The following is a 244,524-nucleotide window of genomic DNA, read 5'->3' as shown; positions in this document are numbered from 1 at the left end:
ATGGAGTTTTAATATTTAGAAAACGAAATATTTGTTCAGGTTCGAAAATTAATTTTTACGATAATCTCTTCCTAAAATTTTATTAGGATCCGCAAAACCAGTGAATGTTGTAAAAGTAATTCTTGTCATTTAACTTAACTTTTCAATCGTGATTTGGTTAAACGAAATACTTTAATTTTATAAAATTGTTGAGGTTTTCGACGTGTTAACGTGAATGTTTAAACACGAATAATGGCATATAACATTTAAAATAGAAAACGACTTGGAAGACATGTTTTCAGCAACGATGGTTCTGTATGAGCTCAATGCTCGCCTCAAAGACTGTTTTATTGATCCCTAATTTAATAGCTTGCGTCTGCATGAAATATTATAAGCAATTGTATGCACGGCGTTGTAGCGTAGCAGCAGTGCCGAAAGAATTTTAATTGCTGCCATGGTAAATTCTCAAACAATTCGCACTGCACCTGTTTATTCTTTCGAGTTTACAGACAAATGCAGCTCCCATAAATTTTCTCGTCTATGCCGCAGAACTTAATTGCCAAGTTGAATCCATAAACTTGTATTCCTTCGGCATTCGCGGGTAATGCGCATACTTCGTGGAAGTATTTACACGATATTGAATAAATTCAAGCATCTCCATTGTCTTCTGTGTGTTCGTGACGTGTACATTGGTAGAAACAAATTCATAACAATCTAATTTGAGAAACCAGTGTCGTTAAAGTGAAATTTTGGCACTGGCTACGACTGGACCATGTAAACTAATTGGATTCGACGTTTTAGCTATTTCAAGTGAAACGATTCAATTACTGGCTCTCGTAATCCTATTCATAGCTGAGACAACTGAAATTGATAAATTGTAAAAAAATCAGTCAATCAATCTTTTCTTAAATCCAAAATATTCCTAATATATCTAAATTATTCGTTAAACTTGTCAATTTATAAGATCATTTCTTTTTTATGTATTATGTCCATCAAAAAATGAATATTGTATAGAAATCATTACATTTAAAATATAAAATGGAAACGTTCACTTCGATCCTCGTTTACACTTTAAAACAGCATTTGGCTCTAACAGTATAGCATTTTGCATCTTACATAATGGTCATCATTTCCAGAATATTCGAGATATAGCAATTTTTAGTGACGCCTTATAATCATCACCCGATTGCTCGGTAGTTTCAGTGTGATTAAATAAATCGCTCGAATTTTTAAAAGTGAGAAAGTGAAAGACTTGGGAAGAAATAATAGTCGTTTTCTTGGAAGAACCGTTTTTATTATGCATGTATATTTTATTTTCTTTTCCTTTTTTTTTATTTTAGGAGACAACCCGTGTCCCTCCGTGCATTGCACGCTGTACAATTCTTCAGATATAGTACCAGCCACGATATAACATGATCGTAAGATCGACGGAACGTTAAACTAAACGTGGACTATGACGAAAAAAGAAACATAAGGGAACAGGGACCGTAAATCTCGGCCAAGGCCGTGCAAAGTTATGCATTAATGTATTATGAACGTTAATCGATGTTCTATCCTTTATTTCAGGACCTCGCTATATCATGGTTGTTACCATACATCAGTATACCTCATAATATTGTTACAAGTATAGGGCGGATGGTTTCTCGAATTACAGCGAACGATTACAGGGACTTTTAAATTCGCGAAACCATCCCGCGGTCGGCCGTCCTCGCAGCTGGTATAAAAGTTTGTATTTACAAACGAAAATGTAGACTTAATTTACGTCTTCTATGCGATTTCTTTGCGCATGCAAATCCCAACATCACTGCCTTTCGCAGAATTACGGCGAAGCGTGCTCAACGAAACAATACATAGTGGCACGAATAAAATTCTCAAAATCTACTACAATTTACCACTGTTAATCCCTTGCCATACTTTGGCGAGTCTGATTCCTGATCGAGATTTTTAATAACAAAAATATATAGCATATAATGAAAATGTAGTAGAAAAATACGATTCATGAGATCATTTGAAGACATCTTTTCCTTGGCGAAAATATTCTCCGCGGCTTTGTTAAGGAGTTATTGACGAAAAACACGCACCAATCAGCAAGCGAGTACAGTGGACGAATAGCGAGCGCGACGCGGCAATGGCAGCGAGAGCGGAGCGATAGCTATGCTCGCTCTCTGATGGGCCCGTGTTCTTCGTTAATAACTCGTTTCGTTAACAAAGCCACGAAGAACATTTTCATCAAGGAAAAAGTTATTTTAAATCACCTCAGGAATCACCTCATTCAAGAGCTTAGAACATTTCTATAAATAAATTTATACTTTCTTTTGTATTTTTATATTGATTATATATTATATCCTTTCATATAATAAGCTTAAAAGTATTGTATTATAGCGCGACTTTATATTAAATTATTACAATCGAAAATGTTCTAATGATTGTAATTGAGAAGAAAATGGTACAGCAAGGGCATAACAATGGAGCTTTGAGTCTTAAGTCTCATTCAATTTTGTTCTCCCTGAGAATGTCTTTATTTTGAATGTGTTCTGTAGAAATGCAAATTAGGTCGAAATCTGAAAAGCAAGCTCAAATTACATCTACGTCTTTGTAATGTACCATGGTATTGAATAAAACTGTTGCACTGCACAGTGATACACTTTTTGCACGAGCAGTATCTTCAAAAGTAAATGAAGAAAAAACAAATGAACAAATAAAGTTAAAGAGATTTTCCTATTCGGAATGACAACAAATATAAGAAAAATGTGTTTCTTAACTTAATTATTTAATCATAATCGTTCTAAATTTCGATTAAAAAGAGTTAAAAGACGGTAGAAAAACAGATTTTGAAAATATTGCTCCGTTTTAAAAGTTGTCTGAATATTTCAGTGAACGGCTGTATCTAACAACCTAGCTCGTAGCAGCCGTTAAAAATAATATATTCCAGAAAACAAAATGATAAAAATAATTATTCAACAAAATTGTTCACAAAAATTGTATTGTTCTATCTTAAAATGTGAACAAACATGTCAATGGTAATTTCAATATTCTGTATCTTATAAATCGTTTAAAATCGACTATGTTTGTAGCGGATTTCATTTTGTTACCATCGGGCTCATGTGTCCCTTGCTCATTCGTGTCAATCGTAGTCATTCGTTATGAAGCACGCTTCGCGCAAGTGAACGTCAATAACTTGGGCGCATCGCGTTTAAAAAATATAAACGTACAAATCTTTCTATCCTATGTGTCGTAATATGTACAACATTGCGAGATATCGATACAACAATATCCTTATCCTGGCATTGCTTACTTGTATTCAATTAATCGACTAAAAACAATTGGCACGAACCGTTTAGCGATGGAAATTAATTGATCGTTCACATATACCAAGGACTTCATAAACGTCGCGTTTCATTAAATTTCGTATCACCGTTCGGGAACAGTGATCTATCACAGAGTAACGTATTAATTATACTAACGAAAAACACAACGCTCGTATCTCGTGTTGTCGTGACCAATTTCCTTAATAACAGACAAACATGATACCGTGTCCAACCTTGAACTGAAAAAGATGACAAACATTTGATTGATTGATTATTACGAAAATCGACCGTTTTACAAACGAAAATACTTGATCAGCTCGCATTACGAAACTTACATAGTGTCCTTCCATGTTCAAATTGCTCTCATAAGTGTATGATTTTTCACTGATTCTCATGCCATTTCGCAGTTACGATTACATAGTAATTATAGAAGTACACTTTAATTGAGGATACGGTTTTCATTGTCGACGCTTTCGTATGCAATTCACAATTTTTGGGGGGAAAATTACCCTAATGTTCCGCTAACGATACCGATAAGCCAACACTGTCACGTGTCATGGATTGAAGTCGAACGAAATGTTAGAAAACATTGTCCAAAAGAACACTGCTTGTCCTCGAAAGCTTTAACAACGAAAACCGTACGATGCCAGTCCGTAAAATACTCACATTTCTGATTACATCGATGAATTAATTTACTAATTTCAATTACTTGTGTGCAACATTATGAACGTCCTGATAGTTTCAGCGGAATTGTTCTAAACGCCTTCAGGATGGTCACTCATTCGTCAGCTACGCGACTCGTCGATTTGTGTGACCCGTTCAAAGCCACGCTTGCCATATGGCCCACGGAGAACCATCCTGATTGTTTCTAAAAGGCTTTGTGAATAATACGTCTCTGCCATCGACGATGTAAAAAGGAGAGGGGGACCGACTACGGTTACCCCATCACAACATTTTTGTGACGCTAAAGGTTCACTTACACGAGACCTCGCGAGAAGTGCTAGTGAAACATCAGCAATACGTTTTTTACATTATATTTTGGTAAGCGTGATACTACTACGGTAGTATTACTGTAGTAGGTATCGCACACACGATACGAACTATCGCCGATAGTACGAAAGTTTCACTAGAGCATCTAGCGTAACTATATCAGTAGTAGAACTTGGAGATCACAGGAGTCGGTCTCACCGGAAATAACTAAACATGAGAACGCGACGCAACTCGTCGATGGAATTTCCTGTTGAATGATGCTCGAAAAAAATGATCATTGAGGATTCGATAATAGTGAAAAACTCGTCGTAATTTATTCACAGCCATTCGAGTAAATTGTATGTTCTCGCAAACTCGTTATCCGATTAGTCACTGAAATGTAATTAGGGTATTCACGTGTGCGTCTTCCACACCGGACGATCAAGTCGCGAAAAGTTGCGTGCCCTCCGTCGCCCTGTGGAAAACAATTTAGTCGGTTCCAAATTAAGTACTTACAATCCTTTGCACTCGGACAATTTTCTCAACTACCAGCGATTCAAAAATAATGAATCCATTTGTAATGTAATGATACTATTGATTTTATTGGGTTGTTAGGAAAGTAAATCCGTTTTGTAAGACAGTATTTGATTTTGTATTTTGCGAGTAGAAGATTTCAAAGCTACTAGAAAAATCTCAAAAAGTTACAGAACAATGCGTCATTAAATTACTCTAATTAAAATTTCATTTTCTTTCATCTCCTCGTGAAAGAACGAAATTAAATTCCGAACAACCCAATATTATACACCAACATAACATACTTTCAAAAGTCTCCAGAACTGTGTTGAAGGATAACTTAGTACTAAGTAGATAATATCATTCAGGGGTTTGAATAAAACAAAATCATTTAAAATAATACATAGCTTAAGTGTTCATTAATTAGACAGTTCACCCCAGTGCGTATCAAATTAAATATAAAATTATATAACGTTGAAAATGGTTGCCCTATTTAAATAAAATTTGGTACAAAGATGTATCCATACTTTTGTGAAATAATTTTGTATCTTAGTGCCATAATTAATAGCAGTCATGTTATATCCTCTGAGAGGGGACATCCGAGTGCAAAGGGTTAATGCTTGATAAAATGTGTCTACGAATCGTTTGAAAATGTTCAGAAAGCATTTTGTTAGTTCCTATAATCGGACAAAGTTCATTGTGCCTTTCTACTGAGATAAACACATCCTCGAAATTTTCTTGAACACTCAAACGGCGGATCTATTCGACGAAACTATAATATATAGCAGATTAGTCTTTCTATATATTTTGAATACATACAAACATTTCAATGAATATTATTGGAAAGTAGATAGTCAAATAATATTTATAGCCTGGGTCTGAATGAACCCGAGCTCCGCCGTCAAAGTGTTAAATAGCAGATGATTTTCGATCATGAATAATTCAATACTCGATGGATTTTTTCCGCTTTTTACTTTCTGAAGAAGGAAAGAAAGGTAATGTTCATTTCCCCTTAGGTAAATTTGACTTATCTCGTAATGATGCGATTATTCGCAGCAGTGGAACCAATCCAATCACATATTCATAAATACTGATACATATCAATTAGAAGATGTCGTTGCGCACAGTAACTCGATGACGAACACCGGCAAGAGTTCTACGCAAATGAGAGTCCAGATTGAACCATGGAAAAATGTTGCGTAAGAATAATTAAAATACCGGTTCCTACTGGTTCTGCAAAGAGCATATGAAAGAAACGTCGTTGTAAATAAAGCTGAAAACGAAATACCAATATGAGTACATAGATGTGTATGTACAATCCACAATTGCAACTTTTGATTGATCCGCGCAGATTTTGATATACTTCTAGCATATAGAAATCTTCAAAATGAGACAGACAAAATAAATTAGTAACTTCTTGTTATATCTCCCATTTGTATTAATTAAACTAGAACGGTATATACTGTACTGGTTCCATGCCTACTTGATTTATCTTTAATATATTTATATATCCCTTTTTATCGACACAACACTCTGCTTAATAAGATACCAACTAGTTTTATGAATGCTGCTACTTAAAGTTCAAAACTCTGTTAATATGAAAATTCTCTATGTAAAATTTTGGCAAGAAACTATATCTCACTTAATAAAATACAGGAAACACAAAAACTGATAACTACATAACAAAAACTAATCGTTGCTACTAAAAATTATTGCGTGTTATTTTAATTCCAGAATGAAAGATAGTTCTAAGCGACTTGAAATGTATCAGAACGTTCGTCCAAAACGTGTGAGTTGTAATAGTTAGTTCTACAAGTGTTAACTAATTTTAATTGTACACTGTATCAGTTGCTTGAATTAAATCAATCGGTGTGTTACCACTTACAAGTTCTATCTAACTATTAAATAAGTATTAAAATTGATATGTGTCAATGGAATGGTATGTATCAATGAGTTTGGAATCGTTCACTGCCGTCCCGAGAGTAGCCAAACAATGTTTCCGTCATTAATTATTTGTTACGCGAAACACATCAATAATACATTGAAGATTACATTGCGTATATATGTATAGCATAGTATATAGCAAAGGAATTCGATGAATTGGAAACTGCAATTGTTCAGTCAATTTTTTTATCGATCGTTGGTGCTCGATACCACTTTTTGTTTCCCTAAAATTATCAACTACATCTAGAAACTTCTAAAATATTTGTCGATAGCATTAAACTGGTTATAAGAGGAAAATTCTTGAATATCATTACACGAAGCTTATTTTTCTATAATACTCTATTGCGTTTGGCAGTCGATTGGCAATTCCCCTAGCGAGCATGTCATCGATACGAATTACCGCGAAGCGTTATAAAAATATTTATTGACAACAATATCAGACACATACCATTTCTTATCTTGTATCTCCGACACATAACGATCCGCCACTGTTTTCAACCAAATCGTCTTTGGTACCGCGTTAAATTGAAAGCCACGCAGACGAGTCATTCTGTATTTGAATATAACAGAGATTTTCGGCAATTTTACTTCAGCGAAACAGCTGTCTATTATAATTATTATTTAAAATTCATTCAAACTGGAAAACATAAAAGTACAATTGATCGTATCAAACATTGGACATTAGATGAAAGATCGAAGCGATTTCGAGCCTCAAAAAAGTTTGTGAGACAAGAATCAGATGATATGTGTATACCTGAGCAAATCAGAACGGTTAAAGGGTTTCATAACTTTGTAAAAATAAAAAGAATCTATTCTTCATCTATTAATACTTTTAGATCTCTTTGAAAAAGTAACTGCCATATCTCTCTCTATTCTCAGATATTTGGCTCAAATTTTCAACAAATATTACTCAACTAGCATTTAATCAATTTTACATATTCATATCGTAAATGACTCGATACATAAAAAGATGTTCAATTTTTCTTACTTTTGGATCGTTGAAAAATATGCAACCCCTTAACGTAAAGAAGGTATGTCTTCGTCTGGATATCGTCAAAAGTTTCACTTTCCATTATCGTTGCCATACAATCAGACAATTAAAATTGAACAGTGCTTATATGGAACGAATGTTCATATTGAAAATCCTACGAATGATCGTCGTGCGTGATGATAATGTTACGGAGTTCGAATAATTTAGGCGGACCAACTATGCAGTAGCATCGAACACAAACCGATCGACAAAGGCATTAGACGTTCTTGACTCTAATACAAATACGATAGAGTTGTCGCGATACATGCGGAACATTGAAAAATCTGCAGACTCGTTACATGTATTTAAGCGATATACAAACATTCTTCCAAAAATACAGTGTATGGTTGAATTTCAATGCCTCGTATAGGGGCTTCCTCTGTTTCCCCCAGGAAACCCGATGGAGAGAATTCGTATGACCCTGCTGAGATTGATCGGTTTCCCTGGTCATTCTTAAACACTTGAAATTTTACTTTTCTTCGTAATTATAAAATTAAGTACGCGTTCTTGTATCGAGAAAACCTGACACTAAGTACCGGAACTGACGATCGGATTCTCTGGTACGTTCGATTGCATCGCTTGTCGATGATTTCCTTCAATTCTCTAGTCAGCTCTATCGTTCGCGATATACAAATTCTCTGCAGTATATTTATTACAAAAGTTTGATCAACATCGACTCGAGATGATTCTAATGAAAATGAGGATAAACAGGGTAATGAAACGGTACGATTAAACGTGAACGCATTAGGCCAAGTTTCGATTACACTTGAAGAACTTGTCAAAGCGATGTCGATGTTAGACTTATTTTCATGAAAAATATTCTCGCCGACTCTTTAATTCAAGATTGACAAAAACATGAAATTAGTAGGATGTTTCCAAATTCAGAACTTAAATCGAAGAGGGCTGTTTATGTGACAAGCTTTGTTATCATTTAACATACAAGCTACCTGAAACTGGTTTAAAGTTTTCATAAATTAGTAACCTGTGTTAGCATTCGAAATTATATGGAATTCAATTTCATTATCTATTTCATAATAACGGTTTTAAATACACGTGTCTTGTCAAAGGGAAACACATCTATTACGTAAAAATGCTTTTATTAAAACATGATAAATGCTCTAATGTCAATGCAAACTGCAATTAATAGTTTTATTATACAGATTTACAGCTTCATGTAAAGAGATAATTAAAATTTGTTGAAGTAGCATTTTCAGAAATAATATCGTGCTGAAATATACTGCAAAGTTATCGTTTAAAATTTCTTAGCATTTGTTACAGAATCTTTCCTTTACGAAGGAGAAAATAACTTTGTATGTAGGATGTAAAATATTTTACAGAATTATAATATTTATAACATCATGTATAACAAGAACAATTTATTTAATACTTTGCAATAAAATGTACGTTTGTAAAAGTTCATTACTTAAAGATAATTCATGGTAAAAGTAGAATTTGGTTTAAAAGAAACAGGGATGGATTAACTGTTGATTAACTGCTGGACACGTTCAGTGTTCCAAACGTTAGTCCTTTGCAGTTCATTAAACGACAAATTAAATAAAATAAAATTTAATATTTTCAATTCGCTAGCTATACATAGTTTAAGCAATCAAATGCCGAGTGCTGTCGACGATCGCGACAAGCGAACGATCCATACGAATCAATGCCCTCAACAGCTTAGCAATCGTCATTTCGATCAGAATGTAGATAAGTAAATACGTATAATACGGATCGTCGAATGATTCTTGTGAAAAGTGATATGGCTTCTACGAAGATGCGAGTTTCTTGTTCCCACTGTCATGATTCTCCTATCGTGAAAAGGGAGGGTTTGACGAAAGCCTTCCGTCTCTTCTTCCTTCTCTTTTTTCCTCATCCTAGGTAATGTTTTATTAAATGAAGTGTCTACTACAGCCCTTGGACGGATGGTTGCCACTTGCGAGGACGATTCGATTCGCAACGATAACTGTTTCCCACCGAATTTCATCTGAAAGTTGTTTGAAAGAAAGGGACTATGCCAATGTTGACTATCGTGAATTGCAAGATCAAAAACATTGCCAGTACATTCTTGAGTAGAAATAGAAAAGGATATATGAATATATAGTAAAAATATTTTTTGAGATTACCCCGCGGATTTTATGCATTTATAACAAAAGTGGGCAGACAAAATTTAAAACAACGAAAATATTTAAAGAATTTAGATCAGGGTTTTGGCATCTAGGAACATATGTATTATTTTCAACTCACTGAAATTATTAAAGTGAAAAAATATTTCTATTTGACTCATGTTTGTTGCGATTAATGAAGTTGCTTTTTATTTTGCATAAGCCTAGTAATGACTGGACTATGGATTTTATGCATCAATTCCAAAATTGACTACGTAAAATTTTAAACAGTAAGAAGATAAAAATGATTTAAGAATACCAATACGTTATTATCGAACTATCAAAATCATTACAGAAAGAAAGAAAGTTCTATGCAGCTCTCTCCTGCATGTTGTAAGTGGTGCATAAAATTTTTATATTGCATAAAGATCCTCATTATAATAATGACACGGCATTAGTGTTTCTTTATATTTACCCTTTTCGTGTGCCTTCAATCAAATTCTTTTCCTGCTTCTGAAGCTGGCAATGTTTTAACGTTTATTTTAGAAAGAAACAATAAATTTTAGTCTCTTTCGTAGAACAAAGCAGATTTCAATTAAATGAAATAATTATAACTATAACGTTACGTGAAATACATTATTATTTTGTAATGTATTGTTCCATATTTTGTTTGAACTTTTACAGACATAATTGAGATTTCGAATATTGGAAAGATCTGAATATTTTGTTTATAAAAATACCTCCTTATAAAGTTAGGTACCTAATATAACAGATGTTTAAAATTTCGAAGGCACGATCAAAATACTAGGAAATGCAATGTGAAAAGAAAAGGAAATGTTATCATTTCAAATAATTAATTTCTGTCTCTGAATTTGTCATAAGTACTGCTCTTCTACAAAATGGTAGACGTCATATTTGTAAATATACATGAAATAAAATTAAAACCTTATAAGAGCAAATAAATTTTAAACCTTAAACGATCAATAATCCTACGTTTAGTTATTACTAGACTGCGAATTTTATGCATTTGTAACAGAAATGAATAAGCTAAATACAATATCAAGGCATTAGAAGAATTTAAAGATATTGCTACACTATTTACAAAGAAAAGACATATTCATCTAATTCATGTTTCATACAATTAACTTGGAAATTTTTTATTGTGCATAAATATCCACGATCTAGTTATGACGTAGGAATAAGCAAAAAGAATATGTTTACGCATGTTACCATAATACATGAGGCAAATTTTAGTCATAACTAACTTAGATATTGAATATTCCATTAAACGGGTATTTTAATAAACATAATAACGAAATCTGCCATTGAACTTTAGCGTATTATTTGATTTAAGACAATCTGCAATTCACAGTTGACTTCAATAATTTATAAAGATTATTTCGTGTCATGATTTCATGACGAATGATGCCAGTTTTATTTCATCAGCATCTGTTTCGTAAAACCTGCTAAATGTCATAGTTATCATTGCGTTACTTCGTCGCGTACCGAATTCTCTCGATCGAACCGTGGCAACCCACTGTTACATTCCTTAAGATATGCAACTTTGAGTTATCTATATCACGATGGACGCCTAAACGCGAGCTTCAATCGTGGAAACATTGAAATCGACGTGTTCCGGATTCGTTCAACACATTTGAAGCCGTCTAGTTCGCTGAAAATGGTCGACAGTGGTCGATATTCGTATTTACAAAATAGTGACGAACCATTCCGGACCCCCAGGTCCTTCTGTTCACACTCTGCCACCTTCGTTTGAAAACGTCGTCCACGTTTCTTCGATATGTAAATAATCGTCAAAAAAATACGAAAGTCATCGTTGGCGTCCGTCAGGGTAAACAGTTCTTCATTTTGATCGTGACTTCTTTATTCTCTTCCTTCTTCTTTCTTTTTATACGAAAAATTTGATCATTGTTCTTTACGTTTTGTTCGATTTCATCTGTAATCGTCGCTCGGTTTTTCAGGAAATTTGTCCTAAACACATTTGTCGCGCACGATCAGATCGTTTAATTGAATCTAGCTATCGTAGAAAAGATAGGAATAAACCTTCTCGCTACTATTTGACTGCGACATTCCTCGGAAATGGAAACCGAGAGGTTCGTCGGGTAGAACGATGATCGTTTCCTCGGATTCGCGTGACATTTTCATGGCAAAGCGTCGAGAGAAATAAATAATTATTGTCAAGAACTGTATCATCTGTTGAACACTGTTTCCGATGATTATACGAGACATTACACGAGTATTCGGCCACTTCCTCGTCTCCTGTTTCGCTTAGGCTATTTTCATCACTCTAGCTTCGAACTTCACGAAATTAAAACTGTGTATCACTTAGATGCGTGGGTTGGTTTCAACAACATTTTGTTCATTCAACATCGAACACTTTCACGAATGATTCTACGTCGTCCGAGATATCACTCATAATATCACTGTAATACTATTTTCGCTGTCTCTCGCCACCTTTACCAAAGTACCTCTTAAAGGTCTTTATCATCGTTGATCCCTGAACACAACGAGAGACTCGAAGATCACATGCCTGATTCCGCTATTCCTTCATCATCTGCAAAGACATAGAAGGAACTGTTAGAACTTCAGTTGAAAACTGAAATGTATACACCACCACGGTTAGGTGCATTTACTCTGACCAACTTTTAGATCGTAAACCAAGTTTTCGCATTTTTGCATTGGATATATGGTTTTGAAAAAGAATATACAGCAAAGTTTATGGTTAATTATATAATTTCCGAATCTATTTTTTCCTGCTAAACATTACACACAACTAATGTTATCGACTATTTTGAGTGACAGCAATTGAAGTTATAATATCAAGACTAGAATACATTAGAATCATGTAAAATGAATTATCATTCAGATAATAAATATTTAAGGCACGCTTGAACTCTGAATTATACAAAATTTATATTTATATATTAAAAATTGCTATCTCATTATGTACTTTTATATAATATTACAGATCTGAATTAGGTATATTATCATTTTATTTCTCAGTAAATTTTTATAAAACCCACATAAGCGAGCTAATAAAATTTTTTTACAGAAAATAAGTTCACAAACGAATGTCATTTTTTAACAATTATTGATTATTCGGAATCAATTCATGTAGAAGAAAGTAAATGGTAAAATACTCTACCTATATTAAATGATAGGAAATTAATTTAAAAAATATTACTATTCTATGATCAACTTTAAAATACTCTAGGAACTTTTTAATATAATTTAATTTTTCTTATCTTTATGTAAATACACCACCTATTTTTACTTAAACCGTGGTTACGTTATTAAAATGAATTTATGTTAAGAATATTTAAGTTATTATTAGAGAAAAATTATACGAATCTATTGATAAAAACTTGGTGAAAGTACAGTAACAAATAAAATATTCTGTTGTTCATTATAGATCTTCTGCACTTGTTTGTAAATAAAATAAATGGCTCACCTGGTTTTCAAACTTAAACTTGGTCATAAGTGTGACATAACCGAAGGAGGATATACATAAAATTAAAATCATGCTATTTGATTTAACGCAAACATGTAAATATAACACAACAGGTATTTCTCGTGATTATAAAGTTAGTAGTAGCGAGAAGCTTTATCTAAAACGACAGTAAGCAATCGATGTTAGTATCGTAATTATGCAGTGTTAGTAAACATAGAGTTTCCTTAATTTTTACCAGAGAAGTAATCGTAATTAGCACAGATCTAAATGTTTTTGTTATAGGCACAAGATACGTACTATTATATGAAATTTTCGAACAAAACTTTTTTAAATTTTTACAAACATCATTGACAAAATATTCGTCAAAGAACGAATTTTAATTTTCGAATCATTAATGCCATGGTGTATCAGTGTATTAATATAATTATTTCTAAAAATACAAGATATTTGATTAAACTTGATTAGATATTAAATATAATTAGTAACTATAATCGTATAAGATTAATTTTAAACGAAATGCTAAATGAATATGTACAATAAATATTGGATACACATATACGTCACATTCTTATTAGTTCAGATATTACTTTCACATTTGAATGTATTCTAATAAAGCTTTCATCTCAGAGTATCTATTTTAAATTTACTAATTACTTAATACAATTACTTGATACAAGAGATATATTTTCATAAATTCATCGAATATTTAATCATTGAAATGTTTGTCACATTATGAATATACAATTCCTGTTGAAAAATTAACATATTCACGGGTATAATAAAAAAAATAACTGAAAGTCACTGGTTTCGTGCTGCCGTGCTTCGATCATTGTTACGTTGTTACATGCCTCATGCGTTACAGAAAAAAGCGAGGATAGAAATTACCATCGCCACAGGATTCACAGTTCGAAGGTCACCTTTCCTTCTCATCCTCAGCAGGACTCTTTGTGTTTTCGACCGAGCTTCGATTCTTGCCTGGATTCAAAGGGAGTACAAGGTTGCAAAAAGGGAAGTGATTTCGTATACGCGTGGATGTGCAATAATTTAGTAGACACACTTTTTCAATGGAATACTAAACCAAGAATCACCGTTTGCTCTGTTTTTTGGGCCATTTAAAACAAAATTTCTATGCCTATTTGCCTTCAAATCAGTCGATTTGACTACAGAAGTTCAGGAAACTATTATTGCAACTAAACTGCGATTCTTTATACATTTATAGCAAGTGCAGGATTCCAAAATGTAAGAATATATATATAAATTAACAAGAATTAATAGTATTTTTGCTTTATTTTTAATCAGCTATTTTCTAGCTAACTAACACCATTTCTTTCAATTCTGATTCTTATAAAATGATGTATGAAAATGGGAATTTGCATAATGATACGCAGTTTAATTAAAACTAATTTTAAGCAAGTGAATATTATTGATAAGATCAAATTTTTTCTCTCTATAGTATCACTTTTGGTTTTGATATTTCCATAAGTGACAATAGGTTTAGAAGTAATTTTAGTGTTGTCTACAGTATTCTCTTCCTATAATCCTGCTCTGTGAATCTCATACTCTTTGGAAATTAATAGCAAACTTCTTGTTAGGAGAAAAAGAATTGAATCCGAATGTACATTTAAAATGCTTTTTAATTAAATAAACCAAATTACATCTTCCTTATTTGTGATAACTTTAATAGAAATTAACTGATTATTTTTTTAATAAATTCTTTGGTGTTACGATAAATAAATGTTACATTTTTCATGTTGTTGCACACATACAATAACTACGACTATAAGTTGAACCTGTTAGATAATAATTCGCTTAGATAATAATTCGCTGTAAATACAGTAAATTCTTTCCAATTGTCCCTCAGCTTTTTTTAAAAAAAAGTGGACAATTTGGGAAGAGGAGGTACGATTATTCGAGCCTTGTGGCTCATTTTTATAGCTGTTGATAATCGGCAACAATAATTTTTATTTAAAAGCTGAAAGACAATTTGAGAAAATTTACTGTATTGGGAAGGAATACTGCAGTCGTTTGTTACTGTGGAAACTAAAGTCAAAGAGACAGTAACCATTGTCCAAGCGTTAATCCTCACCATCACCACATGTTTCGTATTTCTTAATTAGAATAACCGTTACTGACATTTCTACTCAGTATTAGTTCAGCACGGATAATTCATAAAATTTTAGACAAACAGAGTATCGATTTATTTAAATTAAGTAAACACTTCGAAATGGTTTGTTTCTATTCGTTGAAATTATCTACAATATCGTACCACCCAATTCATGCACTACAGCCTCAGTTTCTGTACAACGTGATTAACAAAGAGGAAATACGCTCCTTAGAAAGATACAAGAGAAACGTGATTAAATTGTTCGTATATTTATTTGAAAAGAAAGATTTTATTTAGAACGGATATCCGCTGAAATTTTGTTACGTGAAGAGAGATTATAACGAACACGATTACAAATACGAATAGGAAAATTAAAATAGATGACATTAAAATAAAAGATGTTCGAATAAACAAAATTGTTCTTAAAATTAGACAAAAATGATTAGTACTGTGTTCTATAATCTGCTGGGCGTAAACTACCTAAAATACTCATTATGGGACGATTTGGTTAATTAAGGAAAATTCAATTAAAATTAAACAGTATTTCAAGTTGTAATTTGATTGTTATTTTTTAATAACGTATATTTACTTTAACATTTCTTTTGCTCAACATCTCATTGACATTCAAATGTATGTAGTAATGTACTCATTGCCAAAACAATGTTGAATGCATAAGTATATTGGTAAAACTCGTTTTGTGTTACGTTTAAAATAGTTTAAGCCCAAGCTTAGTACACTGTTAATCATATATGAATTAGTTTTCTTTTTTACAGACGTCTGACAGAGACAAAATGAAGTTTAAAGAGTTAGACACAACTCTAACAACACGAAAATAAAAAAAGTCTGTCTCTCAAAAAATAAAATAAAATTTCTAGAAAGAAAAGCGCAGATGTTTAGGCCTGAAATTTCATTTTTTAATTCAAACAATTCGAAGAACTGAATTCTTAAGAAATAATCATGTCAAATTTTTGAAAAATTTTTAACATAAATTATTTAATTTTGAAGTATTTATGAACATTATTATTAGAATGCATCAATACTTTAGTCCTCTTACGAAAGAGTCAGGAAACAAGTTTCACTACTTTTGACATGAATTTATTTATGTTACTATGTTTTGTTATATGTATAATGTATTAGAATGTACATTGAGCCTAACTTTTTTCGTAGTCACAGATGTTTACATAGTCAAAATTTTATTCTGCCAATTCGTTTGTCTAGCGATATATATCTAACTCCTTGAATCGAAGCAACGTTGTTTCAAAATGACGCAGAAACAATTGAGAAAGAAAGCACGAGAAGTGAAACTGACCTTCGAATCCCTGATTATCATGAATCTCTCGAGGAGGTCCAGTCATGTCTTGACCCTCCAAGACCGCCAGAAGACATTGGTGTATACAAATATACTGTTGCTCGGTTTGGACCATCCAGACACGCTCTTTCCTCATTGCCCAGACAATCCCGAAAATGTCAACGTGCTTGGACACCAGAATTTGCTGGAGGATTCTGTCCAACGTGATGAAAGTACCGCTGCGACCAACACCGGCGCTACAGTGCACGACTATCGGTCTTTGGTCGGACCGAACCTTTTCCCGAAACGCTCGCACGAATCTGGCCAGCGTCTGAGGTGGACTTGGAACACCGAAGTCCGGCCACGTTGTAAAATGGAAGTGTTGTATTACCCTATTCACGTCCCCCTAGATAGAAACATCATGACTTCGTTTTTATCTTGAAACATTGAATCCAAAATATTGTTATAGACAGGTTTATATTACACTCTGTCGGCCAAATCTGCTATGCCAGATTTGGTCCAATGACTATTAGAAGCTTTTATAACTAAATTGGTTACAAATTTGATGTAGAATCATTTATTAGTATTACATCCATCCATTAGTATTTAAATCCATTTCGGAAACTTTTTTCTATCTTTAATAGTAACGGAAATAATGTAAATGTTCAACTTAAAAAGAACACTATTTGTCATTATTCTAATGCATACAATATTTATATTCATATAAAAAATAAAATACGTAATTATACGTATGAATATTTATGTCTACAATCAGCATAACAGTGATTGCATAATTGCATAATTAACCTTGACATTTTATAAATTAGGCATGTTATTATAATTGAAAAAGTAAAAAGATAATAAAATCTTAATGATTCAACTATATTAAACTTCCATGCAAAATTTTCTTCTGTACATTCCTATACATGCGATATTACTATTCATTAAGCGTATTATAAATTAACCATTAATTGTTTCTGTACTTCATATGGTACTTACTCTGCACAACATAAACTCCGTTATACTCCAGTCTGGATAATGTGTTTCGTTCAATATCGTGACGCAAATATCTCCGTAATAAACCGGCAAGGTGTCCGTGGGCCAATAGTGATCACATTTTTCCCTACCCTTCTCGATACACCTCGTCAACATCACAATCGCTCTGCTATTGCTTTCCCAGACCATTCTCCAGAAGTCATCGCGAGTCGAATGCAATGGACCTTGAGTAACGATGAACTCCCTTGGAGAATTATGGCCCTGTCATGAAACATAATAATTTCTATAATAAACATAATTTTATAAAACATTTAATTTTTTACTATTTAGAAAGCTAAATTATACTATAACAAGCTTGAAGGTGTTCCTTTCATTATTTTATCAGGTATACGAAATATTAATAGGCTCCTTCTGTGGAATCATAATTCTGTATGTCTAATTTATTTAAATCACTAGATAAACAAAATGCAACAAACATCATCATTTTATCGAGTAACAATTTCATCATACTTTATAAAATATACAAAACTTTTGTTTTAGATGTTACTTATATTTAGAGAATTTTTATTAATTTAGCTTCAAACAATGAAAACGGATTTCTCAAGTCTAACACATTCAAATTTTCAGTAAAATAAAGATATTAGCCACATACACAAATAATGCAAATAGTTGTAACAACTATTCGTCTTACTAATTGCTTTATTCTTTTTCCTCACCTACTTTAAAAACATGTTAAAGCAAACAGCTTCCATAACACATTAATGCGCTCGCCTAAGGCACGAAATAAAAGACCAGTGGAACTTACTGGAACGTAATTGGCGTTGATGTAGTCTGAACCCTCTTCGTCATCCACAGGCTGGAGCTTAAATCTACTGTGATCATAGGGCAAAATGTTTGTAAAACGATTCTTTGGTCTGTTGCACGGTAAATCCGCCGCTGTGCAAGGCTGGTCCCTTCCAACGTGTTTCAATTCTTCGAATTCCTCTGAGAAACGGAAATCCGAATCCGCGGACATCGTGCGGTAATGCTCAGCGAAATCCTCGATTTTGATCGGTCGACTGTTTAAAAGGTGTCGAAATAATTATTCTCGGTCTTCTTTTAAAAATATCAATTACGTTTAATATTTACCTAGTCTCGATAACGCTGTCTGGTAAGGAGAGATTATCGGTTGTTCTAGTTTCGGTCGTTTTGCGACCTTGGCTTCTTCGTCTTCTCACCAGCAGCCCAATACCCAATAGGGTCAACAGGAATACTATTGGGACTATGACCCCAACTATTATGGCTGTGTTATCCTTATCTGTGCAAACAAGTACAGTAAGGTTTAAATTTAATGTTATAAATATCATCTACTTAAATTACAGTATTGACACGTTATTACTAGACTGCGGAAATTTATGGGAAATAAAGATTGTCTACCTCAATTGCAACAAATTACAGTAAAATTGTAGTTTGTTTTCTTTCTTAATATGTCTTAATTAAAAATAATGTAACAGCATTTTTAAAGTCTTGCATTTTGCTCACTGTTTTGTATTCCATCTGCACATTTTTTAAATAAATGCATAAAATCCGCAGTCTAGAGACAATCACGTGACTTACCTGCCAGCAGCAATCCTTGGACAGACATGTACACGGAATAATACGAATTTGACAACATTCTTGTATGAGTTACAACGTAATTGTACGCAAGAGTAAAAAACGCCATTCTCTTGTCTCCCACGTTATAAAATGGATGAAATAATATTGCAATTACACTTACATTAAGACAATGTTTTTCTTTTATAAAGGAAAAGAGGGGTTTATATTCCAATGTAGATTGAAATCAATCACATATTTTGAGTCAAGAATGCTTGATTGATACCGTTGTAAAACGACAAATGAATGATGAAAGATGTAATCGAAAGATCAATAACCGGTCGTAAAGGTAGATCACTTTCAAATATCAGTCTTTAAATTTATATGTTTAAAAATTTCCAAAGAGAACGATATATCGGTCCAAGATTTTCGAAACAGATGTTAAATATTCGTTGACAGGACTTCAAGTGAACAAACTCTCCAGCAACCAACGTTACATGACTGTTCTCACCTGTTTGAATCGGAAAGCTGTAACTCGTGTCCGTGAATTTGTCCGGCGCGGTAAACGCACGCACTTTCACTCGATAAGTCGAACCAGATTTTAGTGGTCCATTGCAATATCCGATTTTGTTGTCACAGTTCTCACTGCCGATCGTGAAATCCTCGACGGAGCCATTTTTAAACGGATAGTAAGGTTCCATCACCTGCACAAATGATACAGTCAAACGTATCAGGACTCTGTTGCATCTTGTTATTTTTCTATGAGACTAAGACTATCTAAATGCAAACCACCGGCTTCGAATCATTGAAATACACCGGTGCTAGAATCTAATCACAAGAAGCGCGAGTAAACCTGTTTTAAAGTAAAAAAGAAACTATCCGATACCTGTGTGAATAACTTGCCAGCTTTTTCGACCATGTCCTGCAGGATATTCATGGTCCAACTTAATGACCATATTCAGAAAAACAGAAAGAAAATCTCAGGACGGAGTCGAAGCAATCAAATTATATTAAAAACTGTCGCGGATGTTCTGAGCACTTGAAAATTCTGTTTTTCAGATTATCAGAAAATACAAATGGAAACTACTCTTAGCAAATTTTACAACGCTGATTCTAATTCTATTCTAATTATGTAATAATGACATTCGATATCTGATTTTAATTCTTTGATTCGGCTCGCGTACGGAACCGTCTAAGCGTCTGACTTGTAACACGCGCGTTCTACGACCAACTGTTGCGTCCTAGAGCGCACGTAACGTAACTATTGCTTATGCGTGGTCTCGAATGCATGTGCTTCTTCGTTGTTCTACGCCCGTGATCTTGCAAGTTAACGAGTCACTCGGCGTAATCGCTGCATTAATTATTTCACATTTCTATTGCGATACTGGCGAATGACGCATAGCGCGTGACCGATTTTGATCTTGATCGGCGAAGATGAAAACATTGCGATGACTGTCCCGAAAACATTGTAAACATTCCCGGGACCTTTTTTTTCTCGGTGAGTTCTACGAGGAATCTCACCTGGTATGGTGGCCAAATACTGTAGGCCTGAACGTCCCTCCAACTAGGCATTTCCAAGCCGGACGCGTTTTTGCTGTCATCCTCGGCTACGATAATCGTATACGACGTGACCGCGCCGTTCTGCTCGCTGAAGTAGTTTTTCCTGAAGCGGATTTGAATCGTCATGCTGCTCCTGCAGACCTCCGTTGGTACCACCTGCGTCGGCGGCTTCGGTGGTGCCAGGATCGGCATTTTCTGCTTCCAAACCGCCTCGGGCCCGAAACCGATTTTCGTTTGTGCTTGGATCCGAAAGGTGTACGTTTTACCCGGAATCAAGGACTTGATGACACCGCGGTATTCGTTCGGTCTGAAGTCCTGCATCTGAGTGTGCGCTGAACCCTGTTGACAGCGCAACATCAATAAAATGATAAGCAAATCGTTTTAATTGCAGTGATTGGGATCTCTGGAGATCGTCGATCTTTAACAGCTACAGTGACTCCCATTAATATTTGGACACTTTTTAAAATGCAATAACTTCTTTAAAACTAGAATAAACGATTTGAATTGTTTTTTAGATGATAGGGGGATCAGTATAGTAGACAACGACTAAACTACTTTGTTACAATTTTACTATTACTTGGAATGACAAAACAAAATGAAAGACTCTCGCCTTTTAACTGTTTCATCTGAGCCTGTAACGAAGATTTAAAAAATGCGTTTTGTAGATCTCGGTAATTTGCGAAATCGGTTAACGCGAAGTCAAGTTACAAGCGCTAAAAGATTGTAAAAACTGCAAATTTCTCGCACTTATTAGTCGAAAGTGTCAAAAATCGGGACAAACTTGCAATTTTTGCAATCTTCATTTGTTTACAGCTCATACCAAGGTCAAACGATTTCGGTGAAATTTTTAACATGCATAGAACTTACCGAGACCTACGAAACACATTTTTTAAATTTTCGTGATAGGCTCAGATAAAAAGATTAAAACACGAGAGATTTCTTATTTTCTTCTGTCATTCTAAGCAATAGCAAAATTTTAAAAAAAGCATTCTAGTTATGGTCAAGTAGGCTGGTCGCTCTATCATCTAACAAAAAATAAAAGTCGTTTAGTCCAGTTCTAAAAACGTTATTGCGTTTTGAAAAGTGTCAGAATATTAACAGGAGTCACTATACATAAAACAGCTAGTAACATCTGGCCAGTCTTACTTCCAGTCCGTAGGTGATGGTGTATTTTCGGATGATGCCATTTTGCTCTTGGCTTGGCAGGGACCATTCGAAGCTGATGTCGCTCGGCTGGATGTCCGTGGGATGGAACTTCTCCACCCTGCCGGGATAGGACTCGCTGGTGGTGAAGCTAGCACTCAGCGGATTAGAGACTCTGAGATAAGACGACGCCGTGCCGGAACGTACTATCAACGTGAAAGTATAGTTTCTGTGGGGTTTCAGATCGGAGATTGTGATCAGGTTCACAGAAGTGATGTTCTGAATGTAGTTCCCGTCTGTGTTTATGTATTGGACCTCGAATCCGTCGTACTGTCCGCGTGGTATGTCCCACGTCAACGTAATCTTCGTGTCATTGATGTTTATCGCCTGGATCGACGTAATTGGTTCAGGATCTGCAACGGAGTCTCAGCTTTAGCATCAATCATGTTCTACGGTAGCCAGCTGAATTTTGTATAGAATCAATTAATAGTATCATATCTTCGATTCTTTTCAACATTATTTTCTTCGACTCATTCGTTTATTTGTTAATTACATCACCATAGATAATATTGTACACTACAAGCTGCAATCATCATTTGAAGAAATACCACGTACTAAAGTGGGATTTCATGAGTAGACGTACCGTCTCGATTGTACGCTTAAACAGGGATCGATAGAAGCCGCAATAGTATCAGATTGCGCGGTGAATGTTTAAAAACATGGACGTATTTTTATCAAAACACGCTGAATTTTGTGTCGCAGATACTGTTAAGTGAATCACACAATTCGTGCTGGTTCTAGGCAGTATTCTCTCAAGAGGCAGAACGGTTTCTAATCGGATAACTCTTTTTTTTATTGTGGATCTAGTCACGTGTGCATACGATCAAAGACGAACAGCAAGACACGCCGATAGCGAACGAGCTGCAGCATTTTCTATATACGCGTCGGACGATTGCAGACTATTTAGGGGCGTGGCCGATCAGCCTATTAACTCCTATTTAACATCGTGGTTTTGTTATTCTTCGCGACGTAAATAGGAAATATTTCGAACGCAATTCCACCGTAATGTTTTTTAAGAGCAGCCTTAATTAGGACGATGGAGATATAATCCGCGTGATTTTCTTAAGAAAAATAACAAACAGTACTTTTTAATAATTTGTAAGATTTTTTTGAATTTATATCTTCTTCAAGAAACTAACTTTTCTATTGAGGAAAATGCGAGCAGGTATTTTTTAGTGTGCTATTTTCCTCAGAAATTTAAAATAGCCAATGTATACTTAATTCTTATATTCTGCTGTTGGTGATTAATTTAAAAAAAATTATAAAATCATAGTAAATTCGTAAAATTAAAAAAAATTATAGTGTTTTAGATTTTTTTTAAGTTGACACACCCCTCCATAATGGGGTTTATAATTAAACTATTGGTTTCAAATATTTATAACATATTTATGATTTTATTTTCCGAAAAATTTTCTAAAAGCAGTGATATAGAATAACATTGAGTAAATAACGATGTACAAATTAGATAACGTGTGATACCGTTTTGAATTTCGTTTTGTTCATTACATCGCCGAGCAGAATTCATTTGCATAAAAGTTAGGTAATTTTAGATTGTAAACTTCTGAGAAATTACTGCATAAAACATAAATCCCAATATTTCAATTACCTGAAATTAATGTGATACTTATTCGTGGAGGTGCCTTGTGTATTAAAATATGTATTTACAAAATAAAAATGTATCTACATTTTATACATTGAAGTTCGAAAATATAAGGCATTATTCATTTTTTAATCAAAATTTTTGTGCACGTAATTTTACTGATTTGTAAGTTCATTAGAAAATTCGACGTCTATCAACTGCAACAGTCGAATTAAAATTTAAATTTATATGCTTCATGTATAATTATTCACAAAACAGATGGAATTGATTTTTAATTAATATAAGTATTATTGTAATACGTGTAAAACTAATCCGTGAATTTTGTAATTTACAAAAAAAAGAATTAATTTTAATAACTAATGAATTTTTAAATTAATGTTAAATGAAATAGACACTAATATATTTACTATTTACTATTTAAAATAATAAAAAATATTTTGATTTCTTTATCTTGGAAATAAAGCATCTCAAATAATGCTTCAGAATTTAAAGTATAAAAATTAAAATTTGTTGCAAAAACAATTTCAATATTTTATCTTTTTTAATGGAGAATAGTTTATGATGAAATTATTAACTTTTACCGAAGAAAACGCTGTCGGTAATTTTCGAACCATAATGTATGTTTGTACAGTACTGCAGCCAACTGTAATAACATGATAGTAATAATCCGTTGGTAATAAATCTTTTCAATATTTTCTATATGAAAAAGGCAAAGAATATTGATTTTTTAAACAAATATAGTTTTTCTTCTTCTAACTCCGTAATAAAATGATTAGAATTCTGATTGAAATGAATAAATTATTAATGCATAAATTAAACCATTTAAAAGTTCGATTAAAGAAAACTAAAACGTTTAATTTGTTATATTGTAGTAATACTTAAAGAAACAAACAAAGTACTGTTTTGATATCGTCAAAGCAAAGACTTGCAATACTTTAATTTTTATTAATGTTTAACACTGGAATTACCCAAAGTGCAAAATGACTTGTTTCAGACTTTTTCTGTTACGTTTTTCAGAATATAAAAATGTTTCGATGAGAGAAGAATTTTTTGATAAACCCTTCAATTCTCGCATACAATATTTATAACAGAAATCGTACCAGGAATAATAAATCCAATTTTATCATTGTTATAAACCAATATATTTTAGTCGCGTTTAGGGCACGGAGTTCTAGTGTTAAATAACGTTTATGGAGTGCCACGAAAAAGAAACGGACCATGAAATCTATAATCTTCGTTGATCACTAAAGAAACTATCGAATTAAGGAATTATTACAATCAAGTTGTGGCAGTTTGACCCGATCCTAAATGTCGAATTAGGTTGATCACCGTCAGTTGTTTTTCTTTTGCGCGTAATACTCACAAAGTCTATCCTGCCTAAGCAAAGGTCTGCTCTCCACGTTATCGCTGACAGTCCAAACCGTCACGTTGTAGAGTTTACCAGGTGTTAGGCCGTTGAAGGTCACCTTAGTGTCGGTGTCGTCAACCAGTCGCTCTTTCGTCGTGTTGTTCTCGTCGCTAATCCGGAATCGATAGAGATCGAAAATCGAGGTCTGGATAGGTGTCGGTGTGTATCTCAAGGTCAAGGAGTCCGGTTGATCTCGATCGACCACCACAACGACTTCCGATTGGATTAGTGGCACTGGATTTCAGAGACCTTGTTTGTTGCGTTTTGATCTTTTCATTAAGTAAACTTTTCTTATATCGCGCTCATCCCTAACTATAAGCCCACCTTATGGAATCTTCCCAAGGACACCAACAAAGTTCTCCAACGCAGTTAGTGCATCTCGAACCAAAATATTCATATGGACCTATCGCAAACTTATGAAAAACTACTGTTTCTACAGTGTTTGCACACGATTTGTTATCTTCTTTTCATTTGTCTTCTCTATTCTAGTTTGACACTGTTGCTACCAAAGTCACGCGTACACAGTAATAGAAATCTTTATAACTTGCACAAAGGATTTCGCAGCTGGTTGTATAAAATCAAGAGGCATAACATAGAAATCATGAATTTATTGATTATTTTCTATTCTATTTTTTAAATAATTTTCGAAGAGCATGAACTCTATACGCGCGCGCGCGCGCGCGATGAAACATTGAATCCTCGAACCAAATGATGATAACGAATGCACCGAATGATCTTACTTCACAGACAGCAAAAAATCTAATTTCCTTTCGATGTATCCAGAGTTTTATTTATTCACAATATAATTCCAAAGTATCATAGACAGATTCAAAAGATTGGCAACGCCGTGGGCCTTGAAACAGAGTGTTTCTCATACGTCAGCTTGCTTGATAATGAATGAAAATAAAAATAGAACGATAGTACATATATATATGAGGAACATAGTTCAGTAGGATCTGCCAACTAGGCTATGAAATCTTGTTGACTTTTACGAATGAAAAGACTTGTCGGTTAAACAGGTCTGAATAATTACAATTATGATAGACCATATAATCTTTTTGATTCGCTATAGTCGGCTAAACGTGTTCAAGAAGTTTGTCGATGCTCTTTTTATCGACTGTCTCTCGAACATTAGTGCTTCAAATAAACAGCTACTAGTTTCACGAGCCAAGATTGAATTAGTTTCTGTGTAAGATTGAATAATGGCACACTAAACACACTATTAGTAACAAAAAACAATGATGACTCAAACTTTTAGCGTGTGTTAGCACTCATGGTCAGGCGTACGGTTAAACGTAGTGGTTACACGTGGTATACGAACTTCTCGAGAAGATTTATGATCGAACATACTTGTCCTGGTGGTCAAATTGGTGACGTCACTGACTAGGCCGTAGGACAACGTGTAGATCGTGAAAGAGTATTGAACGCCCGGCATCAGGTCGCCAACGAGGACCCTTTGCACAGCGTTCTCGTCGAAAAGCGTGCTGGACACGTCGTTGCTCTCCGAGACGTTTTTCGAACGAATGTCCTCGGGATTTTCGAAAGGCCACCACCTTATCACGTACGTCTCGATCCTGCCTTCCGGTCGTGGCCACTCCAGCGTTACGTTGGTCGAGTCGACGATCGGAGTGATGTTTAGCACAGGATTTGGGCCTGCAATGAATCGCGAACATTCAGAAATGTCGCGGCATTCGTTTCTACATCCGATGCGAAACTATGCAGTGTTCAGAGCTCGAGAAAGTTCTAAAATAGAAAATGAGGAAATTCTAGACACAGGGTGCCTCTTTCGTAGCAAAACACCATACTATTTGTCGGTCGGTGCAGAAAATGTTTCAAATGAAACTTAGTATTTTTTTTGAGGTGAACATCTCATGACGATCACAAACCTTATGACTAGTCTGCGGATTTTGTGCATTTAACAGAAAAATGAATTAGGTGAAATAGACAATTCTGAAGACACTGTGAAACATGAGAAAAAGAAATTCGTATTTATTTATTTTCTATCTCTTCCAATTGATTTAGAAAGTTTCTGTGTTGCAAAAGAATTGATAATATCTTCATTTAAAGAACGTTGAAGTATTATCGTGTTCATTTTGTTTTTAAGAACATTGTAGTGCCGGTAGAACAAAATTGCACACAATTCTAAATGTAATTCTAACAGTAAACATGGCTTGCCAATGATTTTTAAAACTTTGACATTCATATTTACATCTTGCAAGTGCACGTTATTTGTAACATTCGACTAAGGGGTAAGTGCAGTTTCTTCATAACAAGGAAAATAACATGAAATGCATAGATATTGGTGACAAACGAACTGCATCAAAAAAGAAAAAACATCTTTTGATACTGTGAAAGTCTTATTTTATAAATAGCTCTCGGCAATATTCGTGTAATCACGAGTCGTTTGTGTGTTATAATTAACGTTTCTAATCGAGCATATTGCCTTCGTGTATAGTGACGTACTAAAGAATCTAAATTCTGTGAATGTGCCATTTCTTAAATAAATTTATTATGAAGTATGCTGAGCGTACAAATACTTTTCGACCAGCTGCAGCTCTCCGTTTTATAAATAGAAATATAAGAACGATGGAATGGTGTTAATAATCGTGAATTGATTATAGGAATCGCTGCGATGAAAATCTACATGAGGGAGATACGTGATTCGTTTTCTCGATGATTGGACGCGTTTTCAGCTCCGCTTCTCTGTAATGATAGAGTTTCTAATGTAAATGCTTTACTTAATTACTCGTTTTGTTTACTTACGAACTGTGTGATTCAATTGTAGCGGATAAAGACTTTCGACACCGTAACTGACGGTGTTCACTTGAATCGTGTATTTTTCTCCAGGCGTCATATCCGCCACTTCCGCTTCTGTTTCTCGGACGCTGGGCAACTTGACCCATCTCGGATCGTCTTCTGTTCGATATCGAATCGAGAATTCGGTGTACAACGAGTTCGACGGTGCTTCCCATTGCACTACGACGGTGTGGCTGGTTACCCTTTCGAAACTCAAATTTTTTGGTGGTTTCGGCACTAGAATCAAACAAATGATTTAAAAATTTAGAACAGATACTTAGAGATATTTAGAGAACAAAAGCTGAGAAATACTTGGAGATAAGATTACTTGAAAATGTAATTACAAATTTCGCTTTCAGAAGAAGGAAGAAAATAAAATTTGATCAATCTTTAATGCATTTCGAAACAAGATGATAAGTTGAAGAGAAGAAACCGTTCATTGTAAAGAAGCAAATAGTAAAATCTATAATTAATAGATTGTATAGTAGAACTTGATGCAAGATAAAATTTATCCTTTCTTCTTTTAATAATTTTGATATGATGAAATTGCATATCAATATCTTAGAATTCGTTTACTCTTTGAACTGTTAATTGATAATTGATAAGAACTCAGGGAAAAGAGACTAAATAAGTTGATCGTTTACGATTTCAATTTACGTCTTCCACATAAGACAGCATGCTTTTTATGCTGATACTGTTGCTCGAAACTATAAAATATTGATATCCAACTCAATTTCTAACGTTGAACGTATAAGTTACTTACAAACTGCTTGAAAATAGTCGTGTGGTTCACTTCTTAGGGTATGACTAATGGCGAATACTTTAACTTCGTAGGCCGCGCCGGGATAAAGGTCTTCCAGAACAATGTGGGATTCCGTGGTTAATGTTGTAGCACTTTCTCCAGTGTCATTCCTGTTATGTGTCACCTCGAATTTCTCTTGTCTCGAATTGACGTCGCTTTTCCACGAGATGTTCAGTCCCTTCTCGATCGGTTTCAGATCCTCGATGATCGGACTGGACGGTCGTGTGACTTGGTATAAAACGGTTTCGTTTGACTCGATTTTATTACTAATTGCTTGTACGATTATCGAGTAATTCCGGCCAGGTAGCAGAGCTTCTAACGTAACCTGGAACAATGTTATGGAAATTTAAAATCGTCGCGTATCTTATGTATCCTTCATAGCAATAAATAGTTCACCAAATCGTTTAGTAACATTCGTTACGACCTAATTCCTGACTAGTTATTTGATTGTTGTAATATGTTGCATCAAGTTTACGAGTTTATTGAGCCAAATGTTTAATCAAAATATTTAAAATAGGTTTTCATACACTCCATATACTCTCATTTGATTTTTGTTATATTCGATTGTGATTTTTTTACATATTAATGTTTTACGACACTTTTATAGAACTAATGCAAATACATTTTCAAAATATCTTGAGAATGAGTGAAATAACAATGGCCAGTTAGAATCTCCTTTTTTAACATAAAAATATTTCTTCCTTTTAATTCTAACGATCAAAAGTGACAGAAATATTGTAATATATAATTACTAATAATTATGTATACAATGTGTTCAAGTATCAACTGATGTGGACAATAGGAAATGATATTAATTATAAAATCAATCACTCCAGGTACTAAAATCGGTTGTACTTTCACCATTTAAAAAAAATATCGTCTTTATAATTAAACTAATTAAAAGTGGGACAGCTTCACTTCAGTTAAGTTGAAGATTAATTGAAAGAGAAAGTGACTAACTTGTAAAAAGAAAAAAATGGGGAGCGAGCCACGAGTCAATGAAACGATTGCAGAATCGTGTTCACAGCTCTCTCTAATCGCGTTTACGGTCCAAAGTGAAATAATTACAGCTACCTTGCGATCCGATAATTGCGGCTATGATGACACATGTTAAATTACCAGTAGAAAGTCACTGTTCAGTTAGGATTCAATTCGAACATTCTTGCAGGTTTGAGATCAGAAAAACTGAAGCGTGTGTGAACTTTTTATTGTACAGTTAATTAAATGTTGAACTAATTACTTTTGTTTTATCAGTAGTTAGGGTATTACTGTCGCCGCCTATCGCTGTTTCCACCTCATGATACTGCAGCTTGTAGTTATCCTGACTGCTGGAATTGTCGGGAAGCCAAGAAACCTCCACCATTCCAGTCTTTTCATCGATGACGGTGCGTAATTGGCGCACCGGCAATGGCTCTGATAACATTAACGAAGAAAATCGTAATTACATTAAGACATTGATTCAGTAACATGCACTGAATAATAGACCACGAATTCTACCTGTAAGCATAATAGAAGATAGCTTTGACAGTGGTAACTGTAATTTAAATTATGCGAAATCATATGTGGTACAATAAACATAAATATAAATAAGGAAAAAAGTGTTCATGAATTTTTAATATCTATGCCAGAAGGACCACTTTTGTACTTCAACGTCAAGGATTTTTATGATATTTGAATACATTGTAGTCCATATTAGACCAATTAGAACGGGGGGGGGGGAGGGTAAGTCATTATTTTTCTAATTTCGAAATTGTTTAAGAGTTACAACCCTCAAAGTTTTCAGTTTTCGCTGATTTTTACGAGAACTGCCTTTACGTTTGAATTTATATCACCAAAACTATTAAAGATACAAAATTGCAATTTTCTTCTGGTAATCTCTAAGGGCATACTTATCTGAACAATTCTTTTTTTGTATTTAAAAAAATATTTTTTTAGCAAACAAAAAGTAAAAATATTTTTGTTTTGTAAATTTGATCCGCGGTCATGAGTTTAAAAATGTGAAAAAAATATGTTCGTCTACTGTGAGCCCTCGCCATTCCATTTCAATTTTTTAATTCGCGGACACTCTGAAATTGTAATTAGAGTAGGGCGGCGAAGGTCGCTGCGCGCCTCGGGAAAACGGATCGCGGGCTCCACTATGACATTCGGTTAACTGTATCACTATCATCTCATGTTATTTGAATGAAGTCTTAAAACGTAATCGACAAATTTGCAAACAGTTGAATAGTGTAAGTGTAATTTATATTATAGAAAAATTTTAATACTCCACTCTTAGCCAATGAGACATTTTTTTACAATACTCACACTTGTGAGTACCGGTTCGCGTTACTTGCAATGACTTTATCAGCAATCCAATAATAACTATATACGTCGTCTTGAACAATACAGTTATAGTTTTGTGAGAAATCTGATAAAACTATGAATTCACTGTCACTTATAGACTCTTTAGTAGAACGTAAAAATGTATTTTGCATCTTAGCAACATAATCGTGTGTTTGCGGAACAATAAATTTGTTACGTAAATTCTCTAAAAATTCGTTCTTTAATGAAGTTACTGAATGTAACGCGAACTGGTACACACAAGTGTGATTATTATGAAAGAAGTGTCATTGGCGATGTGATGTACTAAAATTCTTCTGAGAATATAAATTACACTATTCAGCTATTTTGGAAACCTGTCAATTATGTCTTATGACATCATTCAAATAATGTCGTTTGTCATAGCGGAGCCGCGACTTTTTCCACCCTACCCTAATTACAGTTTCAGTGTGTACGCAAATTCAAAAATTGGAACGGAAAGGGGAGTGCTCACAGAAGACGAACTTATTTTCTCCAAATTTTTGAGCACATGACTGTGGAATAAATTTGTGAAACAAAAACATTTTTACTTTTTGTATTCTGAAAAAATATATTTTTAGAAACAAAAAAAATTCGATCATATACATGTCTTTCAATAGTTTTGGAGATATAAATTCAAATCTGAAGGCAGTTTTCATAAAGGTCAGCAGAAACTGGAAACTTTGAGGGCTTGTAACTCTTAAACAATTTCGAAATTAGAAAAATGATGACTCTCAATGTCATTAAAGTCCCTGACATAGAGGACAAAAATGATTTGTGAATGGCTGATTGAATGGCTCCGTGTAATAATTGTTAGAGGTTAGGTTACAATCGAATAACTCTTTCTTTATTTAAATCTTTAATTGTATATACACAGTAAGCGGAAAAATGAAAACAAGAACTAAACTTAAACTATCTTTGGTTGACAAAAATCAGGAACGATATAAATAAATTTGCAACAACATGTAGCCCGTTTTTCGCTTCTCGTTCTCATTCCACACTCATATCATACCACTCATACATCAGTGAATGACTTTACGCAGAACAAACGATTACGATAACCAACTTTAACAATAATTACACAGATACAAATATGTTTATTGTAGCAATTAATCGTGTCAAATTCGTGTGTGTGTGTGTGGTTGATATTCAACTACACGAGTTATATAGAATTATTGTTATTGCAATTTGTAATTACAAATTAGTAATTACTAATGTTGTCAAATTCTCAATTAAATTAAAAATATTTAAATTTTTGAAATTTGTATAGTATTTCAAATTAAAACTGTAAGTGAAGTTTTTAAACTTTTTCAATGTATAAGACACTTGAATCTATCTTATACTCTTCTTCATTCATTAGTTTAAAATTAGGCCTGAAAATTTTAAAACCTTCCTTCTTAATCTCAACAGTACATCATATTGTTATAAATGTTTACAAACTAAATATTCAAACTTTCTTTTCGATATTTTTACTACCTTAAAGTCGAATTACAACTTAAAAATCTAACTGTTTTATAGCAGAAATTCTTTTAGAAACAATATGTTTGATTTCAAGGTAGTTCAAACTAAGAAATTTCACAGCTATACTTTAAATTATAACAATTCAAAGTTGAAACTGTGTGAAAAAGAATAAGTTTGTCTTTAAACTAGTTCAAAATAAGAAATGCTACAGAGCTGTACTTTAAACTTTAAACTATTGCAATTCAAAGGTAAGAGAAGTAGACTCACTTAAAGTTACATCTCCACTAGCTGGCCAGCTAGTAACCTTGCCCGACACCGTTTTCACGACGACCTGGTATGTTTTCCCCGGTTCTAGATCCTTGAATTCCCATTTACTCTCGTCATCCCGATTTCTCGTGACCGGTGCAAGTCTTCGGTTGCCCCCTAACGAAATTTGATACTTATCGAATTCAGAGATTCCTTCAGGAGGATTCCAAAAGACGCGGAAAGAAGTGGACGTTATTGAAGATTTATCGAAGGTGACGTTCAAAGGACGCAACGGTACCGTTCGATATTGGGCTGTCGTTGGAGCCGAAGTCTCGTCCTCCGATACCGTTTGCACGGAAATATTGTAAGCTCTACCTGTAATAGTCAACAGTGAAAAAATGATTAGATCGATGTTGAATAAACATTTTCATTATTACTAAAAGTGATCAAATAATGCGAAACTATACCAAACAGCATATCAATAATTCGTAAATCACGTAGAAAGCAGTTTGGAAAAATTGTTGAAATATTTTTGAAGGAAACTAAGTTGTTGGTGAATTAATTATAATAATAACTGTAACTGTGTAGATAAATTCTGATGAAATTGCACACCATGTAGCATATTAAATTGCCATGAAATAAAACAAACCAACAAAAGTAAACATTTTCACAGACACTTGTAATTTTTCTCTTGAAAACAAAACAAGTGGTTGGTTTTCAAAATTTGAATTATAAAAGTATGCTATTAATTTTCTTAAAAATGTGTTAAGAGTCTGAGGATGAAAATTGGACTTTATAATTTCTGTACAAATTTTTTCAAATCACGGTTCTCTAAATTAGTAAAATTTTATAAGATACCTTACCCTAATGAAATTTTTTGAAACCGTAGAATCATTCTCAAACTTTCAATTCAGTGTTTTTCCTTTCAAATAAAACCTTTACATTACAAGCATGATTTATTTAAATTCTTTACCGGGTACGAGTCCTTTGAAGGCCGCCTGTGCTGGCCCAGGTGGTTCCCCCTCCTTCTCCACATAAAGAACAGATTCTATGGCATCAGCAGGATCTATGCTAACTTTGTAGTGGGTGTAAATCCCTGCAGGATAAGGCGGCTGCCAAAGGACCAACAAGGTCGTTTCATTTCTGAACCATACAATAAACTTCCCAGGAGTGTTGGGTTCTAGCAAAGTTAACATAAAATGAAACATGAAACATTTCTTAATTAAGTTTTATAATATTCCATTATTTTATTTTTTTTGTACATATATGTATATGTGAAGAAAATTAGAGAAATAATTCTGTCACACATATTTTATTACATGTTAATATTAAAAACAACTATTATAATATAATTCTTTTAATCTTTTTTCGATAGAGAATTATAATTGATGGATTAAACTAATACTTTTTGAGTCGAAATTAAAAACATTTCTTGGCAAATGAAAAAGGCGAAATTAAAAACGGCATAATTAAGAAGACAAATTAATATTTCCTCTTAAAAATTCACAGCATATTATCTCTTTATATTTGTAATACTTGATTAGAGGAAGCATGTCAACTAGTATCTACTTCGAAAGGTGCAATCTGTAATATTTCTACGTGTATGCTTATACTTAATTATTGTTAATAATATAGAATCGATAATGTACTCACTTGTGGTAAAATTTCTACTAGTGTAAGCCACGCTTTCTTTGGTGTCTAACACGGTGAAAAGCTGAAGAGAGTAAGTTGCCCCAGGAATGAGATCGCGAAGCACATAAGAGACTGCATCCGCAGGAATCACGCTTGTTTTTGGATTTCCGCTGTCGCTCAAACTTTGCACCCTCAACCGGAGGCCGGAATAATTGCCCTGAGCTGGTGGTGACCAATAAACTACTGCAGTCTTGCCGTTTCGTACAGAAACAGTCAAATTCGACGGAGGATCCGGCGCTGAAAAATGAAACAATTAATCAATGCACTATAGACCATTATCACTCGAAGCCCCATCGCAACATTAAATCCAAAATAATTTTTCTGACTTACAGTATTTCCATTTTATATGACTTAGTACGAAATTGAGTCTTGCGACTCATACGACATTTTTACAATTTTTTTTAAATATAATCAAATTTGATAATGTAAAACTTATTTTGGAATCTGATATAACAATTTTTTTAATACTCGTAACAATGAAAAGATTATATTTATTTAGAACTTTCGTCAATTTATTACAATGTTTCCTTGAATTATGAAATTTGTCCAATCATTTTCCATGAAATAGTTTTTGTAAATTTAGCAACTTTAAAATAAAAAACAATGTGAAAACGGCTATTTTGACTGGATCGGTATTTAGGTTTAACATATACTAATCAAATGTTGATTGCTTGATTTTAAAAATAGCTGTTTCTGATGTAAAAAAAACAAGTTCATATCCGATATATTTAAAGATAATTAGAGAAAGTGTAATAAAAGTGCGCAACTTGAAATAATATTAATTTCGTGCATTTCATAATTGTGCAGCCCTCTCTAGCTCTTTGTAGTTTAAACTACAGGTTCTCATTTTAAACAGTACCCAGTATTAAAATAAGTAACAATTTTTGTGTGCAATTTATTCAATATAATTTGTACATATAATTTTTAATTTTAGAAGTCGAAGATAATTTTAAGGTCATATTATTAATCTATTTATTTTTCATGCGTCAGGTGATGTTGTTACAGAACTGCTAAATGTTATATTTGCAATTTATAAACACGAATATTTCATAGAAAAATGGTAAACACCCAGGTAGTCAGGCTTTAGTTTAAAAATTGTTCACTGTTGTGTAAACTACTCAATCTATACAAGTAACACTTATAAACAACATAATTATGCATTATGTAAAAACACATACCTGGCTTTGAAAATTTAAAAAAGTACGATCTTTGTATAAGACACTGTTTTGCTGCATATTTGTCAACTGATAGCATTAAAATTGCATAGGAAATATTTTTTGTATTACTATAAGTAAAGAAGTTATATTTAGAAATTATATTTAGATGGCAATTTTTAAGTGGACCACCCTATATGTACATTGTACACGTATTTACCTGTCGTGATGGAGGCTGTCCATGTTCGCCAATCATGGAGGGTACTATTACTATAATACAACCAAAATTCGTATCTAGTCCCAGGAAGACCATCTTTGAACTTGATAACATCGCCTATGTCAGTGGCGGCTATGGTGGTATTAGGTGGTGGATAACCAACAGCAGGGCTGTAATCTAAACGATACCAAGAGCCTCCTTGGCTCAAGTTCCCTGGTATCTCAATTGCGAGATCGGCCGAATACGTTACCTGAACAAAAATAAAAATAACTCGGTTAGAATTCTTGTTCACTTTTGCCAATCTCCTGTTGAATGTCGATTCATTCATTGCTCATTTATACTTTGCACAGTTGTTTAAAATATCATGGAAATTCTTTCATTATTTATTCATAATTAATATGTTAATTTTGAAAAAATAAGCAGCCTATCTTCAAATCAGTGTGTATTTGCGATTCATTAACTGACCAACAGTACTTCTGGTGGTTAATTGTTGGACATCTATTTCTACTATTGGAACAGTAAAAGAATGTAGATGTATAAATTAATAGCATTAATAAATCTAAAAAAGTCCGAGATTAATGTAGTAATTAAAATCTTTAATATAATTTAGACTTTAGAGTAACTCGTTTCTCTCGTCTCTTATTAAGCAATTTGAATTTAGAAAGAAACTTGTAATTCGAAACTGTCGAGTTATACGAAGTTTTAATGATTCTGTTACGACGATTATTCTCTTCTTTTAGTCCAATCGTTTTCATCATTGTTTTATTTCTTCTTGAACATAAAGACGAATTTAAACGAGAAGTTATTAGTTATAGTTGTTTCTAATATGTCACACATGTGTGACAATCACGATTTCGTATTTTACCTAATATGTAGTTTGAATCGTTATTTTTTTTCTTAAAGCATAGCTTCAATTTATTTTGTCATATCTCATAAAGAGGATACATTGCATCTATTATAATGAATTATAATTATAAGATCATACATAGCGAGCAGAGTATAAAAGTATATGTGTACAGTATACATATAATACGTTATTAGACTGTACATAGTGAATAGATTATACATACTGAATAAATTACAAGATTATATATGTATAGTGAATATATTATAAAATTCTACCATAGTGAATAGATTATATAGAAATATAATAGAAGTCTATATTGTCTATAATGTATAATGAATTTTTAAGGTTATATATACTAAATAGATTAGAAAATCATATATCGTCAACAGATTATAGGATCATAAATAATAAAGTCTCTACATAAATAAGCGTTTGCGCACTGATGAATAGAATATAAAATTGTATACTATAGTAAATACATTATAAGACTATATAAAGTGTATATATTATAAGAATCTATATACAATAATGAATAGATTATAAAACTATACATAGTGAATATATAATACTATAAGCTCCTATGCACTAATGAATAGATTATAAGATACTACAATGGTGAATAGATTATAATAGATGAATATATTTTCAAGCAAATTCTGATTTTAACCCTTCATCTACTATGCCGGAGTTACAACGAGCAAAAATGGGAAGGACCGCAAATATGTATTAGTAGAGCTAGAAAATCATTTGAACTGACAACCACATTTCATAAATGAGTACTGGCTATAGTACATGCGATGTCAGAGTGGTAGAGTGATATTAGAGGGTATAGTTTCAACTATACCCTTTTCACAGAATGTTCCCTCCAATAAAGGTCAAACGAAGGAATGCAATTTTTCTATCGCATTTGAATATCGTCGCACGACAATATCATGGCCGATGATATTTATAGCGTTAAATACTGATGAAGTACCATTGCTGGTATGTGCACGGCATGCCGGAAGCGGTGAGACGGACGTGGGAAAGAGGCGCGCCGCAAATCTATAATGCCGTTATCCACCAGCAGTAATACAACGGATTGCTTTGGACATATTAAAAACGAACTGAATTTTACCGCTTGTCACCTACGTCACGCTTCTATAGACAGCAAACAGAGAGTGTAGGTATGTCATTTTAGCCATTTTATTTGGAAATCATTATTGTATTGTATACGTGCCTTCTTGGATACATTTTAATGCATTAATCAACGAAGTAAACGGTATTTCCCATTTCCTTAACAGTAAACCCATTAAATGTGGTTTTATACGTTTATTTATCGTAGTTATGAAGACTCAGCCATAGAAAAATGACGGAAAGTCTAATTAAATTTAGTCTTGTCATTCTGATAACGCAACATAGGTCAGTTACTTTAATTGTTTCATAAGATTAGGGTTAAATACATTATTATTACTACAAGCAAGCAGTTTAATTAAAGAATAAAGTGGTAATATAATTAATGAAGGATAATATAATATAACATAATGTAATATAATATAATAAGATGAATCTTTCTATACTAAAATTATACTTGTTTTGTAACTCTATTATACGCATCTAATCACACCTAATTTAAAGTCCCAACCAGTTAATACGTAACTATATCATATAATTAATTTTTGTTATGCTTAAAAGTAATATTTTTCCTTCTTTCTCGTAACATTGTATGAAGAACTGCTACTTTTGATGAGTTTTTATTTATTGTATTCGATTAGGTATTTTCTAACGAAAGTTGACATATATCATCGGATAATCTTTTTTATCATAGTAATAATTCTTGTCACAGAATATAGATCTGCAGTAAATGGGTAAATGAAAGATGCGACATAAAAAGTAACCGAGATTTGTTTTGCTTATATTATGTCATTAATTTTTACGATATTTTTATTCAGCAGTTTTTGTTAAGTTTTCTCAGTCGCAAAATACTAAGATGTGATGTTAACCAAAGATATAAAGAAAATTCATATAATTTTGAGATTGGTACATAATATTATATGTACTTACAATAAATAAAAAATGATGAATGGTAGAAAATGCACTTTAAAAAAAAAATTGAAAACCAAGAAAGTAAACATATAGCAGAAACTCATTGATACTATGTATTCTTATAGTAAACGAACTGATCTTTCGAATGTTCCAAACTAGAATTAAACAGGTTATTCAGTTATTTTATTATCTTGTCTTAAATAAAAGTGCCCCATTAATGGCGGTGCGCCATTAATACCACGTACGGACCGAAGTATCAAACGCAAATTAATTCGCATTAGTGCCATGGTGTCGGAGATAATGGATGTGATCAAGTTATGAAGTCCGCCCCATGGTTGATGGCGAGCACTTATCCCATTTTCACGGTGCCTTATCATTTAGCCTGCCGGTCTATGAATGTGCTTCCAAGCTGCTCTAATTCCAATTTCGTGGCTCGTTGAATCCCTTCTGATTGCGGGAACATCACCATCCCGTCCCTCTCGTCTTCGTCTCCGTCGCGTCTTAACGCGCGACAACCTCCCCAAGTTTTTCCATTTCGAAAGATTTCCTGTGACCCGCCCTCCCGCGCTCTGCTCTTCCGACATCCGGTCGCGACGCTGAGGTGCATATCGATCCCTCTTCCCTTCGTCGCCGCCCTTCCACAGAAGTAGGAACTCGCGCGTTCCCTTTTCACCCGTGTACAGAGTGACTCACAAGGGGTGGTCGCGAACTAACACTTCCATTATCACCGAGGTTTCGCACTACGTCGGTGTTTAACATTGAAACTGGCGAGCTTTAAATGTGACTACGATCTCTTTCGCGAAACAAGACGCTCGAGCACACTTACCTTTAATAGCTGTCCATCCCACTCCTGTTTCTTTAGACTTGGAGCATACGAGTGGAGTGGACAGCCATTATGACTGTGAGCACGTTTCAGATGTCTTCTTTCGTAACATAGAACGTAGCCTACATTATGTAAAAACAGTACCCGGAATTTCCCATTCTAGAGTCCCGCGATGTTTGTACGACGACAATTTTTTGTATGTAAGTAGGCATCATTGTACTCGGTTTTGCCTAGAGCTGACGTGATTTTCTTGTTTTTACTGAATTTTCTCGATGTGATGATTACATTCGTGGTTACGTCAGAACGTCACATGGTTCGTTTGATTTCGAACCTTAATCGATGAATAATTTTTTATAACATGTTTCAATATATAATTTGTATGAAAATTTGACTGTAATGAAAAACTTTTAACTTAAAAATAAAAGTCACTGAACTCTTTAATCACTTTATCCTATATCATACTAGCCTTTAGGAAGCACATTTTTTGTCTCGATTTAACAATAACAAATTGTAATGGATACTTGTTCAAATAGTGTACAAATGTACAAACGAATTTCTTTAATATAATGTATGCATATGTATGTATGCGCTATTTAAATCAGTGGAAAGAAGAAATTTTAAAACAATGATTTTCCGATGATTATAAAATATTATATATAATATGTAGCATTATCTAGATTAGAATAAATGGTAATAAAGAGTTATATATATAATATATAGTATTATCTATTTATAGATTAAAATAAATAACAATAAAGAGTCCATGCAAAGAATAAATTCCAGTGATTTTTTAATGTAACAATGTCAAAAATGTATTACTTTGTCTGCATTTCCCATAGAATGCAAAAATATTGTCTATAATGATTATGACGTACAGACTACATACTTTCTGAGATGCCTCCCTTAAACATAATATTTACTACAAATTTTTAAATAGAACGTGCTTTTAATAATAAATAACAGTAATTGCTGTCAGTCTTGTTAGAAATGCGTGACAACCATAGTTTACAATTTAGAATATGTTGCATTTTATATAACTTTGTGGCTATGAAAACTATTTTCAAAATAACCTCTGGTAACCAACATAATAAAATTATCAGTTAATAATATGCACTTTGAAGAAGCACGTGCGAAAATAAATACTTCGGTAAAAGTGAAGAAATAAAAACTGAATATTCAAGTATCTTCACTTATAAAGTCATAACAAATATTCCGAGTGTCAAAAACGTAAAATGATCGTTACAAGTTCTATAATTTGCATTTCTCTAGACAATGACATAAGCATCGTCAATAGATAAGCGAATGGTATGTAATATAAAAGATTATACATCTTTCTGTAAGAAATATTTTGACGTACACTTCATAATCAAGAGAAAATGATACTAAGGTCTACTACTTGATTTTGCGCGTATGATTTTCTTACCGTATGCGATGCATGTAAATGTATCTGTCATATGATATACAATCAAGATATCTTATTGCATATGTGAACAGAAGTATGTATTTATAACGACTTTTATTGCTAATTATTTCGTGCTACTGGTAAACTTTCAAATTTTTGAATATTATATTATATAAAATTATTCAAGCTACAAGTAGACTGTGGATTTTATGAATTTATGATAAAAATTAAGGATATTATTCGATTATATTACTATTAGAATGATTAAAAGAGAAATGATATTTTTAATGATTTATGTTTCTTACGACTAACTTAAATAATTTTTATTTTATATAAAGATCTGCAGTCCAGTTATAAGCTCTGTCTAATAGTGGAGACAGCATTGTAATTAACAGGGGCACTTTTATAATTAATTTCTCAGATTTTTGCCACATATCCCATATAAAATAATCGTAATTTTATAGTAATTTTATCGCAATTTTATCGTGATATTAACGTAATCTTATCCAAGTTATTCGTTAATTACAAAATCTAATGTAATATTTCCTGTAGATTAAAAGGCTATCTTGCTAAGAGCAAGTAATGTAATATGCATCTCCAAGGCATGCTTGTTACTCCTACTGACACTATAACAGGCAAGGAATTTCTAGCTCCCTAATGAAAGTACCTCCTGAAATATTAATCACCCACCACTCGTACCAAGATTATTAATTTCAGTATTTCGTTCAAAAGTTCTTGACATACCAGTTTCTGTCTCACCATTTTGTACAGGAATCGCACGTTGTTTTTTGTTGGCTAGATAGATCGGCAAATTACCCACATCACTATGTGTTGGATAGGTAGATCGGCAAATTACCTACACCACCCTAGACGACAAGTTGTGTCTTTTGTTTCTTGTCGTGTGTCCTGCGAGTTGCGCAGAGAAGCGGTCGAACTACCAAATGTATAATCCAAATTCATCTTGTTTCTTATATTAAATATATTATTATAAAGAGTATACAGTGTGTAGGTGAGTTGGTTTTCCACACAAAACCCTAACATTTTTGGTAGAAGTACAAAGTAAAAACTAGCTTTCTAAAAGACCATAATGAAGTAGTATTATATGGTTTGGTTGTACCAAGCTAACACAATAGATGGATTTTGAATAATACATATAAAGTACCGAAACGTACTTTGCATTAATATTTATAGTTGAACTGCGTATGATCAAAACGAATAGAGCAAATATGAGACAGTGAAAGCATTTGAGGAATTCGAAAATGCTAACGTATCACTTACATCTCACTAAAATTATTGAAAGACGCAATAAATGTTTCTTGCAATTAATGCAGACAACTTTTATATTGTACAAAAATCCGTAATTTATTTACGATTACACTATATCTCCTTAGATTTAATAACTAGATTGTGGCTTTTATGCATCCGTGATAAAAATAAGCTGCGAAAATACACAGAGTAATTAAAACATTAGAAAAGTTTAAATACCCTGTTTTCTTATTTTCATTTGTGTATAATTATTAAGAAAAAAAATGAATGCTTGTGCAATTTCTGTATTATGCGATTTATGTAGACAATTTTTATTTTGCATGCTTCTCGAGCTGCAGCTTGCAAAACAATTGATGAAAACAGAAATTGCTTTGTTATGATTGGTTGACGATTTACTGCTGAGACAAGATTCACTGCGAGTTGGATGTGGGAGGAAAACGTGGAAAAGTTCAGGTATCACTGTAACAATGATAGATTACGGATCCTTATACGAATTCGAATTGCCATACATTATTTTACAAAAATTAGAATTAAAAAAAAGTTTCCTTCGCCAACTAAAAGATTACTCATTGTAGAAGGAAAATATAAATGTTATTAGAGTTCGTTAATTTATAGATTTTCTTGCATTTTAAAACTTTATCATAATTGCATAAATTGTAAATTATCTCCTACTGATTTCAACTGCATTGGCCTGTAGCTTTGAAACAGCCTGTACGTTTATTGCTATCTAGCCTTCGCTCCGTCGTCGATTTCACTGTTGCTGTGTCGCGAACCGCGGCAGGCGCTTCTAATTAAGCCGGGTTCACACTACGCAGTTAAGGACAAAGAATAATTTATGATTTCCTTAAACAATGTTCAGTAAGAATTTATAAACTAATAATATGTAACATCGACGCATATGTATATGTAACAATCTTGTATTTGCTAAATAAACGTTTATGTAAATTATATACAATTTTATAGTGCATAAATGCATCTTATTATGAGTTTTGTCCTGATGATCATTGCGAACATGTGCATGTAGTACTTGGATCTCTTTTATGGACACTATTTTGTTTGTGCATAGACTTGATTATCAAGTTAATCGAATCACTTTTTACTTTTCTTATAAATTAATTTTTCGAGTTGTGCCACATTTGTCGGAAGAACGCGTGCCTTTATTATAAGATTTTATTTCACGAATACATGAAATGGAAATTTCAAAATATTAATTAAAACTAGTGTTATAATTAAATTTTCATAAGCACTTTGAAAATGTCATTCAGAAACACCTGGTAGCAATCAACTTAAATATAGTATAGTTTGTACGAATATGAATACTATAATACAATAAAGGGATAGAATTATTGATTGCATAAAAGAGAAAGTGGATGAAAGTTAGTGAAAGACGATAGCGAACTCGAATGACAAGGTACAACCCCTGACAAAATAGTACGGAACAAACGAAACGTCTGTTATCACAATTATTCGTATATTTCATGTGGAAACGTTTCCCTTTTTGACGCCACTGTGGTTCAATTTGCCTCGACCAAAATTATTTTGTATTAAATTTCATATTTAGTTTAGAAAGTTGATGTTACCATATTTCGTACAGAAATACCATAAGACCTATTTTTCCAACTTTAACGAAATTGTAATGAAGATTTTAAGAATATTTAATGACAATTTTAAGAATATTGTAATTAATATTTCAAGAACGTTTTAATGAAAATTTTAAGAATAATCTAACGATAAACTTTTAAAATATTGTAATGAAATTTTTAAGAATATTCGAAGATTATATTAAACTCGATAACAATTTAAATCTTCCGCAATAGCACACTACTTTTAATCTCAGAAATTGAAGCTGTTAGAGTAATTTATCTTCTGAATTCTTGTTCGGGGCAAGAGACCTTGCAAGGGTCACCAAGTGAATATTACAGATTAACATTCCTAGCGGACAGTGCTATCGTCCCATTTCAAGATTTCGATAAGGCAGAATTCTGCAGTATAATTGATTGAATTCCATAGATTAATGTGCACTATAACAACGTACTATAAATACCAGACAGGTTTTTGCCTCTCCGCCATTGATTACGACCTCGTCTGGTTGCGTGTCGCTATATTGTGATCTAGATACGCAATATCGCAGTACAGAAATGCCACATTTCCACTTTATGTAACGCATGCATATACATAACACTTGAACTCCGAAAGCTCTCCCAATGTTTCCAATTCTTCTCATGTTCTAAAAATCCCTTCTACATCCAAAAATGTAATTTGGCGCGATTTTTGGTCTTTTTTGTAGCATTTCACGGTTTGACTTTTATTCTAGAGTGAAGATAGAACAGTGATTGATGTTGTATATTTAATATTATATCGTATACAGTCATATGTAGCTGCTATAATTTTGATTTCTACTCGTTTAAAAAGTCAAACGAAATATACCGTTCCTCAAACCACTGGTTATTAATTCTTTTTAGTTTTAAGTTATTGTATTTTACCAGTCCTTGTGTTACTGCTACATCATTATTCTTTCAGTGTAACAAAAGGATATCCTGTCGATTAATAAAGTTGTTGTTATTACTACATGATTGTTGTCAAATATTTCAAAATTTTCAATAATATTTCAAATAAATATTATTTCAAATAATGTAATTTCAAACGTGTTTAAGTCTGGTGGAGACGTAGCATTAGATTTCTGGACAAGTTGACCCATCATGGCCGACGCTCTTTTCACTTTGCAGCTTCATGTGTCCCGTAGACTATTCACAAGATTCGGTCCTGTATAAACCCTGTTAACCTGCCCGTTTTAACCTGAAGCTTTTAGATCTGCGCCATCCTCCGCCATCCTCCGCCTTTCTTTCTCATTTACATTTCTCTGTCCCCTCGTGTCAATAACCAGGTAACCACTCCTAAATTACGTTTCAAACTTCTTTGGCGTTCCCGTCGAGAGCTCGTAAATCCTCTTTTGAAAGTTTTAAATGCGAAGATTTAAAATGATTCAGCATTATAACAAGTCTGGGTTGACGACGTAGGTGTAACGTGGTTTCTTTACTTGCAACTGCGTTTAATTTTGTACTTATTTTAACAGCTGCAGAATGAAGAGCTAATAAAGCTGTCAACTACAACAAAACAAAGTTATACAAAACCATCGTCGATAATTTTATTTAAAAATTTTTCAAATGATAAGAGTAAATTGTAATATAGTACCAATGTTAGTGCGATAATTAAACGAATAAGTAAAATATAAAACAATAGAAAGATTGAAAGAATTTGAGAGATTCGATACATTATCGTCAACTTCTTAAAATTATTACAGGAGAGAACTAATGTTTATTCAGCTTCAGTACCTTGCAATTGATTGCAAGGCAATTTTTATATTATTAGTAATTTCATATTGCTACAATAATAAGTGAAGTAATAATAATAATAATAATAATAATAATAATAATAAAACAAGCGTTTTCTACGTATTAAATACGAAATTCATATAAAATTTTATAAGCTACAAATAAAGTCGAATTCAATGATATGGTAACATCACAATAATGTAATTTGTTTCTTAAATTGTTATCGATGCACGACTTTGTCATTTGCACACAATACTGGTTTAATGTTTCTTTTCAGAATAAATCTGTTTCTCATTAATACCACAGAACATAGATCATCTCCAAGAAAAAATAATACGTAACAAATCGACAATCCTAGTTTTTAAGCATTTTGGATTCTTTTTACGACTTATTAACAATTTACAATACTTAAAAGCAAACTGAAGTAGCGATTAAATGAACCAAAAAGAAAAACGAAAGAAACAAAAGAATGTCGATCTTTTGCCTTTATAATCTAATGTCTAGTAGTTTTCGAAATTCATATCTATTAACAATTATAAACTACCAAAATGTTCAAAATCCATTACTTAAATTTTCATTCTAGGCTGAAATAAAAAAGTTAAATAGCATAATTTTTTTATTTTCTTCGTCATTTCGATCAATTGTAATTTTTACTAAAATTATCTGATTCATTGTCCAGTAAACTAGTCCCAGTATCTTAACAAAATTCAAGTTTCTTGGTCAAACTTGAAAAAAGTTGTTACGTTTTAAAAAAATGTACGAAGATTTTTTCTACCGAGCGTATGTATTATTATTCCTGTTATCATCAATCGCGATGCGCAGTTCACCAAACGAGAAAAAATTGTTCAACACGGCTTATCAATGTTGGAACATGGGAATTGGTAATTCCAGTTTGAAATTTTCCTGCATCTGTCGTTTTACTGTGTCGCATACCGCTCGTATCAGTGATGCAAAAATGCAGGACACCCGCTATTTAAAAAAGAAGGATAAACACGCGGTTACATATCCGCGCGAATGCGATTATTGTACGCCATGGCAAGCGTATTCGTGGCGTCTCGCGAAATTCCAAAGCGCTCTACGCTCATGAACGTGTCATTCTTCCACTCGCGCGAACCGCGACGTTGCTACGAGAATTGTTCGAATTGAATCGCGCGACGCGAATGAAGCCGCGTTCAACGCACCGTTTAACGAGATAAATCATTATACATAGAACCGGGGATATGTCCGATCCATTCGTTTAACTGTGCCGAGTCGACGGATACTAAAAATATCGCGAGAACTTACACCAGCCACTATTTCACTACACAGCCATTGCGGATGAATCAAAAAATAAGAAAAAGTTGCTAGGTTTCATCGTGACAATTTTGTACTCATTTTTATTAAATATTTAACACAGCGAGTGCCACGTCAGTTACATACAGGTGATACTAATTTTTGACTAGTTTCCAAAATTCAGTTTTGCTGTAATATGTTCGAGCAATCTAAATTTTACTAGGATGTTTAGCAGTTGGTTTACTTTTTAGTAGATTCACTTCCAAAAGATACCAATGAAATTTAAACGAATTTGTATAATTATATAAATTTATATAATAATATAAATTCGTTTAAATTTCATCGATATCTTTTCTCTTAACACGTCAAATGCCGAAAATCAGAACCAAAATTCAGTAATTTGATTAACACTAAACCTACCATGAAGACCAAAATAACCTGTTTTACATTTTCTATTTTGAAATTATTAGGATTACAAAGACACTTTCGTAGGAAAATATTAAATAAATTTATCAAATAACACACACACACACACACAAGTGTATATTATAACAGAAATGGCAAGAAGTTCAAATAAATTCTGTAGTGTTATTCGTGTAAAATATTATTCGTCAGAACTTAACTTTTATTTACTATGTATCCTTATAGTATGTAAATTGTTTAATGAAAAATTTAAACTAATATTTACATATTTGTAATAAAAGAATGATCGAATGAAACATGTTACCACATGACTGAATTTATATTTTACGACATACAGTGACTACTGAAAATGCCATTTATTTTTAGTAGATGAATTTCTGTATTCTTAATTGCTTTTTGTATAGTTTATGCTTATTTAACACATTCAATCGTGGATCAGTCGTAGCATCCAATCTAACGTAATAATTTTACTGACAATCGTCATAGTAAGATTATTGTTGGTCTGCATTCACTACTGAACCAATAACCGCAAGAAAAACTCAGAAGTAAGAGCAAAGATTTATCACAATACTTTCTAACTTGTAATACGTTTACTATACTGACGCAAACGTTAGTAGTAGTTGAATGGTAGTCAGTATGTTAAAGTAAATTCACTGTCCCCTATCTCCTATTTCACTACACATCTTAGATATCATACATACTATAACAAAAATAATAAAAGTTTTTTAATGAAAATTTAATGGTCAGCTTTATTATGCAAGATCGTGTGATAATTAGTTATGTAAATGCAAAACGTGATATTCTCTTCTGGTTTATCGTTTGTTATTGTTACTGCAAACGATATATAAGAAGTGCGAGATTTTTTTTGACAACCAGTTTCGTCATTGTCATGAATATTTATGCGGAACGTATTCCAAGGATTTCTGTAAAGTCATCGTCTTTTGTGTATTGCAAGTCAGACGTTGTCGCACGAACATCATGACAAAAGTTATTACGAAACTGTTACAAATGTAGACCAGCGCTGACGTTAAAGCAAAAATTTAGGATACTTTTTTAAGCGTCAGCAATTAATTAACTGCGGCTTTTAAGCATTTAGGAGTGTTGTAACATTATTTTTAAACCATAAAAACTATTCAAATAGGAAACACGATTTTGTTTAACTCTTGTTCTGAACAAGTGAAGCTCAAAACTTCTATTTTACATAAAGACTCGCTGTCTAGCAATTAATATTGCAATACCTATACATAACAATCTAATTCACTCTTTTTGTTGACACCATATTGTTAGAAGAATTATTGCTCCTTTTTATTGTTTAAGATAGTGTTATTGAATCAATTGTTTTCTCGTACAATAAAGCACTTCTTGAAGTAAGTAGAAACATAAATTTTGTTTATTTATTCCACATGGTTTTTTGTATAATAAGCGATAAACAAGATTCTGACAAAATTCTACGTCGCAAAAATATTCGGACAGTGAATGAATTACATTAATTTTATATAAAATGAGAATCTTTTTAATCATGTTATCATAATATGAATATTTTGTCGGTTGACCCTTTTGTTTTATTACTTCATGTAATCGCTTGGGCATCTTACAGATGACTATATTTAAATAATCCGGCGAAATCCGTTTCCATTGGTTTAACAAACGTTGTTTTATCTCTGTTGAAGTCCTTGTAGGTGTTGTACGAATTTTGCGGTTCAATTGATCCCATAAATTTTCAATTGTATTTAGATCGGGCGATTGAGGAGGAGGATGCAGTACTTTTGGACAATTGTATAATAAATATTCCTGGACAATTGTATAATAAATATTCCTGTACAATTCTGGCATTGTGTTTAGGATCATTGTACTGATAAAACTTAAAATTGTACGTATACCCATATTTACAGCACTTGTAATTAAATTTTTTTTTTTAATGTCCAAATACTTCATTTTGTCCATAATAAAACAAAAGGGTCAACCGACAAAATATTAATATTATGATAACATGATTAAAAAGATTCTCATTTTATATAAAATTAATGTAATTCATTCACTGTCCGAATATTTTTGCGACGTAGAATTTTGTCAGAATCTTGTTTATCGCTTATTATACAAAAAACCATGTGGAATAAATAAACAAAATTTATGTTTCTACTTACTTTAAGAAGTGCTTTATTATATAAGAAAAAAATTGATTCAATAATACTATCTTAAACAATAAAAAGGAGCAATAATTCTTCTAACAATATGGTGTCCGAATATTAATGCGAGTCACTGTACGTTTTTTCAGAATGTTTGATAAGGGAAAAAATGTGTTTAGTTTATCTCTTGTCTTTTATCTTTTATCTTCTAGCTTTAATGAGTGAACTAAAATTTTGATAATAATAATTTTAATGAGTTGAAAATACTGCAACAATATTTTTAAATTCTTTAAATATTTGTTATAAATGCATAAAATCTGCAGTTTATTAATGATGTTTCTACATTATGTTACCTATAAAAAAATCTGTTTACTTTCGCGATTAAGATTTTTCATCTTCATTTTCCTCATACCATTATTTTTGATAGTCCATGACTATCCATGACTATTTGTAATATTCCTGCGTAATAGTACAACAATATTAATTGCTAGGTTTTGATTTTCACTTCCGCTGCGTTAATTCTAAAATAATGGAAAAGAAAGCCAGGTCTGTGAATAGACGATGAAGATACTTCCGCGTCTCGATGTCAAGTGTGTAACGCGCCTGATTTCAGACACATTTTCATCTAATTCGCAGAGGAAGTGACGCATTCCTGGCAACAATTCGTGATATAACATTCGCAGTCGTTTCTGTACCATTAATGGATTACGTAAGTTGCGTGTATATCCTTTGTCTGCTGAAAGGTTGTAGCTACCTCGATTTAAACAATATTCTACAATGTTTCCGCGAATTGATCGTGCACCAATATTTTCTATATATATGTAAAGTAGACGAAATCGGGTATGGTTAATGCACTCCTGTTCGAATCGATAACTTCTGTTACTATATAAAAGTTTATGTACGTTTTCGGAATATTCGATGTTTAATTTTTGACAAAATTTAGTCAATTCAATTTTAAATTAATAATGATTTTAATTAATGTAAAAATATCACAGTGATTGAAAGAAGAAGAATCCAGAATCCAAGTTTCTAATAAACTGTAATTCTTGTTTCCTCTTAATAGTCTGCATCAAGTAATCGTATTGAAATAATAAATCATATTGAATTTTTATCTTAGATTTTATCTACCTAAAAGTAACAAATTTTCCAATGCAACGTTCGAAAAAAGGTAAATTGTAAAAATGAATATGGAGGTAATAAATCGATAAATTATGAAAGAAAATCTTTATATTCCATAATTTTTATTCAAATCAATTATTTTCCCGTACGAGTAAATTTTTTATTCGAGTCAAGTCTTATTCAGATAAATAAAATTCTATTCGTTAGTCTTTCTTTTATATCCTTCATCTGAATCAAATTTTGTCCAACTCTGAAATAAAGTCAATTCCATTCTCAAGAATGGTGTTGACTGTAAATAAAATTTACCATACAGATATCAGAAACAAAATTTGTTTCACTGCTCTTTATACGTTTGCATATCGCACAAATGCATAACAACTGCAGTAAAAAGATCAGAAATTACTGGCGCGATGGCAATTACAGAAATTGAACAATCGAACGCTAACAACGAAATGGATGGCAAAGTTGGATAATGGCCGAAGCTGTCGTCACGCAAGTTTCGCATAACGAACACACCTTGATGCTATCGATCGTCATTGGTCACAGCTACGCTACAAATCTTCGAATAATCTCATAATCCACCAGCTCTATAGAGCAGTGGCAAAAAAATTTACACACTATATGGTCAGATAAATTTATATCTATGGGTAACCTTTGATGGGATGCGAAATTGATAGGTTAAACTAATTAGATAGGACTTTTTAGCAAAACATATATAGTATTTTTTTATTCAACCAAGTAACACATGTAAACTTATTTTTTGTTGTATCTCGTTTAGTGTTTTAAACAATTATTTCGTAACGTAATAGATATTATAAAGCAATGGTGAAAGAATATGTATATATATTATCTACCAATTTCTAGCAATAACAATTTCTATAACTCAACTGATGTAATTAAATTTCTTACTAATGTAACTCATAATACATAATAACTAATTATTATCATCATGTATTAGCAATTTGTTAGATTGATTTTATTACTTTGAAATAGTATCGTGAACGAAAATGCTTTAAAGATCAATTAGATATGTATCGAAGAAATAGTGGCTATTCTGCTATCTTATTGTAAAATGCACAGATAAATGCAATATCGTAATAATGAGGAGTTAAGTAACTCAGTTTAAGCAATGTTATTGAATAGACGCAGAGCGGAGTGGTGTTAGGTATCGTCGCGTTGATTATGGAAGCCCTTTCTAATGCGGCAGTTGCAACAGGAGTTATGCCTTAAACAGTTAACCGTGTCAAGGCCATTAAAAAAAAATAAAGAATATTACCTCAAACGAATTAGTTAACATGTGGGGAGAATATCTATAATAGCAATTATTCATAATGAAATTAAACAATTCATACTTAGGTTGCGACATTTGTGTCATACATATGTAAATTATATTTACAACAAAACTCATTGCTGTTACAACTTGTTTCAAACAATTACATTCAATCATGAAAATTATGAAAACTAAATCCATTTGTTTGAACTTTTTTTAATTCTTCAATCGCGGGCGAGTTCGACATTTTTAATACAATAATTTGTAATATAATAATATAAATAAAATATATTTGTTATTCGGATGCGTCAAAAGAATAAGATTAAAAAGGATACAAAAAGAGAAACAAAAAAGATAAACATTTTTTAAATTATAGCTTTTAAAATTAGTTCCTTTTTGCTAAATTTTATATAATATTTAGGACGCAAATTCCACGTTTCCCGCGGCTAAATAAACAGTTTTTGTAAGAAAACATTGAAAATTCTGTACCTGTAATTTTATAGTTCTGTTATTATGTCATCGCTATCAAATACTTCACAACAAGAATTAGGAACACGTATTTATAAAAAAGAGAAACAAACACGCAGCACATTTTCAAAAAGCCTCTCGATACAGCAAAGCATAGTCAACGAAGTGGGATCAGCTAAAATTAAATTTTATGTGATCATCGGAGTCCTATTCTTTCACAAGAATTTGTTCATTGCATAAATCGTCAGATTATACAAGATCAAGGAAACGTATCGAACATCTGGTAAACAGGAAGTTGAATCGTTTAAATAAAAAAGAAAGAGAAGTTGGATCGTTAAGCGCATGCAGATCTTATCCAACGATTAGTGGCTAGATCCAGCTCTTGTCAGGATATTGCATCGTCAGATTAGATTGCTTCGAGGAACAGTGATTGTTGCTAGAAGCTTCGAGGATGCTTTCAGTGTAATCGAAACTGCTGTCCTGCGTTTGCTTCGTTCGTTTTGCAATACGTTATCGAACTCCTACATTCGATTCGAGCACTTTTACGAAATTGAATTAAATTATACGAACAAAACGTGTAAAATAATTTTATTACATATAATTCATGATATATTATAGATATAAAAAGAAATGGAACCATGAATTCTGTCATTAACCGTAAATGAAGCCTCGTCATATTCAATTATTTGTAAAGTAAACAAATATAACCTTAAAATAATAGTTAATAATAAAATAATATGAGTAACGTGATATGTACGTCAAAAATATGTTACGAACAATGAATAAATAACAATATGTATAAATGATCCTACTTATACATATTTTTGTCAAGAAGGGATTTTCGTTAACGTTTGTATGTTTCCCAATATTTGACGAACTATGAACATGTTAAGCGACAATATGGGACCAGTAGAACCATTAAAGAACAGATAAGATTTGCTTTGTACAAAGCAAGCTGTTGTAACAGGAAAAACATGGAAAACGCTTGAAAAGATTTTCGCAAAACAAAGTTTCCGCGTAGATACCGCTAATTATCAAGGATTATATTATGTTAATTGCAAGTATTGTGAGCGCATAAATTATTAAAAGAAACAGCATGAAGTGTATCGACGACTAGTTCTTTCAAAATGCCTGTTACAAAACGAAATTAGCGAATACTAGATTAACTGTTTCCGACTGTCAAAGATATTTGAGTACGCCGCATTAAAATAATAGCTTCCAGTCAGGATACGTAGTTCACGTTTGCGAGATGAGTAATTTAGTTTCCTGTTCAGATGCGATCTTTTCAAAAGAATTTTCCTATAAAACACGGTATCGTCCAGACCTGGGAAAATTTTATTTCAAATGAAAATCAGAAATAACTACATGAAGTAATCAATTCCGGACCGTTGTTTTCAACGCTTTTGAGAATAAGAATAATATCGTGCTGTTTGAAATAAAAGCAGTTTCAAATAATAAATCATTTCCTTATTTTTTATTAAAAATGTGACAAAAGTGATAATGTTCAAAATAATATGCAACGAATATATTTTATTTTTAGAAACCGTTATATCAATTTGTTTCGAGCGAAACTCTTTCTTCGAAAAGTTCTTCGTTTCTGTAAATTGGGCGTCTTCTTACCTCACGCCATCGAAGTCTTTTTAGTAGAACCACATGGTACATCTTTAAGTTAATAATAAATAATAATAATTAATTAATTCACAGCTACCTTAAAATGGATAATATGTTTTTGTAATTATATCGAATTATTTATTCGTGTGACTTTAGTTATCGTAGCATTTGTATTTATATATTATGTAATTTTTTTTTACTTTATTGTTAATTCTTCACAATTATCCCAAATAATTATTTCAAATAGTAGTTCTAAATTAAAATAACGTGTCACATAAAATAACATTTCAAATAATGTCATTTCAAAAGTGTTCACAGCATGAAGTAATTTGAAGTAATGTTTGAAATAATATTCAAATATACCAATGTGAATTTTTTTTTTATTTCCAACGGTGAATGGTCGCATTGGAAAGTTTCAAAGAGACGGAGAACGAAAACCATGACGAAATTGCGACACGATTAATCAAAAACAGAAGCACCGTAATGCAGAAGCGGACGGTTTTTAAGCGGGTTTAGGCGAGGAAACCGCGTTCCAGACACTCCAATGAAGGCCTGCACGCGGTCGCGCAACTTGAAACTTTGCGTAATTTCGTTTTACGTAACTGCCAGTTCGGCGATGCAAGGCTTTACGGCATAAATTAGAAATATTCTCAACAGTGGTTGATTAATTGATTTCTAAGTAATGATTTCTGCTATTCCTATTTCTTGCGAGTTCACGCCAGCCGATTTCTATGTCTACGCAATAACTGGTTCGCGATCCGAATTTTATTGATTCAGCATGCTCAACCGGAATCTGGCCTTTAAATTTCTTAATTATGCATATCTGGTATTAAACGCTTTCTAGTGTGAATTTCAAAATATTTATTTTATCTGTTTCAATTAAAGATAAAGAAACCACCTCGCAAATACTCCTTTAACCCTCTTACGGTGCTCATAGAAACACACTAATGGTGTTTAAACTCTCAACGTCGGTGCCATCTAAGGAAATCTGGTTGTGCTCAAAATAATTTATTGCAATTATACCATACCATAATTAATAATACCTTATAATTTTGTATTAGTGTATTTATATGGTAATAAGTTTATATTAATGCAATCAAATTAATGCCATAATGTTGGTGTTATTAAGATTACAACGTTATTTTCATATCAGGGGAGGAATTAAATCGCATAGATCTGACCAAAAAGTACGCGCATAACTTTGGACACTGCACTATAACGCAATGTTTTTAACGCATTATCCAATGAACATTATCCGCATTATTTCATGTAATAATCTTTCAGTTTGAGAAGTAGAATGTGCATTAAGAATCACCTACTGGCATAGTGTTCTACAAACTCACAAAATTTCAAAGAAATGGAAGTTTTCAAATTAGAAAAGTTTCTTGTGGCCCAAGAAGTAAAAAGTTTAGACGATGTGCAATTTTCTTGAGACGAGGTTCATAAACTCGCTTTTTTCTTACTACGAGCAAGTTATTACAAGAGATAAAAGTTTTCATTAGAAAAATCTGAGAACTTTGTTGTTTCTAGGTTGTAGAAAATGTAGTTTATGAGTTGATATTCCTTGATAGCGAACACATAACTTTTTTACTTATAGTAATTTTATGCGGTAAAGCCACACTTTTCTTATAAGTACGAAGAAATGAAGATAGCGTATATGGTCATTTTAAAGAACTAATCTGATTAAATCCTGTGTAACTGCATATTTATGTCTGATATAATGTTTCCTCCTGTGAAACTTTTTAAATGATGCGAATGGTCGCGATCGAGTAATGTTTTGAATGTGATAAAATTGTTAATAGAAATTATTATAAATGATTTGATCACCAAATTACTGATTTTAGCTACCAACTACCATCGCAATTATTGAAATATTTGATTTTTTCGTATCTTCAAGTAAAATGTGTTCTAAAAATGAGATGTGTACGTTGCACACTAAACAATAAAATTTGATTGAGTAATAATTTTTCTCGTTCTCGAAGCTTCAATATTATTGTGTGTAGTGTATTATTGAAATAACAAAAACATGCAAGTATGCATAAATGTTTATAATAAGTTTCGAAAGTAGGAAAAGACTGCGGACGTGGATATCTATGGATACTTTAATATTAATATTCTTTCTCACTTTTCGAAAATTATTATTTCCTCAATAGATTCTTGGTCTTATGTAACAAATAGTTCGCAAATCCGGTTTAATCTGTATATATAGAAATGAGTTAGTAGAAATCACAGTGGATACATGAATTTCTGTCTGCCACTTTCACTTTCCTGGTTATGTTTCTTAAAAATCTACAACTCATTTCATTGGACAGAATTGTACATCATTATTTTCGGTGAAGCTAGTGAGATATCGTGGATAGTACCTTATTACGGTATACCTTGTACAGTATATCACGTACAGTCACACGTATTTTCAATTAAATCACCATATAAAATCTAGGACTGACTGGCTCAAGTGACTCGCACATAATTCTTCAGTCCTATATGGCGATTTAATTGAGAATACGCCGTGTGACTCACTCCGAAAGTCATTCACCAAATTAATTTTGAATGACTGAATTCTGGAGAGAAAGTGGTGATTGAAAATTTACGTAACACAATTTGCGCTGCGAACATTTTGACGCAATAATACCGATTCTGAGAATTAGCATGAGATTGGGTAACTATTCTGTTCTGCGAATGATTAAAAAATTGTTCTTTCCTTGAAACCTGAAGAGTGAACTTTCCCGACAAAAATTTAACTGAATCCGCTCAGCATCATTTACCATTTTATTCGTCAATCTTTGTAAACATTTTGTCTACCAACCTTAATGCAATGTGTAATAATATCAATTAATTGTCAGAAACTATATACTGATAGAACGATATTAATACTCCGGGTCTAAATAGACCCGATCCCCGGCATGTATGTGTGTTAAAAGTTATAAATGGACTACGAATTTTATGCGTTAATGGCAAAAGTAGATAAGTGCAATTTAAAAGTGTAAAAAGACTTGGAGAAGCTAAGGATAATACATTAATTTCAAGTTATTAAAAATATTTAAATAAATACAAAAATTGCACTCGAGTCCTATGTCTTGTGATTGATGCAGACTATTTTATTTTTTGTTTAAAAAACTGCAATCCAATTATAAATAATCATTACCGTTCCGGAATGCACGAAAATTCGTTTAGTTTACAGTTTGCCTTTCCACCATGTTTGAAGATCGAAAGAAACGTTATGCGAATTGATTAATCGATGTTCGTCATGCGAAGAGAATGCAATAATTCTTCTAAGATAAATTGCAGCTGTTCGACTCAATTAATATCAGAAAATTTATAGTATTTAATACTAATCGAGTTAAATAACCCATTTCAAAGTTTATCTTTAATCTTGTATTTACTGAAATTAGAAAGATGCTATTATGAGAATTATTAGATACATAGGGTGGCTAAATTATTATACTGAAACAAAAAATTTCATATTTTCTAACTATAAGCGGTGAGATAGAATAAATGAATAACACTTATTTAAATGTTATATGTTGTGTTTTAGTAATAACATTGCTATTTAGAAGTACAAATTAATAAGGTTAGATAAAGGTTAAATAACTTCATATATAAATACTAGCAAATAGAATAATTGGTAAATAGAATAACACTACTAAATCAAGAACTGACTACTAAAACATTACTACTAGAGTATCCAACATGTTATTTTTATAGAAAAATCTATTGAGCTTGAACTGCACATTTATTATTAGACTGCGGATCTTTATGCATTTACGGGATGTAAAGATTTTTTAAATGCAGGAGAACGTAAAAATTAACCAGGCTAATAGTATTTTTATTTTATTTTCACGATGAGTAATCATTTATTCATAAAATGTGTGAAAGGACTATTAAATTAAGAAAAAAATGATATTACTATAAAATGTTAGTGTATCTGTACCTAACATAGTAATTATAGATAAAATTAAATAAACATATAATAAGGTTTACATATAATTTGTAATAAATTGAAAAATTTTGAATGAAATAATAAAATTTAAATATAAATTTCTATAAAACTATAAAACTTATAGGTAAGATTTAATCGAAAATTAGATTTATTTATAGATTTATAATTTACATATATCAAACCCATTAGTATCGAATACTTCTAATTCATCATATCGAAGTTCATGTTTACAAGAACCATTCTTTCATTGTGGTAAATCGTGGTAAATTTCTCAAATTAAACTATTTAGCAATTAAAGGATATTTAAGAACTTAAATAAAGTATTTGCTTCTGATAAATATACACTATTTGAATATTACAAGGCGAGTTGTATGTTTCGTCTGAGTATTAGAAACAGTTTTCTCCAGAGCATGGTAATTGTAATTCTTTCGTGCAAGTGTGTACTATAGCTATCACAAAAATTCGCGTTCATTAAAGTTAGCACGTGACCGCAGACACGTTACTCACGGTCACTTGTTTGGTTTTTTAATGTCCAAGTAGAGTAAGAAATGATAAATCGTTGGTTGGAAGCATGTTTGGCACTTTGCCCACCGGAAGTCCATTAATAGGCTCTCAATAACTGTGCTGCATCGAAAAAGCTTTAATAATTATTTTCTAATTAACAGCTTCAAAAGAACCGATTAAATTGTCTTATTCGGTCACTATTATCAGTGAAAATTTTGATTTGCTAATTACGAATTTTCAAAAGATCTTCATTAAAAAAATATTAAAATCCTTGATATTGCACACTGGAAAATACCTTTTATCTTATTTTATTGTTTCAGGATAGGATTATTCTTCAATTTACAGCATCCATACAATTTCATTTTGCACAAAAGAAAACTGCATAAATGAAGTCCGACGGTACCGAAATTATACGAAAGAAAAATGATGACTTATAAAATGATGATGTATTTCACATATTTAAAAAAAATGGTAATGTAATTCGAAATGAAATTTATCAATTATAAGTTTTTGTATAAGCAGAATTGTACTTTGAACAGTATATGAAGCATAGTACGAAATATTGAATTTTGATACTGGTTAAACATTTCAATTGATTGTGCACTTTAGCAGAAGTTTGTTCAAATCATGCATGAAAATTGTTGGATTTAATATTCCATTTCAATAAAAACGCGTCAGGCAATGTTTTCAAACTTTTCTCGTTAACTCGCAATTAGTTCTCGAGATCTGCGCATATAGATTTGATTTTTACATGCAATTTTATGAATGTGGTAGAAAGTTCAAATGAGTTTGCTAATTTTTCCGATTCTGGCTCCGAGCAGGTAAATGGAATGATACGAACGCTTCAAATATATTATTCGTAATTAATTCAATTAAATATGAAATTCATAATTTCCTTATGCGTCCCTTGTAGTTGCTATTTCAAATATTCATCAAAAAGCCACATAATTACTCGAGATTTACGAGTTACTCTTTGGAAGCATATGTTCATTGCATATATTTGATTTTCTTTACATTCTGTTTAAATTAAATTAAAATCACTTTTATAAAATATATAATTCAATAAAGGATATCAAAGTATACATCCTTCTTAACCAATTAGCTATAATTAATGAGTATATTCGTCATAGTACAAGGTGTTAGTTGTAATTATTAATCTATATTTACCATAAAGAACCTTCTAGTCAATATCAAGAAATTCTTTCCTTTATTTAGATAATTATTCCGATAATTATATATTTTTTACATAATTATTTAGATAATTATTCGCATTTTGCCTATAACACAGTATGAACTTTGAGAATGGTCTTTCACAAAATTAGCTGGAACAGCGTTTCCTCGTGAAAAGGAAATAACTATAAAACAAGGGCAAACACAGGATGCGGGCCGTTTAAATGAGCATAAAAAGAAGGGTAAAAACACGATGTTTGGTAGAAGAACCAGTCTCATGATTTTCTTTGTCCCCTACTACTCTCTCTCTCTTTCCCCTCTCTTACACAGTGACGTCAGAATTCTTGGATAGTTCGAGTACACGTGCTGCACTAGCCTGCATCATTTGTATTTTTATCGCGCACGCGATTTAATCTACCCTTGTGTAGAGCATGCCGGAAGTCGGACAATTTTCGCTGCTGGGAATATTCTCAGGGAATCGGGACATTAAGGAAGTAGTCATTGATCCGAACAATGACATCAGATACAAATTATGTAATATATAACGTGATTGGTCGAATGAAGAAAGATTTCGTCGACGCACAATGGAGTATTTCTCATCAAAAACTAGTCAAAAATCGATTTAAACGATCTTGTATAAAATATATAACTTTTACTTCCTGAGATATATATTGCAATATCTTTTCATTTATTCTATTCACTCATGAACCCATGTGCTTTATTGTAAGTACAGACTTTTTGTGGTCCTGGTTCTCTCTTAACTAGTTTTGTATTACCATTAATTCATTAACACTGAACCCACCGAACACTAAGAGTAACTGACCTCTGGTGCTTTATACCAATGAAAGGCTACTTATTTAAAACTTTCTCAATTTTTATCATAACGTATGCTTGGATCGAGGAATCTATCGAATTATTTTCTATAAAAGAGCCTTTATAATTTCAAGAATTTTAAAATAAATGTGAAACCGGTTATTTTGACTGATTTGGAAGGTTCCAGAAATTTTTACAAGAAGTCTTTTAGGTAAGTATGTACTTCACTTTCCATTAGATATTATGTGCTACATTGTCATGTCCTACATTGTTTGTTTAATTAGGGATGCTTAAAAAGTTACTAATAATTCGTTAAAGAAGTACAATACATTTCAAACAAATCATATAAAATTTTATTACACCTCCAAGCGAATAATCCAAGCGAATTACAATGCTTGTTTCGCTATCATTAAAATTCGAACGGTTTTCTGTTTGTGATACAAGAAGAATTAACCTGCCAATTTATACCTATAACAATTTTTGAACGATTTTAATTCGATTAAATTTAGATGAACATGAGAAAAATAGAAACACTACAGACGACTCGGAACAAGATGAGTTCGATAAAGAATGAGACTAACTCATTTAAATCTATACTTACAAAAGAAAATATGTGTTAAAATAAAATCATACAAAACAAACATATAATAATTATAAACATTCATCGATTCATTTGTAAATCATCTATCCAGTACATTTCTCTCGCAAAATTATAGTAAATAATCGCAAGAAAAATTCCCAAGAATTTATGTTCTGAGAAAAACGAATAAAATCGTAAAAAAGTAGGTCAACTTTTGAAGCCAAATACTTCAATACGTGACGTTCCGATTAGTCCAGTATACGCAAAAACATAAATTATTTAAAATCTTGGACAGATATCTTCTAGAAGACATTATAACTCGTTCGGTACAGAATTATGTGAATTTTTCAGCTGAAGTAAATCTGAGTTAAACTGTTGCTTACTTTCCATTTTCTTATTTATGAAGCTATGCTTGCGTTTATTGCAGCAGAATCTTTATAAACCTAATTTTATTTGTATTTAAGGGTATGTACTCTGTTGGCACTTAAGATAAGAAAATCACCAGTCAACGTGTTAATATCGGGCAATATAGTTATGTAATCTTTGCAGCGTATATTTTCTTCGAACAACATCGTATATTAACTTGTATAAATGTCATTTTCAGTGAAACTCCCATTGAATTCTTTTCTTAGAATATTTAGGCGAATATATATGCATTTATTGGATGTGCAGATTTTTCAAATAGAAGAAAACAAGAAATTATCTTTCTATGTAAATATGTTTATAAACTACTGTACGGTTTTTCGAATGTAATTATTATAAAATTATTTTTAAAGAAAAATCTATTGACCTTGAAAATGCTGGAAAATATATAAATTAAGGTCTAATTATAGGCCTAATTTATATAATTTAGGTTTAATGACATTTTTATTTTCTGTGTACAACGAGCAGTATTTTAGTTGACAAGGAAAACTTTTTATTTTGCAGAACGATCCGCAGTTCAATCATATTAAAAATGGTAAAGACTGTAAATAAACTCAGTGTTAATAGTTCAGTATTTTTGACTCGTCGGCGTAATTAAAGATTTTGTGTAGGACAAAGAATCGGTGCGATCGAAGCATTTGTGATGTGTTTTCTATCGTTACGCTGACGTATTTGCGGTATTAAGTTCACAGCAGACACCGTGGGACTTCGAAGTGTGAGAAAGTATCGCTGAGTTCATTTGTCCCCTCAATTGTCGGAGTTTTTATCAAGGTTCGCAAGAAACACGTTTCTTATTGCTGCCAAGTAGTAGCAGCGTCTGTCACATCACGGAACAGAATACTTCAGCACCCTCTGCAAGGTTGTAATCGTAGGGATCCCGGACGTCTTGCACCGAGACAGATTTTAGAAAACTGTTTGTTAGACATTTCGCTTGTTACTTTTCCATACCAAAATTAAGCATTATTCGAATTGTTTGTTGAATCTACCCATAAGTAACAAACTTTCCGATGCAATATTTGAAAAAAGAAATATGAATAAATAAACTATGAAAAAAAATCTTCATTTTATTCAAACCGACTATTTTTTGTATGAATTCCTGTACGAATGAATTGTTATTCGAATAAAATTTTGCCTAACTCTGCTTTCTTGTTTTAAATATTTTATTCAATTGAAAATAATTTGACAGTACTTTCGAATTCTTTAAACGTTTCTGCTATTTTATATTTGATCTACTCGTTTTTGTTAAAAAAATTATTTATTACAAAATAAATAAAATAAAAGAATACAAAATTTTAATTTTTTTTCTTTAATTTAGTTAATTTTTTTAATAAAAAAATCTCATATATCGTATTCGATAAATTATAATTAATTGATATTAATTATACTCGAAAGCAAAGCGAAGACACATCAATTGGTCACTCAATTATTGGTATCATACCATTATTCAGTTGTTACTAACACCATTAAGAAACCGTTTCACTTTTGGTTCGACTATGAGCGTATCTCGATCTGATACGCTGCTTTCACCTTAAAATATACGGCTGCAGAGCCGGCGGATTGCAACTCGTCATGGACGATATTTTGACCTGTACATACAAGTATTTTTAATTTCATTAAGTATGTATAGCTAAGCTACGATGACACTCCTGAACACATGTTTGCTGTTTCGCACCCATCCTTCTGCTCTCATTTATGCATGTTACTACCGAAGTCGGAACAAATGCCTCGACATTTAAATGAAATTTTTATACAAGCATATAGAGTATGGATCTCTATACATTTGTTACATATAAATTTTATAACCTACACAACTGGATGAAGTTTAGAACTATTTCACTATATCATAACATTCGTGAATGAAGGAAACAGAATAGCATTTCAATGTTTGTCTTATCGAATTCATTTGAATTATTTCGACATAATACAAATGCATTTTAGAAATAAATTTTTCCATGTTAATTTTTACAATTCACTTTTTAATTGCTGCATCAGAAAGTTTGTTACTTTTGAGTAAATTGATCATAACCAATCTTCCTTCGGAAGTAAAGGAAATAATCGTACATACCAGGATTTGTATTTGTAACACATATGTATATTCTTAAAAATTACGTAGGAAAAAACGGTCAACAACTATCGACGTTATTTTAGAATCATTTACGATCTCATTTCATTCTACAATCTCTATACGAATAATTTATTCGACTAAAAGATGAATAAATAGATAGAATAATTTGTTACGAATAATGGAATTATTGTTATTCGAATGAAGTATTCGATTAAAACGTATTCACTCAAATAATTATTTTTGATAAATATTTATTCGAAACAATTCAAATAATGACCAACTCTGGTTGATAATAATATTTTCCAAGTATTTACTCAAGCTCGGTCGAACATTGATAACTATTTTATGGGGAAAAATCCGAGTTATTTGTGGATCGCAAATTTGTTTATGCTTGAAAACAAAACATTGTTCCGGTAAAGCGCGTCCAGCACGTAGATAACAAGCTTCATTGTGAAAGTGGGTACAATGGGGCTCTCGCGCGATCAGCGAACGGTCGCGCGTGAAATTTTTTCGCGTGGCGAACAGGTAGGATCGATGTGTGTACACGAACGTTGGTGCAAATTAAAAGCGTTTTATGGCTAGTCGCCGAAGAACCGTTTCCACGGCCTCCGCTCTCTCCAGCTGTGCTCGAAAACAGTGTCCGCGGAGTTCCGTTAGGTCGTACATAATCATGTGCGTCCAACTCTGACACCTAGAACCCTGTTCGCGTGGGTTTCTATACAATAAGTAGAACCGCGTAGCTAATGCAATCGATGACGGGTATAATAACGTTTGCTGCAAGACTTCCTCGCGAGACCCGACGGTTTTGCTGCAATTGTCAGATGGTGGTCTTTTTACACCATAAACTCCCGCGCGGACGTCACTCGAAATGCACGCAAACAATCGCGTGGGACGTACAGTGGCTCACGAAAGTGTTCGAAGAGCTTTTAACACTATTTCGAAGACAAAAGACGTAATTTAATAAAGTCTATTTAATACTATTTTTACCGGACGGCTTAAAGGACATCTTTTAATCGTTTTTAATCAAAATTATTTCCCACGTTTTATGTTCCCTATATAATCACTTCTCAACTTTCGCTACAGTCGTCACAAAAGTAATTCGATAAATTACATAATACAAAGTATCGATGAAAATAATGTTAAAATAATGGAATAACTTTTACAAAATTGGACCAGATAACTCAAATTATTTTAAGCAGCCATGACAGTTATTTTTATTAAAAGACATAATTAATAACACATAATTAATTTAAAGTTTTTATTAAAAGACATAATTATAATGAAATATAAACTGTATTATAATTCTTTAACTTCAAATCTACCGATCATTAAAATCGATTAATGTGTTTTGCTTTATAAGAATGACAAGATTGAATTTATTTAGACATTTCGCAATTTTTATAATAACGGATGCTTGAACCACTGAATTGGTTGAATTATTTCTTATTAAAGAGTCTTCTCAACTTCAGCAGTTTTAAGATGAAATATATGGAAGCCGGAACGAACGTGGATCTATAGAACAGATTATTCGTTCAGTATCCGTAAAAACTATGATAAATTGACATGAGGGACGGACGAGAGATAAGCTCCTTCAAATATCTAAATGAGGTTTTAATCGTACATAGATTGCACAGTAACTAAACACATTCTTGATAACATTGTTAATTTACATAACTGGTAAAATTTTAGCAATAAAACCAGTTGAACTGGTCTCGCATTAAAAATATACACAAATTGCATAATAACTAAATACATTTTTAGTAATATTATTAATTTACATAACTTGTAAATTTATTTTAGAAGTAAAACCAGTTAAATTGATCTCGCACGAACGAAGTCGCGTATTATCTACAAAACTGAAATGTCAAGAATCGCGAGAACATTTTATTAAAATGTTCGACTGTCGTTTAAAATGGCGACTATCGTTTACGTTTTCTCATCTTTTTAACCATCCGTTGGACTGAGCCAAAATGTCCCACATTTCTTTTTTCAAGAAACTAATATTGTCATGAGAATAATGAAATTAACAATTATATCAATATACTTCAAAGTGAGATATCGAGTCCTAATAAAGGTGATGATGATCTAGAATGTCCAAATTATATTTTCAAATTTTTGAGTCTCGATAGTATCGCTAGTTACTGAGTGACAGTTGTTTGAAAACTGAACTGGGTCTGAGTGACCCAGTATAACATATGTGTCTCGCATAGAAAGTGTGGTAGCGGAGAGTTGAACCAAATTTGTATACATTCAAAACAAAAATGAATATGTCAAATATACGATAGTCAACATTTAGAAGAATTTAAAAACACTATTATATTCTTTGCAACTTAGTAACAGGTTCCTGGCTTAAAGAAAATAAAACGCGAAGAACGAAGTCTCTGTGCAATATTCACCTCTAAGAATTAATGCAGACAATTTTCATTTTGCATAAAGATCCGCAGTCTATTAATCAAAGTATCAAAGGATTTTCCGACGGTAATTTCGTAGTGAGAAAAATTAAATGAAACCGACGCGGCGTTACCGCAATCGCGTATTAATCGGAACGAATGATTCCGTTCGCATAAACGGGCCAACCACGATGCGTCGCGTGTCATTGAGAGACATTGTACCCGGCTGATTTATTTTTCCCGTCTGCTCTATTTTCGTTGCAAACGACCGCGTGCTCCCTGGATACGCCAGGATGTACTCCAAGCCTACATCCGGATGCGCAAACGTACCGCGGTCGAGTGACAAGCGACAGACAACCACGCGTGAGCCCCGCTCTTGCCCTTGCGACGACGCCTGCTTTATTAGTCTGTCCGCTCAATTTTTAACGGGCTATTCTCATTCAGCCAGTTAACAAAATTCACGTTTTCTTCCTCTTGCATTTCTCACACTGTAACCTATCAACGTGTTAACCACCACACCAGCGTCCGTAAAAAAACACAAAATCGGTGCAACTTGTTTAACAGTAGGATAAAGGTTAGATTAAAGGGTAAAGGTTAGATCGTTTTTTTATAAACAATAAATGTTTTTAATCGAAAATTATGATCTAAAAACGCTTATTGATTTCATCGGTAACACTTCACACATTGAACTAATTGTAGGCCCGTGTAAAACAAACATTCTGTGTTATAATTTTCTTCACAATCGCTTTCATTATTTAGAATAATTTCCTCTTCATCATCTGTTGAATCGCTTTCTATACGTTTCTTTAGCGTTTCTTTTGAAATTGTCTTTTTTGGTTTAGCATTATAATAAAAAATTCTTTTACCTAACCCAGTTCCAAGTTTGGCTTACTCAAAAGATTGTAATAAAGATTGAATTTTCAAGTTTAGTAAAAAAAGTTGTGAATTAGCATACTAATACTTTTACCAGGGATTTAAATAGTCAACTAGCTTCACTTTTTTTAAGAAAATGTAACTGAGTATGTTTAGAATCATTTATAATTTTATTTGTTAATATCTTTTAATTTATTTTTTATTGCACTCCTTCTAAATACGTATTTAAATAACTTTTCTATGAACCCGTCGACCAAATGTTAAGAAGGCCCTTAGTATTCATAAATGTTATTAATATTTCAGTATTCATAAATGCAGACGGAGCAATACAAATGCAAGATCTTGTTATCTGGAATATTAAAATTCAAATCACATATTTTCGGTGAAATCGTCGGACCTTCCAATCATAAAAGGAATCTGCAAAACACATTTAATACCTGTAACCGCATTACTCACTGGAAAAGACCTTGCTAACAAGAGTTCAAATTCGTTCCCAATGTGGACGGACAATGAGTCAGTCGCTAATGAGTCATTTCACTGATGTTATCTTCCATTAATATAACAGAACACATTGCTGATCTCGATAATTGCAAAAATGTTATCTTTAGGAAACTAGAAAGAATTACCGCTACCTGCTGTGTAAATCTGTGAACTGATCGTTGTAACTTTGTTGGAATCTCGCGACGTTATTTTTTAAATTAGATAGACCAATCTCATTGATTATAATATGATGTACGAAATCTCATTAGTTCTTTTATATGGAATATATTAATTTTGTTATTAACATAATTATCGAACTGAATAACCTACATTTAATTGTAACAATTTTATAAAATATTCATTCTTTTATTTTCGAATTGAATAATACTTGGTTCTAATAATTCTATGAAATGATACATTTATTGTTTTATTGGCATAATTCTTACCTTTATGAAATAATATATTAATTGTTTTACTAGCATAACTGTTACCTTACTGAAATAAATTACATTTAGTTCAAATATTTTTATAAAATGATATATTAGTTATTTGATTAGCACAACTTTTAGCTTACCGAACTAAATTATATTCACTTCGAATACTTCCTGTTACTTTAAATAATTGAGTCACCATGAAGTATAGTTCTCTCAAGAGAAACTTTAAACTTCCATTAATAACCATAAGGGACCTCTAACATCCTGGAAAAATCCATTACACATCACGCCATCAGTTTCCTTGCCCTATTTAATTAAAACAGAATTAACTCAACGTCTGCCGTAATTTCGAAGGAAACCGCCCATAACACTTAAATGGTTTACCCTGTATAATAAATTTAAAAGTGTCCGACGCACGATAACCGTAATCTTTCCGACAAAACTTTCAGTTTATTTTTACCCCATGGAAAGGTAAGCTACCTACAATCTACCGGAAAGGGTTCGTGCCACATTAGTGGAAAACCTTTGATCGTTGCGATAGGGGTGTCGCAGGGAAGAATTAACGAGTGAAACGGCGAGTTTATGCGTTAAGCCGCATCTTCACCGGCTTAGTGTTCCTGTACGGCTTGGAAAGCCGCTCGGAAAAACCGGATAGCTTAAAAATCTGCTGACGATAAAAGAAAAGCAGGGTGGAATGGATTCGATTCAGCGCGACCGTAAATGAAAATTCAGCGTCACTTTAAACTCGACAATCTCGGTTATTTGTATTACACACATTCGGCGAACATGTTCCCCGTAGTAAGTGCTTAATTTAGCAAGCGGTCATGAGTCCCGAATTCTAGGCCAATAATGTCACGGTTTCTTCCCATTCTACACGTGTCCAATGAAAATATTTCATTTACAAAACAATCGGATAATTTTCTATCCACGCTCTGGTAATGAAACTAAACATTTTTGTATAGCATCGAAATATATTTATGCACAACAATTTGTAAACTTATTACCAGTAAAAATTAGGAACTAGTCTTAGTTTCATTTTGAAATGTTTCACACAGAAAATGTAACAAAATAGTAATGGATAGGGTTTGTTAAGTTTTTTAATGTTTCATTGGACTTATGATAATTATTAATGGATAAAATGAAAAATATCTCAAGCAACTAGACTTCGTTAAGTTTTTACGTATTTCACAAAGGAAATTCAACAAAACAATGTAAATACGAACATTATTAACGGATAAAATGAAAGTAACGAACGTGTTAATAAATATTATATTAACAATAGGACTTGATATGGTTAATTATGTTTATTAATAAACACTGGTTTCTGATGTTTTCTTTTACAGTTACTGAAATTGCGAAAATCTGTTTACGAGAAACACTTTGACGTATTTCTTCATTAAAACATGTATTATAATAGAAATTGTACAAATCATGAATAAAGCGTCTGTTCGTAAATATAAAAGCATTCAAATATTCTTGATAGAAAAGTAATAGTATTTAAATATATCGGAGGTTCAAAAATCGTGGAACAAGAAAAATCACTATTAGACTCTCGTGAGTAATTTGGGTTTATTAGTGAATAATTTTGACCCTCGAGCAGATGATACTTCATGAACCATACTTATTTATGCAGCTTTAAAACCCGTGCTCATTTTCTGTTTTCGTTTCGAAAGTTCTTTGCTATTAAGAAAAAGTGAAACTCTATATCTTTAAGCGAATCTTCTCAATTAGAAGGTTCGGAAAATCGGATTTCACTTCATTGAAATTATCAAATATACATACGCAAATACAATTTCAATTATATTTTCGTCAAGCGTTCTTCAAAGTATTGCAGAATTTGCGAATATGTGAGTGACATAACAGCCAAATGACACCTAAATAAGATTAAGACAAGAAAATACCTAAAACTGCGTTGATCAGAGACTATGTTGTTGTAACAAAGAATAATGGTGGAGGAACAAAAAGCAAAATGACAAAGACGAAGACAAGTTTAAATAATATTAAATATAATATTAAATTAAAATAAAATCGATATTTTGCAACCTGAGAATTATTATTTTCGTAAAATAATGTACATTATTACGATTATTTTAAAAATACTAATTCTTTGAATGCAACAACCGTTTCGATTTATTCATCAAAAATAATTTCGAATTGTAGACATTTTTTTGATAGTTTTACTTAATTTTACCAATTTTTTAATCAATTCGTACGGAAGATTCGCCATTGTATGATTTTGACGTTGTTCATTGCTTTATTCACTTTCACCTAACCTACTTACTGTTCGTTGGCATACGTGAATAACCTATTATACATATGTATAGTTTCCCGTAATATCGTACTACAGTGGTCGATTCTTGATAAACGCCGATTTCAAGGGAACGTATTCTATTCCGAAGCCGAAGTCAATTGAAATGGGCGTCGGTTATTGGTCGAGCGTAAAACAATTTCATTTCTTGCAAACCTCGCTGGATACAAAGCGGCTGACTTTCGCCAAAGGAACTTTCCTCGAGCCGTTAAAATATATTCTATCCTTCACCGTGTTTCGTTCGAGTTTCATTTGCTTCAAGAAATTCTTTGGGAAGTTATTTTATTCTTTATTATGGACTAATAAATCGTAAATTAACTATTTTGTTAAAATGTCTTATCTACTTATTTGCCACTGTCCAGGATATATAAAAATATTTAGAACATCACCTTTTAAACAAAGGGCCTTTTATCTTTTAAGCAAAGCTGGGATATTTTGAATACTTCATAGAGTTCCAAATGTAATTACTTTAATGATTTTCACTTATTTAAAAATGATTTTATTGATTTAAAGCTTCATTTTTTGGATGATCAGAAATGTTAGCTACGTCAATTCGACTAAGCAGGAAAGTGTTGAAAGGAAATACATTCTTTATAAAGAATTCTATTGAACAATCTACAAATTTTGTAGAATTTCAACGAGAGAATGATTTTATTTTATTATTCTTCTTATTATTATTTTATTATTTATCACGAATGAATGTATTTATTCGCGAAATAGTAATTAACACTTTGAATAAAATATAAAATGATATAATGTTGGAAATAATTACCCTATTTAAACAAAATTTGGTACAAGATTGTATTAATACAGATTACACAGACCAAAAATTTTGAATTTTGAAAGTGTCATAATCATCAACAGTATTTTATGCTGCCTAAGAGGACATATCCAAGTGTAAAAGAGTTTTATTAATTAATAAATTAGTTAATTCCATTATTCATGTGTGTAATGTCGATTGAAATGTATGAGATATACTGAACGACAACTATATTATGAGTATTGTACACACGTAATTCGTATTTATGCATTAAATGTATAAAACATAGCTAAATTATTCATAAACATTAATTTAATCGTGTGGAAGGTCAAGGAATTAATTCATGGGTATTTACAAACATATTGTTTACAGTTCATTATTTTTTTTTATTAATATTTCGGGCAACTGTAACTAAAAATTATGATCATCGTATCAATATTTATGTTCTAATTATGTAGCGACAGATAAATATCGTAAAATGATTGATATTCACAAAAAATAAGTTAAAAACAATGCTTATGTGAATATTGTATGTTTTACCATTTTGCATTTTTGATGACGTATTCGAGTTCAGTAACCTCAGAAACACAAGAGCTCCTATTTTCATAAAAATGGAATAAAATCGCTTGTAACCCGTTGGCAGAAATGTATAGGACGTGATGCCAACACCATTTCATGTGCAACAATCTAATATTAATGTTGGACTATTTCAGAACTTGGTTTACTATTATGCTTTCGAAATCATCGAACAGTTAAGGTGGGGCATACTTCAAAAAAAGTTGGGAAACACTGCTCTAGGGACTAGGACTCGAACAACGAACGATGCAAGCGATGCCGGGTAGCAATGCAACAAGCTGCAAGGACTTGTAATTGCTGTAGAACCGGATGGCGAACCGGGAACCTAAAGTAACATAGTCGGAAAATTGTTTGCACGTTGCAGGATAGATTTGTTTGCATTTTACTGAACGCCGTGTAATAATTTACATTAAGACTGCAAATAACCCAGTTGTTTCCCATCGATATAATCGTGGAAAATAGTGTTGTCTAAACTAAACTCGAGCTCTCCTCTCCGTTGTACGTTTCTGGCAGTATGCTATAAATCGTTGATTATTATCATGTTATGCGATACTTGTCCAATCCGTACGTCTCCTTCTCGTTTTATGGTTGGTGGAAAATGGACGTACCGCGTCTAATAATGGGTATTCAAGCCGTTCGAGTACGTTTGAACATATTTTAAGTTGCTCGAGCGATTTGATGCTCGTGGTTATAAAATTAATCGACCACTTTGAAATAACATGCAACGTGGGATTCCTTTGCACTATTCTGAATTACGTATTATACATATAAAGTAGTCTGTATACAAGGTCTGGGTTAAGACATATTATATTTAATATTAATTATAATTCAAAATATTAATTGCAATTAGAGTGAAGGACATATCGTCATTGAAAATATAAAAGTTTTCGTCCATTGGTCTGGATTAAGTAAAATTCAAAATATGAATTGTAATTAAGTTGCAATATATATTATTATCGAAAATGTAAAAGTTTTCGTAAGCGTCATTTGAGACGCTAGAAGTAGTTTATATCAGATTGGCGATAAGAGAAAGATCGAAGAAGAAATCAAACAAGTGCAGAACAACCATTGATGAGGGGCATTAACAATTCACCAATTTAGAGATAAGGTGTTTGACAAAAAAGTATACACTTTAAAGAGAAATTTCCAAAACGGAATCACAATTAGACACACCAAGATAACAGACAAACAAAAAAAAACAATAGAAGAAAATGAACTGAGAAAATGTATTGGCGTCTTTGAAAAATGTTTACAAAATCTTAAAATATCAAAAATGAACTGTATTTTGCAAATTCAAAGTTAGCTTGCGAAAAGTAACGTTTAAGAAAACATCAGCAAACTGTTTGAAATTGTAGAACTAGTACAAGCTGCATCATTAACTATAGAAAAAGTTTACCATTCGAATCGTTACTGTCGTAAATTGTGCAACAATCTTTAAGCAAATCAACAGAGAATTGAAGGATCCGGAAGATGAGATTGTTACGTAACACGTCCATTTTACATTATCATACCATCAAATAAAGAAATACGATGGAATAGAAGGCGATATGTTACATAAGTTACGTGATTGCAAAGCATGTTTTAATGTCTGCGACCATCTCCATACTCCAATATGTTCTAATCATTAATACGTTAGATACGATAATACAAACGTAATGTATAAAAAAATGTGCATAATTTAAGAATGTTACGATAAAACATTAAATATGATCGCATCCTTGTCGATAATGTATTTTTCACACCGGTAAATTGGTATCATGGTTTCAGTTAATAGTTACAGCCATATTCTCAGTGGATCATAATCGGCAATTATTAGATTGTATAATAGGAGATGTTGTATCATTCAAGGAGGAAAATTGTAATTCAAATAATTATCTTATTAATCGAAATATGCAACATTTGCTTGTATTCTTATGTTTAAGAATCCAATGCCACGCTTCATATTAAATAACTCAATATTATTTATTATTCACAATTATATATTTGAATATTATTTAACATTGACAATTATATACTTGAATATTATATATATTTAATTATATATTGAACAATTTAATGTTTGAATTTTCACGCGTTCTATTAAGATCTATAGGAAATTTACCATGTCCAGAAGAGATATTTTAAAAAATATATTGAAAAATATTGATAAATACTTAGTTATATTTTTACCAAAAAGTTCCACCGTTCGTGTGTCAATTACTTCCGTCGTTCGAAACGTTTCAGTTCCTAATATTCATCTTATTTTAATCATTTAAAAGAGTATTTGACGGTCGGTCACGGATATCCATTACTCATTAGTACGTATGCTCTGCTTGCCTCGATTGATCAATAACGAAAAAAGAAATATTATCTATATTTATTCCCTACGAGAAAAGAAGCTGTTTATTCAAGTGTGGTTTATTCAAGTGTCGCAATAAAACATGTAATACCACGGGAATATCGAAAAATTGTACTTTCAATTTCAAGGAGTTAACAGATATTACATGTAAGATAAATGATTGTTTGAAATAAAAGCATTTTTAATGTAAACAAGAAACTCCATAACGCCTAAGTCTGTTTAAAAATAATACATTTACGCAGGTCAGCCAGGAAGCAAAAACGTAATTCGATCAAATGACACGATACATGCTCTAATTTCTAAAAAGTAGGAAAACATTTCCATCATTCCAGTGTGATTGCAAATTAATAATACCTTTCATGGTATATTACATCAGACAGTTTCTATATCAAATAAGCATTTTTCGACTACAATAGTCTATCTGACTATTCAACATTTTATGTTTATTAAATATACTCATTCTTAATCAATTATTTCCATTATTATATTAGTAAAAGTTTTGTTTGGTGTTTATAAAAGAATTTTTTATAATTATCGAGGCTTTAAAAAGCTACGAATCCGCGAATATTTTATATCTGTGTAAATCTTTGTGCGCGGAATTTGAGCAATAAAATATGTCAATTACAGATTACTGAAGTAAAATAAATTTGAACAATATATGTTAAGGAACAATATATGTATGTACACAAGTACTTATGCGACCGATATTAGCTTATCATGTATTGACTTTGATAAGAGGCAAATACATGAGGCATATATGCATCGAGATGCAAATACTTCTAATTTTATTTGTATTTTCTATTTATACTTTGCAGAAAAGAACGCCGGCTCGTCGAAATTAGTATTTTAATTATGTAAACTGATAATTATCTAAAGGAACGTATTCCTGATTACCTCGAAGCATGTATGCATGTCAGATAATTAAAACAGTATTTAATTATTTCGAGCATTCTGTTTAGTCGATATTAATTAAATCGATGAAGCATTTCGTTCTCATTAACAACAATAATAACTCAAATAGTGTTTACAATGCTTAAGTAAATAGAATTACACTGTAAGTAGAACGAAGCACCACGTTGTAATATTTGCAGTTTCGGTATAAAATTTCCAAAAATGTTCTGTATACTTTTCATATTTTTCAGCAAAATATCATTGCATGACAACTTTAATGAATAATTTAAATAAATTTCCACTAGTGACAGAAATAAAGTTTCCGTCACTGATGTCTATTATGAACGATCAAGACAAGATTTTTCTTATCAATAATTGCTGTGAATAATTGGAATAAATTCCACTTATAAAAATTATTATAAATGACCAAAATAGAATTTCCGTCATCGATCATTATTGGCAACGAAAAAATGTCTTACTCAATTGTAATTGTTGTTTGTAATAAAAAATTGAAACCATCGATCATGTAAGCTTTTTAACAAATTCTGTTGTATTCCCCGATTAATAGCTCCAACTTGAATGATAAAGAATGACCGGTATCACATGTTTCATTTAAAAAATACTCGAATTACAGAAACTCTCTGGTAACAAATAATTTAACCAATTTAATAATTCAAACATCCATTATTATAAAAATAACGAAGACATTAAATCTTATTTTTACAGAGCAACACGCATTAGTCGTTCTTAATGATCAGTAGGTTTAGTGATAAAACATTACAATAAAGTTTATATTTTATCATAATTATGTCTTTTAATAAAAACCGAATAAAACCTAATATTGTTACTGATTTTTTGTCAACAGAATTTTTCAAATAACTGTCATTTCTAGTGTAAAAAAACGCGGAACAAGACAGTAATAAAATGAAATCGAATTTATTAGCGTTCAGTGAACGGGAACTCCGACAATTTCTTTACAGCTTTTTTTGCTTGGCCAATCTCAGTCTCCAAATTGCGAAACTCGACTGACTTTCCCAACTGTCGAGAACGATGGCTCGTACGCTGGTGCCCATTGACCTCTGAATTTCTGATCTGTCGAGAGACCAGTGTGCTTATCCGAGCGACGATCCGACAGTGATACCGTGCGGATTTTCGTCTAACGATGCGAATTAATTCGAGGAAATTGCATTCCCTGATATTCATATCGCGACAGCGTACAGCACTCCCGCGTTCTGTGTACAGAAATAATCAGCTCCATGGGTGCGTACTCATTTTCATCAACGGAATGTCTCGTTTTGTAATTCTGCAATTGTAAGTATATAGGTGACGAAATAATAGTGGGAAACTCTCGCTTGAATCACATACGACAACCATATGTAACACATAACAAGTTATTATCTCTCTAAAATTAAATTTCACTGTTCTCCACAATGTCACTTTATATGTACACAGTGGCTTACGTAAGCGTTCGAACACTTTTTAAAATAGAATCACTTTTTTCAAAATCGCACGAAATTTATTGCAGATTTTGGAAGAAATAGTTTACTAGACGATGCCTATGAAAAGTTTCTTTTTTAAACTTCAATTACTTAGAATTACAAAGCAAACAAAAAACACACGTTTCTTTAACTTTTTTATTTGTGTCTGTAACGAAAATGTAAACAACGAATTCTGCAGATCTCAGCTAAGATGAAACAGTTGAAAAGAAGAAAAACATTATTTCATGTTTTTGTAATCATGTAACGTGCATCTAAGACACAGAAATCAACGAAACACATCGATTAAATACTCGGTCCACGATCAGATACAAAATTTAAAAAGCATGAGTTTTTTACTTTTTCTGTCATTCCAACCAATTGCAATTATTAAATCAAATTTTGTTCAGTTAGTCCCTCTAACGTCTGAAAAAAATACAAATCTTTTGGTGCAATTTCAAAAAGCTTATTCCGTTTTCCGAACACTTTCGTAAGCCACTGTACCCATCATTAACGTCTGCGAATCATTAGCGTTCATATTTCAGCGAACCATAATGGAGCCTGTTACACTGCAATTGCAATTTTTACGCGTGACTGAATATAATATACGTCGTTGCCTTTGAGAAGATCGTTTTGCGGAAACAGGAAATTGAATAAATATCCTAGGTCGATCATTAATCAATCGATAACGCATTTAAGTAGTGGAAAGAAACAGATAATTATAAAATGTAAATGAATGTTGAGAAACACGATTGCAAACACAAGAGCATACTATTTTAATAACGATCCAGGAACTTCAATATATCTCTGTCATTATCAATTTCCAATATTCCGTAGTATAGTTGCAAATTGCATGGAAAATCCTTGGTTCCCAGAAGACAATCGACGATGCAACTGTCAATCTGAGTAAATCAAGAAAATTGCACATTGGTATTCTCCTACGTTTCCGTATATTGTTACTTTAATAATCGACTTTAATCATTCTGTGATTTCGAGATTTATCGTGCCACTGTTATTAAGCGTAGTATTCTAACGAGTCTTCTTCGTTTATACAACACGTCTCAGGATATTAGTATACAGCTTACTAGAATGAGAAAAACAGTTTTTGAACGCACAGTTCTTTATTAAGTAGGTTAGTGCATGGAAAATGAATTCGCAACCGTCTGAAAGTACGATAACTGCGTAAAGACTGTAACGGAATATGCATATGTATAACAGTCTGAGTCAATTACCTACATGTTGCCTTGAAAGATAACTGCTTCGTGATATACATATGACGGCTCAAGGAATTACAAATTTATCAAATGCAAAGTTGAGCATCAAGAATGATTACCTTCATATTATAAACATATTAAAACATCTTTCTGCTTTTTATTGAATTTAATTGATTTTTTAACTCTTTACTTACAGATAGGAGGTATTAATCATTATGAAAGCACTTTTAAATACACATGTTGCTACAATTAATCAAGAACAAAGTAAATAAAACGAACTATTTATTGATGAAGTAATAAAATTACTAAAGACTTTAAACTTTGTTTCAATGAATATCATTGGACTGCAAATCGTTATGCATGTTCGACGGGAAAATCCCGCATGTCGACTACGAAATTTCTTATGGTGAAAATAAAATTGCAAAACAATTAATGTTTGTCAGAGTGCAGGTTTTCATGCATTTTACAAACTAGCACATACCACGAATGCATAAAGATCTTTAGACTGATAATTATGTTCATAAAAACATTATATATATTGCAGGTAATATATGTGTGTATATATATACGATTAAAGAACTTAATTATTGCGATTGTTTTAAAAATTATCATATTACGAAAACATTTATAATTTGTTACATGTTCATTCATAAGATACTGAAGTAAATTCGACCTTGCAATTTGTATCGAAAGCTTTTTAAGATACAACGCATCATACAGATATGGCCACAGTTTTTCTGCGGATGTATGCGCAGATACACTAATCTAAAAGAGGTGGCAGTTTTTTTCTTACCGGCTTGCGTAACACTCGATTGCCTTTGCTTTTCTAACAGAATTAGAGTTTCAACTGCTAATAGTTAAAACTGATACATCCGAGAACAGTGTTCGCAAATTATGATCTTGACAACTGATTTTCTTCGAATTTTGCGTATTTGTGGATTATCCACTGTGTCCCGGTTTATTATTTTCCTATCAGCCGACCACGAAGACAAGGACGGGGTCAAAGTGCGAATTTTATAGAGAACACCGTAAACCGTTGCAAAAAGTTTCAACAAAATGCAAAAGATTATATACATATTAAATAGGACTTGAATTTTCCGGGAGTTTTAGCAATATTAGCAAGATGATGACTGTTGATGATGACATTAAAAACTGTTATCACGTTTCGGCAAATATATTTCAACTACTTAGTAGATTGGGTAGTAAACATATTAATAACAAAAATTATAATTCTTACAATACAGACCATGGAATATGTGTATGAGAAGAATCAATGGGTTTAAGTGACATTTGTAAAATCATTTTCTTGGTTATAAGGCTGAAAATGAAGGATTACTATTGTTATTATTATTATTATTATTATTATTATTATTATTATCCTTACATAAATTTAAAAATGTAAAAAGAATCCTTCCTAGTAGTTTTAATATAATCTGTAACCATAAAGTCGTAATTGACCGATAAATAATGTCTTCTGTTTATTAAATTTTAATGATAACCGTTCACTATATTACTCAAATAATATTGTTTATCATTATTTATCATTAAAGGGAGTGGTTATACTAATATAATAAGTAAACCGGAAAGATATTACTAACATGATAAGTAATCGGAAAAATTTTTAAATACTGCTACATTCTTTTAAAACAAGCTACAAGCTATTAAAAGTATGAAGACGTAAAGCAAAGTTCTATGTAACTACTTTTGGTGCAACTGAGATAGAATTTCTTATTTTGCATGAAAATATCCAGTGTGGCGACAACAATGGGGTTACTAGACCTGGGTCATTGAGATAAGTCAGAATTATGTATAAATAGTTTTAGGGAGAACAATGGACAATTGCTGCCAGTGTATAAATGCGTGTTTGCATCACGGATGACGAATGTGATGTTCTTAGGATGAATAGTATAATAGTAATACATTAGATGAAAGTAATAAGCAGTCAAATTTTTTAAGGATAGTATATGTTATTTTAAATTTGAACAACGATACAGTGGAATATAATAACAGTAACAAAACGAATATAAATCGTTAGTACTTTAAAAACCAATCTCTTTGTTAAAAAATATCAATTATTTGTTATTCGTATGCATTTATCCTTCATTTCGTTGAATTATCTTAATCATTTGATAAGATAGAGTTTGGGTACAGATTTTATATTACTATATTGTAATATTCTATTATATTTAATCCTGTGATTTTCTATGTTGTCATTGCCTTGAGCCACATAAAATTAATTTTTTTTTTTCAGCAAAGTGATACAAGTGAAATTTTTGTAGTAACAATAAAAATGGTTAGTTAAATAATTACAACATATTGTTACAAATGATTTTAGTAATTGAACGCTGTATGAAACTATCGTTTAAAGGCTTGAAAAATTGACTGTTAAATGTAGGTGTGATTTATATCAACGAAACCATGAGATCTGTAAGATTTCATGGAACATTTGTTTCTCGTGATACTACGCAGAGAGAATCCGCTCTGTAATATAACAGAATCAAATAGATTCGACAAGGGAGAAACGAAACGAAAAGAACGCTTTGAAAAACAGACAAGACGATAACGATGAATCGTTATGCCGTGGATATTCGCAGTGGTAACAGCAGACCGTTACCTTGAGCCTAAAAGGGTTAAACCTAAGCATAGGAGGAGACAGGTAAACAGACCAAAACGGAGTGAATGTATGTAACAACCGACACCGTGTCTCGAGTGTCACACTCTCGTGCATGCACGGAATCGCTGGCAGAAAGGCATTCGACTAACACGTCCTAGATTCATACGATTATCCGTCGCCATTCCACTCACCTCGGCGAGCAGCGTCAAAAAAAGGAGTAGTGTGCCGTAAAAGGTGAAATTCGGCTTCGGGTGTTCGACAGCCGTGCTCTTCATCCTTAACGAAGTGATGAGACGACGATATGCAACGAATTTGATCCACCGCAGACTCCTTCCCCAATCTTTTCCCCTTTTCTCTTCTGTTCTGGTCTATTTGCTTGCCTAAGAACAGCCGGCAAACACTTTTCCGTCAGCAAAAACGCGGCTACGCACAGTCCCTCGATCGATCGACGACACTGGAATTCCCTCGGACCGCCTGTTATCACGAGAAATCATGTAATTTGCGCCTTTGCGTCCGTGGTTCCGTCGCGTCGCGTCGTGTCACACCGTGTCAAAAACCAACTGCTTGGCTGCCAGTCACCTTTGATCTCCGCCGTATCGCGGAGCGTTACTCCTAATCGAGTGTTCGGTAACTGAACGGCAACGGTGATCACGTGGCCTTCTTTTTTCTCGTTCGTCTAGTTCCTCCTTCCGTCATGACTGCGAAAGCTGTTCTCGGCACGGGTACTTTCGTTGACAATTTCGAATCCGTGCCTCCTAGTTTTCAGACTAGAAAGTTGCTGGCCGTTGACACGCGGCTGCTCGACATACCGTCGATCAACCGTCGTCGTCGAACTCGATCACCAAGAACGGCCGGGTTTGGCGGCGATAGGCATGTTCGACGGCGACGTTGCGTCTACCCGTTAATTGGAATCTGAAATGAAATACCCTCGCCGCCTTGGATAGAGAGAGTTTCCTCCTCGCGGAACGTTCTCCTCGGTCGGAGCACTTGGAATGGGATAATGACCGGGAGGGATGCCACCCTCCAGCGCAGGCGAGACAACGACGAGCTAACGAACCGAACTATAACGCAACTTGTAAATAAACCACTTTGGCTGCGCCGTTTGTCTCGGGCATCGTTCTCCCTTCGACTCGGATAAATAATTTCAACTATTTTCTGGAATGTAAACGGCCTGCGTCAACGTCGGCGGTTATAATGCGGATAGAAAATAGTACGGAACGTGAGAAGCATTTGAAATCTGTCCACTCTGTGTTACGGTCCCAGGGGGGCTTTCTCTCTCTCTCTACACCCCGAGAGATATTCGGTCGTGTCGCACGGTTGATTTCCGCTCCGAACCTCTGCCTCGCAAACTATCAACCCAAACGTACCCGCCACACTCGATGACTCCGGCGGCGTCAAGGTGAAACGCTAGCCGCGAAGCGGAACTTATCAGTTCAAGCGAAAGCGGCTACCAGTTGACAGGGATGAGTTCTCATTGTTTCGGTCACTCTTTGGTTTCGTCGTGGAGGCCACACCTGCGGGATCAATATGTCAAGGTACCATTCGCAGTACGATCACGGAACCGAAGAAACCACTGAATCACAGGATGCATCACCGAGCTTTAAATTTCCATCGAACCCTAGTTCGATCGGCCGTCTAGCGCACGCACACGTTGTCCTAGTTCAGCGGCAGAGATACCATTTCGGAGACAAGGACATGTAATCACTGTACGAGAAACCGCGGGGAAAACACACGAGAACCGTCGTATCCTTTGTCCATGAATCTCTTTCCTAATCCCGTTCTCTTCTCCCTGTAGAGAATCTAGCAACAGCTGGGTATGGACACGCGCGAGTCGATCGTTCGCTGCAAAAGCGGACAAACGAGAGGGACAAAGGTGAAATCAACGATGGTAAAACCGAAGTTTCGTCCGGCGAGAGGTGCACTCGATCAACTGGCGCGCTTTCATGACGCCTCTCCCGGTGCATGCACGGGCAACGGGACCTCGGCACTCAAACTCGTGGCTTGCCGAACCAGCAGCAGCTAAATCGTTTGCCTTGCCTCGTCCCTAGCCTCTCCCACCGTCGCCACGGCTAACCTGACTGCCTTTCCATTCCATTCGGATCTTCCTTCTCTCTCCATCCTCCGAATTGTCGGCTGCCCAGGCCGAATACCCGGCGCAGCCGCCACCACCACCACTAGCATTTTCATCCCCACCATTGTCTACCTACACTACCTCCCACCACCTTGCGCATTCTCTGCTCCGCTGCGAACTCCGCTCGTTCCTCCCTCGCTGGTCATCGAGCTAGACTCTATGTAACCCACGGATAGATCCGGCGGACATACGTACACGTACAGACCTGGACCCAGGGGCGTACCTACCTGAGGAAACTTGGACACCATATACATACATATATCTATAGACGCAGCTTCAGATAATTTCCCTGGAAACCATTTACGTGACGTCACGTGTGGCCAAGATGTATAAGCTATGCTAGTATGATATACACGGATGTACTACGTATGCAGTTTCAAAATTTTTTGAATATGTTGTTAATATTTGCACGGAATAAGTAGATATTCTTTTTAAAATATCAAAGGTAATAAATATTCTTTATAAGTATACTGGGTGTTTAAAAAAAACGCATTCAGTATTTGTATGGCATATAGGACACGGTCTGAAATATAAATATTTTCGATTACTAGCATCATCATAATATTGATGTAACTGTGTAATTACTAATTAGATCCACAAGTATCGATGAAATCTACTGTAAAGTAAACATCAATCAAGTAAGCAAAAATCAATCATGTTGCAAGCAAACAGAAATATTTATATCTCAGAAACAGACGACTTTTCAGCCTATGGCTATATATGATATAAATATTGACTGCTTTTTTTTAACACCTTGTATATTTCGATCATTAAGTTTCACGTTTTACAATTGTAAATAGTGCTCATTATAACATATTTTGGAAATTATAATTTTGCAAAATTTATTTCAGTTTGATATTGAGATACTAGTAACATTCTGTAAAAAGTGTTTGGCTAATTATTTTCATAAAAATTATTTCACTTAAATAAATAATAAAGATACGAATGCTTAGAGAACAATTATTTATTTACATTGACGTTACACATAAATTGTACGTATACATTTATTGTTTAGAAAGTATATTGGTTAGACCACGGACTTAGGAATAGAGGGACGGTGCACTTCAGACCATATACATATGTACACTACTAAACACGTCATGTGTATAGTGCGTGTACTGAAAATCCAAGAGTTTAGTGAAGCAAAGATAACTGTCCACTCTGATGTCACGCGAAGTAAAGATAATCATTCAAAATCGCTGACAAATAGTTGAAATGTCGAGCATATGTACGTTAATAATGTGGAATCAAATAATATTATTCACTTAATTAAAATGATCAGTATTAACATCTCAATTAAACTTTAAATACATTCTGTGAAATTATAATTTTCAAAATATTCATTTAATTATGGATTATACCCCGTGATAGTGGGAGAGGCTAGAGACGAGGCAAGACAAGGCAAGCGATTTAGCTACTGCTGGTTCGGTAATATAATTAAATATGCAATTTAATCAATTGAATTTGATTTCTAACAATTAAATATTTTCGCATATTCTTTAATGTCGAACATTAGAACAGTTTAACACATTTGGAACATCGGTGTGTTACTCTTTTGAAAATATATAGAAAATACTGATTGTATATCATATCATATCATATATCATACTAGCATAGCTTATACATCTTATTCACACTGACGTCACGTAGATGATTTCGCTTTTGCTTCAGGGAAATTATCTAAAGCCCTGTCTATAGGTATATGCAATCTAAGTTGTGCACAAACTAAAGGGATGGCGGGGGGGGGGGGGCACTAAAAAATGTAACATGTACACACATACACATATAAGCATATACATGTGCGACATTCAAATATAAATATACATACCTATTAAATCAGATCAAGTCAAACTTTATTTAAAATTAAGGTAATTCTTATTTATTTAAGGCTATTACTTTCAATACCATTATTTGAAAATACAAATTGATAATATCGATAAAATAATAGTAACATTAACGAGTTTGTTTATGACTATTGTCATTATTACGGCTACCCAATTTGTGTTCGAAATTTGATTTAGGTTCTTCATCACAAAGCTAAATGACGCTTTGCATTATTATCTTGTTGATAACTGTGCATTGATTTATATTTGGGGCGCGATATTAAATTTATAAGGAAGAACTTCAAAGATACTGACTATTATCAAAAAATTTACAGTAGATAATGTTATTGAGATTTCTCTAATCAATATTCACACTTTCACTTTTAGATTTTCATGTTTTTACATTATATACGATTTCCAAGTCTAAATTAAATCTTGTAATGGTTTTTAAATTTGAACCTGAATTAGTGGTTTTAAGTCTAAGATTTTACACGAAGTGATTAAGTTCAATTAGTTTGGGGGGGGGGGGGGGTCTTTTCTACAAATATTACTGTCAAACGCGTTTCATTACATTCTTTACAAAATGGCATTATTCGAAAATCAAGTCATGTGACTCATATTAATTATTTTAATTTTGATATTCAATTTGAAGGACTTCTAAAACATCATGTATGGAATGTAATTGTTGACATCGAATTTGGTATGCTCTTCAAATGGTTAATTGTCATGCTATCCGCGAAATTGTAAGGTTAAGTGAACTATGTTCCTTTAGAAAGTCTTCGCATACGTAAATAGCATATGAGGTGTTTCTTTACAATATATTATTTCATCATCTTCGTTGGGGTATATATACATATGTGTACGCAAAATGTATAAAAGCGTTAAATTGAAAAGCAACTGCTATTGAACGGTGCAAAAATGTGACAAATTTGAAAGATTTTCTTACTCCCTGTATCTTGTCGTAATAAACGTATTTAACAAATTCAAATGTATAATAGTATCTTGCAAAATTTCAATTTTTCATACGTTATTGCTTGTTATTACAGCAATCGAATGTGCACGCTGTGATTATAAAAATATAAACTTTGATACAATATTTAGAAATGAGTTTTTAAAAAATAAGAATTCCCTGTCATTAAAAATGGAATATATAACTATGTAAAAACTAAGAGAATAGTTTTATCATTTAGGAATGGCGCCATAGAGTTACTAGAATTAACGTGTTAGAATGGCAACATGAAAGGTTTAACTGTCACTACATGTAACGTAAAAATAGTAATGTAAATAATATTAGGGCAGCGGACAATTGTTTGTAGAAATTATGAACCATTTTCTTGATACTTGTTTCGAAATATAAACAAGGGTATAAATATTAGCAATGTTTAAGTTGGAAACACTGTACAGCTCTCTGCTTCGGCAGCCATTTTAGGTAGTCGCTGAATCATACGTCTACGCGCCAATAATCAATTATGCATACTTCACATTATAATGCTACATGCTAAGAAATTAAAAAACTCTAAGCAGTACATTATTCAGAAATTATAAATAGTCTTATGGATATTGATATATTTTAAAATTTATTTCAAGAAGTATCAAATTAATAAGAATCAAGTAAGATAAATTTAGTTCAGACTGTGCATAGTAGAAAATATGAATTTTTAAACATATTTTCAAAATGGTATTTTCAAAATTGATTGGGCAGTGTCCTAAAAACAATTACATTTATTTCCTTCAAATTTTGTAAGTATATTGTGAAGATAAAAAGACTAGTTTTGTGAAGGTATTAATTAATGGCAATCAAATGATATAAAATTACACGTTTCCGTAATTCTATATTTCTATAAACTAACTGCGAGCAACAATAAACATTGGAGAACCCCTTAATTAAAGAATTTGATTACGACAGAATGATCATTTCTTTGATATTAATTATTTCTAATGAAAAAGTTTCGAAAATTGCATGAAGATATAATCTTTTAACGTAATCTCGTAATTTTAAGTAAAATGTTTACGAGTTCGAAAAGAAGAATTTTAAAATATAAAATTTCCCTTTCCTTGAACAAAAAAATATTCATTAAAAGATATTTTACCAATTATACGATTACATAATTGTATTTTAACAGTTGTAAAATAATATAGTTAGTTTAAATAATTAGTTAGTTAAGTTACAATTAACTGGTTACGAATGTTTGTATGTTCGCATAACATATTATGTAATTGTAAAATTAAAACATCTAAAATTTGTAATTCATAGCGTTTTCAGCAAAAAATATTTTAATCACTAATGAAAGAAATAGATCTTGATTTATGTTATTATTTTATTTAGTCATTCCAAACATCAGTCTAAACATATGAATGTCTCTAATCACTCTATGTCTAATTATGACAAAATAAATATTATTAAATTATATTAATATTATTCTTTATTTATGATATAAATTTGTAACTCCAATTTCGTGCTTTTTATTTTGTATTTTCTGTTTAAATTATTGTCTGTAACATTTTTGTTGATACTATCATTTCCTCTCGTTACAGCAGTCGATGAAGCGTTCAAACAAATTCATAGATAGACACAGATTAGGGACATTACGTGTATATGTTATATTTCAACACTTTGATAGACTGTAAAATAAATGTAAATATGTAAAGAATTTTTGATTGTCGATTGGAACGCTCATAATTGCAATTTCATTCCAATTGAACTCTCGACATTACCGACGACTACGAGTTTAGGTTTGTTAGCGGAAATAAATTATTCCATATACTTCATTCGCATTATACGTATATTATAATAAATAAATGATAAAATTCAATTTCAAAGAACTGGTTAAGTAATTCAATTATTCGTAGCTAAAAAAGAAATTAGTAATAAAACCTTTTCATTAAATTTGAAATTAGTTACTTTTTATTTAAAATAATAATAATACTTATTATTATTTATTTAAAATAATTATAACATATTTAAAAAATGAAATAAATAAATAATTTCGAAATTACGGATTTATTGTGTAATCTGTTGGTTCATATTTTAATGCGAATGAAAACAAAACTATTTTTCTAGAATGAACCGGAGAAACTAAAACAAATTGCAATAATATATTTATCTTATTTAATACATGTCATGTTTTCGTACAAGTTTATAAATTTGTGTAATTATGGAAATAATATTGCGTGTATGCACGATTTCATACATATTCATATTTCAACGAAATATTTTTTGTTCCAGGTATTACGTTTCACAACGGTTGATTCCATCACTTACGTGTGTATATGTGCATTTGCTCCTGCTGGCTCATGTTAAATGGAACGTAATAAATCTGAAAAATATACATACAATACGCTCTATTTTTGTTAACAAATTTTAACGTACTTGCTACATAAATCTGAGTATGACATTACATAAAATTATATGATCTATCTATAATACGACTTCTTTGTTCTAGAATATTATAGATATTTACCGCATTCTATATAATATACTAAATGTAAAAAATTTCAAATTAAGAACAATTGATTAATGAATATGAACGTAAATTATTTGAAAAGAATGAAAAATATTTTCATAGGAATTTAAAGTCAATTTTTTATTATTTGATCATATTTTGAATGTAATTTTTCATATTCTAAAATTAATTCAAGTAGAATAATTTCGTTATACGTACAAAGTAATTGTTTACTGAAAATATCTCCAATCATATAGAATTTTGAGTACCGTTGGTTAACTGTACGATTTCTTTATTGAGGAATATTACGTTTACAGCTTCGACAATTCATTAGAATGCAGAGTAACCATATTAGTACATTTAATTGTCTGGGAACATACAGGTGTCGTTATTGCCATAAATAACGATTCTTACTGTCGAAACGAATGGAAGGGATGTCGTGGGCGACGGAAAAGAAATATGGCGTGGGTAGAAATGTATTCGGATCAAGAATCTCAATATTCAGTATCGAAATTATCAACAAAACTGTTCGTGGATTACGCAAACAATATGTAGCTGATAAAAATAAGTCTTTACGAGTTCTGGAAAATCATAACGGGTACAAGGGTTATATAGCTCTGGCGACGTTAAGATAAATTAATCAGTGATTTAGTTTACGTGGATGCGATCATTGAAATGAAATCAACATTAATATTGCACTGAATTAAATCGTGATGTCATCATTTCTAAATATGTTCAGTAATTGCCAGGAACGGATTTAAGTATAGACTAAATAGGCTACAGCCTAGGGCGGCAATTGCTCGGACGTGGTGGTTTTTAAGGAAAATTTCGCTTTAGATTTTTTTATAGACAGTAAAAAATCATACGATCTTAAGTAATGTTATAGCTGATTATTCATAAAAATGCTAAATCTAGTATTTTCAATGCTTATGATCATTTTTGTTTTTACCATTCCTTCTCATTGTGGGGTGACAAAAATATGTTAGTCCAGGGTGGCAAAAATCTAAATCCGACTCTGGTAATGGCTTCTGAACTGTCAATAGAAACTTTAAAACAATGCAAGTTTAACCGATGTTCCCTAATCCGGAAAGCATGAACATATTCAAAATTATTAATAAAATTTTATATAGTTCTCGTTTAAAACTTTAATGAATTTTGATATTGAGTAAATATTGTTATATTTAATATTTATCCAATATTTGCAATTATAAGACACTTATCAAGAAGTGTAATTTTTGTAAATGTCGATTATTTACTGTTTTAAAGAAGGTGTTTTATAATACAGATCTACAGATTAAAATTATTGTTATTAATTCTCATTGATAAAAATATGTCATAAGAAGGCATTTGAATTGTAAATATGTTTAAAAATTGTTGAGATACAGATATTGAAAATAATTTTATAAAATAGTAAAGTGAAATTATATCTTGAAAATAATCTTCACTAAAAAATACAAATATAAGTTATAAAAACTAAAAAGTACAGATGTTCAAACCAAAAGTTCTTTAAAACATTTTGCAGCAGTATTTCGGGGAAGAAATAAATTTTCCTTAATTTGAATCTTCGTAACCTAATTTATGATAACTGTATAAGTTACGTTGACTTCGAAAATAACACTTCGTGTCCATTATGAAACACCACATTGGACGTCAGAATTAATCCGGTGTAGGTAAAAAACGTTTACGCAAATCTACTTTTTGTAGACTAATTTAAAAGAAATGTAAGTGTAGTTTACATAATTTTGCCATCAACAGTAGCGGCACATTAAGAATGAAGTGTAATTTCTAAAAAACGGTATTAATCTTTACACTCTTTGCACATTATAGTTCGATTGATACCGTTTCTATAATCATTCAATCAATAACTAGGTTATTAGAGATGTTGATCAGAAGTTATTAATCCATTAATCTTTGTCAATGGATTTTGTTTCTTGGATAAATTCGAATAGATCAGATATTTTGTCTTCATTGAAGTTTTCTTTATGATATGATCCAAATAATTACATTTTTATTTACTAATGTTCCTAATTTTCGGGTACCTATATATTTTCGTGACTGAATATTACTATATTGGTCCTTTCATACTATAAACGAATATTTTTAGAAATCGCACAAATCGATTTTGATAAAATTTGTATAAGAGATAATTCTGAGAAATACATTCTACATGTGTTTCCTTTGGTGGCCATTTTCTATCAGAACGAGATAATAACAGGGATGATAACATATTTTCTATTTTAATTAATGAATTATGAATACAATATAAATAGATTAACAATTAGTACGAAAAATTTCAAAAAGTTTATGCTTTTAATATGTTAATTGAAGAAATGTATTTGTCTAAAAATGTTCCACGCTCTCTCTATTAAATGTTACAGTTAAAATTTAAGAAAAGCTTTTTGTATCCCTGATTTCCTAGAAATTAAACATATACCTTCTTCTTCTAAAAATTTGTTGTGCTATTAAATGCTTCACATGCAATTTAAAAAAAATATCTTCGCACTCTCTTCTTTCCTAGAAATTAAACGAATGCCTTCTTCGAGGTTGCATCATTAAATACTTTGTTCCAAACCATACAATAAAAAAAATTTCCTGCATACTAATTTCCTACTTTACTGGATATTTATAAAATGCATTTCTAACTAAACAATCTTTGCGTTATTTTTTTCTGAGGACTGTCTCCATATAGTTTCTTAAGAAACAGCTTGTATAACTTAAACAAGATCTGTCTCGAGTTTGAAATTGATTCAATGAGATCAGAAATTGATTTTAGACAGAAAAATCGAAATCCCCTCTTCTAAGAGATACGTGAATGGTTGATTCGATACAAATTCGACCCACACTGTCTCTCGATTCCTTTGAAATTGACGTGATCGACGAATTGAGCACCTGACTTAAGGAAACCTGTTTGCGCATGCGCGGATACTAATGCTGCGACGCGAGCGATTCGCCAAGTGGATCGACTCAGTGTTGAACAGACACTGTACGGTGTCACGTGCGCTATCTTTTCGACTAATTAATCGAACGATCCGTTCGACGCGCGAAAATTGCCGACGAAACGAAAACAAAAAAGGCGAACGGTGTACGATCGTGAATATCGGATTACCCTTTCTCGCGAGGTGAGTGCACGAGTTTTCTTCAGAAAAACTGATATAACTTGCCAGTAACTTTCGTTTTTGCATCTCATTATTTTAGTTTGAGATGTTTTATTATTAACCCTAGTCTATCGAGTTATCCAATTCGCATGGCTTTAATAATATTGTCATTTAAAATTTTGTAGAAATTAATTTTCTTTATATGTGATAGTAATTAGTAGACTGTGGATCTTCATGCAGAATCAAAATTCAGAACAATAAGAGAATTTTTCTTCTTTCTCTGATGTTAATTTGTTGTAAATAAGAGATTGTTTGATTCTTTTAATTTGTTTGCTGGTTATTCTTCATCTGATTTTCATTATAAACGCATAAAATTCGCAGTCTAGTAGTTGATCATGATTAAAAGTGATAATAGATTTATGATTGCTCATTTCATTGGAAGTTTAATGAACGAGTTGAGAGTGAAGCGAAGAAGAGAGTTATTTAACTGAGCTATAATATGTGTGGCATATTTTATAGGGGAACGAAAACAAAATGTAATCCATAGCATTTTCAAATCTGGTGAAGTTGCAGTAAATTGTAGAAGATGGGTGAAGCAGTAAGAAATTTCTGATATTTATCTTCTCGTAGTTCTCCCGATTTTTATCGTTATCTCGTGGAGAACAACAAATTTGAAATGTCACACTGTCAGCGTGGAATATATTGAGAACCAGCAAGAGCGGTTGCACATCCGTTTGAATTATTCAACGTGTCTGAAGTCAGTTTGAAGTTTTATACAGCATTACGCGGTTCACTGGTGTCACAGCATAAATAAGATTCTGTTGCAGCGTTATCGTATTGGTTCTTTAGTCATTTATTTGAATAAGAATTAACGTAATGTAAATGGTAAAATGAATACACGATGCCAGGAAATATTCGTAGATCTTAGCAGAAGCCAGCTAACGTTGAATTACTGCGAATGCAGTGGTCAACATGCCAGCGGTGCAGCAATTAATTTCGCTGCATTAAAAAACTCTGATCGTCTCTAAGAGGCTGCACGAACAGTAGCAGTCGTTATGTTACATCTGTGTACGTGTCACTAGTGAAGGCGCCTCGTCTTGCCGAACTCACAAAAACGTTAATCTGTGTTTGAGCCACTTATTTTAAGTGCTGCGGCGAGTCTGCTTGTGTATGTGAAATTTTAATTAAAATTCTCTCAATTTTTGATACTATTTTTATCAAAGAGATTATACGATAGCTTTTGCAATTTTAAGTGTACACTATTTTTACCAAAGGAGTCGGAAAACACTTTTTACAATTTTGATTTAGATTTGTTTTCATCGTTTAAGGGCATATATAAAAAATCAGCAAAAATAATGTTAATTTTAATTGGATCAGTGCTATTTAATACTCCAATGGCGGATCTTTCTGGCAAAAATATAACCGAATATGCTCAGCGGCATTTATGATATGAATAATATAATAATATAATTCATAATAATGAATTGTATTTATCAATTTTATTTTACATATTTCTCAGTTAAACATGTGAAACCTTAATAAAACATAATTTTCATGGAACATGATATTCAAACAAAGATTATTAAACTCTGAGTCCAAAAGGGATTAAATTTGGACTTTTGGGTATGTTGAAGTAAGTCGTTAAAAGGTTGAACAATTTTTAAGAAATAATTGTGACATTATATTTTAACGTTGTATATGATACGTGGTTTATAAATGCCCTAAACTCGAAGCTAAATGCGAGAATAGAATTATCCATAGATATGCTTTAAAATATTACTGCTGTTACGTTTTATTACTACTGTGACAAGTAAACTTTATACATCTATGACAATAATGACTAAGTCATATTAAAAACAGTTCAAATGCTTGAACTATTTAAAGATACTGTTGCATTATATTCAACACCTTAAAATTCTTAAGAAATAAAACATAAAAACGATTCTACAAACGATAAACGTAAAAATATAATATTATACTCATGTTTCCCTTTTGGTTACGCAACAACAACGTGCGCGTTTCTTATATAAAATGATTTATTCGCATAATACATTTCGGTACGATTTCAACTGGAGGATAAAAAAAGTACAGTCGTACCAGTTTCAAAATAAACGGCCTATTCGATTCGGGTAGGCACAAAAATGAACGCCACAAATCCCGAATGTTAAATATGCGTCGCGTTTATTTTACGAGTGTGACTCAGAGACTATTTTCTTCGCGCTTGAACACTGTTTTCGAAGTTTCTGCTCATCGTTCTTTTTCTTTTCTTCAAAGGTTCACAGCATTTTTAATGATTAAAAAAAGAAATTTCCACTGAAATTAACAGTATATCGATCGACAGATTTGGTGTAAAAATTACTTCGATTTAACTTTACCTTAAATCTTATTAAATGTCATTGCATTGATTGTGAACATTATCGAAACGAGTATATAAACAATACGATTTTGTTCATTGTGTAATACATAGTCCAATAAGTATTTCGTTCCTAAATTTCGTTATGTTTCCATAAAAGTATAGAACACAAAATTGTACCAAAAATAATATCATATGATATCAAACGTTTGGTGGCTACGTATTTTTTCCATATAATCCGTAAGTTAATTTTTACTGTCACAATAAAACACCCTTACAGAGTTCTTCTTGTGGAAAATTTGGTGATATTTAATTATATAATTAAATATCAATTATATAATTATATAATTTTATATTGCATTTATTATAATTTTAATTAATAGTATCTACACGATATTTTATGGACGCTTGTATGTAGAGTTGAGCATATTTTATTTGAATAACGAAACACGAGTCAAATTTTATTTGAAGAATTTATTCGATATATTATTCGAATAGAATTTTATTCGGAACGTTATTCAGATAGAATTTTATTCGAATGAAGTTGTATTATTTGAGACATTAGTCAAATAAAATTTTATTCGAATTTTTTTTGGAACGCGCCATTTATTATTGGAATAATCCTCAATTCTGCTTGTATGGCCCGTTTTCAACGATTGCTGTCTGCATCTCTTGGTTCGAACCATAAAGAATCTAAAATTCGTGAAGCGATGAAACAGAACAGAGAAACGCTACTGATTCATACACATTCTTCTATTTAATTAAGATCTCAATTTATGGTGCTGCAGAGCAAACTGTCAATTAGGGAGATGATGGAGAGACGCGATCCAATCACGTTCTTTGTCGCATACGTAATCCAGTGAGCAGACGACCGTTCTTGGTACATGGACGGAAGGTCAAACCCCACTTTCCGTCTTCGTGAATCTTTTTACCATGTAAGGTGCACGCCAAGGATCATTTCGATTACGTCCTCGTGGCATCACAATTTCAGCATCCACGAGGATGGTCCACAGAAACTTATCATCTCTGATATCCTTTGTTTAAATTGGATTTGGATCGTATCCGCTGCAGTCACAGATTAGGAATAATTGTTCGAAGATCGAGGAAGACACGATTATGCGATTATTTAAGAGTACGTGTTTAGGTCTTTCAGTCTTCTGGTCACGATAATCTAAAAGTTTATCACCGAATGATTTACGCGATATATCTCGCCGAGTTTTTACGTGTTGCGATATCTCTGAAGTAAGATCACCTAAATATCTCTTCAAATTATGGGGTACAACAAATATTTTTTATGCTATCTGAATATTCTAAAGAAATCATTATATTGCAAAATATATTTTCTTCGAGGTCACCTTTTTTTGAGTTTTCAAGGTCATCGTTCTTGATTTGCATATAAGTGCACATTTTCTTATTGCACCGTGTAGTTGATGTTTTTTCAAACCATACAAGTAGCATACGAAATATTTGTTGTACCCTCACAATTTGTGGAGATATTTAGGTTGACTTACTTAGGCAGACCACCCTGTATATAAAATGCCCATAATTAAGAAATACACCAATTACATTAAAGTGATTTTTAACTTACTGTAATTTTATGTTAAATAACGTTGACATAGTGTTCAAAAATATTTGAATAGGACAATAGTTCTAGTAAGAGATTTTTATTCACTTACAATTAAATAAACTAATATTATAATTCATCGCGGTTGATAACGACTTTTTTCACGTAAGTAGGATGAAATTAATGACCAGTCAACGAGTGGTCACAGTAACAAGAATGTAGAATTTGTGACAATAGTAAAGTACAATTAACAATCGAGAATTTCCGAGCAATAAGGACCATGCCATGGTTTCGTAAAAGTCGCTGGGTTATATTTATCACGTAAATACGCGAGTTAAACAAGGAATGCTACGTCAGACGTTGGAGAGAAAAAAAAGGGGGAATGAAACTCTAGCTGTCAGTTGGCCGGACTATTACCACCCACGTGATGTCGAATGTCCCTGTTAAATTTACGCGAGTCAAGCTTTCCTTCCACCTCGACTTTCTTGGATCGAAAATTCACGCGTTCAAGTCACGTTTCATATGTATAACCTCTGTACGTACAACGAATACAAGACCGTTTCGATGTAGCCGTAGCTGTTCTAGCATGTATTCATTTATGTATTTAAATAGACTCAGTAAACAATAGATTCGAGTAACAGAATTATCTCGCATATTTACTGAGCGTAAAACAATTTCACGCCATCAAAATTATCGAATATTCTACTTGAAATTTGATTGTAACCAGGATTGGGCAAAATTTGATTCGGATGACAGATAAGAGAAAGGAATTAACGTATAAAATTTTATTCAGTGTTATCGAATAAATGTCCAATTGAATAAAAATTGATGTAGATAATAATTTACCCGAATAACATTTTATTGGAATGAAAATTCGATTAAGAAGAATATAAAAATGCATTGGACTTTATTAATTACGTAATTAAATTAACGAAATTAAATTAATTATTAAATCCTGCACGTCCCATAAATGCATAAAGATTCGCAATCTAATGATAATATTCGATTGTCAATTGTGTTTGTACATTCTCTTTCATTATGTTTTTCCATGCAAAAACGAACATATGAAACGATTATAATGTTGTATGTAAATTTAAAAGAATTTGTAGAGGTGTTAATTTTTTTTAATGGAATTCAAGAGATTCTCAATCAACATTGCTGCTATTACAGAATGATTTTTTTAATGATTCGGAGAGTTTGTTCTAATATATTGGATATTGCAGTTATTATACAGAAAAACAGTACATATATATCCGTCTGTGCAAAAGCAGCATTGATAGAACTAATAAATCAGAATCACTAATGCAATCTTTTGTAATTAGTTGACAACCTAGAACTCAATTTATCATTCAAGCAAAATGGCTTCGCCGAACTCGAAAGACAAATAGGTATTTGTATTTTGCTACTAATTTTTTCAGTATGAACATCTCTTGTCTCTGCGTAATGATTACACAATTGATACCTATAATTTTCAGCACATTGTTCTGAATAAATATTTTCTAAATATAATTCATATCATTTTGCCTTTTATAATTTTTTGGAACAAGGTATTCAAAAACGCAATTACAATTTAGAGCAGGAAAATTTTGGTCTGTATAAATTTTCGAATGTACATAGAAGAATTTCTGTTGCCAATCAGGAAAGATCGTTGTTTCCGCGTTTGTTGTTCAAGAACTACTGAAACTTGTGCCAAGTCTCCAGCTTCCGTTGCCAATTTTACCATCGAAAATAATAGGAATTAGTTAAGGTGTGGTAAACACACGAGATGCTGGATCATAAAGACTGATTTACGTCCAAAAAAATACTTTTATATAACCTCATTATTCAGCATAATGAGAGATTTATTTAACAGAAGTGTTGTTTCTGTATAATGTATATAGATCGGATTTGGATTTATAATAGAATTGGACAAAATTTTATTCTGGTACTGGATAAGAGATAAAAACGAATGAATCAAATTTTATATCCAGTGAAATAAAAATTGATCTAGATAAAAATTTATTCGAATTAGATTTGATTCGAATAAGAATTTATTCGTACAGGAAGTCATATGGAACATAATCGATTTGAATCAAAATGTAATATCTAAAGTGCTTTTTCATAATTTATCGGTTTATTTCTTCCATATCTCTATTTACAATTAACTATTTTTCGATTGCAAATAAATCTTTAAAACAGAAACAAGAAACTTTAATATTTTGATCAACTCGTCATTAATGTCACTAATGAAAGAAAAATTCTAAACTTTTTCATTAATGAACAATAAAATTTACAAGTTTTACTGCAGAAGGTGTTAAATATTAGAATGTGCGACCAAAAAAAAAATGGTATGTGCAACAGTCTAATAATTGTGAACAGTGATTATTTTTAGACCTCGATATATATTTTAATAGTCATGAAATAATGTATCACTCAGTACTCAATCTTTCAATAGGTAAACATAAAAACATGAGATATACGTAACACATGTTACCAGTGTCCTCCCGTCAATGGCTGATTAATTACCTTTTGCAATCGCTTCGATCGTGTGTTACGTCCGCCATCGATCCTTCTGTCGATTGCGGTCTTTGAAATTTTCTTTCGTATAATGTCGAGTATTATAAATTGCGAAACAGTAATACTTTTGCGAGGAAGCATCAATTTATTATTCTGTCATCCTTCGGAATTGTATATAGTACTGTACAATACTGATTGTTTATTTTTATCTGCTTTATTTTCTTAGAGAGATGAAGATAAAACTATATAACAAATTATTTTCAAAGGAAGAGTAACATAGGGAACATACAGAGAAACTCTTAAGTATAGTACATACTATACTTTGCTAATACTATATTTAATGTTGGCAATGTTTTAATCTGCGCAATTTATCAATAAGTCTTCTTATTGTACAGCTATTGCCCGCTGTATATCTTGCATTATTTAGCTACATAAGAAGATTACTATGACCTATTTAAAACAAATTTCTTAACACGGTATTCGATCATTTATTTAAACATTAATTTTAAAAAATTACTTTATGCCATCCAATTATTTGATTGTTTCTTTAATTATTCATTTACTGACGCATCTGCTTTGGAGCTATTAGCAATCACTGCCACATCATATTACATTATACAAACTATTTTTACGTAGCAAATACATGTAAATTGTAAAAAAAATAATCTATTTAACTTACACTTATCATTATATAAAAGTAGAAATAACTTCACTAATCTGTTATACTCTTTACATTATAAGTTTTAATCAACTGACGCTACTGATTAACATCAGCTCGAGAATATTTACTTAGAGGTTCATTTACAACTTATGAAATTAAATGTTAATAATGTTCTCTTTCTATTAATGAAACTGTTAGTTTAAATGTGAAATGATTTCATTCAATATTATTTAAGTTAGTAAATAACTATGCTGAAAATTCGAACAAGAAATTATAAAATCTGCAATTGCATCTTCCTCTTTCCTGAACCATTTGTCAGACTTTAATTGAAACCTAGACCATCAAATAATTTATTTTGGGAGCAAACTAGGTGATAAAAATTGAATGAGTCAGATTCTCCAACTTTAAACGCAACGCTTGCGCAATTGCTCTCAGAATCAGATCAACCGCGGTCATCACCGTTTTGATTCGCACGAAGGCCTCGATCAGCGATGCACAATGTCACTACCACTCTTTTAACGATTTGACACGAAAGGTCAACCGCGTAATCATTCAAAATCGCATAAGTGGGGCATTGAATCCTTCGAGAATTTCAGAATAAAACTGGATATTAAATTTATTTTTGAAATTGTTGAGATTATAAAGATGCTTTTATAGGAAATCATCTAACAAAATAAAAGTAATATAATATCTAATTTTGATAATTTTAAAAATTAACAGACGTCAGTGACTTTCAGTTTTTGATCGGTTTAATGCTAAAGTGACAGAGAATTGATTCCATTGTAATTTTTAATATTTAGTATATATGATATCAAGTAGATTACAGATCTTTATGCATTTATGATTTGTGCAGATTTTTAAAATGCAAGAAAACGTATAAATTAATAGGTTCGCATGGTAAAATGTAGAAAAAGAAAAAAGGGTTCAAATCTAAAGGAAGAGAAATAAATTGAAATGTAAAAAAGAAAAAGATCAATGTGTAGAAAAAGAAAAAGAAACTAAAGTGTAGAGGAAGACAAAGAAATGAAAATGTAGAAAAGAGAAACAAATTAAAATGTAGAAAACATTTGTAGCAACGTCTTTAAACTTAAAAATGTAAGTGGCGAAACAATAAAATTCCCGCGTTTTATCTGTGATTTCGATCGTCCCGGAACGGCTCGATAAACAATTGCATTTTCGGAGTATAATCACGAACTAACTCGAGCAGAACATTTTCGTCCGCATGTTGGGAGAGTACAAATTCTAGAAACCGCCCGGATACACGTTTCAAGGTTTAGCGATGATCATACGAGTGCGTGTCTCCTCCGCAGTCGGTTCTCGGAAGGCCTCCTTGGCCCCTTTGCCCCATTCGCATCGATGTCTCCGTCGGAAGAACACGGCCGTTAACCATTTCCCGAGGAAACTCCGTTGCAAACATAGCACACGCCATTTTTAATTCACTTGATTTATTCGTTCGTTTCGTTATCGATCGTATTTATCTTAATTCTACCAAGACAATAAAAGTTTAACACAAAATATTAGATACTAAGTGTTTTTGAAAACTCCAAACCTTTGGTGTGAAAGTATCGACTGAAATAAAAATCATTTCAAATTCATACAAACTTCGAACAACTGTTTGTAAAAATTTTAGTTCACACATTATATGTACAGCACACGCCTCCTTTAATTCGCTTAATATGTTCGTTTGCTTTGCTGTCGATTGCTAAATTCGGTATCCCAATTCTACTGAGCAATCAAATTTTAACACAAAAGTTGAACCTCAAACTCATAGAATTTCCTCATATACTATGAATCGAGTCTGGACTTTGCTGCAAATTAAAAATTCTCTGCCATGCTCGAAAGATACAGAAAGACTACGGATCTCTATGCAAAATAAAAATTTGCTAAGTCTATTGTAAGACAGAGAAATAAAATCAAAATTAACTTTTTTCTATAATCGTCCTAGTAAGTAGAAAATAGTGTAGCAATATTCTTAAATTCTTCTCGTGTGTCTTTAAAATTTTGTATTTCATTCGTTCGTTTCTATTATAATTTCCCGCAAAATAAAACTTGTTTGCACTAATTGAAAGATATAGAAGCTAGATACATATCTATTTCTATTCTTAATAATTTTATCAAACTGAAAATAATACAATGGTGTTTTTAAAGTCTTTAAATGTTTCTACTGTTTTGCATTTAATGTACTAAATTTTTGTCATAAATGCATAAAATTTGCACAACTAATATGATTAAAGAAGGAACGAAAGTTTTAAATTACTTCTAGTTTTTGCAACAGATTGAAACAATTTTTATTTTGCATAAAGATCCTCTTTCTAGTAATTATTAGGCACATGTTTAATATTTCTCTTATTTTTGTGGATTCAACGAATTTTCTTCCTTACAGGAAGTGTCAACTAATTCTATTATTGCCTAAACCATAATTTTATTCAGAATTTACAAAAATGTTTTTTAGAAGAATTTCAACTTCATAAAAAGTATCAATCATATCTGAAGGTTAACTTGTTTCTTTTTTTTAAATAGAATGTTATGTTTTGCTTCTCTTGTAAGCGACAGCTACTTTAAACACAAATTCAATGATCTACACTGAGAAGTGCCTCAAGGTCAGTAAAGGCCGTAAAAGCATGTTGACAAACCAATGCAGCATTCTAAATAGTTGAACATTGTACAGAGCATTATTCCACAAGGATAGCATAAATCATATTACAAAATTTGTTTGCACCTCGAGATAACTTTATTATTAAATTTCTTCAAGCAAAATACACAACGCAGCACAATAATTAAGCACTAAAAGATTTCAGATTGAATATCATATTCATGCAGTAGATTCCCATAGGCTTCGATAAAGTCTTGAATTTGAAATTTTGGATCCCTTCAATGAATTCTAAATTACCAATTCCAGCGGCAAGCATACAGCCCCAATTTGAACCCACTTTTACAGAAGAACTGGTAGGATCGATGCCAAATAGATTGCAAGAGATAGACTATAATCGAGGTTTTAATTAAGCAACTTGCTAAACAGCGTTTTTCACGCTGGATTTTGGTAACTACATGTATTTTTTGTATACATAAAAAAGTTCGTTTGTTTTTGCATTAATACATAATAAATGTAGATACATTTACAATATATGTATACCCATCAAATTCATTTTTCCAAATCATCCCTAAACCTTTTTACAAGACGAAACATTTTCTGATATGTGCTGTACGATTTTCACTGTGACTCACTGTACGTACATATACGTTTATCTGCTGTGTGAGTAGTAACACTTGCATTTCCCACACCCTTAAGCTACAAAGGAATGAAAAATACAAGGCGAGGAACTTTTGATTGGCAAGTGCGGCACTTTTCGCGGTTCGGTCTGTCCGAGAACGTCGAGATAGGAATAAATTTCAGTTCGTAAGGTAACCATCTAGTACGGCCAGCATTACCTGCGCCCACTTAATTCGAAATGCCACTGCTTTAGCCCGCGAGTGACTCGAGCTCGGCCAATAAACCGGCTTCAGGTATTCACTGCGAAAGTTCCTGCACCGCGCCTCTAGATCCAGTTTCTCGATCTCTTCGAATCTGCCATATTTATAAACGTGCAGCCTCTATAAATAGGACCTCTGTTACGTCCTATATTCAGACGAGACGGTAACAACAAGAGTCAAGTAAAAGTCGCTTTGCCCAAAGCTTTCCCCTAAAAAACATGGGTGACGATTTGCTGGACGCTTACGTAAGGCGCAGATTTGTACCTGAATGAGAATCATCCGAGCTGCACTTAGTTTCGCGACGCCATTCACTAGTACGATTTTCTTTGGAAACGTCTCTGCTCTAGCCGTATAATGAACTTGACATTAGTAGACCGCGGGCTTTATGTATTTGTGGCAAAAACGAGCAGATCAAATACGAAATACAGTAAGAACCTTTAACCCCTTAACGCTTATGTTAGTGTTTGCTACGGGGACACTGAATTAAGAAAGAATAATTTTATATAAAAGGTCTTATATAACCTTATAAACTTTATACGATTATGCTTCATTTTCTGTGCATGCTCAAGAACTTCTATTAATAGGGCATTGATTGGCGTCAATTATCAATTTGCAATCATGAGAAAATAAGTTTACAAATTGATTTATGTTCCCGATATAACACGTATAGACGACAATCATTTTTCGTTACGAAATTAAAGAAGTTCAAAATACTCTTGGATTATTGTGAACTTATTAAAATCATTAAGAGATCACAAATAATTTTTTTTTGTATAAAAATCCAGAGTTCAGACATTAGAAACAAAAGACGAGTTTATTTTATCTCAGAAAAATTGAATATTTACTTTATTATTCATGCCAAAGGCACATGCACCTCGCATTTGTGCATATATGTATCTGGATGCGCAGATTGTTTCACACTCTACTCCCTTCACTCTCAACCACAAATGCGCGGTTGATATCTTAATCATTTGTTAATAGATCGATATCTATATTTCTGATTTGTCAGGTTTCGTGAGGCAGGGAATTAAGCAGAACGCAATGTCAGCGGCCATAAGGGAGAGAACTACAACACGCAGCAGTAGAAAGATCGTGAGTCATGGCAGTCCTATATCTGGCCAGAGCCAGGTTGCAACCACGGCCAACAGCCTCGAAAACAATTTAGGTAAATCTTTAAATGTTTAGGTAAATCTTCTACTCTATAAGCGATTATTTCACAAACAATATGAATTATTGTATAACTGTTGCTTCATCTGTTCATTGTCTGGCCTTGTATTGCTCCGTATTACAAAAGGTGTAAGTATTTATCATATAAATGTGATTTAATATTCTCGTACACATAATTTTCTTATATATCAATTTTTTTTATCTAAAGTACAGTCGCTTAATAAAAGCTCCGCACACATTTAAAAACAGGGTAACTTTCTAAAAATTAGTTAAACGAGTTGAGCTTTCTAAAGTTTCTAATGTTACAAGGATTCGTTTACTAACTGGTGCATAAGTTTTTCGTGGACATTGCACTTGATCACGATTCTCGTTTTTTATAATATTATTTAATCTTTGCCTTTAATGGAAATCTTAAAAATAGATGAAAAACATTGTAAGTTGTACCAGATCGTTTGTAAAGTTGTTTTGTATTTCAAAAAACTTCCAGTTGGTAAGGGTGTTAAACAACCAATTGATACGATATTTTGCCAATAAGAAACAGGATATCTATAAGCATAAAATTTCAAAGCTAGCAAAAAGCTGTCAAAAAGTTTTTTCTTATACTTTAAACATTAAAAAATCGTCTGAGAATGAAACAAGAATGAAACAATGTTCCGAACGACTCCATAAAAATATTCAGATATCTTACAATGAAGTAACAAAATAAAAGGCAATATTCATAATTTTCTTTACACTTCTTGTCAATTATAAGTTACAAAAGTTTACGCGGCACGTAGTGAACTAATCTTTCTAAATTGTTTGCTGCACTTTCAATAAAGTTACTCTATTTCAAAGGGTATACGGAGACTTTTCTGACTAGCTGTATGCATTATTATCAATAGTGTTAATATTTTATTGAAAATTGTTACTGTAGATAGCTTTTTCTCAACATACATTTTTTTAACAAACTTTTTAGATTGTAATACAATTTTCAAAATGATCTGGAATGTACACGGATCTGGAGATACATAAGCATGATCGTTAAGAGTTTAAATAAATTACTTTGATTTTATGCAATTTTTGAGATCGCTGGATTGACAGTTAAAGCGTTAAGGTAGATGAATAATAATATAATTTGCTGAGTAAGAATTCAAACACTTCTTAGCTGTACGATAGCTTTTACACCTTAATTTCTTTGAAGTTCGTTTTATACACGTATAATATAAACCCTCCTTCCAAAAGTATTAGGACACATACAGAAAATTAAATAAATTTAAAAAACTGGTAGAAAACTGTTATAATTTCTTAAATTGATTTCAAAGTTAATTATATTAAACTGTAACAAGTTTATATATGCATATATTTTACATTATAATAGAAATAACATAAATTTTACAAAAGAAACTTAAATTTTCTTTTTTTTAATATATCCACAGCGTTTTTTAAATAGTTTATGGCCTAATTTCGGTATTCGTTTTATTAGTTCTTCCATTATTTCTGATCCGATTTGGTTCCATAAATTTTGTAGTATCTTCCAAATATTAAGAAAATGTCGGGAGAAAATGCGCGTAGTAACGAGCGAAGAATATGAAATAACCTTAGAATACATTTTCAACTCCTAATATTTTTCAAGGAGGAAATACATGATAATTCGTCGATGCAAATAAAAATAGTGGAAAACAGTGTCTTTAACGATTGCAGACGCTCTTCTCGAAGACTTGCAGACAAGTGTGTCGAGAAGTGCCACCCCAAGCCGAGGAGGCAGAGCACTCTCACCCCAAGTGGAATATCGCGTGGCTGCAAATCCAACTAAGGTGGTCTCCGAAGGCAGGTAAGCGGATCTTAAAAACATTTTTTGTCGTGGAAGTGCTAGTTTTAATATTAATTAAGTGTTGGAGACGTGAACCTCTGTCAAACAATACAGTATACCCTACAGTATACTACTTGTCTTCAACTTTTGAATTTTTTTCGCAGCACTCACCAAAATGATTTCCTTCAATAAAAAAGATATCTGTGCAGAATTTGAGTAATGTACTCTCGGGTTCTTGAATAAATGATCATAAAATAAATTTTCTCGAATATCTTCTAAATTATTGATTATATCCAAAATCATGTTAGACAAAATTTCTGGATTTGGACAGATCACGTTTTTTATGTTGCATTACTTTTTTTCGTGCACCGAATGATTTACGGGAAAAATGAGGAAAAAGCCAAAAATAAATTAAAAGTATCTACTGTTTTTCAATTTTCAGAACTAAAGTGAGCTTTGATTATTTTTTATCAATAAAGACTAAAACGAATGTGTAATTTTATATCCGTTTCAAACGAATTACTTTTTATCAATCAAAAATCTTTCTCAGAATTGTCGGAATTACTGTGAATTATTGTATAATCAATAAAGATGATTTGCTTATTAAATTTTATTTTTCGCTACCTTTGTAAATGACAGCCACCCTAGTGTACAATTCATCGGACTTTCAATAAAAAACCAGGAGACGAATTTCGTTTCTTGTTTTAATTTGATCGTATCAGAATACTGCAGTTACGTCAGAATTTTTTCACGTGATATGTCAGCTATAAGAGAAATAGATATAGTGACCCATTTTTCAGCAGTTCAGTCTTTTCTGAATCGTTCGAGATATTTTTGTGCTGTTTATTTATTAACAGAAGCTTTCTCGCGAATGTTAAAAATACGAAATACTGTGTTTGCTGAAGCCTTTCTAAATTTAGATGTGGAAAGTGTGAAAGAACGGATTTATGAAACTTCGAGCACTACGTTCAAAGTTTGTGTAGACAATGAAACACCGATGGGAAAAGAAATAGAGTAGTTAAATGAACTTGTTTTCGCAATTTACAATTTCTTCAATTCGCAATTCATTCTACTACTCCTACTTGATTTATGCAAACTTATTGGAAACAAATTTGTTGTTTGTCTGCAATAGAAAAATTACATGTATTTTTTTCCATACGGAAGTTTTGCGATTATAAAAGTATTTGCTCATATATTTGTTTAATTGAAGTTATTGTTTTCTACGTTAGTTTTTCCTGTATACTGATTGTTTTTTAGTATTTGCCTTTTCAACCGTAAAAAACAGATACTTACTCCAGTTGATTGTTTTTCTTTGTCTTTATTTCACGTTATATGTTAATTTTGCTTCTTTTCATAAAACTCATATGTTCATCAATAATTATTTAGTAAAATTTCAATATATTATTATTAAATATATATATACATATAAATTTTGCTAAAAAAATCAATAACTATTATTTACTTCTATAATACAATATATATCAATCATTATAATATATACGTTATTATTAACTTTTACTAAAAAATATATATATAAATACAGATATATTATTTTTAATGTTGTCTTAGCTCGTATCTGATGTTATCAAGAGTCTTTATACTTTATTATCATTTATCAGAATTTAGATATTAAATAATCTTTCGAAAGTCTTTGTAATCCTTCGTATGAAAGTATTAATGTATTCTCGTACAACCATGCAGTTACTGCTTTTTATTGCCAGTTTAAATTGAGCGTGGGCAATCTTGTTTCAGACCCATTTCACCAAATCGAACGACCATGACCACCACAGAAAAATATGTGAGCAGTGGGCCGAGCGGTGGAGCGAGTGGTATACCTGGCTTAGAATTCATCGACTCGGAATTGCAGAATGTAAGTCTCTATTCCTAAACTAATTTCACCAAAATATTTTCAATTATATAACACAGGGAATTTTGTTTCCACTAATCAAGACAAAGCTGTCGATTATACGTAGCAATGCAATCACAAAATTAAATAAATATCAATAGGAAATATCGTTTATAAAATTCATCGTTTCTCTTTGACGAAAGGTAGAATACACTTTATAAATGTGTTTTGTTAACGTTATATGCCACATATCATTCCAGTTGTTTGTTATCAATTGACACGTATTATTAGTAAGATACAACAAAGCAGAAAAATTGAATAAACGTTAAATGAAAAATTACTTCGTAATAATTAGTTGTAACTTCAAAAGGTGTTGAAATACTTCCGAAAACCACTGTTATGCCAAGTGATCTGTGAGTGATGACCTGTTAGAGGGATTAGTTCACTAGACAATGGTTAAAAAATTGTTTCCAAAAATTGCAATTGGTTGCCATGATAAATGGATTCAAAAATTATGTTCAACTTTTTGATCTGGGCCTAAAACAAAAATTTTAAAAATGCATTTTGTAGATCTCGGTAACTTGTTTACATGCTCTTAAATACGTAGTTCTTACGATATTCCAATATTTATGAAAAAATGGATTCTAAATTACTTTTCTTTCTGCAAAGAATATTATTTGCTATACATTTCAGAATATGAATAAGTTTCAATTCAATTACATATAAAATCTTACTAATATTAATAAATTACGTAAATAAATATTAAAAAGATTTTGTAGAATGTTCATGTAAAAAGTGTAAGAACATGTAGCTTCATCCAATTTACGTCCGAGAGTTAAACGACTGTAAACGTTCGAGGTAAAATTATGGCAAAATAAGAAGCTAATTGTGTCATTCGTAAATAATGAATTTTTCATACGGGTGTCGCGTTGAAAAATTGGAAACGCGATAAACGGTGCGATAGGAGCGAATACATGCATACGTGGTATGAAGTATTTATGGTGCACACTAACGAGCGCGTAAACCACAGGCTTTCAAACTGGTATACAGCTAAAAGGTAAACTAGGACGTGAAGTCTAAGCAAATTATATCTCTTTATATCTCTGGTTTTTCTAGTTGAAGCTGTTATTCCGTATGCAAATGAGAATAGGCGGCGCCCATAGACGTGCGAAGGGCTTCAGGCTGAAATTTTATCCAGTGATCGCGGGATGCGCATAGCAAATTACACTCGTAACTAATCTACATTTTCATTGAATGCTAGATCACGGGGCAGGAAACTCGCAATTACCAACGATCCCTTTCACGCATAATTTAGCATCTTCCAATAACCAATATATCACGCTAAATGTCGGGCTTTGTGACATTGAGTACCGGAGGAAAACTGCTTTCTCTCGTTGTTACACAAGTAACGAATTCTTACCTTCTCTAGAATCTCCATTTAAGTACATGTACACTTACAGACAAAAATTAAGAAACTTTACATGTCGCTAAAATTCGAGTATTCCATATTTTAACAAATATAAAGCTCATAAATTAAAAGGTTATACCATAGTAAAGCATATAACACATTGTTTATACTGCAATATACTTTTATTTGTGGTGCATATGATAAACAAAAAGAATAATAAAAATAAAAAGAGATAAAATCAGAGTAAAAGATTAAAAAATTATAAAAAATAAAATTACTATTTTCGGTAGCATAATACAAATTTTTATCCTATGTTAAGAACACATCCAACATTCTACATTTAAGAATATGCATCTATGTATATGTATGACATGTATCTTAAATTTTGTCGGTAAGTATATATTGGAAACAGTTTATTAGTGTTGGTGACTTTGAAAAATTTGTTTCAATGTAATCATTGTTTAAATACGTAATATAGCTATATTTTATGTTGCTATTATACGTCATTATATTACATTACAATTATACGTTATACATATATTACTATTATAGTGCAAACCATTTAACCCTTTATATCGGTGGATTTTCTCGAATGATCTTAAAAAAACTCGAACGTATTTATTCATGAAATAGTAATTCAAAAAATATAAAGACATTCTGTTTGTTCTGGAAACGTCCCGTTAACGTCCATATCTACCATATACGTCCCCGTTACGTTCTGTAAATGTCCTAAGATGATCCCAGTTACAAAGTACATAGAATGTCCTAAGGATGTTTAGAAGATATTTCTAGAAGAATAAATTAATAAAATACTTTTAAATACATTCATAATGTTTTTGAAATATCGCTGTAACGATTCTATTGTAAATTCTAACGATTCTATTGTAAAAACGATAGCTTATCATGAAATAATTTAAAATCGATGTGAATATTTTGACCATAGCGACATATACCATGATTGAATTTAAATGAAATCAAGTAAAAATTTATAAAAAATGAGTACAGAAAGTTAAAAGTTTGAAGAAATTTAAATATACTACAAAGTTTTGTAGAGTTGCTGAGTTAGTTTTTAGTGTTTATTGCAGACCTACATATGTATTTTAATATACAGCCATGTACATGTAGCAAAGGTAATATAGTTTCAATATTATGTAAAAAAGTTTACGAATTCTTCAAATTTCCAATTTAGCTTAATTTATCTCAACTCCAGTTTTTCTTACAAGAAAACGTATTTAAGTTACTAATAATTAACTTTAATGAGTCTGTAAGAAATAGTTTTTATAAACTAAAAACTTTGAAAAAATGAAAATCAATCTAGTCAATGTCATAAATATCTCGATAAAAACATGTAATTATATCTGACGGGTGCGAATAGTTACTGAAGGCATTAGTCGTAAAAAATTAATATCGTTTAAGGTGCGGCGATAATTAGTATCGCCTGGCGATTAAAAAACAATTTACAACACGCAACACGGTATTATTATAGAAAATATGGTAAAAAATTATGTTACCTTCTACAAAACAAGTTTAAATACTCTTGTTTGCATAAAGTAGAAGAATACGGCGCATTTAATGCTAATTGATAAGTAAAAATTAAAAAGTAAGAATTCTCAAAATACCTGTATTTTGGTTCATAGATCGTACACGCACACTACTTTACGTGATAATGAATTAACTAATGAGTACTAAACATTCCAAAGAATATTCAATAGATCATAAATAGACTGCAAATCTTTATTTAAAATAAGAATTATCTTCATCGATTACAACTAGCATAAGTCTACCAGAAATTTCTTTCTTTCGTTAACGATTTCAGTAAATTGAAAACAACACATAAAAGTCCTTGAATTCTTGTAATATTTTCATCGTTTTTATCCATTTTTATTATAAATGCATAAAATCCGCAGTCTAATTATAATAATTTAAACAAATTTCTTTTTACTCTTTAGTTTAGGATAATTTCAACGTGGTCCCTTATCATTTATCTCAGGCAATTTTATTTCGAATTGCAGTCTCCAGATTTTAAAAGTTTGTGATCTTAATGCAATAACTGCGAATTTGACGCAACTCCTGTTTGTTGTAACTATGGTAAAAATTTTTATTTTCCAGAAAGAACCGTAGCCCAGTAATGAGATTTATATGATTACTCGTGCAATAAAAAGGCTTAAATTATTCAGATGAAGGGATTTTCAAGTGGGAGAACAATTACTTTCTAACGCTATGTTTTATATATTTCAAAGGAGCGCAAGTGATTAAACAGTTTGCTTAAGTATTTAATTGATCATATATCGTGTCGAATGGCAAATTGCGTGCCTCATGTAACATGTTCTATCATCTAACAGTTAAATTTTAACACACATTGCAAATGTAATGTGATTGATGAGTGGTTCAACCCACATACGTGTGCGAATCAACGTGAATAGCAATTTATTCGATGTTATCATTCATGAAAGACTCATTGACTATTTATATTGTTCTTGTACAATGTATACGAATGGCATTATCGTGGAGAATGATGGTGGAAGAATAGTAATACTGATTGAAAATGTCACGATCAGATTTCAACGATACGCATTTACATGAAAAATATTTTTTTTTATTTAGGTGCAACCTGGCCAGAGCAAAACGATCGCCTACAAACAGGTGTCGTATCAATACAATAAGAGCCTCGATGGAAAAACAGTTGGTAAGTTCAATTTGATTTTAAATATGTATAATCAAGTAAAGAAAAATGTCCGTGGCACATACACATAGTTATAACTTGCATGTCATTTTTGTTACATGTAGGATGCAATAAATCCTGAAAAGATTCAATAAGTAATGTGCTCCTTTTCATCCAAATAATAAAAACGGTAATGTGCAATTATGATCAAAACACATGGTGTTCTAATATTAATTAATAATAAATACCAAACTAATTTCATTAGATGAAGTGAGTTTCAACAAATATTTACATTTTCAATAATAAAATACAAATATATTCATATAATCATGATGAAGAACATAAAGAAATTTTTTTAAAGTAAATTATGTAATATACTCAGTAGTTGCATTTATTTTTTATTGTTTCAAGTAGTATTCGCAAAAAGATTGTAACTCTGATGAAGCAATAAAGCAGGATAGTTGGAAATGATAGAAGTGTAGAAACGATTTTCCATAAATGGTCTAATATTTTAAATTATTTTCTTCTGTCTATTTTCTGTGTAACCTTTTTGAAATTAATCGAACCAGTAGTTTCAAATTTAAATGCAGTCTTACGCAGTCTTACCTAGTATTAAGTAGGTCATAGATGAAAAGCACGAAAGTGTAAATTAACGTCAATGAAGAGGGCATAACTAAGAGAATTACTATAACGTTGAAAGAAGTATCGAGTCTGTCGTTTCATAGTTAACATTTTCGTATAGAAATGAGTAGGATAGAGAGATAAACCTATTAAAACAACAACATTTTTTAATACCACAATAACACTAATACTAAATGCAATATTATTTATTTAGTTAAGTACGTAAATTATCAATATTCAAGTAAATATTACAAATATTTATGTTGAAATAGCGTGCACATGATTTCTATTGTAACATACTAAAATTATAATAATAACTATAGTATAATAATATAATATAATAAAATGGTGGATATATGTATGTATATCCTTCAGTGAAGAAGTTTATTAAAGCAAATCTTATAGAAACGTTTCTCTAATTTCAGTAGCTAAGAAAGAAAAAATCAGAAGTCAGTCATTTTGATTGGTTTGATATTTCTAGTGTATGTTTAATGTCTACACATCCGTGTGTGTGTAGACATTCTATTCGGATAATAAAATATTCAGATAACAGAAGGTTCTGTTATTAGAATATTTGAATATTGTGTCCTCTATTGTAGTTGATGAATATTGAAATACATAGTTCTACGTTGCAATACGGCTTATACAACTTCTGGAAACTCTAAAACGTGTTCACGAGGAATCGCGCGCAAGCGCTGGTGCGTTTTGAGTGATCGTGGAAGGAAGGAGAGCTGGTCACTCGTGTCGCTCCTTTTAAGGCGCGGAGCGGCTGTACAGGTATACTGTCAATTAACAATGAGAACGACAAAACGAGGGAGGTTCGATACCTGCCACGAGATGAAGTTTCTCGCGATACTTCATTCTCAGCGAACCATACTCTGTTCGCGAAACTATTATCGTATGCACCGCTGGTTTCCTTGCGCATACGTATCAGTGAAAATCTTCGCTGCTGTAACTTCAGAATTGTATTCTATCATATTGTGTTTTCATCTGCTTTTGAACGGAACGATAGATACGTTTAAATATGTAAATTTTTCATTTATATTTCTGTCAGTTTATATTTCTGGAAGTTTCATCACTCGTTTCTTATTTCTCAGTTATGTCGTAACCCTTTTTAAAATGTAATTTTTATCATGGTGCGCATGTGTAAACATTACAAGACGGAAACTGCTTGCATTAATTGCAAGATGAAGGAGGTTGTACTTCGACATTTATCTTTTGTCTTAATAATTTTAATCACTTGAAAATAATACAACAGTATTCTTAAATTCTTGGAATAGTTTTACTTATTTCAAGTAAATTTTAAACTATATTTAAAATTAAGTAAAATTAGTTAAACCATATTTGATTAAATTTAAGCTACAGTTGTTTTCAATAATTAATTCCAAATTTATTCCTGAATAAACTGAAATTTAATGGGAGAGCGGGTTAAAGCAATAGTTATATAACAATATAATCTAAAATCAATGGATTCTTTTTACAATGTTTCTTTAAATTACTCAGTCAAGAATGAATCTTTAAACATTAACAACAAAGAAGTTGTAAAACTGCTGTAATCCTTTGAGTTGCAAATTTGAAATGAAAAGAACAATTGAAAAGCGCATAGAATTTTCATGAAAAATTTACGCATGTGCAAGAGACCATAATGAAGAGGAAGCGATAACGTCATCATACAGAGAAAATTTCTGAACCGGCCGACTCTGCATGTCAGTGATGCAGCGGTGTCTGCGTTGTTTGCGGTAACATGCGGCACACAACCATACCCATATTAGGGCTGCGTATAACAGAAGATTGACCCGATTTCTCCGTCCCTCTGTTGTATCCCCAATGAGAAAATAAGGAAGACGAAAAATGTGAATGGCGATGGAAGCAAAGAAAGAACACGTGACATTGAGACCCAAGGATGACCATTGTCGTCGGGTCACTGGGTGATGGTCATTCATCAGAAACCTGAATTTCGAGAGTAAACTTATTTCAAGCTGAGACGAACGTAGTTCCGCTGTACGCTGCATTAGTATAGAAGCGATGCAGTCAATACGATACAATGACGGTCACTGCATTCAATAATTATTAAAAAAATTAATTTATGGTTTCTAGATAGGCGCCCATGAGCAATGAAAAATACAAATAAAAATTAACACGCCAAATTGAAGCGCCACCGATTAGAATCGAATATGTGAAATATGTCTGAAAGGAAACATAAGTTTTTATTGATTTTATGTCAAATTATTTATGTCAAACACTTTCAATGATGTGTGATTTACTGAGTTTTATTATTTATTCTTATTAAATATAATAGATATTTCTGAAATTAAATATAACATTATTAAAATATTATTAATATATTGTCATAATATCATACACTATAACAGATACAGTTTTATGAGTTTTTTAAGTCATAGACTACAATTTATTATTATTTGTACTGTCATATAATGTAATACACCCACCTAATAGACCTAGTTATATACGTTTTTTGGATTCATAGAATTTTAAATTGATGAAGAATTCTGCAATCCACAAAACATATAAAACATTTTCTTTCATAATGAATAGTGCACAAATAATAATGATATGAATTAATTTCGTGTTTTGACGATTTTAGCTCATTTTGCATCGTTCTGTGTCGACGCTTTCACACTTTCCATTTCACTAGTTTCAGGAAATATTCGCTTGTCGGTAGAACAAATTGTAAAATTAATTTCCATTTTATATTTCACAGATTCCTGGACAGCCCCCGACAATGCTTTAACCAACAGCAGCTCGGCCTTGATGTAAGTGCTCTCCAAAATATCACGCGTATTTGGTTCATTGCCAAGAAAGCCTCGTTTCTTCTTCGAATGCATCCTGTTACGCAGGATTTACAATGGAAGACGTCAACGATGCAATCGATTGCCAAATTGTTCTTAATCTATCAACTAGGTAGTTTAGCGAACATAAACACCTTTATTATTTAATTAACTGTCACGAAACGACAAGCTTCTATATGATGTGCTTTATGCCATTATGGCAATAAATTGAGATAATTACAGTGATTGAAGTAATTACTGCGCCTGTAATTAAGTTGCAATAATCATCTTCATGGCTATAATATTTTATTAAATGCAATTTATATTTTATTAATTATATTTATCCTTTTGCAAAACGAAGTAACTGTTTTGTAGATCATGTTCACTTGATTCGTTTGAAAATGAGATTCGCCCATTTGTAAATTAAATTAACTTAATCATGATTATCTGTAACAAAGTTCATATCAATTTAAAAATTGAATAAAAGATGAGCAATTTTGATCTGTGGGAGGATTCATTTTATTTGTGAAAAGGTGAATTTGATTTCCAACAAGATGCATAAATAATTAATATGATCTACAAAACGATTCATTTGAAAGTGCAACAAGGTGGAGATGATCTAGAAAAGGATCAATTTTTAGAGCAAAGTCTGTATCACATTGAAAACTTGTATTACTTGTTAAACATTTTCATTCTACGTTACAGCGACGATATTCGGGAAAGGACTTACGAAGAGACTTCATCGCACCGTGATGTGGAGCCCATAGATAAATCTGTCAGCAGAGAGCTAGTGAGTGCTCAAATTAACCAAAACACTGCGAATTCTATAAAGCCCCAGAAATTATAGCCACTTACGCTGATACAATATTTGTGATCCAGGTATACAACGATGGATACACATCCCGAATGAAACGAACTTCCCCCTTACCGCGCCACGGTACTCACAAGGAAGTGAAGTACGTCAATGAGTCTTCGAGTGAGTGTCTTCAACAACAGAAACACTCTAATCTCTGAATTTCGCGATCCAACGGTAAACTGTGCATTTGTTAAAGGCTACCAAACGGAACCAGTGGAGTACGTCCCGGTTCCATCGCCGTCACCAGCTATACCTATCAACCTGGCACCAGGTCCCAATACGAAAGTCACAACCACAATCAAGACGTACACGTACGAGCTGCCAGGAGCACCTGAATCGTACCTTCCAGGTGGCAACGTGCCAGGACCCGTTGTGCTCCCGGGCGACCAGACCATTACGTACACGTTACCGAAAGGCAGCAGCTCAGCGACCGACAAAATGGTCACCTACCAAACCATAACCGAGAACGTACCGCCTAGAACACCGGTTAGGTATGGCAGTCCAACGCCAGTCGTGGACATCACGAAAAGGTCCGCAACCTTGCACCAGGAGAAATTCTTCCGCGAAGAACATCTGGAAGGCTCGCCCGGTCAACCGACAACAGTCGTCTATCGCCCCGGCTCTCCAGAAAATAAAACAACGATCACGCGAAACGAAAGATACTACGCGGTCGATGGTACCTACCCCAATGGCTACAGGCCTGGCGATCGACCGGATTATCCGGACAGTACCATTATCAGTGTAAATCAGCCGCAAACGATCAACGAGAGTCACACCACCATCAATCGGATCGAGGAACACTATCCTAGCAGGTCACCCTCCAGCGGACGATACCCGACACCTGATAAACCGGGAACACCGGTTAATTATTACACCTCACCGCCACAAACCACCCCGCCGCAGTCCAGTACGACGATATATAAATTCGCGAACACGACCACGACCATCCCACCGCACAAGAATGCCGAGGATCATGAGGTCTTGTTACCGAAACCGTTTCCAACCAACGGAGTTCAGGTTTGCCCCTCGAAACCTACCAACGCAGAACAGTGCCCGCCGAAAAAGTTGGAAGAACTTATGGCGTCGTTCTCGGACACTGAGGTAACATCTTCAAAAACATTGTATTGGGTTGGGGCGCGTGAAACGTATGTTCATTCGTGAAAAATCCTTTTCCCTTTTTTCACTTCAATGTTTAACCTTTTCTATATAACGAGTCAGAGTCGCGACGAAGACTTAGAACATAACTGATTAAATATGTATGTTATTAATTTCTTCTAAATCGAAACAAAATTAGATTCTTTTGTTATTAAAATCTGGGGATGAAAGTTCTAATCAACTGATCTGTGGAAGAAATCATATTACAAGGAATTAATACAAAAAATCGGTCACAATGACCAGTTTCACATTTCCTATTTGAAAACAAATTTCTTAATTCAAGCTTAGATTATAATAAAAATGCTGGACAATCTGCGCAAATTCAATATTCTCATTCTTATGAAGCAATACGCATTAGTTACTTTCATTTTTCGGTTGGTTTAACACCAATGTTAACGTCGTATCGACTGTTTGGTTGTTAGTAGTATTATTTAATAATTTTAGTAAATTGAAAATAATATATTGACATTCTTAAATTTTTTTAATCTTCTTACTATTGTGACCTTCACTTACTCAATTCTGCCATAAATGCATAAAATTCCCTTTTTAATTAGCTACTTTTTAGGCTGAAGATTATATTTATGTATATGTAGATACATGCAACTTGGTATTCAAAAGTTTAGAATGTTTTCAATTTGGTACTCAGACGTCGAGTCTGAATTTATATTTCATTCTCTCATTTTGGTATTTCCTGTATTCAAGTAATAGGTGATTGGTTACATTAATTACAGAAGGGCGGCTCCTTCTTTATGAGTAGATGTTTGCGTATTATTTTGTAGTGTCCTGATCTTAGTTTTGTCATAATTATTCTCTCCTTTTCAGTTATGTTGTGGGTTGGCATTTGTTGGATGTAAAATGTTTTACATTTTAACCAATTCTTAACTTACGTGGTATTTAATATAAAGTATTGTAAAATAGAATAAAAAAAAAAAAAAAAAAAATAGTAGTTTATATAAAGTGTAGAATTTTACTATGTATCAAAAGGTATAATCTTATTGTTAGAAGAAACACGAATTTTAAACTGTATTTTATTAGTATCATTATGTATCTTATTATTCCAATATATTTCAGCGCGAAGTATTAGAGGACATCGAGAAACGAGAAAGGAGCCAACAGAAAGAATCGCCTGCTACTAAAAAAGAAGTCGACTTCATACCCCATTCGCCCCCTAAAATAAAAAGTAAAAACGTCGCTGGTCCTCCAGTTTATTACCCTCCTGGTTCAGCAGAATTTACCAAGAAGGAAGAATCGAGCATGGCAATGTCACAATCTGGTGTAAGTATACTATGCCTAAATCGTTCTTTCGTCCAACCCTTGTACGTTGTTATACTCATAATGTTATAATTAAATTAAATGGTCTATACAAAATCGAAATTATTTAAGTTAATCGTTTGGAATAGATGTAACATAAAAATGTAGTTTTTTTTTAATCGTTTGAATAAGTCAAAAATAATATAACAATATTCTTAAATCTTTGTAGTGTTTTCACAGTTTTATATTTCACTTATTCAGTTTTATCATAAATTCATAAAATTCTGTCTAATTATCATTCATTTAATTCGAAGGTAAAATATCGTGTCAACGTCGACAATAATATATACTTTTAATATACAGTAAAATTTATATATATATATATATTGTAAACATTGACTTTGCCATCACATAAAAATTTCTCATATAATCGTTTAAATAAAATCGATTATAATAATTTAGAGCATAATGCCAATTCAGAGTGAAAATTATTTAAATTTTTTAAATAAAATGATCAGTGAGTGTTGCATCTCTAGATCGAGATAAATGTTTATTTCTTCATTTTACTACTTCATGGGATTAATTAGGTATCATTCAAATTTCAATTCGAAATTTTGAAAACAGTTTACCCTAGTAATCCATTATATGAAAATGTAATGAAAAAAGGTTTTACAATTTTCATCGTGAAGTAAATTTTGTATTAAAATGGAGATCTTAACATATTCTATTGTTAACCCTAGCATGCTTAAGGGATGGTAAAAAAATGTCCACAGAATTTTAAACATGTATTCTTGTTCTGTAATATTCTTTTATAAATTTTGAATATTTTATTTTTGCAAGTATCTAAATATATTATTTAACTTTTTCTTTCATGGATACAAAATGAGACTCTCTTAAGCAGACCTTAAAGTTTCTAATAATTTAAGCATCCTAGAGTTAATAAATCTACTGAAAACAAGTGAACAATATTTAGAGAAGTCTTCAACATGATTATGCTGCATTTTTTATTCATTTACATGCCAAATTTTCTACTTACAAAAATCTATTTACATTTTTCAACTAACATTAAGAATTCAGTAAGCATCCTGGGATATTAGATACTCTACTCTACACATCATTTAAAATACAACCAAATAATATTTTATTCATGCAGTAAATTCATAAAGTATTTTCAATAAAATTCACAAAATTCCTTATACTTAAAAATGATGAAATAATCTTGAATTTTCGGAAAAATTCGAATAAAAATATAATAAATTGTTTATTTACAGGGTGGCTGGGCAAAATCTAAGGGAAAATACGAATACGAAGCGTCAAGTAAGAGCAAATCGCAATCCAAAAGCGGCGCTGCTGTGGTCCCTGTGTGTCTTCCCCTTTGTTGTGCCATGCCGTGTTCAGTTATGTAGTTTATTTAATATATCGATATATATACGTTAGGTTTACAGATTCGAAATTGTACCTCAAATTATTAATCTTCCATTATTCGCATAACGTGAAAGTCAAATTGCAAATGCAAAGAAAAAAAGAGAGGAATTTGTAAGCAAAAATTAAAATTGTTATAAACACAATATTTTCGATATAAATCATAAATTATATGTCTTAAGAAACAGTTTCTGAAAATGTTTCTCTAATTGAAAGTAAGTAAAAGAATTGTGTGCGACAATATGCAGTCGTCTAAGTGTTATCGTTTTAATCAATAATGTAAAATACTGATCTAATTACTGTTTCATTTTGTTATATTTACCGTAAATAAGAAATTTATTTATTTTTTTCTTCGTCATCATAAAAAACCGTTTAGTCTTTACTATCATCACGTTTATTTACACTTTGTTTTAGTTATATGTTACGAAATTTGCGGAAACTTACCACTTTTTTCACATATTTCAAAAAATATATGTGGCCACACGATAGGGCTATCGTTTAACAAATAATTTATTATTTATATAATTTTGTATCATAATAATGTTAAAAATATTCTACGTTGAATTTCTTTACTACTCGAACGAAATTATTGCATCATTTTTAATTTTGAGTTTTTATACTATATCAACATACTACATACCACATATAAAGTAAATAAATCATAATACAGTAACTTTAGCACAACACATTGTAGTTTAAAATAATCTTAACATAAATGAATTTAGAAACATGATATAGTAGTAGCATTAAGTTTCCCTTGTGGCTTAAAAATATGCCATATAATAATACTGTGAATTATGGTGCTATAATAATTGTAGTGAACGAAAGACACACGAAATCAATGTACTTTTGTTGTGAGCATAAGTATATGTATATACAAACAGTATCTTTAAATATGTGTCAAAAATTGTGCCATGTCGAAACACGTATTATCAAGTAATAAGAATAGCTTCTACTTTAATAAAGCAATTTCCTCTTCTTAGAAGCGTGATTGCATATTTATTTTCCCTTTGTTCTCTGTCATCTGTAATACTGTTCTTAATAATAAGTTATCGCATTGACTTGGGAAAAATATATCATCTTTTTAATAAAAATATACAGCGTACACAGTGGCAACACAGAATATTGTATCCTGAAAAAAATTGATTGCTTTGTATCAAATCCTAACAAATACATTACACATGCTATGAAATGTTTCATTGTATTTTATGTGATTTATCAAATTATTTGGTTTTATATTTTATATTTGTTTGGTTTTATATATTTATTGTGATAGAACCATAGCCTGATTACTATCATGTTCAGAACTTTTAAATAATATAATAAAATTAAATCTAAGAAGTGCAATATGCTATGCTCTTTGAGATTTATATTAATCTGTGCAATAAATTAAAGGATTAAATATTGTAATGTTCCTTACATTTACAAAACTATCATAAGCATATGCATCAGCCTCTGCATCCCAGATACACCTTGTACCCATTTTTACCCCAGCACCATGCTGCTCACCCAAAACCACATTTACAAGATATTTGTAACGTTTGAAGTTCAATTCTAAAAGTACGCAAAAGATCATTTGTGTAATGGATTATTAACCTAGTGCATTTGCTTCAAAAAGAGAATTTCACCTTTTACTTTTTCTCTGATTATATCAGCTATGTCTTTAGTCCATTGAATAGCTTCTTGAGCATCATATACTTTTGTGGAAAGCTGATCGAACAATATATTATGTATAACTTCTTTAGCTCTCAGTGGTTTAAACCTGCGTAAAACATTTTTGTTCTACATAGTTGTATCGTGATTATTAACTCTTTAACTACACAAGTCTTAAATCAATTTCAATCGATATATCGAATCTAAGGTTTTTTAATATTCAAAAATGTTTCGATACTTTTCTGCTCTTAACAAGTCAAATTTTTGTAGCAGCCATAACTTGACAGTGAATAGCAATACTTGCTATATTTCAAATTATAACATGCTGCGGTCAAAGAGTTAAACATAGAAATAATTTTTTATACTATAATAATGTTTATATGAGTGCTCAAGCTTGTTATTATAGTGTTTCTTAAACATTTAATATTGTATTTATATAACCCTTTTGTAAATATGTAAATATAATATAATATTATTTGTTTAGAAAAGAAATGGAGCAAAAAATTCGATGGCAAAAACAAAAATATGTTTTGGATTATTCGAATAAATAAAAGTACTTCTCGTGCAGTTGAGGACGTATTTGATAAACCGGTTGTTCAGCAGGTTCTTCTGATTCTGCAGCTTCAAGAATTTCCAAGTTAACTTGACTTTCCTGTGTTTCTTCTATTTTTACTATCTGTGATTTAGATTCATCCTTCTCTTCGGTGTCAGTTTTGGTCTTTTCTGGTGCAACTGATTCAAGATCTTCATCTCTTTCTTCCTCCATTTACTATAATTTACAGACGATTACCCGGTCTTTTCAATTAGCTTAGGTTATACCATCTGTCAAATTGCATCCATACATAAACAATGATGCGGTGACTTCAAAATGAATAATACATTCGTCAGCCAATCAGGGCAAAACAATTTTTACTACTAATTTCGCTCACGGAGGGCACTGCGACCAGAGAGCTTGCAGAAACTTAATGCGCGGACTCCTAATGGAACGCGGCAAAATTTAAATTCACTTCTACTCAAAGGAACTTACTGAAGTGATACGCACGGATTTTGATAAATCTTTAAATTAAATTATTTTATTTTATTTAAATTATTTTTAGATTAAATCTTAAATTATTTGTATCGAAGGAATGGAACAGCCACGAATTTTGGGTTATGAATCATATTTAGTAGAATATCTCGGAAACTATTAGAGCTAAAGGAATACTTTCAGTGACCGAGTTTTGTGTTCATTAATAAGGAATCTACCTATACAACCAAATTTTTAATATCTGAATTAGTTTAAAAAATATATAATTTAAATGTTCCATGTAATCTATATTTTCTTAAATATTTGTGTTTAAATGTAAATAATCTAATCTGAATGTAATAAAACTAATATAAAAAGTAAAAATTCTTTCAACTATACTTTCTCGTTACAGTCAACACTTAAACGATTAAAAAGCATAATGTTTAGGTCCCTGAGAAAGGAAAATTGACGTAATTATTTATAACTTTATTTTACTTTTTAAGCATTACAATTTGCATTATAATTGATAACAATTTCAATTGCATAGAAGTTTAAATAATTCTTATGCAGTGCCACTTGTCTCGCAGATGGACGTACTACTTTAATTCCAAATGTTAGTTGCATATTTTATAAAAATACTTCTCCATAGAAGTTTGCATTTGAAGTAACATTTAAAATATAGCGTACGTTCTGAAAAGCTGCAAGTGGGTATATTATATTCTTTCTCATAATTCTTCCAACATCATTTCCTTTAAAATCATTCCAGATGATGTTGGAAACGCATAGAATAAATATTTATTCATAATCGTTGATTGCTGTGGCACGTTCCGCAGCTGAAACCAGTTAACGCAATTTTTCATCTGAACATGTACGTTTCATACAAGTAGAGAACAAGAACGCTGGCATAGATACAATCTTCAAAATGTGTCAGTGCTAACGTCAATAGCTATGCACGCAGACACTGAAAGTAATCATTATACATATGTAATGGAATGCGTAACATTGACGGAGTTCTGGTAACTTCGACTCCGATTGTCGCTTTTCAAATCAATTTTCTTTGAATATTCGCCTTTAAGCCCTAACAAGGTTTACAACAACACACTACAAAATTCTCATCGTCAATGATACGATATTGTAGCTTTTTGTAAGTGGTAAAGTCTTTTTCGCGCATCAGATTGCAATGATCGTAGATTTTCCTAATTACTGGCGGCATACTTGGGACGTTCACACTGGCAGCAATTTCATCGTAATATGCCCATTGCCTTTCCTTCAGCTTGGTGATATGTCGTAACTGAACAAGTAAAAAAACCATCGCTTTAATATTATTATTATAATTATTTATCGTATATGGGTAGTAAATCTATTGATCTTAAAAGTGATACAAGTTAAGTTGAACAAAGATAGTAGATAAATGAATACATAAAAAGAGAATAGAAAACACAAAAAAGAAGAATATACATAAATAAATAAATTATTATGGTTTATTTTGATGCTTTTTTTAAATTTGCAACTGACTGATCGTATGTGTTTTTATTATCAACTTAATTTTCACATTCCTTTAGTCTTTCTACTGTTCTATGTCTCTGTTACTTATTTTTATCATAAATGAAAAATAGACAGTGGAGTAGGGTTCATTGGACCCCGATTATAAATTTTGTTGTTTGACTATCTAGTGCCTGACAATGAATTTGAATTATCACTGGAGATGTGCGAGAACCAGAAAATTTTGGGAACCCGATGGTCAGGACGGGTTGGAAAGAGGTCGGATCGGGTCGAGACGGGCATACCCAAAAAAATCAGGATTCTTAATAATGTTCAAGATTTTAGTTTGTGAATATAAAACTAAATCTAAAACGAATCCCAACTTTTTCGAGAATCCCGATTCTTCTGCAAATCCCGAAAGCTTCGGAAACCGAAAAAAAATTCCCATTCCGACCCGACCCGATATTTTCGGGTTCTCTCACAACTCTATCACATGTTTTATTAAGATCCATAGAAAGATGAACGTGACTAGAAGAAATACTTTACAAAATATATTGAAAAAATTGATAAATAAAATTATAAATAATTCTAAAAATCTTCAAAAATTTGTGTACGTACAGGTATTCCTTGATTAAGCAAGGCTGTTTTCTCAGTATCGTATTCCACGCGCATTTGTTCTGGAGAAGGTAAACGAACGTGGCCTTCTAGAATAGCAAGGATGTACTGAGCCTGCAGATGGAACATCGGGAATGGTATCACAATACCTGGTAGTCCCATCACGAATAAATTTTGGTAATCCATGTGGACTAAATGTTTATATATCGGCTCAACGTGATTATCATCTGTACGCATCTCAACTTTAGCTGACATAAAGGGATACGTGAACTTATACCCTGCAAGGGAACCATGTGATCGAAAATATTAATGAAACAGTTAATGATAAGGACCACGCTCCTACCGTAAATTTAAACAATTTGTAATTACCCGGCGCTCTAATATTGACAATCAAAAATTGACTGAACATATGAAGTTAAATCGCTGGAAAACTTAACAGTAAACTGTCGAGCTCTAAACACTATTAATGTATATTATTTTATAACAATGATAAGATTACATTTGTTTAACACGTAGAATGACGAAAATCAACCTCTAAAATTGTTGCAAAATCAAAGTAATTTAAGTAACCCTCTAACCGCGAGCAAGTTTTTTCGGTATGAAGACACAGTCTTTAATTTGTTATACGGGTGCTTCCTAAGAATTAGATTAAAAAGGATATAAAAAAAGAAACAAAAGAAAATACAAAATTATCAAAAATTAAAAATTAAAAATTTTTTAGTAACAGTTGATTTTGATTTCTTGTGTTCATGTTCTACTACTTATTTCCGGAATTCATATACTTTATTTTCCGGAAATCTATTCACAGACTCCTAAATGACTGAGCTGTACTTCAAAAAGGTGGTCTAGGTCTGAAGATAACTCAACAGCTTCCTGACAACATTTGTTTACGTATGTATTATTGATTTACGATACCTCGGTTGTTTATACGTGTGTACAAAGATTAAGTTGTTTTACCGGTGCAATATATGAAGTTGTCTACTTCAGCCGTGGAGCCGTCGCTGAAAGTGAATTTCTTTCCTTGAATAGATTGAACCCCAGGTTTTTCTTCCACGTTTTTCAATACGTTCGAATCCACCGGCTCCGGTAAATTGTGACTTAAGTACACCTACAACCGAATGCATAGACGACCATGTTAAAGAAGTTACGTAACTGATGATCTTATATTCGATGCACCTATACAGTAAATTCTCTCCAATTTTTCTTTAGCTAGTAAACAAAAATGGACAATGTGAGAAGAAGAGGTACGATTAGCCTCGCGGCTCATTTTTATAATTGCCGATTGTCAACAATTATAAAAACGAGGTGCAAGGCTCGAATAATCGTATCTTCTCTTCCCAAATTGTCCATTTTTGTTTACAAGCTGAAGGAAAATTAGAGAGAATTTACTGTACTTATCTGTGTATTCGAATAGAAATCTGAATAGAAATCTGAAAATAAAAATTCAGATATCTCTAATGAATGTATGGGATATCGCTAATGAATGTATTTGTAAAAAAGACATTTTTTCAGACTTGTTTCTGCCCTCCAAATAATTGTCTTCAAAGATAAATTCAAAAACAACGTTTATACAGTTTTGTGTATCAGTGTTGACAATTAAGACCTCGTTTTATACGTTTCATTCATATCTTCGTTCAAGATCACAAGAGGTACATAGTACAGAGGTCATAGAGTCTGTATTGCGCAGCAAAGAACATGTATAGATATGTGTAGATATAATAGTAACACGTGGATATGGAGAACATCATGTAAAAGAAAAATTACGAATTTCAAATTTCGTAAAAAACGTTTTGTAAGAAAACATGTGTTCTATCAATAAATGTCCTGAGCACCTGAAAAGATTTTTGCACAGCCATAAATAGTAGGGAGACTTAAATATTTCCATTCGAGAAGATCATTTAGTATAATATATGACACATGTTACATATTATAATCATAAATAATTAGCGTGGTTAAAAAAACAGAGATGAACGTTAATAGATACGAAGATGAAACATGTATAATATTATACATTGACAAAAACAAGTTTCAGAAACAAATAATAGGAAACATTAAATGATTTGGTTAAAAATAGTTCGAAAAGAATACTTTCCTATAATTCTCTTTATCTCATTTCCGACGCAAAGAATAAAAGAAATTCCATTGTTTCTTTATTACTATCGGCTAGTTTATGAACCGAAACACTAATGGGAAATAGGAAGGCGAAAAATATATAATAGATCAACGAAAAAAAGTTTGAGAAACAAAAAAGACTTCAACATTAAATGATTCGGTTAAAAATAGATTAAAAAGAATCCATCTCTTGAATTTTGTTTCACTCATTTCCGGCACAAACAATAAAAGGCATTGTTTTCGTCTAATTCGATTGTTCCTTTATTATTGTCGGAGAGTTTATGTAGCGTAACACTAATGGAAAATATAATAGTTCAGAACAACGAAGGCTGCTTTGATACCTTTTCCGCGTATTGTGAGACTTCCATGGCAATGTCGATGCCAGACCAAGATGCGCCGAGGATGCAAACAGTTTTCCTGGCGTATAGTTCCGGTAATCTATACTGGTGGCTGTGTATTTGCCCTCCGGGAAACGTTTCGATGCCTGGGATACGCGGAATGTAACCCACTGTGTAATGACCATTGCACACGACCACGGCATCAAATGTTTTCGTGGTCTCCACATTCGTCAGCAAATCCTTATAAGTGATCATCCATATCGTTTGCCCGTTTCGCTGGGTTCCTGGCTTCACGTGTTTCACAAGGGTATTCAACTGAAAGAGTCGACTGTTATTTTATAGTCATACTCCGAGTTCGGAAAACTTAAGAGGGAAAGGTGAGACGAAATCGACTTATACCTTTATGTAAGGATGCAGATTAAAGTGTTTCGCATAATCGCCCAGGTACTCTCGAATCACAGAATGATGAACGAACGACGAACCTTCCTGATACTTCATTGGAAAATCGGGTATCTGCATTATTTCACGCGGAAGGTTTGTTCTGCAATGCCATAATCAATTAAGCATGGCTCAGAGATGTTTAACCCTTTTATCGTTTTTCGGGGCTACAATGACCTAAATCGTACAACTTTGGCTTGTACAACTTTTTTAACGACCACCTTATTTTCGATGGATTTATTGAATTTGCTTATTTTTAATTACTAAATTTTTACTTTCTTTTGTATTTTTGTAATATTATTATAGCTTTCTATATAACAAGCTTAATAACTTTGAACAGTATTATAATGATCCTTTGTAGATCCTATTATGTGAATAATAGGACCTATAAATCTTTAATTTTTATGTTACTATGAACTTATATTAGGAACAAAAGTTATTGCAATAGTAATTTCCTAAAATTAAAAGCAATTATTATTTTTATTGTGGAGTAAGATAAAAAGAAAAAGTACAATACTTTTACCGCAATGGAAGAAAGTACGTTTATAAAAAGATAACCATATGCTATATTCGTCACGCTCTCATCGTTAATTCTTGTTATTAGATTGTGCGGATGATAGTTACTTTAGCTGTATCTATTTATAAATTACAGAGTTAAAATTAAAGTGAAATTGTGAACTAGGCGGTATATTATCCGTGAAATTGCTTGAGTCTGGTTACTTTAATATATTCATTTAATGTATTCATAAAAGACGTTCCCATGCGCCGTTTTATATATGCACTTTATTGTTTCATTGATTTGTTAATTGTGCATATCAGTTTTCTTTATATTCTCGAATCGAACTGACAGAACGATTGAAACGGTTCTGTTGTGCTTGTGTCAAACAGTGTATCGCGTGTCAGCGGAGTTTATCACGATAGACTGGACAAATTAGAATACTACTACCATTAGAAAACTACCATACGAATGACGTAACAACTAAAATGTTTCAAGGGCTATTGTCTTCATCGACGATAAATAAGAAAATTGTGAAAGGTGTTTACGCATTCGCAATACGAATCTACGAAAATATTTTCCCGTTTTGTACATTGGAAATAAACTGACTTATGAAACGCGTTTATTACAGTGTAATATAGTTGAGAATTTTTTCTAACTAGAAACATCGCATAAACGTTGCTGAGATGCAATTATTTCATTTCATTGAGGTAATAAGCGATCGAATAATATTGATTTTAGTTATTTAGTATCCCATCAAATAATATCTTATACTATTTACTGATAATTTTCATTAAACTTTAATGATAAACATTATATATGACATTTAAAATATTAAACTTTTTACTATATTGCTGAAAATAACAATGTCATTTACGTTGGTTTCTACTTATTTTGTCCTTAAGTTTACTTAAGGATATAAAATAATTTTATGTCTATATTTTTTGCAAATGTTGACGTGTCAAATACAATTGTGAGAAATGGACAAGCAAAAGCTTAATTAATCAAGGATGTGAAATAATTTTACGTTTATGATTCTTGCAAGTATTGACGCATGGAATGCATTAAACAGAAGTAAACAAAAAATACTCCAAATACAGTGAAAAAGCTTATTTTTATTTCGGACGCTTTTTAAGTTTTATCATTAAAGTATTGCTAAACATGTAACTTAATTACTGTAGATAATGTGATTACATTAGTATTTTTGTAATTAGGTTTATTTTCTTACGCAAGATCTAACGGTATAATCGTCAGTTTTATCATTAGTTGCAGTAACACGGATAAAATTATATGCGTAATGATCCATCTGAATCACTGAACCGTCCAATAAGTGCATCGTCGTTGTAAATACTGCTTTTAGAGTTACAGATAAGTATAATTGTACAAACTCACGTCGGCTTTTATTATAGTATGATTTTATCGAGCATTACAACATTATTGTTCTAAATGAAGAAACGAGTAACAAAACTAAGGAATAAGGTAATGTAAGTAACAAATAGTTCTTGAAATTGAGTAAACTTAGTGTATGTAATCTAATTTAAAAAAAGCAAGTATATAAACAAATTAATCTAAACATTCAAACTAATATTTTTTCAATAACGATTCCTTAAATATTCAAGGTAAATGTATTTATATAACTCCATTTAGTATTAAGTGTTTCTCTATTTATTCTTGTTACATTTATTAAACTAAATTTATTCAACGCATTTTCTAAGTTAAAATCTGTAATTAGAGAAATAAATTACCGTTTGAAAACGCGAATGATTGAATTAATCAGTTATTAATTCTGCAGAATCGTGATTAAACAAACTAGTAAGTTGATGCAATGTTTGAATAACGAAATGTTTGAAATGGACAACTGATTATATTTTCACATAAAGTGAGTAGTCACTATATTTATTGTACAATAGTATCTAATGTGAATCATTTTCGTTTCAATCATTCGAATAATAAGCTATAAATAAAGTAGCATTCGCCATGATACATTTCGTTTTAGGATACTTTAACGTGTTCATTATCAAACTATATATTTTACATTCTCTATGTAGTTTCTACTTGACGAACTTTTTTCAACTAGATGCTGTATCATGAAAGTCATTTAATTGCAATTTGGCGAAATTGCTCGGCTAATCAGAGGTTGGGGAAACTGCGTTAAAATAATTTCAATCAGGTTTTAAACTGCCTCTCACTGCACCTTGCCTTTGCGCAACATTTTATAAATTATGTTCCTACAAGATTTGCGTCGAATATTGCAACATAAAAACAAAATAATAATAATAATAATAATAATAATAATAATAGAATAATTTCTTGCATAAAAACAGATCAGCACGTTCGTTTCCATATGTTATAATCAGCTATTTAACACCAGAACTACTAAAGCTGCGAAAATGATTGGTTTCTGATTTATCTTTTTATAATCCCTGATATTGTAAAAAATTGTTAATAAATTTCTTTATTTCTATTACAAAATAATATTTTAATATAATAAATTATTATATTATTATATTATCATATATTATATTCTAATAGAAAGTTTAGATAATTATAATCTTGTCATTGTTATAGAACAGTGTACATTAGTCGCGTTTATGACTTAATAGTACTAGAATTAATGCAACACAGTATTTCCCCATCGTTTATCGATTTAATTATAATACACGTATAATATATGTAATCAATTTTATATGAATGCAATTATTGGGTGGCTACTAACCTCAGGTTTTTATACATGCTACTATGAATTGGCAATCCGTGTTTGTCAACGTCGATTTCGTCGGTGTATACCCATGTTCCACCGATTTGATCAGTTTGCTCAAATAAAGTGAGACTGTAAGTGTCCAACTTGGTAACTGTGTGGCGAGCTACCACCAATCCGGCAACTCCACCGCCGATTATAGCGATTCTAGTCTTGCTACTTGGCATGTTTACTACGAAAAATTTCTTGAAATCTGTTGAAACAAAAACTGATGTATTTTTTTATGTCACTGTTACAGTTAACGCTTACATTTAAGACCGAATAAACACTCATAAAACTTTAACAAATAAAGTAATCTATTTATGTATTTATACACTAGAACTCCATTTATATGAACTCCATTTATATCAACTAAATTTCAGTAATTTCTGGTTCTACTACACTACTACACTATTTCGAATCGAATCATATTATATGAACATGATCATAAAGTTCTAGGCTAGTAATATTAAACATCATTCCACAATTTTTCAATAAAATACCAATTTTATTAAAATGAAACTTTATTTTCAATAAAAATTCTTTTCGTTGCATACATTTTTATTTCAAATAATGGAAATACAATACGCTTCCTAGCATTGAATGATCTTGTAGATCTTTCCTTTTCTTCTTTAATTATTTTGATTGGCACCTAAGATTTTCACCTAAAATATCGCCATTGCTTTTTCTTGACACGAGAAAATGTGTAAGGAAAATTATGTTTCACTAAAAGGGCAATAAATAATAATATTCTTAAAATCTTTTCATCCTTTTATTGTTTTAGATTATACGTTATCTAAAATCTGCAGTTCAGTTGTATTTTAATTAAATTATTTTAATAAAAATTTGCAGTATAAAGTTAAAACTGATTTCTTAAATTTCTTCGCAAAGAATTGACTCTCGTACGATTTATGTAATGTGATCAATTCATATTTATCTACTGTAAATTGTGCAATGTAATGTACAAACATATCTATACTTTAATTATATAAATTAATTACAACCGTAATTAATATTTATTAATATTTTACCTAATTTCACCATAAATACGAAAATTATATAAATAAAACGTAATAACAATCGCGTACGTAAAGATAGGTTTCTATTTTATACATGCAGTACAAATATTGTGGATTCAAATGGATCCTGCGTACACCATAAGCTCACCGACCTTTCTAAATGAGAAGTTAGTCTTGTGATTCATTTTTACACCTGCATCAACGTAGGAGTAGATTGGAAAGTTACTTCTATGTTTTGATCCACTAATAAGGAGCTATGTACATATGTACAGTCGAAAGCATCATTTTACGGTAAAATGATAAGATAATTACGTGACATGATTTTGTCTTTTACAATTCTGTGTTGGGTGTAGTAATTATTAAATGCGACATATACACATTACTTTGTCTATCAGTAACAGCAGTTGATGTTGGTTTTGGAAAGAAAGTAATTAAGAATGGTATTATTCATCTTTATCTGTATACATATAAGGTCAGACTATCACATTTAAGGAATGCTGATGACATTGTGAAAATGATGTAATCTATTTCTTTTCCATATAAGAAATTTACAATATAAAGGAATTCTTTATTAGGTAGGCAATTTAAGATATGAATGAAGAATTGTGTGTGTGTGTGTGTGTGTGTGTGTGTGTGTGTGTGTGTGTGTGTGTGTGTTACGTTAGGTCATCATAAGAATGCAACTTTTCCGGTAACTAACTTTTTACACTATATCCTAGGGTGTATTGTAACATCCTATATATAGGGTGTTCAGCAATTAGTGAGCCAAAATGATGATCCTATGTGATAAGAAAGACAAAATCAAGAGTATCGAAATTGCTGTTTTTAATTGTTATTTCAAAACGTACATTTCAAATATAAATATATAAGCCGAATTGTGATTTCTAGATTGTGTGGGATATTTTCAAAAAATCTCGGATATATGGGATATAACCGGGCGTAGACTGTTTATAAAAATAAAAGAAAAATTGATAATAACGTGCTCCTATGAATTTTAATCAATAAAGTAAAACTATTCTTGAAATTTGTCCAACTTGCTAACGAATATTTTGTGTAAATGTTTTAACATGAAGTTCTTGAAAAATGTCAAATCGTTCGCCACTTCAAGTTGAATGTTGTTACTTACTACATATGTTTATACTACGGTATGAAAAATAAGTTTGAAGCAAGATTCAAATCTGTCAAACTGTATAAAAAAACTTTGCAGTGATTTTTATACTGTATATTTATATTTAATATAAATTTACGATATTCACAGTACAATAATTACTTATACAAAAAGCAAAGTAATATCAAATATTAAAATAACTATACTTTAATAAAATTCATATAAAGGATAATAAAACTAATAGAATTTATTATTAAAATATTCATAATAAATAGACTGTAGATTTTCATGTATTTATAGCATTTGTGAAATTTTAAAATTAAAGAATGTGCGCATATTAACAAAAATTAATATTGTTTTTCTTATATTAGAATCTTAGGAAATTCATTATTCAAGAAGAATCAATTTTTGTTTGTTTTTTTTCGTATTTTCAGGGGATGTCCTATGAATGCAAGAATTTGTGTGTGTGTGTGTGTGTGTGTGTGTGTGTGTGTGCATAAACATCCGCTGTCAAGTCATAACAGTCGTAACACAATTTAACTTTAATCTTTTGTTTACGTTTTTAAGAGATCTGCATGGACTATTGAAATGGCTGATATCAAAATGATTTAATAAACATAATTTTATGAAAACAGAGTAATGTGACAGTAATAATTAAGCAGTTGCTTATTGAACTAAATAAACAATTAATTTCGATTTTCGTTTCATAATATGTTTTTACTTCGGAGTGAATAAAACGATTCAGCTTTATTATAATTAATGTAATGAATACGAATTTCATATCTCATTGTACAAGGAGTGAATATTATATTAGATTAATCAATGAACCGATACATATATAAATCATATTTATATGCACATGTGGATTCTGCTAACAACTTCATCGTATTTAGCATATTAATGTAGCACTATAGGACAGTAAAATGCTAAACTTTTTGCTTATAAGAGCATTGATTTAAATATACAAGAAAGTGTTTATTATTGCATAATTTCGTAATCTGAATAAAATAATATGGAATCGAAATGCAAAACTATAAGAATCCTACACACATCATCACACTTTTCTATCATGAAACACGAAACAACTCTTTTCTTTGGTCTATATCTTATCATTTCATGCTAATTTAATAAATGAAACAGTGAATTTTTACAATTTAGAAATGGTGTTAATGTAAATAAAGTAGAAAATACTACACGAAAAATCAAAATCGTAATATTGTAAATAATATTTTCATAAATAATTGATGCCCCATAATGTTTAGGAAAAACAATTAAATAATGTTAAACTCCTATTGTTAACAATTTGGATAAGTTAGAAGTAGTGGAACGATATTCTTACATTTTCGTCATCTTTTTAGTGTTTTATTTTTTTTACACAGTTTTGTTAGAAATGCATAAAATCCGCATTACTTCACGGTAATGTTCCCTAGAAGTCGAAAAGTTTTGCTACTGCTTGATAATTTACAAACGTTTAAGAATGATCTCAGTGATAGTTTGTAGCTTGAGGTAGAAAACAAGAGTATATAAAACAAAACGTTATTTACATGAAACAGGATTCGGCAGGCGTCGATCGGCTTTCTATCTCCACTGGAAGTAGCGCTGCACCGATGCAATCAAATAAAGATAAATGTACGAAACTTCTCGGATATGCAAGTAAGTATCCCTCGTACACTTCGTGACTTTCTCTTTGTGTCCCCTCGAGGAGCAAGTTTGAAAAACAGGTAACGCTACGATGAGATAGATTATCGTCACAACTAACTTAAGATACAGTCCGCGCTACAGAAGAAACTAATCCTAAAATGACACACCACCAGAGTCGGAAGTTGGATTAAGACTGTCCATCCGAAAGCAAACTGCATGTTGTAATGTCTGTGGCCAGTTTCCCCTCCGATCAGTAGCTTACGTAAACGCGGGAAATATTTCTCTGCTACGGACACAGTCGCCACAATTCGTAATGAAAACAAGTCGACAGAGAAGATATATTTCTTGTCACACCGTCACCGAAATTCAGATGAAGTCGTTTGTGTTCTATCTGCACGCGAATTCAATGAAAACTGCTTTTTCTCATTTCTCTAAATTCCTTACACTACATTATGTAAAGAAAGTGCCAGAAATTTATAAATAAAACACGAACTATTTATTTATTCATCAAAATTGACTCTGCCGCTTTCAAAATGGACCCCATCCAAGGCAATACTCCTTCTGCGAATACTCACATGGGGCCAGAGGTGAGTAATATTTATAGTGAAAGTATTTGAAATACTACAATATTTTCAATAATAATAGATTCTTCACAATTCAAATAAATGTAGAACATAAAATTTCAGTAAATAAGATATTTTATTTTGATAATCTCCACAGGCTAAAGCACAAAATATACATTTTATTTCGATAATGTAAACCGTCAAATAAAATTGTATATTTTGTTAATTTAAAGCTAAAGCATGGAAATAAATATTTTATTTTAATAATCTAGAACATAAAGTAAAAAAAATATATTTTTAATAACATAAAGCATAAAATAGAATACTTCCCATAATTCTTAACTTGAAAATAAATTGTGAAAATAATTAACGTAATGTAAAAAATCATAATATTTGGTAATGAAATTTGTTGTCTTTTTAAATGCAGCTATTATAACAAAGCGCACCTTCTATGCACGTATATAATGGAGAGGAAAAGTACTTCATTCATTTTATATTATCAAAATAATTATATTTTACACTATAATTTATTACAATAAAAATATTTCATTTGATGGTAATAAATTAAATAAATAAAATATTTCGAACTATGGCACAAATATATTCAAATATATTCTTTCGGACAAATAAAATATTTCATTTCTAAAAATACATGCATGATATAAAATAAAATATCTATGATGCGATTCGTGAACGTAATCAGATTCGTGACGAACATTTCATACATAATCTACTAATATGAATGTTATGCATTTTCAAAATTTGGTTATTTTGTTAAAAATAAATTGTCTTCCTAAAATCTAGGAATGAAAGTAAATAATGATACATAAGAAAATAAAATTGTCTCCTTCTATTAGGAAAATTATTATTAAGAACTTGGAAGTACGTACTAATCGACGTAGGTGTGAATGAAACTGTAGGTCAAGGGGTTAAGAATAAACTTACCGAGCAGTAAAAGTGACTGGTGTGTATTGTAGCATAAAAGTGGAAAGATCGAGATTATCTAGTACTTGCTCCAATGATGTAATTTATCCGATCATTTCTCATGAAAGCATCATTATTATTTTCATTATTATAAAATAAGAAATTGATCCTTTGACCGTCGTAAGTTTAAGTACTTATAGAAAAGATGAAACATTAGTTTCTATAATTAGATTGTTAAATTATTGATGTTCTTCTTTTTTATTGTTACTTTTTCTTCGTTTGTATTCGCGAATTGTATTTGTAAGAAAGTAGAAACACTTTGCAAGATTTTTAAGCTTTGCTATTTTGTGCTATAAATTTAGTATTTTTATGTTATTTATGGTTACGAAATGTCCAATTAAATTGTGGTACAAGTATACATACTGGGTTATTGACGTATTTATTATAGTACAATATATTTATTTGTATAAATAATGTATAATATTATATTATACATTTATTGATGTATTATTTACTACAATATAAACTAGACTTTATAAATTTCTATTATTCAACTTACTCAAATATTTTATCTACATAATAAGCCATGTTCTCTTACGTTGACTTTCTTCTCAGAGCAAGTCAAGTATTTCAAAATATAAAATAAAAGAGTGTATAACTACAACTTCAAACTTTTACGACAATTATATTAATAGAATGGAAGTAGGCAATTTTACCAATTATAGCTGCTATTATGAAAAGAAACTAATGATACATTCAAAGCTAAACTAGGTTCCAAATTTTAAATTAAGTAGTAGACGCTTATCAGATTTAGGCCTCTTAATTGCTATTTTATTTCAAACGATTATGATTAGGTTCTTGTTGACTAACCGCGTACCACCGGTTTTAATTTCTTTCTGATGAAATCGTTGCAAGCCTAAAGTCAGAGAGAATCGTTACTACATGTTGTGAATGCACGTGATTCTCGTTCAGAAATACACACGCGAGGGTGCATTATGCAAATGATCCGATGATTCAAGATCCAGTAAAATTTCGTAAACTCCGTTTTATTTTTATTTTCTGTTCATTGACACACTAATTATCGAATCAGTACTTATAATAATTTTCTCTTTTCGATTTAGATTTAAATTATTTTTCCCTATTCGAGTCTCGTGCAAGTCATAGTTAAATATAATTTATTCAATATATTATTAATTATACACTTTTTTCGAATAGAACATACAATTAACTAAAATGTGAAAATATTTTATGAAATGGAGATATTCTATTTACATAATTAATAGTTCAAAACTTGTTTGCGTTTCCTTTAGAAATTGATAGTTATGAAGATAAAAGCTTTTGTAATAAACGTTTTGAAGTTATATGATTTCCCAGAACCTTATTATAAACATTTTTAAGAAAAGTTTCCAAAGATAACAATTATCTTTATAAGGAAAACTTTCTTCAACAGGAACTTTCTTCAACGAAACAAATATTCTAATATGATTTTTAATAATACGATAGATTACTGTTTAATCTTTAGTTTTAAGAGTCCATTATGAAGTGTATCATTCATACGACAGAAAGACGTTCAACCTAATTCTATTTGTTCAAAGAATGATTAACTTATCGTTCGTGCGTACGAATGTCACATTGAGCAATATCGTAATTAAAATTGATAAATGGAATTAATAAGAACTTGCTGAAATGAGAATTACAATCCCGTGTTAATTTATCTATTGTCTTGCATATGTATTAATAAGTAATAGATATTTCAATTGTATACCAGTATTATATATTTCTTACCGATTTAATGGTTTTTTCTAGTAACGGACACACAAATTTAAACATTAAAAAGAACATTAGAAAATCTGGACTTGTTTTAAAAGATAGATAAGAGAGTTTCCCGAAAGCAAAGTCTATTTAATCTTCATTTAATAGTATTTATTTAATAAGTTAATTGCTGGATACTTGTAAAGTGTTCCGCTTCTTCTGTAGACAAATTTAAAAAAGTCATGCACAGTTGTTATCATTTTTTAACAACTTTATACAAACAAGGAATTATTCTATATAATTTAAGAAATATTGAAATTGTTCAAAAGTAACAATATTTGTGATAACAGGATAAAAAACTTGTAAAAAAATGAAACACCATGCATAAATTACAGCACCATAGGCTGTAGGTTTCGCTGCTGCGTAGCTACGGCACTGCCGAGGCAAGGCATGCGAGCGATGACCGCGTGGTGGCATGACATCGTGCACGCGACACCGGTTGATATTTTCTCGATTTGTCTGAATCGAACATTGTTTCCATGCGACTATTAGACAGTTTCCTCTTCAAAAATGTTTCTAGAATTCGATGCTGTGCAGTAAATTCTTGCTAGACGAAGAACTTTTCGTAAAATTACGAAAATATCGGGTAAAAAATGCGCGCTACAACTATTTCTGAAATTTGATAGATATTTACAGCCACTTGAAACAAAATCAATTAAAAACGGAATATATCGGTGTGTTCGGAAAACTCTCCTCCATCTTTTAGCACCATTCCGAACTTTCTAATGTTTTTGGTTTTTACGTAACGCCTCTTTTTACCAAAAATAGGGCTATTTTACAAAAATTTATGTTTTTCGAAAATTGACGGTGATAGATCCTGCTTTCGGATTTGTCTTTTGGACATTACGTTACAAGGACCAACCACTGGTCCGTGCAGATCAAATTCTTGTTAGTCACTGTTATCGTTATAACAAACTCGAAATACATGTACAATAAAAAGGACTAAATTTATATTTTTTATTATTTGCAGGACTTTTTCTAAACGTATATCTACAGTTTCTAGAATGTGGACAAAAGAAGTTTAATGTTCAGTTCATTCGTTGCAACACGGGGCAATTGCAACTTGGTATTTCGTTTTTAATGATCCATGAAGTTGCTGCGAACCGCGCATTAACTAACACCAATGATTACGTAACCGGCTCAAACAGTGAATGGAATTGGTGCGAGAAATAATTTCTGTCGAGTAGTTTTCTGAATGTTAGACATTTAGATATAGTTATATTAGATAGTTATATTTAATTATTTAGATATTTATACCATAGTTTAATCTAACCTTTATTACTTTCCAAGAATTGTGGACACTGTCAAAGAATTATTGTATTCCAAAATGTTACTTTGTAAAACGACTGTATATTTTAACAGAAGTGTAATTTGCAAATGCAGAGATTTATAAATTTCAATGAAAATTAAATTTCTGTGATAATAGAGATTAAGTTACATCTGAATCTTGAAGAAACGCAAAACAATGAAAAATGTTTTAAATACAAATTGATGATTAAAATCATCAAGATATAAATATTTTATATTTATATTGTATATCAATGTGTGCTTTTATTAGTATGACCTTTTCACTTATTATAAACATTAATGTAGTGTAATTATGAACATTAATATCAGATATTTATGACACGTTCTATCTGCTAAAAGTATTATATTTTTATTCTCGTTTATGAATGTTTATTGAAACTTGTAATTGTTTAACACGTTCATTAACAACACTTTTGCATTGACTGTCTTCATTGTTAAAATGTATGATTAACTGCGGAAGTCATGGACTTCCTCATTATTGTGCAATGTATTATGACTTTACATACCAAAGTTCATAAAACTAATTTAATCATTCTCATGTGAAGTACGTGATCGTGAATATTATATGTGTATGATGCTAGTAGCTAACGTGTTAATTATTATTTTTCTAAAATTAAGGAAGTATTCAAATTACTATAGCCATTTATCAAACTCTTTATTTATTTTTGTTATTATTAATAAAATTAAAATGAGTCCTTTTAAAAATCATAATTTTGTTTAGATTAACTTGAGACATAAAGAGAACAATTTTTTAAAGATATTTCTGATACACATTCGTTAATATGTATGTTATGTATGTGTACTTTCTACATAGTCTCCAAGACAAAATAATCATCATAATTTGTCGTAATGTAATCTGTCATTACGAAACATTTTTCTTGGAAATATGTATTTATCTTATCATTAATTTACGGTAAATAAAACGATTTTTTTATTAAAAATAATATTCTGTAATTAATGTGTGACCCATGGAAGTCCGCGAAATAATTAAACATTTTATGGGACGTTTATATCCAAAACTATCAACTAAACAAGATCTAGAGTAATAGATAGAAAGTTGTAAAATAAATTACGTAGAACGAACTCATCAAATAATGAGTAGCTTGTTATTAAAGATAAAGAACGATAGTCTCCTGACAGAGGATTATGGAACCATTAGTATTCTCCGTTCGGATGTATTTATTGCTATCTTCCCCTAGTCGATGTGCGATGAAAAATTAACATACGCACAATTCCCAATGCTGCACTTTCTACTACAATTGGCAGTATCGCTAAATGTATGATAGAAAGTGTGAGAAAATAAGCAATAAACTTTGAATTACCGCCTCTCCGCTCTAAATGAGACGATAATCAGAGTTATTTATGGTGATATTATTGTTACCTATTTCAGTCAGCAGATGAAGAATACGAAATTGAAGAATCGATTCTCGTAGTGGAATCGAAGTACAATTAACTGCATATCTATAAATTGTTTATTCATTCAAAGAACCTCAACATTATAGTAAACATATGTTTATTAATATGCATTGGTTACAAAGAGTAACAAAATCATAAAATCTTTTCAACAAATCTTTATGTAAATTTAAGTTCCAAAATAATTTGTTTCTTATGTACAAGTGTAAGTGGACATAAATCATGATATTCTCATAATCGAAAACTAATGATAATCAGTTTATCATCCCTTATCGAAAATTTATTTCCTCCCATAATTAAGTATTCAACACTTTCCTCTTCTCAATTTATCTCAAGCAGTTAAATTATTCAAAGCTATTAGTATCTGTTGCAGATAAGGAGAGAGTTGACGAAATTACGTAGCTCCCTTATCTAAAAGTCCAAAAGAATTGGAGAAACATCGAAAAATGGATATGTATATGGAAACGATTGCGGGTGATCAAGATATCATTTGGAGGGTGTATGGGAGGAGGAGAGAGAATCCTAAATGTAAAATATTAGCTTTTAGTGTAATTCTCAAGATATTCACAAAAAACTTTTGATGCTATACATTGAAAGTAGGGTATACCGACGTTACTGACACATTGAATGACGCCTATCGAGACGTTACTAATCACGTTATTTTCGTTAGTAGTTTCGACTACCGCATCGCGTCGCCTATCATCTCAAGTCCAACAGTTGATAAAGTAAGAGCGCCACCGGTTTCAATATCTAAAGGGTGTGCAAACACTTGGTTTGGATTAGAAGTGTGTTAGTTTTCTCTTCGAGCGAGCGAGCAGCTTTCACTCATTCAACAGTTTTTATATTACATTTTCAAATTTGGTAGCAAGTGCACTTGGTTTGCGTTAACTCTGAGTTAATTTATTCTTCGAGCGAGCGAAGCGAGCAAGCAACTTCGGCGATTCTTACATTCAACGGTTTTCCCGTTACATTTTCAAATTTGCTGGTAAGTGCCCTTGGTCGGGGTTGGTTTATTTTTCGAGCGAGCGAAGCGATCGGTCCACTGTAACGATTCTCACCCTGAACAATATTAAATGTTTCTGAAATACCTGAAATCAAGCTTTCTGTTTTGTATAAAGAAGATACCTTTTTCAGAAGTTCACCCGTTATAGTGACCGCAAAAGTGGGGGGCCTCTGCTGATATACGCGCCGCCGTGGACACGTTGGTATTTATTGGAATTTATTGGAATTTATTGTAGTAGTAGTATATAGTTTAGTGTTTTCATTGATATCTTGAAAACTACTAAATGCCCGAAGTTAATATTTTATATTTGGGATATTTGCTCCTCCCTCCTATCCTCCCCGCCCCTCCAAACGCCATTTCGATCGGCGGAAGATCTTTTCCGAAAGTTTACCCACGATGGCTGCAACTCCTGTAATTATTTCTACGAAAAACGCGTATATTTGAATTGTTAATTGATTCAAATACTTGTGAAGAAATAGAAATGTTATCGGTAACAGTGCTCAGTCGTAAAAAAGAGTAGAAATAATATTGGAGTTGGCAAATCATCATTTCATGTTATTCAAACTGAAATACCGACGACGCTGAAATTAGTGGTTCCTCGCGCCCTCTGTGATACTATATCACAGACAAGGTCCTATCTTTAGCAAACGTCAGAGTCGTATCTCTAATAAACGGAATTGTTATAAATATTAAGAAGCCAGAAATAATAAATTTGTTAATGAAACGAGTTCGATATAATAACGCATCCATCGATTTGTGCAATTAAAATCAGCTTTCAATCTGAAGAAAGAAATGCGGGCCATGGCTAGCCTTTTTTTCCATGAGTCGTAAACGAGTAGCGGATTCCGCTTGTCTCAAGGAAAAATTATTATTGTTGTATTCTTTGCGCCAACTCGAGGTCGCCCGCTACCCTAATTAACTCGGCGCGGCGATAATCCGTCGCGCGGATTTCGAAAACATAATATGAAGGGCAGACTTTAATTATGAGTTTTCCTGTCGATGGAGTAAGGCAAGGGGATTGCGGGTCTAAAGTCATTTGCTCGACAGCATCGGGACACGAAGGTTGGGACTACGATATTTTCGGTCGCTCTCACCCTAACTTTTCGAACTCTCAGTGTTCGGAAGATTTTATTCTTGAGGTACTTTGTCATCGAAATATTTAGTCGGTATATTTGGTCGTTGGGGTATTTAGTTATTTGTCTATTCGGTCATTTGGGATAATCGGTCATTTGAATATTCGGTCATTTGAATATATATATATTCGGTTATATGAATATTCGGTCATTTGAATATTCGGTGATTGGGATACTCAGTCGCAAATTTAATCGAATTTCTTGCTATTGTTACAGATCTAGAAATTATGTGGATAGATTGCGAGGATGGCTGAGATCGAGAGTCAACGGGTCAGGCTTCGTCAAGAGGAGGAAGGGATGTAAGTATAATCTTCGTCAATATACAAACTATATGGAATAGTTTGCGGAAATGAATAATATATTTATTCATATTATGTTCGTATTTTAATATCTCTGTGCACTTCTTTCTGTTCCAAGACTCTAACGCAGCTCTCTTCTCCCATCAAGTAGTGAGTGAACATTCAAAATTTTTATTACGTAGAAATTGTAGAACATTTTGACGAGTACAATGATCAAAGGATTGCCCGACAATCCTTTGAGTGGTAATCTGTTTCCTAGTTAGACAGGGTCTTTCTGCACATCGCGATTTCCTGCGATAGTTTCAAGTTACAATAATTTTATTTCGAAGCTACCGAAAAATTAATCTTTTACATCACGTGATTATCATAACACGGATGTTACAAAAATTATATTGGTGCATTTATTGTGCCAATATATATATATACCGGGTGTTCCACAATTATTTTAACAGCCGAAAATGAGGGGTAGCTGAGGCCATTTGAAGTAACTTTTTCCTTTGCGAAAATGCAATCTGCGGCTTTGTTTACGTGTTATTAACGGAAAACACTGACCAATGAGAGGTGACGGCGCGAAGTTCGAGAGCCCGCAGCACGAGGCTTTGACAGATGGTCGGGACGGACTCGAGCCGCGTTCAAAGTATTGAACAAATCACGGAAAACGCTGTTCACCTTTACTTTAGAACGTCTGAAGAATATTTACTAATTTTTCGGACCCGAAATAGTAAATAATTTAACCGTGACGGCCGTTTTAATTTTCTAGTGTGCATGACACCTTGTGTGTAACATATGAAATTTTTAAGCAAGGTGTACAGAGAGGATTAACAAAGTACGTAAATGATATTTTAATTTAAATAATTCCGTGTGGAAACCGGGGTGGTTTCCAAGGGGCTGTGGACGGCCCCTGTCACTAGGTTATTTCGAAAATATAGCGTTGCGAGAATTCTTCTACGCGTTGTCTTAGCGTCGCGAAAATTGCCAACGCGTTGTGTTGGAGTTGTGAAATAAATGAATTATAACGGTATAATGGTAATAAAGATATATAACGAAGATTTTTAGGATTTCAAAAGAGCTTCTTTCAGACATATAACATAATTTGTAAAAGTAAATTTTTAGAAAGGTATTAATACTCATCCCATCGATAGTGTGTTAAGTCTGTTTCAGATTGTTTAGCAAACGAAAAGGAAACGGCGACGATGGAAGGGTGTCACCAACTTAACTGAAGGTCTTGTTACATTTTCATCGAGTGAGTCATCCAGGGATGACGCGTAATTAAACATGTAGGATTACTTATTATAGCGTTATTTATTAAGATGATATTTATTAAGGCATTATTTATTATGACGTTAATTATTAAGGCGTTATTTATTAAGACGTTATTTATTAAGGCGTTATTTACTAAAGCGTTATTTATTAAGGCATTAGTTAGTAAGTAAAACTTTTCGTTGTGAGAAAGGGAGCCATAACGAATTCTCACTTCGTTCTGACCCCCTTTCGGGTCTTCAGTCACAGCAAACTCCACGTGGTGAGACTCGGGAAATCGATGTAATTTTCGATTTCCAATTAGTTATAAATCGAGAAAAACCTCGATCTTTGTATGACAGATTCGAAATCGACAATTATATCGAGCTAATGGCTGTGAAGCCAGGCTGGGGGAAAATAGATCTTTTAAATAGTAAATAGACTATATAAACAATTTTATCTTCTCATGTAATACAGAATTTGGCAAATAAACTTTTTTTGAAATAGTAGTTATACATATGGAAATAGCATTTCAAATATATTTAAATACGTAATATCCATATGCAACTAATATTTCAAGAAGAGGTTACTTGCCAAATTCTATATTACATGAGAAGATAAAAATATTTATAGTTTATTTGTCTATTTACTATTTCAAAAATCTATTTTTCTTCATCCCTGTTGAGAAGTAAACGGTTTAAATGCGAAAAATGATGTAAAATTATATATCTTGACTTCGCAAATGAAATTTCGATATTTATAAGATAATATTTTTGTTATAATTATAGATATGATATCGGTTGTGTAAACTTTTCTGTATTTTCAGTTACATACTTCGCCTTGATAATTCGACAAGCCGGAAGAAGTCTCGAATTTTGCCAGATAGTATCTATTGTTATGTTGCGAATATAATTTCGGTTTTCCAGATAGGTAGCTTACAAAAAAAAACCTAAATTATTTTTGCAATAACTTAATATCACAGTCTTAGAATCTTACACAGTCTTAGTAAAATTAGCGTTGTGAATACCCATTTGCAAGAAAAAATGTATGCAACTATTACTATATGTAATTAGTAAAAATAATTGTTCAACTATCCATCAAAATAACTACACTTTATATCGTATTTCTGCAGTACATGTTTCATAAATACTATTTCCAACGTTTATATATCGCGTTGCATACATTTATTGCCTCCAAATAAAATTCAGCATTCGTAGTAGAAATGATATATACAGGATATTCGCTTCTTGCTAACGTGCCTATTTTTCGCGAACTATCGGTAACGCTGAGTGCGAACGAAATGGTAAGGGGGGCTCTAGAGCCCTCCAAAACTGAGACAGAAAAGTCTGTAAGATGCACTGTCTGCACGGATCCAAGTTTGTGCCACAGCATTTTCTACAGAGTCGGTAATTCAGACCCTGAGCAGAAAAAATCAGTGCCTACACTGTCTGTACGTACCCTAAATCTCTTATGGCTACTCTTATACCTCGTCTGCGAAAATACATTAGACATTAGATGTATTGTTATATCTGAGTTCAAAGATTTTGATTGTTTATTTAGTAACGATGAATAAAGAGCTTTAGACTAGTATAAATCTATAAGCTATAAATGTTAAGAATATCAAACCAAAATAAAATCTCTGGAGCTTAAAATTATTCAATTATATCTAAACATATATGTGCATACGTTTATGAATGCAAGATGATGCCTGAGTACAGGCAGACTTAATTTTGTAGAAAAATACATTTTAGACTGATTTATTTCTGCTTGTAGAATTTCTAAGCACGTAATTTGCTAAAGCATATTATTTCAATGCTGATGACTTTTATACAGATTAAACAATAAAAATATAATAATTTAAAGAAGTAAAATCATGGTATTCTAGACTTGCTCAACATTACAAAATCTCATACTAACTGATGGACGTATATGTTTTTGATAGATCAATATTTAATATTCAACAATTAATTAATATATTTTAAATTGAACGCGTCTATGTAAACCTAACAGATATCTCTGCGGATAAAGTCGTTTTAAACATCTCGTGTGTGGTGCCACCATTCGGTTCGCATTAAAATTATAGCAGTAATTTTCAACGTACAATTAATTTTCGATTCAAATGTTTTTGTATATTTTACTTGCTACTATTATTTATGATGGATGCTATTTCCAGTTGACATTTTTGAAAAACGATAAAAAAATTATGATACATTTTATTATACGAAATAATTATCATCTAATTTTAGAAATTTGATTTCATATTCTCTAGTGTACGTACTTGTTTATTTTTCGGAAAGAGATTTATATCTTTATTGGCTTTTGCAAAATGTTGGCCAAGAGAGATTTCTTATCTGCGATGAATGATTTGTGTTACTGCGACATTCGATACGATTGTACTGATAAAAGACATAATTAATTCATTAATTACAATTTAGAATAGTAATATAAACCATCGCCATGTTAATAATATTTCAATGCAACATCTAATTAAGTTTTGCAACATCGTTCCAAATCTTCAACCAATTCACCATCACGATTGTAATAATTGTAAACGCAATTGCAAGATCCCTCGAAAACATCAACCATTAACACGAACAGAAAATGAATTAAATTAGAACAATTAATGTTGTAGCAGTTTCTAGCAATATTAAAATTAAATTCTAAAATTGTGATGTCAAATTCTTATTGTATTCAAGATTAGATAACTAATTTCTACATTAAATTAATTTTATTCTAAATTTGGGTCAGCTGGACTTTTGGACTACGAATGTATCCGTCAGTTCGTAGAATATTCCAATCTCTGGATTCGCGAACGAAAGAAAAGAATCAATTAATTTATTTATTACTAAGAAATTATTGAGTGGCGGGTGACAGATAGCGTGACATGAGTCGTTTGTATCGAAGAAAGAATTGTATTTCCTGGGGAGCGTGGTAACCGCGTAATCATTGTTATCAGGACTATTTCTGTTTGGGTGGAGGCTCGTGGAAAGTCTCCTCAGGGTTTACACGGTTGTAATTGAAGAACTAGCATGCAGTGTTCTCCGCGACATTAACTGATTACCTCAGACGAACGAAATCTGTCAATGAAAAATGTTGCCGTGAAGTATGTTGATATCGAAACACGTCAACGTTTCTCTAGACATGGTGCACCATCGAATTATTCAAATATAAAGGATTTGAAATTGGTCGTTTTTACATCATTTCTCAATTTTTCTTATCTAGCTGACATTCGTGGAACGCTCTTTACGTGGAACAAGTGAGAATCGATCAAAATGAGCAAGAGTAAGTAGAAAAGAAAACATTTTCATGACTATTAAGAAATTTTATATGGAAAATTTATATTACTCGTTGTATCAAATAATCTGATCTTTAATTAGATCACGCGTTAATTTCGTATGAACTGGAAGATTTAAATGCTTTGATAATATCATGTTTGTAGATACTATATCGAAAGGGATTTATAAACACTGGCGAAACGTTATCGTGCATAGAAAATATAAATGTATCGTATAGTTTCAACACATGATGTATTTTTGCTCGTGTTATGTAAATATCGAGTTCCGAAAGGTGAATACTTCAAGTCGAAGATTTCTTTTGATATTATATGAAAGTTTGAGTTTCTCATAGTAAACTTTAACACTGGTACGGAGAAATCTTTGGCTGCTGAATAACTTCCTTCACGATACATGAAGTTTTCCTGCACTTTCACAGAAGTAACACTTGTTATATTACTTTTCAGTCAATTACGCTTGTTTATTATTCTGGTGATTGGTTATGAAGTATGGATTTAATGTTACATTTCAATGATTCGATTTAAATTTAAATTTCATTACTCGAAGTGGTCAGGCTATTTGTTAGATAAATTTTTAGAAACCTATATGTGTTTATGACGTCATTGATAAAGTATCGTTTCAATTCAAATTAATGTTCTTAGTTTAATTTGTTTACATCGTTTTTATTTTATATATTAGATTTATTCGAATACTTCTTTACACAAGGTATTTAAGTAGAAGATTTAAAGAATGTTTATGACAATATGATATAATAGTGTGCACTTCTGTGCATTTCTATCGATACAGTTTAATAGCATGCAATTTAGATATAGAATAGCAATTTTTATCTTTAACTTCATTTTATAATAACATGAGAAATAATGCAATTTAGTGAAATTAGTTTCATGAAAAAGTAGAGTTATCAATAAGTCCAATTTATTTGAATCGATAATATTTTCGAACCGATAAATTGATAACTCTGGTATATTAAAGTATTGTTCAAAATACCTTAAAAAGATTAAAAATCAATTGAAAATTGAAAAACTTAATGTGTTATTTATATAATTCACATCAACGGAGCAAATAATATTTATTGTAATATTTTGTATTACCTTCTCTTTATCTTGTTTCTTATGTTAACGTTTGTTATGACTAGACTGCGACCTTTATGTGCAAGATGAAACATTTCTGCCTCAATTGCTAGAAATAAGAGTTAAATAGGAAGTTATTTTCTCCTTAATCATTTTATTAAGCTGATGATAGTACAACAGTACTCTTAAATTATTCCAACGTGTTTAATCTTTGATGTTTTACTTATCCATTTTTTCATACAAATGCATAAATTCAGCAGTCTTGTTGTAATTATTAGTAAAAAGCATAAATCTTTTTAAATGTATGATTTTCTGACATTTAATATTTTGCTGTCCAACAAATTCTAATAGTTTGGTACTGTCAGGAAAAGTAGATTTTATGTTTCATTGAAAACATAAAATAGTTCTGCCACATTAATTATTCAGAAATACTTCGTTATTTACACTGATACTTATTTGATTTATAGTAATTGAAGATATACAAATTTCGAGATATATTAAACGTAGTAGGATTTTTATTTAGAATTGTTTATTGTGATTAAAAAAATGATCCTTGACATTCGCGATTAACATTATTTTTACCAAAAGGAGGCAATAAAGACTCTTTTTTTTAATTTTAATTGAACACTATTTCTATTAATGGGGGCAAAGAACACTTTTTTAAATATTTAAAGTGATCAAAAGACACCGTTTTCAAATTTTAATTTTAAATTATTTTCGAAGTTAAATCACTTCCTCAATTTACTTTCCATCTTCTCCTATAATGATTCAAACAGATCGCAGACTTTTCAACAAAATAGAAATTGTCTGCATCAATTTTACAGAGCAGAAATTAAATGAAGATGTATTTTTTCTTTTAATAGTTTCAGTAGGTTAAAAATAGTGTGAAAAGATTCTTAAATTCTTCTGATCTTTTCCTTGCACATTTTTCTTATTAATCAAATTTTGCCATAAATACATAAAATTCGCAGTCCAATTATAAAACTAATTTGGTAGAAACAAGTGTTCATAAAAGATCGGCAACAATAGCGTTTAATCGTCAATATCGAAATTCAGTTGTAATACATTTGTTTTACCATACATTATTAAGATAACTAAGTGTACCAATGTTATTTTACACACCCTGCGCCCACACTTGATGACGTCATCAGGTGTGTAAACGATTACGTAATGATAAACACAAGTGTGAAGACGAATCAATGAACGATTTGAAATTGGCACGCATTTGACATTTTATTTTGAACCTGGCTCGATAGAGATTCTGAAAAGAAAAGAAATGCTGTCATGCCGGGACGTATTATGGTACCTCGTCTTCTGCGGCTTTGCTATCAACTACATGTTGAGGATCAATTTGAACCTAACGATAGTGACGATGGTGATACCTCATACTAATACCGCAACTGCCCAGTGCGAATTAGACATCACAAATCCGACTTTGAATAAAACGATTCTTTACAACGATACACTTACGTCAGCCAACGTCACGGTATGTAATAATTAAATAAGATCTTTTAATTGAATTTATTTACTCTCGAATCAATGTCTATAAGACTTTGACAAATCAGAATAATCTATTTATTTATTTGCAGTAATCCCTTAGTATTGTTTAGTTAATCAGTAAACAATACAAAGTTTATTTTAGTTAATCAGTAAACAATTCAAACACTCGAATGGCGGACTATTTTGACAAAAATGTTACTTACAATTATTATGCTTAGGAGCACTTATAATTTCATATATCATCTTTGATCAATGCAGTTTTTGAGGCACTCCATTCAAACAAATTAGTTTTTCTACAGATTTTATGAAACGTGTGAAAATGTGAATGAATTTTCTGGAACTAGATAACCAGATAACAATATTTATAATGTGGATATAAATAGACCTAAATGGAATTCTATTGCAATAAAATAAAATAAAATCGGAAACTTAAATGTCAGCGTATTCTGAATTTACAGCAAATGATATTGAACATAGTGTGACAGAATGAAAATTGTAGCTAATATAATATATGATTAAAATTAATATATTATTAATTTTTGAATATTTAGATTTAATATTATTTTTGAGAGAGAATAAAAATATTGATTAGAATAGCATGATTTCATATAACTTTTGTTTTCGTCAGTCAATTCATATGAATTTATGCTTCTAATTCTGTAGTATAATGACTGTTGCTGTATCATTTCATATTTGAAACATTATGACACAATTATGTTCAATCATGACTATACAAATTAACTTTTATCTATCAATAGAAAATAATTTGAAGATTATAATAGGCTGATAAAATAATCTAATCATTGATCATTAATTGCCTACGGTAAACATGATTAAGAAATTCGATTTTCACATATAAATGTTTTCCCTGTCGATCTCAGTGTTACTAAATACATTTTATATTCATTTTACTTTTAAATAATATAAAATGGACAGTTATATTAATTTCTTTTATGTTACATCTGTTGTATGTTTTACTCTGATACGCTGATCATAGTGTATCAGGAATGGTTGAATACAATCGACGCCATTTTAAGGACACCTGTCATAATTAATGCAAGCAATAAATACAATGATAAATATAAGTATAAAATTTGTACAATACAAATACCACATTAATATGGTCTCCTACGTAATTCTGTTAATCAGAAAAAAATGATGTTTCTAATTTATGAACGTAAGTAATATTACATAAGAGGAACTAAAGGCATTAAAAGTGACAAATACAAAATTACATTTTAAACAATTTATAATGTTACAGAAAGACATAACGTAATTAACATAATTATTCTATAGAAGAATCATTCTAAGCTTTCATAGTTAAATCAGAAAAAGCTTCTTGCTGTTGAAAGTTTGAGTTTCTTAAAAATTAAATTACTAAAAAATCGATATTGGAGAAAGATAAATTTCTAAAAATTGTTTACCTATTATCGAAACATTATTGAAATTGATGACGGACATGAAGTGCAAGGAATGCAGAAGTAACATAATCGATTATTATTTAAAGATGATATTGTTTATTACGTGAATGATAAAAGTTCAATTATTCCAGATTCATTTGTTAAATTCAATTTAGATGGCGCAGAATGACACATTTCTTAAAAAACGTTTCTAGTATATAAATACTATAATTACAGTTACAATAATTGTTACCAAATTAATTCGTATTTCTGCAACAGTTTTAAAAGTAGTGTAGTAGATAAAGGATAATTAAACACTATGGCTTCGAAATCAGACAGTTACGTATAGTAATACTTTTATAACCGCAACAATTGGCTACTGTTCTGCAGTTAATAAGAGCTGCACAATAAGTCTAATGCGTAGGACATTGCAAAGTATAATATTGTATTATTCTCGTGTAGTATAATAATTTACAAGCTTGAATCTGTCAAGCCGCAGATATACTATCGCAGTATCAACTCAGTTCCAGACAAAGATTCGGTAATTTCGTGAACAGCCCACGCACCAAATATTATTTTTGTCGAACATGACTGATTGTCGTCGATCCAATCGAAAATATTTGTGTTCAATATTATTTTTCCAGTATGACGATCGCTTCTCTTGGGACGCTTACGAGCAAGGTCTGGCGCTGGGGGCTTATTATTGGCTGCACTGGTTAACGCAGCTTCCTGGTGGGCTTTTGGCGAGACGTTACGGAACGAAGCTTGTTTATGGCTTAGGAAATTTCCTAACGGCGCTTCTCGGTTTCCTAATTCCGTTTATGACAGAGTATCATCTGAACGCGCTCATTTTTCTACGAGTTCTTCAGGGTGTGATTGCAGTGAGTCAACATAGTTATGAACAGATCAAACACTAGTGCAACCGAAATCACCTACAAACTGTTCTTGCTACCGTCACGACCAAGATAACGTGACCACAAACGTCGATCATAATTAACATTCATTTATGACCTGTCGCCTTGCAGCTTTATCTGAAATATAAAGAACTGAAATTTATCGGGCAGTCGAACAAGGGTGAAATGATTCGGGCAATACTGATAGACGTTTCTGTTTGCTTAGGGTGTCGTATGGCCTTCGATGCACGATATGACAGCTAAATGGATCCCTCAGAATGAGAGAAGCAGATTCGTCAGCTCTTATTTGGGTAAGATACGTAAATACTTCGACAGATTAAGAATTAATATAATATAACGTGTGTGAAATATAGTATGCAAATGCCATATATACAAATAAGATATTAATTAAAAGATAATATTAAAATTGCATTTTAAAACTTAATTCAAATATTTGCATTCTAAATTAATTGAAACAAAAAGGAGGTAAATTATTGTTAATGATTTTAGTGATAAATATTCCAATTAGAGAAATATAAAAATAAAATTTCTATCTCCAAAAGTAAATGATTATTCATTAATATTTCTTAAATTTTATACATTTTAAGAAAATATTATATTTTCAGTATAAAATTAATTTATAATATATTTGTAAACATTAAAAAATTTTGAATTATCTTAATACGTTCAATATTATACTTTAATTCTTAAGCTATTTAAATATTTTTATTCACACTATTATCCTATATATATAATTGTCATTTATAAAATTAATGAGAAGCTTATTTTATTGATCGTTGAACTTTTCTATTTAGAGATTGCAACTTCTGAATCCAGTGTGTAATTATGAATTAGTCGAAATTATTATCTTGACTTATACCTTGTATGTTGTAAACAAATATTTTATAATTTGCCACTATTTGCAGCATATTTTGTAGAGTTTTAAGGATGGATCTATTAATCTTATTAATAGCTTGCGGATTTTTATGCAATATAAAAATTGTAAGAAACCTAACTCTGATGGAAATATCTTTCTTTCTTTAATAATTTTAATAAATTACGAATGTGGATTTGTATTTGATCTAGGCCTTTCTGTCAAAAATTCATAAAATCCGCGGTTTATTTATTAAAATTAATTATTGGTCCTTCTAGCCAAGTCCGCTATAAAGCAATATATCAAAATAAAAATATACTTTTCAGGAAATTCTAATTCGCATGCTAATTCGTCGGTAACATTGTGGGCTTCCATTAAATTCTAAAATGCTAATAAATTCGATAAATAAATGAAAACTTTTAAATAATCGTTTTAATTTATAAAAAATAATGTTTCACTTAATATATGGTATTTATTATGGTAGTTATTAAAGCTGATTAATGCTGATTAATGCTGATTAATGTTGAACTTATAACTTATTATCTTCGTTCTATTTCTTTCTTGTTATCAAATTGATACAATTATTAAAAGTCAATGAAAGAGTTAAATGGGTTAATACTTGATTGATCTAATCTACGTACATATATTTTAGTAACATGCATTCATTCTTCATCGCCTGCCACAATGCAGTCGTCTCACCGAGCCCTGCTATTTATTGTACCGATAACTCGTATCTTTATACCATTCCAACTTCGCTGCTGTTTGACTGTCGGATTGTTTGCTTTTGCACCGAATGTTAACATAGTTTTCTAACAGGAAAGCATAGCGCCGCGATAGTAGATAGATGAAATTTTGGTAGCAAGTACTACTAGTAAGAATATTGAAGATATATTTTTTGATCCGTGATCTGTGTTGGAAAAGCGTAAACAGTTCTCGAAGTTTGACGAATGGAGTTTGGAACATATTTAGTTACATTTCATGAAAGTTCTTAATATGATACAGTAAATTCTCCCTAATTTTCCTTCAGCTTATAAACAAAAATGGACAAATTTGGTAAGAGGAAATACGATTATTCGATACGATTATTCGCACCTCGTTTTTATTATTGTTGACAATGGGCAACTATAAAAATGAGCTGCGTGGCTCGAATAATTGGATCTCCTCTTCCCAAATTGTCCATTTTTGTTTATGAGCTAAAGAAAAATTGAGGAGAATTTAATGCAATTCAAATAAGATCTTGTTGTTAGATCAAACTTATCTTGATTGAGTGGAATTATAAAAAGCAACTTACAAGGGATTAATAATTTTTACGAATAATTGTATTATATCACTGATAAGATTGTTTACACTTACATAAACAATGAGATTGTTCAAATAAAACACAAATTATAAGTGATTTACGTATGATGTGATTCCAGAAAAATACAAGGTTGTAAAAATTTCTTTCCAAAAATGACTCTGAAGACTCATTTAAAAATTTATTTCATAGTATTAGATCATGTAACATGAAATATTGGAATCCTAATCACTACAATTGCGATATAAATATTGTGAATTTAATTAATAATAATTATTAGTATAATAATTATTAAATTTTAGTAAACAATTTTAATGAGTTGAAAATAGTGCAACAGCATTTGTGTTAACCCCACAAATGTCCACAATATCTTGTATCTGATTTACGGACGTTTGCCACAAATGCATAAAATCCGAAAATCATCATTACGAAAATCACCTTTGTTTCTTCGGTCGAAATCATATGTATAATGATTATAATTGTTATATATAATAATAAATATTGATGTATTTTAAAAATATATCTTTATACAAGATTTCATAAGCGTCTGCATAAGTACATGGTTTTCTAGGCAGTTCCATAGGCGCTGCCATAACTTATCCATTGTGCGCTGCCGTTAGCAACAGTTTTGGTTGGGGTGCAGCCTTTTATGTAACGTCTCTACTTGGCGTGATTTGGTAATAAACAGTCCAAAATTCATGTTTCATGGTTCATCGACAACGTTAATTTAAATACTAAAGTATTCGATACTTCTTGCAAAGGTATTGTTTCTGGATATTCTTCGCATACGATTCTCCTCAGCAACATCCTCGAATATCAGAAGAAGAGAAGAAACATATCTTGGATAATCTGGGCACCACTATAGAAGACAAGCAAACTGCGATACCATGGATGTCAATCTTGACATCGCGACCAGTTTGGGTCACCATTGCTGCCCACTGGGGTAGTGGTTGGGGTTTGTTTACACTCATGACACAAGCTCCAACTTACTTTAACTTTATTCACGGATGGAACATTAATGCGGTAATATCATTGACCTGTGGATTATACAGAATGACCGAAAAATATTGCAAGTCTTTGAAACCAGAGGTTGAAACGGTTCCGAAAGTAACTGTTTCAAACGGTTACATGTATATGAGTTCTAAATTAATACAGTTATGAGAACTGAAAAAACGTTATAACTGTTATTTTATCGGTTCTACACTGTGTGTTCCATAATTACATTAACACCCAGAAAGGGGTGATTCCTGAGGTTATTCAAAGTAACTTTTTCCTTAGCAAAAATGCAATCCGCTCCTTTGTTTACGAGCTATTAACAAAAAAACACTGACCAATGAGAGACGAGATCAGCTGACGCGAGGCGGCTGAACCAACGAGCGGACGAAGCCCAGTTCCGCTTATTGGCTCGGCCGCCTCGCGTCAGCTGATCTCGTCTCTCATTGGTCAGTGTTTTTTTTATTAATAACTCGTAAACAAAGCAGCGGATTGCACTTTCGCTAAGGAAAAAGTTACTTCAAATGACCTCAGGAATCACCCCTTTCCGGGTGTTAACATAATTATGGAACAGGCTATATATCAGTTCTGCTACAGTTATTTTTCTCTTCATTATTTCTCAATCACGGTTCGGTTCTGTGTGCATTATTGTATCGATTTCATTACGGTTTTACAACATAAACTGATATTTTTATTTTTCTTCTGGTCGTAGACTGGTATTCTTTCTGGAGCACCGCACATACTCAGAATGGTTTTCTCCTATTATTTCTCCATCATGAGTGATTGGTTAACACGCACTAAGAGAATGAGCTTAACGAACGTTCGAAAACTGGCAACGTTCATCATCACTGGCGTGCAAGGTATCTTTATCCTGGCTTTGGGGTACAGCGGATGTCATCCTACCTTCGCGGTGATCTTCATGATGGCGGGAACTACGGTCAATGGCGCAGTGTCAGCCTCTACTTTAGCGAACTTCGTTGATCTCAGTCCAAATTACGCTAGCGTTCTCCTTGGTTTTGCCGGAATGATTGTGATATGGTGCGGCTTCCTCTCGCCAGCAGTGGTCGGGGTTTTGACGTACAAAAATGTAAGTGAGATTAGATTTATTCTATTATTTAATAATTAGCGTTTTCCGTGCAAAACCTGTGTGAGTTGAACCCAAGTGATTTTAATATATTTTATTAGAGATATAGGCTATAGCTCTCTGATAAACGAAATTAGTAAACAATTTTCAGAATAATGTTTGTGCCGTGATTTCTGAATTTTTATTTCCTTTTATCTTCTTTTATATGCACTTACATAACGCAATAATATTTTATTTCGTTGGATACATGTAACATATAATAATATCGTATTTACATACGAAAAATAAAATGTAGACATTTCTGTGCCTACATTTAGAAGGAATTTCTGTGTCTAGACTAGGGCTCGGAATTAACCAGCACACAACACGATGATGATCGCCTAACACACAAACAAACACTACTCACCTACACACACATATAAAGCAACAGACACACGCGCCTGAGGTGCTCCGTGCCGAAAGCACGGTTTTATGATTTATGTGATTAGTAATACGAATATAACGTAAATATAAGTAATATAATTTAACTGGCATAAAAATAACATAGAAGGCAGATATTTCTTCTACTATATTTTTTTATTGTAGCCGACACTAAAAGGGTTAAAGTTATATTAATTTTGAATATTTACACAAAAGACACGCATTTAATTGGAAGTATTACACCGTTTCTAACGACAAAATGGGATTGTACAAATTATTCAATTTTTATATCTGGTTGCAGCAAAATGTATCGCAGTGGCGCATTGTCTTCCTTATAGCTGCTGCGAATTCCATCGTAGGGTGTGTTATATATTTAATATTTGGAACCTCGAAGGAACAATCATGGAACAGTCATGAAAATCCAGGTGTCGAAGGAGGTCAAGAAATGCAGAAATTAACAGGCACTGAAAAAGGTAAAATGAGAAAAGGTGGAAATTCACGGACTTGAATTCTTCGTAGTGTAATTTATCAAATGTAAATCATAAGTAAAACCGGTGAAAAGTGAAGCCGAAAACATTCAACAAGATAATGAACACATGTTTAAAGGATATCTTTATAAGATTCAGTGAACTTAGCTATTTTTATTAATTGTATTGAGAATTGACAGAGCTTTTGTCAACTTTGTTATTTTAATGAAACAAAATGTCATCACATAATGCATTTGCAGCTCGTAGTATTTCAGATTGTACTTAAATACGTAGCGATGTTTCCCAGTATTAACGACATTATATTCATTGTAAAAAGTTTAATTATGTTTCTAATAACTCACGATTGATTTTATTTGTATCAAAAGTTTTACAACGAAATAGTAAAAAGAAGGGAATTAAATGATTTGTTATTTTTCCTGATCGATCAATTTCCAAAGAGTTATAATTGGTACAGAATATGAAGTCCTAATGTGCGTTTAAACTCGAGCCGCTTATAAATTGATTTTGTGTATAATATTATGTTACACATTACAGTCTCTTAATGTGTCATATATGTATACATAGAAATGTGGTGTTATTAATGATTACCATTTTGAATTTACATAGATTAACAGAAGATTTTGTATGTATAAATGACGTTTGCTATAACAAAACGAGACCAAGTTTCGCAATCAAAAGTAATCGAGCACTACTTATAACTGGTAGACTGAATCACAAATAGTACATGTTCAAATGTAGCCTTTTGTACAATAAATAATAGATATTTTGCGTACCATTATCAATATTGTTAAAGATTTGAATTCTTCGCTTTCGAATCTGATTTTCATTATCCTCATTTCTAGAAAAATTTAATTTACTAAAAAAAGTGAAATTTCCAATTTTAGATTAGATATTAATTGTGAAAACTATACAAGTGGTTTTCTTAACTTTCTAACGAACTTTTTCAAAGACGGTGATATTAAAATTTTTTTAATTAATTTTAATAGAAATTATAGCACCATAATCCGGAATAATTTGTATATCACTAAATTTGTTTATATTTAATAAAGAATTAATACAATTTTTACCCAATTTAAAAAGCAACACATAAGAACATCATAATTAACAGTAGAAACGTAGGTAACATAATTTTTGAAAGTATAACCGAAAGACACAATAGTTATAAATATCAATGTTTACATCTAAAACTGTTACAACTCGTTATTTTTTGCCCGAGTTACAGAATATTCACTAAATATGATGTGTTCAATAAGTACTGACAGTAATAAGTAGACTAGGGATTTTTATGCAATAGTTTGCATCAATCGCAAGATATAGGCATCAAATTCCTTTCTTTCATAAATAATTTTTAGTAAGTTGAGTACAAAATATGCGTACACTTTTCAAAACTGAATAACTTTTTCATAATTGGACCAAGCGATCTGAATTTTTTGGGATGGTAGAAGTTTATTAGACAATGCCTTAAATATGTTTTCGAAAATTGCGATTGGTTGGGATGATAAAAGAATTAAAAAATGATGTTTTTTCAACTTTTTTATCCGAGCCTACCACGAAAATTTAAAAAATGCGTTTTGTAGGTCTCGTTTTGTTTTAAAAGCTGTACAAATACATTCAACACCAACCGTATATCAACAATTTTTCACTATTTCAACTTTCACCATTCCATTTTGATCTTAAATGCGCAAAATCCGCAGTCTGGCAAGAAAAGTCACGAACTATTGTACTGTATATTCGAAAAAAATAATAACGTTCTGAAATTTTCATAAAGCTATTCATATTTTGAAATATTCTTTGCAAGAATGTATTTCTATGTTTCTTCGTCAAATAAATGCATCTTATTTATTTATAATTGATAATGGAACTTGGTTACGCTATATTTATTTGAAATTGTAACAATTTTACTTTGTAAATGTGATTATTATTCCGATACTATTGTAGTAAAAGCCACAGCAGCTTCATGACACTTTCGAATTGTATTATACAATAAGTACATTAGTTCAGAAATCCTGTATCATAAATTTCATTATACAGATAAAATTTCTCTATTCTTGCCAAGCATTTGAAATCAGATGATCCATATTACTTACGTTTACTCTGTTTTTCTTTAATTATTTTTCAAGACTATCTTATTATTATACATTCATGTTGATAAAAATATCATTGCGACAAGTGCAGTAGAGTGTACGATGAGTTGTTGATGCGTTGAACTATCAAATGTGTATGTTCTATCGAAATATTTTGGAAATACTTCGTCACAAGAATGCAGCGATTACAGTATCAATCGTCCACACTGTTTATTAAATGCATTTCTGGTTTGTGTAACAGCGTTTTGTTATTGTTTCTCATAGAACATAATATCAACGTTTGATCGCTTATGTGTGGAACATCTTTTAAATGTGTATGTAAAATATTTTTTTCTTGCGATCATAAAGGATGATGTTACAATTTATATGTATTTGACACTTATATCGCTTCTGTTTTCGCACTCTTAACACGATCCTTAAAGGATCTCCTCCTCCTAAATGCATCATAAATGTATTCCAAACTCCACGCAATAAATGTAATGAATATCATCAAGGTCATGACATGTATACATATCGCATAGCTTTCGCTGACATCTCTGATGTATCCTACGAAAAGATAATAATTGTTAAAACAAACTATTCGGTGTTAATTGTGTTTAACATTTAATCATGATTTTGAAAGATCAATTTAACAGGCAAAACCTTTCGCTTATCCTAGTCCGTTGAATATGTCTTACTTACAATTGATTGTAAACGAATGAAATAAAAAAAGAAACTTACTGTCAGTCACAAAAGAGTACATAAAAAAATTAGATATTAAAATATTAATAGCATTCATTATTTTGCATTTAGGTAATCCAATATAAATGTAGGCTTTTAATGATCAAAGAAACATTAAATATCAACATGTCCACAGTTTCTATTGACTTCAGATTATATCCACTGACTCTAAATTAATTCGGTTTCATATTATTCAGTGCGTAATATTATACATAATGAAATCAGTGAAAGGCTTTGCATATCAGACTTCATACGAAAATGCTGAAATTATGGAACAACATTATCGTCATTTTGCCGTACCAATTAGCGGACTCATGATTATGACGAATATGCCTTTGGCCACCATGAACATTCCAAAAGCGCTCGGCAGCTTCTTCAAAGAACAGCATTCGGAAACGCTTAGGTTTAGATTGACCAAAGTAGCACCACGTAAGAACCCAATCACTACGAAGGTCACTATCAACCACAATCCTTTGGATTGAATTACCATGACTAAACAAACAACAAAAATGTATTAAAATTAGTGCTAATCAATATTATTTTATGAACATACGACAAAAATAAGTCGATCGAATACAAAATAGTAAAGATACTTAAAAAATTTATAAACATTGTTGCATTATTTTCAAGTCATTATAAAATACAATTTCTTTTATCAAGTTATAGTTTATCTTAGTAGTATCTTATCTAGTCTTAGTTTATCTAGTTATTTTTCAAATAACTGTCATTTTGTGTCCATGATTATATATAAACCAATTGTTTCATTGTAATATGGTACACCATGTACATTGTTCAAGTAACATTAAAGAGTAGTACACTTACGAGACCGTCCAATGCCAACGAAGAGACAGAACACCCAAAATACGGATCTCTTCTTGAATCCTAATCTGTCGAAGATGGTCGGCAGGAGGATTCGGGCAAGAATGTCGGTGAATGCGGTTATTGACAAGCAAGTGGCGACTTCCAGGTTTGACATTCCTATCGACCGTTAAGTTCCTTCGAGGTGTCTTTCCGCAGTCCTAAACAATGTCGCACGGTGGAACGAAACCCGAAAAAACGCGATCAACCGTCGAAAAATCGATTGTAACACTGATGTATCGTTATTGATATTGACGTTTTCATTTGGAAACTGTTCGCAAAGATTGATCTGTGAAAACTTCGAATACGTATTGTGCAGAGGCTTGAGAAGTGACACACACAACTTCAATTGTCAATCATTTTTGGAAACTATCTGATCAGCTAATTATTTCTTATCAATCTTATTTTAATTACTTTTTAGTCATTGTAATTTCATTAACTGCACCAAATTGGTAGAAAACGTTAATAATACGGGAACTGAGCCTTTTGTGTTTGGAGTCTGGGGTGTAAAGTCTCTAGATTCTAGACTAAGAAATTTAAATTACAATAAACTTTAGCTAGAACTCGTAATTTTAATAAATTGTTAAAACGAAATTTAAATTAAGAACTGTTTCTCTACATGAAACCATTTATTTATGATTCCTTGCACCAATTTTCAACACGTAATTAACACTAGAATGACCGGTTTTTATTTTACGATTCTATATATATAAATTACATTATCGGAACAAATTTTATAATAAATACTTTATAAAATCTAAATGAATTTGATCTCACTTTTACGAGCAATGCACACCGATCGCTATTACTTTTCGTTGTTTACTTTGACGTTTCATTGAATGAAAATAAAAATCGTTCTCCAACAAAAGTGATCATACTTCATATTTTGCGATCATTGTGATAATGACTGTACATAAACGCATATTCCTATATGCAATTGCAAAATAAATGTTCCAAAACAGTTACGACATGTATGCACGAGAAAATTTTACAATCGATTTTTGACCATTCGTCGCGTTTTTTCGGATTTCGTTCCACTATGTGCCGTAGCGAGGATATTAGATGGACATGTCGAGGTTCTTTCGTTCTTTTTATTATTCAGAAAATGTACGCAGCATTCATAAAAGTTAATAGACGTTATGTTCAGTAAAATGTCCGAGGAATAAGCTTTGTGCATCGTACACTCATTAATTACTTCAGGATATTAATTATTAGAATGATTCTGTCCATTGTTTTTGCATTATCTTTCTTCAAGAATGAGCATTCGTGATGGTGCTCGTCAGAAACTCGTTATGTTTTACTAACATCCTTCGTTACGGTACTAGTTCGTTAATCAAGAAACGTTGCATACCTATACTAGTTAGGAAGAACGGAGTCATCAGTTTAAAATTCGATTCAGCCACGTAATACAGACTCAACCCGATAATGACGTTCAGATAGACGCCATTCTTAAGAAGATCCAGATCCAAGGTTTCCTTTATTTTGTCGAAATATGACTCGTCCTTTTGCTCGCCTTTCGTTTCGTCCTTTATCAGACTGTCATCTTTCGGTGGATCACTGTCAGCCTCTATTTCTTCCAACACTTTTCCGCCATTTTTGTTTAATAACGTATCACTTTCGGTTGGTTTCTTAGCGATCTGTCAAAGATGAAGTTCGATGATGACTAATTGTCTTTAAAACTGTTTCTCTTTAAAAAAACTAACGTAGTAGATCGTTACCGGCTTCTGGATTTTACTTATTTAAGTTAGTTTTTGAAAACTGCAATGATTATTTCAATTGTAAATTGTTTCAGAAAACTATAAATTCGTACGCGGTTGCGAATTGATTTGTGGAGAACAATCAAAATACTTTCGTAAACGTCCAAATGATGATATCTATTTGCGAAATATCAAATTAGCAATCCAAATTTTACAAATTGTTTAAAATTGGCCGCTAAAAGTATTGAAAATCTAATTTGGTGTTTTCTGTTCTTCAAAAATTCGTAATTGAATTGAATTTCCTTACTTATTTGTAAGAACTATATATTGTTCAATTTGGGAAAAATCTGTACTAGCCTCTTTTGAAATCACTTTTCGATGTATAATTTGTTAAAAAAGAAAGTTAGTAACCTCCAGTGTAGCAATTTGTCGCATGCTAAAATTTTGTAACAATTATTGCAATATCTTCGTGATGCTAAACAATGAAAACTCTACAAGATATTTCTTTCAAATAAATTATTTAAGAGAAAGGCAATTTCGTAACTGCAAACCACAATTATACATGTATTTGTTCAAATTTTTAATATTTAAGGTGTAGTAAACACTATTTAACACTCGTCAACAAATAACAATGTATATCGAACAAATGCGCTGATTTTCTATTAATTAGGTTGTAATGAATATTTCACTGTAACTAATCCTCTATGGATTTGTTTTGGGAATTTTAATCAATATATTAAATAATATTAAATAATTACCCGAATACTCTGGTCCGAATCATCTAGTGGTCGTAATAGACATGCACCAACTGCGGAATGCAGTGCACACGCCCCGACGATCAACATGGTTCCTTGGAATCCATAAGAATCCAGAAGAACATGTATTAGCTATCGATAGATATAAATTGTTTTAGGCAATATTAATGCCAATTGTACTAATGAGTGTAATGGTAATATTATTAGAGGGTAACATAATATATAAACATCGTTTTATTTGAGGATAAACTCAAATAGACTAAACTAGAATAAACTAATAAGTAGACTGCGAATTTGTCAGGTCATTTTAACCCATTTATGATTTGATAAATTATCATCTTGATGGTAAAGAAGCTGTATACACTAAATGCTATGATTGTACTGCGAATTTTGTGCACTTATGAGAAAAATGAGTAACAGAAATATAGCACAGTTAAAATGTGCTTAATTAATCTTGTTAAGATCATTAAATAAAGAAAAAAACTTTTAATTGATTACCCGTTTTTTACAATTAATGTAGACAATTTTTGTATTGCATAATGATCCACGATCTAGTTGAAATCAATTTCATCATGAAATTATACACAATAGAAACATTGTCAAAGTCAACATATATTTATATAAATATCTATATTTATATATCCTACAAAAATAGTGTCGCACAATTTTTTTTACAAGCAGAAGTAACGAATATTTAAAAATGTTAAAAACAATAACTCGTAGTAAATATCAATCACTTAATTTTGATTCTGATTATAAAAATGACCGAAACACGTACATTTCCTGGTAACAAAGCACTCAAAATATTAAAGATCGCAGTAAAACAATTGCAACCGATGTTAACAAGAGCCTGGGTCAACGACTGGCGTCAATAATTAAGATTATACACATGCTCTGTTTCCAAGCATACGTGTTTGTACATGTACGTATAAACGCGAATTCGTGTATTAAAAGTTAGACAAATCGAGATTTTAAATTGCTCAATGTATATTGCATGTGTTTCTTGAAAAATCATGACCTTTAGATAACATGTCAACGATAAGACAATTACAATCTTGCGTCCATACCGAATAAGATACAAAGGTGAAATAAAAATTGCTAAAAAAAAGTCTGCATTGTTCTCGTTATTTTCTGTACATCAATCTATGAATCTATACTTATGTATTATGCAATACCTTTCCAGCTGTGCACTTTCTGACATATGCAACATACTATACAACGTGAATGCGGTGAGACATTCGAAAGTGATTAACGTTATTCAGAGTTAAAAAAATGTTTGAGGGACAAAGCTTGTAAATACTTCATACCTGTGGTACCAGCATCATAGCTAATGTTGTTCCCGCCATGGAAAACCCGACTGCTTGACCCCGTTTTTTATCGAAAAACGTGTTTAATGCGACAAAAGATGAAGCTAGTGCAAGACCGGTTCCTAGACCTGTAGGAAAACACGAAAATAAATTAAACGCATTGAATTCGATGCAAGACAAGAGTTTCTAATAGCTAAATAATAAATAACTTGCTTGTGGATAAGTTACGCTCATTTTCAGCGAAATATTGCCTTCGCGATAAGTATATACCGAACACATTAACATATCAATGTGTGCTTTTTGTTGGTTACATGGGAATTTATAAAATTCGATACTTTATGGTAAACGAGTTTTGTGAATTATATTTTAAACTAAATCTTTTTTCTACACGTTTTTTTTCACTATACTGTTTGTTAGGCAAAAGTATATATGAAACATCATTTGCACAATCTCCTTCATGTTCAAATACCTTTTTCATTCATTGATGAGAAATTGGCGTAATTTTAAGAAAAGATCATAGCCATTGAAATTGGTAAATTATAATCGCAAATGCAATTATCTATATAATTTACTGCCTAGTACTTACATACATAAAATAGTACGTCTTTTAGGTCACATCAATTACCTGTAAGTTTTATTCGTATGTAAATCAAAAGGATTTTGAAGATTCATTTGAATCGTTACTGTTGAATTATTGAATGGTATTGTATTATTAAATTGTATTGCACTGTTGAATTATATATTGAATTGTAATATTCATTTAAAGCGCGAATTACAATACATACACTGACATTCATTAATCTTGCGACGATCTCTAAACGAAATCGAATCTAACGATTGAACTTATTTTTGACTAATTTGAAGGATTAATTTATAAGATAAGGTATCAACAAAATGTTGGAAAAATTTAACTGTAACTTAAAATAATAAATTAATGAATAACTTAACGTTTGTAGAATCTACTGACTTCCCATATTTTCAATGAAAAACTTTTGAAAATAATGAACAAATTATTGCAATAATTATACACTTGTCGTTTCATACCTGATATAATACTGTAAGTACAAATAATATGGATCATGCTATTAGCGCACGATGTAAGAATCAGTCCAATGCAGCTTAGAACAGATCCAAAGAAAGCAACCTTTCTGTAAGAAAATGTCTTCAACAGCGGTCCTATGAAAAGACCTGTGACAAAAGCAAAGCGCATTGTTAGACTTAAAATATAGTTTTCACAAATGAAATTTAATGGAGTAGCTTATAGTAATTGCAGCAACTATTATTTTTTAATTATGAAAAAAGGAAGCCATTATGGAATTCTTAGAAAGAAGACAGTTATTACCAGTTATTACTTGTTTGCTATAAAATAGAATAAAATAAAGAAATAGCTTAATTGTAGATGAGTTTGGATTTTTTATATGTTGTAAAGACACCAAAAGCTTTAATGTAAAAGTGTATGAGTTGAAATAAAATTACTACTACATATTATTTCAGAGCATTTCATTTCTCTTGAAGATAATAACAATATGAAGATAGGATTTATTTTCAAATGTCTTATAATAGTTATAACTATACATTTTCTCTGTGCCGAAAATAATTTGGAAAATTGGAACCGAAATGATTAAAAATACAGTATTTTTTCTTAACAAATTTGTAAATTACTAAAATTGATAAAACATTGTATATTAATATAATGAGTTTTATCTAACATAGCAATGCTTTCTTTTTCTAATACTTTGCTGTTGTTGTAATTTGTTTTCCGAAATGAGGCATCCAAAATCTGAAGTAATATACGATCAAAGTGAATGGTTAATATGAGTACAAGAGTATTTTAAAAATCTCTTATCGAAAAATACTATAGTAACTAATAGACTGTATCTATAGTGCAATATTTAAAAGTCTTTCGCGTATAGTAGAACCCTTAACATAAAAAATATATATATTTTTCGTTTTCAATTATGATAAGTTATATTTCGAAATAGAAGATTTTCTAGACAAACAAAAAAGATTAGATTGCTTGTAAAAGGATTTTGTTTATTTCGGTTCAATACAGCGAAATTGTATTGTTGCCTTAAACATCATTATTTAAATTGTAAAAAAGCAGCTTCATACCTGAAAAATTAACAATGGCGTCCAAGATGCTCATTATTAACGACGCACCTGTCGAGTCGATATTTAATTTCTTCAAAGGTTCATGAAAAAGGAGACCAAATGAAGGATCCAAGGATCTTAAAGAAAGCTTAAAATAATAGAGAATTATTGCAATTTCATCTACAGCTGATTGTAAAATTAACGATTTTCTTCATTAAACGAAAGTGGATATTTTATATCCTTTTTCAAGATAGAAGCATGATTAAAAAGTTTACTTTGTAGGCACAGATATTGAATCAACTGGTTGTGATAACACGTGTTGGGTTAATAAGATTAGGTGGATTTGTCGACACGTAAAAATCTCTTATCATAGTTACGAAATGTAAAGACGTTACTGGAATTAAACAATGACAAATAATTATGTCTCGTTTATTTATATACTACAGATCTAGACATGGCATTTTTTAAGAAATGATGCACTCGAATTCTGACTTAATTTAATAAAAACGATTCTGAGACCGTTTTTTCAATGAAAATATATAATTGTATAAATTTTCTTTGTTAATAATGTACATGTTCCTGTAATAATGTATGTTTTATTTTATTAAACACCTTTGGAAAAGAAATTATTTTTAAGTATTATTAAGTTAATTTATTCCAAATGGTTTTCGAATTTGAAATGATTCTTTTAATTATTGTTTTATACAGTTGATTAAAACTTCATGTTTCTTATAGAGTTGATTAAAAATTCATGTCTCTTGTATAGTTGATTAAATATTCATGTTCTTGGAATATTTATCGTAAAGAATCGATTAATACATCAATTATTACAATTGCAACAATTTAATAAATACAAAAATTCTAGATTTGATAGAGTTGCATAAGATTGTGAATGCAAGGTATACCTCGAAAATACGTGCAAACAAATGCAAGAATAATAAACGGCCATGGCTTTGAATAACCTATTTCTACCTTCGAATATAGATCGACCTGATAGTAACGATTCGCAGTTAGATGTTTAATATTTTCAGTAAAAAGAAAGATATTATTGTAAACAAACATTGTCATATTCTTCTGCAATGAACTTTTACAATTTCTTTGAATTAGTTCTTGAAATTGTTCTCGTTATGAAATTGTACAATATCTGAGATTTCGAAGAAGTTTCCATAGAAGTAAATGTAAATTGCTTCCAATATTTTTTCAACAAAATAGTAAATATGTACAACTAATAACCAGTTCATAGTGTAAACAAATATTACTCCATCCACAGATTCCTAATAAATATCCAATATTCATCCAATAAACGGTTATTTAGCCTCATTTGTTGTCGTTCATTAAAAAAATAATAATTACCGTTATTAAGCTGGTACCAAGGCACACAAACCATCCCCATCCGCCGTCAGGTGCTTTCATCTTAATATCTTTAACGTTCGGCATCTTTGTTGACACTATCGTCCCACATAAGATTCAGATTGATCAACGATTTGATGAGACTTCAACAGAGAAGTCGGTTGCCCGTGAAACGTATTTCGCTATCGCTATCATATATCGCGCGCAAGGTATAGTTTAATTACTTGCGTTTCCATTCACTACTTAACAAACCGATACATTATACCAATAGACGGTTTTCCTTGCTTCTTGCCTCGGTTATGGCCGATGAGACACTGTCACTTGCCGGCAAACCGTTTCGTTCTTTTCTGCCCCTCTTTGTTCTTCCAGTCCATGCGAATCTACACTACTGTCAATATTGGTTTTATCATCCATAAATTCGTCCGGCGTCCAAAATTTTCGTAGTTTTCCGATCAGCAAAGCTGTTCAGTAGAGAACTGGATCCACTTTGACCTAGATAGAAAATTGTACACTCTTATCACATAGAATTAATTTACTATATTCTGTTTTTATGTTTAAGTATGATTGCTGTAATGATTGAAAATATGAAATTCTTTTATATTCCATATCCTGTGATTATTTAAAAATGATTACGAATATACAAGTCTTTTATATTTTACATTCTGCGTATCAATGATTGAGAATATAAAAGTTTTTTACATTCTACATTTTGCATTCTATGTTTATTGCCTTGTAATGATTGAAAATATGAAAATCTTCTACCTAGCGAGTTGCGATAAATATACGGTTTAATTAACTTGTAACTCGTATACAAGAAATGAATCGTTTTGATTAATCGGTTCTTCTAGTGCTATATGAATAATAATCGATTTTATTTTATTTACATTCTTATTATTAGCTGCAATATGACTTGCAGCACTTATCGCAATTACTTGTGCAAAAAGATTCACTCTAATCAATGCAGTATGTTTTTCCAACGGATGCTGATTCAACGTGCACGATGAATTAGCTTACTTAACTTGCTGGTGTTAAATGTCGAAACTGTAGGAGTTAAGCATTTAAACGTGCATTTATCGAGAATTACCCAACAACGTGACATCCTTCTGGCGCGTAGTAAAGAACGCTGACTTTCCACCATATCAATATTCAGTGATAATTATTGTGAAAATTCCGAAGATGGAATTTTCTCCTCACGTTCACTTGTAATATCTAATAGTCCTCAGGAAAATAAATATATTGACTTGTTGTGTAATACAGTTGTTTTATATTTATTTATAACGTTATGCGAAATAATTTAATTTAAAAGAAAAATCTAAATCTACAAAATGCATTTTTTCAATTTTCGTTATTGACTCAGATAAAAAAGTTGAAAAAACATTGTTTTATGATTCTTTTACTACGTCAACGAATTGCAATTTCGCCAAACAAATTTTTTTAGCCATTGTCTAGTAAACTAATCCCTTTAACATCCCAAAACAATTTAGATCGCTTGGCTCAATTATGAAAAAGTTATTCCGCTTTAAAAGGTATACGAATACTTTGTTAACAATTTGCCCTACGTTCAAAATTGTTGTATTTACAGTGACCCGCATTAATATTCGGACACGATATTATTACAAGAATTATTGCTCCTTTTTATTGTTTATGATAGTATTCTTGAATCAATTGTTTTCTCATATAATAAAGCACTTCTTAAAGTAAGTAGAAACATAAATTTTGTTTATTTATTGTACATGTTCTTTTGTATAATAAGCGATAAACAAGATTGTGACAAAATTTAACGTCGCAAAAATATTCGGACACAATATCTTAGATGCCAGAGTAAGATACCGTACTACATTGACGACGTTGCTAACACACATTGTTTTTAAACACAACATCTAATTCGTTGTGAGAATTTGGTACCACAGAAAGTATTGGTGATATCAGATGTTTTACTTGTGAAAATGGGACGAAAAGGAAGAAATACGTCTTTTGAAATCCGACAATTGGTTATTTATTACAAGCAAAAGGGAAAATCATACAGAGATATAGCCAAATTAATAAATATAAGCAAGAGTAGTGTGGCAAATATTATATGTCGATACATTCGTCAGGATTGAATCGATTAAATTCCTCAGAAAGGTGGTCCAAAATTATTAGACTCTCGCGACCAACGCAAGATAATAAGAAAAATAAAGACAGATTCTGGACAAAATGCTACAAAATTAACAAAGGAGTTGTTTGTAGAATCTGAAAAGAAGGTACACCCCGACACAGTGCGACGGGTATTAAAAACTTATGATTTCAACGAAAGAGTTCCTCGTAGAAAGCTATACATAAATGAAGCAAATCGCAAGAAAAGATTGAGCTTTGCAAAAGAATATTTTTATAGACAACTGGTGATGGAATGATGTAATATTTTCGGATGAAAGCAAATTTAATCTTTACGGATCCGACAGTCAAAAAATGGTGTGATGCAAAGTAAATACAGAATTAAACATTTCAAATTTAAGACCGACTGTGAAACACGGTGATAGGTATGTAATAGTGTGGGGTTATATCTCGTAGGTGTAGGTGAACTAGTTTTTATCGATGGTATTATCGACAAAATGAAGTATTTGGACATTTAAAAAAAAAAATTTAATTACAAGTGCTATAAATATGGGTATACGTACAGTTTTAAGTTCTATCAGGACAATGATCCTAAACACAAGGCCAGAACTGTACAGGAATATTTATTATACAATTGTCAAAAAGTATTGTATTCTCTCCAATCCGATTGAAAATTTATGGGATCAATTGGACCACCAGATTCGTACAACACCTACAAGGACAACAACAGAGATAAAACAACGTTTGTTAAACGAATGGAAACGGATTTCGACGGAGTATTTAAATAAAATCATCTGTAACATGCCCAAGCGATAACACGAAGTAATAAAACAAAAGAGTCAATCGACAAAATATTAATATTATGATAACATGATTAAGAAGATTTTCATTTTAAATATAAAATTTCATATAAAATTAATTTAATTAATTCACTGTCCGAATATTTTTGCGACGTTAAATTTTGTCACAATCTTGTTTATCGCTTATTATACAGAAGAACATGCGCGATAAGTAAACAAAATTTATGTTTCTACTTACTATAAGAAGTACTTTATTATATGAGAAAACAAATGATTCAATAATACTATCATAAACAATAAAAAGGAGCAATAATTCTTATAATAATATCGTGTCCGAATATTAATGCGAATCGCTGCATGTGTCTCGAGTGTCTGATCAGATCGTGAATACCTGTCTTGCAACAGCTGTTCAGCAGAATGTCAAATATAGATAAAAATTGATAATTTCATCAACGGTCGGTTTGACGGTAAGTAAAAGTCGATACAAAAGTGAAGTAAAATAAATTCTGAAAATTAAGAATTAACAATTCTTTATAATGATAGTGTGGAATGATTAATAATTATCGAAAATATATTTATAAATATCATTTTGGAGCACTGTTATTTTTGAACACATATTGTTTTAATATCAATATTTTTTAATATATTTTCCTTCGCTCTTAATATATTTATTTACCTAGAATAATCTGTATAATAAATATATTTAACCTTTAATTTGTAAATGGAAGCAATTATTTAAGCATTAACTTAGGAGCAAATCCAAATATGCACAGATTTATTTAATATTTAATCGATAGAAAATTAAATGTTTATGAAGTCGTTAATCCACTGGCAGTTGCTGTATTATATTGATATATTGTTATTTTTAGAACTTATTGCAAATTTTCGATAAGGTCAGTTATCCATAAATCTACGGACCACGAAACCCAGATTGTTTTTTCCTTCGTATATAGCAGTAGTCAGGTGTTCACTTTAATGATTCAGATCCATAGGAAACAAAAAAGTAATAAAACGTCTAAAGTAGTTTAATTTTCTAAATTAGTCATGAAAATGTTGTTTATTTTAAATATTCAGAATATACTGATTGCGTACTCGTGTACATAGAAGGATAATTTCCTGTATTTAAAATTGTATGTTAATATTTATAATAGCTGCTTGATGTGTCACTTTCCTATTACATTTTTAGAATGCCTCCAGAATATATAATAACATGTATTTCTGAATACACCACCGATTCAAAAATATTTAACTGTTTAGAACAGTCAATATTTTTATATTAGAAATGATCTATAGTACCACATGCTTTAGTATCTTTTTAATAAATGTGCTAACTATAATTATAAAAGATTTTGAACTTCTACTTGCAATTCGTTTCGCGGGAACTATAATATTTATTTTAATACTTTTAAGTAGTGGTGTATATTAAAAATGTGTACACATTACAACGTTTCCAAAAATCAAAATAGATTAGATAGTTGAAATGTCATTAACCAAGATAAAGACTATTTTCAATTTACGTTATTCATGTTATTTGCGTTTTATTCACGTCATCGCGCTATGCCTAGAGTCTAAAGTAAGCAAAAGAGAACGAACTACGTATTTGTCCAAGAACTTCAAGATTTTTTTCGTTGATTTTTACGTAATTCCTTTATGACACTAATTTACAACATGTTAATAATACCTACTTCTTTTTGTGAGTTAGTCAATGTCTAATCTTACAGTACATTTTAAAGGGTATATGGACCAATTACTGATTGTGTTTGACAAATTGAATCTCTTCGAAATTTAGAACATTTATTCTTGTTTTAATTTCTTGACTGATGCCCATATATGGGTGACGCAATTATTTGACTAGATATAAGCATTAATTTTTATCCTAATACATCATTGTGTACACCATACACGGTTAGTTAAAAGAGATAAAAACAAATGATAAATTTACAGTTTTCTTAATTTTTATTTCATTAAGTAAATTAAATTACTTCTTACATTGATTTGTTAAGAAAAATTAGTATCATTTGTGATACCGAGATTTGTATCAATTTTATTGACGTACCTCCATCGCGTTTAAAAGAAATAACAATTTATATTTATAGAGTCTGTAATAATGTATTAACCTTCTTTTTTTAAATATTCTTCGATATTCTGTTCTGTAAATAATACGTGATTCTATAGTTTCAGATTGTCGGAGTTGATTTCGACTTTAAACTTTAAGCTAATGATTCTTAAATTGCAGTAACTTTTTTTTTATCAAATCTCTATCGATCCATAGGTGCAGAATCACGCTGTGATCCTCGTGACATAACTTCATTCCATTCTGTTCATCTACGCGTCGCATAGTTACTAATGTCAGATTAAATCAGAAGGATTCTTTGAATCGATTTTTATTGAAGAAGTATAATGACGTTTATAAAACAAGATATAATTATAATTGCATGATGTTATAAATCGATGGAAAAATATATATTTCGTTGATTACTACTTTGTCAGTAATAACTACCAATTGTTACAATTTTGTTTTATTATCAGTCGACCGTGGATATTTATGCAATTTCTAATTTTCGTACGTCATTTTATAAAAATCAGAATTAAGAGAAAGTTTCCTTTTTCAACTAAAAGATTAATCGTAAAAAAACAATAAATGTGCCATAAGACTTTTTTAATTTTTACGTCTTTTTGCATTTTAAAAATATGCATACAAATCCGCAATCTATATATTAAGAATATCAATAATTCAATAAAGATTAGGTAATCTTTACGTAATCTTGTACTGCCTGTCTTTTTGATAAAAAATCAGTATGGCCGGAAATTATTCGTTAACTTTATTGAATTGTTTATTACCTCTGTTTTTACATAATATCTGCAACATGACGTAGGATTAGATACATTTTTATGGAAAAGGCCTCAGTAGTTGTAGTAACGCTAAATCGTTACGATTGATAGTTGTTGCACTTCTAGAAACAAGCGATCATAAGTTGTAATCATCATCCATATCAATTAACCGTGAATTTCCGGAATTTGTGTAAGAAGTGAAATACAAGAATTGCTAATAGCAAAGAAACACATACACATTTACATAATTGCGATAGTTAAATTCTATTTCGATTATGGTTTACACGAATAATTACTTCGAGGAAGTTGCCAGTCATTTATGTTATTAACTGAATACAGTATCATCTCTTTTATGCACGGCTTAAAAAAATGATGTAACAATTCTAACAAAATAGTGTGATAAATACAGTGTCGACATCGTGTCTCTGGTATTATCTTGGCGTGAAACATTGATTTTGATACTGATAGCTTCAATAGCCTAATTCACTTATCGAATTGTGTTAATAGGCTAAAAATGCAAATCACAGACACTTTAATATTGGATTGTCTACATTTTTGATAAATCAATTAGGGTTGCTTAAATACTAGGTTGTATTTCGAAATTGTTCTATGCACAGAAAATCTTTTGATTTATTTGATAATGTGACATTTCTCTTTTGTATTCTACTTTCACCTTATTTCTATTTCGAAAAGATATTTTTAAATCTAAAATAGTTTGACATCCAATTTATTATGCAAATCATTACGGAAATTTGATTATTTCATCATATAATATTATTCCGACATTCATGTACGTAGTTGCAGATGTTTACACAACGTTGCATTTTTATAAACAAATTTAAAAAATTGAAAAGCATGTTATATTTTATATTCACAGCTGCAATAAATTAGAAATAATATATTATTGCATTAGCTCCTTAAACATTTTCTGTTAAACTGATTCTTTCAGATATTTAGAAAGTACAAATGCATCAAGATTCACAGTTAATTGATAATGACACGTTCCGTAGGATATTTTGTTGATTACATCGATAAGTTGTGAGTGTATCTTGGTTAATCTTATCAGCAATTGAGTACTGAGAATGTTAATTCGCCTACAGACTACGCTGGCGACATTTACTTGTAATGACTTCTGTTTGATCAACGTTAGAAAATAATGAAATGCCGCAACGAGACCCAAAATGGCATAAAAAGTGTAGTCGCAAAAGGACGTTATAATGTATTTATTGGATACTTATGACAAATTTGAATGGTTTCAGATTCTAAACTTTCAAGATTGTTTCATCTTAGTTTATAAGATTTTTTAAACGTGCGACTAAGCAGAACGAGCTGATTCAAATTTAGGCTACAGTAATGTGAAGAATTTGCTGTCAAAAATTATTTAGATGTGTCTATGCCAACATTTCAATTTATAAACGTTTAATTCACAATTGATTTCTATATTTACTTACAATTACAGTTCCTTAAGGTTATATAGGAAATGTGTAAAGTCGTGGTTAATCACATGTTCCTACAATTCACACTTTAAACAGGTGTATCTACTTGTACGGCTTATCTAACGATAACATTCTTCATAACGTATTTGTTCTCAATTTCTTGAACGTTCTATGGAAAATTGTGTTATACACACGTTACGTCTTTACACCAAAATATGTAACAAAGGGATGTATTTATTATGAACCGTTTAATAACAATTTAGAAAGAATCAAAGAAATTTCTATTAATTTTCGCATTGTTTACTTGATTTTTCATGAGACATGTTTCTCTTATCTAAATGTCTTTTAAAGAAACATTTTCAATGAAAGAACGACAGAACTTTTGTATGAACCTGTATTTTGTGAAATCAGATTTAATATATCTGAAACATTGTAAAATATCTTGAATTAAAAATCGGCGAAATTTAATAATATATGTCACTGTGTAGTCGTAATTAAAAGTTATAAACGATATGAAACACTTCAATTTAGGTTAATTTTGGAGACAGAACTTTTTAAACATAATTTGTATATTACACAAATTAAATATTTGTGGAATATTTAATAAAAGTATATTTAGAAATATTTAATAATCACGTAGTAGAATTTTTTTTCCTTGTATACATTGTATGTGTATCAGCAATAATCTATTAAAAAATCATATCTAAAATTGTAATGGTTATATTTGTTTGTAAGCAAGATTAAGTAGCAAAATTTAAAAAGTATAACAGAACATTGCCACGTTAAAAGCAATAATAAAAATGGAGTATAATAATTTTTCACATGAATCTGCGACAAATGCACATGCCCGTAAATTACATCCACGCATATACTGTTACACGTTTTTATCATATTAATTAATGACTCGATAGTGGTTGTTATACACATAGCGGATGTTATATACATATATACACATAGCAGATATATATATCTTATTAAGTTCATCAAAATTTGTATTTACATGAAGATTCACTGCTTCTAAGTAAAAAATTCAAGAACTGAATACAAGTATACCTCACATGTCAAATAATTGCATCACACCAATTGCAACAATTATCAAACGGAAATTTTGGAAAAATATATCGTTACAGTTGACAAATCTTCTGTGTTTCAAGTATAAAATAACAAAGAACGTCTCGCATAAATTCTGCTTTAATTAGAGTATCGGTCAAGTTCACAAATGTTGACTCACTGCGAGTGGCGATGGCAACGAACAACACAGTCCAGTTCCAGGTTGAAAACTATACACTCGAGTTCGAAAATACCCGCTCTCCACCGTAGTCAGTCGATACTCCATTATCAGTACCACGGTTATCAGTCTCCACTGATTCTACTAAAAAAAAAAACATATTAACGTAATTCGACAAGGATTGTAATGAATCACAGGTCGACGTTCTCTTGAAAATCTGTATCCTCCATATTTTTCGTAGCACAGCTAAATAAACTGTGAAGATTCTTTTCACGAGAAACGCTCAAACTCGAAAGAATTTGAACTGAAAGACTCAGGGTGAAATCATTATGAAAAATTGAACGCAATTAATGTGCTAAGTTTCGAGGATGGTTTGTCAGGATTTAATAGCTTTATTAATTTTTTGTTATTAATTTGAAATTTCAGTAAAGTTGCTATTCTGTTGGTATGAGTAAAGTTAGGTAGGTTATAATTTAGTTAGACAGATTTGATCAAAGTTATACCAGTTTCTAAATTTACTTTATATCATTATATCATTAAGAAAAACGTTACAAAAATACGAAATAATAATAACATTGTTGGTATGGCACTTGAATAAATTTATAACAAATCGAAATTGTTCTTTCGATTGGTTTTCAACTTAACCGTCACCCTAAAAATGTAGTTTCGAAAAAGTGATTTACATTTCTGGAATGATACGTATAAATAAAAATATTTTTGTGTTAAGGGTTCGAAAAGATGTTCCAGAATAACTTTTTTTACGATTTTTTCTATTTCAGAAGTTTTTTGGTATTCCCTAATATCTAAATTCTCAGCTGTGGTGTTTATCTTTTGATAGCTATTTCTCCTTATGGGAACCAGCAAGTTATCAGAGTTTCGAGTATTTGATTCTCGATTATCCGAATTTGAGTATCCAAGTACTACTCGTACCGATAGATCTGGATCTCCGGGGACTTAACGCCAGTTCTCGCCTAATCACTCTTCGCACCGATCCGATTCCGCTCGATGCGGATATCCATCAGTGTGTCCCAATCGTTCAACTGTCACTCCCATATACCCCGTTCAGCTATTCTCATCTTGATACCGAAGTTGTATTAGGCAATCCGGATATGCATACGGACTCCAACATATTTCAATATCACCAAAGTCCCTGGCATCGAAGACAAAAGTGGTGCGCTTGGCACGGAATAACCTACACGCGCGTTTCGTGTATAGCGATGGAAATCCGAGGGCGTATATACACGTCCTTTGCAGTCACAGAGTTAACCATTTGCGTTCCTATCTCGAACTAGACTTGACATTGACTTTCACTTGATAATTTCTTATTTTACAGGTTCTTTTCATATTCAGGGAAAATGCTTCGATTATAGAGTTCCTATCACTTTACCGACAATGATTATTTCATCGTCAGTCATTTCACCGACACGAAGTTTCGTCAACAGTCATTTGATCGTCACTTGATGAAGAATTTATAGTACTTGTCATCTAAGAATATTCGATAAGGCGATAATGTTATTCGGCTAGCATCAAAAAGGATTCTTTCATAAATGCAAATTGAATACGAACTTTTTTTGTCACGGTATGTTTTCCATTTGTCTTCCCTGTGTTGCAATGCAAAGTTCACATCTACGAATCATTGATCGATGTGCATCTACAAGTATTCCCCCGAATCTTGCAATTGTTAGACACGCATTTTCTGTCCGTACTCGTAATTCTTCTACGTTAATTGTGGCTGATGAATGAACCATTGCTTTGAAGTGTCTGCATAAAAAAAATCTAATTGGCTCGAATCAGGAGGGAAAACTTACTACGACATAATAGGTTTGTATTAAATTTGCATTTATGAAAGAACCTTTGTTGATGCTACTGTGTAATTCTACAACAATTTCTCTACTTACATTCAATGCATCGCAGAGAAACTCACTCACGTGATTAAACACTCCTAGATACTAAAAGTCAATTTCTATCGAAAGGATTGACTTTTGGACATTTTTGACTCCTCTAGATGAATACTATAAATCCTTAAAGTATCAAACCATTTTTTCTAGCACCCCGTATAATGTTATAGCAAAATAATTTTGAAATAAAAGGAAGAAAATACTTTGGAGCTCAAACGGTTCGAGAACAAAAGGAAAAAATCTGCGACGCATGTCACCCATGGAAATGACAACTGAACCGTGTTTGTTGTCATTCCGGGGTAAATCTTTCGATGGCAAGGAAGAAAGAAAACGGCTGTGAAAGAGAGATAACAGATTACTGATATCTCTGGTCACTGGTTCGACCGCGATCGTCATTGCCGCGCATTTCATAGCCAAAGTGGACGCGGCCGATTTAAGTCGAGCTTCATCCGTCGATGGTTTTTGTTTTTCGAAGAAACGCGACTAACTGAAATTAGTCCTATAGTAATGTATCACTATACGTTTAATTTCACCATAGACTCGCCGCTAGTCAAGTTCTGCCGCGTGTCCGTGTGACAGTGAACGCGACGTTGAATCAATTTTTCTTCCAAGTGTCGCACACATTCTTACTAGGATAATAATATGCTAATGTCAATGACAAAGGCTGATGGTAACACTTGCGTCAAAGCCGATAATGTGCGTTCCCGTGATTTTCGTTTGATCGAAAGACGGTTCGCAACGGCCGTTCAGACTCTCGTCAATTTGGACCGAGAGTTGGATTAATCGAGGATGCAATAAAGAGATGCTTAAGCTCATTTCCATCGAGATAACAATGGCGATGTTTATGTTAGTAATATGCCAAGAATTTCTTAACTTCACCGAGTTCACGTACAGTGTTGTGCAAAAGCTTTAATCCATCTAGTTTGTACTATAACTCTGCACTTTTGTAAAGTGAAGATAGTAAGCTTCAAATTTAGTATACATTTATTAATACTAAGTTTCCTTTTGTTTTGATGATTTTCATTGTACGACTTCTGTACGATTTTTTAATTTCATTTGGAACGATTATCTGTACTTTTTATTCATGTTTCCTTTGAAAAATGTATGTTTTTTATATTGTCTAATAGTCATCGCGAACAAGTTTTCCACTTGTGTACTACTTTTGACATAGTAAATTGGTATAGTATTAAATGCATAGCATAAATGTATTTTGCACACTGCTGTAGGTGAATAGAAACAAAAATAACGAAGATCAAGATCTATAGATCGTTACTAATAGTAACGTAGCTGTAATAGAAAATCTTAATTATTTGTATGTAAACAGTTTAATGTTTTTCATTTATATTTAATTCCTTCAATGTAGTGTAAAGAGAGCTTTAGATATTAAACGATATTCGACACCTTAAAAACTGATAACCTTATAATTAGTAAGATCTTTAAATATTGGCAAAATATATATGAAATTCTAATTAATATGAGAGTCTCGAGTTAAATAATCGTGAAAGAGATTCCGTTATCATCGTCGTCGTTGACATTATTACCATTATCAAAGTTACTCTAATTTCTCTTCTTAGATCTACTTCAATTAGAGTCTGCAACTGGAAGTCTTCAGACATTCTATGTAGTAAGTTTGAACTCAGTACCTTTAAATAAATATGGTAGTTCCCATTACGTTGTCAAAAATTTTAGTCATAACATTTCTGATAACTGGAATGTTAAATGTTTGAAGTTTCTCAAATGTTCAAGTTAATTGGATAATATTTTATAGCGTTAATGTGACGACAGTACACTACAAATCACGCCTCTATTAATAAAATACTAACATTTCAACTGTCTAACGATATTGAAATCTATTTAAACATATTCTCGTTCAAAATTTCTATGTACAGTATATAAAAAAATGTATAAACATGCGATACTATTGTCCGACAAGTCGTTACACTCTCGTTAAATTTTTTTCATTTAAACTTTTCTGTATTAACCCTTTGCAGTCGAAGCTATTTCGACAGAAAATATAAAATCATTTTTCCGACTTACAGTATTTCTATTTTATATGAGAAAATGCATTTTATGCATATATGAAAATTGACTCTTGGAACTCGCGCAACAGTTACTTAACAATTTTTCAAATGTAAACTTTGTTAATGTCAAAATTATCCTAAAAGGTGATATAACAAGTATTAGTGGTGCCTCAGAGTCGCCATTCGACTGCAAAGGGTTAAAGAAAATATAATTGTTGCAACGTTCGCCAAACAGTGTTAAACAAATATAAATGCTCGCTTCATTCAGAATTGTTAAAATATTAAAACGATCTGCGTCGATACCAGAAGAGTTTGCGTTCTGTCATATCAAAGAAGGAAAGCGTTAACCTACTTCGGAAAATTTCTTCGCTATCGCTGTTTTTTAATTTATGATTCTTATCATATTATATATCGCACAATCTACTGTACACATTGCTTCCATTCACATCACAACCCAATACAAAACATATAGGACGACATACAAGACGTAGTCGTATAAGTATAATAAGTAGTAATAAGTAGCCGTATTCAACTTGAAGTGAATAAAATATACACAACAAGCTTCTACATATAATTATCGTATCCCTGTTAACGTCTTTAGTAGTAACGTTAAAACTTCGTTCAGATATCTATATATAAGAAATCGAATGATAGTAGAAGCTTCACAGAGTGCACGCCCTCAATACAGCACATCATTATGCATACCAACAACCAGTTATGCAATTATTTATAGTATTTTTCCTACATCAGTATTGTCAATCATGAATTAAGGTGCATTAAAATATTTTCGTAACATCAAACATAATTTTTAAGTAACAAAAAACTGTTTGTTATAAATTGCAGAAATTTAATTAAGATTGGAATTAATTAGAAACAAAGTAAATTAAATGCATTAATTATGGGTAGCCAACTGTAATTGAACAATAAATAGTACTTTTTGTAAAGAATGAAATATTTCTAGTATCCAATCATGCGAATGTTCTTATCTTGTAATAGAAAAAGGTTTGTTTTTGTTGTTTCTAAATTTCAGTGATCCTAATTAGTAACATAGATGTAATGTCAATTGTATAATTTAAAATAGTGATTTATGTAAAATCGTGTGTCGAAAAATTTGTCAAATTTTGAAAAAGTTAAATGTTCAAGTCAATTAATTTATATATCGATAACATGTTTCTGCTTAATTTGAAAAACATCGGGCTAAGAAAATACCGCTGGAAGTGTTACATGGAAATTAACACAAACGTCAGGAATACGTGTTACTGAAGGGTTAAATTACCTGTGACGGACAGTGGTTGCGGTTTGAATATTTATTTTTAATCTACTCTGGTGACAATCAGCAATTTGAAACCCGTTTCCACACATATTTTAATGAGTATTCTAGATTTATTGCCCACTTAGAAACAGTGTAACAGAGAACCAAAGTAATAATCCTCCTTAAAGAACATCATATTTTACAACAGACTATACACAATCTAATGTTTTGTGATCGACAATTTTAACAACGAAATTGAAAATGCTGCTGACTGTGGAAATACATAAATACATTCGTAATTCTGCTATTGATTATATATTAATTGTTAGTACTATTTAACTTCGGTTGTATATAAATATTAAAAAAATAAAGTTGAACGTTTGTTAACGAATAAATTGTTTAATAATTTATTGAGCAGTTCGTATTTCTCGTAAAGCAGATCTATCAAACATTTGAGTCATATGTATTGTCTTTTATCACATTCAAACATGATAAACGGATTCGGAACGCGTAAACGGTATTGCTAAAAGCGTCGCAAAATGAAGTTTTATTGTTGACGTAACACAGTAGATTATTGCTGAACTGAAATTTATAATTCAACTGAAGGGTGTTGGAGCATAATTTTTAAACGCGAATTGCGAGCGAGTAAGAGGGGATGGAAGTTTGTATTAATTATGTTAATTTTCTATTGTAAGATCCTAATGTGGTTCAGGAATTAAGCTATTATTTATTAACAATTACTAGTTGTAACAAAAATTAATTTCTTTGAATAATCGAGCTCTGGAATTTGCAAAGTACAGTGACTTGAGCTAATTATAGTTCACGGTTCGAAATGTATGGAACGGATAGAAAATAAATTGTGAAGACTAATGTAATTTGTCAACATGTGAAATCAAAAACTTGGATATTTTAATTTACATAAAAAATAAAATATGGCAAAGAGAAAAGTATTCTTGTTTCAGGTTGTTTTACATTGTAAATAAATTACAATAGGAAAAGAAACAAGCTCAAATCTGGAATTAAATGTAAATAAATCGATAATATAGAAAACTGTTTTATCAGTTGCAAGAAACTACGATGTGTGTGTAGGTATGCAGTTTCACTAATCCTAGAAACTACTTACTCAGCCTCCGATGTGTGTACGCCTTAAAGACTGCAACCAAATCTTTGAGCTGACTACTGTAGAGGATATTTCAGGGGTCATACAAAAAATAGCAGTAGATAGATGCGATAGAAATTGGAAAGAATGTAATGTTTTATTAAGTGAGATAATTAAGCGAAAATGCGACGCCGGCGACCATGATGGGGAAAACCTAACGAGCATTGTTTTCTTATGGTTTCCCTATGCTGCTGCTAGCTAACGTTATTTAGTTCTTCATTTAATAGACCAATAACTAATAGTTATACTTCTTAACTAATAACTAATGACTAACATAGTCAGGTTTTTACGAATGACTAATGATTAATGTGGCTAATATAATCATGTCTCATGAATGACTATCGACTAGTACTCTGTAATCATTAGTCATTGGTACAGTAATGACTGTAATCATAATCATTAGGCATTTTACCCAAATCTGCTGCAGAAAATCTTTGTTAGTGGCCTCGTCCATGCTGGTGGCTCCACCAAACACATGCATACTCACACATATACACATATAACACACTCCTCTTCTCCTTTTATTTTCTAACTGCAGATGGTACCGTAACCATATTTCATTCTTCTTAAGGACCAGTACTTAGTGCGATGGCATTGTGTACATAGATAAGAGAGTCTCCGAATTCGTTTGATTCTTGTTTCGTTCAGTCAAAAACCACCCAGGAGTCTGTCGTACAGTGTGCAGAATTAGATAATTAAAGGTGTTATTTTCCTGTTCTATTACCGAAACGCGAAAAGTTCGATTTTCATCGGTAAGCTTTTGTAATAACAATTTCTGCGAACCAAGAATCCTCCACAGTGATCGATATATTTTAATCTGAAATTTTTCGAAGTAGAAAGATGAAAAATTTATGAATTCAGTTGTATTTATATAGTATTTATTTAACTGTTAATTGGACGATTCGTGCGATTTAAATCAATTTTATAAAAGTATCGACGTTATAAAAGCAGTTATAAAAGCGTCTACATTGTGCTTGATTTGTGTTGACGTTATCTGCCACGAGTTCGAATGAGAAGTGACACTGTTTGTAACACTGAACAACAAATTTCAAACTCTTTTAGAACGTCTAAATTGCAAACAACTTGTTTTATAAACAGTTACATATATTGTTATAATTTTTCTTATTTCTTACATGTAATTTCTAAATGATGAATTTCAAAAATTCTACAAACATTTGAGGATGTCTGGCATTTGAGCAGTGTTCTATGAATTCTTTTTAACCACATGATGTGTTGTATAACATTATATATTATTCGTGTGTAAATATATTTAAAAAATGATTGAAGAAAAATGATTAAATGATTAAAATCACACGTTGTTCTGTGCATTTTGTGAAATTTGGCAATTTTCAATATAACAAACCATTCTCACATTTAAAGGGTTACAGTGGTGAGGGTGCGCCATACTTAAACTCGAGAAACATTATCTTAAAATAGAGGTTTCAGGTTCTAATTTTAAAAAAAAGTCATTATTTAATTTATCGGTAGTCAAAGTTGACCAATTTTTATCCAAAATTTGTCTGTGCTCTAATTTTTTCGAGCAGTGTATGTTAGGATGCGCGTACACAATAGCAGAGCTATTTCGAAACATTTATTTTTCAAATATTAATTAGGATACGTAGCCGGCAATGTTTTTTTCATAGTCAGTTGAAGTACTATTGCAAAGATGTCGTGTAGCTTGAAATTAGGGTTCTTATTATTTTGGTGCATAAAATCACGAGGGATATGATACCAAGTGACGCTGTGATTACAGAGTGAAGAATGTGTGCCTTTACATGGAAAAAGAATAAAGCAAAAGAGAATTAAATGTTATAATCGTAAAGAAACGAAGAAATAATGAGAGGAGACTTAGTATTTCTGTATCAAATAGTTCCCGTGCAATGTGTGTAGACTCTACAAAAATAATATGGTAACTAAGACCAACGGGACATCTGCGATGACAACAATGAAGGAGACGTTCGTTGAGGACCAAAAGAAGTCACGAAATAGTAGATTGCTCTATGAAGATGAAGAGAACGAAGAGGAACTCACGCTGGAAGACTTGGCTCCTGATGGTGGTTGGGGTTGGATGGTGATGTTCGCCATGATATTAATATTCGTAAGTACTATAAGTTAAATAAACAGTTAACCACATAACCAAAAATAATACAAAAATCTTGACGAAGTCTACATTCATAACTAGACACTGAATTTCATTTATGACACAAATTAGTAGACGAAGCAGGAAAGAGTGACATTATTCAAGAAACAAATACACGTTATGCAGTTCTCGTTTCCTGTAATTAATGCTCAAAATTATTTTGCATAAAGGTTCACGATCTTTTTATAATAAATAATACGGATTTCATACATCTATGCTAAAATCGACTAGGTGAAGTACATAACATTAGAAGAACTTATTAATTTTCTTACATTCTCCTTAATTTATTGAAGTAATTCAAGAGAAAGAAATACATTTTTATTTTTAAAGTTATTGAAACTACTGTGTGTCTTTTCCAACTTCTATTTGTTATAATTTATTAAGAAAATGTTTATTTTGTTAAACATTCGCAGTCTACTCATAAGTTATGATAAAAATGGATGTGTGTGAGTGAAATGTACAATAATCAAAATTTTTGAAGAATTTAAAGATGCTGTTATATTTTTTGCAACCTCTGTTAAAATTAATAAAAGGAAATATAAATCTCTGTACAATACCAATTTCTTGCAATTGATGTAGACAATTTTCACTTTGCATAAAAATTCGTAGTCTAGTTATGAAACATGAGATATCTAGTTTTTAATCTTCAAGAGATCGGGAGACTTTTGATTGTCCTCCTTAAAAGCAGTTAGAAGAAGTAAAAACTTCAGCATACACACATTTCTCACGTTATTATATAACTTGCAAATAAAACAGTCTTTAAGATAGCACGCGACCAGCTGAAGGTTAAACTTGATCTCGATCGTAAATTAAATTTCTATTTTCAAGTTCTCGAGATAAATTTTCGAAACAGATTTTGAATAATTTCATTAGGTAAAAAAGTTACATTATGAGACTTATTGGTACAGGCGATCTTTAATTAAGTCGCGGATTTTTGTGCAAAGTAGAACTTGTCTGCAGTTCGGTATAGAAACATTTATTTTCTTTCTTAATTATTTTCCTGAGTAATCAACAACATCCCTAAATTCTTGAAACGTTTTTATTACTTTGCAATCGATGCATTCACATTTCTTATAAACGCATAGAATTCTCAGTTTACTAATAAAGACATCATGCTAAGATATTTGATTTGTCATGTCCCAGGTTACAATATTTGGACCATCTTCGTCGTTTGCAATTATATATGCTGACCTCCTTGAGGCGACAGGTCAGCCTGGCACTGCCTTGACCGTGTTTAATTCAGTTTTTATGATCACGTTCTCTATTGCTGGTAAATCAACATTTTCCTTATCTTCGATTATAGAAACTACGAATTTTTACTTAAACGTACATTAATTTTATTGTACCTTAATATTTTGGTGATGTTTTCCATATGTATTATTATTGCTTCTAAGAAAATGGGAGTGTTTGATGCTTAAAAACATTTCCTTATTGTTATAAATTTTGTTGTAAATATTATAAGAATTTAAGTTTCATTAGGTACTACTGATGTTTTACTTATGGAATAATCACGTTTATAGCTGTGATAATTACATATTGAAAATTGAGCTTGCAGGAGCTTACTCCGAAGAGCTTACTCTTAATCTTGACAAGAATTTCGAGATTACAGTAATTTCATATTTTGTCAGATTATCTTTATGTTCTCTATAAGAAATTCAAGAATATTTATTTGTTCGTGAAAAGTATTTAAAAAATGAAGACACACGTACAATATGTACAATACAGAAAAATAAAAATATTTATAAATATACTAATAGTGATAATAAAAATACCACTGTTTCCAATAATAAAGCAACGATAGTAAATATGATAAAATTAAGTGCAATAAATTGTACACAAATTAAGGAGCTAATTACGTGATAACCGTGATATTGATTAAAAGTTGCATAACAACGTCTCCCTGTTTTAGAACTTGTCATATCTCTTCCACGTGAGTATACGCAGCGACGCTCATAATTATGCGAATGATAGAGCACATTGATAATTCTTCATATCAAAGTAATTAACTAAATCCTTATAAATAACTACGACTTCTTAAATTTAGCAAATCTTCTGTGAGACGACTTAAGTCGGAATCTAATTATTGACGTTTTTCTACAATAAACCACAATTTCTTAAAGAAATGATAAATAGAACACTAACGAAAACATTGATAAAATTAGTTCGACAAATTAGTTCGCGGCGTGTAAATTAAAATAATTACGTAATAATTTAATTAACTGATATAATATCGTAGTTTATCACTTAAGTTTATACTAAATAAAATGTTTCCACTTTCTTAGCATAACATTCTGTTTTTTAAAAATGTTAGATTCCTCGACAACTATTGATATTAGTAATTTGTTTATCAAACTATTACATACCTCTTTTTTACACAACAGACATAAATACACATGAAATGCTTCGTGTGTGTCCTAGATGGGTATTATCGCAACGATAACGCGTCATTAAATAATTTGGTCTTACGAACAATTTAGTTGTAGACAAACTAACACGCGCCGCATTCAAGACATGATGACACGTGACTAATGATACTAAGCTCTTGTAATTACTTAATTTAACGATACGGCGATATATTCATGTCAATTTGATTAGCAAAAGGGTGTATTTGATTTGAAAAGATCTATACATAACCTGCAAAAGGATGTATTTAATTTGAGATAAGTTGAATATGACCTATAAAAGGATGAATTTAGAATTGTCGGCGTATCGTAGCCATATTCATACATTTACAAGTCAACAAACGTTAACTTATCAAGATGTTGTGTCGCCACTGAATATTCCCCCCTGCCGGAAATTTAATGTCTTCTGTCATCAAGTCGCACTCAAATATGACACACAGTCTGACACAGTCATATACATATATATTTTCAGCTGTCAGATGCTGAGAAGATTGCCGATAAGAGACAACACTAATTCAGAAATAGTTATTAATGTAAATGTCACGCAGTTCTCTGAGCGTCAGATAAAAGCGACATGCGTTTTTTGTCTCGGTTGGAACAGTACGTTTACAAAAATTTGATTCGGGGATCATAACATGACATAGCAAAAAATTATCTGGCATAATTGCTTGCCGCACGTGACGATTTCATGATGTCATTGTTTGTATTAAATACAGCAAAGCGGCGAAGACAGTTACTTGGAATTCCATGCACGTGTGAATACTAATTCATTCACAGAAAAAGTGTATTGTCAATTTTCTTGTTATGTCGAGAAAGAGTACTGGGAAAAGATTCTATGACCAAACATATTTTTTGAATGTGACACACTAGATAATTATTATATTTTTCAAATAAAATAGTGACGGTTGTATTAATATATTTATTGTACATAATATAATGTAATATATTATTATATCTATTAATATGTTTTTATGATATATTAATATATTATTCTCCTATAAAAGTTTATATTTTTATATAAAGTCATGCAAATTAATATTTAAATTTTATTATAAATTAATTATTAATTTTAAAATTTATTTAAATTTTCATACATAATCCTAAATTTTATTATAAACTTATTTAACTAAACACATTCTTATATATATAATTCTATTTATAAATTTATTATAAATACATAATCAAATTTAATTCTCCAGCAAATTTATTTATAAATTTTATATTTTTACATAATTTAATACAAAATATTGAATTTTTTTTTAGAAATACATAAATCTAAAATTTATTCAATCAAATCAATTAAATGTCCATCTTCTGTTGTTAAACCTGCAAGTGTCTGCAGATGAACTGTATATAAATAAATACATAATTAGAATAAAAGACTAAGAGATACCGTTTTATGACAGGCTTAATTACAAACACGTTGCTGAAGAGGTACGCGATGAGGCCGGTAGGTTTGTTTGGCGCTGTGATTTTCTCAGTGTCGAACACCGCTATGGCTTTTGTCACCAACTTCTACGAAATGGCTTTTCTCAATTTATTTCAAGGACTAGGCCTCGGACTGATCATCACGATCTGTAACACGAATTTCAATGCTTACTTCGTGAAGAAACGAGCCCCAGTATGTAAATGCAAGGCCGATGACCGGCGCCCTCTGAGATAATTTTTAATTTTTCAGAGAAATTCTTGTTTTTCAGGTAATGAGCGCGGCTCAAGTTATCATTGCTTTAGGTGGTATTGTATATCCCATACTCATAGAGAAGTTAATGACGGCTTACGGATTTCGTGGTGAGTTCGATGAACACTCTTTTTCAGCAAAATTACACATAGAAGCAAAGTTGTGCTAATTCAATTACATGGTAATTCAATTTTGCAATTTAATTACATGGTAATTCAATTATATGATATTTCTACCACGTTGTAATTCAATTGCATAATTCAAACCTTTCATTTCCATTTAATTCAATTCCTAATTATTTGAATCACGAATGTAAATCAAATACAATGTAATTGAAATACAGTTTTTCAAACTAGAGTCCAGAATTTTCAAGAAGTAAGATACATTTTTGTGTTTTTCTTTCGTATACTCATCTTTTATCTCTTCTAACACAATTATATCGTAATTTGTAATTTTAATTGAATTGAATCTGAATTCGTAATTTCGATTCAATTACATCGTTACTCGTAATTAATGTAATTCAGTTATTTGGTCTCTCGTAATTAATTAATACTCTAATTAATCGAGTGAGGATCTGAGTTACGAATTACAATTGACAATGTTACGTTTCACCAGGCACTGCACTAATAACGGGCGCCATGAGCTCAAACTGCATCGTGGGCATGACTATGATGCATCCAATTGAATGGCACGCAAGGAACCCGAAAGATGTCCGAGCAGAAAGGGCGCGTGAAAGGGAGGAACGAAAATTATGTGGAGTAGTATCGGTGAATCGTCGTTCCGTGGACATCTGCCACTTTTCCATTTCCGCGAAAACAAGATGCAGTAGCTTGACGAGTCTGAAGGGAGACGGCGGGAAACAAATTCCGCTTTTGATTGAAACGTTGAAGGTACATTTTGGAATCGACACTTGTGTTCGTGTAAACAATTTTTTAACATTTATTTACTACCACTTTTTTTTATTTTTACAAATATTAAACATAAGTATAATTAAAGACGGATTTAGACTATGCATTTTGGATGTGCAACCCGGTTGTACATCTGTTAATGTTAATGAATTCATGATGAATCTGAAAGATGAAAGTTGCAGTGCTTACATCATTCACTGGTTGAATATGATTTCATTGTCAATGAAATAAAATAAAATTTGAAAGATTAAATATAAAACAAAAACAATCATTTATTATTTATATAGATTTAAATAAATTATTTAATATAATAAAATTTATTTCTTACTTATAAATACAATTTCAATTGCTACTTGTTAATTATCATTTGATTGCTTATTATTAATTACTTGTTCGGGGCACTCGTAATTTGTTATTTATTATTTAAAATAAAATTTGCCCAATTCTACATACATTGTATCGGAAGTATCATAAGAACTCGTTAAAATTGATACCGGACAATCGAGGTTCTTTGTAAGCTGATTCACGATCGTTTCAAAACGTTTACTCTCTCTAATTGTTAACGCAGGAGCCAGCAAAAAGAGTAGCCTCAATTTCAGAACTCGAGAGCAAGATTCAGAATCGAATGAAGTCGGGTTCGATGCGAGAACTTTTGACGAGACGCATGTCGGCGCTTTCGTCTACCAGTGTGACGAATTTAGTGACGAGTATCGGGGCGTTCGGTGACAGGAATCATTTTGAGAAAAATAAGGAGAAGAGAAATGAAAAAGGCGTTCAAGTGTCCATGAATGACGAGAGTAACGAGAAAGGTCCTTTAAAGTACGTTGTGTGTAGACTGTCGTTCGAAAGTTTAGAGCAGTTTTCCTTTCTTTAAAAAGATACTCTTCCCAAAGAATATTTACAACTATTATACATAGTGGACTCTAATGAATTTTGTCTAAAATTTATGATACGAATGAATTAACGTAGAATTACTTCATTGTATAATATATAAAGAACGAAGGATGCTCTTAAACTTTTGGGCAAAAATTATTCTGACCAGTTCAAACATCGATCCATTCAATTTTCGTAACACTTGCATGCAAGAAAAATGGAACGCTTAATAATAAGATGGTAGATACTACTAAAATATGTTATAGCTAGACTGTGGATTTTATGCGTTTACGGTAATAATGGGATCGAGAAATATGGAACAAGGAAAACATGAGAAAAATTTAATATTGTGATGTTTTATCAATTTATTAAATCTGTTTTTGAAAGAAATACATTCATGCTTATCTGTCTCCTGATTCTTGGAATTGATAAAGAACATTTTTATTTTGCATAAAGATTCGTAGTTTAGTTATAGTTCATAAAAATATGAATGAAACGACACAAATATGATTTTCATAAAACAGCAGAAACAAACTTTTGTGCATTTAACTCCATTTTGTACTACGTTTGTGTATTAGATATGCAAACATGGTCTTCATTTTATTGAGAACAATCAAACAGTATTTTAGTCTTGAAAATAATCTAAAATTTACTTAAAACTAACTTAAAATTTACTTAAATATAGCGTACAATTTTCGTAAAGCTAATGTAAAATTCGAAGTACAAAATATGATAGTATTTGCATTCTTTTTTTTGCAACAACGAAAGGTAAGAGATTTATTTTTTGTAGAATATATTTTATTATTTGAAGTATATCGCAGTACAATACTGCATGTCATCGCTTTGGAGTTAGAATAGCTTCGAGTGCTAAAGATTAAAGATTCCACTTTTCTTGTTTTTGCATATACAGGGTGTTTCCTTAACTTTTACACTAATTTTTTCGAACACTTCTCTTAATCCGGCCAAAAAATGTTTCCAAGGAAAGTTAATTAGTTTCCTGTTAGCTACATGATAAAGTACCGAATTTTAAAAAATTGTCATTTTTCCAATAAAAAATCGAGGTCACCTCGATTTTCTTTAATGGCATTGCGTATTCTTTACTTCGTATTATTGTAGTTCGTGTCAAGATAAATTCAACGACCTGCTATATTATGACCTTTGGATGACCTTGAACTGAGAAATCTAAATGCAATATATGTGTGCAAAAGTTAAGGAAACACCATGCATACAATATATGTGTTAGTCTGTTCTATTTAAACGATTTTTTTGATCGATTTCTACAGAGAAATTCTGGGGGATCTTCTGGACATGTCGCTATTAAAGAACTTATGTTTTTTAAATATGTGTTTTGGTATTAGTTTTGTGTTGTCGAGCGACTTCACGTTTTCTTGCCTGGTGCCGCTAATGATGGCGAAATCCGGTTATAATAAGGCACAGGCGGCTCTTGCAATTACTATCAGCGCATCTGCGGAATTAGCGTCGAAAATTCTGCTCGCGATTTTCACTCTGCTGGTGAATGTCAAGTCGAAATACATATTCTTCATTGCTATGATTATCATGGCGTTCGCAAAGTTTGGTTAGTAGAACAATATGTTGCACAGATCATATGATAGAACGAAGTTCTGAACGTAATTACATTGATTACAATAATTATATCGATTAAGTATGAAGTCGTCAATTCGAGGTCATCTTTATATTTATAAAGAGATATATTATCTTTATATAATTATAAAGATAATATAACTTTCTTTATTTACTCCAGTTTATGCAAACTGTATTCTCATCAATTGCTATAAATAAATAAAAATGACTTGAACTTCGTTCTTATATGCTCAGAGTCGACTTAAACAAGCTATAATATTCACAGATCGATTTCTTTTTCAGGTTACTTATTTTATAGCAGCTCCTTATCCGGCACGTATATCATGATAGCAGTGATAGGAGTAGTTAGATCATGGTTGTTAGTTCCTCAAGCATTGGTTGTCATAGAAGATATCAGTGTTGATAAATTCGCGTCCGCGTATGGAATCTGCGGTGCCATTAGTGGCATCATCAATATTCTATTTGGTCCAATTGTTGGTGAGTGAATGGAAATAATATTATATTATTATACCTTGTATGATGTTTAAAAAACAAGTAGAAAATTATTCGCTTAGTAAAACAAATTTTACTGACGAAATTGCAGAACGTGTTGATAGTTAGACTTATATTAAGCGATTAAATATGAAATTCATAGATTTTATAGCAAAATCATACAATAAAGTATGCATTTCATACTTAATGACTTAATATTTCTGTAAAAAAAGGAGTTCATACACGAACTTATCTTTTCATAAGAAAAAGATGTTCATTCACAAGTTCTTTATATGTTCGTATGCATATGTTTGTACAAATATATTTTATACATTTATAACAACAATTACTTAATCAAATATAAAATAGTAAAAACATTTAAAAATTTTAAATGAACTTTGACATTATTTTAAATTCATTCAAGTGATTAAAAAGCAGAATAAATATTTATGTAGTTCTTGTTTCTTACAATTAAAGCGGGCAATTGTAATTTTGCATACAAAATTGCAGTGTTATTATATTTATTTATAATTACAACAACACGTAATTAATGACTCCTGTTTAGATCACCTTGTAATTTCCAAGACAAACTTCACAACTACCCCAAATAATTATAAAATTAAATAACGTGTTATTTGAAATAATAATTCAAATAATTATAGAATAAAATAACATGATATTTGTGAAATACTATTTCAAATGATTATGGAATAAAAGAACATATTATTTGAAATAACATTTCAAATAACGTCATTTGAAAAATGATCATATAGAAATAATTATAAAATAAAACACAATATGTTTTTTGAAATAATACTTCATATAATGTTATTTCAAATATGTCCAAGTCTGATCGGTCCCCATTAATTTGGAATTTTGTTATATAATTTGTTAAAATTGGCCATCTGCGGGTCTGTTAATAATTACGTTAAGGAAAATAATTGTGGGAATATCGCATGTCAACTGACTTTGCGTCCAAAAAGGCCGTCCGTATCTATAGACATTAATGAATGGTTTTAGGGTTGATGAAGGATTGGACCAATAGTTTCGTGGTCTGTCAGCTTGCACTTATAGCAATGAACGTCCTGTTCGTTATTCCGTGGTCAATACAGTTCCTTTCAGTGGAATTACCAAAGAGAAGAAAGGGACGGGCGGATAAAATGGCTGCCCAATCTTCCGGTTTCACCCCGAATTGATTCACACCAACAGAAATACGAAAGCATAAAGAATTCGTAAGCGCAGGCAAGATGAAAATGTCTACTTCGAGAGCAAACTTTTGCACAAAGCGAAAACATTCCTGTATAGTTTAGTAATACAGCTGTACGAATGTGTGATAAAATGCTTCATTCGCGAAATGAAAATTTTGGAAGTGCATCGTTCCTTAGTAATTCTGCAAACTTATTTTATAGCAACCATAGAGTGAAACAGCTTTTTCATGATATTTCACAGAGTAGATGTTTTAAAGTTGACACTTATACGAATGTAATGTCAACGAAATATTGTAACGATTGTAGATATGTAATTAGAGCAACATATAAAATAGTGACTTTTATATTGACAGTGCTATTATCGAAGGTGAAAATAAAAGAAATTATAACTTGGAATGTTATATTTACTTGTGTTGAAAGCTTACAATAGTATTTCACGTAATATAATAATTTATCTTTCATTATTTATAAGACATCCTTATTTATATTATATTAGTACGCTTATAATAATAGCAAATGTTTGTGCAAATCTATCTTTCTGTACATAACAAGAATTAAATAAAAGTTTATGTTTTTTAGGAGTGTCTTATTCAGTTGCGTGGAAATCGAGAACGTTGATAACCATTCACGTTAACAAATTATTATAAATTATTAACCGAAATTTAATTACTTATGTAAATTAAAAAATTAAGAATTCAATGATTTTGAATAAAATACAGCAGAGAATTTATTAAACAATCCTATACTGTTATTTTTCAAGCTTCCTTTTTCGAGAGAAGACACTTGTACATACATGTGTTATCTGTAATTAAACTGTGAAACAGAAATGTTAAGAAGCTGAAGATAAAAGTATTTTCTGAGTAAAATTAATTATTAATTTAATTAAGATAATAAAAGCAATTTATTTAGTATTATACAAGTATCACACACAAATATATTTCAATAATTACGTAGCAGTGTAACATACATATTTTATGTCTTAGACGACATAAGCTTTAAACATTAATTAATAATATAGATCCAGATAAATTTTGCAGAATTCGATAAGAATATGAAAAATAAATTAGGAACTATGGTAAATCTTGCTTCGCACGGTATTCAGATCGCTAAACAATGCGATTCTGTTCATTTGCATATCCACCAATCCACTAACGAATATATCATTTGGAGTTTTAAAGGACTCCATCTCAAATACGAACTCCTGAATTGCCTTTGTTTCGCGGCTCAATTTTTATTCGGAAGCCGTCCACCCTCTTGAGAATAATATCAACCTTCAGCCGGAAGTCCTTTTCTGTGAGATCCGACAGGATCTTGTAGTTCCGCAGGATTGTCGACAATAAAACCTTCAACTTTAACATCGCATATTTCCTTCCCACGCACGACCTACAAAAAAAAAACGCAATTTAATCGCCTCATGCCTCATGAGATCCCACTTCTGAAGAACAAGGCATTTCGGGAAGAGTATCAGTTTACGTGAATATTTGATAAAATATTCAAATGATTTCGCACGCGTTAACCGTATGCGTAATTTGTGTTTTCGACAGTTTGTTAATGATTGATAATATTCTAGACAATACGCGAACTACGAATTCTATACACATATAATAAAAATGAGCAGGTGAAACATGAACAAGGAGAAACAGCAGAAGAATTTGAGGTATTTGATATCTTATTTACGACCTACTAAAATTATTAGGTGAAACAATTAATTTGTCCTTAATTTCGATTCCTCGTAATTGTGGATAATACATATTTTACAAAATGATCCACAGTCTATTAATAAGTTTCCGAAAATTAAAAGAATACTCAAGCTGTTAGAATTAACAACACATCCTGTATTTAATGAGCTACTTTAAAGATCTTTTGAGAATTCTAAAATTTTTAATTTATGTAGTTTTATTCGATTTGTAAATAATCCTAATCAGATATACAGTGGATGTGAGAACAGTATTCGCACCTTTAAAACGGAATAACTTTTTTATAATTCGGCCAAGCAATCTATTTTATTAGTTTACTAGACAACGGCGTAAAAATGATTTTAACGAATTACAATATGTTGGCATGATAAAGGAATTAAAAAATCATGTTTCTTCAACCTTTTTTTATCTGAGCCTATAACGAAAATTCAAAAAATGCCTTTTGTAAACCTCGGTAAATTATGTATGTGCTTGCTGAATATTTCATCGTCAACATTTATTCGTTCTCATAAATTCAAACATACTATAGGCAACGATGGTATAGTGATATAAGACAAAACGAAGAACTTTGTCGTCGAATGGTTGCTCTACTGCAGGCGTCCTCGTTGGATATAAAATGAGATCAACCATTTAAAGCAGAATGCTATACAAAGTTTCATTAATTTACTGAATAATATAAGCTTTTTGTACTCTGTGATAATAGAGTCATAAAATGAAACAATGGAATTTTGTTACAAAGTTGACATGTATGCAAGCAAGTTTATTATTTTAATTTATGATTTTAGTTTATGGTACTTGACATTAATTGTTTACCTTCTCCTAAAATGTATTATTTTTTTATAATCCCTTTTGATACTAATACTCATGAGGTTCGTTATTTTAAATTGATCAGTAAGATAATAAAAATTATTAATTACTTACCTTGGACCAGCACTGAAAGGAACGAAGGCGTAATAATGCCGACTTTGCATCCGTTCCGGTAAGAAGTTATCGGGGTTAAATTCATCAGGATTTGGATAAAATTCTTCTAACCGATGTATCAGGAATTGTGGAATTAATACTGTACAACCTTTTGGTAACACGTAGTTGTTCGTAACTGGAAAAACGACATTGCGAAATAAGTATTGCAATTCCTGTTCATATATTTGTATTCAAATAATAACGAAATGATTATCTTCGAAGCAGTAAGTCAAATAATAATCAAATAATGATCTCCAAAACAGTAATGCAAATAATAATTCGAAAACTAATTCAAAGAATAATACAATTCAAATAACAATCAAGTGATATTATTATAATTGAAATATTAACTAGAATAATCATTCAAATAATAATACATTTCAAATATTTATATCCAAATAATAATCAATTAATAATCTCGAAAATACTAACCCAAATAATAATTAAAAAGCTAATTCAAATAATAATACAGTTCAAACATCTACGTGCAAAAATTAATAAAGTCATAATAATTTTTAAAATATAGTAATTGAAATAATAATTTCATTAATAATTAAAATAATAATTAATTTTAATTTTTTATATTCAAATAATAATGAACTAATAATGTTCAAAATAGTAACGCAAACAAAGGATATTGTTCTATTTTGTAACCATGATTTGCAAATGATTCAATCGTTTACTAGAGTAGGTGTAAAGAATTTACCAATTTTGACGTCTTCTTTGAGTAGTCTAGCAATGGCAGGTACCGGCGGGAAAAGTCGTAAAGTTTCAAGGATGACTCGTTCCAGGTATTTCATTTCTAAAGTATCTTGGAAAGTGCAAGGGCGATTGGATCCTTGGAAAATCTGATTTAGCTCCTCGTATACTCGTTGCTAGAGTCGAAGTATTATAAAATCAGTTTATTTTATTACTCCGTGTTATATATATATATTCAATTATCCGAAACGTACAAAGTGCAACTTTATATCTTCAAATGTATTAATATAATGAACAACAGATCCGATCAAGTACGCAAAAATAACAGAGAAAGTTATATAAAGAAATATAATAGTAAATTAATTCATCATATTAACATCACAATTTCTCTAATATGAAATAGGATATGCAATATTAGAACATTTTAATAATCTTAGTTTAGGTATACATATAATTAATATTAACCCTCTATTATTCAAGATTATCAGTACTACGCTCATAATTTTAGGGAATGGCAATGATGAAAGCGAATCTATAATTTTAATTAATCTACAATGAAACAAATGTTACAAAAGAGTTCAGACGAAACATATAATATTGTTTTTATTTAATCACGGATAATTACCCAATTGTAACATAATCGTGCTGAAATTCGAAATTCATGACAGTCTATGAAGGTAGCAATAGAGTGAAATCAGCTATCATTTCATAAGAAAATTCAATCGCTGCGAAAATCGATCTGTGTCCAGTGTCAGAAATGTTATTGGAGATATACAGTTGACATAACCTCCGATTTTAGAAAGAACAAATATTTTTATAAAAAATGGGAGATCCTGAGAGGGGAAAGACATTATTCGTAAGAATGTGCTCAATGTGTCACACGCCTAATCAAGGTGGTGCTAGCAAACTAGGTCCAAATTTATTTGGCGTAGTTGGCAAAGTTTCTGGTAGTACGTATATTTATCATAATTTTACAATAAATGCTCTACTAATTTTGGTGAGACGAAGACAAATGTTCAGATAAAAGTCGAATAGAAAATTGAGAATATGCCACTGAAAGTAATTTTGGGTGGCAGTAACTTGTGGCAAGAGGAAAATTAATAATCGATCGAGTAATAACAGAAAATTTATCATTTTTTGTCTTTAATCTAGCCAATACCAATTTCAAATATACGCAGCAAATGAAGGACAAGGCCGTCACATGGGACCAGACATCATTAGATGCGTATTTGGAGTTCCCCAAACAATTTGTTCCTGGCACAAGAATGGTATTTAATGGTATTAGAAAGCCGGATGATCGAAAAGATATAATAGCTTATTTATACACATTGAAATAAATGCGTTCCCCTCGTGAATTATGTTGTACAGTGTGGAATATACATATACTCGCGAAGTAATATGTAGTAGTAATCTCATAGCTTTAAAATAATAAAAGCTCTATGTCATTGTATTCTCCTGCAAATATGTTACTATATTAATAATGATAAACTTTATCTCAATATACAAAATTTGATGATTTCGAGAACAAATTTTGGTGAATTGATTGTCCACGACAGGTGACAACTTTTCTAAAAAATGACGTCAAATTTCTTTAAATACACATAAATGTTCTTGACTAGATTAAATTTATTTATATATATGTATATTTATTAAGATTGACAAAAATTAAGAACGTTGATTTATTAATTTTGAACTTGTTAAAATTATTTAAGGTGGAAAAGGAATCTCAGTCAGTTTATATGTTATGCAACTGGTGCAGACGATTTGTATTTTGTAATCAGCTCCGCTATTGAATTTTATTATTATTTATGCTACTTGTCTATAACACATAAGTTAAATCACATTTAATCTTCTCTTAAACGTTGTCTAATATACATAGACGTTCCTCAATAGAAATGCATTAATATTAACTGGAATTGTTCTTATGAAATTATGTGAAAGTGACGACATGAATACAAACGTTACTTATTCAATAGTTGGTATATATTGGTAACTATACCAATAGTTGGTATATTTACCTGGACATCTTGATGAATACCGAGCACGCATAGAACAAAGCTGGAACCAGCAGCAGTGGTATCGTGCCCCTAAAAATCATTACATGCAGTCAGAAATTATATTTGAGTAGTTGCAAGTTCTAACAAAAAATTTTCAATTTAATTTTGAAGGTATCTATAGAAAGCAAATTCGTCCTAAATGACTTGAAATTAATTATTTACAGATGTACTATATAAATACACTTTCATTATCTTACAACTAAATTGCTGGTCTTTAAGCGAAATGAAAAATTTCTATATTAATTGCAAGTAGTAGAAACCAAATAAATAGTTATCTTTCCTTTTTTAATTAACTTTAATTGGCTGAAACTAGTACTTTGGCATTCTTCTTTTCATTTAACTGTGTTATCATTTTAAATTGCACATACACAATTTCGTCGTATATGTATAAAATTCACAATCTAATTACAACTTGAAGCTAATGTAGCAGATAATCGTATATGAATTCGCTAAAGAAAAAGTTACTACAAATGACCTCATTTCCCGGAAGTGCCATAATTTTGGGACACCCTGTATATTCCCATGTCTACTTACATTTACGATATTGTAAAGTTGCAGCAAATTGTAAAAGTCTCTCATAGAATACGATTGTATGAATTGATTCAAGCATACATTACAATAAATTAATAAATCTGAATAAATAGTCTTATCATTCTTGTAAAGCAACACACGTTAGTTACTGTTAGGATTCGATAGGTGTAATCTTAATTTTTGAGTATAAAATCAAGTTACCTCAAACATTATAGTGTCTACCTCCTCCTTAATTTCCTGGTCAGTTAACGGTGCGCCAGTTTTTCTAATCTCCAGTAGAAGATCCAAGAAGGCGTATCTCTTCTTCTCACCGACGTCATTCTCGTCGATTTCGTCAAGATCGTCCCTGACGTAGTGTAGTTTTGTGGTTTCTTCCTTCTTGATGCCGCCGGATTTATCTTCCTGCTTGATTTCATTCAAATTTGCATTTTGGTTCGACTTTGTAGTGTCTTCAATTTCTGAGCAGACTTTTTTATAAGCTGCTTCCTTCTTCTTCCGAATAACAGTCGACGTTAAATTGTGGATGATACCGAGTTGCTCTTTTTGTATTTCCGAAAACTTTGATAAATTGAAGAGCGTGTCGAATCGTAGATTCGCATTGTACTGGCGACGGTGAATGATATCACACATGCTATTTTAATTACAAAATATAGCAAACAGTTAATGAAAATTGTTTGGAAAATTGTTACGTTCTTTAGCGAAGTATTTTAAATTAAAGATGAGATATTCAATGAAAAGAAACAATTTTCTATATAATTATGATATTGAAAAATATTTAAAATATTGTCTTCTAAGATCATCTAAAATCTTTTATATTCATATTCCATGCATCTTACAATGTATCATTTAATTATATAAGATTGTTTTTAATTTAAGAAAGAATTAAGCGAAAGACATTGTCATATTTAAAATATTAACAATCATATATTAGTCGGATCAATTTGATCCAATTATAATATGTACCATTGTTTCAATTACGGTTTTTTAAATATTTTATCAATTACAATAAAATATTGCAAAATATGTTGTTATTGATATTTAAAATTGTGAATATTAAAAACATGACAATGTTTTTAGCTTAATTTTTTCTTTAAACTGAGAACAATCTTAGGTAATTAAATGATAAATTGTAAAATATATAAAATAGAAGTAGAAATTTTGAAGAGAATAATTAAAAAATTGTAAATCTTACTTCATCACAGCCACGGCGTATTCATATCCAGATTTCTGTTTCTCAGACTCCCTTAGTCCCATCGCTGTCTCCAATAAAATATCAACTGTCACTGATGCCATATAGTCGTGACAATCGAATTCTTTCCCCACTATATCGCGTAAACGAATCACTAAGTCTTTGCTGTTTTCGTAGAACAATGGAACAAATGATTTTAACACGTTCAGATGGAAAGTTGGTGCTATGATCTTCCTGTGCGTTCTCCATTTTTCACCTGAACTGATCAACAGTCCATCTCCCAGCCATGGCTTGAAGAACCTGTAATGTGTTCGTAAACGCGATACATCAAATTTTTTCCCAACGTTTCTATTAAATTATTATTTCTATTAATCGTTGTAAAATTGTGTGCTTTGAAAACGAGTTGTTTGACGAATAAATATAGAACATGGTAATCAAAACAGTACATGTAATTTTTAATTTTCCGTTTCCATGTGTCGTCTATAAATTTCAGATATATGGTGTTAACTATTTCTATAAAAAATTTGTCTCCCAAGTTATTCTGCTTTGAGAAACACTTCAATTGTGCTGCAAATATTTTTCATAACATTAAAAACAACGAAAATATTTGGTTAACCTAATATAGCTGGAGCACCCTGTATATTTCATACTTTCACGTAGTTTCTTGTGTTACATATGTACACATTCAATTATTTTGCTGGGCTCGTAACAATTTCTATATATGTCTGTACTCACGGTCTCGTCCATTAAACACTTCCTGCAGTTTCTTGTAACTACAACATTACATTACATTGCTGTGACGAATCCTTTTGTTTCTAGGATAAGTACCCTGCCGTGAGCCATTTATATGAAAGCACTTTGTCTATGTTTCAGTCTTGTACAGTACCATAACGCTTGCCATGTAGCGCTTTCTTAAACCGTATTCCCTTTATCTCTTCTATTCACAGTTAACATATGTCGTTCTGTATGATTTCGTGTTTTAATTTGCGCAGTACGCACTGTATTGTTTGTCTTATTTGATGACAGCTCGGTGAAGAGCCAATGTTACTTTACTATGGAAATATTTAGCACAGTGTCCTTTTTATAATATCTAACGAAATATTTGATCATACCAGGAGGATATCTCCAACGGACATGACGACTTTTAATTACACTGAATACATAATTATTTTCAACTATTTTGCACAAGAAGTTCCCATATCCTCATCAAAACATGTCTAATTGGCGTTCAAGTCGATAAAACACAGAATCACTTCGTATCAAAAACTACACAATTACCTGTATTCTGGAGCTTTGTTGATATGAACCGTGCTGCTTAGAATAACTTCAACGTCGCGAGGATGATATATGGCAACCACAACTTTCCGACCAAGGAAAGCGCGAACGACAGGTCCGTAGACATTATTTTTTATCAGCGTGCCCATCATGTCATCCGGGTGCACACCGAGAGTAATTAATGCATTTCCTAATATTGGAATTGGTTTCGGACCTAGATAACAAATAGAACAAGTCACGAACGAAACAATGATTGCTAGTTTAAACTAATAAATGCATCAATTAGATTGAGACAGTTTTACGTACCTGGTAACTTATGGGCTAACCGAACTGCCCGTGAACTTTCGATATAGAAGTAAATGGTGAACAAGATCGTAGTGATAGCAACCAGTGAATAGAGAACTGCTGATTGAAAATAGGACGTTGTCAATATTGCGGCCTCCATTTTGAATTTTTTCCTGAAGAACTGTAAAATTAATAAAGAAGTCCTAAATAATGTCTCTGAAGTAGTATACCAACTAAATTTGCACAGATACCATCCAAATATGGGTGATATATTTTAATACTTTAATTTATTAAACGTTTCTATCGGACAAATTGTTGAAATTCTAAAATATTAAATAAATAAAAGATTGTCGGAATTCAATCCCTGGCGAAAAATATTCAATCACCTTTTAAAACGCAATAAATGAAACCATTCAAAATTTGTTGAATCTCCACTAAATGACTTTAATCTTTTCTAAATGCCACAGCGACTGGTTTACCGTACAATTACTGAAATGCTTTTTTTTTAATTTTGCTATTGTTTGGAATGACAAAAAAGAAAGTAAAGAAGTCTCGACACTGAAGAATGTAAAAATTATCTATTTCTGGTGGAAATTCTTTAAAAAACTATGATTTTCACGATCTTTAATTGCCTGTAATTCAGTGAGCATATAAGTAACCAATATCCACAAGGCGCATTTTTTGAATTGTTGTTATAGGCTCAGATAATAATATCGAAGGAACATGTTTTTTCACATTTTTGTCATTCCAAGTAATAGCACAATTAAGAATAAATATCTCAGCCACCGTACAGTAAACTAATCCCTTCAACATTAAAAAAAATTCAAATGATTTAATCCAGTTTTCAAAAAGAGTTCCAGTTTTTAAAAGCTGTTCGAATTCTTCTTGCCAGGAATAGTGTGTTAAGACGATTAAATTTTAGTCTGTTTCAAATATATATATATTATATAATCGCATTGAACCAAAATTATTTTACGTAACGCGACGGAATGGCTGAAAATTATTTGCAAATATTAACGACGAATTATTTACGTCAAATGTTTTTCGGACGCAAGAGAATGAAGTAACTTCACTTCGCGAATGAAAACGATCGCGATTTAGCGATAATAAAATGAAACGGGAGAAAGTATTGTATTCTAGATACCTTTTTGCGTGGACAAGGCTCGTGTCCACAAAACGTGATCCGTTGACAGGCCTGTCTTTTTATATACTCGATTGTCCGTACGCATGGTCGATATAAAATGCACGAAAAATAAAAATTTCCATTCTTTGAAATTAATTATACGATGACCTTACGTTTTCCTCTCAAAATTTGCTTTACAAATTTTTGTTGCCACACAGGCATTAATATCGGGTTTAACATCATTTTATGTTCGAAGAAAGTGAATATGTGCTGACTTAAGAGAGGAATCACATTTCTCGACAATTGTAAATATATAGCGAAGTTCAGGGATTTTTTTAAAAAACTAACGATTTTATGTTGGTTTGATTGATCTCTCGAAAAGTTACGATTTATTTTTAAATTAATGTTTAATAATGAATATATTATGAATGATTGATCATTTTACTCCGGAAAATGTATAGTCCGCGAAAATCTAAAAATGAAACAGCCGACTTCTTTATACAATGCAGTGAGTTATTACTTGACTGCGGAAGTTTATGCACTTTAAATCTAAATGGCAGTCGAAATGTTAGTATTCAAGAATTTGCATGGAATCGTACGAAGATCGTGCTGATCCAAACAGAAATTGAGTATTGTGATCATAAATAACGGTATTTGAGCTTATTTGACTGAATCTTTCAATGATGGAACGGCCTCTCCGCCTGAAATCTGTTCATATTCCTTACCAGTACGCGGGAACCGGATTTGCTGCAGACGTTTATGTATGCGAAATTATACGAGGTCTAATCTGGTTCAAAGGGACGGAATAAAGTAATTTGACCAAGTGTAAGATCGAGACCTGCTAGACCTTGCAATACCATAATAAGAATAATCAAGTTCCATAAAACGTATTTCAGAAGATACCACTTATAAATATACTGCTTCAGAGGAAATTGCATCCGGGCACGTGGATCAGACACCTGCTGTATTTTTCGTGAACGCACGCATATTTAGACAAATAAATATAAACATACACAAGATGGAGCAATAACTTTTATCACCTTGAATACCTCTGTTATAAACAAATCCTGAACGATACAGAGAGGGACATATTGCGATGCGAACATTTTTCGAGTGGATAGATATATAGAGCAAATTTCAAGGTCATCTTTATTCTTTTCTTTTTAATGGAGTGCTATAGTTTTTATCGCGATATGATAGCGAGTGTTGAAACAAATAGAATAACCTATTATAATGGTCATTCAAAGTCAAATGTGGTGGCAAGACGAAGTTTCATACGTTATAACAGAAGTTGTTCGAATGCAAAGTTGCAACCTATCTTATCATCTCTGAACTTATGGAATATTAGGCTTAGACAAAAAAGCTGATAAAACGTCATTTTATATTCTTGTAATCATACCAATCAATTGAAATCTAGAACAGTTTTTGTTTGCTCATTCTCTAACAAACTAGTCGGTCTAACATCTCAAAAATATACAAGTCATGTGGTCCAATTTTGAAATTTTTATCATATACACACACGCGCGCGCGCGACACGTAACCTATAGTTCTTATTTACATGCTCACCACTTTATGCATAACGTTCCTATTATGTAGTTGATACTGGACCGAATATACAACAAATACAGATAATAATTAGTGGCTCTTCGTTACAGATAATAAAAATGAAAATTTGTCATATATCTTTTTAGGAGTCTAAATCGATGTTGTAACAGTTTCCAAAGCCTTGGTTCGAATTGATTAGAACATATCTAAATGAATTACAACAGTGTACGTTGTAAAGGATGAATAGACAAAAAGACGGTTATAACGATCCCTTGTTGATCGCTGAGGTGGAAACCAGTACTTCCGGAAATGACGTAGCAACCTGTTTCACCCCCTGCATAGAACGCATCAGGAAATCAGCCCTCGAGGATATTAAAAAAGTAACGGTGAGGGACAAGCAGACAGACAGACATACACACAGAAAGAGAGAGAGAGAGAGGGAGGGAGGGATGGAGAGAGAGAGAGAGAGAGAGAGAGAGAGAGAGAGAGTTTGAGGAGAGGGGAAGAGGGAGAGTAAAGTTCCCCATTCTAGTGAGACCAATTTCATGAAATTACGAAATTATCGATGCTAAATCGACCACCCTTTGTTATTTACGCATACTTCCTGGCAGACTCGATTATTCATGGAAGACGAACACGCAACGATAAGAATGATCTTACAGTTTATCAAGGCATATTATCTTATTTATTATTTAACTGTAAGTATTACATAGTTCGTGTATTTATTATGTATTTACCATATAATTTATGACTACTATATAAATGAGTGTTTGAACGTTTAAAACAATGGAATTACAATCATATGAATTAATTCGAATGTACACGTTCGAATAATATAGTTTTATTGAATAATTAATATTAGTTTTATTGAACCTGTGATACGATTTGGATGAACAATAGAAATAGATTGTTTAATATAATTCAAACTGTGTCATGATTGAAAATATTTATATCAAGCTATTGTTTTTCATTACTGTTTATTCAAACAGAAAATTTGATTGTGCTTCCTAACACATCAATTTTCATTGAACAGTTAGGTTCCGTCAAAATACGATATCCGAACACTCAATTTTACTTGCAAAGCCAGAAATATTCCACACATTTTAATATTTGGGTAGACAATGGATGCAAAGTACATTGTATGTTTACCGAGAGCTTCCATGATCACGACTTTAACTGTGAACGATACTGAATGGATACTTTTTACTATTGAACGTATAAACTTTACGCAAAATACGCAATATTTCAAACCATCACGGTTTTATTCAATCTTTTTAATTCGTGAATTATCATGACGTGACTGCGAATTTTAAGTCATTATGATGAAAATGAGTGGCTGAGATACGAAACTAAGAAAACATTTAAAGGATTTACAAATACGTTACGCTCATATTAATAATATACCAATCATTAAAAAAGGAAATACATTTTCATTTTACTTCTGTTTTCTTTTGCAATTAATTTAGAACATTTTTATTTTACATAAAAATTTGCAGTTCCTAGTAAAGGAATTAAATGTAATTTACTTCCTTACAAATTAATGTCTAAAGTTATGAATTGGTATAAACATTTTAAGTATATTTATAATAATGGAATCTGCATATAATAACGTAACTTGTATCACTTCGAGTGTTTGATTTTCAAATTCACTTAAATCGTGAATTCAATTAAATACTTTTTATAAACGTTGATAACATTCCTTTCAAACGTAATAAACATTTAACTTTATCAACATCGGACTCCATTTATTTTACGTTCCAAGTTCGTGAAATATTTTCGCGAGCAGTAACTGGATTAAGATAACGAAATTCATGGAAGATCTTTGCTCTTAATTACCATCGGGACCGTAACTCGTGGGAGAGAGGCCTTAATTCACTGAAAAACTGCGGTCATAAAATATGTTCACAGAGGTGAACAACTTGCTGCTAAAATAACCTGTAATAAATGGAAAATAAAAATGAAATTTTAATTAGACTCGGTATATTAATTGTATACTTCAAGAAATACCGTTTAAATGACAATATAAACAGTATTTATATTTACTAGATAGTCTTATGCGAAAACGCACTTTCTGTTTTGGTTTAAATAAGAAACAAATAAATAATTTAACAAATTCTCCTGTATTTACTTTCGTTTATTTAAAGCACACAGAATCGATAGAACATTGAACACAATTTTACTGATATACTGCTATTTTGTTATCTGTATAACGCAACATTTTACAATTAAAACAAAATTATATGTAAATAATATATAATAATAGAAATAGAATAACGTTATACTCACACAAGTGGCGCAAATAATTATTCTTATACACTAAAAGTAAATTGACTCTTTAATTCTCACATAACTCACAACTTGATATTGATCATTTTTTATGATAATCAATTGTACAGAATATTACAAAATTATATGTCGGGGAAAATATCATAACGAATGCTAAATATTTTGAAATTTTAGGATATTATAAATGAATAAGAACGAGGTCGTATAAATAATAAAATGTATTTTAAATATTTCATAAAAAGTGTTACAGATGTTTATAAGTAAAAAATGCTTATTATAGACTTAATCAAGGCACTTGTATTTACAGAGTTCTACTCATTGTACTGTTTTGCATATCGAATAATTTACGATGTTTCGTTTCCGTTATCGCGTCAACTTATAATTAAGTCGGAGGCACGTCGGCATGACGTTGTTTAACGTTAATTCTTGTTTAATTAAATAAAGATTCATCAAGTACTTCGTGCTAACGCAAAATCTAATTGACATCGTCGAAATTAAATGGCAATAAAAATGATACGATGTACAAATAGGTATAAGGTAATAGCTTAAAATAATCAGCAAATCGACGCATGATTTATAACAATATTATACAGATTAAGTAAGTCGTTTCGTTTTACGTATGTACTGTTAATACTGAACTAATGAGAAGTAGACATTTGCACAAGTAGCTCGGTTTAATTTTATCCGTAACATTGTAGATGACACATTGACAGCCATGATATTCATGAGCAGTTGACACTAACGCCAAATAATTAAATTTATTCGTGTTAAACAATTACCTATAACTCTGAAAGCTCATCGTAATTTTGGAAGAGTAATTCTAAAAATATGGTTTTCTGAAATATTGGCGATCGACATATTAATTAAATGCTCTGAAGTACAAACTGATTTTCCTTGGCATGCGAATTTGATTCTTCAAACGGGTCGCTTTCACATGTACATATCAAACTTTCAACAGTTTAAGAATGTAATTGGAAAAAAACTAGACGAAAATTCGGAACTATCTACCTATGTTAATAAATACTTCGTTACGCTGTACGAATTATTTTCATAAAGAAGTGTACTATTCTGGTTTGAAATATATAAGCTGCGTCGTATACGTGTGTGACAAACATTATGATAATATTAATATAATGTAAAAAATAATACTATATTTATATAAATATGAAATTTCTAATATTAACGAATTGATAATGTTCGAAGTTGTCGGAATTGTTTGAAAAATGGTTAGTTAAAACTGTTGAAATATTTCAGTGAGCTGTTTAAATAACATGAGATATTCCTATTAAGTATTCCGAGACACAACAGGTCTATCACCTTCCTTTATTTTTAACGATGATGTAAATGGCAGTAACGATAAGATATTTATATATGCAACGAGTTCTATTTGTTACTTCCTTATTATACTGTGTAAGATAGTTAAAGAATACAACATCGTAGCAATCACGCCAACTTTATGATTAAACATGAAATCTGTGATTCCGCATAGACTGATGCAGAACGGAAGATGTCACGAGTTAAAAGTTCTTCCGCGTTTTTATTCAAGTTCTTGCGAATTATTTAATTATGACATGTAAAATAAGTCAAATGCGTTCGACTTTGTAACGAACGTTTGTATAATTTATGCTCGCTAAAGACATTCTGAAAATGTACAAACTGACTAGAATTGTAAAATTTTCTGTGGCAGCTTATATCTTTCAACGTGTTCCTTCTTCATGAAAACAATTACACACAATTTCGATGTCTATGCATATATACAGGTACCAAAATGCTACGTACGCATTGTATACAAATACAAAGATGAAAATTAATATCTGAAGTTGTTTCTGTCTTTATTAATGGACGACATCAGATACGGTTAGTAGCTATAAATAACGAAATGTTTCTTAAATATTTGTTAAAAACCACCTGGAGTAGAAAAAATAGTTTCGCCTCTTTGTTAAAATCGACTTAAATCCGGTTAAGGCACGTTTACATATTAATATCCTTTGATTTTGTTCCACAACGGCACACTCTCAACTCGTAGTCCGATGAGAAGCATTAGAATTATCTATTAATTGTACGCATAATTAACACAGTCCTCTTTTCTTCAGAAGAACATCGATGCAGTTCGAATTCCTCAAAGCGATCGAACATTATTCATTGAATTTGAGTTTTTCGTTTATTGCTTGCTTCGTTTATCATTAATATTATTATTATCATGATCATTATTATTATTAATATTATTATTATCATTACAAAAGGCACCTACCAACGAGAAATATGATATTAAAGATTACCGGCTTGCCTCCCTATTATGTACACACTTTACGAAATTCATAAAATATCATTTTCGAATTTTAATATTTCCCTAAAACAACTGTCCACTTAGAATAAGGTTGAGTCTGATACGAGAAATTCACGTGTTTTTTTTAACGTAGACATAACCCATATTTCGAAGATACTTCCATTATTTCTCTACTTAATTTGTTATTATTTAGTCAAACATTGAGCAATTTCTTCAGGAAACTTTTAGAGATTAAGAAAACATGATGAATTACGCGTAGAGATAAATTGCTGTAAATGGTCATGTCAGGTCCAGCCTTATTCGCAACGAACAGTATAGTCAACAAGATTTTAAATTAAAACGACAGTGATTACGAACACCACTCATCTCGATAATTCCAAGACACTTACAAAAATCGAATTCTCGTAGATGTCTTGAAATTGAATTGAATGTTCATTATCAGGTAGACCTTACAACTATACAGATTAAATTTTCAGCAGCCGAAGGTGAGCAAATGCACACCATGCACATGAACATGAGTTTCTATTAGGTCGAGTCAGAAATAATGTCCGTTGTTTTATGAGACATTTATTTTGTTTTTTTTTACTTTTTGTTTTTTTTCTTTACTTTATTTATTTTCTACCCTTATTTATTCGGTGGAAGCAAAAATCCGTTTGTCCCAGTGACTCATAACACGATCAAGTAGTTTTTACCTAGCTGCATCGGAAGTTATTTACGACTCGACCAAATATTTCAGTTAAAACTTTATTCAGAAAATGCAATGTTTTTCGATTTAGATGAGTAAAAATGCACAGGGATCCTGGAGATTCCGCAGATCATTCGAAATAATTTTTTCCTTAGCAAAAATGCCCTCCGCGAATTTATTAATGAGTTATTAACGGAAAACACGCACCAATCAAAGAGCGAATATATATATATATATATATATATATATATATATATATATATATCGCCCCGCCCCAAGATAAGTGCGACACCGCATTGGCTGCGTATCTTTCATTAATAATTTGTTAACAACGCCGCGGATAAAATTTTCGCAAAGGAAAAAGTTACTTCAAATCACCTCAGGGATCACCCCTCTTCAAAGGTTTATAACCTTGTAGATGTGAGTAAAAGTCACTATCTTTACTAGTTTTGTTCGAATGAAAAATTTTGCCCACCTCTGTCGCCAGGTCAATTTACTCGAATTGACCACTGCGAGATGAAAAACCAAATCAATTGTATCAGTACGTTCGATGCGAGAAACGATTTGACATGGAATAATGGCAATGACTTCCTGGATACGCAATCGGGAAGAAAAAACGGAAAGACGTCATAGGCAGTGCTGACTACCCTGAGCAAGTACTGTGTGCAGTAAGTACAGTTTGTCGTCGTCCTTGAAAACATCCGATTCCGACCGAAGTCGCGTTCAATTCTTCCTCCGTGCTTCTTGAGATCGACCCTGCGAGATTCCAGCTTTTGAGCGAATCTGTAACAGAGAAGACACACGTAAATCAACCTCAATTCATCATTGTAATTATATCGCTTGACGTGGCTTACTCGCGATGGTGATTTCTAATAATGACCTGTTAAGTATGACGATTATTCGGTTCTCTTCTGATCAATATTTAAGCGCTCATGTAAATGAAATATGAAACAGGTTTCGAGAATGATCGAGTTATTTACTTGAGATTAAACTCATTGGATTATTGATCGCATGCATTTATTCAATAACTTTAATACTACATATTAACTTCTACATATAACGACTTCTAAATTCTTAAATTTTTTTAATCTATCATTCAATCTTACTTTTAATGTATTTATTTATGAAAAAAGAAACAAGTTTTTTTGGTAGGTTTAACAAAAACTAGTAATATTTGGTCAGTTTTCGTTTGTTGTAAGTCGTCATTTTGTATCATTCCTAAATTTTGACAAGAGAAAAATCAAATTTTGCTTTGATTTAAATAAATATTAAATAGATTATACAAGAAATCTTCATGAAGAGTCTGACTCGTTGTTACAGTGCAAGGAATTGATGTATGAAACTGTAAAAGAAAGTAACAGAAGAAAGATAATCGAATGAGTAAGAACTTTCCCCAACACCTAATGGACTTTCTGTGAATGAAACGTAGCTACACAACCCTCAGAAATCTTCCCTTTGAAATTTATTTCCGAAATCAGTTTCTGTATACTTATGATTTCAGGACGCTTTGGGGGAAGTAACCAGCACAAGGGATGCTTCAGTATAATGCTGGGACATCGAGCCATCTGGCTATTGTGTTTCTCCCGTCGCGGAGATTTTTATTTACCTGGATTGGTAAGAATTAAATACGTAAACGGACAAATCTTGTGGGCACGACCCTGAAGATCGTGGGAAAAACCGCTGTCTTCCGGAAAAGAGCGGGAAAATTCCCGAAACTCCGTGACGAAAATGATATTGCTTACGTGAAACAGGTTTTTGTGCACGTAAAATATAGTCACTCATATAATATTTGGACACCTTGGGAACTTTTTCAATTCTTGACAATACGAATGTTCTTGACACATTACAGGAGCTAGTTTATTACACAATGTTTAAACAAATTATTGAAATTAAGAAAAAAAGTAAAAAGATGATTTTTTTTAACTTTTTTGTCAGAGCCTGGAACGAAAATTTAAACAATACATTTTGTAGCACCAGAAAGTCTGTATATCGACAGAAGTTAACCTTTGATTGTGAACGACAAATTAACGATCGCTCATGTTCGTCATCATTAAATTGCGAATTTTATGCATTTATGGTAAATATGGCCGAGTGGGATTTAAAATAATGAAAAGATTAAAAGAAATTAAAAATAGGTATTTAAAGGTATTTAAAGAAGAAAAATAATTGCACTTGGCTCTTATGCCTTGCGATTGATACAGACGATTTTCATTTACATTTATTTATCCGCAGTATAGTTACCACAAACTATAATATATTTACGTTATACACATCACATATTATATGATATCATAATTATGTAAATTTGATTTGTCTTACATTATGTCTTCTTAACTCTCCCGAATCGAAAAATCATCCAATTAAAATGTTAATGATACCTACCTTTTATATTTACCGCAAGAAATCGCCTGATTGGAAAAATAATTTTTTGCTCTACTTGAATTTCTATACAATAATCTTCAGAAATGCATAACAGATGACAGAAACATAATAATTACGTTACGTTTATTAAGTATACAATTTAGTCAAAATAAATAAAAACTTTCACTACCTAGCGTACACGCTTTTCATTAAATTTCTAAATCAGTTCATTCCTAGTCAATGACTATTATAGTTTGTTTCACATTCTCTTAATAGTTCTGCAGAGACAAGAAAAAAGAATTCATCATGTTTCTTCAACTGAAGGAACAAAATACCGACGTAAAAATAGATAAGTGGTTAAAATGATCGCCCGTTGTTCTTCTCCTTCGACTTGCTTCGTAACGAACAAAAAAATTTAAAGGACTGTCATGCTGGTAACCCGCATCCGTGCTATCTTATCAATAAACATTACCAGCATGGAAATGTGACTGCGTTCGCATCAACACTGACGCGCCAGTTCAGGATGATTATACGTACCGTAGATTAAACGTTTTCAGCACAAAACAAGAACACGAAGACTGGAATTTATCACGAGGCTATTAATATTATTGTGTGCCATTGTAAATGAATACTATAATTTTTTGAAATTACTGACGATATTTAGAGTTCCATGATTGTCTAAAGATACTAATAAATAATAATTATGTCGCCCAGTGCTAGCAATATTTATAATAACCATGTTACAATCGTCAGTTTCAAAACATTAATCCTTTAGCTGTGTATGACAAAGATATTCGTCATAAGCAGTCCTTATTTTCAAACAACGGTCTGAAATAAATTATTTCAAATACGTAGTTATTTTTTATATTTATTTCAAATAAAATCTGCCTAGGCCTGGTTGTAGGGACATTGCAAGTATTTATGTTGTAAAGTACACTCATTTGACTATTTCAATTATTATGAAACGTATTCGTACGGACATTTTAGAATAACTTTAAAACAGTTTGTAATAAAATGTGTGTAATATTTCTTGAAAACTAACCTAAACAGCTAAGAGGTTAATTATTTTGTAGAAGTAGTATCAAGTTGTGCTCTGTAAATATGTAGATTGCGGATAATAAACCTAATTTTAGAATCTTTTAATTTGGATCGATCGTCATTAATGTCTCCTTAATTACACTCGCAGACTATTCATATATTTACGATCATTCTACTCGAAAACTACTAAGTTTGTAAAAAATTATTATATAAAAAAAATTATTATTAATAATTATTATTATTTATTTTTTTAATAATTATTATTTATTATATAAATTATATTCTGGTAATGTAAAATTCGATTTACACTAAAAGTACCGAGGCCTAACTGCGATGAATTGTACAGTCGGTGTACAAAGCATTCGTTGTAACATTTTTATAATTTGGCCAAGCGATCTCAATTTTTTTAGGATGTCAGAGGGATTGGTGTACTAAACAGTGGCTGAAGATAGTTTACAAAATTTGCAATCGGTTTGCATGATGACAGAATTAAAAAATGGTGCTTTTTCAACTTTTTTATCTGAACCTACAGCGAAAATTAAAAAATTGGATTTTGTAAATTTCGGCAAGATTCGATTTACTTAAACTTCTTATTTAATACCTATAATTCTAAATTATGTGGCAAAATTCGATTTATTTTAATTTCTGCTACTTACAACTCTAATTTTAATAATTTTAAATTAAATTAATACTTATAATTCTAATTATACTCATTCTTAAACTTATTATAATATATACTTGAACAAAGAAATTACTTTAAAAATTTCTCATAGATTTGTAGAACATCAAGAATTGTAAAATAGAAAATCAGCCATTTTTACTGATTTGGTAGTTCTAGTATTAAGACAATATAATCAATATTGATATTATATTGATAATATAAAACAGTATAATTAATACTGATATTGTATTGATAGAAGACAATATAATTATTATTGATATTATATTGTGTAGAATGAACTGTAGAATGATGTTTATTCGTTTTGACAAAAGGCGAATCAATGTTGAAACAGTTCACACCGAACCTTTATGAAATAAACGCGTTTAAAATTTCGACTCTGAATAATAAATTTGTCGATCTATTTCCTACAATTTATAATATAAGACAATGTAATTAATATTGATAATATAAGACAATATAAAAAATAAACTAAATAATAAATATAATATATATAATATATATAATAATATATAATAATAAATATAAAATAAACTAAAATTATTTAAATTTGTTGTGTTTGCAATAGACAAAGAGCTATCAGCAGCTCTATTCGTGTAGAAATTGATAAGTAAAGTTGATTCGAATAGTTGAGAAAGTATATTACACAATAGTATATTATCACTTCGTTAAAGGTTACAGAAATTGTCAAATTTTCGAAAGTTTTACACGCGATAACATAAACCACTACGTATTAAATGAATTAACGCGATGATCGGTTAACGGTGAAACTTAATCGACCACATTTTTGTCCGACCAAGACGAACACACTGACACGATTTCGTTACACTTTCCTGCAACAGCATCCATTACGATCGTCCGTGTAACATTTGTAACTATCATTTACAAGTAAATGTAATCGCGTGCTGTATGTCACGTGTCCCGAAGAAAAATATGGCCGATTAACGGCAGGGTTAATGCGTCGCTGTACTTTTACCAACCTCGAGAAATTTCACTGGGCGCACGGAACGACACGAGATCATTAGTTAAGGAAGAAATTTTGTCATGTCGCTTCCGGCTTTTCGAGAAGTAATGGAGAATGATATTTTTAGTAATAATGTCGCCACAATATCGTAAATCACAAGCATTGCTCAATGTTTCTTCTTTTTTGACTGACGCAACACGCGCAAAAATCGCATAGTGTTCTATGAAAATCATTTAACTTTCTTAACATGGAACTTGTTCCAACAACCATTACACTATTATTTGAGAATCGAACTAACTTTTTATATGTATAAGTAGTTTTAAATGTGTTAGAAATCATAATTATTTGAACATTTGTAAAATATAAATGAACATTTGCGTAAACGAAATAAAAGACATGTTTACATTCATTTTTATCAAAAAGAATGCTTTAATACGCAAAATCAAATTTTTTGTTCATTCTGTGCTCTACATATAAGATGTAATAATCCAAGAAAATAGCAATAAACATGAAGTTTCGCATTGCTAGCAATAATAGAGCCAAGACGGATGTTGCCACAGGATATTATGATTTTTCTTAATTATATTAGCATCGATTATTTTCCTAATAATAGCTTAAGAGATACCTTAAAAGAGTATCTAGAGATGCTCCTTGGTAACTAATTCTGTTTGAATTGAACAGAATGAAACAGAAGTGATGTATTATTTATTACTAGACTGCGGATTTTTATATAAAATAAAATTGCAAGAAATAAAAATTAAATGGCAAATTCATTATTTCTTTAATCATTTTAACAAATTAAAATGAAATGAAAAGTAATTGACATTTTTAAATTAAAAATTCTTCATAGTGTTTCATAGTGCCTTTAAGATGGCACTATGTTGTTCATTTTATATTTCACGATCAATACAGAATATTATAAAATATAAATTTATTTCCTATTTTTGTAGATTACAATTTTAAATGTTATATCTGCATATGGCGTTTTGCGGAACTGAGGTTATGGCGTTCCCATGCAGAAAATGAAAAAATGTCGGGCGGTTAGGGAGCCACAAATAGAAATCATGCTTTCGTTAGAATCGTGCGCTACCCACGTGCCATGCAGCCATTCAGATATAATATTTGATGCATGTGCACGTATCGACTTGCAACTCGGCTGTCTGAAGGCTACCATAAGGCGCCCTGGAGTTTTCTTCAACATATGGGCAGCGAGCGAGTGTTCATCGAAAAAACTTCCAGACAATCATTTCAAACCTAAAAACTTCGTAAACGCTATTGCAACTTCGCGGACGTTGTGTATTTAAAGCGGTGTTCAATCGTTACAACAATTTTATGCATTCAATATCATTGAAATATAATTATACGAATATAATACGAATATAATAAGGGAGAATTGTAATGCAAAAAGTGGAGTGATTTTAAAATTACTCTTCGACATTGATGTCCAAACAATGATTACAACAAACAATTGTAAAAATAGTGATATGAATAGGTGACATATAAAATTGTGAAATTTAGTAATACATGATTCAAAACATGAAAAATTAGGGATTCTAATAAAGTACAAAAGGAAATAAATAATTTCGTTTCTGCACACTATGAAATACAGCTTTAGAAACAGTTGGAAATTAACTTATAACATAACAATGTTAACATAAATTCAAAACAGCGATACTAAAAAGAATCACACAAGTAGCAACAAAGAAGCATTTTAAATTGTTCATATATTCGTAACTTTGTTGAAACATTCATGAAGAGCATAAGTATTGAAGACAGACTTTCGTTGCCATGTGGCTAGCACTGCGATTAAGAAGTACGAGTGAACGACTACCATATGTCACATAGGAAACTGGAGAATAGGGCTCCACTTTAAAAATCGTTCTTATTTTTCGCTTTAATAGACCGGAATAAAATGAAATCGATGATCATACATTTTAATTCCATCTATCGACATACAAAATTTACAAAAATTTTTGGAACAACCTTGAAGGAATTGTGTACAACTGTCTCACACATTTAGATGTGATCATTATGATTCACAAAATTAATTAAATTTTAGGTAAAAATCTTAGATTTTCATAGATTTTGGTAGATATTGAAATTAATTTCTCATTATAGGATTATCAGTCCAATTAATGAGCACATCCTAATGAATGAACATTTTTGGTATTATAAGAAAAAATAACGCTTATCAAGTGTAACTGTTGTATGAATAACAAACGGAAATACTGTAGATCAGGTAAACTGTTCTGGATTTAAAGTTAAAATGGTTTTAAGTGCAAGGGATAAATTGTTCATTTACCGGACAGGTCGGCCTGCATAACTAGAGACACTTTCACATTCTCCTATACTAAATTCCTGCGCATCCTCGATTCTTTTAATGAAACGACAGTCGAAGAGAAATGAGCAACATGTGTACAATACTCGGGCACGTATGAACTTCCCTTTCTTTCATCCATTTCTCCTTTTATCCTGTTCAACTGGTTCGGCTTTAAAAGGAATTCTCTTTGTCAATCATACAAATTAAAATAATGTTCCGTTTCTGGCAATGCTCCGGCCACCTTTTTTAATGGGCGCACAGACGAGGATCGTTTCACAAGAAATTTCGGAATACCAGAAGCGTAGTTCCCGAAGAAAGTACCAATAAAAATGTACATCCTAGGGAGTAGCAAGTCTCACGCGAGACCGAACGAGCGACCGAGCAATTCTCGACAATTATAAAGTGAGGTCATCTACGAAATTTACGAGATGCGTCGCCGCGGCAAATTAATTTAATAAATTCGTTCCTTGGCTCCCGGTCACGTTGATATCGCCCTGTTTGCCGCGCGAACATCGCCGATGTGCTTCTTTCAATACTTTGCACTTATCCCCGCCTTATGTAATATTTCGAACGTATACTTCAATTAACCCTAAGAATGACTTCCCTATACTTTTCGGCATTAGTAACATTGTAGGGCTGCGTTGTATTATATAATTACAATTACGGTCGGTGCAGTAAATATCGCATGCGCATAAGCCGGTACGAAATCTTGTTAACCTTAGAAAAAAAAAAATATATATATATAATAATATAAAATATATATATAATAAATAAATATATATAAAATATATATATATATAGAATGTGTTAACAAGATTTCGTACCGGCTTATGCGCATGCAATATTTACTGCACCGACCGTAATTGTTACGATTAATATAAAAAACCGTCGTTCATAACAATTATATTTTGGTTCAAATGGTTTTAGTTATAAATGATAGTTATGTGTTATTAATGAGACAACTCTGTTTGGGTTAGTCATAAGCGGGACACATTAATGTTATAAGCAACATGAAAAAAGTCGTTGCATACACACTAAAAGAAGTGAAAAGTTTAATACGAACATAATAAGTGCGAACATGTGTTGTATGAGGCACATCTTTTTTTGCGTCTTTGTAAATTCATTGGCAATTTAGAGAGCGTCATTTTGCGCCAATAAAGAAATTGTATTTGTCACAACCTGTTTCAATCGCAAATGAAAGTACAAAAGATGACGAAAATATGTTCGGTTAATGGTAATTGTTATTTAGTATGTGAATCTAGTATGTACAATATATTTAGAATCTTGTAAATTAAAAATTGTGTGAAATAAAGGAGACTTTATACCGACAAGTAAATTAATACTGAAAAATGTAGAAATTAAATAAAAACGTATATAATCGAATTTAGAAACGTAAAAGCCACCTAATATTTTCATCCGATAAGCAGTAATATTGATTTGTTAACAATGTCTCGAACTCCACTATAAATCGAGTCGAATTTTTCTTTTGCACTTGTGGAAAAGAAAACCACAGAATATCATTGATTAACGTAAAACATTATAAATGACGTGGCGAGTAAGTTTGATAATCAGGATGTGTAGTTGTGTGAGAATAGGTGAAAGTAAATATTGTGGTACGATAGAGAATTTGGCGTGAGACTTGTATGAATGTCAATCAGAATGAAGGACGAGAGTAGTATGAGTGTGAGAGAGTGAACAAAAGTAGTGAGAGAACAAAGCGTAAGTGAGTGAGAACAAATTGTAAGAGAATGTAGAGTAGAGTAGAGTAGATAGATATATAGATAGATAGATAGATAGATAGATAGAGAGAGAGAGAGAGAAGAAGCGAGAGAGAGAGAGAGAGAGAGAGAAGAAGCGAGAGAGAGAGAGAGAGAGAGAAAGAGAAATAAGAAAGTAAAGAGTATTGTGAGAGCATCAATAAGAGTGTCGAGTAATTTGTTATTATATGTTTAAAACTTGATTACAAATAAATTATTAATTGTGCCGTAATCCATTCGCAGCACTAACCTAAATAGAATAAAGCCTGTTCACAGTACAAGCGACATATGTGTGATCCATAAGGAGGAAGCGGATCAATAGCGGGCAATTGGAGACCTAAAAGATTAAGGAAGGTCTAGAAGCGAGATATTTCGGGGAACCTAGCATATGGCAAAACGGTGAGCCACTTCCGTTTATGGCTGCCCACTTGCCTTTAATGTAGCGCCACACGCCGAAATGGATCGAGCCAGCGTGAACTTGAAATTTCTCTGTCACATGTTCTCCTGAACAACAACTTACTTCTTGAGCAGCAGTACAAGTACGCACTTGCATTTAATCTTATCGCGAGATAAAGACCGCAACCGTATACTTTAAGCAGTCCCCTCTACTTTGACGGCTTCAAAATACCGAATGGCCTATCTGGATGAAGCTTGATGCTTTCATGTATTAAAAATATATATCATATAGTAAAAATATATATCATATATTAAAAATATAATATAATCTCGATGCATTAAATACAAATTCAGAGAACCGACGCCGCTTTTGCTCTTGAAAAAGAACGACTCCCGTTTTCCTTGAGACGAGATTTTCCGAGCTGGTGAACACAGTACATCGAAAACCAATAAGCCGATTAACACCATACTTGGCAAACCTCTTCAGTAGCTGTTCATTGTCCGATTGTGAGCTACAGGTCTAAAATGCAGTGTAGGATTTTTCAGACATCCAAAATATTTATTAAACTAAAGATGAACAAAGTTAATTTTCTAAGGTAAAAAGTGATTTTTCCATTACATCTGCTGCCATTTCTACAAATGATAGAATTTTCTACAAATTTCATGCTGCACTTTCAACAGTACCTTCTAGGTAAAAAATAAAAGAAATTTTTTCTTTTCGAACATTCCATTTTTTGTCAGCGATGGCGTCAATCCAATAATGTACTAATAAAAACCTGTATTAAAAACAACGAATAATTCTGACATTTTCATTATTATGTTTAAAAAAGGATTGAAAATGAAGGTAAACGTTATGTCAGCATTATCTGTGAAAAACCGAAGCGCTTCACTTATTAATTATCTTTAAAAAATGTTCAAAGAGGTGGCACATTTCAAGATAGTCAAGACGATTTACCCTCTTGAGTAACCTTTTCGGTTAAAATGAAAAGATGACGTGGTAAGAGGTTAACACTCTTTTGTCTGTCGTACGGAATAATTACAGGCAGCCAAGTGTCACGTCGCCACGCACTTCGCAAAGTGGTTACAACGCGTAAAGTTTATTTTCGGGAGCGTCGCCGGTAGAGCACGTGTTCGAGAGGAAGCGCAGCGGTGAACACGAGTTTCCACTTGGCGACGCTTCCTCCGGAGTCCGGAGTAGTTGTCACGTGCGCCGTGGCGTTTCGATCAGCATCCCTGTTGCTCGTTTCACTCCACTTAAATTACTATGGGCTTCATCTATTAAGAATGTACGAGGACAACGAACAATTACACACTGCTCTTTTCTATTCTCGCTCATCCGGTTCGCCGATCGATCACTTTTCGAACAAAACTCGAATTATTGAATGAATTCATCCTTCAGAGATGAATTTTTTCTTCCAAAAATAACATAATTCGTATTATATAATCTTTGTGCATGCTGTTATTGATTAGAGTAAAAAATGATCAATTTTCTCGTAAGATAACACTATGGAACATCAGTCAATGAGAGACTTCGTTACGATTACAAGTTTACTACATTTTGATAGCGTTTGTAAATATTGAGAACATACAGCGCGTTAAAAGTTATACTACTAACCGAGAAGAGTAACAAATGTCCAATCAACATGGGTCCAAAAATCAATCTTTTCGACAGAAAATCGACCTTTGATATCTAAGAATATTCGACAACGTGAGTGAGTTCCTCTGCGAGACATGACACATCAGGAATACTTTCATAAATACAAACCTACTTTGCTGTAGGAAATTTCGTAGTAGGTAGTAGATTGTTGTATAGAGCGAAGAGGTCCAATAGAATGGCCTCCTCGATCTCCTGGTTTAAACCCATTAGATTTATTTTTCGAGAACCCTTAAAAACAATGGTCTAATCATCAACCATAATGAATATAAAAGAATTTCAATCAAACAGTACGAGGTTTGAGAGGAATACTTGCAGATATACGCCGATCAATGCTCCGTAGATGCAAACTTTCAATTGCAACAGAGGGAGAACATATAAAAAACTTACTGTGACAGAGAAGGTTCATAGATACAATGTTAGAAACTAATACAGAAACAAATAAAAGTCGATTTTCTGACGAAAAGCATTGATCTTTGAACTTATGTTGATTCTTTTTTTCCCTCGATGAGTACTATAAATCCTAAAAGTATTGAACTACTTTCTTTTAATACTCCGTGTATCAATATCAATTAGTGTATTCTATAACGAATGGATGATATAACGAACTAGTTTGTTATAGGATGGCCTATTATACACATAAACAATCACGAAATATGTCGTATATCAATATCAATTAGTGTATTCTATAATGAATTGATGATATAACGAACTAGTTTGTTATAGGATGGCCTATTATACACATAAACAATATGTCGAATGTTTCGTTCTTCAGCAATTTAGAATTAATAAAAAGGAAAGCGAATCTCACCGTTCTGATTAGACGTGCGTGAGGCGTTGCGTGTGTTGTTGGTGAACCATCTTAGTCTGCTCCTGTTCCCACCAGCTGACTACATCCATGAATTCACCGGACTCGGTGATCTCCTGTTTATAATACAGCGCGCCGGAAAAGGTTTCCGGGCTGGCTGCGAAAACGGTGGCTGCACCCTCCTCGCTGTCTCCGCCGCTGTACGGCGACAGGATTTGCGGCTCCAGGTTCTCCTCGTTCTGGCCGTAATACTCCGAAGGCGGAGATGCCACCGAGTTAGGCGAGAGTCGAGAGAAATTATGCGCGCTCGACCGGGTCCTCGACTCCAGGTTCTCCTCGTCTCCTACCGAAGAAGCGTAATAATCGTGCGGCGAGGGGACTGCTCTTCGATTTGGCGACAATCTGAAAAATCAAACAAAAGTTTCAATTCTGGACAGATACACTGGAACACTTGGATAGTCAAACAGTTACAGTAAATTCTCCCCAATTTTCCTTCAGCTGGTAAGCAAAAATGGGCAATTTAGGAAGAGGAGATACGATTATTTGAGCCTCGCGGCTCATTTTTATAGTTGCGAACAATTAGTTGCCAACAATTATAAAAACGAAGTGCAAGACTCGAACAATCGTAACTCCTTTTCCTAAAGAAGATTAGGGAGACATTTGTGAGCATACAAAATCCAAACACACCAAACATAATGTAATGCAATGTTTATTACAGAGATATATTTTTTGCTGATGATGCACGGTTTAAAGAGATAAAAGTAGCCCTTCAAGTAATTTCAATATTTTCTTTTTCGCGAAATATGTCAAAAACAATAAACATGTTGCAACAAAAATTGCACTTTCTTATTGTGTCTACCGAACTGTGCAGACAGTTTTTATAACCAAAAATATAAAATCTAACATTGAATTGAAACGATGCAATGTTTGTTTCAACATTTTTTTAATACTAAACCTATAGAGCAGTAAGAGCGACATGCGTTGCCGTAGAATAATGATAAGATTGAATTTACTTAGACTTTTCGCCATATTTATCGTAATACATGCTTGAATTATTATAACAAATTTCTTGATCCCTTTCCTAGAAAAAAATCGTACAATTCCAACAATTTTAAAATAAAACTTGTGACCGATCATTCTGTTATAGTATGGTTTAGTGTTAACATTTGCTGTTCTTGAGATATTTCACGAAAAAGGGGAACATAAAAATTGTTTCTAACACTGTTCTCATCCCTCCCAACCGTGTACGATTGCCAAAAATATATACAATTGTATCGTGCACAGTGTACTCGACTTATGTGCAACGTTTCATAATTTTTGAATGTTACAGGTTCACAAACGTCCCTGTTGGTTATCAGATTCCATCTTCATTTCTACATTAAATCGTTTTGTATAAGTTTCGCGTCAGACAGAACCGATTGCACGTGAAATGCATTCGGACAGAAGAGAATTCCGATATCGAAGCTCCGACTAATGTAGGTTCCACTGCATACGGCAGACCTGAATTTCTGTGAGCCAACATCTGCCGCGGCGAATTTACCTAGACTGTTTCTGCTTCCTGTTGTCCTCGTCCTCGTCCAGCTGCTCGCTGTTATCCTCATCGCCTGCGAGTACGTCGTCCTCGAGGATCAATCTCTCCCCGGATCCGTTGTGACTGGAGGAAATGACGCTGCTCGTGGGCGAAGGTACACACTGACCGACGCCGACAGAACTGTCGTATTCAACGCCGTCAGCTTCCGCCAGCAGCCTCTGAAGCCCCCTGATGTACTCGACGGCCATTCTCAAGGTCTCCACCTTCGACAGCTTCTTCCCCCTGTCTCCGTAACCTGCAGCGATGTGGCTTGGTATGTGTTGTCTCAGCGTTGCGAACCCGTTGTTCACTTGCTTCACGCGATTCCTCTCGCGAGCGTTCCTCCTCGCGACTGCGACCGGCGGCGGTTGCCCATTTTTCCCGTGTTTTTTCAATCTGGATGGGTCGTAAGGCGGCAGAACTGAGTTCGAGTTCATGTTGCTGGTGTTGTTGTTGTTCTTGGGAACAACCAGGTGAGTCTGGTTGCCGATTATGTTACTCTCGTTGTCCTGCAGAGTCCTCAGAAGCATCACTTGTTCCTGGTCGCTGCCGTTCAGTTGCACTCGGTTGCAAAACACCGTGACACCCATGGTCGTCATCGTGATTCGTTTATCGCGGCGTCGGAGGGCCGGGAACACATTCAAAGGTTCACCCAGCGAACGATATTCGACATAAAATGGTTCTTCTTAAAATCTAGTGCCTTCTACCCGCGAAAGCTATGGAAGAAGCTAGTAACGTGAGAATGGTAACGAGTCGATGGGTAGTTTATCGACTCTAATGCTTTTCGAGGACGAGTTTAATTGACGGAATTATAAATAACACGCTCTTCCCTTGATCATCGCGGCTATAGTCGACACAGACGTTTGGTCGACTGTTCGATTTCACGCTTGTATCTGGGTCAGAGGATCTATCGATCGTGTAGAACGACCGTTTCTAAGATTGTTCTTATTATCCTACAATAACGACGCGCTTCGAAAAATATATTCAGCAAAGGCTGATTCTTTGGGAGACTATGAAAACGTTCTCATAAAATCGGGAACAACGTGTCGTCGACAAACCTGTCGTCGATCGGTTTCATTCAATCGGCGTCGTTCAAGCTTCAGCCGACGGGCGACTGTTGAAACGCATGATAGATTTTAAGTTCCAATGGGCCACGGCTTCTGTACCAAACGACGAAGCTGCTGACCCGAACCAAGATCCAATTGTCTCGCTGCCGGTTAAGACTTAAGTAAAGCATGAGGTCACCGTCTATTCTCCTCCACTCGGTCGTCGACTTCGCTGGAAGTTGTTCTTCAGAATTTCTTCGAATTACCGCCGGTTTCGCGATCGTAATTGTTAATGCGGTCGAACGGCGCCGGTGGTCGAAACTTTAACAAATTCCCGCCGCGACACGGCTCGGTCGAAGCGATATCACACACGCTCCTCGACGGATATACACGTATTCGGCGTATAAAAGCACCAGATGAAAGCACACGAACAATTCTAAGTAGAAGATTCAAACGACCTTAATGATCTGTAACGACACAAACAAACGTCGTTCACGTCTTAGCACTATTATTAAGGCACTTGCAACCAATTTCCTTCGTACGTCTAAGGTCACTCGCTGGTCGAGTATAAGGCACAAATCTATTACGGCTCACGAGCGACCAAGCTGTCCGAGATCGTTACCATTGAGCCGAGTCGCACGAAAGTTTCCGCAGAGGCAAACGTCACACTGTCACAGTACGTCCGTTCACATCGAGCGAGACGAGATTACCGATATCTGCTATCGATCGGAGAGGTGTTCTTCAAACAGGAGCCGTGCCGGGTTTCGCATCGTGACGATCCCGAACGGAAACGTCGGAAACTATGGTTCGCCGTGAACTATGGGCGATATGTCATCGGATGCTGGAGCGAAAGAAGAAGGACGAAAGGTGAGCACGGGTCGATGGTGGGGGTAAGCACGCGCCGCGGCCGGTGACGCGACAAAGGATCGAACAATGCGAGATCGACGATTTCGAGGCGGGATTTCCACGAGTTTTCATTCAATTTCTTCGTCCAGCGTTCGGGTTGATTTCCAAGGTTCGCCGTGGTCCATTTGCTCGTTGGTCCGATCGCACTTGGAAACCGCGCGCGGATCGTCGACAACACCACCGGTCCTCCTCGATTTCGAATTCCTTCGCGCTATCGGGCCCTTTTGCGACACCTGAACCGATCGACGTGTATCTCGGTCACTTTTTCACGGAACTTCTCCCGAGGAATGCCTGCAGCTCGTGATCAGACCTCCGTGCTACGCACCGCATGGCGTCCGCGTTCAGAATGAGCGCGGACATCCGATAGATGGGTTACGTTTCAGCATTTTGCCGCAGTATAGAGTGACGAGGGGCTGGTTCGAGGGGGCACAGGGGGAATTAGGACCTACGAGGGACAGAAACCGACAGAAAGAGAAGAGGAGCGAGTAAGACGAAGGGTGGAATGAGAAAGAGGGAGAGAGAGAGTGGAGAAAGAGAGAGAGAGAGAGAGAGAGAGAGAGAGAGAGAGGGAGAAGGAGGGAGAAACGGAAAGGGAGACGCGTGTTGTGTGAAGAGGAAAAGGTGGTGGGGATTTTGAGCACGCGCCGCAGCCCCCTCGTTTCTTCTCCCCCGGAACTGAAAAGGGGGACCTAACCATGCACCATATGCTGAGGGGAGCGTGTGCCAGTTGCGTATATGCGAGCGCGCACGCGCGAACGCGCGCACGCTTACTTTATGCACGGAATCCATCGGCGGCCAATGTTTCACGAGCAATTATTGTTGAAAGTCCTTTATTGCACAGGCTGCCACGTTTATGGCAAATTTATGGAGCACGCTTTAACCCTGCTACAACGATCTCCGAGTCTTGTCTATTCCCTTTATGCAACCCCGTTGCCTCCCTCCGGGTCCTTTCAGAACCGAGTATCCTTTCTTCTCAGTATTATTTCTTCGGTAGCACTATGATTTTCAATGATTTGGTGACTTAGTCGAGTTCATAATTTGTTAACCAGTTAGTTGCTTTGGACGAGCATACTTCGTCGTTTTTTCATAATGAGTATACTCGTCAATAACAGTTAACTGGTTAAGAAAGCACGTTAGTTATTTTATAGCCTTTAATGAAACATATGAAAATTTGAATAAATTGTCATAATAAAAACATTCATGTTTTAAAACTGACACCTATTTAGAAAAAAATGTATTATTTACGAGAACTGTATCTTATTTACAAGAACTGTCTTTTATTTAGGAGAACTGTACTTTATTTATAAAAACGGTCCTTTATTTATAAGACCGGTCTATTAATTATAAGAACAGCCCTTTGTTTGTAAGAACGATTATTAAAAACAAGTTTAATTGTTTTCATGTTTTTTTGTATTTTAAACGCCTTCGTCATGTTTGTAACACTCTCTTCCAATTTATTGTAATTAGTTTAAAATAGGTCTATACATTGACATAAACCTATCGTAAGTAATAAAAATAATAAAAGATTTATTAAAAGATCTAAAAAAAAATTTATTTTTCATGCAATAGAAATGCAACTTAATCTTCAATTGTGTATTCTTTATAAGGAAACGTTGTGAAAAATTAAGTACATAACATTAAAAATGACTATAAACAGAAAATGCGGTATCACAAATATATCAAATTAATTTATTTAGAATGTCACTCACAGGACTTATAATACTGAAACAAGTTTAATCCTTGAATCAAATTTGCGATTGCTGGTTTCGATATTTTATTGTAACATTAAATCCCTATAATCTTCCTTTTTCATATTTTTTTGTATTTGCTGTACCTTCTTCGAGCATGTAGCGCTATCTTCCAATTTATCTTAACTACTTTAAAATAGATCTATACGTGAACCTATCGACTATAAAAGAAGATTTATTTTCCAAGCATCTCGTGTGCAATGCGCAAAGGCTTGTACTCGAAGGATCCAAAAGTTCTCCTTTTCTTAAAATTGGTAGAAATCAACGACCATAGATCGGATCGTTAGTATTTAAGAACTCTGGTTATGGCGTAATCTGGTGCTTGTGTCAATCGCAGATTATGCAGATGATCCTTAAAGCACTTAAGCCTGAGAATCGTATTTTCTGATCTGTATTTTCCAAAGCACCTACTCGAGTTTGCATTTCACGTTTACCTCCCTGAATAGTTTTTCAGCCAGTAAAAGGATTACTTCGTTGATCCGATTCTTTATGTCCCTTTGTACGTTTTGTTAACATCAGTTACGTCTAACGGGAGAACAATATTTTTCAACGCATCTGCCGTTTTCAACGATTTCACAATGATCGAGATTCGGATCGGATTAAAAGATACTATTTACTTGCGTTTACAGATTAACTAACTGTGTTCCCAGTGAAGTATAGATTCGTTAGACAGTAGTGAAGCGTGATTACAAGACTGCGAATTTTTATGCAAAATAACAATTGTTCGCATGAATTATAAACAACGAAGGTTAAACAAAGATGCATAGTATTAATAAATTAAAAATAGCGTAACAAGATTTTTAAATTCTTCTGATAAATTCATTGGTCATTGAAAGATATTTTTTTTCTTAATTATTTTTATAGGTTGGGGCTAATATGACAATCCCATTAAATTCTTAAAATGTTTCTATTGTTTTTTATAAGAATATTTCCTTATCAGTGAAAAATTAAGGAAACTATACATATAAGAATATTAATTACTGATCTGTTTATTTGAACAAACAGATATATTAATAACTTATTAAATGATTTTGTATCTGCATTAATACCAGTTTCAAAACACTGTTTAACCACGATTGTGATTTTTCTGACAAGTTTTGCCAACAAAATTTCGGAAGTTGATTCACAATTTTTTATATTCCTCATAATTTTTTAATTCATTCGACGTGAAGCACATTCCAATTGTGAAATATGTTTAAAGATTTCCTACGATCTTTTATAGTTTATTTCACATTTGACTTTACTCTGATATTTTCCACATGAATTATAAATACATAAAGCTTGAAATAAATTGTCTTCTAGTGAAGTAAGAATTCAAGAGTTTATAGACCTGTTTTATTCACTCTTCAGCATATAGTTTCAGCGATATACCTACAACGTGCACTTTGTAAAACTTCCTTCTTTACTCGTAGTTCTGTGGTACGTGGCAGACAGGACAGGAAAAACGACATACAGTTCAGCGCGGAAGTTTCGAGTTTCGGGGCGGTGCACTTGTGTAGATCGATAATGTTCTAGGTTCAAATAAAAATTTCTGGCACGGATAAATTTTTCTCCATATTCAACAAAATATCACGTACAAATTTTATTAATGTTCATTTTTTATTATGATATACATCATGCTTGAACATCGTAAAATGTGTTTACATACTTTAATATGAAGTTACTAAAGGCGATTTTTAGGTTTCATAAATAAACAACTCAACTATAATTTGTTCAAATTGTTTAATTTTATATTGATCAGAACTGTAGCATGAACCTTTTCAAAACGTACATTTCTATTACGAACACTTTCAATACAGTTGTCAAAGGTTATATTTGTTAAACAAGATGTAACTTGTTTCAAGTTTTGATTTCGTGGATCGTATTAATTTAGTTTTGACAAAGCTTGCACGGTATACATACATATACTTAATATAACACAATAAAAAACATAAATTGTAGATACAAACATTACACATTGAACGACAACGAACAAACACAATATTGATAACGAAGACGACGTGTAAATAATAATCTACAATCGAGACGATACGATACATTGATTATACAATAATCAAACGTTGCAACGAATTGCAGCTAACGAGTTTCTATGACAAAATCTCGATAGATTCGATAATATCAATCATCGCATTAAATTTTCTGATATTCATTATAAGAAGATGGTTCCCATTCGTTATACGTTATTCGCAGAAAAAATACCATCAAACGAGCTTTCTCATAATTTGTTTAAGTACGTTACTGTCGTGCTTGAGCCGCAGGAACGCAGGGTTCGGACGGATTTGGCCTAGATCTAGTTTATATTCTGTATACCTAAGCCTGAGAGCGACCCAACCCTACATAATAGGGGGGCACGATTCAATTTATAGCGTGAAATATACGGACAACACGCAATCCCTTACGGTTCTCATTATAATAATAATTTGCGACCGGATTTTACCATTAGAATTCAGGCTGGTCCTGTTTGTGCATTTGAAAATCAATCCTTCCTGCCAAACAATGTATCAATTTGAAATACTTGCATTCGGTGGACTGAACTTTTTTTTGAAATGAAAGAATCCTTTTAAATGCCACGGCGTTCCATAAAATTATACACTTCATCTTTTATGGAGGAACGTAGTTCCCCTAAGTTTTGCGATTCTCAAGTTTTCGTGGTGTACTATGTTTACTAAAATATTTCTATTGTATTTATACATACATTTTTAATTTAACAACATCTTAACAATTCGTTAGAAAGTAGATTTTAATAAGATTGTTTGCAAGGTTTCTTATGTACGTGATTGTATGTGTACCATGCATGGTTTTGTTTCAGCGTTATGTTAACGTTTAGTATGCATTTATGACAATAATGGATTATGTGGAATATTATAATAGTCAATATTTTAGAAGAATTCGAAGATACCATTGTATTATTTGTAACTTTTTTGTAAAGGTTAATAGAGAAATAAATAAATCTCTGTGCTAATAGATTTCTTGCATAAAGATGTGCACTCTATAATTCAATTTCACATTTTAGTTATACTGTACTGAAAACTTTACGATTTTATTTTACAATGCTACCAAAATTTAAGTAACCAATAAGATTCATTAATAAAGGAAAGTATCAAAATAAACAACATAAATGTAAAGATTATGTTCATGACGTGTAAAAAAAGAGCACAAAAGTTACTACAGAATTAAAAATACAACAGTATAAGTGATATATAAAAATAAAATACTATACAATAATGAAACAAAAATGTACGATAGGTCCTTAAATAATTACGTAGAAATCACAGAAGATTTAATATTTCTACAACTTTTTATGAATTTAGAATGTCCTTGAAATTACAATTACATATATTTTCAATTATTTATTTAATAGAATATTTGATTCAAGTATCCATAATAATGTTTATGGTAATTTCAAATTTACATTAATACGAAATCTGATTAAAATATCAGATTTTTCAAAATTATAAAGCCATGTTGGTGATTTTCATTGTCAAATAAATTAATTCAAATGTACGATGCAATAAAAGTGATATAAAATTAACGAATACATCTTCACCGTTTTATGCCATACTATAATTGATCAGACGTCGATGTTTATTCGGATTTAATTAATTTTAGCGCACTCCGTTCAGCAACAAACTTCACACCAATAAAAACATCGACTTTACCGGTCGCGATTCGTAAGTTTACGAGATGACTTAATACTACACTTTATTTATATTGTTTCACGTCTGAATCGTACGATCAGGTCCGGGCCACGCAATCACATCGATAAACTTCGATAAAATCGCGGACCCACAATGGCGTCGATAAAGCCGCATAACATGTTGGTCCAGCAACGACAAACAAAATGAAACATTTCTAAAGGCTCGACTAATTCTTGCCACCATGGACGTTGAACACCGCGCTGCAGCGCCGGCGAAAAAAAATATTCTCACAGGCAACAGTCGAGTAAAAAAGGGTCTTTCGATAAATTATTATCATCCGGATTTACGTATCCAGACAAACAAACTCGAGAATCCGATCGGAGTTACGGAGCTAAGGCCTCGTTCACACCACGTTATATATTATGGAATTTCGGTATTATCTGCGGAGTATCGATACGATTATTTGGCCGTTCCGAGTTTGAGAACTTTATATGCATGTACCATCGGGCTTATTCAGCTCGCACGAAAACATACCGAGCCCCGGAACATCTCCTGGCTTCCACCGACAATGCCACCGTAGCTTTTTAAAATTCGTCCGCGTGCATAATCCTCAGAAAGTGCGGCGAGGTTCCTCGTTTTTCCCTCCTGCGACCGATCCGACTCGAGATTAAAGATTCTCTATTGGATCCGTCACTATACTGGGTGATTGGAAAAACCGCAGCAACACCGTGCAACCGTGTTTCCGACGAAAATTTAAGGATAAACTATTAGATTGCCCCGTAAAATTTCGTTCTCGACTAATGCAAGCAATCCGAATTCATGATTACTTTTTTGAACTAATGGAGATTTTTTGTAAATTATTGAATAAATGAAATGTAGGAGATGAAGAAATGCTACCGGCAAAGCGATCAAATACGTTCGTGTACACTCACGTTGCCCAGCAACACCAGAATCGCAAATTATGAAAAGAACTTTTAGGACAATCTAGTATTATGGAAATTGAAGCCAATCTCCTGTGACCACATCTTTCTGATTAATACAGTAAAATTAGCACAGTAGAAATAATGGCGAGATCATGAACGTTCAGATCATAGAATATTTATTTAAATATAGTATTAGATTAAATTCTTACTGCTTGTTGGAATAAATACTGTTCAAATAAATTAATTGTTTTAGATTAAATGATTCACATGTGAAATGTGTTTGAGATTCTACGATATTCAAACATTTCATCTGTATTTCTATCTTATTGTATAATCTTTCTTGCATAAGCTGATTCTGAATTTTTATATTAACAAGTTGAAACAAACTTTGGACGTTGAATCTAAAATGTAACTACAGGAAATGTACGAGATTTAATTCATTACATTATCAATGAATAAAATCAAGAACTGAGTGTTTGAAAACTGATCCACATTTATGGTGTTTACCAACCATGTATGATTAACATCACACCAAAATATTACATAATACACATTGTATACATATTAGTGCTACTATACAGTTTCTTGCATTATAATCTATATATTTTACATTTTGGACAGATATAAATGATTAGACTTGATATATTTTTAGCATTTTGTTACTAGGTTTCGAGTAAAGTTGTTCGTAAGTTTTCTACATAAATCTGAAATCACCGTGTATATTCTTGCAGCTCCCTCAACGTTTTTGACCTAGGGTCCACTTATTGTCAGGCTCCCTAGTTTTTGATTCAACGAACTAGATCCAGATCGGATTTTCCCATAGATCTTCGATTTTAGACGTTATAAACATTTTCTGCTGAATCTTGCAAGATAAATTTATATGAATCTGAAATTCATAATTCTATAACATGCTTTTCATGTATTTTATGAGTTTTATGCATTTGCAGCTGAAACATTAAATTGTGAAAACGTAAGAAGAATTGAATAATATTGTTACTATGTCTCCAATTTATTGTGAACATGAAGTGCAATAATAAAAACTAGGTATCTATAAAAACACCGTAATGTTTTTGTGACACAAAAACTTTAATGTAAAAGTACGGTTGAAATAAAATTATTATTATTTTCAACTTATCAGAATGATTAAAAGAAACAGTGTATCTTTATTTAATATCCGTCTCTTACAATCGTCTTGGAAAATTTGTATTTTGCACAAAGATTATAATTTACAGGCATAAACTTATCGAAGAATAAAATTGACAAACGTGTGTTGCTTTATAAAAACAAGGCTGAAGTTATGTAGACCTCCCCTCATATTTACTATAAACTGTTCTAGACTTAAGAAATCTATTGATTAATTTCCTGTGAGGGAGCCTTTGTAACTTCAATAATCTTCAATTGAAAAATGTGAAATCGGTCATATCGATCGACCGATTGATCGTTACAAATTTGCTAACGGTAGATTTACTGTTAAACATAGACTGTTATTTTAGGTGGCAAAATTCGTTCGCAGCGGAATGAAAGAATTCCAGTGATTTGAACTACGAGTAATTGTGAAAGGTTAGTCAGTGAGTAACCCCGAATAGCATAATCTGTTGCTTCTTCGCGATAGTGGTCACGATGGAAAGCACCGCGGGAGCCTGAACAGTGAAAAAGCGATAATAACGAGTGGCTCGGACTACATAGGCTGTGTCAAGCGACGGATGCGAATAGTCAACAGGGTCCTAGGCACGTTAGAAGGAGAAAGGGATGGATAAAGCTGGGCAGAAAGGGGGTGGGCTGGTGCGGGCCCTTTGTTAGGACGCGTGCCCTTGCACGTGTGCACGACTAATGCATACGCACTTCTGTTATACACCATGCCATGACGCAGGGGCGGATTTCGGAACCATAAATTTTTTTTCAAATCACTGTCGCTACCGAAACTTCGTTACTATGAACCGAAAAAGCAACAAGTTTACCGGCGATCCGATTTCAACGGAAATAGTTGTATATTCCCTAGAAATACGGATGTCAATTAACACTTCCTAGCCGGATGTTTATTAACGTTCCTTTAAACGAGCAGTGAAAAGATTTATCAGTGTTGATTGTTGATAAATGATAGTTTATGAAGTATTAGAAAGTTTATTGCAAAAATTATAATGAGCCACGTACTGGATTATAAAACACAGGACAAATCACTGTTTAAAATTGTAAACTATAGTTCAGCTATGATTTGATAAAACTGTTGATTATTGATAAATAATAGTTTATGATATATTAAGTAGCTTATTAAATAAATTCTTATAAGTAAAGTATTAGGTTACATATTGGAACATAAAGCATAGCAGAAATAATGTTTTGAAAGCTATACAGAACTTATGATTTTTATATGTATAATTATCTGATACTACAATACGTATTCAACAAAAAAATTGTTTTACAGATTTTGATTACATATAATCTAATACAGTTTATACATAGTTTAACACAGTTTACACATAGTTTAACACAATTTTACACATAGTTACAACGTAATTTAAAAGTATACACCGTAAAGTTGAATAAGTTTTATTATATTGTAGAGTGCACACCAATTAAAGCTTATATTATTGAGTTACGTCACGTAATTGTCAGTAAAATGTAATAACAACTGATGAGATTATTCTACAAATAGGTACTTTACGTTGTACATCTACATTTTTAAGCAAGATAAAAATTGTCTACTTTACAAAACTACGTAGACATTTCGTTCATTCTTTAATTATTTCATTTAGTTGAAAGTAATGCAATAATATATTTAGCTTCTCAAATGTTTTTATTGTTTTGTATTGATATGAAAAGTCGATTTTCTATCGGATGGTTATCCAAATTAAGGATTGATCTTTGAAGTCATGATGAATGAACATTTTTTTATTCCCCCTGGTGAGTACTATAAATACTCAAAGTCTTGAACCACTTTTTTTAACACCCTGTATGTATTTTCAGGATAAGATTAGCGTAGAAAAGTTCAATAAAAAATATCTTAACAAAATAGCATTATACACATTTACTCGAACACATTACTACTAGATTACTAAATAAATTAATTCGTTTATTTAGAACAAGATCGTTCGAAATCTGAATAAACCAAGGAATGGCTGTTCTATTTTCTTCCATAAAAATTAGTATTCGTCATAAAAGTAATTTACGCAGGATATGCAGCGTATATTTCCGACACCAGGATTATTTACAGGTAACATTTGTTTCATAGCAAACGGCGGCCACGGATTTTTCTTCTGAAACTGGAAGTTCGGATGAAAATAATCCACGGCGAAGGCTGCTCAAGTGATCGGCATCCGGCTAGAGTCTGGCTCGCTTGATTATTATCATTAGTCACGTACCCTCGCACAGAATTTTGTCGCATATGCGTCATATTTCTTCGCAGAAGCCTGGCTTCTGCTTCGCGGTGGTATTTTAACCGTAACCGCAAAAAACTCGCGTTAGATCCGTTCGCGTGAATTAAACCGTATAGCTTGGGCTACATCGCGCAAAAAAGTAGAGTTCTCCTGTTCGTTTTGCGGTCGGACAAATCCTGGGAGAGGAAACGCCTCAGATTTTTAGCTTCTGCCGATTCGTGACTATGCCGACCGATTGTTTCGCTGAAATCAAATATTTTCGGCAGTGTTTACGAACTGCGGAGCTATGCGAAATTCCAGCGGATAGATGAATGTTAGCAGCAGCGAATACAGTTCACGTCGAACCTCGTTGTGCTAATTGAAATCATGATTGTTCTTCAGATTTTTGTTCTGCTACATACTTTGTAATGTACTGCTTTTGATTTTTTCATATTTTTACAGTGTTTCTTATTAGTATTTCATTGTATTGCTCGTATCATTGTTTTGCAATTTGTGTTACGTTTCATTGTTTTTATTTGTATTTTTAATTGCTACATTCTACAAAAATTCTGAAAATTCTAACTTAAACTTGACAGAAATGAAATGAAATATTCAGATTTATCACAGAAATGATTTTTCTTTGGAATAGATCATTATCGACACATTTAATATAGTATTAGCACGAAAATTAAATTTTAATTCTGAATAAGCGATGTCATCATATAAAAATGCCATAATAGACACTATAATCCGAATATGGATGTAATTCTTTATCTTCTTTTCTCTAATGTAATTTTTTGTTCTTTAATCTAGAAGATTTCATTGTTTAATGATAATTCATACGGTTTAGTATTAAACACTTATGACATAGTATGATTGAAATGTTATTCAATCATTATTACTATAAGCATTATTATATAATAATTATTATGCTAAAATTTCTTGATTATTAAGAAAATATAATATTTAATATAATACAATCTGAATAAACACGGAAAAATGGTTAAGATCCGATCAGGCATCGAATTAAATTAAAAGAAAATAATATAAACAAATTATATTGCGCAACACTTGATGGAAGGCTAAAGTTTTGATCGCTTTACTGAACAATTGACACTTGAAACCATCGAGAAATTAAATCTGTTCCATGGCCCAGACTTTACTCCATCAAATTTCTTTTTGTTTAAACTCTTTCGTTTAGACTCTATGTTTAGACTCTTTCTCTAAAATCATTAAGTGAAATAAAGCGTTGCAGCAACAAAGAAGTTCAACCATACTATAAAGTATTTTGTACTACTGATGTACAAAAAAAATGAAACAAGTGTATAATTGTAGCAAGAGATTATGTTGATAAACATTATTTTAATGTCTCAATCATATTAGAATAACAGTCATTTAGCTCTTAACTTATTAAATGAAAGTCGCATGCTAATCAATTTCGCGAGGTTCTTATTTGTTTCTTCATTCTCACCAATTGCAATTTTGTACAAAAACAAGATTTTGTAGATATTGCATAATAAAAAATTAGTCTCTTTAATATTTCGAAATAAGAAAAATACAAGCCATTTCGTCCACTTCGAAAAAAGTTGTACTGTTTTAAAAGGTGTTCGATTAATATTATCGCGAGTCGCTGTATGTATTGAAACTATCTACGAATTCAGATGTAAGATAAACTGAGATAGGTGGAGAATATGTGTGACACTAATACTTTATATTTTACATTTTATACTTCGATAGAAGTGCTTGGGTTGGGTTGTCAATTTTCCAGATCGGGAAATTAGTGGTAGCAGTTGGTGGTGCGAAGGCAGTCTCGCGACTGTCCGCAGGATCGAGTACGGGACACGTACATCCATATTTCAACGTACATTAAATGAACGGTATTTCATACGGTTTACCATCAAGAAGGCTCGAGTCAACTGTTATCGAGAATCACCTAGTGCCGCAGGGTCCACTTACGACTTACAACCGCACGGTACAAGAAAGAGAGACTTCTATATCGATTGGAGTCGCGTGGCCGAAGCGTGGCTGCTGCACCGCCTCTCTTTCTCCAACCTTCCGCGGTTCCCACTGGTTCGAAAAAGATGACGATATAAGGAACGAACGACAAAGATGCTCGACCAGACGCTTGGGAACCAACGGGGGCTGAAGAAAGAGGGACAAACGTTTCAGACACGCTTCGTTCGTGTGCCTGAAACGTCTGACGCGAGACCAGCTGCCCTTTGGCGTGCTGTTTCCTCCAAACGGAATCTCGTTTGGTTCACGACAATGCGATCATCGTCCTCCCCTTCTGACAACAGAAAATTTAAAGGGAACAAGATAGGGTGCTCGTCTTGGTCATTCAGGGGACATCTGATCGACAATGCATTGACATTTTCCACCGAAAATAGCCACGTACCATTCAGCCGATGGCTTCGCTTCGATTAAGTCTGTGGTCAGATATCGCGGATTAAATAATCAGATACCATCAAATTTTCATGAAATAATTCAGTAAGCAAGTGTTAGGTGAAGCTATCAATTGTGAAATGTTAAGGAAATTGTTCGAAAAACCACGTGATTAAAGTGATTTCAATTTGTTTGCTCGTCAAAACTCGTTGTCAATAATCATTATTGATAACAGAAATTCTATATTGGATACTTGTAATTATTTTTGAGGATGGGATTTGTCCCAGTTACTCGCAAGAGTTATCGGTGGATGAAATTCTGTTTAGGTCACTCTTAAATTCGACTGCAGATCTTATGCTTGTATAGAGAACTTGAGCATGTGTAATTTAAAGGACGTTAAATGAAATTAAGTCTGCCATATTAGTTTAGTTTAGATATTAGTTTCAGTGAATTAAAATTATCGAATGAAGCAATTAATAAAGAAAATTTTTGTTTTGCATAAAAATCCGCGCAATCTACTCATAATAGTTATCAGTAGACTGAGGATTTTATGCATTTATGAGAGGCCTGAGTAGATCGAATACAAAATTATAAAGACATAATAAGAATTTAAGGATGCTTATTTATATGAATACGACCAAGTTTTTGTTTTTTTTATTTAATTCTTGTAATCAATTTTTACATGTATGGGACACTTTTATAATATGTGATCAAAATACAATTTCTCTCTTCTATAACTGACATGAGTATAGAATTTCCCTTTCTGATCTTCATCAACAAGAATCTGGCAAATAAAAATTTCTTAGTAATAAACTGAATAACAAATTAAGTCTTTGTGTAATCATTTTATTAGATCAAAAATAATACACTGACATTTTAAATTTCTTTTAAACCTACTACTATTTGAAATTTTAACTACCCAACTTCATCATAAATGGCATAAAATCCTGCTGTTATTTATTATTATTTTTCGTGACATTTAAAAGTCGTACACATTAAGCAAGAGACTTTCTTTCTCATATATTATTCTCTGAAATAAACAGTTCCGTACAGTATTCAAGCCTAATCATATTATTTCGTTGTCTCTTCGTTCCTTCGTTCCGCGTTTCTTGATTTATCGTTCTACATTTTCTCGAGTTCGACAGTTTAGAAAGCGAGGAATTATTGTGTCGCGCGCGCGCGTGAAACGAAAAGAAGAAATGGCTGGATTGTAACAGTTAATAAATCGCAGAAATGTGCCACCCGAAAGAAGACTAAAAGAACGGGGCTAAAAATATTGCGATCTTTACGCAATACCCTTTAACGAGCTCGAGTAATTTGCACTGATTTGAAGGCGGTTTATTCGCGGACGGCGTCGATAGTGAAACGTAATTTCGTGCATGGTGACTTGCAGGTACCTCGATGCAACGCAGGTGAGAGCGGCTTGCACCTGGATTCGCCGAAATTAACCGGCATGCAAACGACGATCGCGCTGACGTTTCATTCAAAATACAATCGACTCGATTAATTAACTAATTAAATAATCGTGGTTGTTGTTGTATTTAAATTTTAACGCTGCCTCGAAATTTGCATTTGCGCAATACCATTCGATCGTAGAGGACACGCTTTCTTATCGCTTTCGGCGGGAGTTGCCACCACGGTTTTTAATTAGGTCGATGTTATTTGTTCGACGAGATTTCTTCGAAAAAATATTTTCGACTGGAATTTTTTAGCCACTTTTATTGGAGCGAGGATTTTTCTTTCTTTGTTAAATGGATAAGTAAGCACGTCAGAAGACCTTTAGGAAATTGTTACGTTACGTTTAATTTGTTAATTTTTATTGAACCTCTGTGATTTGCATAAAAATCCGCAGTCTAGTCATCTATTTAAATTTCTATTAAAAACACATTACATATGTACGATTTAAAATAACAATAATTTATTATAATCGATATCATCCCCATCTAAAATCTTACTTAACTTATCTTAATAAACTTAAATTTCCGTTAAAAATCTATTATAATTCAAATTTATCATAAAAATTTATTATAATCGAATTTTTCACAAAAATCTATTATTACTAATTTCACTCCTATTTAAAGTTAACTAATCTAAATTTCTATTAAAACTCCATTAAAATTAAAATTTTCTATTTAAATTTCTATTAAAAATCCGTAAATCAACAAGGTCTAATAGCATTTTTATTTTATTTTTACAATGATTAATTTTTTAATTGATAAGGAAAACTTCCTTTAATTCTAATGTTTGTAAAGTGACGTACGAAAACGAGATTTTGCAGATGTGACGATTCGACGATAACCATGAAAACTCTTCGTTAGAAATGTAGCAATATGATCCTTTCACGGCTTCAAAGATCGGAACAGAAGTTCCGTCATCGGTTTTTCGAGACTCGATCGTATTTTTCTTCACGTCCACCCACAGAGTCGTGGCAGGCAGGGCCCAGGTCGGTGTTAAGTTCTCCAATTTTTCTTCGGGGCTTATTTCGTAATTACGAAAACACTCGTTTCCTCGTTTCCTCGTGTCACAGGGGGGTTCTCGCGGCTTCCGACTTCCTCCGTTAGGCCGGACAGATAGCCGATTTCTGGTTTCCACCGAGCGGTTCTCTCTTATTGCTTGCGTCCAATATCCATGGAGCATAACATATGCGGGCAGATGGTTTCTGCCCCCTTCCAGTTCCCCTTCTTCCACCAGACCTGGCCTCATACGATTTTGGTCTTCCTCTTTCTCTTCCTCCCCTTGGCCAGTCGCTCTGTCTCCCTCTCTCCCCCCTCGTCCTGTTTCCCTTCGTTCAATCGTACCCGATCCAAAAAAGCCGGAGGCACCCTCTACGTAGAGTGCTCTCGCCTGTTGCCCACCCCAAAAATATCCCGGGACTCATCCAACCACCCTGTGCACCCATCAGCCACGTGCACAGTGGTTCTCTCCTTCGCTGACAACCACTTGTGGAGTCCCGCTTTTTATAGATTCCGCTACGTTCGCGATCCTTCCTCCGATTAGGGACGGTGTAACGTAACGTTCGTTCCCGGGATCCAGAATCCATTCTTTGTTTTCAATGAAATTTTATGTTTTTCGTTTAACGATTATTATTATATATTCACAAAATATATAATATAAAAAAATATATATCTTAAAAAAATGAGATTCCTACGCACCACGACGTTCCCTTGGACGTAATTCTCCCCTTCTTCCTGAACTTGGCCGTTCGCTTTACGGCCACCGTAAATGTTACAACTGTTTACTAATTAATGCAAAGTAGTACTAATTAATGCAATTAGATTCTTTCTTAATTAATTTCACAGCTGATACATCTTTCAGGCGCACTGTTATTTTCCACAAATAATTAAATATTAATTTAACATTATTTGTACCAATAATAAAACATTATATAAAATGAGATATTTATTAATGTCATACAGATATTATTTCATTTCATAATGCGCACTTTAACACCCACACTCTAGTCCGATACAATTAACAGTGAATGACGACACTTACAATCGGTGGACGTAACTACAAATATCCGAAGCTTCAAAAAAATTAATTTAGACCAAGGGGGTTGATGGTCGCCTAGGGGTCTCGAAGAGAATCCTTTTAAAAACTGTGCTTTAAAGGGATATCTGTCGTCGGAGGCACACAAACAAACCTCCTCAATGACACTTGGAGCGAGATCATCGTGAATATCGGAACCGTTGCGCATCAGCGCGAGAGAAACAACAATTGGGAAAGTTCAATAGCCGAAATTTAACGTCTGAAATCGAGAAACGAGTCGGACAAGCTTTTCGTGTGCATCTACTTGCAATTTCTTCTCATAGCCGTGCAGTACAGTGTTAAGACAACCTTGCACGCGCGCGAGAGCCGCAAGAGAGTGAATTTAGGGGTGGATTCAGCCCCGTGGCATGCGACGTTATTCTTTTGTGTTTCCGACCCCGTACATTCGCACCAGCACACTCTTTTTCTCTTTCTCTATTTCTCTCTTTCTCTTTCTCTGTCTCCCCCTCACCGTTACACTCGATATTTCTTTCTTTTCCCCGGGTGCCTGTCCTCTTCTGTTCAGCACGCTCGTGCGCGAGGGGTGGCGAGCAACCCTCCATTTATCTGGCCGACTGCCTGCACATGCGTGTTCCCTCGAGGCCAGTGGTTTTCAAGCAATTAACGACCGCAGAAATGTCTGCGATTTTTTCTCGATCCGGTCATTACGCGATTTGTTGATCATATTCCCGTCGAAAATACGATTCCTCTTCGACGACGTCCAATCGTTAGGAATTATCCGGTTGCTAGCTTCGCGACTCTCGCGTTCTCGGGTCTGCCGCGTGTCAGCCACGGTTACAACACGTGTAAATACGGCTGAGAACCACTAGTTTATAGAAATGAATATAACAGTTTCTTTATTACACGATGAACTTTTGTTCTTCCTCCGATAATGCACGAAACAGGAACGCGTCAAGCGGTGGTAGGTTGCTTTTACTTTATCACGTGATTCCAAGAACGACTGAGCGAAAGGGACCTGATTGGAGGAATCTAACCCCTTTGGAAAATTATACTCAAGTCGATGAAATGATATACATATTTTGTTTATGAAGTATTCTGTTTGTGGAATCTCTAATTTTATATGGCAAATTAATTGAATGATCGTTTCGGCCATTGTCAGCTTTATAGATGTTTCATACGTTTATTAGTAGAAAAAGTCTGCGTATACCTTTTAATATATAAAAAGCATGATGTTTTTATTTTATTTTTGTTGTTCCAATCAATTGTAATTTTTGCAACATTTTGTTTACACGTTGACTGGAAAACTAGCCCATCTAACATTTCGAAAGAAATTCGTTGATACAATTTCAAAAAACTTATTCGGTTTCAATGCTGAACATACTATAGGCGGACGAATAACCCGTTTCCAATTTCCTACTTCAGGATTACTGATGTTACAAAGATGATTTTATGGAAAATGATTGATTAAATTTCTTCATTTAAGCATAGAACATAACAAAAATTATTCAAAGTCCAAGTAAATCGAATTTTACAACTTTTATAAGGTGATGCATACGTTTAGTGTTGAAGGCTGTACGCAGTCTTTTTCTACTGAGTATATAATTGATTTGATAATTGAAGTTATAAATTATGGCGGACAAAATTTTCCGCTGTTTTATTCATTGAAATGTTCGATAAAACACAAGATCGCAACTTCTTTATTATACGATTATTGTTAATATCTTGAAACTTCTTAATTGATATTTACGCAAATCTGTGTACAGCTAGCAGAGGGCAGGAAAAAAGTTTATGTCAAGCGTGTTTCAGGTTTACTGCATTTCAAAACCTGGTCTGAACATTCTAGAGATGTTCATTCTAAATTAGAAACAAATGTGAACGTCTTTTAATTGAAAGGTGTGAAATTATATCATTTTTGTATACGATTAATATGCAATGTAAGTAGATATTATTAACAAGTCATATATATGTCTAATGAGTTTATCAGTTTATTAATCTATTCTTTATTTCACGAGCAATATTTTTTTAAATTTTATTTCGACTTTTATGAAGACTTTGTATATTATTTTGTTTGTGACTTAAACACATAAAATAAATAAAATGTCTGCACTAGGTACAATGTAGTAATTATTAAAGGTTAAGTGCACATTATTTAACTCAACTTGTTATCATTCGACTTTTTAGTATTCAAAAACATGTAATTTGAATATAAATGATAAATTCATGGCGAATGGTAAATGTATATCGTTATGTTCGTTTTAGGAAACTCTATTAAAGAAATTAGTTAGTTATTTAGTTTTAGAAAGAAAGTCAAGTTATGAACTGTGGAGTTTAATAAGAAAGAATACGTATTTATGTGTGTGTGTAACTAGGTTAAAATTAAATGTACTCAATTAAATCTCTGAATTCAATTTTCACTGTAAGACATATTTTTGCAAAGTAGTCAAAGTTAAAGTCAAGTCTTTATGATATATTTAAACATTTATTTATACAAACTCCTTATACATACTTCTTCATTTATACAAACTCCTTCGAACATGAATTATTTTTGTTCAATTAATTTGTTCAATTTTGTATATTCATACAATGATGAAAATGTTACGTGATATACTATACTTTCTGATATTAGTTACGTATAATGACTAACATACTTATATAAAAATGAACCTTGACTGGGGTCACTAGATCCAGATTTATGTTGCACATTTGATCCACCCTCGATAGTGTCTCCTATACTCTATTATGGCGAATAAGTATACTGTAGATAGCGTAGACATCTATTGAAATCCGGATTTCTCTGGCTTATATCATAAAATCAAGGGAAAAGAAAAATAATCAATTCATCCAGTAAGATGTCTAGGAAGATAGAAATAAAATAAAATCTCCATAGCCTCGTTACTAAATTGCGAATGTGTTATTCGTTTACAATAAAAATGAGTATATCGCTATAAAATAAACATAAGAAAATGTGCTTTTAATCTTTGAATTACTGCTATTTGATATATCATTCGGTATACAGCTATTTACCATAATAAGTATACCGTAAACATTTCTTGAAATATCTGGTCCCTCTGACACGTACTACAAAATTGAAGTTGAAAGTAAAATAACATTTGCAATCCGATAACGATGGTGCGAAAATTATTTTCATAAGAATTGTGCAATAAAGTGGAATTATTCTTGTAAATGAGATGAATGAAGATTTACATACATCTTGCTGATTATTTTTTAGTGCAGAGAAATAACATTTACAATCCGATAATGAGAGTATGAAGATTTTATTTATCTGCGCTAAAAAATAATCAGCAAAAATATGTAAATCTCCATTCACCTCATTAATAAGAACAGTTCCACTTTATCAAACAATCTTTATGGGAATACGATCGACAGTTACGCTTGCACGGTAAGTAAACTGAAAGGCACGATGAAGTCGTAAATGAAAGAGATTCCGTGTCGCCTTAGCAATGCGTTTATTAAGTTATAGCTGAAAGTTTAAGGCACTAACGTTCGACTGGTAAGTCTCGTAACGGTCGTATTCGGTTGAGGATCACTGTATCAGCGCACGAGATCAGTGCAGTTATGCCGGATCATGGTCCCCGTATGGTAGATTTCGGCCGTAAGTTCTGGCAGGGGCGACATATGCCACCTGAATGCCGAAAATCAGGGGAGCAGTCAGGTTTCTGGATCAAGTCGAAGTTCGGGGATGCAAATTGGGATTAGCCCTCGCGCCGGTTTGCCCTGATATGCCTGCATACGTGCGTGTGCATTAGTCGCCTCGCGTATGCATACCTAATTTATCATTTTATGCGCCGATACGGTTCAAAGGGTTCTTCCTCTCTTCTTTTTATCTCCGGCCAGGCCCAATGGCTATTTCAATAGAATAATCGTGTGTAGTAGGTACACGTAGTGAAAAATGTGTCGGGCGAGTCAGTATGCGCAATGTCCATATAGGGTGTCCACAAATAAGAGGATGTCAGTTCGGGTTCTGTAAAAACTAGAACTGTTAGACTGCGGATTTTAGACATTTATGACGCCTTATATCCGTAACTTTAACACTTTAACTATCGCATGTGGGTGATGGAATTATTTACTCAGATTTGAAAATCAATTTTTAAATTAGCGATGGACTATATCTTCTTTAACGACATCGGTATAATGTTATACCGTTAGTTGGTATTTGCAATATAAAAATATGTTTATACAAGTATGAACTGGGCTATGTATTAATTAGAATATAAATTTTATAATAATAATTTCATCATAATGTCAGTTCAATATTATTACAAAATATTATATTTGCATTCCTTTTATTTAATATTAAAAGTTAATAAATACATAATATGTTTTAGTATTTATTTTAAAATCAATTATTTACGTTTGAATATGTATTGAAAAAGAATTTAAAAAAATATATATATAATATTTTTAATATTAAAAATTTAAGGGATGATCTTTAAACTTATTTTTATAATTAAATTACATTATTTAATGCCATAGTTTGTTATATTCAATTTAAAAAGAGTGAAAATTAGAATTTGTTTGTAACATCTTACATAGAATTGGTAATAATATAATTAATATATTAATTATTGATAATTTGTTTGTGAAAAATTGTGTAACTGATTTAGTCGAATAAATCTTTACTAACACGCATTATATACAGTAAATATTATTTAAATATTTGTATTTAATATACTTATATTCTAATATATTATATATACTTGTTGAACAAATTCTATATTATGTGTTCTAAGTAGGCAACAATAAATGAATTGAGTAGAC

The 244,524-nt window shown here is 32.1% G+C and overlaps 10 protein-coding genes and 2 long non-coding RNA genes across 24 annotated transcripts; 6 read left to right on the top strand and 6 right to left on the bottom strand.

Moving 5' to 3' along the window:
* Positions 1–1,251: 1,251 nt before the first annotated feature.
* Positions 1,252–81,664, bottom strand: Ptp10D (Protein tyrosine phosphatase 10D). 7 transcript variants are annotated; one of them, XM_076519344.1, is made up of 20 exons: positions 79,768–81,663; positions 35,751–35,997; positions 34,338–34,613; positions 33,658–33,864; positions 32,706–33,059; positions 29,881–30,053; positions 28,602–28,965; positions 27,806–28,075; positions 26,393–26,695; positions 24,998–25,276; positions 21,978–22,387; positions 20,793–21,170; positions 19,783–19,975; positions 19,296–19,310; positions 18,828–18,996; positions 18,505–18,757; positions 17,703–17,960; positions 16,725–17,109; positions 14,197–14,286; positions 1,252–12,414 (listed from the first exon to the last, which is right to left on the bottom strand). In XM_076519344.1, the coding sequence occupies exons 1-19, from the start codon at positions 79,849–79,851 to the stop codon at positions 14,225–14,227; spliced, it is 4,680 nt and encodes a 1,559-aa protein (XP_076375459.1). In that variant the 5' UTR covers positions 79,852–81,663; the 3' UTR covers positions 1,252–12,414; positions 14,197–14,224. The 7 variants fall into 7 exon arrangements, with proteins under 7 accessions (XP_076375459.1, XP_033324574.1, XP_076375460.1 ...); XM_033468683.2 differs by lacking the exon at positions 14,197–14,286 and having other exon boundaries at positions 79,768–81,662; XM_076519345.1 differs by lacking the exon at positions 19,296–19,310 and having other exon boundaries at positions 79,768–81,662.
* Positions 81,665–89,933: 8,269 nt separating this feature from the next.
* LOC117219414 (uncharacterized) lies at positions 89,934–118,564 on the top strand. Its single transcript, XM_033468566.2, has 11 exons — positions 89,934–90,092; positions 101,623–101,778; positions 103,461–103,590; positions 105,322–105,439; positions 109,428–109,509; positions 112,829–112,880; positions 113,601–113,685; positions 113,775–113,871; positions 113,948–114,852; positions 115,978–116,181; positions 117,429–118,564. Exons 2-11 carry the CDS (start codon positions 101,655–101,657, stop codon positions 117,561–117,563), a joined length of 1,932 nt encoding a protein of 643 aa, XP_033324457.2. The 5' UTR covers positions 89,934–90,092; positions 101,623–101,654; the 3' UTR covers positions 117,564–118,564.
* On the bottom strand, positions 117,126–120,143 carry LOC117219415 (dynein light chain Tctex-type protein 2B). The gene is made up of 4 exons (XM_033468567.2): positions 119,790–120,143; positions 119,208–119,341; positions 119,000–119,133; positions 117,126–118,711 (listed from the first exon to the last, which is right to left on the bottom strand). The coding sequence occupies exons 1-4, from the start codon at positions 119,996–119,998 to the stop codon at positions 118,664–118,666; spliced, it is 525 nt and encodes a 174-aa protein (XP_033324458.2). The 5' UTR covers positions 119,999–120,143; the 3' UTR covers positions 117,126–118,663.
* Positions 120,144–120,709: 566 nt separating this feature from the next.
* Positions 120,710–132,389, bottom strand: LOC117219471 (uncharacterized). Its single transcript, XM_033468646.2, has 7 exons — positions 132,128–132,389; positions 128,436–128,670; positions 125,185–125,326; positions 124,789–125,100; positions 123,293–123,443; positions 122,339–122,613; positions 120,710–121,529 (listed from the first exon to the last, which is right to left on the bottom strand). The coding sequence occupies exons 2-7, from the start codon at positions 128,642–128,644 to the stop codon at positions 121,317–121,319; spliced, it is 1,302 nt and encodes a 433-aa protein (XP_033324537.2). The 5' UTR covers positions 128,645–128,670; positions 132,128–132,389; the 3' UTR covers positions 120,710–121,316.
* Positions 132,390–140,297: 7,908 nt separating this feature from the next.
* LOC117219472 (uncharacterized) lies at positions 140,298–143,573 on the top strand. Its single transcript, XR_004490029.2, has 3 exons — positions 140,298–140,386; positions 140,597–140,679; positions 140,798–143,573. It is a non-coding gene; the product is annotated as an uncharacterized LOC117219472 (long non-coding RNA).
* A 1,353-nt stretch (positions 143,574–144,926) lies between these two features.
* On the top strand, positions 144,927–155,630 carry LOC117219475 (Na[+]-dependent inorganic phosphate cotransporter). 3 transcript variants are annotated; one of them, XM_076519338.1, is made up of 9 exons: positions 144,929–145,062; positions 145,141–145,200; positions 147,538–147,767; positions 149,826–150,062; positions 150,301–150,385; positions 152,817–152,922; positions 153,007–153,268; positions 153,951–154,325; positions 155,044–155,630. In XM_076519338.1, exons 2-9 carry the CDS (start codon positions 145,191–145,193, stop codon positions 155,248–155,250), a joined length of 1,512 nt encoding a protein of 503 aa, XP_076375453.1. In that variant the 5' UTR covers positions 144,929–145,062; positions 145,141–145,190; the 3' UTR covers positions 155,251–155,630. The 3 variants fall into 3 exon arrangements, with proteins under 3 accessions (XP_076375452.1, XP_076375453.1, XP_076375455.1); XM_076519340.1 differs by having other exon boundaries at positions 144,937–145,021; XM_076519337.1 differs by having other exon boundaries at positions 144,927–145,200.
* Positions 154,880–174,587, bottom strand: LOC117219479 (monocarboxylate transporter 2). Of its 3 annotated transcripts, XR_013032826.1 has the most exons (11): positions 174,486–174,587; positions 166,096–166,584; positions 164,764–164,890; positions 163,696–163,839; positions 162,652–162,779; positions 161,348–161,476; positions 160,244–160,529; positions 158,857–159,012; positions 158,335–158,526; positions 157,318–157,860; positions 154,880–155,206 (listed from the first exon to the last, which is right to left on the bottom strand). XR_013032826.1 is itself a non-coding variant. In XM_033468655.2 (10 exons), the coding sequence occupies exons 2-10, from the start codon at positions 166,177–166,179 to the stop codon at positions 157,694–157,696; spliced, it is 1,413 nt and encodes a 470-aa protein (XP_033324546.2). In that variant the 5' UTR covers positions 166,180–166,584; positions 174,486–174,587; the 3' UTR covers positions 156,241–157,693. The 3 variants fall into 3 exon arrangements, 2 of the variants coding, with proteins under 2 accessions (XP_033324546.2, XP_076375456.1); XM_033468655.2 differs by lacking the exon at positions 154,880–155,206 and having other exon boundaries at positions 156,241–157,860; XM_076519341.1 differs by lacking the exons at positions 154,880–155,206; positions 174,486–174,587 and having other exon boundaries at positions 156,241–157,860; positions 166,096–169,001.
* A 6,802-nt stretch (positions 174,588–181,389) lies between these two features.
* On the top strand, positions 181,390–192,672 carry LOC117219428 (uncharacterized). Of its 2 annotated transcripts, none has more exons than XM_033468593.2 (10): positions 181,390–181,564; positions 182,703–182,910; positions 184,096–184,222; positions 186,761–186,975; positions 187,052–187,142; positions 187,648–187,922; positions 188,509–188,759; positions 190,097–190,389; positions 190,698–190,892; positions 191,907–192,672. In XM_033468593.2, exons 2-10 carry the CDS (start codon positions 182,719–182,721, stop codon positions 192,080–192,082), a joined length of 1,815 nt encoding a protein of 604 aa, XP_033324484.1. In that variant the 5' UTR covers positions 181,390–181,564; positions 182,703–182,718; the 3' UTR covers positions 192,083–192,672. The 2 variants fall into 2 exon arrangements, with proteins under 2 accessions (XP_033324484.1, XP_033324483.1); XM_033468592.2 differs by having other exon boundaries at positions 181,391–181,564; positions 182,566–182,910.
* Positions 192,673–192,971: 299 nt separating this feature from the next.
* On the bottom strand, positions 192,972–201,999 carry LOC117219429 (cytochrome P450 4g15). The gene is made up of 9 exons (XM_033468594.2): positions 201,932–201,999; positions 200,809–200,968; positions 200,506–200,716; positions 199,231–199,527; positions 198,240–198,669; positions 197,469–197,537; positions 195,458–195,626; positions 194,713–194,887; positions 192,972–193,477 (listed from the first exon to the last, which is right to left on the bottom strand). Exons 2-9 carry the CDS (start codon positions 200,945–200,947, stop codon positions 193,282–193,284), a joined length of 1,686 nt encoding a protein of 561 aa, XP_033324485.2. The 5' UTR covers positions 200,948–200,968; positions 201,932–201,999; the 3' UTR covers positions 192,972–193,281.
* LOC143258885 (cytochrome c) lies at positions 196,215–196,790 on the top strand. Its single transcript, XM_076519336.1, has 2 exons — positions 196,215–196,400; positions 196,603–196,790. Exons 1-2 carry the CDS (start codon positions 196,274–196,276, stop codon positions 196,785–196,787), a joined length of 312 nt encoding a protein of 103 aa, XP_076375451.1. The 5' UTR covers positions 196,215–196,273; the 3' UTR covers positions 196,788–196,790.
* A 3,942-nt stretch (positions 202,000–205,941) lies between the features above and the next one.
* LOC117219473 (uncharacterized) lies at positions 205,942–223,627 on the bottom strand. Its single transcript, XM_033468647.2, has 3 exons — positions 222,231–223,627; positions 220,694–221,092; positions 205,942–209,496 (listed from the first exon to the last, which is right to left on the bottom strand). Exons 1-2 carry the CDS (start codon positions 222,857–222,859, stop codon positions 220,702–220,704), a joined length of 1,020 nt encoding a protein of 339 aa, XP_033324538.1. The 5' UTR covers positions 222,860–223,627; the 3' UTR covers positions 205,942–209,496; positions 220,694–220,701.
* Positions 223,628–224,033: 406 nt separating this feature from the next.
* On the top strand, positions 224,034–225,609 carry LOC117219474 (uncharacterized). 2 transcript variants are annotated; one of them, XR_004490030.2, is made up of 2 exons: positions 224,034–224,173; positions 224,596–225,609. It is a non-coding gene; the product is annotated as an uncharacterized LOC117219474 (long non-coding RNA). The 2 variants fall into 2 exon arrangements; XR_013032825.1 differs by having other exon boundaries at positions 224,041–224,173; positions 224,302–225,609.
* Positions 225,610–244,524: the final 18,915 nt, after the last annotated feature.

Source organism: Megalopta genalis, chromosome 2, assembly GCF_051020955.1.
Source record: "Megalopta genalis isolate 19385.01 chromosome 2, iyMegGena1_principal, whole genome shotgun sequence".
NCBI lineage: Eukaryota > Metazoa > Arthropoda > Insecta > Hymenoptera > Halictidae > Megalopta > Megalopta genalis.
This window is presented reverse-complemented; position numbering and strand designations above follow the sequence as displayed.

What these genes read in the sequence shown, in the direction of transcription:
- LOC117219473 (XM_033468647.2), bottom strand. Translation starts at nt 222,859, where the DNA reads ATGACGACCATGGGTGTCACGGTGTTTTGCAACCGAGTGCAACTGAAC. An exon ending in AGGAAGCAGAAACAGTCTAG is followed by an intron (nt 221,093 to 222,230) that starts GTAAATTCGCCG and finishes TTGATTTTTCAG; the next exon opens with ATTGTCGCCAAATCGAAGAG.
- LOC117219415 (XM_033468567.2), bottom strand. Translation starts at nt 119,998, where the DNA reads ATGGAGGAAGAAAGAGATGAAGATCTTGAATCAGTTGCACCAGAAAAG. An exon ending in CGTCCTCAACTGCACGAGAA is followed by an intron (nt 119,342 to 119,789) that starts GTACTTTTATTT and finishes TGTTTTACGCAG; the next exon opens with GTTTAAACCACTGAGAGCTA. An exon ending in AATCAGAGAAAAAGTAAAAG is followed by an intron (nt 119,134 to 119,207) that starts GTGAAATTCTCT and finishes GCGTACTTTTAG; the next exon opens with AATTGAACTTCAAACGTTAC.
- LOC117219429 (XM_033468594.2), bottom strand. Translation starts at nt 200,947, where the DNA reads ATGGAGGCCGCAATATTGACAACGTCCTATTTTCAATCAGCAGTTCTC. An exon ending in TACGCCGTGGCTGTGATGAA is followed by an intron (nt 198,670 to 199,230) that starts GTAAGATTTACA and finishes TAATTAAAATAG; the next exon opens with CATGTGTGATATCATTCACC. An exon ending in CCTTTCAGTGCTGGTCCAAG is followed by an intron (nt 193,478 to 194,712) that starts GTAAGTAATTAA and finishes TTTTTTTTGTAG; the next exon opens with GTCGTGCGTGGGAAGGAAAT.
- Ptp10D (XM_076519342.1), bottom strand. Translation starts at nt 79,851, where the DNA reads ATGAAGAGCACGGCTGTCGAACACCCGAAGCCGAATTTCACCTTTTAC. An exon ending in TAGTGGAGATGTAACTTTAA is followed by an intron (nt 30,054 to 32,705) that starts GTGAGTCTACTT and finishes TAATGTTATCAG; the next exon opens with AGCCATTGCCGGTGCGCCAA. An exon ending in CAATTTGACCACCAGGACAA is followed by an intron (nt 25,277 to 26,392) that starts GTATGTTCGATC and finishes TCTGAAATCCAG; the next exon opens with TGCCACTAATCCAATCGGAA.
- LOC117219475 (XM_076519337.1), top strand. An exon ending in TTACGTCAGCCAACGTCACG is followed by an intron (nt 147,768 to 149,825) that starts GTATGTAATAAT and finishes TTATTTTTCCAG; the next exon opens with TATGACGATCGCTTCTCTTG. An exon ending in ACGGATGGAACATTAATGCG is followed by an intron (nt 153,269 to 153,950) that starts GTAATATCATTG and finishes TTCTGGTCGTAG; the next exon opens with ACTGGTATTCTTTCTGGAGC.
- LOC117219479 (XM_033468655.2), bottom strand. Translation starts at nt 166,179, where the DNA reads ATGCCGAACGTTAAAGATATTAAGATGAAAGCACCTGACGGCGGATGG. An exon ending in ATTCGGACCAGAGTATTCGG is followed by an intron (nt 160,530 to 161,347) that starts GTAATTATTTAA and finishes CATCTTTGACAG; the next exon opens with ATCGCTAAGAAACCAACCGA. An exon ending in GTTCTTCCTAACTAGTATAG is followed by an intron (nt 159,013 to 160,243) that starts GTATGCAACGTT and finishes AACGGTCGATAG; the next exon opens with GAATGTCAAACCTGGAAGTC.
- LOC143258885 (XM_076519336.1), top strand. Translation starts at nt 196,274, where the DNA reads ATGGGAGATCCTGAGAGGGGAAAGACATTATTCGTAAGAATGTGCTCA. An exon ending in AGTTGGCAAAGTTTCTGGTA is followed by an intron (nt 196,401 to 196,602) that starts GTACGTATATTT and finishes TCTTTAATCTAG; the next exon opens with CCAATACCAATTTCAAATAT.
- LOC117219428 (XM_033468593.2), top strand. Translation starts at nt 182,719, where the DNA reads ATGGTAACTAAGACCAACGGGACATCTGCGATGACAACAATGAAGGAG. An exon ending in GACGGCTTACGGATTTCGTG is followed by an intron (nt 187,143 to 187,647) that starts GTGAGTTCGATG and finishes ACGTTTCACCAG; the next exon opens with GCACTGCACTAATAACGGGC. An exon ending in TCTATTTGGTCCAATTGTTG is followed by an intron (nt 190,893 to 191,906) that starts GTGAGTGAATGG and finishes GAATGGTTTTAG; the next exon opens with GGTTGATGAAGGATTGGACC.
- LOC117219471 (XM_033468646.2), bottom strand. Translation starts at nt 128,644, where the DNA reads ATGCCAAGTAGCAAGACTAGAATCGCTATAATCGGCGGTGGAGTTGCC. An exon ending in AGCATGTATAAAAACCTGAG is followed by an intron (nt 125,327 to 128,435) that starts GTTAGTAGCCAC and finishes ATGGCATTGCAG; the next exon opens with AACAAACCTTCCGCGTGAAA. An exon ending in TCTCACAATACGCGGAAAAG is followed by an intron (nt 123,444 to 124,788) that starts GTATCAAAGCAG and finishes ATTCGGTTGTAG; the next exon opens with GTGTACTTAAGTCACAATTT.
- LOC117219414 (XM_033468566.2), top strand. Translation starts at nt 101,655, where the DNA reads ATGTCAGCGGCCATAAGGGAGAGAACTACAACACGCAGCAGTAGAAAG. An exon ending in CGTCGTTCTCGGACACTGAG is followed by an intron (nt 114,853 to 115,977) that starts GTAACATCTTCA and finishes AATATATTTCAG; the next exon opens with CGCGAAGTATTAGAGGACAT. An exon ending in TGGCAATGTCACAATCTGGT is followed by an intron (nt 116,182 to 117,428) that starts GTAAGTATACTA and finishes GTTTATTTACAG; the next exon opens with GGTGGCTGGGCAAAATCTAA.